This window comes from Alternaria arborescens, assembly GCF_004154835.1.
Source record: "Alternaria arborescens strain FERA 675 chromosome Unknown contig_4, whole genome shotgun sequence".
Lineage (NCBI taxonomy): Eukaryota > Fungi > Ascomycota > Dothideomycetes > Pleosporales > Pleosporaceae > Alternaria > Alternaria arborescens.
The window spans coordinates 1,302,575-1,569,807 of NW_021167859.1; the positions used below are offsets into that span (position 1 = coordinate 1,302,575).

General features: G+C 51.0%; 99 protein-coding genes across 99 annotated transcripts in view; 49 read left to right on the forward strand and 50 right to left on the reverse strand.

Moving 5' to 3' along the window:
• Positions 1-315: 315 nt before the first annotated feature.
• Positions 316-1,993, forward strand: AA0111_g2546 (hypothetical protein; the record flags this gene model as incomplete). The annotated part of the gene is made up of 2 exons (XM_028648329.1): positions 316-404; positions 454-1,993. The coding sequence occupies 2 exons, from the start codon at positions 316-318 to the stop codon at positions 1,991-1,993; spliced, it is 1,629 nt and encodes a 542-aa protein (XP_028509923.1).
• Positions 1,994-2,238: 245 nt separating this feature from the next.
• Positions 2,239-4,038, reverse strand: AA0111_g2547 (hypothetical protein; the record flags this gene model as incomplete). Its single annotated transcript, XM_028648330.1, has 3 exons — positions 2,239-3,792; positions 3,840-3,894; positions 3,950-4,038. The coding sequence occupies 3 exons, from the start codon at positions 4,036-4,038 to the stop codon at positions 2,239-2,241; spliced, it is 1,698 nt and encodes a 565-aa protein (XP_028509922.1).
• Positions 4,039-4,378: 340 nt separating this feature from the next.
• Positions 4,379-7,172, forward strand: AA0111_g2548 (DNA replication licensing factor; the record flags this gene model as incomplete). The annotated part of the gene is made up of 4 exons (XM_028648331.1): positions 4,379-4,383; positions 4,475-4,599; positions 4,647-6,880; positions 6,927-7,172. 4 exons carry the CDS (start codon positions 4,379-4,381, stop codon positions 7,170-7,172), a joined length of 2,610 nt encoding a protein of 869 aa, XP_028509915.1.
• Positions 7,173-7,705: 533 nt separating this feature from the next.
• On the forward strand, positions 7,706-8,349 carry AA0111_g2549 (hypothetical protein; the record flags this gene model as incomplete). Its single annotated transcript, XM_028648332.1, has 4 exons — positions 7,706-7,886; positions 7,938-7,987; positions 8,194-8,257; positions 8,312-8,349. 4 exons carry the CDS (start codon positions 7,706-7,708, stop codon positions 8,347-8,349), a joined length of 333 nt encoding a protein of 110 aa, XP_028509914.1.
• A 773-nt stretch (positions 8,350-9,122) lies between these two features.
• AA0111_g2550 (60S ribosomal protein) lies at positions 9,123-9,899 on the forward strand (the record flags this gene model as incomplete). Its single annotated transcript, XM_028648334.1, has 3 exons — positions 9,123-9,170; positions 9,232-9,657; positions 9,708-9,899. 3 exons carry the CDS (start codon positions 9,123-9,125, stop codon positions 9,897-9,899), a joined length of 666 nt encoding a protein of 221 aa, XP_028510223.1.
• A 579-nt stretch (positions 9,900-10,478) lies between these two features.
• On the reverse strand, positions 10,479-13,244 carry AA0111_g2551 (Autophagy-related protein 9; the record flags this gene model as incomplete). Its single annotated transcript, XM_028648335.1, has 2 exons — positions 10,479-12,387; positions 12,436-13,244. The coding sequence occupies 2 exons, from the start codon at positions 13,242-13,244 to the stop codon at positions 10,479-10,481; spliced, it is 2,718 nt and encodes a 905-aa protein (XP_028510224.1).
• A 340-nt stretch (positions 13,245-13,584) lies between these two features.
• On the forward strand, positions 13,585-15,716 carry AA0111_g2552 (Conserved oligomeric Golgi complex subunit 6; the record flags this gene model as incomplete). Its single annotated transcript, XM_028648336.1, has 2 exons — positions 13,585-13,878; positions 13,926-15,716. The coding sequence occupies 2 exons, from the start codon at positions 13,585-13,587 to the stop codon at positions 15,714-15,716; spliced, it is 2,085 nt and encodes a 694-aa protein (XP_028510221.1).
• A 149-nt stretch (positions 15,717-15,865) lies between these two features.
• AA0111_g2553 (hypothetical protein) lies at positions 15,866-16,298 on the reverse strand (the record flags this gene model as incomplete). The annotated part of the gene is made up of 2 exons (XM_028648337.1): positions 15,866-16,041; positions 16,172-16,298. 2 exons carry the CDS (start codon positions 16,296-16,298, stop codon positions 15,866-15,868), a joined length of 303 nt encoding a protein of 100 aa, XP_028510222.1.
• Positions 16,299-16,586: 288 nt separating this feature from the next.
• On the forward strand, positions 16,587-17,826 carry AA0111_g2554 (hypothetical protein; the record flags this gene model as incomplete). The annotated part of the gene is made up of 2 exons (XM_028648338.1): positions 16,587-16,648; positions 16,752-17,826. 2 exons carry the CDS (start codon positions 16,587-16,589, stop codon positions 17,824-17,826), a joined length of 1,137 nt encoding a protein of 378 aa, XP_028510227.1.
• A 596-nt stretch (positions 17,827-18,422) lies between these two features.
• Positions 18,423-19,118, reverse strand: AA0111_g2555 (hypothetical protein; the record flags this gene model as incomplete). The annotated part of the gene is made up of 1 exon (XM_028648339.1): positions 18,423-19,118. The coding sequence occupies one exon, from the start codon at positions 19,116-19,118 to the stop codon at positions 18,423-18,425; it is 696 nt and encodes a 231-aa protein (XP_028510228.1).
• Positions 19,119-20,289: 1,171 nt separating this feature from the next.
• On the forward strand, positions 20,290-21,859 carry AA0111_g2556 (Flotillin-like protein 1; the record flags this gene model as incomplete). The annotated part of the gene is made up of 2 exons (XM_028648340.1): positions 20,290-20,722; positions 20,775-21,859. The coding sequence occupies 2 exons, from the start codon at positions 20,290-20,292 to the stop codon at positions 21,857-21,859; spliced, it is 1,518 nt and encodes a 505-aa protein (XP_028510225.1).
• Positions 21,860-25,080: 3,221 nt separating this feature from the next.
• AA0111_g2557 (hypothetical protein) lies at positions 25,081-27,003 on the reverse strand (the record flags this gene model as incomplete). The annotated part of the gene is made up of 1 exon (XM_028648341.1): positions 25,081-27,003. The coding sequence occupies one exon, from the start codon at positions 27,001-27,003 to the stop codon at positions 25,081-25,083; it is 1,923 nt and encodes a 640-aa protein (XP_028510226.1).
• Positions 27,004-29,310: 2,307 nt separating this feature from the next.
• On the reverse strand, positions 29,311-30,643 carry AA0111_g2558 (hypothetical protein; the record flags this gene model as incomplete). Its single annotated transcript, XM_028648342.1, has 2 exons — positions 29,311-30,368; positions 30,421-30,643. 2 exons carry the CDS (start codon positions 30,641-30,643, stop codon positions 29,311-29,313), a joined length of 1,281 nt encoding a protein of 426 aa, XP_028510219.1.
• Positions 30,644-32,316: 1,673 nt separating this feature from the next.
• AA0111_g2559 (hypothetical protein) lies at positions 32,317-33,201 on the forward strand (the record flags this gene model as incomplete). Its single annotated transcript, XM_028648343.1, has 1 exon — positions 32,317-33,201. One exon carries the CDS (start codon positions 32,317-32,319, stop codon positions 33,199-33,201), a length of 885 nt encoding a protein of 294 aa, XP_028510220.1.
• Positions 33,202-39,152: 5,951 nt separating this feature from the next.
• Positions 39,153-41,139, reverse strand: AA0111_g2560 (hypothetical protein; the record flags this gene model as incomplete). The annotated part of the gene is made up of 2 exons (XM_028648345.1): positions 39,153-40,420; positions 40,482-41,139. 2 exons carry the CDS (start codon positions 41,137-41,139, stop codon positions 39,153-39,155), a joined length of 1,926 nt encoding a protein of 641 aa, XP_028509941.1.
• A 2,230-nt stretch (positions 41,140-43,369) lies between these two features.
• AA0111_g2561 (hypothetical protein) lies at positions 43,370-44,551 on the forward strand (the record flags this gene model as incomplete). The annotated part of the gene is made up of 5 exons (XM_028648346.1): positions 43,370-43,473; positions 43,528-43,623; positions 43,814-44,083; positions 44,186-44,336; positions 44,405-44,551. The coding sequence occupies 5 exons, from the start codon at positions 43,370-43,372 to the stop codon at positions 44,549-44,551; spliced, it is 768 nt and encodes a 255-aa protein (XP_028509940.1).
• A 463-nt stretch (positions 44,552-45,014) lies between these two features.
• AA0111_g2562 (hypothetical protein) lies at positions 45,015-46,061 on the reverse strand (the record flags this gene model as incomplete). The annotated part of the gene is made up of 2 exons (XM_028648347.1): positions 45,015-45,020; positions 45,069-46,061. The coding sequence occupies 2 exons, from the start codon at positions 46,059-46,061 to the stop codon at positions 45,015-45,017; spliced, it is 999 nt and encodes a 332-aa protein (XP_028509939.1).
• Positions 46,062-46,924: 863 nt separating this feature from the next.
• Positions 46,925-47,892, forward strand: AA0111_g2563 (Diphthine methyl ester synthase; the record flags this gene model as incomplete). The annotated part of the gene is made up of 3 exons (XM_028648348.1): positions 46,925-47,059; positions 47,119-47,243; positions 47,292-47,892. 3 exons carry the CDS (start codon positions 46,925-46,927, stop codon positions 47,890-47,892), a joined length of 861 nt encoding a protein of 286 aa, XP_028509938.1.
• A 230-nt stretch (positions 47,893-48,122) lies between these two features.
• Positions 48,123-48,747, reverse strand: AA0111_g2564 (hypothetical protein; the record flags this gene model as incomplete). Its single annotated transcript, XM_028648349.1, has 2 exons — positions 48,123-48,575; positions 48,625-48,747. The coding sequence occupies 2 exons, from the start codon at positions 48,745-48,747 to the stop codon at positions 48,123-48,125; spliced, it is 576 nt and encodes a 191-aa protein (XP_028509937.1).
• Positions 48,748-51,032: 2,285 nt separating this feature from the next.
• AA0111_g2565 (hypothetical protein) lies at positions 51,033-53,272 on the forward strand (the record flags this gene model as incomplete). Its single annotated transcript, XM_028648350.1, has 3 exons — positions 51,033-51,440; positions 51,493-52,997; positions 53,044-53,272. The coding sequence occupies 3 exons, from the start codon at positions 51,033-51,035 to the stop codon at positions 53,270-53,272; spliced, it is 2,142 nt and encodes a 713-aa protein (XP_028509936.1).
• A 1,779-nt stretch (positions 53,273-55,051) lies between these two features.
• On the reverse strand, positions 55,052-56,893 carry AA0111_g2566 (hypothetical protein; the record flags this gene model as incomplete). The annotated part of the gene is made up of 1 exon (XM_028648351.1): positions 55,052-56,893. The coding sequence occupies one exon, from the start codon at positions 56,891-56,893 to the stop codon at positions 55,052-55,054; it is 1,842 nt and encodes a 613-aa protein (XP_028509935.1).
• A 263-nt stretch (positions 56,894-57,156) lies between these two features.
• AA0111_g2567 (hypothetical protein) lies at positions 57,157-58,233 on the forward strand (the record flags this gene model as incomplete). Its single annotated transcript, XM_028648352.1, has 1 exon — positions 57,157-58,233. The coding sequence occupies one exon, from the start codon at positions 57,157-57,159 to the stop codon at positions 58,231-58,233; it is 1,077 nt and encodes a 358-aa protein (XP_028509934.1).
• Positions 58,234-58,535: 302 nt separating this feature from the next.
• On the reverse strand, positions 58,536-61,107 carry AA0111_g2568 (Cullin-3; the record flags this gene model as incomplete). Its single annotated transcript, XM_028648353.1, has 3 exons — positions 58,536-58,710; positions 58,761-60,649; positions 60,712-61,107. The coding sequence occupies 3 exons, from the start codon at positions 61,105-61,107 to the stop codon at positions 58,536-58,538; spliced, it is 2,460 nt and encodes an 819-aa protein (XP_028509943.1).
• A 544-nt stretch (positions 61,108-61,651) lies between these two features.
• AA0111_g2569 (hypothetical protein) lies at positions 61,652-62,309 on the forward strand (the record flags this gene model as incomplete). Its single annotated transcript, XM_028648354.1, has 2 exons — positions 61,652-62,047; positions 62,097-62,309. The coding sequence occupies 2 exons, from the start codon at positions 61,652-61,654 to the stop codon at positions 62,307-62,309; spliced, it is 609 nt and encodes a 202-aa protein (XP_028509942.1).
• A 235-nt stretch (positions 62,310-62,544) lies between these two features.
• Positions 62,545-64,105, reverse strand: AA0111_g2570 (hypothetical protein; the record flags this gene model as incomplete). Its single annotated transcript, XM_028648356.1, has 2 exons — positions 62,545-62,969; positions 63,031-64,105. 2 exons carry the CDS (start codon positions 64,103-64,105, stop codon positions 62,545-62,547), a joined length of 1,500 nt encoding a protein of 499 aa, XP_028510229.1.
• Positions 64,106-66,957: 2,852 nt separating this feature from the next.
• AA0111_g2571 (hypothetical protein) lies at positions 66,958-70,884 on the forward strand (the record flags this gene model as incomplete). The annotated part of the gene is made up of 1 exon (XM_028648357.1): positions 66,958-70,884. One exon carries the CDS (start codon positions 66,958-66,960, stop codon positions 70,882-70,884), a length of 3,927 nt encoding a protein of 1,308 aa, XP_028510230.1.
• Positions 70,885-71,152: 268 nt separating this feature from the next.
• AA0111_g2572 (hypothetical protein) lies at positions 71,153-71,887 on the reverse strand (the record flags this gene model as incomplete). The annotated part of the gene is made up of 2 exons (XM_028648358.1): positions 71,153-71,445; positions 71,497-71,887. 2 exons carry the CDS (start codon positions 71,885-71,887, stop codon positions 71,153-71,155), a joined length of 684 nt encoding a protein of 227 aa, XP_028510231.1.
• Positions 71,888-73,461: 1,574 nt separating this feature from the next.
• On the reverse strand, positions 73,462-73,776 carry AA0111_g2573 (hypothetical protein; the record flags this gene model as incomplete). Its single annotated transcript, XM_028648359.1, has 2 exons — positions 73,462-73,617; positions 73,678-73,776. The coding sequence occupies 2 exons, from the start codon at positions 73,774-73,776 to the stop codon at positions 73,462-73,464; spliced, it is 255 nt and encodes an 84-aa protein (XP_028510232.1).
• Positions 73,777-76,591: 2,815 nt separating this feature from the next.
• AA0111_g2574 (hypothetical protein) lies at positions 76,592-77,539 on the forward strand (the record flags this gene model as incomplete). The annotated part of the gene is made up of 2 exons (XM_028648360.1): positions 76,592-76,695; positions 76,747-77,539. 2 exons carry the CDS (start codon positions 76,592-76,594, stop codon positions 77,537-77,539), a joined length of 897 nt encoding a protein of 298 aa, XP_028510233.1.
• A 1,391-nt stretch (positions 77,540-78,930) lies between these two features.
• AA0111_g2575 (hypothetical protein) lies at positions 78,931-80,784 on the reverse strand (the record flags this gene model as incomplete). The annotated part of the gene is made up of 3 exons (XM_028648361.1): positions 78,931-80,114; positions 80,166-80,550; positions 80,602-80,784. The coding sequence occupies 3 exons, from the start codon at positions 80,782-80,784 to the stop codon at positions 78,931-78,933; spliced, it is 1,752 nt and encodes a 583-aa protein (XP_028510234.1).
• Positions 80,785-82,824: 2,040 nt separating this feature from the next.
• Positions 82,825-83,337, reverse strand: AA0111_g2576 (hypothetical protein; the record flags this gene model as incomplete). The annotated part of the gene is made up of 1 exon (XM_028648362.1): positions 82,825-83,337. The coding sequence occupies one exon, from the start codon at positions 83,335-83,337 to the stop codon at positions 82,825-82,827; it is 513 nt and encodes a 170-aa protein (XP_028510235.1).
• A 1,831-nt stretch (positions 83,338-85,168) lies between these two features.
• On the forward strand, positions 85,169-87,477 carry AA0111_g2577 (hypothetical protein; the record flags this gene model as incomplete). Its single annotated transcript, XM_028648363.1, has 3 exons — positions 85,169-85,463; positions 85,517-87,049; positions 87,101-87,477. The coding sequence occupies 3 exons, from the start codon at positions 85,169-85,171 to the stop codon at positions 87,475-87,477; spliced, it is 2,205 nt and encodes a 734-aa protein (XP_028510236.1).
• Positions 87,478-89,140: 1,663 nt separating this feature from the next.
• AA0111_g2578 (hypothetical protein) lies at positions 89,141-90,142 on the forward strand (the record flags this gene model as incomplete). The annotated part of the gene is made up of 2 exons (XM_028648364.1): positions 89,141-89,850; positions 89,911-90,142. 2 exons carry the CDS (start codon positions 89,141-89,143, stop codon positions 90,140-90,142), a joined length of 942 nt encoding a protein of 313 aa, XP_028510237.1.
• An 868-nt stretch (positions 90,143-91,010) lies between these two features.
• AA0111_g2579 (hypothetical protein) lies at positions 91,011-92,766 on the forward strand (the record flags this gene model as incomplete). The annotated part of the gene is made up of 3 exons (XM_028648365.1): positions 91,011-91,319; positions 91,367-92,530; positions 92,581-92,766. 3 exons carry the CDS (start codon positions 91,011-91,013, stop codon positions 92,764-92,766), a joined length of 1,659 nt encoding a protein of 552 aa, XP_028510238.1.
• Positions 92,767-93,813: 1,047 nt separating this feature from the next.
• Positions 93,814-95,159, reverse strand: AA0111_g2580 (hypothetical protein; the record flags this gene model as incomplete). The annotated part of the gene is made up of 5 exons (XM_028648367.1): positions 93,814-93,969; positions 94,017-94,212; positions 94,264-94,352; positions 94,400-94,894; positions 94,941-95,159. The coding sequence occupies 5 exons, from the start codon at positions 95,157-95,159 to the stop codon at positions 93,814-93,816; spliced, it is 1,155 nt and encodes a 384-aa protein (XP_028509959.1).
• Positions 95,160-96,913: 1,754 nt separating this feature from the next.
• AA0111_g2581 (hypothetical protein) lies at positions 96,914-98,262 on the reverse strand (the record flags this gene model as incomplete). The annotated part of the gene is made up of 5 exons (XM_028648368.1): positions 96,914-97,105; positions 97,156-97,308; positions 97,356-97,658; positions 97,834-98,009; positions 98,079-98,262. The coding sequence occupies 5 exons, from the start codon at positions 98,260-98,262 to the stop codon at positions 96,914-96,916; spliced, it is 1,008 nt and encodes a 335-aa protein (XP_028509958.1).
• A 530-nt stretch (positions 98,263-98,792) lies between these two features.
• On the reverse strand, positions 98,793-99,092 carry AA0111_g2582 (hypothetical protein; the record flags this gene model as incomplete). The annotated part of the gene is made up of 3 exons (XM_028648369.1): positions 98,793-98,814; positions 98,872-98,930; positions 98,988-99,092. The coding sequence occupies 3 exons, from the start codon at positions 99,090-99,092 to the stop codon at positions 98,793-98,795; spliced, it is 186 nt and encodes a 61-aa protein (XP_028509961.1).
• Positions 99,093-100,079: 987 nt separating this feature from the next.
• AA0111_g2583 (hypothetical protein) lies at positions 100,080-100,510 on the reverse strand (the record flags this gene model as incomplete). Its single annotated transcript, XM_028648370.1, has 2 exons — positions 100,080-100,192; positions 100,255-100,510. 2 exons carry the CDS (start codon positions 100,508-100,510, stop codon positions 100,080-100,082), a joined length of 369 nt encoding a protein of 122 aa, XP_028509960.1.
• A 1,278-nt stretch (positions 100,511-101,788) lies between these two features.
• AA0111_g2584 (putative endo-1,3(4)-beta-glucanase) lies at positions 101,789-104,715 on the reverse strand (the record flags this gene model as incomplete). Its single annotated transcript, XM_028648371.1, has 3 exons — positions 101,789-104,028; positions 104,088-104,445; positions 104,509-104,715. 3 exons carry the CDS (start codon positions 104,713-104,715, stop codon positions 101,789-101,791), a joined length of 2,805 nt encoding a protein of 934 aa, XP_028509955.1.
• A 1,702-nt stretch (positions 104,716-106,417) lies between these two features.
• Positions 106,418-107,281, forward strand: AA0111_g2585 (hypothetical protein; the record flags this gene model as incomplete). Its single annotated transcript, XM_028648372.1, has 1 exon — positions 106,418-107,281. The coding sequence occupies one exon, from the start codon at positions 106,418-106,420 to the stop codon at positions 107,279-107,281; it is 864 nt and encodes a 287-aa protein (XP_028509954.1).
• A 407-nt stretch (positions 107,282-107,688) lies between these two features.
• Positions 107,689-108,578, reverse strand: AA0111_g2586 (hypothetical protein; the record flags this gene model as incomplete). Its single annotated transcript, XM_028648373.1, has 3 exons — positions 107,689-108,001; positions 108,051-108,461; positions 108,514-108,578. 3 exons carry the CDS (start codon positions 108,576-108,578, stop codon positions 107,689-107,691), a joined length of 789 nt encoding a protein of 262 aa, XP_028509957.1.
• A 227-nt stretch (positions 108,579-108,805) lies between these two features.
• On the forward strand, positions 108,806-110,534 carry AA0111_g2587 (putative 26S proteasome regulatory subunit; the record flags this gene model as incomplete). The annotated part of the gene is made up of 3 exons (XM_028648374.1): positions 108,806-108,884; positions 109,050-109,357; positions 109,404-110,534. 3 exons carry the CDS (start codon positions 108,806-108,808, stop codon positions 110,532-110,534), a joined length of 1,518 nt encoding a protein of 505 aa, XP_028509956.1.
• Positions 110,535-110,984: 450 nt separating this feature from the next.
• Positions 110,985-111,911, forward strand: AA0111_g2588 (hypothetical protein; the record flags this gene model as incomplete). The annotated part of the gene is made up of 1 exon (XM_028648375.1): positions 110,985-111,911. The coding sequence occupies one exon, from the start codon at positions 110,985-110,987 to the stop codon at positions 111,909-111,911; it is 927 nt and encodes a 308-aa protein (XP_028509953.1).
• A 2,992-nt stretch (positions 111,912-114,903) lies between these two features.
• Positions 114,904-116,583, reverse strand: AA0111_g2589 (hypothetical protein; the record flags this gene model as incomplete). The annotated part of the gene is made up of 1 exon (XM_028648376.1): positions 114,904-116,583. The coding sequence occupies one exon, from the start codon at positions 116,581-116,583 to the stop codon at positions 114,904-114,906; it is 1,680 nt and encodes a 559-aa protein (XP_028509952.1).
• A 455-nt stretch (positions 116,584-117,038) lies between these two features.
• Positions 117,039-120,639, reverse strand: AA0111_g2590 (Pro-apoptotic serine protease; the record flags this gene model as incomplete). The annotated part of the gene is made up of 2 exons (XM_028648378.1): positions 117,039-117,341; positions 117,886-120,639. 2 exons carry the CDS (start codon positions 120,637-120,639, stop codon positions 117,039-117,041), a joined length of 3,057 nt encoding a protein of 1,018 aa, XP_028510247.1.
• A 767-nt stretch (positions 120,640-121,406) lies between these two features.
• Positions 121,407-122,004, reverse strand: AA0111_g2591 (hypothetical protein; the record flags this gene model as incomplete). Its single annotated transcript, XM_028648379.1, has 3 exons — positions 121,407-121,706; positions 121,753-121,818; positions 121,933-122,004. 3 exons carry the CDS (start codon positions 122,002-122,004, stop codon positions 121,407-121,409), a joined length of 438 nt encoding a protein of 145 aa, XP_028510248.1.
• A 680-nt stretch (positions 122,005-122,684) lies between these two features.
• Positions 122,685-123,353, forward strand: AA0111_g2592 (hypothetical protein; the record flags this gene model as incomplete). The annotated part of the gene is made up of 1 exon (XM_028648380.1): positions 122,685-123,353. The coding sequence occupies one exon, from the start codon at positions 122,685-122,687 to the stop codon at positions 123,351-123,353; it is 669 nt and encodes a 222-aa protein (XP_028510245.1).
• Positions 123,354-123,560: 207 nt separating this feature from the next.
• Positions 123,561-124,388, reverse strand: AA0111_g2593 (hypothetical protein; the record flags this gene model as incomplete). Its single annotated transcript, XM_028648381.1, has 1 exon — positions 123,561-124,388. One exon carries the CDS (start codon positions 124,386-124,388, stop codon positions 123,561-123,563), a length of 828 nt encoding a protein of 275 aa, XP_028510246.1.
• A 4,520-nt stretch (positions 124,389-128,908) lies between these two features.
• Positions 128,909-131,092, forward strand: AA0111_g2594 (hypothetical protein; the record flags this gene model as incomplete). The annotated part of the gene is made up of 6 exons (XM_028648382.1): positions 128,909-128,968; positions 129,062-129,252; positions 129,428-129,974; positions 130,048-130,188; positions 130,239-130,842; positions 130,896-131,092. The coding sequence occupies 6 exons, from the start codon at positions 128,909-128,911 to the stop codon at positions 131,090-131,092; spliced, it is 1,740 nt and encodes a 579-aa protein (XP_028510243.1).
• Positions 131,093-131,740: 648 nt separating this feature from the next.
• Positions 131,741-132,133, forward strand: AA0111_g2595 (hypothetical protein; the record flags this gene model as incomplete). Its single annotated transcript, XM_028648383.1, has 3 exons — positions 131,741-131,815; positions 131,872-132,044; positions 132,100-132,133. The coding sequence occupies 3 exons, from the start codon at positions 131,741-131,743 to the stop codon at positions 132,131-132,133; spliced, it is 282 nt and encodes a 93-aa protein (XP_028510244.1).
• Positions 132,134-133,509: 1,376 nt separating this feature from the next.
• On the forward strand, positions 133,510-135,108 carry AA0111_g2596 (hypothetical protein; the record flags this gene model as incomplete). Its single annotated transcript, XM_028648384.1, has 4 exons — positions 133,510-133,691; positions 133,744-133,949; positions 134,008-134,827; positions 134,949-135,108. The coding sequence occupies 4 exons, from the start codon at positions 133,510-133,512 to the stop codon at positions 135,106-135,108; spliced, it is 1,368 nt and encodes a 455-aa protein (XP_028510241.1).
• Positions 135,109-135,537: 429 nt separating this feature from the next.
• On the reverse strand, positions 135,538-143,535 carry AA0111_g2597 (U3 small nucleolar RNA-associated protein 20; the record flags this gene model as incomplete). Its single annotated transcript, XM_028648385.1, has 2 exons — positions 135,538-138,030; positions 138,088-143,535. The coding sequence occupies 2 exons, from the start codon at positions 143,533-143,535 to the stop codon at positions 135,538-135,540; spliced, it is 7,941 nt and encodes a 2,646-aa protein (XP_028510242.1).
• Positions 143,536-143,859: 324 nt separating this feature from the next.
• On the forward strand, positions 143,860-145,530 carry AA0111_g2598 (hypothetical protein; the record flags this gene model as incomplete). The annotated part of the gene is made up of 2 exons (XM_028648386.1): positions 143,860-143,873; positions 143,922-145,530. 2 exons carry the CDS (start codon positions 143,860-143,862, stop codon positions 145,528-145,530), a joined length of 1,623 nt encoding a protein of 540 aa, XP_028510239.1.
• A 1,285-nt stretch (positions 145,531-146,815) lies between these two features.
• Positions 146,816-147,504, forward strand: AA0111_g2599 (putative secreted protein; the record flags this gene model as incomplete). Its single annotated transcript, XM_028648387.1, has 2 exons — positions 146,816-147,193; positions 147,247-147,504. The coding sequence occupies 2 exons, from the start codon at positions 146,816-146,818 to the stop codon at positions 147,502-147,504; spliced, it is 636 nt and encodes a 211-aa protein (XP_028510240.1).
• A 1,740-nt stretch (positions 147,505-149,244) lies between these two features.
• Positions 149,245-151,047, reverse strand: AA0111_g2600 (hypothetical protein; the record flags this gene model as incomplete). Its single annotated transcript, XM_028648390.1, has 4 exons — positions 149,245-149,433; positions 149,490-150,216; positions 150,267-150,760; positions 150,820-151,047. The coding sequence occupies 4 exons, from the start codon at positions 151,045-151,047 to the stop codon at positions 149,245-149,247; spliced, it is 1,638 nt and encodes a 545-aa protein (XP_028510278.1).
• An 8,613-nt stretch (positions 151,048-159,660) lies between these two features.
• Positions 159,661-161,013, forward strand: AA0111_g2601 (hypothetical protein; the record flags this gene model as incomplete). Its single annotated transcript, XM_028648391.1, has 1 exon — positions 159,661-161,013. One exon carries the CDS (start codon positions 159,661-159,663, stop codon positions 161,011-161,013), a length of 1,353 nt encoding a protein of 450 aa, XP_028510279.1.
• Positions 161,014-162,028: 1,015 nt separating this feature from the next.
• AA0111_g2602 (putative transporter) lies at positions 162,029-163,968 on the forward strand (the record flags this gene model as incomplete). Its single annotated transcript, XM_028648392.1, has 6 exons — positions 162,029-162,286; positions 162,350-162,572; positions 162,647-163,180; positions 163,234-163,611; positions 163,677-163,857; positions 163,917-163,968. The coding sequence occupies 6 exons, from the start codon at positions 162,029-162,031 to the stop codon at positions 163,966-163,968; spliced, it is 1,626 nt and encodes a 541-aa protein (XP_028510276.1).
• Positions 163,969-164,192: 224 nt separating this feature from the next.
• Positions 164,193-165,319, reverse strand: AA0111_g2603 (hypothetical protein; the record flags this gene model as incomplete). Its single annotated transcript, XM_028648393.1, has 2 exons — positions 164,193-164,788; positions 164,890-165,319. 2 exons carry the CDS (start codon positions 165,317-165,319, stop codon positions 164,193-164,195), a joined length of 1,026 nt encoding a protein of 341 aa, XP_028510277.1.
• A 1,099-nt stretch (positions 165,320-166,418) lies between these two features.
• AA0111_g2604 (hypothetical protein) lies at positions 166,419-167,645 on the reverse strand (the record flags this gene model as incomplete). Its single annotated transcript, XM_028648394.1, has 3 exons — positions 166,419-167,330; positions 167,404-167,435; positions 167,489-167,645. The coding sequence occupies 3 exons, from the start codon at positions 167,643-167,645 to the stop codon at positions 166,419-166,421; spliced, it is 1,101 nt and encodes a 366-aa protein (XP_028510274.1).
• A 1,053-nt stretch (positions 167,646-168,698) lies between these two features.
• On the forward strand, positions 168,699-169,823 carry AA0111_g2605 (hypothetical protein; the record flags this gene model as incomplete). The annotated part of the gene is made up of 1 exon (XM_028648395.1): positions 168,699-169,823. One exon carries the CDS (start codon positions 168,699-168,701, stop codon positions 169,821-169,823), a length of 1,125 nt encoding a protein of 374 aa, XP_028510275.1.
• Positions 169,824-170,374: 551 nt separating this feature from the next.
• AA0111_g2606 (hypothetical protein) lies at positions 170,375-171,095 on the reverse strand (the record flags this gene model as incomplete). Its single annotated transcript, XM_028648396.1, has 5 exons — positions 170,375-170,475; positions 170,523-170,650; positions 170,723-170,779; positions 170,831-170,854; positions 170,944-171,095. 5 exons carry the CDS (start codon positions 171,093-171,095, stop codon positions 170,375-170,377), a joined length of 462 nt encoding a protein of 153 aa, XP_028510272.1.
• Positions 171,096-171,811: 716 nt separating this feature from the next.
• Positions 171,812-176,565, forward strand: AA0111_g2607 (JmjC domain-containing histone demethylation protein 1; the record flags this gene model as incomplete). Its single annotated transcript, XM_028648397.1, has 2 exons — positions 171,812-173,438; positions 173,486-176,565. The coding sequence occupies 2 exons, from the start codon at positions 171,812-171,814 to the stop codon at positions 176,563-176,565; spliced, it is 4,707 nt and encodes a 1,568-aa protein (XP_028510273.1).
• Positions 176,566-177,240: 675 nt separating this feature from the next.
• On the reverse strand, positions 177,241-178,270 carry AA0111_g2608 (Proteasome subunit beta type-5; the record flags this gene model as incomplete). Its single annotated transcript, XM_028648398.1, has 4 exons — positions 177,241-177,597; positions 177,659-177,799; positions 177,862-178,083; positions 178,139-178,270. The coding sequence occupies 4 exons, from the start codon at positions 178,268-178,270 to the stop codon at positions 177,241-177,243; spliced, it is 852 nt and encodes a 283-aa protein (XP_028510270.1).
• A 1,100-nt stretch (positions 178,271-179,370) lies between these two features.
• AA0111_g2609 (hypothetical protein) lies at positions 179,371-179,956 on the forward strand (the record flags this gene model as incomplete). The annotated part of the gene is made up of 2 exons (XM_028648399.1): positions 179,371-179,539; positions 179,589-179,956. 2 exons carry the CDS (start codon positions 179,371-179,373, stop codon positions 179,954-179,956), a joined length of 537 nt encoding a protein of 178 aa, XP_028510271.1.
• Positions 179,957-180,195: 239 nt separating this feature from the next.
• AA0111_g2610 (hypothetical protein) lies at positions 180,196-181,959 on the reverse strand (the record flags this gene model as incomplete). Its single annotated transcript, XM_028648401.1, has 6 exons — positions 180,196-180,381; positions 180,454-180,563; positions 180,628-180,764; positions 180,823-181,571; positions 181,624-181,709; positions 181,770-181,959. The coding sequence occupies 6 exons, from the start codon at positions 181,957-181,959 to the stop codon at positions 180,196-180,198; spliced, it is 1,458 nt and encodes a 485-aa protein (XP_028509969.1).
• A 316-nt stretch (positions 181,960-182,275) lies between these two features.
• Positions 182,276-183,559, reverse strand: AA0111_g2611 (hypothetical protein; the record flags this gene model as incomplete). The annotated part of the gene is made up of 5 exons (XM_028648402.1): positions 182,276-182,899; positions 182,981-183,092; positions 183,144-183,298; positions 183,355-183,400; positions 183,459-183,559. The coding sequence occupies 5 exons, from the start codon at positions 183,557-183,559 to the stop codon at positions 182,276-182,278; spliced, it is 1,038 nt and encodes a 345-aa protein (XP_028509968.1).
• An 897-nt stretch (positions 183,560-184,456) lies between these two features.
• Positions 184,457-187,014, reverse strand: AA0111_g2612 (Potassium transporter 5; the record flags this gene model as incomplete). Its single annotated transcript, XM_028648403.1, has 5 exons — positions 184,457-185,960; positions 186,007-186,364; positions 186,416-186,458; positions 186,507-186,767; positions 186,817-187,014. 5 exons carry the CDS (start codon positions 187,012-187,014, stop codon positions 184,457-184,459), a joined length of 2,364 nt encoding a protein of 787 aa, XP_028509971.1.
• Positions 187,015-188,547: 1,533 nt separating this feature from the next.
• AA0111_g2613 (hypothetical protein) lies at positions 188,548-189,939 on the reverse strand (the record flags this gene model as incomplete). Its single annotated transcript, XM_028648404.1, has 3 exons — positions 188,548-189,640; positions 189,690-189,778; positions 189,862-189,939. The coding sequence occupies 3 exons, from the start codon at positions 189,937-189,939 to the stop codon at positions 188,548-188,550; spliced, it is 1,260 nt and encodes a 419-aa protein (XP_028509970.1).
• A 486-nt stretch (positions 189,940-190,425) lies between these two features.
• AA0111_g2614 (hypothetical protein) lies at positions 190,426-191,125 on the forward strand (the record flags this gene model as incomplete). The annotated part of the gene is made up of 2 exons (XM_028648405.1): positions 190,426-190,581; positions 190,637-191,125. The coding sequence occupies 2 exons, from the start codon at positions 190,426-190,428 to the stop codon at positions 191,123-191,125; spliced, it is 645 nt and encodes a 214-aa protein (XP_028509965.1).
• A 1,135-nt stretch (positions 191,126-192,260) lies between these two features.
• Positions 192,261-192,997, forward strand: AA0111_g2615 (hypothetical protein; the record flags this gene model as incomplete). Its single annotated transcript, XM_028648406.1, has 3 exons — positions 192,261-192,514; positions 192,652-192,860; positions 192,912-192,997. The coding sequence occupies 3 exons, from the start codon at positions 192,261-192,263 to the stop codon at positions 192,995-192,997; spliced, it is 549 nt and encodes a 182-aa protein (XP_028509964.1).
• A 176-nt stretch (positions 192,998-193,173) lies between these two features.
• On the reverse strand, positions 193,174-197,022 carry AA0111_g2616 (Condensin complex subunit 1; the record flags this gene model as incomplete). Its single annotated transcript, XM_028648407.1, has 3 exons — positions 193,174-193,344; positions 193,397-196,149; positions 196,200-197,022. 3 exons carry the CDS (start codon positions 197,020-197,022, stop codon positions 193,174-193,176), a joined length of 3,747 nt encoding a protein of 1,248 aa, XP_028509967.1.
• A 273-nt stretch (positions 197,023-197,295) lies between these two features.
• On the forward strand, positions 197,296-198,736 carry AA0111_g2617 (Cell cycle serine/threonine-protein kinase; the record flags this gene model as incomplete). Its single annotated transcript, XM_028648408.1, has 2 exons — positions 197,296-197,539; positions 197,604-198,736. 2 exons carry the CDS (start codon positions 197,296-197,298, stop codon positions 198,734-198,736), a joined length of 1,377 nt encoding a protein of 458 aa, XP_028509966.1.
• Positions 198,737-199,080: 344 nt separating this feature from the next.
• On the reverse strand, positions 199,081-200,699 carry AA0111_g2618 (hypothetical protein; the record flags this gene model as incomplete). The annotated part of the gene is made up of 2 exons (XM_028648409.1): positions 199,081-200,504; positions 200,549-200,699. 2 exons carry the CDS (start codon positions 200,697-200,699, stop codon positions 199,081-199,083), a joined length of 1,575 nt encoding a protein of 524 aa, XP_028509963.1.
• A 303-nt stretch (positions 200,700-201,002) lies between these two features.
• On the forward strand, positions 201,003-203,150 carry AA0111_g2619 (hypothetical protein; the record flags this gene model as incomplete). Its single annotated transcript, XM_028648410.1, has 2 exons — positions 201,003-202,111; positions 202,175-203,150. The coding sequence occupies 2 exons, from the start codon at positions 201,003-201,005 to the stop codon at positions 203,148-203,150; spliced, it is 2,085 nt and encodes a 694-aa protein (XP_028509962.1).
• A 70-nt stretch (positions 203,151-203,220) lies between these two features.
• AA0111_g2620 (hypothetical protein) lies at positions 203,221-204,322 on the reverse strand (the record flags this gene model as incomplete). Its single annotated transcript, XM_028648412.1, has 3 exons — positions 203,221-203,732; positions 203,791-203,972; positions 204,033-204,322. 3 exons carry the CDS (start codon positions 204,320-204,322, stop codon positions 203,221-203,223), a joined length of 984 nt encoding a protein of 327 aa, XP_028510299.1.
• Positions 204,323-204,790: 468 nt separating this feature from the next.
• On the forward strand, positions 204,791-206,675 carry AA0111_g2621 (hypothetical protein; the record flags this gene model as incomplete). Its single annotated transcript, XM_028648413.1, has 3 exons — positions 204,791-205,099; positions 205,157-205,368; positions 205,418-206,675. 3 exons carry the CDS (start codon positions 204,791-204,793, stop codon positions 206,673-206,675), a joined length of 1,779 nt encoding a protein of 592 aa, XP_028510300.1.
• Positions 206,676-207,022: 347 nt separating this feature from the next.
• AA0111_g2622 (Phospholipid:diacylglycerol acyltransferase) lies at positions 207,023-209,092 on the reverse strand (the record flags this gene model as incomplete). The annotated part of the gene is made up of 3 exons (XM_028648414.1): positions 207,023-207,171; positions 207,243-208,647; positions 208,739-209,092. 3 exons carry the CDS (start codon positions 209,090-209,092, stop codon positions 207,023-207,025), a joined length of 1,908 nt encoding a protein of 635 aa, XP_028510301.1.
• Positions 209,093-209,315: 223 nt separating this feature from the next.
• Positions 209,316-210,013, forward strand: AA0111_g2623 (hypothetical protein; the record flags this gene model as incomplete). Its single annotated transcript, XM_028648415.1, has 2 exons — positions 209,316-209,540; positions 209,597-210,013. 2 exons carry the CDS (start codon positions 209,316-209,318, stop codon positions 210,011-210,013), a joined length of 642 nt encoding a protein of 213 aa, XP_028510302.1.
• A 263-nt stretch (positions 210,014-210,276) lies between these two features.
• Positions 210,277-214,052, reverse strand: AA0111_g2624 (DNA-directed RNA polymerase I subunit; the record flags this gene model as incomplete). Its single annotated transcript, XM_028648416.1, has 4 exons — positions 210,277-210,749; positions 210,800-211,802; positions 211,867-213,993; positions 214,050-214,052. 4 exons carry the CDS (start codon positions 214,050-214,052, stop codon positions 210,277-210,279), a joined length of 3,606 nt encoding a protein of 1,201 aa, XP_028510295.1.
• A 544-nt stretch (positions 214,053-214,596) lies between these two features.
• Positions 214,597-215,689, forward strand: AA0111_g2625 (hypothetical protein; the record flags this gene model as incomplete). The annotated part of the gene is made up of 6 exons (XM_028648417.1): positions 214,597-214,646; positions 214,810-214,882; positions 214,967-214,986; positions 215,112-215,174; positions 215,297-215,368; positions 215,416-215,689. The coding sequence occupies 6 exons, from the start codon at positions 214,597-214,599 to the stop codon at positions 215,687-215,689; spliced, it is 552 nt and encodes a 183-aa protein (XP_028510296.1).
• Positions 215,690-217,764: 2,075 nt separating this feature from the next.
• Positions 217,765-218,700, forward strand: AA0111_g2626 (hypothetical protein; the record flags this gene model as incomplete). The annotated part of the gene is made up of 3 exons (XM_028648418.1): positions 217,765-217,799; positions 218,211-218,333; positions 218,403-218,700. The coding sequence occupies 3 exons, from the start codon at positions 217,765-217,767 to the stop codon at positions 218,698-218,700; spliced, it is 456 nt and encodes a 151-aa protein (XP_028510297.1).
• Positions 218,701-219,231: 531 nt separating this feature from the next.
• Positions 219,232-223,530, reverse strand: AA0111_g2627 (putative coatomer subunit alpha; the record flags this gene model as incomplete). Its single annotated transcript, XM_028648419.1, has 8 exons — positions 219,232-219,768; positions 219,818-222,543; positions 222,592-222,600; positions 222,651-222,680; positions 222,728-222,876; positions 222,931-223,062; positions 223,112-223,161; positions 223,471-223,530. 8 exons carry the CDS (start codon positions 223,528-223,530, stop codon positions 219,232-219,234), a joined length of 3,693 nt encoding a protein of 1,230 aa, XP_028510298.1.
• An 895-nt stretch (positions 223,531-224,425) lies between these two features.
• AA0111_g2628 (hypothetical protein) lies at positions 224,426-225,361 on the forward strand (the record flags this gene model as incomplete). The annotated part of the gene is made up of 1 exon (XM_028648420.1): positions 224,426-225,361. The coding sequence occupies one exon, from the start codon at positions 224,426-224,428 to the stop codon at positions 225,359-225,361; it is 936 nt and encodes a 311-aa protein (XP_028510303.1).
• Positions 225,362-226,420: 1,059 nt separating this feature from the next.
• On the forward strand, positions 226,421-227,336 carry AA0111_g2629 (hypothetical protein; the record flags this gene model as incomplete). Its single annotated transcript, XM_028648421.1, has 3 exons — positions 226,421-226,744; positions 226,797-227,180; positions 227,232-227,336. The coding sequence occupies 3 exons, from the start codon at positions 226,421-226,423 to the stop codon at positions 227,334-227,336; spliced, it is 813 nt and encodes a 270-aa protein (XP_028510304.1).
• A 949-nt stretch (positions 227,337-228,285) lies between these two features.
• On the reverse strand, positions 228,286-230,568 carry AA0111_g2630 (hypothetical protein; the record flags this gene model as incomplete). The annotated part of the gene is made up of 1 exon (XM_028648423.1): positions 228,286-230,568. The coding sequence occupies one exon, from the start codon at positions 230,566-230,568 to the stop codon at positions 228,286-228,288; it is 2,283 nt and encodes a 760-aa protein (XP_028509998.1).
• Positions 230,569-231,926: 1,358 nt separating this feature from the next.
• Positions 231,927-233,576, forward strand: AA0111_g2631 (hypothetical protein; the record flags this gene model as incomplete). Its single annotated transcript, XM_028648424.1, has 7 exons — positions 231,927-232,233; positions 232,294-232,505; positions 232,558-232,632; positions 232,685-232,909; positions 232,977-233,069; positions 233,130-233,370; positions 233,443-233,576. 7 exons carry the CDS (start codon positions 231,927-231,929, stop codon positions 233,574-233,576), a joined length of 1,287 nt encoding a protein of 428 aa, XP_028509997.1.
• A 320-nt stretch (positions 233,577-233,896) lies between these two features.
• AA0111_g2632 (hypothetical protein) lies at positions 233,897-235,747 on the reverse strand (the record flags this gene model as incomplete). Its single annotated transcript, XM_028648425.1, has 3 exons — positions 233,897-234,105; positions 234,167-234,603; positions 234,687-235,747. 3 exons carry the CDS (start codon positions 235,745-235,747, stop codon positions 233,897-233,899), a joined length of 1,707 nt encoding a protein of 568 aa, XP_028509996.1.
• Positions 235,748-237,590: 1,843 nt separating this feature from the next.
• Positions 237,591-240,838, reverse strand: AA0111_g2633 (hypothetical protein; the record flags this gene model as incomplete). The annotated part of the gene is made up of 2 exons (XM_028648426.1): positions 237,591-240,028; positions 240,088-240,838. The coding sequence occupies 2 exons, from the start codon at positions 240,836-240,838 to the stop codon at positions 237,591-237,593; spliced, it is 3,189 nt and encodes a 1,062-aa protein (XP_028509995.1).
• Positions 240,839-241,999: 1,161 nt separating this feature from the next.
• Positions 242,000-243,910, forward strand: AA0111_g2634 (UDP-glucose 6-dehydrogenase; the record flags this gene model as incomplete). The annotated part of the gene is made up of 3 exons (XM_028648427.1): positions 242,000-242,192; positions 242,257-242,678; positions 242,738-243,910. 3 exons carry the CDS (start codon positions 242,000-242,002, stop codon positions 243,908-243,910), a joined length of 1,788 nt encoding a protein of 595 aa, XP_028510002.1.
• A 635-nt stretch (positions 243,911-244,545) lies between these two features.
• Positions 244,546-245,950, forward strand: AA0111_g2635 (Tyrosine--tRNA ligase, cytoplasmic; the record flags this gene model as incomplete). The annotated part of the gene is made up of 2 exons (XM_028648428.1): positions 244,546-244,830; positions 244,886-245,950. 2 exons carry the CDS (start codon positions 244,546-244,548, stop codon positions 245,948-245,950), a joined length of 1,350 nt encoding a protein of 449 aa, XP_028510001.1.
• Positions 245,951-246,980: 1,030 nt separating this feature from the next.
• Positions 246,981-249,019, reverse strand: AA0111_g2636 (hypothetical protein; the record flags this gene model as incomplete). Its single annotated transcript, XM_028648429.1, has 2 exons — positions 246,981-247,238; positions 247,301-249,019. The coding sequence occupies 2 exons, from the start codon at positions 249,017-249,019 to the stop codon at positions 246,981-246,983; spliced, it is 1,977 nt and encodes a 658-aa protein (XP_028510000.1).
• A 339-nt stretch (positions 249,020-249,358) lies between these two features.
• On the reverse strand, positions 249,359-250,847 carry AA0111_g2637 (hypothetical protein; the record flags this gene model as incomplete). Its single annotated transcript, XM_028648430.1, has 2 exons — positions 249,359-250,369; positions 250,416-250,847. 2 exons carry the CDS (start codon positions 250,845-250,847, stop codon positions 249,359-249,361), a joined length of 1,443 nt encoding a protein of 480 aa, XP_028509999.1.
• Positions 250,848-251,004: 157 nt separating this feature from the next.
• AA0111_g2638 (WD repeat-containing protein 5) lies at positions 251,005-252,381 on the forward strand (the record flags this gene model as incomplete). The annotated part of the gene is made up of 1 exon (XM_028648431.1): positions 251,005-252,381. The coding sequence occupies one exon, from the start codon at positions 251,005-251,007 to the stop codon at positions 252,379-252,381; it is 1,377 nt and encodes a 458-aa protein (XP_028509994.1).
• A 261-nt stretch (positions 252,382-252,642) lies between these two features.
• AA0111_g2639 (Dimethyladenosine transferase) lies at positions 252,643-253,791 on the reverse strand (the record flags this gene model as incomplete). Its single annotated transcript, XM_028648432.1, has 1 exon — positions 252,643-253,791. One exon carries the CDS (start codon positions 253,789-253,791, stop codon positions 252,643-252,645), a length of 1,149 nt encoding a protein of 382 aa, XP_028509993.1.
• A 795-nt stretch (positions 253,792-254,586) lies between these two features.
• AA0111_g2640 (hypothetical protein) lies at positions 254,587-256,366 on the forward strand (the record flags this gene model as incomplete). Its single annotated transcript, XM_028648434.1, has 3 exons — positions 254,587-255,208; positions 255,285-255,321; positions 255,376-256,366. The coding sequence occupies 3 exons, from the start codon at positions 254,587-254,589 to the stop codon at positions 256,364-256,366; spliced, it is 1,650 nt and encodes a 549-aa protein (XP_028510317.1).
• A 1,305-nt stretch (positions 256,367-257,671) lies between these two features.
• AA0111_g2641 (hypothetical protein) lies at positions 257,672-260,040 on the forward strand (the record flags this gene model as incomplete). Its single annotated transcript, XM_028648435.1, has 6 exons — positions 257,672-257,684; positions 257,747-258,042; positions 258,094-258,304; positions 258,353-258,840; positions 258,887-259,024; positions 259,111-260,040. The coding sequence occupies 6 exons, from the start codon at positions 257,672-257,674 to the stop codon at positions 260,038-260,040; spliced, it is 2,076 nt and encodes a 691-aa protein (XP_028510318.1).
• An 855-nt stretch (positions 260,041-260,895) lies between these two features.
• AA0111_g2642 (hypothetical protein) lies at positions 260,896-261,718 on the reverse strand (the record flags this gene model as incomplete). The annotated part of the gene is made up of 2 exons (XM_028648436.1): positions 260,896-261,110; positions 261,250-261,718. The coding sequence occupies 2 exons, from the start codon at positions 261,716-261,718 to the stop codon at positions 260,896-260,898; spliced, it is 684 nt and encodes a 227-aa protein (XP_028510315.1).
• A 1,939-nt stretch (positions 261,719-263,657) lies between these two features.
• AA0111_g2643 (hypothetical protein) lies at positions 263,658-265,895 on the reverse strand (the record flags this gene model as incomplete). Its single annotated transcript, XM_028648437.1, has 3 exons — positions 263,658-263,927; positions 263,983-265,574; positions 265,880-265,895. The coding sequence occupies 3 exons, from the start codon at positions 265,893-265,895 to the stop codon at positions 263,658-263,660; spliced, it is 1,878 nt and encodes a 625-aa protein (XP_028510316.1).
• A 917-nt stretch (positions 265,896-266,812) lies between these two features.
• The window catches only part of AA0111_g2644 (hypothetical protein), a gene marked incomplete at both ends in the record, with an annotated part of 1,989 nt that continues 1,568 nt past the window's right edge, over positions 266,813-267,233 (forward strand). Inside the window, one exon of the mRNA XM_028648438.1 lies at positions 266,813-267,233. This exon is cut by the window's right edge and continues 1,568 nt beyond it. Coding sequence (XP_028510321.1) covers positions 266,813-267,233 — 421 coding nt within the window.

Below are 267,233 nucleotides of genomic sequence, written 5' to 3' on the forward strand. Positions count from 1 at the left end.
GTACTACTCTTTGTTCCATTGTATACTCAAACCGTGCTCATGGCGGCTAATGCAGCTTCAAAACCCGCTGCCAGCCCGCTCAGCAGTGAGGCCCTCACCGTAGCCATCTGAACGTCTAGACTGTGATTTGCTTGAGACGAACGATTCTCGTTCTTTTCCTTGTTCTCTTTCCTTGCCGTCTGTTTCTCCTTGTCGATCGTTTCTCTTAATCGTTCACTATCTCAGTCTTGTCCTTCAGTCCATCGTTTTTCCATCTTGACTGCAAGCGCCGTCTTTCCTTCGTTCATCCACTCCTAATAAAGTGTCGTCTTGACGATGGCTATCTTCTCCACTATTCTGCTGCTGGCAGCTTATTCAACATCAATAATCGCCGGGCCGGTCCCCAAGCATCAACGGAGGCAATTGTAAGAAGCTCACTCGAATATTGCGAGAATAGTCACTGATTTCGTACAGCTTTACGAGTTATGCTAACACTACCTCTGCCGCATTTTCAACATCAACACAACAAATTGCGGAAGCAGAAACTGCTATTATAGTGGAGCCAATCCAACAAACCATTTTGACTTCGATAGCACCAGCTATCACTTTCGTCCTCCCCGACGGGAAACCACTTGTAACACAAGATCCACAGACAGTCTTCTCTACCTCGTATATCACGCCATCAGCTTTGCCAAGTACCGAGGAGAGTTCAAGCGCAGTAGCCACTACTTCAGTCACACAAAGTCCGGAACCTACGCCAACAGAAAGCGTCAGTGTGCCAATCTCGTCCGCCATCAAAACTGGAATTCTGTCGAGTTCAGTAGGGGCGGTTGATAACAAGACAGCTAGCGAGACAAGTCGGCAGATTCCACTGTTCACTTACTCGCCCATAGAGGAGCAGACGTCTACTTCGCTTGCTACTCCTACTGCATCGGCGACAAGCGCGATCCCAGCTTCGACCACTGGAGGCTTGCCTGGCTTCACCCATCCCGCGGCAGTATCTTCAAGTTTGCCGGTTGCCAATATTACTGCTAGTTCGGTGATTACAAGTGCTCCTTCCGTGATCGAGTCGGTTGTACAGGCGTCATCCTCCACACCTCTGGTCAATTCAACTTCTCTGGCACTCCCACTTCCCATATCGTCCGGCTCGCCAACAGCTGCTGTACCTTCCGAGACTGCATCGGATGCCGTAGATGTAACATCGCGCATCGTCGTCACACAATACACCACAATTTATGCAACATCTCAGCCACCCCAAACACCTGCACAGGAGTCAGCTATGCCATCCGAAGCGCAAGAGTCCGTTTCTGTAGCTTCTTCTTCATCATCATCAGAAGTGGCTGGTGCACCTACACCGTCTCCATCGAATGCTCCAGCTGAAGTATCTCCGTCAGCATCTCTTCAAGTACCGCCTGTAGTGATTGTAACATCATACACCACGGTCATGCCAACGCCAACACCGCAACCTAGCCAGGCACCTGAGACGCCTGTCTCTTCCGCGATGCCAGAGCCAGTTCTTTCCAGTTCGATGGCCCCATCATCTTCAATCGCAAGTTCCTCTTCGGAGGTAGCGGAGCCAACGCCCACGGCGCCCGCGCCATCGTCTTCGATGTCCAAAATTCCTGCGCCTTCACCTACACCACCCGCGATGGCATCCTCCATCACACCGACCACTTCAAGTGCCCCTGAAAGTTCTGCGCAACCAACCACATCTTCTTCACCCGTGGTATCACTTCCAGAGGCTTCCTCGCAGCCCTCTCTCTCATCCTCTATTGCGCCACCTCCAGAGGTAACTGCATCGACATCCGACGCCGTGCCAACACCGCCAGCACCTACAGATATGCCATCTTCTGCGTCGCCAGAGCCAGAGCCAGAGCCCTCATCGACAACATCGGAAGGCCCATTAATCATCACACCGATACCACCAAGTCAGGTATTTACCGTGACTGTTACTGCGACGGCAACGGAAAAAGAGACAGTCAAGGAGACGACCACTGTAACCGTGACGGCTTGAGCGGCCAGTCAAGGGAGTGATGTTTAGCATGTTTTCCTGTATTTTGTTAAAATGATTGATTGCGCTGGTTTGCAAGGAAAAGAATGTAGCTTTAATTTGATACCCAAGATTCGATAATGTCATCTGATTTGTATAGCAACTACGCCCAGATCCGCAAAGCTGTGCTCATGACTCCCTAGTGGGATATGCGTTCCTACGAACCTTGAAACCAATTTCGGTATCCGTTCGAAGAGACGAATATACGCTCAATACCCACTTTGCTCCTTCCTCCCATCCCCTCCAGCTCCACCGTCATCTCCATCATCCCTGCTTGCTTTCGCTTCACCAGCAGCCTCCTGAATACCCTGCGCGTCACCTCTCAGCTTCTCAAAATACGCTTTGACATCTTCTGCACCAACAGCTTGACCCGACTCAGCAAAAGGTTTCAAGAACGCCGAAACCTTGTCTTTTAAGTGCGCATATGCCATTGCACCCTGAATAGCACGTACACGGTCCATGTTGTTGAATGCTGCTTCGCCACGATCAAGAATACTGCCTGTGCCAACTGACTGTCCACCTTCCTCGCCCTCTTCAGATACGGGGGGCTCGTAGGTGTCTTCTTCTTCTAGGAGTTGAGGATGAGCTTTAAGTTGGGGATAGCAGGCATCACAGTGGCATAGATAGTCGCGGAAGTCAGGCTTGAGGAAGAGAGAGAAGGGTGTTGTGAGAGCAGCTTCGGGCAAAGAAGGGAGTGAAGCGTGCTTTGGCATTTCCGGCTTCTTTGGTGTTATAGGAAGTGTCTTGGTATCCTCGGGGATGCTGGAAAGCGTGCCGCTTGGGTCTTCAGACTTTTGGCGCTTAGCCGGAGCGGGTGCTGAGAGATGCTTTGCTGTCTGTTCCTCTTCGTCTTCGTCGGAAGCTTTGCGTTTCTTAGAATCGCCGTTCATGTGCTCTGAAGTTGATACTGTGGACTTTTGTGCATGAGAAAGCGCGATAGTCTTGTCGTGGAAGACTGGTGGTAGGAATCCAGTTGAACCAGCGTACTGCTTGATCCAAGGGTTTGTCGCAACACACTTGTAGCAGATGAAGTGATCGAAGTCGTCCTCCTCAGGAAAACCTGGAGGTAGTGGTGGGTCATCGTCCTCTTGAGCACCAGCATCTCCTGCAATGTCGTTTCCGTCAACTCCACCACCACTTGCCACTGCAGCCGCAATATCCGTTGAATTCGGAGGCGCTTTTACATCTGTGTGTTCATTGTTCTTATTTCCATCTGTCGCAGGTTTGTCGGTCTCCATGGCATCTTTCGTACCAGCCGTGTCGTCAATGTTCGGCTTCTCTATCATCTTGCTATACTCAGCCCGAGTGAAGCCTACCAGGCACTCAGGGTGCCACCAGTCTTCGCCACAGCCGCCCTCTTCGCAAGTTCCAAGCCCAAGGCACTGGAACATTGTGCCTTTCTCTTGATTGGGGTCATAGTCCTCGCCGCAGCCACAGAACTTATTCCTGAAGTTCTGGTTGTACTTGTTCGTCTTTGCTGGCTCCTCACCCGTCACGTCGCCTTTCCGTCCAGTCTCCGCGTTCAGCCGGAGCGTGCAAGGCGTCATGTCCGGTATCCTAGTAGTTCCGCAATCGCATATGAAGTCCCGCTTGTTGAACAGCTCAACAAGAGTATGTTCGCCATGGCACGAGATCGAACACGAGTAGCAGACGCCTGCTGGGGTGTACTGCTGAGCGGACGATGCTGGTGCCGGGTTACACGTAAGGCATGCGTAGAGGCTCTGGCGGAGAGGGCCGAGATCGCGTGTGCAGGTGTCGAATTGCTACATCTTGTAAGTCAACGCGCAATCGAGGCGGCATATGTACTGACGTATGGAAGAGCCTCGCGTGCTTCTGCTTCGAGGCTGAGTTGTTCTTTGATAAAACTGGTGGTATACTGTTAGTTGTCACGTACAGAGCAGAGCTACGGGAGACACGTACTCGGCTGCTGTTTGCGAGCTTTCTGATGCTTGCGATATGCTGCTCGTGCGTGGCTTCGAGGACATGGCTGTGGACTGTGACTCGGCCATGTTTGCGATGCAACGAGTGATAAACCTATCCGGAAGGAAGTGTTATTTGGAGTCGAGGAACAACCAACGAATTGTCAAAACACAAGATCCTGCGCCAAATTAAATCGGTTGTAGTGGTTGCAGGTCGTAAACTCTGGTGAGCGGTGATGAAGGCGCTGGATGCGCGTGGCCGCTGATTGGCCACCGCGAAACCACTTTACGCGTGGAAAAGGAAAGCGCGACGCGGGCGTGTTGCTGGCCCTTACAACCCCTTCTCTCCCACCCTCAACCCCGCTCTGCAACTCCATATCACCTTGATCTGTCTCGGTGGTATATGAAAAGAACCGTGCTTTAAGCGACTATGAGGTAAGTGTCTCAGATTTCCACGATACTCGTAGGCCAAGCAACGACTCGAGCCCCTCTTTACCATCAACAACAAGACACTAACAAACATCAGTTCACCACCACTTCGCTCCAATATGTCGTCCGCAAACCGTGGGCTAGGCCCCAGCAGCAGAAACAATAAACGCGCACGAGATGACGAAGATCTGCCTTCTTCAGCGGCGCATCCGCCATCCAGCCGTGAGTGCGACGAAATATGCGACACAACAATGGCTAAACAAGCACAGCAATGGCCTCGTCTCCCCCCATGCTCCCCCAAGATGACGATGCAGACATGCTCGACGATGACGACATCATTCGCGATGTAGACGACCTCGACGAAGATGCAGAAGAGGCAGAAGGAATTGATCTGTTCGCAGACGATTTCGAAAACGACTACGCAGCCCGAGAAAACGATGCCTACGAAGGCCAGGGTATTGACGATGAGGGCGATTACGAAGAGCTTAGTCTTGCTCAGAGGCGGGAGCTTGATGCACGACTCAACGCTCGTGATAGAGAGGCAAGACGCCGCATGCCCGCTGCTTTCCTACCAGACGAAGACGAGCAGGATGGCCTGGCAGGTTTGATGGGAACGGGGCGCCGCCGCGTTCGGAGAAACCGCTACGACGAAGAAGACGATATGGACATGACTGACGATATCATGAACGAGGAGTTGACGCTTGAGGCGCTTACCGATGTAAAAGCCAACACATTGACGGATTGGGTGGCCCAACCTCAAGTCGCCAGGACCATTGCGCGCGAGTTCAAGTCTTTCCTCACAGAATACACCGACGAGCAGGGTCATTCAGTATACGGAGCCCGCATTCGGACATTGGGTGAGGTCAACGCAGAGTCTCTAGAGGTGTCATTCGACCACCTTGCCGAACAGAAGGCGACACTGGCATATTGGCTAGCCAATACCCCGACGGAGATGTTGAAGATCTTCGATCAGGTAGCTATGGAAGTTGCCCTCCTCCACTACCCGGATTACGAGCGCATCCATTCCGAGATTCACGTTCGCATCACGGACGTGCCTGTTCAGTATACTCTGCGCCAGCTCCGTCAATCACATCTTAACAGTCTGGTTCGTGTCAGTGGAGTTGTCACCCGCCGAAGCGGAGTTTTCCCTCAATTGAAGTACGTCAAGTTTGACTGTACCAAATGTGGCGTTACTCTGGGTCCCTTCCACCAGGATTCCAACGTTGAGGTGAAAATCTCCTTCTGCCAGAACTGCCAGTCACGTGGTCCATTTACGGTCAACTCCGAGCGTACGGTCTACCGAAACTACCAGAAACTTACCCTGCAAGAGTCTCCAGGGACTGTGCCAGCGGGACGTTTGCCTCGTCACCGCGAAGTCATCCTTCTCTGGGATCTGATAGACTCTGCAAAGCCCGGTGAGGAAATCGAAGTCACCGGTATCTACCGTAACAACTACGATGCTGCCCTGAACAACAAGAATGGTTTCCCCGTCTTTGCGACGATTCTTGAGGCAAACTACGTAGTCAAATCGCATGACCAACTGGCTGGTTTCCGGTTGACCGAAGATGATGAGAAGGAGATTCGACGATTGTCCAAGGATCCTCGTATCGTGGACAAGGTTATCAACTCGATCGCTCCGAGTATCTACGGACATACTGACATCAAGACTGCCGTGGCACTCTCCCTCTTCGGAGGTGTCAGCAAAGAAGCTCCTGGTCGCCACTCCATTCGTGGCGACATCAACGTTCTGCTGCTTGGAGATCCTGGTACCGCCAAGTCTCAGATTCTCAAATATGTCGAGAAAACTGCCCATCGTGCTGTCTTCGCAACAGGTCAGGGTGCTTCCGCCGTTGGTCTTACCGCTTCCGTCCGTCGGGATCCTATGACAAGCGAGTGGACTCTCGAGGGTGGTGCGCTTGTACTTGCTGATAAAGGTACTTGTCTTATCGACGAGTTTGACAAGATGAACGACCAGGACCGAACATCCATCCACGAGGCCATGGAGCAACAGACTATCTCCATTTCGAAAGCTGGTATTGTCACAACCCTTCAAGCTCGCTGCTCGATTGTAGCAGCTGCCAACCCTATTGGTGGTCGATACAACTCTACGATTCCTTTCTCGCAAAATGTCGAGCTTACCGAACCTATTCTCTCTCGATTCGACATTCTATGTGTTGTACGCGATACTGTTGACCCAGCGGAGGATGAACGACTAGCCAAGTTCGTTGTGAACTCTCACGGCCGTGCTCATCCTCTTGTTAACTCAGCATACGGGTACTCTGACAAGTCGAAAGCGACGCAGAACGGCGACGACCAAATGGAAGTTGATGGTGACGCTCCGATAAAAGAGGGTGAAATCCCTCAAGATCTTCTGAGGAAGTACATTCTCTACGCGAGGGAGAAGTGCAGGCCCAAGCTCTACCAGATTGAACAAGACAAGATTGCACGTCTATTCGCAGACATGCGCCGAGAGTCTATGGCAACTGGAGCCTACCCTATCACCGTAAGTACACAACTCATTTTAACAAAGCACCTACTCACAACTACAGGTCCGTCATCTCGAAGCTATCCTACGTATTGCAGAGTCCTTCTGCAAGATGCGTCTCTCCGACTACGTTGCGTCGGTGGATATTGACCGTGCCATTGCTGTTGCTGTCGACTCTTTCGTTGGGTCGCAAAAGGTCAGCGCAAAGAAGGCATTGGCAAGGGCTTTCGCAAAGTACACTTTGAACAGACCTGGCGCTGTTGGGGCTCCGACCCGAGGAGGACGACAGGCGCAAAGAGCAGCGGCATAAACGGGGCTTCCTGTTGTCAGAGTTTCCTTATGATGAAGCCTAGTAGATGTGTTGAAAGAAGGAGTTTGGTGGATGCGTCTTAATTGATGGCGTGTCAAAGTGCAATGATACCATGTTGGATAGCGTTGTATTTATGCTCGAATTTTTCTACGTAGTACTGTGAGCTAGGTGTTTGTATGGCCACTCTCAGCTAGAGAACATCTGAATCAAACATATGACTATCCTGCCTTCACTATGGTACATAATGCTCATATACACTGTTGCGGTGACCTGGGGAGAACACATCATGGCCACTTATTCCAACCCACTTAACAAGTAATTTTCCAGTCACCACATCAATAGTCAAGTCGATCCGTAACATCACAAGAAGATGCTGTGTCCATTGTTCGCCCACTGGAGTTGCGCTAATGGCTAGCGCGCCAAGATTTGCCCACACAATTTTCGCGCGACTGCCCCAATTCCTACGATCAACCAACAACGACCGGAGCTCAACAACCCTTAGGAATACCACATTCGACTTCCTACGAGCAACGATGGCCCCCAAGAAGAACAAGAGAACCGCCGACTCCATCAACTCGCGCCTTGCGCTTGTGATGAAGTCCGGTAAGGTCACCCTCGGCTACAAGTCCACCCTCAAGAGCCTGCGAACTGGCAAGGCCAAGCTCGTCATCATCGCCGGAAACACCCCTCCCCTGAGGAAGTCTGAGCTCGAGTGTAAGGAACACTGTCATCTGTTCTGTACGAGCAATCGCTAATTCCAGACAGACTACGCCATGTTGTCCAAGACCTCCGTCCACCACTTCTCCGGTAACAACGTACGTACACCCCCGTCCACTCTCATTGCCTAACGACAAGATACCTTGTACGCTATGGAGCTCGTTATTCCACGGTTTCAGGATGTATCAGAATGTACACAGAACGTGACGACGACGAGCTCTTTGGTGCTGGGTATACTTCGAGGGCTGGCTCTGAGAAGAGGTCTGAACATGGCTTCGGAGAGCTATCAGCTAATACCAGTTAGATTGAGTTGGGCACCGCTTGCGGTAAGCTCTTCCGCTGCTCCGTCATGTCCATCCTCGATGCCGGTATGTATCTTATCTTCTGGTCACATCAAACACAGCCCGCTGACAAATTGACAGGTGACTCCGACATCTTGAGCCAGAACACCGAGAACTAGAGTGCCATGGCAATGGAAAGGAAACAGTTAGACATGATACCTAGGGCGTAGCGCAAGCTCGACCCATGATGATATCCAATGAATGCCACAAGATTCATGAGCCATAATGACTGTCCAAATCTGCACTTTGTGACGTGACTCTTCCAAGACAGGTTCCCACTCCGCCTTGCTAGTGCTTACGGACCGAGCTCTTGAAGACCATTATGCATCGACTCATCTGTGAAGAAGCCATGGATGCATCAAGATGCAGTGCAAATCTGGCGAAGGGACTGTAGCAGGTCTCAAGTACGACGTGTGCATTTTGCACTCCCGAGTGCACAGCATGTTGAGTATTGGTCACACTCATCCATGGATTGCGATTGTGATTACGAAGAACATTTCTGGATTCCATGTTGCACGTACCTTGTTGAAACATGCGCCGTATCGGCTATAGAGATCGCTGTACGCGGCCCCAGAATTGCACATTCGCAGCTCGCTGCTCGGGCGGGCTGTGGCGTTGCTGTGCTTTGAAATCCGGCTGGGGGTGCTTGCCCACACAGGGTCCGTGCGTACGTCAATATTCCGCTTAGCAATCCATCACGACTTCCCTTTCGCCTTCGCCTCAGACACCTCCCACTAACACCAAGGTCATATATAGGGTAAGGTACGTACGGCCGCCGCATCGCTCACCGCCGGTAGACGTGTTACTGACAGCTGCACCAGTTTGCGCTCGCCCTCTCTTTCGACGACTCCGGACATCCGCTCATTGATTCACAGCAGGAAATACCGTCACAATGGCCCGCCGTCCCGCCCGTTGCTACCGCTACTGCAAGAACAAGCCCGTACGTCAGAATCCGACTGGGAAATGCGCGAGAGGAGGACAATAGACTGACTGGGCTGTAGTACCCCAAGAGCAGGTTCAACCGTGGTGTCCCCGATGCCAAGATCCGCATCTTCGACCTTGGTCGCAAGAAGGCCAACGTAGACGACTTCCCGCTCTGCATTCACTTGGTCTCCAACGAGTACGAGCAGCTGTCCTCCGAGGCGCTCGAGGCCGCCCGTATTTGCGCCAACAAGTACTTCGTCAAGAACGGTGGAAAGGAATCTTTCCATCTCCGTGTCCGCGTCCACCCCTACCACGTCGTCCGTATCAACAAGATGTTGTCTTGCGCTGGTGCCGATAGATTGCAAACCGGTATGCGTGGTGCTTTCGGCAAGCCCAACGGTCTTGTCGCTCGTGTCAACATCGGCCAGATTCTCATGTCCGTCCGGACTAGGGACTCTAACCGCGCTGTCGCTCTCGAGGCTCTCAGGCGTTGCCAGTACAAGGTATGTTTAATTCACGATTGCAGAATGACATGAGGCTAACTAGCTGGCAGTTCCCTGGTCGCCAAAAGATCATCGTCTCCAAGAACTGGGGTTTCACTCCTCTCAAGCGCCAGGAGTACATTGACCTCCGCCAGGAGGGCAAGGTCAAGATTGACGGTGCCTACGTCCAGTTCCTCCGCAACAAGGGTAACCTTGCCGACAACATCCGTCGCTTCCCTTCCGCTTTCGAGGCCTCTGCTTAGGTTCAGGATTGAGAGATGAGTTGTGTGCATGACGATCATGGGTCCAATGGGAATTCGGTTACGGCGTGATTTGCTTTCTTCATCAGTTGTGGATGAAGGCTGGAGGATGAATATCTGCGGCGTGTAACTGTAGAGAACAACCAGACACAGCCGGACAATGACAAATGATACAACAACCTCTCTGTTCAATATGCTCGTATTCATGAATCTTTTACAGGTAACCTAACACTGTCTTGACATAGGAGGAATTCTGTTTTTGATGTTTGATACATCCGGACATGGAAAACGTATCTTAAATCTGTAGGCCGTAATCTCCGCCTCGGGTTTGCACATTCATCAGAAAAGTAATAACAATGGACATGTACGTCACCTGCAAATGGAAGCAAGTCTTAACGGCGATCAGCAGTTGCCATCTATGATTGGTAGTGACGTCACTCTTGTAATTGAACAATTGCAATCGATTTCTACTTGTAATATGCGTATGACTTGTGGTATAAGTTTCCAGCCCAACAACGCCCGTTGCCAAACGCCATTCCATCCTCAATATGACGAGAGGCAAATGCAATACAAAAATAGAATCTAGACACCAACACCAGCACCTCGTCCCTCAGCTTGTGCACGAGAAAACTGCTGCAAGAGCTGTAGTACACCTCCACGGTTATTGCCTGGTTCCTCCTCTTCTTCCTCGTCATCCTGCGCAAGGCGACTTGTTCGCCAAGAGTCGCCCAGTGTGCTTTCCTCTTCAATACGTGTATTCGATGGTCCAGGTGCATCCGGAACTGCTTGGAGAGGTGTTCGATACCTGCCATGTGGCGCTTGGCGTGGCGAACCGCGCAGCACCGACGCAGAAGAGGGTTGGTGGTGAGGATCGAGGAGAACAGAATTCATGGGCTCATCCCTAGTACCTGTTCTATGTCTTGGTGTCCTCTGCTGGAGATTCTGGCGTCCAGTCGGACCTCTACTTGTCCCTCTTGCGCCCATCTCTATTGGCTGAGCGGTCTGTGACATGGAGCCGAAGTTATTCGGGAACTGTGGTGGAGGATTAAACTGGCCTCGTCCTTGAAGACGACCATTGTAGCCACGCCCAGAGTTCTGGTACGTGTCCAAGAAGCCGTAGTATGATGCCATCATCTTGTTGTCTTTAGCCATGAAATAGTCTTCTCGAAGATCCGGATCTTCTCTTGGGGCTGCAGTTCCGTTCGCGGGAATATTGTTGGCGTTGCGTGTGGTTTTTGTAGATGGAAACATGGAGTAGGAACATGTTACACCCAGGCCGTCGACTACAATCGAAAATTCACGGAAGAAGTCAACAATACGATCGCTACATTTGGGCAACCGGAAGATGAGGAGGAAAGGAGTAATGACCATGCTGAGTATCTCTTCGGCAAAGATGAGGATCTTGGGCTGGTACAGTTGAGCGAATTCGGCGCGAACCTCGTCCGTGTGTAACCTATCACGCCACGACTCTGGCTCGTAGCGCGTGTGGTAGATGACATGGTTGAGATAGTAGGATGGATCTGTGACCTGATCATCCTGAGGGCTGCTCCCACGTGCAACGCGGTAAATTGTACTAAGGATACCGATCCAGAAGATAGCAGTCTTTCCAGGTGTGATCTCAAAGTTGAGGAACAACTCTGAGTCAAGTAGTGTGAACACCACGAGGACAAACGCAAAGGCTCCCGCGATGAAAGCTACAAACGAGGAGACCTGTTCGGTCTTGTCTTTAGGGAATTGGGCGAGGTAGAGATTTGCGTACGGATAGGCCATATTACGGCGGCGGGCAAAATAATGAGGAAGCTCGTTGAATTCGCGGAACTTCCACTGAGCAAACGTGGTGAAATCGCGATTGCTGAGTTGGCCAGGGTCCTTGTGATACTCAGTGAAGTATTTGAACATGTATGATGCAAGCACGAATACTACAGCGGCAGGTGCGCATAGGATACTAATGATACCGGTCCAGAAGAAACGGGTTTTTAACCTCTTAACCAGCTCTCGGCGGTTGCGCTCCTTGAGAAAATCGGGGTTGAACTGGCCGTTTGGTCCACTAAAGACGAAGTCCATGATGGCGAGGTTGACGTGCCACCTAGTTGTTTCCGAGAAGATGTACCGATCACCAATAAAGGGAAGCGGAACAGTGACATCCAATATCTCTTTGTTGAATAAAGCGATCAGGTAATTGTCACGACGCATGAGACGACCCGCGATGTCAATAGCATCTAGTCGCTGCCTGCTTTTTGAATCGAGCAACTTGCGCGTCTGTGGGGATAGATTCGATGCAGTCGCCAAGTTCAAGTCCCGTAATGCCATGATGCGTGTCACCACCTGCTGCCACTGTATCGTTTGTATGTCGCGGTCGGGAATATCGAGAAGATAGTGATAAAAGTCGTGCATGGCTCGAAGTCGGGGTACGTCTGTGACTAGGGTGTAGAATGAGTAGAGCCAGTAGATGAGGAAGAGCCAGAGGGCGAATATCCAAAAACCATGGATTCTATATCATGTCAGTCTAGAACCGTGTTCACAGAATTGGATGACCCACCTCGCAGCGCACTTGGGCACCAAGACCTGGCTCATCTTGTTGCTCTCTGACAGCTTGGAGTAGTCAATACACCAGCCAAGGAACGTCATGAATCCGACTACAAAAGCAGTTTGCGCGAGCGTTAGAGCTCGTCTCAGAAGGATCGAGTATATTCCGCAGCCGACATAGTATTCGTAGACCTCGGTCATGTAGTTGTCCAAGTCCGTCTGATTGACCCACAGCCACATGGCCTTCTCCTTTCGGTCGGCTACAAAGTGACCGGGTCTACTGGTATGTCCCCACGGCCGTGAAGATGGGCCGCTCCTATCCTCATCGTGCAGCCGCTGCTGTGTTCGGGTGGCATTCCATTGTGCCCGTGTCTGCCGCGTGGCTGGGCCAGGCACTGGCATGGGGAGGCCTTGATTGCGCTGGGTCGAACTTGGCCCAGGCTCGTGTCCTCCTTCGAGAAGCAAAGACTGTGGTACGTCGTCGTCGTCATCTAGCGGTACGGTGCGAGCTGGAGCTGGCTGTCTCCAAGCTGGCATGCGACTCGCGGTATTGATGCCGGGCGGAGCGTTGCGTTTGGCCTCGGGAGAGACGGCGCGACTCTCAGCCGTCATCTGGCTTGAAGAGGCCTCCTCGAGCAGGTGTGCCAGGTCTTGCTCCTCGAAGCGAGCCTCAAAGTTCTCCTCGTCAATGTCCATCTCGTGGCGCTCCTCGGTCGAGGTGGAGTCGCGGCGGGCGTGGGCGTGGGCGGTGAGGGGTTCGCGTTCGTATGTTTCGTCTGAAGCAGAAGGAAGTAGCCTAGACAGGAGGTTGGAGGCCATCATGGCTGATGTATAGTGATGCGCTCAGGCAGCGGCGGGGCGCGTGGCCGTGCTGTGCTGTGCTGCGCTGGGTCAAGCGTGTTTGGAGGATGGCAGAGTGGTCAGAGGACCGAAGACGTGATCCCCAAGAGTCAAGACGAGCCTCCATGAGCACTGACGTAAACCTAGTCAGTGATCATTTCAGCGTGATAGCGATTAGGAAGAGAGATGGTTGCGGCTATCCTAGGGCACATGGCAGTCACGCAGGTGACGCGACCGATATCGATAAGGCTCGGCTGCACTTGCCCCTTGTCAGCCCGATATGCCACCTTTCTGGGCCCAAAGTCACAACACCCATCCAGTCATGTCCGTGAGCTATTTCCAGGACCGGGCAACTCCCGCTTCTCAGAATGGCACCTCTCCGTCTTCTCCCTCTGTAGCCCCCGCGTCGCGAGGTACAAATGCCCTCTCGAGCAGGATCACCAGTGTGCTCTCTGCATCATACGCAGATCTAGAGATCCGCGATGCCTTGGAAACTCTGGATGCACGTCGAGTGCAGAACACTGCCGAGACACGACGTCAGTTGCGTCTAGATGTGCAGAAGGAGGTCATCGAGTGCAATGGCGAGATCATCAAGGACTTTGGTCAGGTTGCCGAAGTATGTTGCAACACGAACTGCTGAAAACATCAACTAAGCTCCACTAGCAACTCAAACGTATCGGAAGTGCTATCAGTAGCTTGAACACTTATTGCGCTGATATGCGCGGTCACATTGAGGCTGCCAACAGAGAGACTGGACCTGTCTTGGAAGAAGCCACAAGCCTCATCACTCAAAGGAAGCAGGTCGAATCTAAGCAGCAGATCTTGAACGCCTTTAGCACCCACTTCCTGATATCTGAAGAAGACGCCACTACTCTGACATCCACTGCTGAGCCTGTCAACGAAGACTTCTTCCAAGTCTTGACCCGCGTAAAGAAAATACATCACGATTGCCAAGTGCTGCTCGGAACCGAAGACCAACGATTGGGCTTGGAGGTGCTAGAACAGAGCTCCAAGCAACTCAACTCAGCCTTCCAGAAGCTATATCGGTGGATCCAACGCGAGTTCAAGACACTGGATCTAGAAAACCCGCAGATTAGTGCTTCTGTGCGCCGGTCTTTGCGCGTGCTAGCCGAACGTCCCACACTATTCCAAAGTTGTCTTGACTCCTTCGCCGAGGCACGAGAAGCCATTCTGTCCGACTCGTTCCATGCTGCGTTGACTGGATCGACTTCAGAAGAGCATATAGCCACCAAACCAATCGAATTCCATGCTCACGACCCACTGCGCTACGTCGGAGACATGCTTGCATGGGCTCACTCAACGACTGTATCGGAGAGGGAGGCACTCGAGAACCTCTTCATCTCAGATGGCGATGAAATCAAGCGTTCCATTCAAGCAGGTCTTGAAAGCGAACCTTGGCTGAGAGGTGAAGAAGATGCAGAAGTCTTTGACGGACGAAAAGCTTTGAACCAGCTCGTCAGCCGCGATCTCACAGGCGTGGCTCGTCTCCTAAGGCAGCGTACTGAGCAGGTAGTTCAAAGCCATGACGATGCTACCCTTGCTTACAAGATCGCAAACTTGATCGGCTTTTACAAAGGAACCTTTGCCAAGCTGCTTGGACCAGATTCCGATGTCTTGGATGTATTTGACGGATTGGAAGCTTCTGCAATGCGGCAATTCCGTGCCAACATGAGGGACTACGTGGCCAATGTGCAAAGCGATCTTGCTGTAGCACCGGCCGACTTGTCTGCTCCCGAGTTCCTAGAAGATGCGCTTCAAATGCTTCGAACTCTCGCAAAGAGCTACGATACATCAGTTGCCGCAACGGAGGATAACGGTCAAGGGTTCCAGACTGTACTTGCGGAATCGCTAGATCCTTTCTTGAATGGCTGCGAAAATTTGCAGAAAGAGATGAAAGAGCCGGACAGCGCCATTTTCGCCATTAATTGCCTCTATGCAGCAAAAGAGGTGCTCTCTGCATATGCCTTCGCTAGCGAGCGAGTCAGCGAGATTGACGATACGATTGACGAGAACGTTGCAAAGTTGACAGACTACCAACATCAATACCTGATTCATGAGTCTGGTCTTGTCACCCTTCTCAATGCTCTTGAGGAGATCGATGATTCGCCAGAAAGTCTCAAGACAATCCCTGAGTTGGAAGCTTTCAAGCCAGATGCACTTGTCGCAGCCAGTCAGCAGCTGGATGAGTTTTTGCCGTCAGCTATCATTGACGCATCGGAAAACATCAAGCGGCTGCGTAACAGGAAGATGATACAGAATATCACTGAAGAAGCGGCTAGCAAATTCTGCGAGGACTTTGAAATTGTGGAGGGCAAGATGATAGCGGCCGATGATCTGACATACGATGAAGACAAGGAAGACGAGGAGCAGGAGCCCGGGTTGAGAGACTTGTTTCCTCGTACCAGTGGTGAGATACGGGTGCTACTCAGCTAGACGTCTGCAGTGACAAGTATGTACAAGCTAGTAGACAATGATCATGATATTCCACCTCATTCATGCATCGTATTCATCATTTGCATCATTTGTGACGCGCAAGTCTGTACTCATGCTCTCTCGAATGTCTAACTCAGTGTGGCCACGCTTTACTGGGGTTTCTTCTTCTCCCACTCTTCTGGCGTATGGCACTTTGGCGTCCACGCATGTATCGCCGCAATTTCCTCTTTCAACGTCGAGTTGACTAGCCGATGCCGTGCTAGAGTGGTCTTCTTGGCAAACTGGGGAGACACGATGATGGCCTCATACATTTGCCCGCATCCGCCTATTCTTGTTCGTTAGTATGTGCTGAGGACACCAGTTGCCAAACCGTACTTGTCTAGTTCAACACCATGTTTACGACACAACCCTCCTGGCTTGTTTTTGAACATTGGAAACCAAAAACTAGTACATACCACTCAGATCTTCAATCTCAACGTAGGTTGCGCCCAAACCCTCCTTCAATTTCCTTTCCAGTCCCTCCATGGTCACGCCAGAAGTTGCCTGCACGTTCGTCGCTTCCTCGTCCGTCCTTGCACTCATATTTTTCGTAGTGTCTGGTTCGATGGCAAGATTATCAAGAGTTTTGTAAAGTTTGTGTCGCGGATCCATAGGGCGATGATGTGATATTGACTTGGTGTTCCTATCTTCGGATCTGATAAGATGCGGCTTCCGAACGGGGAAAGACCGGGATTTGGAGAGGGGAGGGGCTATGACGCATAGCTGCAGGGGTCACAGGCGCGTTAAGGCGGGATTGCTGCACGCGTAGTTTTGCTTTGCAATTGTTCATCTGGGAGCTGTATGTTTGCATCTACGGCACGACGATTCGCTATGAGTGCGACCACTACTTCAGCGCCCTTCTCCAAGGCGGTGGTGAGGGCTATGCAGAAGCTGTAAGTGACATTAGATAGAATGCATCGTTCCCTCTTCGATGCATAGCAATTGACCAGGACCCCTACGCGATTCAAATAACATCATGTACTGACTGATTCAAAGGTACCCCCGTGAACTTGCAGACAACTCCTGGGACAATACTGGGCTGCTGCTTGAGGCGCCATTCGATCCGTCGCGACGCCAGTCAAACACCGTCCTCCTTACTATCGACCTTACGAAAGCTGTCGCCGACGAAGCAATCGCCCTCAACTCTTCCATTGTCATCGCATACCATCCTATCATATTCAGAGGCTTAAAGTCCTTGACTCTCGCGGATACCCAACAGCAATCGCTACTACGCCTTGCTAGCCATGGCATCAGTGTGTACAGCCCGCACACTGCGCTTGACTCAGCTCCAGGAGGGCTTGGGGACTGGCTAGCGGATATTGTAACAGGCACGAAGACGGTTCGTGACGGTTCAGATGCAGACGGTCAATCCGAAGCTATAAGCAACACAAACGCAGATGATGATGACCCCTTTGTCGAAAAGAAGAAGCGCCCTACATTCACCCTGCAACATCATCCGAGCCAGCCAATGCTCAGCTTTGGCAAGCTACCTGCCCCCACCACGGTCCCACTCACAGCTCCTCACAAGCGCGAAGCCATCAAACCTCAATCGCCAGCACTAGCCTCACACCCTGGAGCAGGTATGGGTCGCGTCGTAAGGTTCGACCACCCACAACCGCTTCCTACGCTACTCGATCGCATAGGCAAGGGACTCAACAACCCCAAGGGCTTCCCAATTGCCATACCACAGGACAAGACGATCTCTGATATTGAGATACGTAGCGTAGGCATATGTGCAGGCTCAGGCTCAGGCCTATTGAACGGTCTCGATGTGGATTTGCTGTTCACAGGCGAGATGGATCATCACTCGGCGCTTGCGGCGATCGAGAAGGGCAGGGTCGTTATCAGCTTGTTTCACAGCAATTCTGAGCGTGGCTTCTTGGCAGAGGTGTTGATGGAGCAATTAGAAGAGGCAGTGCAAGAAGAATGGACAAAGGTCAGAGAAGAGGAGAAGGACAACGAGGAATTACAAGAGGCATTGGCGGACGATGACTTTGAGATTGGCGTCAGCGAGGTCGATCGAGATCCTTATGGCATAGTAGTACTGAAGAATGACGCAGAGGAGGCATAGCGACAGCAAATAGGACACAATACATGGGAAATCACGATGATGATATGGATGTGGAATTTGAGGTGGTGGGGGTCCGGACCTGGTTGCCCCACTTCATTCCACACACCTCACCATGCGACGACCGTGGCCCAATCTTCAGGGTAGTCAAGGGCCCATTGTTGCCGTCCTATATAAATGGTACTATTTCTTGAATCTCAACAAATCCTCTGTGGCGCAATTGGCTAGCGCGTCTGACTGTTACATCAGTGGCTATCAGGAGGTTGGAAGTTCGAGCCTTCCCGGAGGAGGATTGTTTTTTTGCTTATGTTGTGTCGTCAGCACGTAGACATATGATCCGTATTCAGTACGAAGCTACAATTTTTTTCCTCTTTAGAACTGCTGAATGCATTTGCTAAAAACATACATTGACATGCAGCATGATTGACACTTACTTTAGTATTGCATGAGGTCCGAGGTGACGAGTATTGCTTAGATGCCCTCAAGTAAATACGTACTCGCCTCGTATGTGTTGCATCTCCAACGAGTAAATGGTAAGAAGATCGCATATCATCCCTTACTAAATACTAAATATCTTGTCTACAGGCTTTGAAAGATAATCAACACCGTGCATCTACCCGGATGATGACGCACTGCTTCGACATTGTATCGTACAAGCCAAACTCGCTTACGGTCCTCAGACAAATCTCCTCCAATCTAGCTTTTACCACGACCATTCTTACTTGATCCAATTGTTTCACGCCAACCTCGGGATTTCCGCTCGGTGAGCGCAGCTCTGGCCCTAACGATGGCATAACCCTACTGAGAAACCCTCTCCTCGAATGCCTTTGTGCACTATCCGCTTCACTTCTTCCATGCCCTCTGGGACTCCTGAGAACCTGGCTCGCATTCAGGTTTTCGCTTAGCATACGCTCCAACTCTACAATCACGACTTGCGGTCTCCAAAACTCTGTCCGATTCATTTGGCCTTCTAACCGCACGACTTTCGGCTCGTCTTCTGATGAGAAACCAACTACTTCTACCGGTTTGGAGTCGGAAGTATCGAAGCTGTATTCAGACTTCTCTTCCACTGCGGGCAAAGGTATATCGGAGGGGAGCATGGCGATGGTTGTTTGGGCGATGCCGTAGGTAGCGCGTTCTTCGATTAGAGGAATGACGTGCCTTTCGATCACGGATTGAATGTGATGTGTGCGGGTTGTGCTTAACTGATCGAGGATGGTCTGACCTCGTGTGGACCCTGGTGAGCTGTACTCTGAGTACGGTGGAGGAGAGGCTTGTTTTTCGTTTCGAGACATTGTCGAGATTTGAGATTGAGAGATGAAGGTTATCTAGGTATCGCTATGTGTAGAGGTGTGGAAGTGTAGATGCTGTGACATCAGAATTTCTGCGGCGATTCGAGTTCCTTGGTCAGTTACTTGCTCTCTTTACCAAACTTCTGTTTTCCGCTCCAGTGGCGGTAGTCAGAAGAGTCATTCATCGATATCTACGGATCTCGGCAAACCTATACTCTGGTTAGCAGATTTCTAGAAGTCAGCCCTGCCTCAATCCCGTATACTGATGCCTTAACTAGTCCTAAAGGGTACCTGTATAGTCTCGTGACATTATAAGCCATGGGAATAAGGACACAGTGTTACGCTGCGCCGCCTATGGTAAGCGAATCACAAGCATGCATCTGCACGGTCGCGAGGCGTTCGGCCCGGGAAGCTTGGCGCAGTGAAGACAATGTCTTGGATGCGATAAGATAGAAGACAGTAACTTCAACCAGCAAGTTCGGGACGGAGGCTTGGGAACGCCCAGTTTGCACAGCGCGTTCCTGACTTCCAGCCTGAAGATCGCTTCACCGGTCCTTTTCTTTGAGCGATGCATTGCGCAGCAAATAGACGCACCTATTTCGCTCACCGTGCTGGAATTATGCCTCTCAAAAGTCAAACTGCCGCTTCAGGCCCAAGGCTGAGATGATCACATGTAGCAGGCTATGTGGCGCAAGGCAGAAAGCATTAACCTCTTTGGGATTAGTCATATAGTCTGTGCATATGTTTCCACCAACACCAGACGAAGATGGTCACCGAAAACGCCTTTACATGCCGGCTGCACGGATAAGCCAGCATGTGCAAACACTATCTCAAAGACTTCGAGATGTATAAAATAGTCAATATGGCCCCTGTTTTGCCTGATACACCTCAGTACACCTGTTCATCATCATCCCGAGCCTCAATTCTGGTACGGTACAACCTTGAGTCCTTTACGAGCACATTAGGTACCGTGGTTCTATCAGCACCGCGTAACTCACGCAAAGCCTTCATATATATTACTGAGTAGAGGTTCCTATCTTTCATAAGGGCTGCATCACTCCTCTTTACTACACCACCTGTTTCAACCTCCATCGACTATCCTCCGATATTGGACACCAACTCCATCAAGACTACCATCAGCATTATCTGAGTTTTTCAAAAATCAGCCGTCAGCATGTGGTACCATGTCGCAGAGCCGAATTCCTACCTCGTTATTACGGGTGTAGGAATCGAGAAAGTCTTAATTAAGAAGAAAGCTTTTGTATACCCCCTACAAAAGGTCTCGAAGATCTCGATTACACCCTTTGACTTCTCCATGGCCCTCCAGGCTATGACTATCGAGAAACTTAAATTTGCTCTACCAGCAGTCTTCACAATCGGCCCTGCAGATAGCCCTGAAGCTCTTGAGAAATACGCCGTATTGCTCACTGGAGAAAGCGATGGCAGTCCTACTCAAACAGCGGCTAAGGGTGTTGTCTCAGTTGCCGAGGGTCGCAATCATGTTCAAGAGATTGTCAAAGGTATTATTGAGGGTGAGACTCGAAGCATCGTCTCCACCATGACTATGGAAGAACTTTTCCGTGAGCGTAAGATCTTCAAGGACAAAGGTAAGCTCGAAATCTACAGATTACCTATACGGCAGACACTAATTGCGAGTAGTAATTCAGCAAGTGCAATCTGAGCTGGACCAATTTGGTCTTTGCATTTACAACGCCAACGTCAAGGAACTACAAGACACACCAGGTTCAGAGTACTTTGCTTTTCTTTCTCGCAAGGCGCACGAGGGCGCTCTCAACCAAGCTAAGGTCGATGTCGCCCATGCTCGTATGCAAGGTGAGGTCGGAGAGGCTGAAAAGCAAGGAAAGACAAAGCAAGAAGTCGCCAAGATCCACGCCCAGACTGCCGTCCTCGAAACCGAACGTAAAGCCGAGAAGGCCACAGCAGATGCAAAGTTCACCGACAAGGAGATTGAGATTGGCCGCGACCTCAATGTTGCTCGAATCAACGCTAAGCGTGAAGCTGAACGCCGTGATGCGGAGCTGCAGACGGAAGTCGAGAAGAAGAGGGCACTCATGGAGCTTGAACGTCTTCGAGCAACCAAGGTTGTGCAGGCTAAGATTGAGAAGGAAAGTTCTCAGCAGCAGGCTGACGCAGAACTGTACACCCAAGAGAAGGCAGCAGATGCAAGCAAGTATGGCCAGCAAGCCGAAGCTGAAGCTGCTGCTTTCCGTCGACTCCGTGATGCTGAGGCAAACTTCCAGGCGAAAGAGCGCGAAGCCGAGGCGAACTTCATCGTCTCCAAGCGTCAAGCTGAAGCAGAATATTTCGCCCAGGAGCGTGCAGCTCAAGCCCACCTCATCACCCAACAGCGCGAGGCCGAAGGTCTTTCCGCGATGGCCAAGGCCTACGGCGACATGGCAAATGTTCTCGGTGGTCCTCAAGGTCTCATGCAATACCTCATGCTCACCAACGGCACATACGAGAAGCTTGCGCAAGCCAATGGTAATGCTATCAAGGGACTTCAACCAAAGATCAATGTCTGGAACACTGGCAGCCAGGGTAGTGAGGGCATGGCGGATCCGTCGGCACCTATTCGCAACCTATTCCAGAGCCTGCCACCTCTTCTCAGCACTATTCATGATCAGACTGGTATGGCGCCACCTACCTGGTTAGCGCAAATGCCTCAGCAGAACGGTGATTTGAGCAAGATGCATCTGAGGAACGGTAGTGATATATCCTCATAGAGAGGTGGCATGACCGGCGTTGTTGATGAACGGAGACAGATTGCACAAACGAGAGGTGGGCTGTGGATGTCAGTGTGTCTTTTTCTACGTCATTAGTTGCTATACCCCGGCTTGGCCACGGCTAGGAGTTCGGGATACGTTGTTGTACTATTTGCTTTTTCTTAGACCAAGATCCGTTGCTTTTACCATAATATAGACTTATCATAATGTACAATGCTATAAAAACATACTACTATACTTGGATGCGAACAGTCCCAGTGATGCAAAAGAGAGACCCAGCTTGATGACAGATACATCTCGAATATCTAATGCGTTGTGTAGTCTTTTATTATATAAAGCCACATTGCACGACAGTCGTTAAGAAATTAGTCTACCGAGGTACGATCTGGAGGCAATAAATTGTAAAATGGAAGTGAAGAATACGCATCCTCTACAGGAGCATAATCGAAACATCAGAACCTCTCACTTTAGCACGATGCGTATATTGAGGGGCAGCTTCCCACGCCAGCTCCAGATTCTTTCGGACATCTCGAATCTACCACACCCCCGCATGCTATATGGATTGACTGTTCAGCACGACTCACCGCCTAAAGTCCTCAAGCACTGGCCTGAGCTAGTACAAATTCCACGGGAGAAGTGTGCTCGCTACTAAAAGCTAGAGTACTCGACTACACACATATAGGACATCCCTTGTCCTGTGCGGTTAGATTTTTGCGACGAGCATATTGGTGGTATCGAACGGTGTGACAACGTCCCGAGGAGCCGGCATCGCATGCAACACGATGGCTTGCCAAATCCAGATCTCAGTACTCATCAACAGTCGCTTTCTTTTGCACACCGTATGAGAATAAGAGTATCTACTCGGATCCTGGTGGTGCACTCGAAGGTACTGCGTGATACATCGAATGTAGGTTGTGAGTCCAGTACGTTTGGTCATCCAACATGGAAACCTCGGGCAGAGTTTCGCGTGCGTTAAGAGACAGCAGCCAGGCCTAGGTGCTTCCGAGATACGATATCCTAAGCAACAAACAATTAGTTCACCAGTCGACATGCTTGTAAGATGGAAGTTGCCATGTCGATAGAGGATCCGAAGGCTGCGCCGAATGACCTCGGATAAACGCGAACGCGTGGAGCGACGGAGAAAATATCCTGACCAAGCATAGGTAGATAACTACCCGCATAGAAGATCGTAAGACGGTGAGATCTAGTTCAGTCTCCAATATTGCAAAGGCGATCCGTCGCCTTAGGCTTGCCCCAGTTGCCGTGGTAATACTGAAGATGACGCCAGTGTTCAGCCCAATATCATCATCCGTCGAACCTTCCGCATGCAGCGTCTCCACACACACCCCGCCCCCTCAACGTGAAACCGGCCACGGCTGAAGTTTTTCAACGCGTGTCGTCAGTATCGTGTTATGGTGTCGTGAGAACACTAAAGCAAACAAGGGCCTCGAACGGAGATTATCAGGGTTGGGCTGTGTGATGAGGGGAATAAACATCAGCGACCGATGATCTCGAGCTCACTCAGCAAGCGAGGTCCGCTTCTCCATATACGCGTTTAGTAAAGCCTGCGTCTACTATACATGCTCACCGGCAGACGCATAAGCATCCGCACCCAATACCATTGCCAAAGGGCTTATCCCTAGTTGCCAAAAGCAACTCAGCCGCTGCACTAGATAGGTCACCAACGCACGCGATGGATCCTTCTCAGGGTGCCCCTCTCCATGCCAAACCATGACTTTACCGCATCCGGACCAACTATTACGCAGTCAACACGTCCTTTGACACGTCTCACGCGTTCGCGGTAGCACATGATCTACTTCCGACGCGTCGCACCAGCACAAGGGCACGGGCTGAGAAACTTGGCACGCGACGTGCGACACAATTCCATCACAACTCTCCACACAATAAGCCCAAGTGGGTACTACGGCTTATGCTCGCACTGTCTGACTGGCCGGACAGCTACGGCAGCGAGGAAAACGTTAGGCCTCGGCGTAATGCCTGGGCTAATTGTGCATGCGGCCGCGAAACTTCAACTTCGGGGTTGGTGTTGTGGGCTGGTTCCATCCGCTTGCTGCATGTTTTATTTTTTTCTGCCGGAAGATGGTTAGATGGTCTTCGCCAGTCAGGCTCATCTGTACACAGATAGAGATTCAGGACTTATTGGCTTCTTGTTCTATACCGTGTGTTGAAACAGCTGTTGCTTTTCATCAAAGAGAATGAATGCGGTGCAGCAGGGGGGTCCATCGCGTCGTGGCTTAGGGCTAATTGCCTACCATGGATCATGGGCAGAAGGCACAGACCAGACATGATGACGCCTGTGCTCACGTTACGGAACTACTTTACGGCACGGCGGTGCGGAGATCAGTGCACTGGGAGGGGCTTAGGTGGAACGCACAGTCTCTTCTTCACACTCTTCCAAGGTTTTCATTTGAATCATCCATTTCATTCATTACTAGTTCATCTGCTCGAAGCATCTGTATTCCTTCAGAAAGGACCAGCTGATCTGCCAAAGTGTTTAGGCTCTTCTCCGAACCGTCAACCCCGCTATATCACTCATCCAGCCGATCCATTCCTTCGGACCAAATCCATATCGAAGCAGATGTCACTGAAAGACAAGAGACTGGGTATTAGTCGTTCACGCTTCGAGACATTCGTTGAGATTCGTGAAGACTCCATACCCGATTGGCGCCGATATCCCACCCACGCTTCGTAACGTTCATCATGTCCGTCGTGATAGAAGAGAAAGACATGAACACTAGGAAATAAGAAACCGATCTGTATGGTCGGTTGATAAAGAGAGGAAGCTATAGCCGAGCAAGAATGCCTGGATACGCAAAAGAGATGGGGAAGCCGAGGCCGTAGGTTTGGTCGGACGTCGTCTGTTGTAGGGCCTTCCATGCCGAACCCAACGTCGCTCTCGGTCTCCCACACCCAAATTATTGAAGTTCATCGAAGACACATGTAGCCACATGATCATGTCCAAGAAGTAGAAGTCGAGAACATGAACCAAGAAGCAATCCAACGTGCAGAGATCTGCCGCTGAAGAAGGTCGAAGTTGGTATAGACAAGACAAAGGAAATGCTTTTAACAGAAAGCAGGTTTAGGCTGTGAGCCAAAAGGCAAGTGTATGCAATGACAACGCTTGAGGCTGTCGGTCGTAACGCCGATGATGCAACCATGCTTAGGTGCATAGATTAAGCGGAAGAGAAAACAATCGAGCTCTACGATCGATATAGGTGTGCCGAGTCGCTAGGCATGCCGGCGAAACGCTGTTCGAATGAAGCTGGAGGCTCGAAGCTATGCGAGAGTGCCGCTCGAGGAAAGGTATTACTTGATCGACCAACGAATGGTGAGCCTAGTCGAACAGTACCTTTACTTTGAACATCTGCTGGCACGGCAGGCGAAGTCTGAGCTGGGCTAGGCATAGCAGATCCGGCGTGTGCGAACGGGTTGAACCCTGACGGGTCGTTGACTAGAGGTAGTCGCCGGGCACCTTCCATCATGTCGCCCAAGCTGAAGCCACGGCTCCTTACACGACGATGGCTTGACTCGGCTGGTGCCCCAAATATCTCGTTGACAAAGCTCTCTCCACGGTTCCGTGCTCTATCTTCGAAGCTGTTGTGAAGCGCGCGTCGCTTGAACACCCTCGACTTGGGTCGAGGCGCGTGCAGTTGAAAAGGTGAGCCGAGACGTGGTGTTTGGGAAGAGGATGACTGCGCGTGCCACGTTCGCGCGTTGCTCTGGTTCATCTTGCTGTTGGTAGACTCAGACCTCGCATGGAATGGTGAGCCTAGCACGTTGCCCAATCCCAGACCGATATGGAGCGACTGCGACTTCTGGTGAGCAGAAGAACGCGCACTTGACCATGTTCGCGGCGACGGTCTCGGTGTTATATCCTTGGTAAGTTGCGACAACGGGTTACCCAACTGCATCGATGCTGCGGTGCTTGTAGCCAGCGACAGATTCATGTCCCTTGTAGAAAAGCTAGCAGAGCCGAACGGCGAGGACAACGGTTGCTGTTCTTGTTGCTGTGGTTGCGTCTGTTGCATCGGTTGCATCGGTTGCGGCTCTGGCTCAGGTGGAGGAGAGGATTGTAGCGGCGAAGGCGATCGACGAAGCATACGCTGATAGTGTGCAGACAGAGTCGGCTTCTGCTTGGCCAAGTCTCGTAGTCGCTTTCGACATTGCTTCTCGCTAGGGAAGCGGGTTGATGACTTGCTTGACAGAGTGATAGGTGTGTTGTTGCCACTCCTTATCGATCTTAGGGCACTTGGTGTACCAGTCAGGGGGTGGGATTGTGGGGTCGCGTGCAGGCCAGTGCGAGTGTGCTTTGGGCCCTTCCAGGTCTTGCGGGCCATCCTCGCCACGCGATGGCATACTCCATTCGGGGGAGTCGTGCTCGGCAGAGCCTTGAACGGCGTCACTGTAGGATCTTGGAGATACTTCATGTAAGTCATCCACAAGTGGTGATCCATTTCTTGGTTGAAGGATGCTCTCAATCTTAGCTTCTTAGCAGGGCGAGGTTGTGGGGTAGCCATCGAAGGCAAGGCCGGACGTTGAGACTTGTTCGTGAGTGGGCAGAACGCGAAGGGATCTGATGATTCGTCTTCTAGACTGGTGCAGCTGCCGCTTCGCGACATGAATGATCCAATGCTATCGCACGACGAGACAGACGAGTCTGAGAAGCCCGACGAAGAGGTAGGTCTGCTTGATGATTCACTCTGACTGACATGTGGGACGTCAGACCAGTCCTGAGGTCCTTCGTAGTGGCTGATGGTTCTCATCTGCGCAACAGGAGTCTTGGGCGGAGAGAGGATACGACTGAAGCCGAATCCTGGAGACAGGAACGCGTCGTTTTGTGGCAGTGAGTATGGTGGCAGATCGCTCGAAGTTTCGGACATGATCTCGGGGGCCTCAATGGTTGGGATAGGTTGCTGGTCCATGACTGCGTCCATGCTGTCGTGGTTCAAGGCCATGGTGGCTCGGCGACGACGGACCTTGAGTACTTGTCGAGGCGGCGGCGGCGGTTGCAGCTGTTCGGGCTGTGGCTCTGGCTCGGGTGTCTGTGGAGCCGGGCCGTCACGGTAATGGAACATGAAGTTCCTTGGTAAAGTAGTAGATAGGTTGGGGCGTTCGGCGTCCATGTTGCTAACGTATTGAGATGACCGGGATGTCGGGTGTTTCAGGATACGGTCGTCTTTGACCACACCAAGAGGTCAATCTCAAAGAAAGTGCAAGGAGGCACGACAGTTCAGGCACGACAAACGATTAATGCATCCAGTTGGAGCGTGGTCCGATTGTTGTCGGGTTGGTTTGATTATGCAGGGCGGTAGGTTCGATATGGCGCGGGTCCCAGCAGCTGTTTGGTACTGTGCGAACGCGACAGTGCGGCTGCAGGGAGGTTACACGTGCAATCAGGATCGAGTGCGGCTTGATAAAGCGAGCGTACTATCGCAAGGCGTCGCGCACTTTTAGATGCAGTGGCAACGGGCGTTTTCAGTGTTGCAGAAGCTCTACAGCCGAGGACAATGCACAAGTGGTCCTTGTGGTGAGGATGGCGCGTAGCTCCAAGTCGCGACAACAGCTTGCAACTGGCGAAAACGCGATTAGCAAAAGTCGAAGACGACGCGCAAAGGTCCAGAGACGGGTGCGAAGACGCGTGGATTATCGTAAAGGTGGATGATGGCGGGTTTTTGGCAAAATATGGGAGTCGTGGGTCGCGGTGAACGGTCCGGGTGCGTGGGCGGAAGGGAAGTGGGCGCCTTATTCCGCGTCCATGGAATGCGCAAGCGAAAGTCAAGATTCGTGAAAGACGTAAAGGAAACGGTCGTCAGGAAGTCGCGTGGCGCGCACGGGAGTGCGACGGGCGAGGTCGGCTCGGGATGGTCGTGAAAGTCGTGATGGTGAAGGTGATGTGCGGTGAGGTTCGCAAAAGTCGGCTGACGGTTGCTGCCCGGCTAGTGCGAGACAGCGGACGGGCTTAGACCAAGATCGTCGATAGAACCTCTGCAAACCCACCAAGTGCCCCGAGCCCCATACAAAATCAAACACTTCTCGTCCAACACTTTTTTTCAAGTCGCCCACATGAGGCGGCATGCGCTTCTGTGCCTTGGTCTGCGCACTACTCTGCCCCTTGTGCTTCCACACACCACGTGAAGCTGTTGCCGCAGACTCTCGATAACGAAACTGACGCGTTTCGACGCGCTCATTTCTCCCGGCCTAACCGCATCCAAGCTGCCATGGTCTGTGCAGTCATACCTTGACCGTGGCGCTCTTTTCGACGGCGGCCCCTGCATAGAGGCCTTGTTTTTCTGCAAGCACGAACACATGTCACGACTTTTCCATCCAGTCTCCCGCTGCCAACTCGCTGCAAGCTTGTGGGCGGTCTCGCCGCTCGCATAACGGCCACTCCCCGTTGTCTTTTGCTTTTCCTCCCCACTTCACCACATACACTTCTTCTGCACCGTCGTCGACTTGAACGAGCGACGACCAGCAGAAACCTGCCACCTATGCGCTACGCGACACACTACGCACGGCCAATGCCACACTGGAGAACCCCAATTCGCTACGACTCTAACCCTCTTCTCCACAGTGGAGCGTGGGCCTCTGCTTTACAACACAACAAATGCACGAGTCATTACTACATGGCTGGTCCATAGCCAACGCTTCGAGTCCTCTGGTGCATCGCACTATATGGCACGTCCCAATCAAAACCTGTTTCCCTCTAATACTGTGTTCTTTGCTGTCCGCGCCGCTGTTGAATTGACCCTGACAAGTTCGATCCCGTTTTATGCCCGCCCGGAGTTGGTGTGCCGCAACGTTATGTGCATACCGCGCTTGGCTGCGAAAAGGGTCTGGATCGGCTGCAGCTCGTCACACACCAATATCTAGCTATCCCGATATGCACGTGTCTTGCTCGATTCGGAAATACTGTCGACCAACAGTTCTGGGTTTTGATGTTTCATTGGCTGGATTTTGCTTTATTAAAGACTGCCGAGCGCCCTGAGGGTCTCAAAGTGGCTCCAGCCGCTCAACACAGCACGAGGCCTAAAATGCAGCCCGTTCTAGGAAGACCATGGGCTTACTATGTGCATCCAACATCTTCAATAGTCGAGAATGCGGGGGCGTCATGCGCTTGCGAACATTATCGCAGCCCACTCACGTTGCCGAAAGACATGAGGCGATCATCGAGCATAATCAGCGAATCGGCTAATGAGGTCACGCTCTGCGACGTTTACGCCGCGCGTTAAAATGGCATATCTGTGTTAAATTGCATTAACCTGTGAAGAGAACATTGAGTCAAATGGAGAAGTCCCATGAGGTTCATATATTTTGAATTTTTGAAAGTCAAGAATGGTATAATGTCTGTTTCATACAGGTTTCTGCCATCGTGCAAGCCATGTCATTGCATCAATTCTCACCTACTGTTCACGTCCCATATAAGCATCTATCTAAAGACCAAGAGCCGAGTTAAACGCATCTGCAGCAGCCTGACCTGTCAGTCCCGAAGCGGCAGACGCAGCATCATCACAGGTGCTGACAGCTGCTGCGTCTACGTCGCACTTGTTGGACATCTGTGAGCAGATGAATTGTGAGATGATGTCAATCTTCTGAGCAGACCCGTGGTTGAAGGTGCTCAGATCAGTGGGCTCGAAAGCCTCCTCCTGACGGCCATCCGAAGGAATACCAAAGGTGATGGTGGGGTCGCAGTTGCCGAAGGCGGCGGCACCAGAGGCAGCAGCGTTACCTGAGGCAGCGTTTCCGGAGGCAGCGTTTCCGGAGGCAGCGTTGCCAGCGGCAGCATTGTTGTTGTTACCAGCATTTGCGTTGTTGTTACCAGCATTTGCGTTGTTGTTACCAGCATTTGCGTTGTTGTTACCAGCATTTGCGTTGTTGTTACCAGCATTTGCGTTGTTGTTACCAGCATTGGCGTTGTTACCGGCGTTGGCATTGTTACCAGCGTTGGCATTGTTGTTACCAGCGTTGGCATTGTTGTTACCAGCGTTGTTGTTGCCAGCAGCAGCATTACCAGCTGCGGCAGTGCCGTTACCAGCAGCTCCACTGACACCAGCGACCGCAGCAGTAATCTCATCCTCGGTGAGATCATCGACACGAAGGTTCTGGGTGTTGATGCATCCTGCATCGTCAGTGTCGACGTCGCAGGTGTTGCCGGCACCGGTCGGGTCGCCAATCTCTCCAGGCGCGAAGGTTGAAGCTTCGTTGGCCATGGATGGATCACCACCGACTGAGGCGATCTGGCGAGCGAGCTCTTCGGCAATCTGCTTGTTGAGTGCCTGGGCGCCATCACTGGCAGGATCCTGATGCTGCTGGAGCGCAGCAATCTCAGGGTTGACGGCCTTGATGGATTGGCAAGGAGCAGAGGCCAGACCGACGGAGCCAGTGTTTCGTTCCAAAGTACGGTAGATGAGAGCCATGGTCATGCCCGCGACATCACCAGCCTCCTTGGCATTGGTGAAGGCCTGGTCAGCTACAGCTTGCTGAAGACAGTCTATTGGTAGTTAGTTTGATGAAGCTTATATGCTGCGTTGCAAACAACTTACCCGTATCGGCGATGTCTCCGGCACCCTCTGCAGCAGCCTTGGCTCCAAGGAGAGCAAAGACACTATCTTGAATGTTGTCCGGATTGTTCTGCTGAAGCAGGTCGTTGACAGCAAGGTTAACGTTGCGGTGAGCGTGTTCCTGAGGAACCTCACGCTTGGTCATAAGGGTCGGGCGGGCAGCCGCGACACCAATGAGTGTAAGAGCGATGACGGAGTTCTTCATGATGAATTCTTGTATCGTTTCTTTCGGTCGTGATCGTGAATAATAAACAAGAATAGGGTCTTAGTAGGATATATAACGAAAGTGGGCCGGCCTATCGATTCTCCAGGAACGATGAAAAGAAGGATAACGAAGTGAACGACTCGAAAGACGATGAATGAAAGACGTGCGTAGATGTATGCTGATGATACTTTTCCATGCAGCGCAAGGCATTGTGCCTTATATACAACCTAAGTCCTACCAGCTATGCTATGGAGTCCTGCGCTTGAAGCGTTGCCTGACACCTGTCAAGCAAGCCGCCGTAGCGGGAGCCGCCAGAGCTGACCGTGCATAGAAGCAGAACTGCATGAAAGCTACCCCTGGATGGAAGGTGAAGTCCCTTCGAAGTCGCTGCCGTGCAGCCTCGCGATGGTGGCGATGGCTCGCTAACCTTGTGAGGCGCGGAGGGCCGCTATGAGTGGATCCGCGCTAAGACTTTTGGGATTCCTTGCGTGCCTGGGTGAGACGTTGGCGACTCTTCGGAACGTCGTCTGCTTCATCAACCCCATCAACCACGTTGCTGCCTGGAGATCACGGCACATTTGTGTGAGGACGTCGCGCGCAAGTCGAAAACGTACTCTGCGCGTCGCAAACATGCTTCATCTCGGCGGCGCGCCCTCGCTTGCCTCCAGAACGCGCGCATCAATCCTTTGAGCGCGACGGTATTGACATGATCACCAGCTAGCTGAATCGCTTTTCCACAGGAGCGCTCGCGACCGTCGTGATAGAACAGCCTCTTTGTACATGCCGTCTCGCCCCCTACCTCGGCCCTTTTACGACCTCCGCACCGGCCCGTCGCATTCAGAGCACGATTAGACACCTTCAAGCGGGCAGAGGGGCCTTCCAGACGAACAATGGCAAACGATTCATTGTAGTACGAGCCACGGCATACGCTACGTGTATCATCAGAGCTACGGTTCACCATGGAAGCAGGCCTTCGTAGCCGAGATTGACCATCTGCAGCCGGCATTTCATCATGAATGCTATGCAGCTGGTATTCGGAATGTCGTGTTTCCGACAAGCGACCGGTAACCTATGGGTATAAAACAATACCACGCCCATATGCCTTGTATGTTAGGGTAGCCTTGTTGCGTTCTGTTGCGTTCTATTGCGTCATGGGCAATCTCCCGTGTGTTTTGGTACTGAGACGAGTCTGATAGCATCTGGTCGTATTACGCGCTCGCAACGTCGAACGTCTCAGATGACTCAATCCTGGGCAACATGATCTACTTCCAGGGTGCAGCCACAGCTTGAGTCTCAAAACGCTTTCGAAGCACTGTAGCCACATCATTGAGACCGTATACTCACGGGGTTCAGATCAAGTTCTCAAGACATTCCTGCCAGACGTACTGAATTGCGTCCCACCGCTGCCAGAGCTACTACGCATCCAAGCGAAGATTTCGTTCCTCCTAGGCTATAGGTCGTCTTATAAGAAACAATAGAAACGGCTGACCTGTGTGGTTCTCGACATTGTTGTTGCTTGTTGCTAGTGTCGCATCCTCCGCTCCATCGCGAACCTCCTCGAAAAGACCCACACCCACTCGAGACGAACTGTATGCAACCGGTCAACACACGGGCATCAGGCACCCTGTGGCTCACCCTTTTCGTTACTACCTCGCTGAGGCTGCATCGAAGTTATGGCCAAGACAAAAACGCTTATCATTTCAGGCCCAATGGATGCTAAACACATCGGTGGCGTGAACGTGCTGGGCGATAGCGGCTCGAACCTCGACAACTACTTTCCTAGCACTGCGATAGTGCCGGATGAGCGACCCTCGCATACCTTTGTTGCTATTGGAAGGACTGAAGTACCGAGGCGGTCAGATACCGTCGCCGGCACGCTACGACGACCGAGTGTTTCCTTGACCAGAGGCCTGTCTAGATTGAGGCGCAGCTCATCTTCGCACCATACTGAATTAGCGCGTGGAGCTGGCGGAGAGCAACAGGTGCATAGTCAAATGGAGAATTCCAACAATGCTGGCAGGCCCTTACGCATGCAGTCGAGCATGTCGAAATTACGGCAGAAGGTTGGACTAGATCGCGAACTATACGATACAACGCCAATATCAAAGACGCCCACTCCTGAACCAAGACCCATACCAGAGCCGGTACGAAAAGATCACTTGCCACTGCAAGAAACAAGGGCACTGGCGCGTCTCACCACGACCTCTTCCATCTACTCGACTCCAGACCTCGATTCTCCAAAAACAAGGACTCCACACAAAAAACAACCTATCATTGTTCAGCGAAGACCTCCGCCCTTCGTACATCAGCTCCCAACCATGAATACGCAACCACTCGCGAGATCGAAGCGCGCAGATTCGGGTACTGCAATAGACTTCAAAGACGTGCCTGTGCAGGAGCGGCCAATCCCTTTCAAGGAGATAATAGCAACCCCGAGTCTTGCTGAGCGTATGGCCATGTACAAGAAGACGCGCGAGTACTGGGCGCATGCAGATCACGGTTTGGTAGCATGGACGGAGCGTGCCGCGGGACCGAAGGTAGCCACTGCTGGACTTTGAACGGAGACACCTGTTGGTGCCGATGTCTTGACATTTTTATAGCTTAGCATGTGACTTCATGAACGATATCCTAGTAACTTTTGGGGTGGTCATTCATCCATAATTTACAACTGGCGCCGGGCGCCTTACTTTGCCTTGGTACTCAGTTTCCACAAATCATGATAGACTTGACGCTTTCACCAGCATACCCCCTTGCAAAAGGATGCGTTTTCTCGCAGCTGTGGTGTTGGTGATAGAAGTGATTAGGTCCTGGTCCGTGCATGTATTGCAGTTGTCGAGCTCTGCAAGTGGCCTCTCACATCTTTTGGGTCCGAAACATCTTACCGACGGCACCGAAATCATCGCAGCATACCATGCGCCTGGACCTTCTCATCAAAGGAGACTCTGATTCACACAGTCTGAGATGTTCCATGTATTCCGTAGCCCCCGCCCTATGTGGCTTATCTGTCTACAACTGAGATGTTTCTATTGGATCGACGGAATTCTTATATCGGTACGACCCACTGCATCCATAGGTACGCAGAGATGCCTCGTGTATTCTGGTAATGTGCGTACCAAGGGACTTTTGATTTTCGCTTCGCACGAATACCCCGTTTATTCAAACACTTTTCGGATTCAAAATCTCTACTATTGCTCTTGCGCGATCTTTCTCTGACCATTTGTGATCATTCCAAACTGGGGACAAAAAAGTAGGAGATACCGAGTGGCTCCTTTGTTGGTGAGACTTACATGATCTAGGATCCTGCACGATTCCAAACTCCATTCCTCACGGATGTTTTCTTCCACCCCAGAAATCCAATAGGGTGAACAGAAGGCCAACCCTAGAGAATGTTGCGAATTTTGGATAGACTCAGACCAAAACGGAAACGCCTGCACCGGTTTGCGAATCTCAGCCCTGAGATTCTGAACCTCATCATCGAGCTTCTGTGTAGCGACGGCAAACACCATATCCTCAATGTGTGTCTGGTCTCTCGCGGGCTTTACATCTTTGCTGTATTCTATCTGTACCGCAACATCACGCTCGATTTCTCGAGAGCATCCCATTCTCTTCTACTGCAGCGATTATCGGCACCTAGGTGTCGACTTGCAGAGAGAATCCGGACTATCGTCATCGTCGACACCGCAAAACAAGATATACTACAATGGGACGACCTCTGCGTCATGTTCAGTAGGCTTACGTATCTACAGGAGTTCACGTGGATTGGCCCTCTACGAATGCCGTACTTTCTCCTTGAGTTACTGGCTTCTCGACACCCAAAAGCACGTCTGAACATTACCGCCTGGAAACCCACCACTACATCTCGGTCAAACTTCGCTCGTATAAATGGTTATGTCATGGTCCATCCAGCGGGTCTTCAGCTAAACAAGTTTGTGTACCGCTACGATGGTGCACAGAGACTTAGCCCTGACTTCAAGAAAAATCTTCTGATGTCTTTGAAAGACAAGGCCACACTATCGGGTTTGACTATCATCAACTGCACTTCATCTGAGGTCAATGCATTTCCAGAAATGTTGGATCTTTTTCGCAACAGCAGCTTCCGTTGCATCGAAAAGCTAGTGCTACATACGTCCATCTTTACGTGCCGTGAGTTGTCAGTGTGGGCTTCGAGGGGAGAATGGGACCGGCTTACCTTTTTGCATCTACAACACGCCTCTTTACTTCGTAAGTGGTTCTATGTTTATGTACAAACACTCTATGGTCATGCGCTAATACAAACCGTTAGGCCACTTTATTGGCAAAACTCCTCATCTGAAACATCTCAGCTTTCAGTTCGATCATAGAATGGATATTAATGAGACTGGAACTCAGCTAGTCACGATATTAATGAGCAATCCTCTACCTGAGCTACGTCGTATAAGTTATGGCATGTATGGACAACATCTAGTACCTTCTCCTCTCATCCGTTGCGCCCCCTGGAACATATTGCCAATATACCCTGGAATCAGGGAGCTGTACTTGACTCGAGAATGGGATGGGCCATGTGGGATTACCTCGCTATACGCGCCAACTGCGGACGATATGCGTAGGATTCGGACACTTTGTCCCAGTCTATTGAGACTCAGGCTCACCATCGACGTACCAGGGGAACGTTCAAGTTTCGCGCTCGTTGTGGAAGAGCTTGCTCGATTTCAGGAACCTATCGATCTGGTACTGCACTTGCGGCTTCCGTACAAACATTCGAAAAGCTATCAAAACTACTGTATGAGATGCAAGAAAGTTTTTCTACTCATAGTATTGCGGCGCAAACTTCTAAAACTTCCATGCGAAAAACCTTTTCAAATCTGCTTCCAGGCTCTGCGGATAGACCAAGAGTCGCCTGGAACATGGGTCAACTCAGAGTGTACCGTCTGGCTCAACAGTGCTGGGTGGCTAGCTTCGAGCGGATGCAACGTTAACAAAAGAGAGAAGCTAGACAGAATGTCAACTATTGACCTTGAAGAGATGAGCAAGGAGCAATCCCGATTGGGACGATACCGGGATAGTAAAGGATACAGGCAAGAACTAAAAAGGCGGGAGCGGAGCCTTGATACAAAGTTTGGCTTTTCTGAAGATTTCACCTTGCACAATCTTTGGGGGCTGGATGGAGAGTCGGAAACGAACAGTGCGTGACGATGCTCAAGCCATGTGTCGTTCTTCTTGGTACTCATAAGGACTGTCATAATCGAGATCTTCGCTTGTCGTACGAATCGCCGAGTTCAGCTTCTGGTCGTGAATTTGTCAAAGAGTCAAAGCGTTTGTGTGAGCTTTCATCTAGGTAACAAGCCTTGGCGCGAGCGAGACAGTCTTAGAACGCCTTCGCCTTACTTGACAACGACAAAACTATCATTTGAACCAGCTTCTGCGATCAAGTCCGACATCAGCGACAGCCAACCATGAAGCTCCGACGCTCGGAGAAGCCCCCACAGCCGACGCAGGCCCATCGTTTGGAGCAACAAGTCAATGAGATTCTCAGTCTAATAATCTCCAAGATACGTTGCCAGAGTATCCAGGACGTCGCAAATCTCTCTTTGGCTTCACGCCAATTCTATATTCTCGCTGTTCCCCACCTCTACCGAAAGATTACCCTAGACTTAGATCGAGCCTCACACCTCCGCTTACTCCAAAGGCTTGAACGACCGGGATCTCATGTACCACACCTGATTAGACATCTTCATGTGTGTCTAGAGGGAAAGCATGCAGAGTATATGCCCAGGATCGAGAAAGTGTTCGCTGGATTGACTAACCTGGTAGAATTGGAGTGGGAGGGGCCATTCAACGTGCCGGTCCATTTGCTCGATGCGCTTTACTCGCGCTTTCCAAGGGCTCGATTCTCTATAGAGTCGAGTCGAGTGGCGTACAAGAGCAGCGAAACTGGCATTTCGCCGCTATGGGGTGTGGATCTCTGGACAAAGCACCCCGCAGCCTCTATGATCACTCACCTGCGCATCACTCTGGACGAAAAGTCCGCAATCTGGCCCGGCTTCAAGAGAGGGCTGGTTCGTACGATTATCAGAGATCCTGTTCTTGAATCTCTTCAACTTGAGGCGAACGAAGTGATCGATAACCACTCTAACTCGACGGTGGATCTCATGAAAGGGCATGTTCTGCCCAAGTTAAGAGTTTTAGGCTTGTTCGTAGGGAACTCGCCCATCTTTACACAAGACGAGCTACTATTTTGGGGCGACCAAGCAGGCTGGGAGAGTCTTACGTTTCTCAGACTGTATCATACTCAGTCTTTCATTCCTTTCGTAGGGCGAACACCGAATCTAGAGGAGTTGTAGCTTCTTCCTCTAGAGGGGGAGGATACCATGGGTTTAAATTCGCATCTAGCTGGATTAAAAGTCTCCTACCCGTTCCCAGCACTTCGCCAACTCAAGGCTCGATCTCCTTGGAGAGATATCGCCATGTCACAACAGAATGACCGTGTTATCCTCTGGTATCTGATCAACCGACTGTCACCAGAACACCTTACGTCCCTAGACATTTCTCGTTCTTCTCACCACGACCAGGACGTAACGGATGTGCCCCAGGCCGAAGATATTGCCAGAATTCGTGGCATATGCCCTAATCTACGAGATCTTCGCTTGGACATGATTATCCCATGGAGTCACGAGCCGTTCCCACGCGATATCGCAAAGGAACTAACTGCATTCACCAAACCTATCAGTTTGACAATCTACTTACATGTTAATCGCCATCCTCATCTTGGGACAGAAGCTCTGTATCTTTGGATCGCACGCGGCTTGCGATGGTGTTTCAGGTCTTCGTTCAAGATAGCGCGGTGCTTTCTCAAGGAGCGTGAAAGCCAAAGGATCCCCGGCCAACCTCGATTGTCTGTCAACATCATATGGGCCAATGATGTGTTTGCGGAGAACGACTCAATCAGGTCTGCCCATTTCCACATATGCACTGTTGAGACACACCAGGACGTTTCACGCTCTCACAACGAAATATTGTTCAAGCACGCTACTTCAAACAAAGACATCGAGAAGATGAGTTTGGATCAGCTAAAAGACAGAACAAAGCCACGACTCGGGAATATTGTTGGCGGTCGAGCACGTTATCTTCGCGAAATCAGACGCCGCGAGAATCTTAATGACGTCGGAACAGGGGCCTACGAGATAGACGCCACACTCTACGACATTCTGACTGCATCAGATCCAGTGTAAGCGAAGCCTGGCAGCGAGCACGATGTATGTCCATGTCTAAGGTGTATGTAATTTACTTGAACAATCTCTAACGTTTTCTTCTACATGTTTGCCAATCGCTTGAGTTTCTTAGTTTGCAAAGTAAGACATCCAGGTAAGATATAAAGAACAACTGAACCCAATGATACCAGAGTCAACACAAAGGTACTCTGATGTTTGGACAACCTGATCACATGAATGAAATGATACTGGGAAATGTCCCGCGCACCTGCACAATCGTAACCACAAACTAACTCGCGTCAAGCAGTACCTAATATGTATAACATGTCTACTAGAGCGATTGTGTTCATCGTAACAGCTGCTATTTGCTGCAGATCTGCCTCGCTAGGTTCGCTATCCTAGATCATAACATACGTATCTACCCGACTATCAACGCTGTCCAGCGCATCATCGACCAGCACCGAAGATGTGTTACATCCTCCTTTCGACTTGTTCTGCTCACTCATGCTACCCACCTCACAGATGCACAAACATCCTGCGTATGCGATACACACAGTGCAGTCATGCAATCATACATAGTCTAGACCCAACAAGATGCCCAAATCGGATGAAAAGACGCCGGGTTAGCGACCAAGGAGAGTGTAGGATGTGCCAGGAAAGACGGAGCAGCTTGAGCGTGCTACCGAGGAAGAGCTTGTTAGACAGTTTCGCGAAGCTTGAGAGCTTGAAGCGGAGGCCGAGCAGTGCAGTGGAGGAACGGAACGGGGACGAAGGCAGAGGAGCTGAGGGGAGTGCAGATGCGATGATGGTATCTGTGACTCCCAAATTCGAGCGAAGAAGGAGCTCGACGCTGCCCATCTATCTATGTGGAGAGAGAGAAGATACTCCATTTCGGGATTCTGAAGCAGCAGCGGTTACAGCCGAGACAAAGAACAAGAAAGACACGCGCAATCACAAAGCCACGATGAAGTCTCATCGAAGCACCAGAGCACACAGAACTTCAAAGTTGAAGAGAAAATACCATTACACCAACTACTAACCCAAAAACCCGAATGCAAGTACATAAAATCCAAAAGCAGGGGAGAAGCGGGGTATACTAGAATGGTGCGAGCAAGGAGCGAGACAAAAAGTCCATGACTGACGCTCCCTACCCACAATGTGTATATATGTATGCTCATTCCCTGTCTTGTCTGATATCCATTCCTCGTTCCTTCATTTGCTTTCCATTAAGTCGTACATCCGTCTATCGTCATATCCAAAGGGCATCCACCGGAGAAGTACTTACATGAAATGTCGGTTTAACAAGTAGGACGGCGCCAGTTCTACTGCGTGTTTTCCTGGTTCTGTGGTGGATTCTGACCAAATAGACCACCGAACCAACTTGCGCGGTTGGCTGCCTTGCGCGCCTTGCTGGCTTCTTCTTCGTTCTGGACCAAGCGTAATGGCCTCATGCCTTTACCAGTCATAACACCAGTGCTAGTGTCGCTGCGCGTCAACTGGCGAGGTGGGCTAGGTGTATCGACGTGGCTCGCGGAAGACGACTCTGTCCTAGCGTCGACTTCCTTGTCTTCAGGTATGGTGGGACCTTGGCCGGAAGGTACCCTTGAAACCGGATTGCTAGATCCAGGGCCCGTGCTGACAGGCAGACCGAAGAAACTGTTGCGAGGCGATACCATCCCAGGCGATGCGGGTGAAGGGCGGTACATGTTGTTGACCACGCCTGCGGCTCCCGGTACGTCGGAAGTGGAACGGCGGTGGTGATGAGAACCGCTGGGGTGACGACCAGATGTAGAGCGAGTGAGGGGGATGCGTGGAGCCGTATTGGGGTCCTCGTGCGCGCTCTGCTGGTTGGTGACCGGAGGGGGGCCCATCACACTCAGAGGTCTGGGCTTTTTGTTTCCGCCCATGGCGACAGATTTAGCGCGCTGGAGGAATCCTTGTGGCTGGTCGCTCTCCTGGGGAGGAGGCGGTGGCAGATCTTTGTTCTTGTCTGGGCCAGCGCCGCGATCGTTCTCACCGTCGTTACCCAGGACTGACTCAAAGCCCTGATGTGTGAGCAAGCGACCGATGATCTTGTTGATGTAGAGGGTAAGGGCTTGGTTCTGCGCCTTCATGCTGTTGACTTCAGCCTCGAGCTTGCGAACGACTTCTGCATCGCCTTCCTCGGCTGACTGAAGCTCGTCAGCTAAGCTGGTCGAAGGACCGCTCCTGCTCGGTACGCGGTCATCGGCGTTCGACGTCTCGCGAAGGAAGTCGCCGCGGCTCAAGTCTCCGTTGAGCGTCTTCTCTCCCAACAGAAGCTGGAAGCTCTCGTTGTCTTCCATAAGCCTGGCATTGGTCATGCGTGTCTCGAGCAGTTGCTTCTCTAGTTCACGCATACGTCCGCCTCCGGCGTTCTCAACTTCCAGCACTTTGACCTGATATTCGGCGAGCTCGAGGCGCAGGTCTTCAATGATCTTGTCCTTCTGGTGGATGAGCTTCGAGTTGTTTCGCGAGTTGCTACGTTGGACCGAGTTGGGCGGTGCAAAGGATGCGACGTTCTCGAGGTTCTGCGAGGAATTGGAGCGGGATGGGTTGTTGCGGAAGCTTGCTGCGAAATGTGTTAGTATGTGCATGGCTACCACGTTGATCTGGCGGGAGTTGTAGCTTACAGGCCCGCGACAAGTGCTGTTCCTCTTCGAACTCTCCAGTGGGCATGTTCTTTGTGGCCATGGTCTCCTTGAGGCGCTGGATGGTGCTCTGCATTTCTTCCTCCCTCGACTGCGTCTCCTCCTTCTCCTTCATCACCTGTGCCCTCTCGGCCTCGTAGATGCCTTCGAGCTCGCGGTGTTGGCGCGTAAGCTCACGCTTCACATTTTCCAGCGACTCAACCTTCTCCTCTTCTTCGTGCGCACGTTCCTCGAGCTTGGCCTGCTCGGCAAGGGCATCGTCAAGGCGAGAATTGAGGATCTCGACCTGCTTCTGTCGCTCTGCCGCCTCGTTCTCTGCCTTCTGTAGGCGGTCCTTGAGCTCCTGTAGCAGCGCAGCTTGCTCCTCCCTGGCGTCGTCGTCAGCAGCGTCGGGCTGCGAGGCGTTGCTCAGATTTGAAGATGCGGCGGGCTTCTTGACGGCCGCGCGCGCTGAAACGGGAGTGCCATTGGCGCCGCCGCGGACAGATCGTGTCCTTGAAACCCCACTGGTGCCGTTTGCAGTGGGCGTCGAGGAGCGGGCTGGCGTGCGGTTCGCAGCTGCAGGGGACGACGAGGTGGTTCTAGTATTGGCTTCGCGACGAGGCGTGCCTGGTGGCTTGGTTGCTGCTGCGGCCGACATGTTGTTTGTCTTTTCTTTGTCCAAGGTAAAGCGAGTCCCAGAGACTCGGAGTTGGCAACGTCGCTCAAATGAGGGCGGGTTGCACAAGGAGGTCCAATTATAGCGCGATCAACCACCGGTATGCGCCGTAACGTGTGCTGATCAATGGGGCTGTGTGGCGCTGATTGACGTGTGGAGCGGAGACGTTCAGCTGTGACTGTGAAGCTTGTTCTGCGACTCGCAACGTTTACGGGTGCAAAACGTCAAGTCAGGAGTCGAGCAGCGTTATATCAATCCAGTCGGGGTCCCGCCGTTAAAGTTGGCCCATAATCTCCGCTACCTTGTCCTTCCCTGCATTAGTGCCAAGTCCACCCGCCATCACACGACTTGCTGTAGGCCGGGAAACCACATCCCCTTTGATTTGCCGCACGCCAGTCAACTGTTTACCAGAGTCATTGCGCTCTTTCACTGCCTTCTACGTCCATGTTGCTGCTTTGATGTCCAACGCCTGGTGTTTTCGTGGTATGTTGTGGCACGTGTGAAGTGTCATTGCCACGAGGGTCCAGGGGAACTTCCCGTCTTCCCTGTTGCGTCTCACCTGGACATCCATTCGCTAAGCACGTGAATATCTAGATGATGCTACTAAAAGCAAATGCTCTCAACGAAGCTCGTTTGACCAAGTTGGTCAGCTCAAAGGTGCTGGAATCTCATCATCTGCGACATGAATTAGGGATTCGCACCTTCCTCAACAATTTGTTAAAGAGTTGCCGCACAGCTTTCTTCCTTGAATCAATTGCTGGAAGCGAAGATGACGGAATTGTCTACGTGGGACATATAAGTGGGCAGGAAATGACGTTCAACAAGAGAAGGCTACTTTGTTTATTCCGCCATCCGATAAGCAACTCCTCAATATGTGCGCCTGTCCCAATGACATCCTCGAGGGTATCAGCATACCATTATCACAACTATCCCAAGAAGACTCCGAAATACGTACGTTTCTCAGGTGCTTATCAAAGACTCTAAATTACCAAGCAAGTCTTTCAATCGGTGTCGACTGTTTTCACGAGCGCCTTGGCCATCAATGAAGTAGTAAGTAGGTTCTGGGGTTGTCCGAACATACTCTTCAGGCAAGGGCTATACGCTATCTCTCCACGTATATTGCATAATGACGACTTAGTGCTGGGAAAGATGGCAAGGCTGGAGTGCAACCAAAGAGGCTGGAGGATGAATGCGAGGGAAAGGGCCGTTCAGGGAAAGATCCAGACCACCGCATGGTTAGAGTAACCATCGCAGACACGTGTTCACGGTTGATAATTGTGTAGTAGTTAAGTGCATATACAGAATACAGGTAGTGAGAGTATGGGTGGCATAGTGACCGAGACCTGAATCATGGAGTTGGGGACAAATACGGGAATAGAAATGCAAACATCTAAGTACTCTTCTCTCAACCTCTCTTCCACCGACAAGACTGATATTAACATCTCCTCACAACCTACTTATCTAATACCCTCAGTTGATAACGCTAAAGTCAGCAGTATCAAAATCCACTTCCTTGCCTCCGTATGCGCAGCTGATTCGCGCATACACAAGTTACCTACTGTTGTGAATGACAATATGTCGGTTACCAATCAATGTATAAGTAAAGAAGATCTGACCATCGCGTTTGTACGAAAAGAGATTGCGTCGTATATGGCTCAAATATTGAACGTTCTGTTTCAAAATGGACTATGTTTCCCATGTTCGACATGCTAGAGATTTCTAAGGCATCTTCAGGAGCACATGTGGGCAACGTACGCGCGGTCCGCTCGATGACCAGACTCGTTGTCGTTAAGGCGAGGTAGACTTCTTATGTAGTCTCCGCGGCACTGCTACAAGTACGGGACTGGGCTTGGGATGATCGCAAATGAGTCATGATGAGACACGCGACACTTCTTGCAACGCATCGACCTAGGCGTAGGCACCAATAGTTCGGCGCGTCATCCATCGTCGATGCCGGGAATTACGGTATGCGTGCTGTCGCGCGATGAACATACAAACTCCTTGAAGACTGTCTGGCAATGAGACGCTGCATCTTCGAGATATGTACTCGCGACAGAAACAGAGGGCGACTGAAAGCGAATGCTTCAACTGTAAAGTCATTGTGCCAGACGTGTTGAACGCATTTGGCGGTAGCAGCAGAAAGCTGCCACGGAAATAACCTAAATCTTGTAAGCCTTGGCGATAGATGTTCGCAGATGCGAGAGCCACAGCCATGTTGGAACTATGGGAAAAATTCCGTAGCCGTATCTATGATCATCGTGTTCCATCAGCTGCGGACTTTGTTTTGGATGGTGCATTGAAGCTTGTCGTGTTTCGGTGGGCATCGCAAAACGACTAGTGATGTGCACGTGACCGTCTTGGCACTCTAAGCGATCACACGCGCCAGCGAATATTCTCAGTCCTTCCAACGTCAAAGGGTGCCGCGACTCTCGATACTAACCACCAGGACAACCAACCCGCCAAAATGTAAGGAATTCCGATTGCATACCCTCCAGCATGGCTTCGAAGAGCTCTCCCGCACCCGCAACAGCCTTCCCGACTCGCCGCTGTGCTCAATAGGCGCTCGAGACGTGGCGAACCCCTCTTCCCACGACAGCACCTTCCATCGCCTATCACCGTACAATTGATCAAAATACTGACCCAGCGTGTTTCACAGGGTCAACCTCCGCCCTCAGAAGCGCCTCGCGGCCTCCGTGGTCGGTTGCGGAAAGCGCAAGATCTGGCTCGACCCCAACGAGACCAGCGAAATCGCCAACGCCAACTCCCGTCAGACCGTCCGCAAGCTGGTCCAGGATGGCCTCATCATCCGCAAGCCCGTCACCATGCACTCGCGTGCCCGCGCCCGGGAGCTGACCGCTGCTCGACGAATTGGTCGCCACCGTGGTTTCGGTAAGAGGAAGGGTACCAAGGACGCTCGTATGCCAAGGTACGCAATCACGATACCACGACCACAGTGGACTCGGGGGAGTCTCCTTGTGGGAGATCAAGGATGATGATGGAGACTGTTTGCTGACGCGGATGTCTATAGCCAAATCGTCTGGATGCGCCGTCTCCGTGTCCTCCGCCGTCTCCTCGTCAAGTACCGTGCCGCCGGAAAGATCGACAAGCACCTTTACCACGAGCTGTACCACCTGTCCAAGGGTAACACCTTCAAGCACAAGCGTGCTCTCGTTGAACACGTACGTTGACCATGACATCATGACTATGTCAACCCCGCTCAGAGTTCGGCAACTAACATGCACCACAGATCCACAAGGCCAAGGCTGAGAAGGCCCGCGAGAGGGCTATCCAGGAAGAGATGGACGCCAAGCGTGCGAAGACCAAGGCGGCGAGGGAGAGGAGGCAGGAGCGTGTCCAGCAGAAGCGTCAAGCTCAGCTGGGCGACGAGGAGTAAGCACGGGATATCATGATGAACACCTGGCGTGGGTCTTTTCAAGGTTAAAGGAGGGCGTCATTCTCCTTTTTATCTGGGCATATGCGGTCATGTTTCATGTTACGTCTGTGAAGGACTCTTCTCTCCATGCATACTCGACCGACAAGGCTGCCCCCGCTCTGATCACCGATGCTATGAGTGTACCAAAAAGGGAAATGAGCATCGGAATTAGAAACCAGTAGTCAAACTTGGAGTTGGTCTGCTTTCATGCATTGTTTGCGTTTACGACAATAGTGATGATACCTGCTCCATTGGTTCTCGTTTCTCAAACAAACCACGGCACGCATTCTAAAAGCTCGCGAATTTCCAAATTTCCTTGCCATAGACGCCATACACCCTTTTAACTGCTCAGGGTATCAAATAACCAGAAGCGCCTTGTCCAAACACCATGTGCAGATCCAACCTAGGTCGGGTTGCTTTGCCACTAGATCTATGTCATGTTAGCGCACTTCCTCGCCTGCTGTACTGCATTACTCACCAGCTTCAGCGCCGCCCTGTGCACATTCCTCGTGAAGTTGAGCATGGCCTTGGCCTTGTTATTACCCCTCTGCAGCCTTCTGTATCCCTCTTGCACATGACTTGGTTGCACTGGCTCCCTGGCCTCCTCAGGCGGATCAAACAGACCCCTCTCCCTCTTTCTCTTGAGTCGGTTCTGCTCACCACCATGGTTCTTCTTGTACAAGTCTTCCGCATCCTTGACTTTGAGAGCTTCTTCCGTAAGCGTTTGCACAATCTCAAATGTCAAGAAACCCAGGATATCGATGATGTCGTCGGAAGGTTTAGAATCGGTGATAAGGCCGAAGCCTGCCCACTCCTTGAAACGCTTGCCTTTGCGGTAGGTGAAGGATGCTTGACGACAGTCGGACCAATGGACATACTCTTCACGCGTCATGTTCTTGGTACGTTCGTCTGCATTCTTCAAGCGCTGTAGGGTGGCATAGTTCATCTCCTCTTCTTCCTCGTCTTCAACATCGTCTTTTTGGGGTGGGAATTCGGTGAAGAAAGATTGTACGTCCCAGACTAAGTCGACCTTGGCGCGTTTGGCTTTCTTTGACGCATCGACGGGGGCAGCGCCAGGACCACCTGCGCCTACTACGCCTGCAGCTATGTCTGCATCTCCAGCTCCTACGTCAGCACCGGCATCGCCTCCTTTGTCATCCGAGTCTTTGACGGAACGACGAACGTCTTTCCATTGAAGGAAGTGTCGTAACCGGGAAATCTTTGCGCGATCGTGGCGAATGAGCATGAAGAGGTCGTCTGTGGATATAGATTTACTACCGCGGCGTGTAGCTAGAGCCGTGCACTCTCGCAGCATATGCTGTACTTGATCCTGCACGATCGATTCAATCAGAGTAGTCGTTTCGGGAGATGGTTCGCCAGTTTCGCCGGAGACGAACATCATCTGTGGGATCGTTAGATTTAGGCCAACTTCGAACGGAAGTAGATTCTCCGGCGATTGAGGCCGAGACATGGTGGGCGAGGATGTGAGAAAGAACACGACGATGGCTTCTCGCAGTATGGGTAGGGGCAGGAGTTTGAGTCAAGGAAATGTGCGGGTGACACAAGAGCCATGGACATCTTCTGAATGATCGTTTTGGCGAGCTCGGTTGCAGCTCTACAATTTGGGATGGTAGATGGGATGATTGTGGGTGAAGTAGAGAACGGGCCATGTCGGCTCTGTCCTTAGAAGACGAATCTTAGACGAGAACGAGCCTTGCACACCAGATCCCCCAACATAGACTTCTTTGAAGAATACAAGAACAGAAGCGACTCGGAAGGGATCGTCATTCGAACATTGACTTGAGCGCAGAGAAGTGGTCGGCTGAACAAAAAGGGATGTGTAGGTAGGTTATAGTAGAGGGCAGCGCAGCCCCAATTTGGACTGTCCAAAGACTCATCTCTTGCTTGATAAAAGTACCAAAACGAAAATACGAAGAGAGTATAAGAAAGTACTTAGAAAGAAAGACGATTGACTAACCTGTTGGATCTCCGTCCGGTATTTGGCCATCTTATCCTTGTCCGACATGGTGTCTTATTTCGTACTCTTACAACTCCTACAATCATACAAAGCGCGTCGCCCACCTCTTTCAACTACAAAATACCGACACTTAAACACAAGAGGCGTTGGATGTTGCGATGGATGTGAATGGAGTCTGAGGCTGGAACGCGGTTTGCGGTCTACTAGCGCGATTTCAGACGATGCCTGATGCGACAGTCCCGATGGCCCGCGCACGCTCGGCCCTACCACATGCAAATCAGCCCCGCCCAACTTTTTGTGAATTTGGAGTCAACCCCACCACCCAACATTCACCACACGCGTCACATTCGCCCATCATGCTTTATCTCGTGGGTCTCGGCTTGGCGGATGAGAAGGACATCACAGTCAAGGGCTTGGAGATTGTGAAGAAGGCAGAACGCGTCTACCTCGAGGCGTACACGGCGGTTCTGCTGGTAGAGAAGGACGTGCTTGTGAGTTGAAGACGGAGAAGATGAGTGAAGCATTAGGCGACTAATTACCACGGCAGTAGGAAGCTTTCTATGGCCGGGAAGTCATCATAGCCGACCGTGAAATGGTCGAGTCGTCCAGCGACGACATCCTCAAAGATGCCGACAAAGTCGACGTCGCGTTCCTTGTAGTGGGAGATCCATTCGGGTATGCTTCTTCATCACTACATCTCACGCCTAGCTAACTATTCTGTAGAGCGACCACTCACACCGACCTCGTCCTCCGTGCCCGCGAACTTTCCATTCCCACCCGCTCCATCCCCAACGCCAGCATCTTGACCTCGATTGGCACAACGGGTCTGCAACTCTACAACTTTGGACAAACAGTCTCCATGGTCTTCTTCCTTGACAACTGGAAGCCTGCCTCCTTCTACGATCGCATCAAGGAGAACGTTTCTATTGGCCTACACACACTCGTCCTCCTCGACATCAAAGTAAAGGAACAAAGTATAGAGAATATGGCGCGCGGACGCCTAATCTACGAGCCACCACGGTACATGACAGTCGCGCAGTGTGCACAACAGATGTTGGAGATTGAGGAGGATGTCAAGCAGGAGGGTGCTTACACAAAGGACAGTCTGGCTGTGGGTGTCGCGCGGGTGGGCGCCGAGGACCAGCAGATTGTCGCAGGCACCTTGGCACAGCTATGTGAGGCAGATCTGGGAAAGCCACTGCATAGCTTGGTACTGCTGGGTCGACGAACACATGATCTCGAGAGAGATTTCCTCGAGGAGTTCGCCGTGGACAAGGAGAGCTTCAGGGAGGTGTGGAAGAGGGACTATGAGGGCAAACAATGAGCGTGTCAACACGCCGTCGTCTCCCTACGCTGTTAAATCTAGCAACATCTGTCAATGCGCCTGCATAGACACCTGAGGACAAAAAAATTCTTTGGCATGTGCTAGTGTTTTATTCGCTATCACGAATATTTTGAACCGTCCCTGATTAACCAAAGTCATGCTGGGGTATCATATGCAAGTCCATAACGCATCCCTCATTCCCTCTCGCCTTTCCAACTCTTCACAGAAGCCTACAACTTAGGCTCTGCTTCATCATCCTGCTTCTCTCCGTTCTTCTCGCTCTCTCCGTCTCCAGTCTTGGTGCTCTTCTCAGTACTCTTTGCTTCCTTCTTCTCATCATCAACACCTCCATCGTATTGTCTCGCAATCGGCATAGCAGGCAGAATCCCACTGGCAATGGCATCGAGGTCCGAGGGCATGCAAGTCGCTGGTGAGGTATATGGGCCTGTGCTATCGTGCTCTGCGCTTAGGCTCTCGACTTTCGTTTCGGCCCATGTGATGGCGGTGTCGACTGCTGACTTGACGCTTTGGGCGACCTCTGAAACGATGGTGGTGGCTGTAGGAGTCGGAGTAGTCGGGGTATCTTCGGTGGAGCCATCTGTGGTTGCTACGGAGCCATCCGATGCTGATGCTGAGGATTCGAAGGTCTTACTTGCGGTGTCTGGCTCCTCAGTGACCTGTGTCTGGTATGATTTAACCTGAAATTCGAGTAGCAGTAATCTGAGAGTATACCTGCTGCCGAGCTGGTGATCTCGTGTCTGATGACCTTTCCCCTTCCTTTTGAGCTGCAACAGCATCCAGTGCTTTCGGTCTCATTGTTTGTGTAGTGAGTGCGTCCAGTGCCTCTGGTTTCATTTTCGCTGTCAAATGACAATGTCAGTCGTCTCGATTGGTGTTTTTCCACTTGCCGCTATATTAATCGCGCGATCTTCTCGAAGTTTAGATTGTTTGTGTGATTGAGTGACTGATCAGGCAGCGATCTTTCCACATTCTCTCAAGATAGCTCACCATTTGTTTGTTTGTTTATTTGTTGGCAAGACTGGTTGTGCCGCTCTCCCTTATCTTGTATAACTACCAAGGTAGGCCTTTGAGTTTGTGTAACTAGAAGCGACGTCATGGTGAAGGCAACGCAAGACAGCGCGTTGTCAGTTCCGAAGGACGGCGCGACCACGTCTCTTCATCAGTATCTGTAACATAATTACTGCTGACCTGTCATCTCGTCATTTCCAGGCGAACTCTGGACCGAGTACCGTTGTCACTAACAAAACCTGCATAATTTCTTCATGGTATTATTATTATTATGAAATCAAAGAATGACGTACGGTGGTCAAGTTCCACAGTATCGGAATTCCTTCCAACTTGCCATGGACAGTAAGCATGTTAGTATCTGACCCTAGGCTATAGTCGTCATGTTTAGTGTTTGCATCTCTTAGTTGCAGAGCTTGGTGCATCAACAGCCTTGTAATGAGAGGCTATAATAGAATACTCGGACCGTACAACATGGCTTTGCTTGGGTCATTTAACATCTGCCGCTGCATGACGCAGGTGGTCAGCCTTGCTCTGACTGTTGGCAACACCCATCTTGAACCCTCCTGCGCCTTGCATTGTGCAACTCTTACCTTGCTAGAGGCAACGAAGACAACCTCCTGTCGGCCGGTCCACTAGTGGCTGTCTGAACCCCACTGCACGCCATCGAACGGTAGTCAGATTCAGGAACCCACCGGCTATTCTTTTTGCACGCAAAAGGTAGACATAGATAGCGTGAGACACAATCATCAGCAGAGAGCATCCTGGTCGTGTTGACCTACCGAACGTCTGCCCCATCATGTGGCGCATGGCTGGGGTTCAACCGCTTGAAGCGCAGATCAATAACATGTTTCTAGTACACATCTTCCTCATCTTCTAGAGGCTTTTTCTTATTGGTCGCGTGTTCACAGGTCATCCAGCTCGTAGGACCAGCTATACGAGAACAGACATCTCCGTGTCTTGGATTCGCGCCATGACAATCACTACGCCGCCTCAACTCAGCGTTGAGTTAGTCGATAAGAGCGTTTCTATACACGGTGTTGGATCGCCGGTACCACGCATAATCGAAGGCAGTCAAGTCCAAGGAAGCAGTGCCGGAGACAGCAGCTGATTTGACTGGTTGGAATCCCAGCCGCTGTGTGCCAGTGTCCACTTGTTCTACGGCTCCTACAGGTACCTTGGTAGAAGCCAGGGTATATCCAGGCACCCTGTGATTGCATTCGGGCAGCAAATTAATATGAAAGGCTGCATGGAAGGTTCGTCCCGCCTATGGGAAGGCTTGTGAATCTTCGAGTGGAGCTCGTGTGGCTTGGTAGCAATATGAGATGCTGCGAAAGCTGTGATGGCGTAGCGGGGCTGATCAGGAGATGCTGCTGATGCAGGTCCACTGCCGCCGTTTGCTGATCACAGTCCTGCTGGACCCTCTGCGCCAAGGGAACAGTATGCGCAGTGCGATCTTAGTCGGCCGTTTTCCTCATGTATTAGCCTGTTGTACGCGGTTAGCACGTTGAAAGGCTGGGGGAAGGTCGCTCGCTTCGCGGCCCTCTCCAGACACACCGCATGGCTTTCCCATGCTCCGTGCTTCCTGCGGACCCCTCTGTAAGCAGGCTGCCACCACACTATCATGGCTGCCACCACCACTACGCTGTTTGTGTGTCTACCCAAGCGTGCGGCAAGTTGCAGGCAATGTATCGCCAATCGGGCGAAGCTGCGGCCTCGTTGGTGGGTAGAAAGACCATGGTGCTGTGCAGGCCACGGCTTGCGACTCGGGACCCTTGAGGGATCATTTTGGCGCCATTTTCTGATTGTCTGAGCGTAATGTGGAGTGCTTGATGCCCTGGTCGTCCCCGCATTCGCGTCGCTCATCTCGCGAAGGCGGTTTTGTGACATGTGTAGGTGTAGGAGCTAAGAAGAGGCGAGATTTGGTGTGGTTATAATCGTCGCTGGTCCTGCCGCCTCATGCTCATACTGGATTGTTGTATCTTGCTTCCATCAGCTACACCTAGCTTACCCCCCTTTTCGCCTACGAACCCAGGACTTTGTCTCGATATCGTGGCTGCACGCCGCAGAAGTTGTGCAGCGTGCCCCAGCCGCCTTCTAACCGTCCACCAATCATGGCGGGCATTACTCCTTCTCCAGATGTTAGTCCCGTGTCAGCGGCGACCACTAATGGAGGATTCCCTCGGGACGCCTTCTGCCTCAATCTCTCCACTTTGCCCGAAGCAAACAGCTTTATCCTAAAATCTGCTCTGACGTCTCCTCATCTGCTCGACTCACCGAATGGACTGTTCTCAGGAAGCGGTGGTCTGAGTAATTCCTTCAAGAAGCGGCCCCGCAACATGTCTCAGTCATCTGGTACAGACAGGGAAATGTCCAATGACAACACCCCACCCGCCCAAACAAATGGAGTTGCGCCTACCAGCAATGGCACCAACGGCACGAACACGGAATCACGACCAAGCACCAAAAAGCGTCCAAGTACCGACACAATAGACTACCCGAGACGCCGTGCAACCATTGCGGTACAGCAGACTCTTATCGATCTGTCAACTCCATGAAACTAACTATGAACAGTGTGAAATATGCCGGTCGCGGAAGAGTCGATGCGATGGAACGAGGCCGAAGTGCAGACTTTGTACAGAGCTGAATGCAGAGTGCATCTACCGGGAGCCAGGGATCAAGCTAGACGCAGGCGACAAGCTGATCTTGGAACACCTCAATCGCATTGAAGGCCTCCTTCAATCTGGCCTTACCAGTAATTTCTCATTATCGTCACATTCGCCAGCTGCGAGTAATTCTACAAGCGAAGACTTCCTCGCCCGTAGCACCGGCAATATACCCCATCTCGGCATGGTCCAGCCGATCAACGGCATAGGAACATGGACCAACCATCCTTCGAACATCTCCACTATGCCGAAAACTCACAACACAGCAGCATTGAATCTGTTGTCATCTCCAATGATAAGAGAGCTCGTATCTCGCCAGTACGACGCCAAGCTTCTGCTTCAGTTGGAGATGACCCGGGAGTCTGTGAGCCTTGGAACGAGCCGCGGGCTGGACCTTTCAAATACTGGCGCATATGTGCAAGCGTACTTTGAAAGAGTAAATGTCTTCTACGCGGTCGTCAATCCTTACACATGGAGTAGCCACTACCAAACTGCTCTAAGCCATGGTTTTCGGGACGGTCCTGAAAGCTGCATAGTTCTTCTGGTTCTTGCTTTGGGTCATGCTGCAAGCACCGGCAGTATTACACAACAAAATCCAGAAAAGGATCCCCCAGGCTTGGCATACTTTACCGCAGCCTGGAGCTTGCTACCGACGGTCATGACAAGGAACAACATGGTAGCCGCGCAATGCCAAATTCTCGCTGCAGCATACTTGGTCTATCTTGTACGTCCGGTCGAAGCCTGGAATGTACTTTCGGGGGCCAGTATGAAACTGCAACTTCTTTTGAGTGCGCCCGGTCGAGTGTCTCCGGCGGAAGAAGAACTAGGCAGAAGAGTTTACTGGAATGCTGTGATGATTGAGAGTGATCTGCTAGCAGAACTTGATCTTCCCCATTCTGGCATCGCACAATTTGAAGAAGGCTTTTCACTACCAACCGGCTTTGAAGATCTGGGAACAGAAGCAGTTGGTCGGGATGAATTGTGGTACTTTCTTGCAGAAATCGCCCTTCGAAGACTTCTCAACCGCGTGAGCTCCATGCTATACATAAGGACAACACCATATTCCAAAGGCCCAGCTGCGACATCCATCGCCCAACTAGACCCACTAGTTGTGGAACTAGATTACCAGTTGAATCAGTGGTATGCTGGTCTACCGCCAGCTATGCAATTCCCGCTCGATAGAGTGCCTTTGCAGAACCCAGTTCAGACCGTTCTGAGGCTGCGTTATTTCGCGTGCCGTACCATTATCTTTCGACCGTATGTGCTTTTGGTCTTGCAGGACGAGACTTTGGCGATGGATTCGAGCGTGCAGGACAATTGCCATAAATGTCTGGAGGCATGCGTCCGCCAACTGGAATATATTACGGCACACCACGCTGGACATCTACCCTATTTGTTCCAGGGTGCTCTCTCGTAAGTCGGGCAGCTTGTCAAAACAACGTGAACTGACACTTTCTAGAATTATCTCGCAGACACTACTCATCATGGGCGCAACTATGACCCCTTCGCTATCTCAGCTACTACCTCCGCCAGCGACCATGGACGATATCATAAATAACGTTGTTCTGGAAATGGAACGATATGCTCATCTCGCACCCAGCCTCCAACTCTCGGCTGAGATCATTCGCGAAGCAGAAGGAAAGCGGCAGATGTGGCTACGAACGGCAGGACTCAAATTCGATGTGTGAGACATCCAGAATGCGGTACCAGAATGCCATGTACAACACGACAAAGACTGTGGTTATTCCCGAACGGAAAAGCTATACCGCTAATGGGGGTACTTGCTCTACGTTGCGTGGCAAGATCCACCTTCCATATTCGGAGGCCTCCGTATATATGTGGACCAACAGGACAATGGAAGATCACATGCGAAAGCGGTTATCATCTACACGACACAGAAGGCGTACCTCGACCAACCCACTACTGGGTCCAAGCACAGACCGTCATCTTCAACACCTCGAATCGGACGTTGAGACAAACGGGTACTAGGTCTCCATCAACCAGGTCCTCATATCTGCCGTACCCCGAGGGTATATGCCGAAGGCTTTCGGCGAGTCAACACCTAATATACGTTGTCTCGAAATGCCATAGCGTCTATGAAGACATTTGAGAATAGGCAGCTCTTTCAAAGATTCAACTCATCACCGTCCTGGACGATCTTTCACGACTTGGGCTGTAGGGAGAATACTGTATCTACACCACCAGACAATGCAAGACTGAACGAGTGGTGGCAAGGTGCAGCTTGGAAGATGATGTGTGGGTCGAAGTAATGAGTCTGAGGGATGATCTGTGGGTACTACGGTGTACCCCAAATGAGTTCGGACTCGGTACGGCGCGGTGGCTTCTACCGCCACTTGAATGATGACCGTGACTTGGTACATAGTCAGCGTGAGGCGTCGTGCATGAGGCTACGACATCGGATAGCACTTATGCAGCCCAGACATCAAGAGACTCCACACCATATCCAGTCTTAGTGCATCTGCTCATGTGAAGCGCATATCACAATGGTACACATAGCGCGTGCCGCGCGCTCTCTCACGTTGACTAATGCACAACCCCGGAGAAACGCAATATAGATCCTGCAACGGAGACCAGGGGTAGGGTGGCCTGTTACCCCACATGTTTGGGTTTGAGACTTTATCCGTACACCCATCTTTCGGGCCTTCTGGAAAAGCAGTGGAACTTTTGGACGCCTTCGAGAAGTTCAGGTGAGGAGGTGTGCGAGACGGACAAGGGTGAATGGGACAACGGGGGACCATGTCAGCGACGATGCCGTGTTGGTTGTTGATGATGATGATGCTGATAGTCATCTGAGTCGAACCACTTCTGTCTTGTCATCCCGGGGACGGTGTGCATGGCTCTTTTGTAGGAGCTTAGTAGCAAGCCATGCCTCATAGCCTCGTCTTCACCGACCTTTGGGTGCGTTACACGTACATGTCTTCTAGAAGCTCAACCCCAACTCAACGCCGTTGAAACCACGTACTGCAGCCACGATCTCGAGTCGCCGACTATGTGATACGATGTTTTGACCAGTCAGCAAGAGCCATGGCTTGGATTATCTGATGATGAGAGTTGGTATGTACACGGCATCATTCCAGAAATCACCAGACTAGCGCTCAGCTTTATGCACTACTCTGATCACTGGTTGGTTCGCATGCGTCAGGGCGTTCAATAGTGTCTGGCGTCTTAAGTTGTGATTGGTACGTTGGTTCTCACACGACGCCACAGACGGAATGACGGGAGTGCGCTCCGGTAACATTATTGGATAGTTGTGCTGCTTCAAGACAGTACAACGCGAACGCGGAGCATAAAATATGTGACAATGACGTCTGAGTCCTTTCCTTTGCATGGGCCAAACTTGTATATTGGAACAAGGGTATGCCGTTGTTCCTGAGGCCTGAACGGAGCGCATGAATTGAGACATGGACATGTCCTTAGATTCGGTGATCGTTCAAGCCGAACGTATCTTATATCAACACGAACTCATCAGCCTCATCCTCTCCCCAGTCAACTAGCTCGCCATGCATCCAGTTTTCGTAATAACACTGTCCCACTACTGTGTACTCCGTCCCGTTTTCGCATCGTCTTAGGATCAAAGGAACCGTAGATCCATGTACGATACATATGCAATCGCCTGGGAGGATGGCGTTTGGACCAATACCAAACAACTGCTTGCGGCCGAGAAACAGTCGCTTATGCTCAAGTCTCAGGTTTGTATGATTGAATCGCTGCCTGTAGAGCTCTTCGCCAATGTCGTCAGCTGAATGTGTATCAATGTAGTGCTCGTACATTGAGGTCAATTCTTCTGGAGTATATTGCAGTGACTCTCCAAGAGGCTGCTGGTCCAGATCGAGGCCAACAAGTATAGCGAAGACGCGTGTTTTAGCAAGCTGTGCTTTGGCGGGAGTATCGATATCCACTGTAGGCATGGACGTCCTTATATTGGACATCTCCTCGGCCAATCGTACATTTTCCAATCCACTGTTTGCAAGCTCCTCACGCGTAACACATGACACAAATTGGACCGAGTCGATAACACGCCCTCGAACGACCAAGCGCATATCGTCTTCGTGTGTATTTCTAGCCGCTTGGTACAATCGATCTTTGGCGGCGGCATATGGGAATTTTTGAGGGTCGCCAATTCTGTAACCTTGCCATTTGTCTTTCGCAGAAAAGGGACCCATCCGCCAGTCTATCACCCAGGAAGGTATCTCGGCGTCTGCGCTGCCACGAACGAGCCCTAAAAATGGGAGGGAGCCAGTTTGACTTGCTATGTCTATGCAGAATTTCCGATATGCTTGTGCAATAGACAGGTTGTAGTTCGCAACAGCACGGGAGCCAGAATCGTCCTTTTGTAGAGCCAAAAATGCATAGATGGAGTCTCTTGGATCGCTTGCCTCACGTAGAGACGAGAGCCAGAACAGTACATCCAAAAAATCTCCGTACAAAGCTTTGTATTTAGGATCGCCCCGCAGCCACCTCCGTGCCGTATCGATGCTTAGAAAGCGATCAACTCCAATAGTGTGTTTTAACTCTGAGTACACGTCTTGAAGGTACGGGTCTGCGGAATATCTGATGATGAAGATTGTATGGTGAAGGATGTATAGATGAAATGGTGTCGATCCAAGAACAAGTGTAGGCTGAGTCGACAAAACGATCTCTTGGACGATCCAAGCTCGCTCGAAGTACGGGAGACCGAGGACCCAATCAACAGCTTTCATGTATTGTACTTTTGTATATGAGTATCGTAGCTCATCCTCTTGACGAAAGATAGCAAGTAGTCTACTTTCCAATCTCTTCATCGCAGGGCGATCCCAATCAACATCGAGCGATATACCACGTAGATTTTGCATCAAATCAAGTAGCACGGGCGTATGGTTAACAGATTTCCCAATCCACATCAGTGTGCGCTCCGCCTGTCCGTAGATTTGCTGCATAAGGGCAACCTGGTGACTCCGCTCATCCAAATCGCATTGATTCACAGCAATCTGATCTATCCAAATTCTTCCGCTCGAACCAGGTTGTACCAATAATCCGTGAATATGGTTTAGAATATGCACGAGGTGCAGCGTGATCTTGAGAGACCCAGCACCGGCTATAGGAATGGACGCATAAGTGTTAGCATTTCCGTCAATGGCTCTAGGTTCCTCGTTGTCGTAATCGTTCCACGTGTAGGACAAGGCCTCGAACCGCGGTTTGTTTGCGAGATTCAATACTTCTATTTTATACGACGGCGCGTCTTTGGTGCCTGAGACGGCCAGCACTCTGATGGAACCAGGAGAAAGAGCTGAATATTGGTATGACGTCATATTGCAGGCAGCATGGCCAGTCCTCGTCCCGAAAGGAAGTTGTGCAGCGCAAAAGAAAGCCTAGAATGATTCTGAACTGGCTCAAAGGATGTGTTGACGACAGATACTAGGATGAGATGAAGGTGGGGTTGGAAGAGCTGGTGCCCAGATGGAGGCCAGACACCGGGCCGTGTGTTAGCGCGTTTAAGCCCCACTAAAATTTCTTTGCAACTTCGACATCTTCAACGCGCGGCAACCACGATCACGTCCCCATCTCAAACATCATGGCCGTCGACAACTCGCTGGAATCGCTACTCGCGACTCTGACTACGTCTATTCAATCCGCCACGGAGGCACTTCCAAATGATGATATCTTGCCACCAAAAGAGGGCATTTCACTACTGGACGTGAAGAATGAGCTGCTTCTGTCCTATCTACAGAACCTCGTTTTCCTTATCCTGCTGAAGCTACGGTCGCGCAAGGGCAACCAGAAAGAGACGGATCTTCATCCTCAAGATGAGGTCGTTCAAAAGCTCGTGGAGTTGAGGGTCTACCTCGAGAAGGGTGTGCGACCGCTTGAAAGCCGCCTGAAATACCAGATCGACAAGATCTTGAGAACCGCGGATGATGCCACACGACGCACCACCCAAGCCACAGCAAAGCCTGCACAAAAACCAAGAAAGAGCAAGGCCGATACTGGATCCAATTCAGACGTCAGCGATGCCGAATCCAACGGTTCCGCACAAACCGAAGACGATGAAGACGAGATGGCATACGGCCCCCGCCGTACCCAAGTTACCCGCCAAAAGACTGAAGCGGCGCAAGAGCGTGCGCGCGAATCAGCAAAGGATGGCATTTACCGCCCACCCAAGATCACTCCAATGGCCATGCCAACACCCGAAGGTCGCGAAGCGCGCCGAGAACGCCGTCCAGGAAAGTCAGCCACCCTGGATGAATTCATCGCCACTGAGCTCTCTGGTGCGCCAATCGCCGAGCCTAGTATCGGAAGCACCATCACGAACGGAGGTCGACACACGAAGTCTGAGCGTGAGCGTCGTGAAGAGAACGAGAGGCGCGAGTACGAAGAAGCCAACTTTACACGTCTGGCTCCTGATAGTAAGAAGGAGGCTGCGAAGAAGAAGGCGAGACAGCAGCGTGATGGTGGATTCGGTGGTGAGGAATGGAGGACTTTGGGCGCTGGTATTGATCGCATTGAGCGTTTGACGCAGAAGAAGGGTGGCAACCTGGGGAGTTTGGAGAAGAGCAGGAAGAGGCCTGTTGGAGATGGTCCGAGGGGTTCTGGATCTGCTGCTGGAGATGCGTTTGAAAAGAGGAGGAAGGTCGTAGGAAGGTACAAGTGAGGAATCTGATTACTTTGATCCTGCAACAAAGTCCAAGAGAGATAGCCCACACAATCATCATCTGCCATGTATACACTGTGGCGAATGTTTTCATTCATATGTCATTACATTGGAGAATCGCTAAAACGCCTAATTTGATTCTCAATGGCATCTAGAATTGACGCCTGTACGACGCCCATGACCTTGTTCCGTCGACGCCAATGCTATGCATTTCACTGTGGTAGTCCGTGCCAAATCCAGCGACCAAACCTGAAACGCCTGCAGATATATGCTGAATAGCTCTTTAAATAGCTTCCTCCCCTCTAGGCCAGATACCTATACGAATCGATCTGTGCTCCGTCTACACGCTCAAGGTACTCGCGCTCAATGAGCGATTCAATGCGCTTCTTGACCATGTTGACTTCGGGCTTGAATTGACCATTTAATTGGCCGAGTGTTTCAGACATGAGCTGTTGATGCGACAGCTCTTTACGTTGCCTGTTTCGTTGTTAGCACAATCTTTCTCGAAATATTCTAAGAATACTTACTTCATGATTCGGACAACTGCAGCCTCGATACAGAAGCCTCGTGAATCGTCATTCTTCTTCTCTGTCTCGCGTCGCTCACGATCACTTTCGACCTTGTTGCCGCCGCTGACAACACCAACCTTGATCTTGACGAACTTGCCCTGGAATCCTTCGTTGAAAGAAAATCGATCGGTAGGTTTGACATCCTTGGACATGGGCTCCTTGATCAAGATTCGCGTCTTGGGCGCTACAGCTAGCGACTGCAAGTTCCGAATCAGGTCACTCGGAGGAATGTTGGTCTGAGCTTGGATCTCTTCGAAAGTCATGCGTTCGTTGGCACCAAGCTCGTTGAATAAGAGTAGGATGATCATGCCGTATGTCGACACGTTTAGGTCATGGCGACGCTCCTTTACGGATCCGTCCTTCTGAGCAACTTTGGGAAAGACAGCCTTGATGTCCGCCGATCCCATATTGGGTAGCCAAGTAAGTTGTCGTCCGGAGTGCTTTTGGCTGTAGAACTTCTCGAAACCGCGCTTGAGCTTGTCTACGACAACAGGGTAGTTGCACCGCGGTCGCTTGTCCTCTTCGTCGGCAGCTGCACCACCCATGGTCTCGAGAGGCCATGTCATGCTGGTCAACACGTTGATTGACAGCTCGATGCGCTTAGGATCCTTCTCGCCAAGACCTTCCACGTGCTTCTTGAAGCCAGCAGTAAGTTCCTCGGAAATAGTCATATCCTTGAACATGGCCTCCAGCTTCAGGGTGAAGTTGTTGCCGAGCTCGATCTTCATCTTCGAAATCATCTGCTTTTCGACTTCATTGCTGATGGACTTGTTCATCAACAGACGTCGACACAGATGCTTCTTGTAATAACGCTCGAAGAGGTCTTTGTCCTGTACGTATCGTAGCAGGATGATAGCCTTCTCTAAGACAGCGTCAATCTCAGCCTCAGTCTTGCCTTTGATACCCTTCTTCATGTTTTCGTCGATGAAGAGAGAAATGTATTCAGATGATCGCGGGAATGTGACCGAGTTGATGAACTCGGAGAAACTCGCGGTCTGGGCTTGTTGCAGCAACGGATCGCACTCGAACGACTCGCGCCAAATCTTGTCAAAACGATCTTTGAGGGCGAGAACATCCTCGACCCATTTGATCGCAGCTACAGTCTGCTGGTTCAGACTCTTCTCTTGCGCCGGACCCTTGCTCTTGTCGGCGGAATCGGCGACAGGTGCAACAGCAGGCGCTTGCGATGCCGCGATTGCGTCCTTGTTGATGTCTGAACCCATTTCGACAATGCGCTGTTGGATGGCTCGGGTAGTCTCGAGCTTCTTCTCGTCTACTCGCTTGTTCAGATCGTAGATGAGGTTCAGCTCTTCTAGCCTGTGGTTATCGATCATGAAGCGTACGCCGCTTTCCATCTCCACAAGCTCGTGTATCCGGTTCTTGATCAGCTCATCCTCTACAACTTTCTGGATCTTGGGCCCAGTACTCTCCAAAAGTGTCTGTTTGCAACGCTCGTCTTCTTCGTAGATCCTGCGTCGGGCGTGTTTACAATATGCGCCAGCATGTGAATCGCGGAGCAGGAGCTCCGACTCTCCATGGTAAAACACCCTGCTAGTCTCCAAATACTCTTTCTCAAAAGACGTGTTGTATAGTCGCTGCTCTTCTGCCTCGACCTCGCCCTCATGTAGACCCTCCAACATCCACACACAAGATTTGATGAGCTGCTTGTCGATGACGTCGCCATCGCGTTCCATCTGTATCTGGTCGAGGATGATATGGTTCAGCAGGCCGAGTATCGCTCGAGCGTCGGTCGGGGAGATTCGAGAGTTGAGGATTTCGTCGCGGAACAGGACCATGGCGGCGTTGTAGATGGACGGCCGCCTATGGTCTGCACAATAGACACGATCCTTGAACGGGTCCACGTTAGCCATTGTCCTCTGCTTCAATACTCGAAGGCGTGTCATCTTACCATGTACATGAGCACGTCTGCCAGCATGCTTGTGCAGATCTGGTGGTCGCTCCATGCCCCCTTCAATCCTTTCAAGAACTTCTCGCCAGCCACACGTCGCTCATTTGGTGTAGTTCCCCCAACGCTCTGCGCGTCGACAAGCAGATTTGGCGAGAGCAGTTGCGAGATTTGAGCTCGAACCTCGGTGCTCAGCCAGTTCCGCTCGAATTCATGGACCTTTTCGTAGAGGGCCTCACCCTTCTTCTTCAAGACAATGCGGTAGGCGTGGCGGTAGAGTTCCTCGTACGATAGCTTGGACGCATTCTTTGTGTGTATCTCTCGAAAAGCGGCCTCGATGGTAGCCCAGGTGTTCTCGAAATCGATCTCGTCACCGTGTAGGCCCTGCGAGAATGCCATTGTCAGTTGAGTCTACAGAGTGGAGGGTACGTTTGGGACAGTAAGGTTGAGCGGCGAAGTCTTGAGGCGCGATGAAAGTGAAGGTGAATGGCAATACATACCCTCCTCGGTGGCCGTATCCGCTGTCTGCCTCGCCCTGCGATCATGGTTGCTCCTGCCTCCTCTTGTTGGTGTGAATCAGAGCTTCAAGGCTCGGTGTGGGTTGAGTTGAGGGAGGCTGATGGTGAGGCCTGGTGCGGTATAGACGCGGTCAAAACAACGGTATATCAGTGAGACATCCGAGCGCTAAAACACAGTACAGCGAAGGTGACGACAAAGGAATGGCACGTGTGGCGGCCGACGCGAGTGATGGTGAGGTTCAGGTCTCGGACTTGTTGCGGGCGGCTGGTCCCCGCTGAACGGAAGCACGCCGTCGTCATGGCTTGGCACTCGGTCAATTATTCTTTGCCCGTCGCACTGCCGTTCGTCATACTTGATACCTCGTCATACCCACCATCTTTGTGTATCGCTGTCTTTCAAATCGTTCTCATCGGAAATACCCGCCATGCGCTCCTCTTCCTCTTTGTTACGCGGCATCGTCCGTAGCACTGCGCCTTCGACTGCACGACTTTCACACGCCGAGCGAATTCCAGCGCTCGCAAAGCGCCTCTTTCACACACCACGAACGTCAGCTGCCACACGCCCCTTGCCCATATTATCACGAGCGCGTGTACCCGCCACAGTCCGCTTTGAGTCAAATGCAGCCTCTCCAACGTCGACGACTGCGCCGGACTCACGACTAGAACGCGAACAAGTCCCGTCATACGAACTTACCTTCACATGCAACGTCTGCAAGACACGTTCGTCGCATCGCTTGTCTAAACAAGGATACCATCATGGAACTGTCTTGATCCAATGTCCGGACTGCAAGAACAGGCATTTGATTGCGGATCATCTTAAGGTATGATGAAAGAATACACGAACTGGCGGTGCAGTCTAACGATTAGCAGGTATTCTCAGATAAGTCCGTCACAATCGAAGACCTCATGCGGGAGAAAGGCAGCCTAGTCAAGAGAGGCTCTCTGAGTGCAGAAGGCGACGTTGAATTCTGGGATGACGGCAGCACCACTCCTCGCTCTGCACAATTCCATGCCGAATCGAAACCCAAAGGCGACAACCGCCTCGCTGAGCAGCCTGACCCATCGAAGCCCTCGCAAGACTAGACGCTACGCACCCGAGATAGACGCATACACCTAGCGGCATAGTCGATTCTCCGTACAACATCTGGCATCCTGTATAATATTGTCTGAATACCACTCAGGAGTTTTCGTTTCAAATCAAGAAGTCCAGGTTACTGAGCACAGTTCAACCACGCATAGCTCCTGCATCATTTTGTCGGCGCGCGCAAAGAAGTTCTACAGTACCGCTAGAATTACTTCCGCTAACGACCTCGCTTGCTTACAATGGCATATCTACATCCACCGCCTCCCGTCTCTTTACCTCAAATCTCACCATCGGATCGACGACCTTGTATACACCCAATTTTAGTGACCCTACCTCATACCCCTCTGCAAGCTGGATGTCGTACTTGAGCAGTATGTGAGCCACGGCGAGTTTCAACTCATTACTCGCAAAGAATCGTCCTGGGCACAGGTGACGACCACCACCAAAGACACTGAAATCTGAGCCGGACTGGACAAATTGACTAGTTTTATCGCCTGCTTCACGCTTGCGCAAAAAGCGATAGCCGTCAAAGCGGTCCGGGTCGGGATAAACGGCGGGATCCCATAGATTTGTAGAGTCAACCATAACGTGCGAGTCAGCAGGTATCCTTTGGCCGCTCGGGAGTATAACGTCTTTCAGGACCACGCGTTCGAGGCCCACTGGGTCGGAGTATATGTTAGCTCTGACATGAAACATAAATGAAGACGATGGAGAACGTACCCAAGGGAGCGGACCGTCGCTGCGACTCTTTCAGGATGCTGTCTAGAAGGACCATGGCAGACGTGGCAGCTACTGATACCCCCTGTGTAGAAATCTGTTGCGATATTTCTTGTCTCAATGGCTCGACGAGCTCAGGATGCTCGGCTAGATCGATCAAGACCTGGCGGAAAAGCTCACTCGTCGTGAACAGTGCAGCCATTGCAAGGGACAACTGGATATCGCCTGCTTCCATTTTTTCACCCGATGCAGTTTGTGTCCATGCAAGTGCGTCGTTATATTGTGGCGGTGATCTACCTTCCAGACTCGCCTTCTCAACTTCTTGTCGCCTGTTCACAAGTACCTCGTTCATGATATCGCGGGCTTGAACGACATACTTGCGACAAGCAGTCGCATTGGCAAGGAATCTTTGCACTATACGTCTCGACCAAGCAGGATATCCATGGAGCTCATTCACAGCAGAGAAGTAAGCGACGACGTAGCCCTGTACGACGTCCAACCACTGCGCATCATCGCTCTTTTCCGGACCAACGAAGACTGAAGACGCGACGCGGGCGATGATACCAGTGGTGTCCTTTTGCCAATCGATCGCATGCCAGACTTTATCGTTTCCCCAGTGAACTTCAAGAGCTTTCACCGCACTCTTGTTCATGATAGGCATCAGACTATCATTCTGACCTAGTTTGGTCTTGATGACATCCATGAGCATGTCGCCAGAATGGAGAAGAGTCAGTCCTTCAAAACCGGGGAAGTCTGAGTAAAAATCTTGCCGCACAAGTTCTCTGTGGTCGAGGTCTTTATTGGATTTCACCCAGCTGGTGAGTGACGACGGAAGTACGATCTTGCGGCCATTGGGAATGGCAAGGGTGATGGGGCCTTGGTGTTTGGCGAGACCTTTAGTGATCAATGTCGCGACATTCGTGCTGTATTCGCGATTTGCCTTGCGACCGAAGGGATCGATGTGGTGGCTATTGACGATGGGGAAGGCCGGTCGACGTCTTGAGCGAAGAACGTATGCGCTAGTCAAAATGATCGCGAACGTCCACGTATGGACACTGAAGATGATTCCTAGAAGCATATCCGTTCGAATACGACAAGACAGCCCAAGTATTTGAAAGAAAAGAGGACTAGGTAATTCGTAAAATCATGCCGGGGACCTTCTAAAGCAACAGGAAGGCTCTCTGGTTGCGCAATATGAAGCAGAATGACTCATTATGAATGCGGAAGCAGTACTTGAGTACGATAGTTGGAACTAAGGGGCGATTCAGGGAGACGGTATCCCTCTTCGACGAAATTCTGGCGATGAGTAACAAAAAAAGATACACATGGCAACCAGCCATGTCACGGAGCAAAAATGATCAAAAACATACAACAGCGGGGATTCGCTAGTGGTCACCCACCTAACTACTAATCCGCCGGTATCCTGCTTGTATATGGCTGAGCGGACGGGAAGCCTAATTCTCAAGATCCTATGGTCGTATGTGCTGATTCTGCTGGCTCAATCAACTTATATCGCGCTTTTTCTGTTCAACGACATCGTTACGTCTGCTTCGAAAGCGCTGCTTCTCGATGAAGTCTACGCGCTTCTCTCGCTTTTTATCATCATCACTTACTAGACCAAGTTCTTACCTAGCCTTGGGGCCATTCAATTGCGGCCGATGTCAGCCGCTGAGCCGTACGGTTTATGGGCATCTCCTCGAAGCATCACTGATCAAAATTAGACTCACCTACGTCTTTTGCTAGATGCTTCTGACACTATTTATCTTACGAAACTCTTATTTGCCCCATAAACTATGACTATCGAAATCCCCAAGGGCTGTTTCTACCATCCACAACGCCGGGATGTTTTGATGGTGGCCGCTGAAGTGCCTGCCAGTGAGAGTCTTCATTATGCAGGTACGCTGCTGATCAGAGCTGTCTATTTCGAACCGCCCCTACAATATTTATTAAGGCCTTGGCCCAGTTGCATCATAGTCATCTTGCAGTGGGACAACTACCTCCTGATAAAAAGCTTCTCGGAATTCCCGTTCATTGAACGTGAACGCAAACGTCTCAAATGTACATGTGATACACCGAAGTACCGCACGTGCATAGTTCGTGGACTCGTACCTGTTCAACTCTCTTGCCAGTCGGTTTGCGATCGAAATTTCCGTCATTTCGTCATCTTCGCCGTTCTCACTAAGATCCTCTGGCTCTCTGAATGATGAGACTGAGGTACCATGAGCCAGCTCGAGAAGCGCAATCCCAAGAGCAAAGACCATCTCGTTTCTTACCAGCCGGCGAGGAGGTATGGTAGTGGGAGCGGTTTGCGAGCCTGACATGAATTTCTGCGAGACATAGAACTGTGAAAGAATCATTTCACTGCTCTGGTTCCTCAAAAAGAAGATATCTTCTGCCCCCCAAGTGCACGAAAGCCATCGAGTGTCATGCAGTTGCAACACCGAAGACGCAAGAGTTAGTGCCAACTCACACTTTTGTCGCGCTGTAATCCTCTTTCCACCACCTACGATTTTCGTACTACCTATGATTTCGCTCAACGGGACCGCTTCTGATATTTCCGCATTTGTCGCAGGGCCAATAACTGAGTAGACATGATGCTTCCAGCCTTCGTCCTCTAATACTCGTAAATGGCGAGGCTGTTGATTGGTAGCTACCAAATCTCGGCACAGGGAATTGATTCTCGTAGCGGGGCTGGGCAAGGGCGGGCGCAGCACTGTGGGTGGTGTAATTATAGACGGCGTAGATAAGGGTGAGGACTTGATTTCGATATCTCTCCAATTCCACGGTGGAGGGAACGTCAACAAGAAAACGAATTTCAATGCGTCTCCTGCTTTGCAGCCTTTCCTAATGTCTAGTCGTAAGTTTGCACGGTGCGGGTGTGCGCAAGCACATAGCGAGAACAATGAGCGGAGGTTGTCGAAATTTCGTTTGGCCTGATCATTAATGAGCTGCCAGTGAGCAGACTGATTCCTTTCACTCTTCTTTCTCTTGATAGGCTCAAGTAAAATGGCTCCATCCGTCAGTTTTGACAGTTTCTCGATGTCGCGATCGATATCAGTAAGCAAGAGTCCATATTTCTCGGCATTGAAACCACACATAATTCTCCACCTGAAGCTTCTGAAGAATCTCTTGCGCGCTCTTTCGTCAACTGTTCCGTCTGGAGCAATCCAGGGTGGCTGATTGTTCTGTCCCAATCGAAGTTTTTGGCACAGGAGCAGAATGCGCTTGTTCAATTTGTTGTTCAGTGATACGTATCGCTGATGATGTTCCCCTAGTCGGGTTTTGAGTGCAGCTTGCAAACTTTTGTCGGACCATGCTTCCGCTTTTTGTTCACTTAGTAGAGCTGACATTTGACCATCAGGAAGATCGAGCGGCCCAAGAAGTTTGTAGCACGTATTGATGTAAATGCCAACGGATACATCAAGCTGAATTAGGCGGTAAGCGCTTATCGCCACAATGTTTATGCCTAGTGTCTGCATACCTGCGTACGATAATCGTCGAACACGATGGCATAGTCCCTCATGTTCTTTAGTGTTCGCATCTGCCTGTGTCAGACTAGCGATATCAAACCCCGGGTTTGACCGACTTACACCATTGCCGTAGTGTTCCAGTGCCGACACGATAAGGGGGATCGCGCCTAAAACGACGCCTGCGATCTCGAGGCCGGCCATGCTATCCTGCTTAGAAAAGTTTCAAAAAGCCAAAGCTGATGAAGGTGTCAAAAGGGATAGGGTCCAAAGGCCCAACGATTCGCTTCGTCTCCCCGCACTTGTGGCGTCCCCCGCATTGCCTTGATGCTACCTAAATTCATTGCCAACTCGTCTCTCCATCCTGAACTCACAATATCACATCTCAGTGTCCCATGTTCTCCTTCCATGAATGCATCAACACCGATACACACCTAGGTAGATACCTAAGTCGCTGATCACCATGCCAGAGCTCCTGTCCTCTGCGCATGCAAATTGCGTTTCCGCATTCGAGTCACTCATCCACACGCTCGATCCACAAAATCGCGAAAATCATGATCAAATTATGCTGGTAGACATCAAGCGGGCAGACATCAAAGAAGAATTTGATAGATACAAAATCTGGGCTGGTAGCGTTGGCGCTACTCAATTGGGAAAACACGATAAGAAATTACTGGAATACCGTTTGCGAGAAGCCTCATTCTTGAAGGACCAGACTTTAAAGTTGCTCTCGACCTTGAGAGACCGCATAGTTACAATTGATAAGATTTGCAGTAAGCCTGGTTCATATGAAGAGCGAGAAGAAGAGTCTGACTCCGAAGAATCTACTTCCTCCAACCGCGGAGTGAACTGCGAAGAAGAAGAAAATGAGTTTGAGGATTCGCCTTGGGAGATCTCTTCCGATTCAAGTAACGATGACGGGTGTTTATCCAAGCATCAGCTGATCCGTGATAAACCTCAAACCTCAAGCGAAGATTCAACCAAGGCTATAACAACATCTGGTCCGAGTGTACGCTATATTCCCATGTCCGTCTCGAGGTCGGTGGAATCTATCAGGTTCACCGTCACCTCCCTCTATCGACTGCCTATCAGTGACCCCGCACCTCTGGATCGAATTGAATACAAGACATCTATCGAGCTAGGTGTTTATCAAAACTCTGATGTCAAATATGTGGAAAGCAAATTTCCTCATATTCAGCAGCGAGTTGCAGCACGACTGGGAAAGATGATAACTCGGCGCCGCCAGATACTTGCATACCGCGAGGCTCACCAGCGGGGCCTTGCTTCCAATATAGTGCAAGCTCAAGCATTTTCCGTGTCGGAAAACTCACGAGCCTCGTCGATCGAAACCCGCAGCAATCAGGCTACGCCAGTGTCCCCAGAACCCGTAAAAACGTTAGTTGCGCCTTCCGCCGTTTCGTCACTATCAACAACAGTGGATCTCCACGCTACAAAAGATCTTCGGATTGAGACATTCTCGCGGCCAAAAGGTGCCGATGGTCGGAAGCTTGAACGATTCGAGTGCCCTTACTGTTTCCAGATCAAAAACATATCCGATGATCGGCAATGGCAAGAGCACATCCTCGAGGATCTTCAACCTTACGTGTGCACGTCCGGCGATTGCGATCTTTATGACCACTTCTTCGACAGCAGAGACGCCTGGTTCAACCATGAAGTACATCACCATCGAACACTATGGTCTTGCAATATGAAAGGTCATCCAAAGTTTGACCTGGAAGAGGAATTCCTGTCACACATGCAGGAGATACATAAACAAAGAATCGAAGGCATGCGATTTAGTCTCGTCAAGAACATGTTCCGCCATCCAACAGAAAGTCTCAAAGGGATGTGCAATTTATGCCACCACGAGTCAGAAGATCTGAAGAGTCATCTCTCTGAACACCTCCAGCACATGGCTCTTTTTGCGCTTCCCCGCATCGATGAGACTGCTCGTAGTGGCCAATCCAGAATTGATGCTGGGTCATCAGTGCATGAAGAGTTCAATCCACTGCTTAGCATGGAGGTCTATTCTAGTGATAGCTCTCAGCACTCGGACGAATTTCCCATGTCGAATCGCATGACTTCGGTCACAAGTGCCACTTCCGTCCACGAGACCGCTGTAAAGGAGCTTACTCGACGCATTTGTGAAGCTATTGACGACACAACAGCTGGGTTTGATAACGAGCCCGATGCGAAGAACGCACATTGTTTCCTACCAAGAACCGATTTGGCGAATATACTTGATCGATATGCTCTGCATCAGTTGATTAAAGAGCTGATTAGTGAACGGGCGGATTCTGGTCCTACTTCTACGGATGAAGAAAGCGACGGCAACGGCGATTTGCATACAAACCCGGACAGAATTGTTCATGCCTACGTACAAAGAGCGATCAGCCATCCTCCAAGGCTAGCTTTGCTTGCGCTGTTTCTCTACGATGGACGCCCATCTCTGCACGCGCTTTTCCTGAAATGGCTCGAGCTGCCCGATTTTCCATCCAACCTTGATCTGCCTTTGAATGATAACACCTTGAGAGCGAACGGATTTCCTGATGATTGTTTTCGGTCTATTCTCAATAACCAAAACATATTCAGGCCGGTCTGGATTCGGGAGAATCTACATCAGGATTTCAGAGACTGGGATCGATTGCCCTACATTGGCAAGCCCAAGCCGATCAAAGATGGTTCTTCTGGTTCTGTGTATAGTGTAAAAATAGCAAAGGGACATTGGGAGATCAATCGTGATGGTCGGTACATACCCGGAAACCCGCACGAGCCGTATCCCGTGGCAATCAAAGTGTTTAGGGAAGTCCCTGGAGGACGCAGTAGAGAAGAAGCTACCGAGGATTTCCGAGTTGAGCGTAAAATTCTGGATCAGATCCGCGTTTCGAAGATCAAGCACGAGATGGTTATGCTGGATTTAGGAAGCATCACTATACTTGACGGAGCGAACCAAAAGGTCAGCCACTCGCTTATGTTCAAACTTGCAACGTTTAGTCTCGCAGAGTTTCTCAAAGACGAACGTCGACATGCAAAATACAGCACAAGGAGCGTTTTGTTCTCGAAGCTAGTTGACATTTCGGAGGCAATGGCATACCTCCATCATCATCTCGATATACTCCATCTTGATATCAAGCCCGATAACATTTTAGTGTTCGAAAAGGGGAGAAGTCGCCAAGACAACGAAGACGGAGCCGGAGATGAATTAGTGTGGAAGCTTAGTGATTTTGGGCTTGCGCGTAACAAGGGTGCCGCGGCGAGATTTGGTCTAGGCGGGCGCAATCTAGGTAATCGCGAATCACTGTCATCAGAGGTCGAGGCAGTGAGGTACGCAGGTCCTTATCAACCGCCCGAAGTTCATAAACGAGAGTCTAGTGGAGTAGGACGACGAAGTGACGTCTGGTCTATGGGATGTGTCGCGTTGATGGTGTTGGCTTTCATGACCAACGGAGTTGCTGAAGTGGAAAACCTCTGGAGTAAACTACCCGTCGATTTTCAACAGCGAGGTGGAAGACAACGACTGTTCTATCACAGAAGTGACTCAAATTTGTGGGAGGAAGGAAAAGCCTTCAGGTACACGTATATGCGAGACTTCGACCCCGACATCGGAGACATTCCCGGCACGAGTGGACCACTACAAGCTGCTGTTCATCCACTCGTCATCTCATGGTCGAACATGTTATACGATTCTTATGCCAATCCTGCAGAGAAGATTCTTGTGGGGGACATACTTGAAGTAATGTTCCGTCACGTCCTTCTCATTAATCGCTCCCAAAGAATGAGAGCAAGTGACCTAGCGGAGAGAATGGGCAATTTGCAAAAGAGATGGAAACTATTCGAGCAAGGCATGGACCATCCGAACAACTCTAGGGAAGGTTCACGCTCGGAAAGCGTAAACAGCCACGAGTCCGCATCGAATGGGATCCCAGAACCTCCAGGGGTGGAAGCCAGTATTCATCCATTGAACCCGTTAGTTGTAGAGACACTACTTCCACACTCAAACCTCTGTCGCGCGATCATAAGCGACGACAACATTACTGTACTCAAAGAGTTGGACAGAGACAACGGCGTGCAGCTGTTGAAGAACAAATGTGGATCCTGCAAGATATACCCTATTCATAAGGCTCTCCGCAACAGGGCCTATAAATCCCTCAAGATACTTGTCGGGAAGTCTGACCCAGCTATCGCCGGACTTGCCTGCCTCGAAAGCGGCGATCAAACTGCAGTCGAGCTAGCAAGCCAAGGTTCCGGTGACAGTAAGGCACTCGAAATATTTCTGGACCATCACGCCATCTTCAGTGTGACAAAAGAGTTTTTCTACGAGCGCAAACGATATCTAGACTATCAGTCAAGAGCATCTCTGAAGGAACTGTGGAAGAGGTCGCAAACATAGTCTGATAGACGAACTCTCTAGGGGGGATGGAGATAGCGATACGTCACTATGGGTCAATGTCGCGTATATGGAAGAGTCAGAATTTCCCTGTTTATTTTTCCATTGTTCGCTTTGGGCTACCATTAGCTTCTAGGCTGTTAGAAAGACAGTATTCGGGAATGACCTTGCGCTGCGCAACACGTCAGTTCCATGTTCCATGATTAGCTAAAGGACATCTCAAGAATATTTACATTAACATTAACACGCATAAAAGCTTCCCCTAAGTCTGCTACGTTCGCGCATTCAACCGTGCAGTTTCAGCAACACTGACACCCAGACCATGTGCTTGCTGCTTCGACGTGTCGTGAGCGAATGCCCGCTGTGCTACGTCTGGAGTGTTCTGTGGTGACTCAAGTTCCCGCGCCTCTGGACTTCCAGGAAGCTCAGCAGGCTTGTTGGCAGATGGCGAGTCAAGCTCAGCTCTTGTCGTGTCTCCTCCCAGTTCCTGACGGCCTGTGTGGTAATGTGGCCATTTCTGTTGCGAGTTTTGGCCGGAATGGTCCCAAGAATATGTCGGAGGTGCTAAGTATAGTCAGCGAAGAGACAATCAAGGTCAGTTATACGAACACACACGTGAGAAACCTGAAGGTGTAGTGGGCGATGCTAGTTCTGCCTTTGGTATCACCAAGGTGTTTGCCGCCTCTGTCTCGGTACTCTTTTTCTTTTGGTTACGCCGCCGACGCCACAAAAAGGATATAATTGCTGCAATGATAATTGAGAAAGCGAGTGAGCCTCCTACAGCACCTCCAATGACCGCACTAGAGGTACCACTGGGACTAGCGGCAGCTGTGATCCTAGACGTGTCACTAGGCGCTGAAGATATACTGCTGGCGGTCGAAAATGCCGTAGGCGCAGGGACAGAGGACGAGAGTGCAACGTTCAGGTCATGAAAGTAGTGATACTGGTCAGGTCGATCCCAAAATGACGGTTCGAGTTCTCCTTCAGGGCATGTCGAATTGTTCATACACGGATCCTCATTGCAGCATCCCCAAAATGTTGGCGCTATGTTACAAGTCCACATGGGTGTGTTACCACCACACGATCCGCCGGGTGATAGATTATACAGCGATGAAGAGCGACCCGCCGGCCGTAGCATGTCACCGAAGCAGCCATGCACGCACGGATCCGACATACAGCACCCGAGAAACTTCGTTCCCGTCTCGCACGCATACCTGATGATGGTTAGAATTATACCTCGTAACACTGTCTAAACTCGCTTCAATAATCAAAGTCATTCCGTTCTGGTGAGTTCTTCGACATACCAAGTACCTCCACTGGGACAAAAGAAGTCTCCTGGCTTAGCTGCTGTATAACTGGGATCTGCCATGGCGGAAAAACTTCCTAAAATGAAAGACTGACAACCTTAAAGAAGTCAAGAATACGGAGAACAATGGAACATGGAATTGGGCTGAGGAATGTAGAAATGCGAAATGCACCTCAGACACCCAGCATACTTAACAGCTTATGATTGCAGCTCCAAGAAAGCCAAGTGCTTGCGGCTTAAGATAACATAATTCCGTTGTTGTTGTAAGGGATCCCGTGATGGTTGTGGCGAAGATGCCTTTATCGATTCCAGTGAAGGGCCCCCAAAAGGCCGGCAATGGGACCCAAAATGGGGTAGTGGCCGCCGTGGCTGCGAGGGTGAAGTTGGGTGAGAAGCTTGAGGAAATCTGTTTATACGCCCTGTGTGACTGGAGTCGGAACAGCGCGCAAGTCGAGCCTATGAAACGTCCCGCGGCTGACGAAAACGGAAGAGCTGGGGCCACTAGGTTAAATTTTGGTGAAGGCTAAACCCCAAGATGCACTGTAGCGAAACTTCCACAGCGCGGTGGTCGTATAAGCTGCTTGGTGAAGTCACCGGTTATGTGTGGGGTCTGCAAATAGCAGCGATGAGTTGTTCACACTAGTTGTGAGCAGAGGTCTGGATACTCGATGGTGTGAGTGCACCAGCTTACTCCGCCAAGAAGATATCCTACCTAAGGGATGCAAGCCATGTCAGGCATGTGTATTTATTGTGCAAGTTTTCATTCGTACGATTTTGTCAAATTGGTACGATATTTACGGTATCAAGACACGCGTAGCTATGCAAGGGCTCCCTTCAACGGCAGACCGTTTGCGTTTATCTCAGTACGTGGGATTTGAGGAAGCGAGCGACGGAATGTAGGATGCGAAAGAGGCTGGGTAAGTTAGCATGCCCAGCCTTACACGCAATTAACAGGCTAGTCGGACGCTCCTACCGATCGATGCAACTGCCGCCAAGGAAATGATGTCGTTAAGCTGTCGCTGACAAGAAGTACACTCGTTACAGGGTTTCTTTGTTTCTTTGTCTGAATTTTACTTAGATTCAGCCGCGTTGTGCGCTTCTCAAGACACAGCCGTCCATCTGCCCTTCGCAGAGTGACCTTGCTGTCGACTGTCTCACACAACTGCTGCGTCATGGCAGCGCGCTACGTCCGCTCCTGCCGATCAGATCACACCTAAGTGACGTGGTTGTCACTATATCTGGATGTCTTGCAGCGCGCACATACGACTCCGAATCTACGGCCAGCTAGCACTGGTCTGAACTACTAGGGGGTCTACCGAAATATTGTGTTTGCCTGAGTACAGATGCGCATTGAGGCGATAGACGGTGGCTGCCCCGATCAGGTAGTTGCCAAAAGCGAAGATGGTAGCAAGGCCACTGACGACAGCAATCTGAACTAGAATCAGCAAACGGAACAAGACGATATCTCTTCGCACTTATCTCTGAGTTACCTTCACATCGGGGCCCCATGGGGATGACGCAGCGGCACGAGCGTATATCAAGATCAAGAGACCGATCAGCAGGTACCATATACTGAATGAGAGCAGCATGATTGGCATTTGCCAAACGTAAAGATGATGGCTCTGGATAGCCTTGTCTCCCCTAAGCAAGGCTTGGAAGACTCGCAGACGCTCTCCGCGAATACGAGACAAAGTCACGTATTGCTGTGTCCCACTGCTAACAGCAATCATGGCTGTGATTAGAGACGCGTATAGTGCAGCTTGAGTCGTCCATGGGGCCGATTCAATTACTGGCCACGAGAAGGCACTGCTTCCAACGCCGGCAAGTAGAACACCCTACGCAATCATGTCAGCCTCCAGACCGATCCAACTTGAGTTACCAGATATCTTACAGTGACATTCACCGATATCAACTCGGCCTTTTTCTCTTCTATCCACTCGGCGCCCGTCGTCTCTTGCAGTGACGCCACGTTCGCGTGCCATGGTAGGAAGCGTCGGAAATGGCTGATTACATCTGCGAACGACACTGTCGGTTTGGCCATCCTGGTAGAATAGTCCGGGTAGGACCGGCTGTGTTGAGTACCTATGTAGAAAGACCTCAGCAACGACACCTTCGTCGCCTAGATATTCAGGCGAGCAAGCAATACATGGTTGCAGCCTCGTCAACGCCTTGCGGATTAGCTTTCCCGTGTTATACCCTGCCATTCGCTGCCTCATACGTATCTGCTGCAGCCGCCACCAGACAAGACGATGCAGCGGTCATCGCCTCGACAGTCGCCGTTGATTGGCTGTATGGGATGCAAGAGAGCACGAGGCTGCACAACTAGGAATAGACAGGAAGGAACTTGACAGCACTGTCGGTCGTGAGGTGGCGTTGCCCGCGATGATCCTCTGGAATAGGTGGGGCAAAACGTTATCACAACGATGCAAAAAGAAGAAAAGCAAAAAGAGAACAAGAAGACCGAAACAAAAAAAGGCAAAAAGATAATGTCAGCGGTGGGATTCGAACCCACGCAGGTTGCCCTATGAGAAACCTCTTGAGAGTGCGTCTTTCGAAGAAGACAAGCTTTCGCTTGAGTCACACGCCATAACCACTGTTGGATGTTAGATGGGAAGTTGTCAAGCGTTGGAAGAAATGCTTACCTCGGCCACGCTGACTGATTTGATGAAAATTTTTGTTTTCAAAATTTATATATTGTGATCATCGGTGTCTGGATCCCAGTGGCAAGTTGGGCTAATCATCACCTTGCTTGCAACATCGTAAGCTCAGCAACGATTGCAACATAGCATGAGTCAGGCTGATTTCCGTTATTAAGAGAATTCAAGCATGACCCTATGAGTGGGCGATACGGCTTATCGGTGAGCTGTCACTGTAAAATCGCCTTAGGTAAAGGACGCTGACACGGAGGATCAACCTACACATGGAGCTATCTCTCTTTAGAAGGCACCATAGGCCTCTATCTATCGCACTAACGAGTCCCAATAGATCCTGATACCCAAATCTGACCGGATCGTAGAGTCCCTTCTTCGTGTTTGACGGTCCTGATTTTTTGCCCTATCTTATTCCACATCGCAAGGGACAACCTGCGACTCATCAACCAGTTGAATTCAATGCATGCATGTGCGAATTCGCATGGAACGGAGATCATCTTGCTCTTGCATCGCACCGTGTACACAGTATCTGTTAGTAGATCTTCTGAACTACCTAGGTATAGGTACGGGTATTAGAGTGCCTGGATGGTCTTTTTCGATAAGCGTTTCGCAACGCAGTGAAAGTGAAAGGTACCTAGGTAATCCAGACACCGTTAGAAGTGCCAAGCTCTTGAGCGATGGAAGCGCACAGATTCTGCCTACATGCACAATCCGATGCGCCAGGTACCGGCCCCGCCAAAGACACACACACATGTAGCGCAATCTAACGGCATCGATGGGGCAACGACGCCGTCGACATAGCTTAGCAGGGTCGTCTTTGCGACTGACGTACCCTCACCGGAGAAGCAGATCGGACTCGGAGCTCGCAAATGCTACAATCCCGGCCAAGACGCTTACTCGCCTATTGCTGAACAATGCTAGGCGCCACCTCCGGGATTATACATTCGCCAATCAAATCACTGCGGAACGGTTTTCCCCCTTTCTACCCAAAGAGTCCGACGATCTGGAAGTTGTAACACTGTTCAACAGGTGGTTAGTTGCGCCGCTTTTGGTCAGCGACCAGGATTTGAAGCAGATATTACCATTTCGCGCAGCCGATCAACTGGAAGATGACCCAATGCAACCGCGTCAGACCTACTGCTACTTCCGATCTTGGTCAATGCAGAAATTGCAACTGGAGTTGATCGTGCACGCAATAGAGGCAGACGGTTATGCGTTTGAGGCCTTCTCAAACTGAAAAGATGCTCTTCATACGACTGCGAGTCACAGTGTTGTAACTGCACGATACGTAGGAAGTACTTCACGAGAAGACCCAGCGAGGCGTGCCAAACACCAGGTACAAAGCGACTTGTGTGAGGGGGTGAACGGGTGATGTTCAGCACCTGGGCAATGTCAATGCCTATCCACCTACTTATCGCTTGCCGTGATACGACTTCGGGACCGAACTACGAGGCAATCGCCTCATCGGCCTCCCCGCATCTCCATACCTGATCGATATCTAATTCCACAAAATTGTAGCAAACGTGAGCTATACAGAAATCTGGTAAAAAATCGAGGTACAATTTAGTGTCATCGCAGCAGCTCTACACAGTCGAGGGCGAAGACGCCAAACTAAAAGCGCTCGGGCGGGCTTTCGCCGGAGCTTCTCAAAATTGGCATTGCGAACATCGGTGATTAGTCTGAGTGAGAGCTTTCTGAACTTCGAACGTCGTCCACTACAAGCTTGATTTCAGCAATCGAACTATCCATCGCAATGGTGAACCTTACCTCGACGCTCTTTGCAGCTTGCTTGCTTGCCAGCCGTCTTGTGGCCGCCTCGGGAGGGAAGAATGAGCACAATACGGAGTACTCTTCCGAGTAATGCCTTATCCAAACTATCTGGAGAGGCTATAAACTGATTCATCACAGCTATTCGGTGTCTACCTCATACAGCAACACAACCTCTATTCTCGACAAGATCCAGGCGCGCGGCTACCTGAGAGTCGGCACAACTGGTGACTACAAGCCGTTCTCGTACAAAGTGACGAACCGAACAGCTCTACCTGCTACACCGGCCATCAACACTACTTACATTGGCGCCGATATCGATGTAGCCCAGTCGCTTTCAAACTCTCTCGGTCTCTCACGTCCGGTTGAGTTCGTTCCTACCATCTGGGCGAACCTCACGACAGATCTTGCAGCACAAAAGTTTGACGTCGCCATGAGTGGCGTTAGCATTACCTTAGCCCGTGCGCAAAAGGCCTTCTTTTCCACTGCGGTTCAGCGAGTGGGCAAGGCTGCGTGTGTGCGATGTGCGGACCTTGACAAGTTCTCATCTCTGGCGGCTATTGATACCGCTGGTGTCAAAGTCGCGGTCAATCCGGGCGGTACGAACGAGGCGTTTGACCGGGCTAACCTTAAGGCGGCTACTATCGTGTTGGTGCCGGACAACAACGCCGTCTACAAAGCTGTCATGGATGGCGACGCAGACGCCATGATCAGTGATATCATTGAAGTGGAATTGCAGGTGCGGTTGCATCCGGAGGTGCTTTGCATCGTTAACCCGAATGCGACTTTTACGTTCGAGGAATTGGGTTATATGGTAGGGCAAGATATTGTATGGAAGCAATACATGGATCTGTTTGTACACATTCAGCTAGGAAGTGGTGGCTGGAACAGTACCCTGGAGAAATGGATGTCCTATAAATGGCCCTCAGTATAGACACATTTGTAAGAGACGGCAGATGTCGTAATGAATGAATGGGGTTCAGACAAGCCGCGAGCCGATTCAAGTTCCATAGAAGCGGGTAAAGAGCTAGAACGCCTGGTCTCAGAATATCGGGAATAGTATGCAATGTAAGCGCTAGTTTCCACCAGCCTACTTCGTACTTAATTCGGGTTGCCTTATTGGCCTGATACAAGCTTCACAGCATCTCTTTCTGTGGCTAGGGCACTGCGACCGTGGGATGAGTCGTCCTACGCGACGCTGCACCTCCTCACCACCCTTCTACTTGTCCGATTGGTTAACTAGGTTATCCACTTACGAGACGTCAACCCCATCTTTGCGTTGGCTGTCGTTCGAACAAAGGCCGCAAATGGCTGTTTCACAGACTCAAGAAGCGACACGAGAATCTTCAGGCACTCTTCTCTCGTATCAATCTTTCAACCAAGACAGCAATTCTACTATACTGTTTATACATGGTGCATTTGTCGACAGTAATGACTGGGATCTTGTCGTGCCCTACGTACTCGATTACCATCTTCTGCTTCCAGACTGCCCTGGACATGGTCGATCTTCACATATACCCTTCTCTATCGAGGCATCGGCAAAGCACATCGCCCATCTGATAGAGGCAAAAGCCATTAGTGGTCAAGCCCATGTTGTTGGTCATAGTCTTGGTGCCTCTATCGCTGTTTGCCTTGCCGCGAACTACCCTCATGTTGTTCGCTCCTTATTCGTCTCTGGATACAGCGCGACCCCCGTTTCCAGTGCTCCATTATTGCCATTCCTGCTCTGGGCTTCGAATCACATGGAAAACGCCATTCCACGACCTTTGGTTCGCTGGCTCATGGATGGAACTGATCTCCGCCATACATCTAGTGCTTCGTTGTCGCTTTGTAGACAGATCGCGCATACTGGCGATGCTAAGGCGCAGCTGCAGCTGTGGTCTGCACGAACTCTTATGATTGTAGCGGGAGAGGGCGGCTTGATCCCTTCCAACGATAGCATAGAGATCGTTCGTCGATTCGTCAGAGTCGGAAACGAGAATAACACTCAAACACTTGCCTACATGCATCCTTTCATGAGACATCCTTGGAATCGGCAAGATCCTTCCCTTTGGGCAACGACCGTTATGGTGTGGGTTGAAGAAAGAGACCTCCCAGTTGGGTTCGTGCCACTGTAGGCGCATGTCGTGTTTGCAGCTTGACTGGAAGGGTGGTCTGACAGTCTTCAGTAACCCTGGTCAAGTTTAGAGAGGGCTAGAGACCAGGAGGGCGTTTCCCAGAGATGCTATATATAGACAACTTTGAATCCGCTGGCGTTTGTCAATATTACCGAAGCGCTGGAGCGCGCAACCGCGTGATGAGTGGTGCAGTGAAGTCTTTCAAACTTCAGCAAAGCATGTACTTCGACACAACTCTCCTCGGATCCCTTGCTGCCATTTCAGTGAGCGCCTCGCCATGCATGTATCTGTCAATGTAAACATCACCCACGTAGCGATACTCGTTGTCACGGTTCCCTGGACGAAGTATGATTGGCGTAGAACAACCAAAGGGTAGAACAACAATGTCCATCGCTGTCATGTATCCTGAACCCATACCGATCAAGCCACCTTCTGTGATACATAGGCTACGTCCCATCATATGATTGCCGAAGTGGTCTTGGAGAAACTTTCGCCGTGCTCCGGGATCAATGAGTCCTTCATGACCGCTGTAACGATTCAGGTCATCGTCCATTGGCAATCGGGGCATCTTTTCATGAATTAGAGTTGCAAAGACGTGGTAAGAAACATCTTGCCACATTCGTGGTTGATTCCATTCTAGCGGTACTTGTCCAAGACACAGTGTCCTGCAGAAGGCTTGGTGCATCGGATGGCTTTCATCGCCCTCTTCGATTTCAAATTCATGTAGCAGCACGGCGCGCCACTGTACAAAGGCTGCTAGGTAATCTTGAGCAACACAGAATGTGCCTACTGCAACACCTGTTGCCGTGAGTGTATCGATTCTGATCGCAGAGATCTCGAGTTTTCGTCGTTCGTCGTGAAACCAGTACTCAGCCTCAGTTGGGCCGTTAGCGTCACTGGAGGCTGCAAAGTTGAGCCTGCGACCCAGACCAGACACGTCCGGGATATGCGACCAGTCAGGACACCAACTGGGAAGTCCTGTGGAGTTGGCGTGTAGAGGAAAGTGTATCGCTTCGCGAATTACGTCAAGATTCTCAGTAGTCGAGATTAGGTGGTCGACGACGTCCGTATAGACCGTCTTGACTGACTGGCTATAATCGACGGGAAAATCGCGCTGTGTAGCGTCCGAAAGCAAACCCAGAATGCCGAAAACCTTGTCGCGTGAATTTTCGCTCAATTTCTTTCTGCATGTCCGCATCACCTCTAATAGTGACTCGTCTCCAAGCTTATTCAGAGTATCGCGGTCCGGAAAACTTGATGGTCCTTGGCGAATGTGTGGGTCGCTGTCTTTGTCCCAGAAGGCATCCGCTGCTCTTCGGTATACCTCCCACGGAAACATTGAGTAACCACAATACACCATTTTATTGTTTGCGAGAAGGACCTCTTGCACAACTGGATCTCAATCAGCAAAACCCATATACAAGTTGGTACCTGACCACTTACCCCACAGGCGCTTCCAGTAATCCCTCTTGAATAAATTTAGCAGCGCTAGAGAATCCAGGTTGCGGGTAGACCTTATGCGCTGCGGGGAAACTGAATTTTCAGCCACTTTCTGAAGTAATTGTAGGGCTAATGCACTGTCCTCGTACTCCGGCCCTATCCAAATGGCCACTGACATAGCACCACTGTAGATCTGACCCATCAACCGGACCTGGGTGGCCCTCTCGTCTTTGTTCTGCTGATCGATACAGAGGGCGTCAACCCACACAAGGATGTTTTCTTTCTTGCGACGCACTGCTCTCAGCGCATCATGTAGACTGACAGCAACAGGAATTGTAGCACCTTCCAGGACGAGCGGTCTCGTATCGACCCCATCACCCCAAGCGTACTTAGTAAGTTCAGTGTTAGCAAGTGCCTTCAGACTACAGTAATGACTTACTGAGATAGCAGTGTACACCGGCTCATTCTCGAGTGATACATGGATAATTTCACACTTCAGCTTCCACATCCTTTCCGGCAGTACCCTAACTAGCCGAATTTGAGAGGGTTGTAGGGGTCGATACTGGTATGTTTTTGGGCCAAGAACTCCAGAGCCAGCTGATGACGGAGACTGCGAAGGCATCTTTGTGGATGCGGTCGAACCTCCTGAGGCTGACCGAGGTCTTTGCATATCATTAATCACCCCTGGACGTGAGTCTCCAAGAGTGGCGAGATCGGATCGAAGACTCGAGTATTCGGTGGTGTATGCCGGGAGAGAAAGGCGTGGAAGCTTTCTATCTGCGTTGGAAATCTCATTGCGGCGCGATATAGACGGCTCGTTGTCGACATCATCTAGCGGAACACGCTCTTGAGGGGTAAACGATGAGTCTCTTATCCTTGAGGGTAAAGCTGCATGAAGGGTATGGTGCATGTCTTCGGGCGTTTGACGAGGTTGTGTACGAATACGATCTCGACTACTCGTGCCCGTGGTACCGTCCCCACGTTTGGAACTGGATCTAGGAAATGAGTCACTGGCTAATGGTGGTGGCGGCGAAGAAAAGTCCGTATTATTCTGGGCTTCTTCAGCAACAGGATCCACTGATGATGCTTTCGTCATGTGATCGCTGTTAAGATGATGTTCGCTGTACTCCATGTTGATGGACCGTTCCCGATTTGGGCGTTCAGCTTGCGTACGGTAGTGCTCACGGTAATCGCCATACGCCGCCCCCCTTGAGCTTTTAGTTGATTTGGGGTGGACTGTACCGTATCGCTCATCCCATGGATCATCATAGCGATGCTCGCCGTAAGTTTTCGGATCCGATCTCTGGCTGTAATCGGCTCTTTCGGTTTCTTTCACGACTAGGAGAATATGGTCATCGTAAGCGCGTCGCAATGGCGCAACCGGTTCCCGAGTCGACCAATCCTCAGTATCAACGTCAGTATCAGTTTCACTGGATGACTCTTCCCTATGGCTGTTGTCATTCTTTAGGCGACGTGAAGAGCTGGCATGGTATCGTTCTCTGTCTCCATCATGCCCATGCCACTCCCTTGGTCTATCATCGGAACGATATCCCCTTTCCGAAAGGTGATGTCCCCGCTCACGGCTACCCAAAGAAACTTCATCCCGCCTTTTGCGAACTCGTGCTCCATTGGCGTCCTGGGGTGTAAGGTGATGGCCATGTGAATAGCGCTTCGACTTGCGCTGGGGACCAGACATCATACGCGAAACAATCGAACTGTGAACCACAAACGTGTTGCGTTGACGGTCTTGTTGCACAGGTTTTGCGCAAAGTCTAGAGTCTAGATCTCAGACGACATGGGAGTTGTGTTTAGATAAAGCGTGAATTGCCCTGGGTTTCGTCCATCAGCCTTGTTTGGCGGCTGAGCTTCAGCTTGCTATCCACTAGCAGGGATTGGATTGACCGGTCTGACAGGTGCATGTCAGGATACAGTTGGGACCAATGAAAGATATTGATCCAGTAGAAAGTTGGTGTAGTGTCGATGAATCTACTGGCGTCAAGGAGGTCTCGGCTACGAGTTGGTAGTGCGTCCTGCTGCGCGACACAAATTGGCTCGTGCCTACGCGATGCTCCCGAGGTCGTAGCCGTGGTTGCGAAGATGGATAGCTTGGCGGAGCAGGAAACCTCGCGCGACTAGGAGCATTCCTTGTGTGCTCTTGCATGATTGGTGTCGCGTAAGTGCCACAGTATATATACTCAGCATAGTTGTTGCGCACCTTTGTGCAGTTATCATCGATCCGCTGACTGCTTGCCTGCCGTCTCGACTGATTCTCTTGCGCCTCGATTATCGACAAGCGATATCAGAGACACATAGATAGGACAAACGTCTACGCTGCACTCCATTGCCCTCACGCTTGCGCTTATATGTTTACACTCTGGTGATGGTTCCTTCTCTCAGCCATGTCTACAAGTGATACGCCAAAATTGAGAAGGAAAACAGTACCCAAAGTATCCAGCTTCTTGCTTACACGCATCCGTCCATGAGACACATCCTTAGAATCGGCAGGTCCTTCGCTCTGAGCTCCGGCCGTTGTAGCGTGGGTCGAGGAAAAAGGTTCCCGAGCCGGATTCATAGCAGTGTACGCACATGCTGCTACAACTATTACATCGTACTTGCAGCTTGTCTGGAAGGATGGTCTGATCGCTCTCCGGCAATGTCCTGATCAAGGCTGGAGCTCCTCTTGGTAGATCGCTTTACTCCTAGCTAGATCTTCATCTCCAAAGCTCAGACTGGAAAGCATCATGTAGGCGTCCTTGGCTTGAAAAAAGAATTTATCCATCTCGCAATTCTTTTTATCGTCCACGTAGACCAACAATAGCCCACCAGGCTTGCTCATCCATTGCTCATGGACTACTACGATGAAGGCTGTTGGCCACCACTCTATATCGGCCGCTGCGCCTCCGTCACTGCGAGGGCGCTTGCCCTTGTCTAAAGCGATGTGCGCCTGAACGACCTCTTGTAGCGTCTTGAATGATGTGATGGATGGCGCGGGCCGTACGAGATGGCTTTCGTTTCCTTGTTCTAGCCACTGCTTTTCGAGCACTTGAACAACACTTTCGAGTGGCACCTTGTCACCAAGAAGTGTGTAGACTGCGAATACTGCGTCGTCCCAATTACAGTCGCCGAATCGGCCAAGCTCGGGCGCTCGAGATGGCAAAGACAGATCGAGTGTCATTATGGTAGACACTAGATTATGGCGCGATGCCCTCAACTTAGGCTTCCTGCTAACGTAAACTATGATTTAGTATTCACAGATGTGTATTGTGCAACTGAGGCAGCAGGTATGAAGAGTGAAATTATGTCTTCGTCAGTTGAAAATCGACATCTGCATTTGTTGGACGCATGAAAGCAAAGCGTTGCTGCTGCACGCAGAATACTCGCGGTATCGAGATTGCTACGACCGACGAAGCGGAGATGAGTGATACCGTTCGCAGTGTTTTATTGAAGGAGCGATAGTGGCGGTATGTGAAATTAGAAGTGAGATTGCATCAGCATATCTACCGATGCTGACTGCGAGAACTCTGAGTCTGCAAGAGCGAAGACAGTCCTGGAGTGAGTCAACAACAGAAGCAGTGAATGTTTCTTGCTGACCTCGGGAGGTCTGACTTGGTTGCAGAGTGGCGATGTGAGACTGTGGTGGCTGGTGGGCAGGCCTCCTGTTCAGGCGGCGATGGCGCGTGGCCACGGCGGATGTGATGGCGGTCGGGTGCTGGGGCTAATGATCTACTCCCAAGGTTAATCACGCAGGTCTCGAAGTCGAGCAGAGTTTCTAGACCGCGCAACGACCAGCTACGTGCCGATCGCACAACTTGAACACAATCTGCAATCACAGTGGATGGCGTCTCTTCACAGACTGTCGCAAATGTTCGACTCGGTAAGGGATGATCTCATAATCACAACAAAAGCATCATCGGATTGTTGAGCAGCAACAAATGTATTTCGGGCCTACAATATACGAAGGCACGTCATCCTTCAATGCTGCACTTGGTCTCTTTGGGCAGCTGCAGTTGTCAAATTCTCATCTAGTGGCCGAGCATCTATTTTTACGACCATGGGGGAATGCACAGCCACGCAGGTACCAGTACCGTTCATGGGGTCATCGGAGTAGGCTACCAAAGTTGCTTGGTGATGGATTACTGTGATTCTCTGTGCACAAGAGCGGCCAGCAGTAGTGAAAAAAAGTCTTTGTGCATGGGGCGACGCCGTGCGCAGTTCTCCAACTCTCCAGCGATGACACGATGGTTGACTTGGCGACGGTCTCGAGCGGGACCGGGGTAGTTTGATAGGCTCGCCTTGCGCAGTAGCATTCCTCAGCTGCCATTAATACGACAGTAGTGGTGTGTTAGCATGTGAGGGCAGCATGCCTCACTGAAAGCAGTGCAGCAAGACAGCCAAGCGATAAGAAGCAACTGCAGTCCCCAGCTGGCGCAAAAGTCCCTGACAACTCCCCAACGTCTAACCCCCCATCCCGTCGTGTTCTCGAACGCGGCCCAACAACCCTCTGTCCTCGATAGCGTCGGATCCAACGACTGCGCCATCGCGGGATTAATCGAGGCTAGCGCCGCGCGTCCCTGCCTGATTGGAGTGAGCCCCCTTGGCTGTCGCCGCACGGTTTCAGAAGAGAGGCAGAATACCGGCTTCAGCGCCTCGTCCTCATTTCAACAACAATCGCTCGCTCGTTCGTCAGTCGTTTCACCTTTGCGTCCCTCGTAACTGCCGACTCGACCCCAACCCTCTTCCCAGGCTCGCCGCTTCCTCCATTAGACCACTCACTGCGACGCTTGCCCTTTGTTTACCGTCTTCATCAGGCACGAGAAAGGTTGACCCTGCGGCCGACTCCCGTTTAATCAATACTTGCTTCTTCGTCTGCGGCACCACCTACGTATACGAACCATCCCCCAACACATCGCTACCACCACCACCACTCGCTATCGAAAGTCGCCTCCCCTCAGGAACGCCCGCGGGCGCAAACATCAACCATGCGACCTCACGCGACGTACTCCGCGATGCTCGCACCCTTCATATTACTGGCATCGGCGCCACTGGGCGTACTGGCCGCCGACATCCTCAAGACTAATGGCTTCAGCTCGTGTCTGGATGGGCAGGGAGATATCAAGGTCAATAAGCTCAACATCGAATTCGACCGCTCTACCAAGAAGGTCACGTTTGACGTATCTGGCACCAACGAGGTCGAGCAGAAGGTCATGGCAACACTCACTGTAAACGCATACGGTCGAGAGTTGTACAACAAAGAGTTCGACCCTTGCTCCGGCGAGTACAAGGTCGACCAGCTATGTCCAGGTATGTACATGCCTGCCTTGCGCCTGCTTCTTTTGTATGCTAACGTACAGCAGTTCCCAAGGGTACCTTTGGTGCACAGGGCGAGCAGAGCATTCCCGATAGCATCATGTCGCAGATCCCCAGCATCGCCTTCAACATACCCGATATCGACAGTCAAGCCAGGTTGCAACTCAAGGCCATAGACGGAGGCAAGGACCTAGCTTGTATCACCTCACAAGTCAGCAATGGACAGTCGCTGTCAACTGCCGGGGTGCAATACATTGCCGCTGGAATTGCTGGAGCGGCCTTGGCTGTTACTGGACTGGCTTCGCTCGCCGGTGCTGGACACGCTGGTGCGGCACAGTCCAGTCCTACCTTTGGCGACGTTATCGGATGGTTCCAGGCCATGGCTTTGAACGGCATGATGAGCGCCGACGTTCCCGGTGTATACCGAAGCTGGTCCCAGAACTTTGCCTTCAGTACCGGTCTTATCTACTGGGAGGGCATGCAGCACTCCATCGACAACTTCCGTGCGAGCACTGGCGGCAATCTTACGCAGAGCAGCGTCGAATTCCTCAAGAATGCTACCCTCGTACACGTGGACCAGAACTCGACCTTGACCAAGCGCAGCTTCGACCTTCTGTTTTCTCGCGATGTTCTGTTTGCTCGCGACGAACTGAACACGGACATCAACGGCAACGGTACTGCCGAGGAGGGTGGCGACAACAAGGTCATCGTCTACGCAAAGGACATGCAGGGCTTTATCCAAGAGTACACAATTCCTGACCGTAACGCCTTCATGACTGTTTTGCTCATCTTCGCCATCATCGTCGCCGCCATTACCGTTGGTATCCTTCTCCTGAAGGTCATCCTGGAAACCTGGGCCCTGTTCGGCAGCTTCCCGAAGCGCCTGACCAGCTTCCGTAAGCGATACTGGTGGACTCTGGCTAAGACTATCACCAACTTGATCCTTCTACTATACGGTATTTGGGTTCTCTACTGTGTCTACCAGTTCAAGAACGGAGACTCATGGGCTGTAAAGACACTTGCTGGTGTAACCCTAGCGGCATTCACTGGAGTCCTGGCTTTCTTCACCTGGAAGATCTGGAGCACCGCCGACAAGTTCAAGAAGATGGAGGGCAAGCCTGACGCTCTTTACGAGGACAAGGAGATCTGGCGCAAGTACAGCATGTTCTACGAGAACTACAAGAAGAGCTACTGGTGGATCTTTGTCCCCGCTATTGTCTTCCTGTTTGCTCGTGGCTGTGTTATCGCTGGAGCAGACGGCCACGGTCTCGCACAGGCTGCCGGTCAACTCATCGTTGAATCCCTTCTCCTTATCATGCTTCTCTGGGCACGCCCATACACCCTCAAGTCCAGTACCTGGATCAACATTACCATCTCGGTCGTTCGTGTCTTGTCTGTTGTCTGCATCTTGGTCTTCGTCGAAGAATTGGGTATGAGCCAAACAACCAAGACCGTCACCGGTCTTGTGCTTGTTGTCGTGCAAGCTTCGCTCACTGGTGTTCTTGCTATTCTCATCGCCGTCAACGCCATCATTATCTGCTGCAAGGAGAACCCTCACCGCAAGAAGAGAAAGGCAGCTGGTAAGTTTAACCTTCCCCTTAGACCCCAACATTATCTAACAAACCCTCCAGAGAAAGCCCGCGATCTCGACAACCTTACCCCTCTCGATGCACGCAACTCGCTTCTCATGGACCCCCAAGAGTACAAGCGCACCTCGCTTCCTTCACCATTCGGTCCCCGCACCGCCGGCTATGACCGCGTTCCTCTCGCCGACCAAAACACTGCCTACAATGGTCCTGGTGGTCGCTCTTTCGGAGATGACCAAGGACATCTTCTTGCCGATGCTTCCACTTTCGGCCGCACAGCAACGCATGAGCGAAGCATAAGCCGTGACAGCAGCCCAGGACCCGACCCGGGCGCTGGCTACCACCAACCACCCGGCTACGTCTCCAACGCCCCATGGCAACCTCAACAACCACGAGGTAACAATGGTGGCTATGCGTACTAGAGCCAACAAACTCTTGAAGTCTTCTGAAAGCGAAGACTCGGAGTGGTGAAACATCTCACCATCAGGCATTATCTCTTTTTGTTATATTCCCTATCTGTATCGCGGTGGTTGTATTGACATATCCTAGAGCGGTCAAGCCACATCTAAAGTCATCTCTCTTGCATACGGGCTGGGCCATATCTGCTCACAATGCCCGTGATTTTTACGAATCTTTCTTTGTGTTTATCTTTAGTATTTGGTGTAAAGAAAGATCTGATACAAGCTCTTGTAATCTCATGCAAGCGGTAAGCCTGGGGCTCGCGCACACACATACACAACTATCTTTTCTGCTATCGTCAAGTGGGGTGAAGGAGAAGGACGGGAAAGGAACTGCCAGGAACGGAGTGCGGAGTTGGAAATGGGATGTGAAATAAGATGTAGAGAAGATGTGAATACCAATACTTAACTATTACATATGCAGCTCTATCTACTTCTTTGTGACATCTGCCCAGAGAATGCCACATCTTGAGTCGAGGTCTCGCTGGGCTCGGCAGTGGTAATGCCATTGCCCAGAGCAGGGAGCACGGTACGTGCGGTTTTAGCTTTCGCCGATAAGCTCCTCGCTGCAGAAAGCTGCAAGCTGAACACTTCCGCCGCACCGCCGTCCCGAAATGTTGGGACGACTGCGCATGCGCCACCCCTGAATCAATACATTCTAGCGACATATTGCATGGGCAGAACGCTTGAACAGAGACCGAGGTTTCCCACAGCGAAGCCGTCCACGAGTCTAGGCAGTCTTATATCTGCAGATCGCCCGATGCTGTTTTATTCCCAGAGCCATGTCCCACCCAAGAGATGCGCTTTTTCCGCCGAACGCCTCCGGTTAAGTCGATCTCCCGAGGATTTGCTTTGGCTCGTCCCCTTGTGGCGCGTCCGCCAGGGCTTGGGCCGCTTGTACCTGCGTCACGACTACACTATTCTGGGCGGCACGGTAGCAATCTAGCCGGCTACCAAGAGCCGATTTATCTCTAGGACCGCTCTTTTCGATATGCTAACGTGCATGGTGCAGGTGTAGCGCGGGATGATGTGGACTATAGATTATATCGTTATCTCGGGACTGGGAGTTTCCTCTGACGAGGCTTGCTGTTTTGACGTTTGACGGCGCTCGAAGCTAGCCTGCGCAGGTACTATTTGGGGAGAAGGGGATACGCTTTCAGGTACCTAGGTATTCGCTTTCCTCTTTCTTCATATCTCCGTTCCGGGTTTTTGGGTCGGGTGCACGATAGACCGCTTGCTAATTCCCCGTTCGTCGTCAAGTCGCAAAGGCGTTTTTGTGGCTTGCGTTACGACTCGCTTTCGTTTCTCTCCTAAAAGCTTTGGGATTTTTTTTCTTGGTGGGCCAAGCTGTTTAGAAGAGAAGGAAATTTCGTACAAGGTACTATTATTGCGCTGTCTTCCCGATCGCGTCTTGTTCTTTACGTTGCCCACGCGCATCAGCAACGAGAGAAGAGTGACCCCGTGTGGTGACGACCAATAGCGCAACGACAGAATATTCGACACCAAATTCGTTCGCGACCCATTCTAATATCGTTGGTAGCGAGTACTCTGGTACAAATCCCAAAAAAGTCAAATTCCTACATATCTACGCTCCAAAGCATTCCAACACACCGACCTCACCACAAATATGCGACGAACCGCACTCTTTTCCGCCGCGACGGCACTACTCACTAGTACCACAACCGCACAAGCCACAGCATCAACATCGTCAAAACGTGGTCTCTGCTACGTGCCCTCCGAAGACCATCCCGACGACGATAAGATATGGACAACCGGTCCATCACCACCGACATGGTACTACAATTACCAGAAGGACCCATCGCCAGCCTACGCCAATGACCCAGACATGCAATTCGTTCCCATGCTCTGGGGGGCCAGCGATAGCGACACTGGAACCCCCTTCCTCGACTCAGTCAAGAAGCAAATCGCCGACGGACACAACATAAGCTACGTCCTTGGCTTCAACGAGCCCGATGGTGGCCACAGCACTGGTGGTTCCAACCTCGCCGTCACCACAGCAGCCGCTCGCTGGAAAGCCGAGATTGAGCCACTGAAAGAACTCGGCATTAAACTGGGTGCGCCTGCTGTTACTGGCGCAGAGTCTGGTTGGCAGTGGTTGGAAAACTTCTTCAACGAGTGTGATGGCGGTTGCAATCCTGATTTTATCCCAGTACATTGGTACGGAAACTTCGAGGGCATGATGAGCCATGTTGGACAGGTTACGAACAAATGGCCGAATTTGACAGTCTGGGTTACCGAGTATGGTTACCCGAATCAGCCGCTCGAGGCGACGCAGACTTTCTACAATCAGAGTGCTCAGAGCTTTGATAGCTGGCCGTAAGTACTGCTTCTATTTGCTTCCTACGAGAAGGGCATACAGACTAACACTATGATCAGCAACGTCACACACTACTCCTACTTCGGCGCCTTCCGCTCTGATGTCAGCAACGTGGGCGCCAACGCCGCTATGCTTACCCAGGACGGCAAATTGACGGATATTGGATCCTGGTATATGGGTGGCGCTGAGACGAACAATGTGCCAAAGGCTTCTGGTGCTTCCATGGTGGGAGCTGCGCCGAGTGCTTTAGTGTTGAGTCTGGTGGCTGTGGTTGGGGTTTACCTTGCTTAGGGCTTCGAAGTTCTATGGCCCTGCGGAATTGGCCTGTAGGTTGTCGTGTGCTGGCGGGTCAGGATGCTGCGATTACGCTTACAACCAGCCGTGTACCCTTAGAACTCTAGAAATCTGGCTGGGCATCAATACACGGGATACGTTGGATTTATCGGATCTATTTCTTGAGTCAATCATGATGTCGCCTTTGCTTCGACTATTGTACACGAACTCTAGAAGGCTATACTAATTTTGCCTGAGAGCCGTCACGAATCTGCGCCTCCCTATCTGAGACATTATCTGCACGTAATGCCTGCGTGTTCCGTCAAAAGTCTGGTCGGGCTGCATCCTGATGCGCAAAAACCGAAATCGTGCAGCCTCAAGTGTCGACAGTTACTGTTAGAACAATGATCATTTCTCATTATCGTACCAATTGTAGGCGAAGCAATCAAGGGAGCGTGTACTACGTTGCGAGTGCTAACCGCATTCGATAGTAGTGACACCTCACCGCTAGTGACATCAAGAAGTTATCACCCTCGAAGAGTCCCTCAGAAGGTCATCAGGCTGAATACCGGTGAGTAGCAGCATACGCAAGTAATCAAGGCTAAGCTGGGTGGTCAGACTTCTTTTTTCCCAGCTTCCGGATATGACGGGGCTGTACACCCCTTCGAGGCAAATCACAAGGCTCTTGACGTCTTTCATGCATGTTGTAAGGCGAATCCCCAGCGCAGACCGATGATGCAACCCCACATCCGGCCGCGGGGCTCTTCCTGTCATAGCAAGCATTGTAACGATTGGACGCCAATAGGGCTCTTGGATCAGTTTTGAAGGACCGTTAGTGTCTTAATAGCGGGCAGATCCCAGATCGCTGGACTTGACTCGCGTAACCATGGCACGACAATCGTCGGATGCCAATTCTATGCAGCCATCCAGTCATCTAGTTCCTCGCCAAGACGTACAAAGTAGCGAACCTTCGCGACCGCAACCACCGCGCAGTGGTATCAACAGAGACAGAGCGAAGATAAAACTAAAGAAATTAACGTTTTACGACGAAGATGGTGAAAGTCCTCTGTACAGCGCGGATGACATGCCTTATGATCCCAGTCATGAAAAGATTGGGGAAGGAGCTTACGCAAAAGTCTACAAGACCACGATCAAAGGAGATTCTTACGATGCCGGCCAAGGATTCATATCAACTGTAAGCGGTTTCACTGCGGTGGGATTTATATGTCTGACACGTTGTAGGAATATCAAGTTGCACGCAAAGAGTTTTCGGGATTACGGGCGAGAGACAACTTCCTAATTGAGAATGAGATCTGTCGGGACTTTTACAAACCAAATTCAGGGATCAACAAGACGATTGTGGCCCCTTTGTTCAGTTATGCCATTAAAGACTCTAAAGGCGGTGTCAACTATAACATCTGCTATGAGCTTGCGATTTGCGATCTGCAGACTTATCTATCGAATAATAACAACTTTCCCGGGGGAAAATCACGTAAGAGGATCGCACACATCGAACAAATGGTGAGAGTTGCCGAAGGATTGAGATGGCTGATGAAAACAACTACGAAAGAGAGCGGATTATTCAGAGCTCTGGGGATTACACATTGCGATCTGCACTGGAGAAATATCCTACTATGTGAGGATGAGAGCCATCCCGGCAGTCTAATCTTCAAGATAGGGGACTTTGGAAGTGCAAGAAATGGACGAGACTCCGAGAACAAGCAGAGATCAGGAGTTGCCTGGGCTGAACGCATTAATGGCCAGTTCTCCGCTCCTGAACCCGAGGCTCATGAGAATGGTGACGTATGGTCTTTCGGATGCAATTTGTTGCTCGTTCTGGTATTCAATTACTACGGAGTCGGAGGCAAAAACGAATTCCTGGCAAGTCTACTACGACATTCGAGTCAAGACTGGTTTTACGATCGAACCACTGGCGCAGCGAGCCACGAAACTACCAGCTGTATGGATCATCTTCGCCGGTGTTTCGAGCATGATGTTGACGGACTCGTCACCGTGGAACTACTCGATGTACTGCAGCAGAGTGTATTAGTGCCTTTGAAAGCAAGAATGAGTATATCACAAGTTGTCAAAGCTCTTCGGGCCTGTTTGGAGAAGCAGAAGATGGTCGTGCCAAAAGTTGTGGTTCAACGAGACAATAGGCATTACGAATATTGCTTTCATGCTCCTCGGGGGAGATTTGAGATGTTTCGTAAAGGCGGTGATGAATACACCATGAGCGTTTGGACCTGGAACCACGGAACGGCCTCAGAACTACCGTTTCTAGAGCCTATCACTGAACCTCTACAAGGACGGAACATGCCTCGACAGGACCGCATCTACCCGTGCTCTTCTTGCTGCGGAGAAGAGCATATCTGCCAAGTCGTCGCGATACACAACACACTCGAGGTTCGTCAGTCAAATACCTGGATATCGTTGGAGTACTGATCACCTAGCAGCTGCTCTTATATGAATTGCCACAAAATGCTGGTGATCCTATCGCAAGAGAGTACATCAGTTTGACTGACCTTAAGGACGTTTCGCGAGTAGCTCTAGCGCCAAACGCCAAGTACATTGCCATTGATGCTGACTGCACATTACGGCTCTACGAAAGGCAGCAGCTACTAGATTCCATGAAGCTGTAGGTATCTGTTATGCCTGGCTATAATACAAGGTCATGTCACTATGTTACTGACTGCATATAAGGACTGAAAAGCTTTCCAGAAATCGTACAATACCGTACGGACTGTCTCAACTTGGTGTCAGTGGTTGCGAGTTTGATCTCTTACCAAGTGCTGCAAGGTTCAGAAGCTGTGCCGAGCAATCGGTGGTACTCAGATTCTCGCCCAACAATCAGTTCCTGTACCATGCATATCGGACGGAGTCTTCAAAACACAGGGGTAGCTATGACTGCCTGATCACAGTCGATCTATGGTGCACCACAAAGCGATCATACTTAGGCTCAGTCGCGGTAGAGAAACAGGTTAGTCCATGCATTCCCATATCCTAGCTGAGTCGGGAAGCCATTTTTTAACATTTTCTCAATCAGGACGTCCAGACACCGGATTTTCTTATCGACCTAGCACCATTCAATGATCGGCAAGCATTTTTGGTTGTTACGTGCTACAGTCATCTCACTCGTTATACCTTTGGTGAGAATGAGGCGCGGTGTCGTCTACATACCATCAATATCGAGGATAACATCCAAGCCGTCTTGATCTCTCCAGATGATGACTACGCAGTGCTTCTTGGTCAGAAGAATAACTTGAGTGTACACGTAGTTAATCTTCAACAGGGTCTGGGCGAGCCCAAGCAGCTTGGTTTGTTGGAGTCGTCTATTCCTAGAGACGTGTTTGACCGGCATCGTGATGCAGCGAGCATCGTGGATCGTGAGACTTTGTTGATCAGTTACCACAATGGGCCCTCAGTACATATCACTCTGACGCTTGCTTTGGACATTTACCTCGAACGTAAAGGGCATGAGAGTAAGCCGATTCAAATGTGTCCCACGATTGTAACAACAATGTTGGCTGACCCGATAGTCCAGCAAGATGCTAAGAAGGAGCAGAGATATCGGAAGCTTGAGCAACGTAATGGAGCCCATGGCTCGTGTTCAACGCAGCCTGAATTGCTGCATAAGATTTGATAAACCTCAATCAGCGATAGGAAAGTGTAGCATAACTTGATTATCATTAGAACTCGGCATATCTGCCAGTGCGCGCACCGCACATCTTGGTAACTAGTCGCTCCGTAATTTCACTGTCCGAACTATGCATCCCAGCTTTTTGATCAGCTGTAACATGATGGAACTTCCGGGTACTGATGTAAGCGCATGCGAACGTGATCGCCTGTTCAATTAGCCAATGGAGAATATGAAGCAAGGATGCCGGCTTACCATAACCGCACTGCTGAGGATCTGCAGTGTGGTGGGGTGGTCACAGTACCTTGCATATTGACCACCAATGAGAATGAGAAAATAGGAAATAAGCGCGATATGAGCGCAAGGTAGCGTGTACTGGTCGTTTTCGTGGTTTGGTAAAGTAGACTCTAGCATGCCGGCGCGAACATAAACTTTAGGGTGCTTGCGTATACTTGCATAATCATTAGATACATTATCTCTAAGAATGAAGTGTTCAACTTACGACTTGGCGAAGCCCACGTTGACGATAGCTTGCACCATACACAGTATCAACGTACCAGAACATAAGAAGTCCTGTACGAACAGAAGAATCTAGAAAGTGTCAGTGGGTGCTGAGCATCTCACTCAAGCATACTCACGTCGACTAAAGCGCTCGGATAAAAGCGTACAACCAATATAAGCGTGATTGGCAACAGCATCAAAGACATGACCGACGGCAAGGGCTCATAAGATTTACTCTTTGAAGAAAGCAATGACCAAAGGTAGCCAAGCCTGATGCTTCCGTTGTTAGAATGACTGGTGCCATCGGTTCGTCCCGAGCATTGCACTGCCATCCAATACAGTTTCCTTGATGCAGCGTGGAGAACAAATCCCTCTGTCATAACACTAAGGACTATAAGCAGAATCTTCATCCAAAACGCTAGACTCTCCGATGCTGCTTCTGAGCTGGTGATGAGAATCGAATTGGTAATGTCCAGACGTCCATCATAGTGAGGTTGAGAGCTGTCCGCGCTTCGTAAAGCCTCACCCGTAACAATGACAGTAACAGCATATAGCATCAAAGCTATACAGAAAGCGATCATCGTAGGAATTGTCAAGCGATCCTTGTGTGTATGCAGCGGCTGTTGGGCAGACTATGGGAGATTAGTACTTATCTAGATAGCGTGGCCCTGTACTTACGGATCCTTCATCAGACTCGCGTAGGCCTGGTGACTCGACGGTCATTTCCGGAGCAACCGAAGACAGAGCATCAAGGCCAAAACAGATGCGACTAAGCATATAAATCGCATACATTGTTCCGGTAATGTATTTGTGTACAAGACCTCCGGAGAAGGTTGCGTTCTCTCGTAACGCAAACCTCGATTGCGAATGTGCAATAGACTCGTTAACGTAGACCATTATGATCAGAATGGCAGAGGCAACCAGGAGCCTGACTGCCACGAGCCAGCCTAGTGAGTGTTTGAGCCACTCATTTGGGATCAAAGCGAAAAGTACGGGAACCGCAGACGTGGTAATGTGAGTGAAGCTGTCGCCAGTTCTGCCTAGTCCAAGAGCATTTACAAGTGTGGTTCTTTGTACAGTCATACCAGCATACCAGCAGCTATACATAAAGCAGGGAAGCCAACCTATGACAACTCCAAGCCAAGGGTCGACGTAGTTTTGCGTGAAGATTGCGGTGTTGGATTGGATTGGCCAAAGACGGAGCATCTGGATGTGATTTCGGATGATTGCCAATGTGAGAAGTACCGAAACGGACAGAGCCAGCAGCGTACGGCCTGTTCCTGTGCTTTCCACTACCTGGCTAACGATGGCAAAGAGGTCCGGTCCAACCATAACATGGCATAGGAAGCTGAAGACATGACTTTGAATGAACACGCACGGAAACCCGATTATCTTCTTCGCGTCACGAGTTGCGCTTTTTTCGAGGAGGGGTGTGGTTTCTTGGCTGGCGCTTTGTGACTCTTCCTCAAGTGGGGGTGATATTTCGAGGTTATCACTCATGTCCGTCGTCGAGACGACGGTTGATAGTGGGGAGGTCGGGAGTGTTTGGTGAGCCACGGACTGGTGGCGTGTTCGGTCGCTTCGAAGCGAGGGAATGCTGTATTCTGAGAAGCGGATACTAAGCGATCGTGGTAAGCTGTGGTCGTTTGGGACTACACGAACTGTTCTGCACGCAATGATTGCGTGATCACTGCATTGAGAAAAGAGCGGACGGGTTGTGATTTCAAACAACCAGGTGAGTGCAGGAAGTACATGCAAGGAAACGAATGTGGGTTCGGAGTAATGGCATGAAACGATAGTGCATGGGACGCCCCAGGTAATGGGGAAGGCACGCGCGGAGACGCAGGTCGACCGAAGCTTTTCATACAACATCCGGGTTAGTGGCGCGCGTCACCATCGGCACTCAGGGGCGTCGCCGAAAGATCCGACAGAATCCCAGCACGACCGTGATACTTGTGCGGCGCATGCGGTCTGTATAGCTACGCAAGATGTCATCTAGAGCTTGAACATCAGCAGGTTATCGCAGGGGAATAGCATACTCGTTTGTTTGCAGATCGTGTTGAGTCGTTACCGGACTCGCTCCATTTTGGCGCATGGGCGCAGGCCCCTGTGGCCAGCCGTTGACGGGTGGCACCCTGACACGCGACCACGTGAAGTCGCGAAGGACCACCGGGCAGACCACACGCAGGAACGAACTCACGAAGGAACGCTTCAGGCGATATTACGGCTGGACAACGCAGTGTCCTGTATTATGAAGACTGCTCAGCGTATCGCACTCCCACTGTGGCTCGTCTAACCTGGCCTGTAAATGAGATCGTGCTGGTCAATGCAACGTTTGCTCAGGCATTCTATTTCTGTTCGAACTTTAATGCTAGCGTGGTGTCCAGGTCCGAGATTGAGAAGATTGTCATCGTTGAGACCCTCGTCATTGTTATGCATTCGACTTCGGGTATTTTCCATGGAACATCCACTCACAACACTAGTCGATGCACAGATGAAGTGGGAAAGGGTTCCATACGATAATTCATTTTGGCTCACACGTACGATCTCACCGTAGATGCGCTAAAGATGCGGGTGGCCGTTGAGCCACAAAAAGCAATTTATCGCTCGCTTGGTCTTGACATGGTCTATATGGTGAGTCACGACCGCACTTATGCGCTTGACTTAGCCAGATCCTGAATTGTCCTCGATCGCACAGCACGACCGAGACTCCACCTCCAATACCCAAGTGTCAATAACGTTAGTGGTATAGCTAATCCAAAGAACAGCCACACGTATGGTGAGGAGGTCCAATGCACTCCAGCATCGTCTCTTGAGGCAAAGAATCCCATACCGAAAAACGTCTGGCAGGTGTTCAGTAAAGTAGATGTAGGCGCGGATATCGTTTACCTACAGCGACGAAAGTAGACGGAAGGTAAACAAGCGTTACAAGTGTGATGACTCTCATTGATGTGCCATCCTCGACCGCTGATTTGTTGAGTACCAGCATCTGATCTGACACCTTTTCTGTGGTGTGCTGGCTCTTCAAATCAATAGTATCCGACACCTAATTGATGAGCTATCAGATTCTTGACGAGTGTGCTGAGAACTTACAAGCTGAGTAGTGCTTCGTATCTTTCCTAGCACGAACGCCACGTTGGCGTTGTATGCCTCAAGCCGCCGACGTAAGTTGCCAAGAGTTTCCCTCATCTTCGAGCATGCCTCTTCGGAGACTTGACTTCGATGGAAGAATCGCTCGTTAAGAGTTTCCAGCTGGCCAACGAGTTCCAGTTGGGCATCGAAAATAGGAGGTAGTGTTGCAAGTCTTGTCTCGATGTAGTGAAGGTCTGAGATGTCTTTGTAAGCATCTTGGAACGGCAAGGTGCTTTCAAAATCGACGGTGAACGCAAGGTTTGCCTGCGCCGATTAGCCAAGATATCTTAAATGAATGTGGTAGTCTTACTAGCTCCCAAACATTGTCTTCAAAATGGCTGACACACAACCTCCAGTTGTGTATGCGTGCCTGTATAAGAGACATATGAAGTGATAGCGGATGATATGCTGTCTGCTCCATATTGTAAGTCGAACTCACCTCGTTCACTAGATCTCTTTCGGTGCTGGAGTCGGCAGTGGGAAAGAGAATGATCCATGTATTCTGCATAACACGTGGGTCGTAGCGGTGGTAGACACCAATCTGCCGTACTGACCAATCTGCCTTTTCTTCGGCAGAGTTCCTTGTCTCGGTATACTTGAGAAGATAGGTCAATTCTACCATGTATCAGAAACACCTTCCGCAAAGTGACGAACAAGATAATGCCTAGATGACGTAGAACTTACCTGTGAAGTTCTTTGAATCTGAGACCCACACACTATCTGAGAAGGCTTCTTCCAGCCGATTCGTGTGTCGTCGAAAAGAAAAGATAACTGGTAAGATCTCAGGGGTAACACTGTGTTGTGCAAGTATCTCCTGCAGCATTTCCTTCGGTATGTCAAAAGGTGCCCAAGAGTAAGCTTTGGACATAGCTCTAGATATGATCAGTAACACATTATTGGCTCGTCGGATAAACACACATTATTCTTGTGGTACGCTCTTCACGGGGGCGGATCAGGTGACCTTTGAGTAACGCGATATCTGATACTACAGTTTTCTGGACATGCTTCAGTCCTGAGGCAAGATCTGTTGGAGTCTTCGATTAACATCATCAAGTTCACAGGTACTGAAATTACCAACCTGGGTCTCTTGCCCACATGAAATCCCATATCTTGACCAACGGGTGATTTGTTGGGCATGCAAGACTGGGTAGTGTTTCAAATACAGCTAATTCCATGTTGGCAATCCAATCCGAGTGATTGAACGTTCATCATTCAAATTACAAGAGAAGAATTAGATGCGGTTGTGAAGTACAAAGATTCCTGTGAGATTGACAAGCGCAGGAGATACTGGGGGGAAATTCCGACTTTATCGATTTGCCAAGGTTCAGCCTTGCATGACCTCAACAAGGCAAGTGCATTATGCGGTTGCAGTGCCTATTCCATATGCCTAGCTCCAAGTTAAACGTGGGTCTCAGCGGGTCTGGTCTCATAATGTCAGCATATTTCTAGTACCATAGCCGTTGATAATATCACTGACAATAGCTCCTCCGCTGTGAGTTTTCCTGGGGCCTTATACGACCAAAGATCTCCTTTGCGCTAGAGAAAAACGTACAGTGTCAGCTGAAGACAGTCTTGTCTTGGAGGTATACTTACTGTAATCTCGAAGTCCGCTTTGCTGATGCCCTTGTGCTTCTTGTGGAGCACGTCATAGAGCGCGTCATCCGATTTGATATACTTGCCAGCAGTGTACCTTTTCATTTCTTGTACGATAATAGAGAGCAGCTGGATATATCACGAATCTGTTGTGTTAGGTGATGCAGTATCGAGGCGCAGCTGAGAAAGCCTGGGAGATTTATCTTTCCTAATGAACCCATGCCATTAGTCAATAGAGCTCGAAGGAAATGCTATCTTCAGCCTCACGAGTGAGCTGCAGTGAAGTATGCAACCTCTACGATATGCGGTTTATTAAATGTGGGGCAGAAGCCAGCACATCAAGTCCAATGGGCTCTATGTGAAAGATGGTGTAGGGACTGCATCAACTTGTACGTCGCACGGCAGTAGGCAACCTTGCAGTCCTTGGAGGGTGATCTGCCTTCGGGAGAGCCTTGTAAAGACGATTGGAACTCTATGTCTAGAGGCTTGCAGAGATATGTCCACAGGTTAGGCTGAGGCTCAAAATCTGAGGCTCGAGTTCTGCTATCTACACTAGGTAGGCTTTTGTCTAGATAGCATGTACTATGTTCTTAGTTTTCCGCCCAGTCTGGATCGAACTGACGTCTTGGATACACTGACAGTCGGAGAGTGGCTGTGATATGTTGTCAGGCATGAATCCCGGGATTCTTTTCAAGTTGGTGGGATGTCTTTGTGGCTGTCATCATGGCCTCTCGTATTCCCCGCACCGCGTGCGGGGCAGAAGACCTACGTCATCTTCCATCTCTTCCAAACGTCCAAAACTCTGCAAGTATGGGAGATCTTGTTTTGTTCGTAACGCGATAGTAATGCGAAAGTGATCGCAGGGTGGGACGTCCGAGTGTGGAGTAATTGCGGCTGATTAACGGCGAGTCAGTGACGCTATACTTCGGCTCGTATGTACACATCGTCACCAAACATCACCAAACTCTGTCCGATCATTCCAGGAAACACCTAATTTTGGTTCTGTGAGATGTTGCTACTCTAGCTTTCTACAACCCGCTGATGCCAAGTTTCCTTGGTGGTATCCTCCATTCTGCCATCCCTTCAACGTGTTTAGGCGACACGCGCAGTGACAGGGATGACGACGTGACCCTCAGCGGGAACATCGCCCTGTCCGTACACGACCTGCTTGGTGGGCTTCTCGATGGTTTGCTGAATCTTCAGAGCTACGGAAATTGTTAGTTCTATCCCTCGTGTGCATACGCGCGACGGTTCAAAGAATACTTACTGCCGTCTGTTTGGGGCTCAACCGAGAAGGTATCTGGGTCGCATACAACGTTGAACTGCATGCCCTTCTGAGACCAGTTGCACTTGGACTCAAGACCCTTGGGGTATTCTTCAGAAACGAAGACTGCGGTAAGGTGATAGGCTACGACCTGCTGGCTGATGTCCCTGTAGGAGCGGGTGACGTTCCAAGCGGCCTCGATGGGGTTGCTGGCGCTGACGGAAGCAGCGAGGGCGAGAAGAGGAAGCGTGAAGTGCATGGCGGTGGTTGTAGTAGGTTATTTTTTTGGTTACTGTTTGAATGAACTTGGTGGGATGAGTAAATGGGCAGAGGCCCAGACGGTATGGTTATATATTTCAACGTCTCGTATTCCGACGTCAGAAGTATCCACGTTACTTCGTAACCTCAACATCAAGCTCGGAGCTTAGTGCGTTGCATCGACCAACGCACAGTTGATACGAAGGAACCAGAGAGTACTTGCATGGATACCGTAGTCAAGAGACGGTGAGAATGTGTGTTCTTACCTGTCATTCAGGACTCACTCGGTCGATCCAGCTGCACAGGTATCGCAAAGGATGTCCTGAAAGCCGTCGCATATATCTCAGGGTGGATGCCATGCATCTCTTTCCGGCTATTCACCAACATAGTTTCTGATGGACTGTGTCGCAAGAGGTACGGAATCAGGCATCAGAGATGTTATGTTGTTACCAGTCCCTGTGTGCTAAGCATTCACGGAGAAAAGGGGCCCGTAAAGACGTGCCGGGAGCTTCGGTTCCCTCGTGTACATGCGGGGAAGCCGGAAAGGTACTCCCGTGAATACGATCGTAAAAGTCGGTCCGATAGAAGGCGAGCGAGCTGCCCTTTGACAAGGTATACGTCTTGTACATGGCAGATGCGGTTTGGTTCTAAAGATAGAATGTCCACGATCCTTGACTGAAATTAGAAGTAAGACAAATAGGCCGCTCTTCTCTGGCCACTTAGAGCTGTCGCGATTCAGCCCACGACGACAAGCCACTCTCCACGCGCCACAAAGGAGTGGCACGCACGCCTTCACTGCACAGAGCTGCTCAAACTATGCGCTTTGTAGGCTCGGAGGTAGTAGATGACCGAAGACGTTGTTCCGCTCTAGCCGTTCCCCACCAATCTTCCTGACTAGAGTACGAGAGGCGGTGAAGTGTAGCGGTGAAAGCATCTTCTGCTCTTCCTGTCCAAGCCCTGACAAACCTCATTGCTGAAGCACGGAAAAAGTGGAGATTTTGGAGATTTTGGACGCGGCGAAAATGTTAGCTTGGGAGTAAGAAGAAACGCGCCAGGGCACTAAGATGAACCCGTTGGTCTTCCCTGTACATCCACACGTTACTGACCATATACTGCAACGAAAGACGCTGCTGACGTAAAAATCGGCCGATTGTAAGATATGTTAATTATTTGCATTTCTAGATGTAGTGTCTATAAGAGTAGGTATATATCAGCTTCCAGAGACAAGATCAAACGTCCAGGTCCACGCTGGAACTATCTCAGACTCGCAACCACCTATTTAGAGAGCCAGTTGCCACAGGGTTTTCTTATCATCTCTTTTGTCTAGTGTGTCAGTACCAGCCACCATGGTGACCATAGCAGGCTCCGTAGGCGTCGAAGTAGCTGTTGGTTCAATGCCAGGTTTTGTAGGCCAATTGAATCCTGAAGACCAAGCGGGTTTGGTACTAGATGGAGTAGGCCAGTTAAACCCTGAAGACCAAGTACTATACTCTTCAACCGCCTGCAGCCCACGTGCCTCAATCTTCTGTGCAGAGCCCAACGGCAGCGCCGGACCAGCATAATCCATCTGCAGATCCCGCTGCGTGGCAAGTTCATCCGCAGCCAACAGGGCCGCCGAGTAAGCCAGATACCATGTGCGACTTGCGCCTCCATCGAGTTGTTCGTTGAATTTTGGGTCGGCGAAGAAGTCGTACGAGGCTTTTTGGTCGAATAATGCTTGGTTGGCTTTCAGGATGCTTTTCCAGCCGCCTTGGACTTGTTCGGCGCGTCCGTTGTCAAAGTATGTGGCCCACTCTTCTTGGACGAATTGCCTACGACGTGTATAGGCGGACGACGGGTTCAGAGGAATCATGTGTATGCCCTCGATATATTCAATATTTCCTCCAAAGTACGTAGTATGATCGATCTTATTCTCAAAGAGAATACCGGTAGCTTTGTTTTTGACAAAGCCTGCAGGTTGGTTCGTGTTGTTGGCCTCCATAAGGAAGTAGTTTTTGATACTGCGCGCTTGCACAGCGAGCTGCAAGTTTCCGCGAGCCTCCATGTTTGGATCCTGAATGACCCTGCCCCACATCTTGATCGCGTAAGTCGCGAAGGTATCCTCGGATGTTGATTCCTGGTCCTTTCCGTCACCAGACTCGAAAAGACCCTTTGCCCATGAGTGGCCATGAAACCAGTCAAATGAGCGCTGGAACGGGAAATACTCGTCGGCTACTGGGTTAGCAAAGTCGCGCACAAGGGAGTTGACCCAGGCTTTATTGCTACCTTGACCGAGCCAGGTAGGATCAAGATGTCCGATGACAGCGGCAGTATACACAAAGTACCCATAATGGAAGTGGTGATCATTGTATAGCGTGTTTCCAAAGTCTAGTCCTAGGTCTCCTGAATAGCTGGCGCCCGAGACGATGCCCTTCCAGACCTGATCGTAGACGAGCGGCTCAGGTTGGGTGTTGTTAACAAAGACGTTGAAGGCATCCTTGAGACGGTCCAAACCAGCCGCAGCATACTGGCTGTTGCCTGTCATGCTGTTCAACGTATAGATGATGGTAGCAAACTTGGCCAGGCCTTTGCCGGAGTAGTACATGCTATTCAGCGATGTCTGCCGGATCATGTCCTGGCTGAGCTCAGCTATGCCAGCTTGATTTATGAGCGCAAGAGCCTGTGAATTCACATTGATGTTCTCCGAGCCCCCAGCCGCGTTGGGATTTTTAGCCCATGGAGCAAAACCAATAGTGTCAGGAAGGTCGTTCTCCACCATGGTCATCCGGTCAGCGACGATGGCTCGTGCGAAGCCTTTCGTGGTCGTAACAAGGGTGATGTCCTTCAAACTCGCAGCCGTCCGTTGATCGAACGACTCGACGTGGTGAGGTAGTGCATACATAAGCAGCGGTCGTTCCACGAGGCCACCTTTGGCCCAGTCTATCGTGTAGCTTCCGAAAGCTCCGTTGACTGTCGCAGAAATAGTCGCGTTGACAGCATATACGCCGGCACTGTAATCAAATATGCTTTCCACTGCCTCGCCGGATGGATTCTTGGTGACTTGGATTCTGCCTATAAAATCGGCAGGACCAGTGATTGTAGTGCTGCTCTCCAATACGAAGGGCAGCGTACCGATGGAACCGTCTGATGTAACATATAAGAGCCAGTGTGAGCCATCATTGAGTACGATCCGGTATTTGTCCGTGACTCCGTTGACTCGCTCAACCCAGTCCAGAGAAAGGAAGAAGACAGTGGTTTTGATTACCGGCTTTGCCCTATCGTAGACAGCGGTGACCATGCCCATACCCTGAGCAACGGGAAGAGACATCAAGATGCGAGTGCCTTGCATACTGTTTGGTCGTAAGTTCACCCACGTCGAGAAGGCTCCCAAGCGCTCAAGCGAAAGGGAGGTATCGGACTTCAGCTCCGCAGCGGTTAGTATGATATGATGGATACCGATTGGCGAGATGAAGAACCGCGTGTTGTTTGCATCGGGGACGAAAGCAAACTTGTCTCGTGTGGTGTGACTGATGGCAATACCTGTAACAGCAAGGGGCCTAAATCAGCAAAGGCTCAACCTCGGCGCTTGGAATACGTACCATAAGAGCCATCATTGGGGTTGTTATCCCACGACAAAGAGTAGGGGTGTGTCCAGGTCGAGAAAGACCGGCTGCCTAGGAAGAAGTTTGCGTAAAATTTGTTGGTCTGAATCGGGACGTCCTTATCGTCGATGTGCTGCTTCTGAACTGGATGATCCGCTCTTGAAGGTAGGGCTGGCGGAGGTGCCCCGGTCGCAATGGGTTGGAAGATGTTCGACGAAACTGGGTTGAACGGTGCTGTGGGACCGGGGCTAAGAGGCGTTTCATTGGGGCACAGTGGCTTGGTGGCGGTTGTAGTGCCTGGACCGTCGGCTGGATCCTTTGTGAAACCGCCTGAGGGAAGACCTGTCAGAAAGCTCTACTGTTAGTTAGTTCCTGCATCTTCAAGGTCTTGCAAAGGTCTTTTCAGGTTGTGGCATACCCCCGAATTGGATGGTTCGCCAGTGGGAGAGACCGACTGCAACGATGTAATAGCTGTGCTATAACTTGTAGTGACCGAGACGTCTGTCAAGGTTATCTCACGGGCTATGACTATGTTTGCGTCTCTTTTCGCTCCTCCGTTGGCAGGCAGACTGCGAACGGAAGACACATGGGCGAGTGCCAGCAAGAAGGATGTCAGCTTCACCATGCTGACAACTGACTACGTTCAAACGAACGACAGACAGAGAAAGGGGTGCTGTCCTAAAACTGGAGTACAGTACGCGTGTATGTTTCAAATAGGGGTTCGACGAAGGAGTGTGTTGAACGATAGATGATAATTTGGTGGAGAATGCCTACCTGCAGGGGAGATAAGATATATAACCTAGGTAGGTAAGCCATGAGATCCTAGGCTCGTGGGATGTTTTACCGGTCATCGTCGTTCATGATCACTATAGGAAGGTCGGTACATACACCTAAGACATCAAGCTCAGGTGTGAAGAGTGGAAACTCTAGGCGCGGCTAGATTACTACAGTAAGCTCCCAATACCTCGCCCCGCATTACACAAGAGTCTCGGGTACCTGAAGCCTCACCATACACAGGCTTCCAGAGCCAGCCCAGGATTACTGTGGCACTCTGGTCGTCCCGTAAAGTCTTCGCTAGTAACGATTATAACTCGTTGATATAAGTCCTTGCCTCAGACAGTGGTATTGTAGAGTTCTGGAAATGGATTGAAAGCTCATGTAGTAAAATTTGTAGCAAAGAAACGGTGGCCGTGGTCACATACAGGGCTTGCGCGTTGGTCAGTAGATACATAGAGTGTGGTCTCCATACATGTGGAATCATGGCTGGCTCGCATGATCGAGAAACGGGTGCGGATCCTTGACAGGCGTATCCAAAGGGAGACCAAAAGCAGTGAGGGTCCGGTACAGCGTCCCTAAAGCATTCGTGAGTAGTTGCTAATGATCTGGATTGTGCTCAGAGCGGCTCGGTTCTCAGGGATACGTGAAACCAAATGTCTCTGGTAGAGCAGAGGATGATGGGAAGTTGACAGGTGACCATCCTTTTCGACGTAGTCCCAAGCCGATTTGGTTTTCTCGGCGTTTTCGTGTTCTTTGAAGAGCATGGAAATGCCGTGTTGAAGTTTGTGGATCATAGCCCGTGGTGCGAAACTTACGCTGCTTGAATGTGGTAAAGATATTGCTGTTGTCTTCTTTTTAACTCGAGATAAAGCTACCTACCGTGCAAGTATTGAGGTTCGAGGACTAGAAGATGATGTTCAGCATGTTCGCAATGCCCTCGTGATAGTACCCTCGGTCAGGCTTGACGGACCCAAGAAACAATGATGTCGGCAATGGAACCAGAAAACACCTTTGCGCAAGAAGCGTTGGACACAAAATCTCAGAATACCGAAACCAGGGCTGAGGTCTCGGTTGTCGGTCTCGAGACTGCGGTGAGACACGCGCCTTCTGTCCGTGTGGAGAGATCTGCAGTGTGACAGGCGCACATGGTGGAGAGACGAGGCTGGTGTGCACTCAGAACGGTCCCAGATAGCTCTCGTGGCTGCGCAAAATTTCTAGGATTTTGACATGATTTATGCTAGAGCCATGATGCTTCGTGGTATGGATGGTAGGGGCAAAGGAATGTGGCGAGCATCACATGCCAGAATCCCATCGGAGATGCTCTATTCGTAGCTCCGTCGAGTCGCACAGCCACAGACACCTTGACGTCATCATGATCGACGCCACTTCCCATACCAAACGATACTACTGCATTTACATACATTGCAATAACCTGTAATCTGCTCTCCTACAATACTCTCTCCTTCCCATCGGAACATACAGCCTCAATTGTACTAACACGAACGTCGTCCAACACACCTCATCACTTTCTACTACCTACCAATTCTACAATGGCGACATCACATCCACCTAATGAGCCGCCGCCCAGCTACGAAGCTGCCATCTTCGATGCCGACCCTTCACCTGGCTTACATCGTGTCTCCACCGATGGTCCTGCAGCACGTACCGAGCGTAATGGCATCCCACCCGACCGACGGCGCTCCATGGAGGACGAGATGCGCGAGCTACCTCCTGGCTGGGTACGTAGCTTTGACCCAGAGACTTCACATCAGTTCTTCGTCGACACGAAGGCAGATCCTCCGCGTAGCATTTGGACACATCCCTACGACGATGAACAGTTCCTTAATACGCTGAGCCCCGAAGAGCGTAAGAAGCACACTCGCATGCATAGGACCATGACACTGGAGGACCTCACAGCTGAGGACTCCGATGCCGAAGACCAACTCCCTCCGCGACCTACGTCCAAGGGCAAGGGTGCTGCGGCGCCTGGTGAACCTACTGGCATACATAAGTTCTCTCGCAAGCTGAAGGACAAGATCACTGGCCAAACCCACACAGAACGCGAACAAGCTCGTGCCCGTCGCGCAGAGCAAGAACGTCAAGCATACCTTCAACATCTCCGTACACGGCAAGCACTCGTACGCGCCATGGAAACAGGCCAGCCGCAGTTGTTAGGCAAGGACCGTCAGGGCAGAGACGTGTACATCGAGCCACCTCATGGTCCTTACGCTCCAAGGGGAGCTTACGGATATAACCCATACGGTGGCCGACAGTTTGGAAATCCAGGCGTACGGTATATGCGTCCAGCTGGACCGTACGGTAGGCCGTATGGATACGGCTACGGAGGAGGAGCTGGGTTACCCATCGCAGCTGGTTTCCTTGGTGGCGCCATGCTTGGTGGTGCGCTTTTCTAAAGGACTGATGGTAACGATACCTGACAACATGTGTCACTGACTGAGCACATGTCCATCGTCATGATGACGAGCTTGGGGCATAGATATGGAGACCTCTTCAATGTCCTTTTCAATACTTAAGATATCCTTAGTAATGACTTACGAATTAAACCTGATTACACCATAAGATGTGCCCTTCGGTGCCTGTTGCTATGTAAACTTACATTACGACATCTTTTCGTTATCCTACGCCTTTGAGAAGGCTTCGATCAAACAACTATGTGTCAATACTTTGACATAAATATCCTTCTACAGCTATAGCTTCAAGGCCACACAGCGAAAGTACCAATCTTTGAGGCAAAAACATGGGGTATCTTATTGTAACTCCTAGCCTAAGTTCAAACCACAGTCACAACCCTTCTGGGCCGTTATCGCAGACCAGATATGTCTCTCGACATGGAGGTAACACGATCTTCGAGTTCCTTCTTCTTTCTCTCAAGTTGACGCGTCTCCTCTTCTTCCCGTTTTAGGTCTTCTTCTGTCATTGGCGCCACAACAGGCTCCAGCTCCTCTTCGACCTCGTCAACATCCTCATCCATGTAATCTCCTCGTGACCGGCTCAGCTTGCCAAGCTGAGCTTGTTGTTCGGCAAGGCGTGCTTCGTAGTACTCTACCGAGGCTGCGACCTGTGCATGCCGTTGGCGCATGGCTGCGATTCTGTCGTGGATTCCTGGTATAGGGCTATGTTTGGTTAGCCACGAGTAATGTTTTGTAGTATTCCAAGACGTACTAGACCCGGAGCAATTTCTCGGCACCTTCCAGCAGGGACTCAACGTCAACTTCGTTCTTGTTGCTGCCATTGTACATTCTGTAGCCTAGGCCTGAGCCTGCTCCTCCTCCGCCGCCTCGTCGAATCCTCTCCACCAGCTCATTGCCGAGCACCGCAGCCACAGCCGTGTTACGCCTGGGTGCTCTTACAGCATTTGCACCACCTCCAGATGTGCTTGTGCCGCCGCCTCCATTGGGATTGAAGATGGTATTGCGCCTGTTGGTAGATGGAGCTGGTTCGGCATGCTTGGGAGCTGCGGGCGGCGGAGGGACGGAGAACAGAGCGCGTTCGTGGATTTCAGTGTCTCGGATCAAGCTCGTGATATCATGGTTTTGGAGTAAGGCATTGGTGAAGATCTTGGGCGGGGCGAACCTGGGGTGTGTTCAGTCGAGTGCTATAGCAGGTGAATGGACGGTGGACCAACGGCAACTCTGCGATTGACGCGGCGCATAGCGAGATTTGCTCCAGATGCGCATCTAACAATGTCATGATGGGCGTCAGCTGTATATAGAAAGTGTGTACCGGGGTGACGCGGGGTGTAAACAATGGCCGGTCGGTGCTCGATAACTATTCCCCGATGTTCCGCCGCGCTGGCGTCAGTGAAGCTGGGAGCTCAACCTCAGCAAAGCATCAACACCAACCACACCCACCACCACTCCCTCCACATCACCCGCACCTTCCGTCTTCTCCGCATATACACATCAAGAGCGACCATCATGGCGGACAGCATGGAAGGCGTCGTCGTCGAGGGCGAGCAGCCCAAGGCCGAGAACGTAGAGCAGAAGGCCATTGCTGGTAAGTAGACGACTTCGCCGCGCAGCATGCCTTTTACTTCAAAGTGTCCCTGTACCAACTGCACCACCTCGTGGCCGGTCCGCAAGATGTGTCCGAACCATATCATCGCCACCGAGATTGCGGCTTGCAAGTATCTCTACCACCGTGCTGACCCGACGACTACAGACATCCGGGGCAACTTTGTCCTCCTCGAGCGAGCCGTCGCCCAGTTCGATACCCGCTTTACCCTACGCGCCCTCCGTTCCATATCATCGCTCCGCAAGAGGCTCACCGACCGTGTACTATGCTCTGTCATCATCCTGACATACTCCCCAAACAACGCCACAGCGCGCAACTTCATCGAGTACATTGGCATGGATGGCGAGGCGATACAGAGCGTTGTATCCCAGTACAAGGAGGAGGTCCAACTCAACAAAAACAACACCAAGGAGCCCCTGCCCGAGGTGGACATTTACATAGCCATTCTGATACAGGTATGTTTGTAGGCGGTACGACTGCTGGATTCGCTAACAGGCGCAGGTCTATCTCTACGATCAGAAGGAGTTTGAAGAGGGAGCTGAGTTCGCCGAGACGCTGGTAGACAAGATCCGAGAGCTAAACAGGCGGACATTGGACTCGTTAGCAGCCAAGGCCTACTTCTACTTCTCTCTGTTCCACGAGGAAATGGACCCCAAGCCCCCATCGAAGCAGTCGCCCGTCATTCAAATCCGCGGAAAGCTACTCGCTGCGCTCCGAAGCGCAGTGCTCAGGAAAGACCCAGACACGCAGGCCTCCGTTACCACACTGTTGCTCCGAAACTCCCTCTCGACCGCCGACATCACACAAGCCGATCTCCTTGTTGCGCAGACGCAATTCCCACCACAAGCCCCAAACAACCAGGTTGCGAGATACTTGTACTACCTTGGCCGCATACGGGCTATTCAGCTGTCCTACACCGAGGCACACGAGCACCTAATCAGCGCCACCCGCAAGTCGCCCTCTGCTCACTGTGCAACAGGCTTCTACCAGGCTTCGATGAAGCTCCTGGTAGTCGTTGAGCTGCTGATGGGTGACATTCCCGAGCGCGAGGTCTTCAGCCAGCCCCGTCTGGAGCGTGCTATGGAGCCTTACTTCCGTCTCGTTCAGGCAGTCCGCGTTGGCGATCTACAGGGCTTCCTGAAGGTGGTGCAGACGTCCTCGTCCGTCTTCCAGCGCGATGGCACCTACACTCTGATCCTCCGCCTGCGACAAAATGTTATCAAGACTGGTATCCGTATGCTGTCGCTTTCATACTCGCGCATCTCGCTCCGCGACATCTGCATCCGTCTCGGTCTTGAGAGCGAGGAGTCGGCCGAGTACATTGTTGCCAAGGCTATTCGCGATGGTGTCATAGAGGCTTCTATTGATCACGAGAAGGGATTCATGCAGACCAAGGTTGCTGGCGATATCTACGCAACTCGTGAGCCTGGTGAGGCATTCCACGAGCGTATCCGGGCGTGCTTGACCCTGCACGACGAGTGTGTCAAGGCAATGCGATACCCCATGAACCAACATCGTCTGGAGCTCAAGAACGCCCAGGAGGCGCGGGAGAGGGAGCGCGAGTTGGCCAAGGAGATCCAAGATGGTGACATTGACGAGGACGACGCGGGTGGAGACTTTGAAGGCTTGTAGAGGGGTCATACAGCTTGGACGATTCATTCCGTGAGCGTGTAAGATAGCCACATAAGGGCTGGCATTGATAGACGTTCCAGACAGTGTGGGACAGACATCGTAATGATGCATGAATAGAACAAATCCGAGACGTCACCACATAAGTTTGAACACGCCAGTGACATGTGATGGATGCTTCAAGAGTCGCTAATCTGACAGATGGATCCATGCTGCGCATCCGCGCGAGAACTAGCCAGTTGCAGCAAGATTCCGTGAACGTCCCCGCAGCTTGTCCAAGGCCCAACGCTCCCGCCCCACACCAGCTCTCCCTCGCGAACGTCACTTCGCGATTGCCATCATCTCCGTGCCGTCTGACCACTCAATCATGATTCACTGCCGCAGCCATGTAAGTCGTATCCCACAGAGTAACTCGACCCGCCGCCGCACCCAGCCCATCCGAACCCGTCCCTAATGTCCAACAACAGGATTGACGTACCCCGGCGACTCCGGCGCGCCATCCTACTCAACGACCTCGCCCTCGTCCAACGCATTATCCGCAACAACCACACGTACCTACGCAATCCCGACTTCGAAGACCGCTCCAACACATCGCTGCACCTCGCTGCGAAACATGGCTTCACTTCCATCGCCGAGTTTCTCGTCGACGCGGGCCACGAAGACGGAATGATCAGCCGTAACAACGACTGGGAAACGCCTCTCATGCTGGCCGCAAGCGCTGGAAAGGAAGAATGCGGCGTCTACCTCGCCAAGCGCTTCCCCGAATCCGTAGACTGGAAGAACAAAGCCGGTCTCGACGCGTTGATGCTGGCGTGTAAATCTGGTTCGGGGACACTGCATCTCATCCCCGCGCTGATCCTCCATGGACCCAGTATACTTTCTGCGAGCGACGCGCAGGGCAACACGGCGCTGCATCATGCTTCTGCGGCGGGAGAATTGAAAGCGCTAAGGATGTTACTGCAGTATGGAGCGAATCCGCTGGCGAGTAATAGCTACAGCTGGACACCTGTTCATTACTCGGCCACCACAGCGGCAGAAGCATATTTCAAGACTCTCATCATCGAGTTTGAGAAGAAGAAGGCAGAAGGGAAGCGCGCGGTCAAGGAGAGGGAGCGGCAGCGTACCGCAGGCGTCAGGCTGGTTACTGATGCCGAGGGTTTGGGAGGTGCGAATGCAGGCGTGCCAGAGGGGAGGGCTTCCGTTGAAAGCAACAGACAGCGGGCGAGGGATGACGCGGCCATTGCAGGGCTTCCGGCGCCCGGTATGATGGAATGGAGCCCTATAGAGAGGAGGAGAGCTATGACGCCCACTGAGGGCAGGGGGTGGACATTTACGCCTGATGGAATGAGGCCGAGGGCTGAGACCGGCGAGTCTATATAGGCATACATTGGGTGTTAGAAGGGGTTGGCATCGAGCAAGGAGCATTGAAGAGCGGAATTTTGGCGTTGTGGGGTCACGGTTTGTATATTGATATATGTACCATCACGCATACTCTTTTGTACTCCTTCGAGCTTTCAAACGAAAATTTTTGAGCTGATCCTTATTCTCCCGTGCATCATGCATCAGGCTTCTCAACCCGATTCGCGGCCATGCTACTCCGCCAAATTCTACACTGAACCAAAGAAGTCTACCCTATACTACATTGGAGAGAGACGCTAAACATCTCTTTGGAGCACACCTAGGTAATACTTGTTCCTACTACAATAAAGCGTATTGACATAATATAGACATAGATCGAAGATCTAGGAGTCTACAATGCTATCAATTTTTACAAGTTTTCTTGTTGGGAGCTAATGTAAGCTACAAGCTAGGACTTGTTGTTTCTATATTTGTTAGCTTTTCCCTTGTATGTGGTGCTAGAAGCCTTACCTCCTTATATCCAAGCAGCCATTTCCCTCGTCGCAGACACAGGACACGCCGGCCAATGGAATCTGCTGAAAGTGTGAGGGACGAGTGTCTCATGCACACACCCAGGGCAGCCGTGCTGGCTATCTCGGTGATACCAAGCGTCGTGGAGTTCTACTGGAAATTGACCGCGTTGGACGTTGAGGCCTGGAGGCTGGTATCGACCTTGTTGGGTGTAGAAGATTTGAGGTGGATTGGGACCTCGATGAGGGGAAAGCCTCGGTGGTGGGTTCTGAGCTTGTGATATGACGAGACTAGGGGGTGGTTTGACTCTTCTTTGAGTGGAGAGACTTGAAGGTGACGGGCGATAGGGGGCTGAGAAAAGTTGGTTGGGATGAGTTAGGGTGTTGTAGTTTGGATGGACATGACTCTGGTGATGGGTAGAAGATAGGCGGTCTGCAGGAGGAATACATCTGCCTGTGGTGGTGGAAGACGAGGTGTTGAAGCTGTTTCCAGGTACGTTGCTGGAATTGTACGTTTGAGGGTTTCGTGTGTATGAGGACCGTTTGACAGTTGTGTTGGCTTTTGTAGTAAACATGTCATTTCTGGGCGCGCAAGATAAGACGTTACGGATGCTGATAGAAATGGCACCAGTATCAAGGGGGCGCTTGTTCTCAAGTGGGCTGTCGGGGCGTCTAAGGCTGGAAGAAGGCATTTTCTAGAACGGAATGTGTTGTACGAAGTTGGTATTGAATGTCTGTTGGAAAAAGACGTGTTGGATGAGACTCGAGGGGAGAATTATGATTCTTGTTGGAGTATGAGAGTGATGGGTTGAATGCTATGGAGGATTTGGCTTTATAGGCAGTACGCTGGTAGCTAAGGAAGGTACCAATAACAACACATGAGATGGCTCCTTCTCATCAATTCTTAGCTGAACCGACCACGAGTTATGCTTCAGGCGAAGATAATGTGGTGGACCAATGATGAATGACTATGATAAGGTAATCCTACCAACCTCTTTCGGGGGTAGCCAATGACTGCGATAGTAAATGTTAGTCACGAAGCGTCATTTTGCAAGTACGGTCTGTTCAAGTCGCCAGATCCACGGTAGCAAAGTTATACAAGGAGACTGCAAGATTTATTGCCGCATCTGATCGCGATCTAGTTGGGAACGGCTCCCTCATGGTACATCACAGTGGATATGATTGTTAGCAAGAGAGATTCTCCTTTGTGAATCGCATGGACAAGGAAAGATTGCTCGAATGAGAACAGTAATAGGGAGAGTGGAGTGAACCCAAACAGTACGTAAAGCTGGGCCCCATGGTCACTGCTAGACGTCACATCACTGGCAGTGACCACTGTCTCTTTGCAGTCACGAACATCGCGGGAGGAATTGTGGCCATTACATCGTTTAACCAATTTTGTTGGGTTTCGCAAATTCGGTTTCCATGAGGGCTGAAGCAAGGGGGCATGGGGCATGGGGCAGATCACACTATGTTCATGTGGTTTTAAATTCACTGATTCGTTACCACTGCCTATCAATTTAGCGTTCCACATCTCTAAACTAACATATCCCATGGATCTCATCATGACATCACTTTTCTTGTCTCAGAGGAGAGGGTCTACATCGACGCCCTCAATCTACGTTAAAACGGCACGTATCATTATATCCAGCCAGTCAAAGCTTGACCACGTTCTGCGTGTTTATTACATACATGGAACATCTTCCCAGTTACATAGGTTCCAAAACTTGATATGTTAACACCATTGAGCGGCCGGAATTTGGAGATTCTGTTGTCTTATCGTCAGTATCCTACTGAAAGAACAATTTGGTTTCGTCATTCCTGGTTCTTATTTACCCTACATTCACTACTTATACTGGCGAGAGACCAAAGAGTTCTAGTCTGCAAGACGGTATTCCTTCCTTCATTACTATAGACAAGGTAGTTCCGTGTTCCGAGTAACAACATGATGGCAAGACACGATAACGGATAATGCTATCATTTCCATGACCACCTACGTAGATGCAACGCAGTTCCGCTTCTGCGTTCTATGTGCCCATAGTGAAGTCTAAACGCCTCCACGACATTCTCACGTTACAAAACTCATTACACTTTATTGCTAAGCAGAGATGCACGCCAGATTATAGCAAAGCCCAAGTCAAGTCAAGTCAAGTCAAGTCAAGTGATTTGAAATTTGATTTGCATTTCATGTTAAGATAAGCTCGTCTGGAGTCCGCGAAACGAGAAGGTAAACTGGAGATCGTACCAAAACGCCGAAAAGAAAAGTGAAAGGCAATTGCCTCCTCACTACCTCGCTTCCGTAATAAGCTGGTGGTTTCCAAACCGCACATGATGCATGCCCCTAGATCCTGCGTGACGAATGTGAAAGAAACGCCGCCTAATCACGCGCCCAATCCCGATATTCATTATAGAAGGCTGACGCAGTCGTGATTGAGATATGTCGTGTGAGTTTAGATGCGGTGACATGGTAACGTGGTGAGAGAAGCGTGTGAATGTCTTGGTGTTCAAAGGTAGCGGAAATCTGGTGCACGAGATCTGCGGTTGCGACCTCGAGGGTTGACCGGTTGCCTGTCGTACGCATCGTTAGGGTCTTGTTGTCCTTGTGCCTGCCCTTGCCCGTTGCCCCATTGCCCTTGTCCCTGTCCACCCCATCCGTACTGTTGCTGCTGGTTGTACTGCTGACCGAACTGTTGTTGATTGTAACCAAAATTTTGCTGAGGAAACCATTGTTGTTGTGGCATCTGTTGCTGTTGTTGCTGCTGGAAGCCCATCTGATAGCCGTTCTGGAATCCCATTTGCTGAGGCATCTGCATTGGCATAGGCATACCCATTGGCATTCCCATAGGCCCCATCGGTGCGTTCTTGAGCATCTCCATCTGTTGTATAAAGTCCTGCTCCATCTTCGAGGCGGGATCGGCCGCTTGACGCATGGCTTTCGGTGCGGTGGGAGGCTTGATGTCTGTAGGAGGCTGCTTGCGCTTCTTTGAAGAGGTTGAGTCAGTATCGGATACTTCGTCAGCCGCAGCAGTCGCCGCCGCTGCTGGAGTAGCAGTAGTGGTGGCATTTGTATCGTCATTTGCGACAGAAGAAGATGCGTTGTCAGTAGCAAGTGATTGATTAACTGATTCATTTTCTGAAGCAACTGCTGCCTTTGCTGCCTTTTCCTTCTCTGCTGCCTTCTCTGCGTCGTATGCCTTGAGAGACTTGACCATATCGTCATCAGTAACGAGATCATCCATTAGAACATCCTCCTTTGCGCAGTTTGGACAAATTAGATCACCGTCTGCCAGCGCATTGTCGATGCACTCACGGCAGTATGTCTTACCACAACAGGGTGTCTTGACTGGGTCGACAAATCTTTGATTGTCGATGGGGCATTCGAATCCGCGCTCGCGGAGCTCTTTGCTTGCTGCGTCAGCGCTTGCTGCGCGCGCTCGTGATGCATTTGTCTTCTCTTGAAACTTGTCCCATGTCTTCTGGTCAGTCATGACTTGTACGTATTCGCCGTCGGCGTTGAGCATGACGCCCTTTGCAGCCTCTTCGTCGACAGGCTTCTCGACCTTCTTTAAGAAGGACTGCGGTATGCCGGTGGTGCGCTTCGCTTGGAACACGGGTTTGAAGTCGGGATCGTCGTTCGTAGGGCAGGCCTGAATCCAGTGGCCTTTGATATTACAGCGGCGACATACGTAGCCTGGAGGAGGAGGATGTGAAGGAACTACAACGTTCTTGGTGTTGTTCTTGCGGTAGACAGGCTTTGCATGTGAAAGTGCCTCCTTCTGCGCGTCCCAGGCCATCGCCGACTCAGCCAAAAACGCGGCCTCAGCATCTTCTGGTGTCGCATTGCTTGTGGGAGGTGCAGGCGCGACGGGCTTGCTTTGTGTAGTAAAGGCACGAACAGGGGGCTTGCCGTTGACATATCTGGCAGCTCGGCCCTGCCCGCGAGGCGCTGGGCGGCGAATCGCTATGACGGTAGAGGATCGCGGTATTAACGTAGTGTCGTCTTTGTACTCGGAAGCAGGGTCATCTTGAGGGTAGATGTGTAGGTTGAAATCGGTTCCATCGCCGAGGCCGCTCGCGCTGATAATCTCCTTCTTGAGCTCGAAAACACTCAGATCGGTGCCGTTGAATACTATACGCTCGCTATCTTTTGAGTTCTTGAATTTATAGAAGATCGATGAAGTCATGGTTGCGATTCGTGGTTTGGCTTCAAACGTGGTGGTGTGGTGAGAGAGTGTAGAGCTGACGGAGGAGGAAGGGTATCGGAAGCTGAGTTATGGCCCGCGGTGCGCACGGGCCATGTCACGTCGGAAGTCGATTAGTGCCCGCAAACCATCAATCCATGGATCCTACTAGACTAGATGGTCCTCTACCAAACTGGAGGCTAAAGGACCTCACGAAATTCTGTGAATTTATCTCTACCTGAAAAACTCTCTGGGTAACTCCACGCATTGTTCTCAAGATTTCATCAGCATGTTTGGCCCATGGTATTTGTCATGCGACGAGCAGTTTCCAAGGCATTCTGGTAACTACCATTCTCATGGGTAACTCCAGATATGATTTCCAAGAGAGAAATAACTTTACTGGCGTGTTTGATTCGAATTGTTTGCCATGCATTGGCAACTTCTATGGTATTTGGTATCTACTCATCTGCAGCATCCGCCTCCAGCTCGTCCGGCCCCATCTCTTCCCTCGCACCACCAGCATCACACTCGTGTATGATCTTCTTCCAACCCAGTGGCGCAGACGCGTCCTTGATGTGCTCGATGGTTGGGAAGTAGTGCTCATTCTTCTTCATGGTCGCGACCCATGGTACGTTGTCAAAGGTCATGACCTTCATGCGGAAGTATTCATTGTCCTTGATCTTCTTAATTTCGGTGAGGAAGGCCGACAAATTGGGAGTAGGGACGTTGTTCACGTGTGTGACAAAGTTTGTAGGCGCGAGCTGATGACATGGTCAGTAAGGTATTCTTAAGATAACTGATAGGTGGCAGGTCGCCACAAGCAAGGCCTAAAGGTATCCACCGGCTGGAAATCCACGGTCCGACGACAGAATACCATCCGAGCCACAGGATGAGTGCCGAGGGTCTAGAGCTATCGAAGTCAGGCCTAGGGGTATCCGCCTTCTGAAGTCCTCGGCGCCCACACCGAGCATGGTGAGTAAGCAGACAGTAAATCCATGGTAAACCAAGTGGAGCCAGGGCATATTTGCTGGATGAACTTCCAGAATCCCAGAGCAGTGTCCAAATCATACAAAAGTGGGCTTAATAAGCAAAAGAAATAACTCCTAGTGTATCCATGGGAGGCCCGGTAATATTCGCAGAGGGGGTGCGCAATTGTTTCCAGCGTCCAGCTTTCGGAGTCGCCCAGCCCATGGAAAGTGTTCAGAATGTGGATGTAAATCTCCGGTATCCAACGGCGTATCCAGGCTCCAGCGTGGAAAGAACGTGTGATAGAAAGAACAGAAAGAAAAAGAGATTAGCACTTACCCCGTACATGTATGCCGGTGAGCCACGAGCCCGCGACGAGATGTAAACATCCGAGTGAATTTTGCTGATCTGCTGGCGCACAGCCTGATGAGGGCGATGGAAAGTGGCACCACAGAAACTGATTAGGCGATCAGTCTCAAGGTCCTCTGTTGCGACAGTCGATACCTTGATAGTCTTCTCCTCACGCTTGCGCACAACAACAGCGTCCAGGAACTCGTTGTTGTACATGATGTCGAGGTCAGGTGAACGTGTGACCAGCTTGCCATTGAGCGTAAGGAGGACATCGCCTTCGTTGAGACCATCGCCGTGACCTGAATCGACCTTGCGGACCATGAAGAGCTGGTGGCGCTCTGGATCAGCCGTCTCAGTCTTCTCGATCCATTCCTCTGAGACACCCATGACGCGGGCTTGACTCATCTGGACGGTCTGGAACTCGACGTTCAAGATACGTAGCTTGGGTGTGGTTCCGCCTCGGATCTCGTTGAGAACTGGCAGAAGGTTGGGCGTTGCAAGACCAAGATGGTATTCAACGTCTTTGCCACTGTGTGATGTCCGCTCGCCTAGGTACGAGAGCCAGAGAGCCTGAACGGTGCCATCCTCAGCAATCAGCACGCCAGAACCACTATGTGAGGCTTGGTTCGTGTCTACAGTGATGGCGTCGAAGTTGGTCGCACGGTATCTAGGTGTGATTGCGCTAGCTGGAATCGCGACTGTGGTGATATCAGTGACGACAGTCTTTGCTACGACAGGTCGGAAGTTTTGGTTGATGCCAAAGAAGATGGTCTCTGCTCCTTTCTTGATGAAGTCGGTGGCGAACTTGGGTGTCTTTACAGGAGCGTTGACAAGAGAGGCATCGTACTTGACAATGGCATAGTTCTGCAATGGGTGCATGAAGACAACCTTGGCATCGACAAAGATGCTGTCAGCAATGATGAGCGAGATGTCGCAAAGGTCATATGGCAGAATCGCCCTCGAGACAAGGACAAGACCCTGTTCAGCATCGACAACGAGTCCATAGCCCTGTTTGTTCATCTTGGGGAAGCCATCTAGCTTAATAGGCATAGAGACATGCACTCGTACGAAGCTACGAACAATGTCTACAGCCTCAGGATAGCTTGAGCTCATCTTGACGAAGTTCGCACGGCGAGGAACAGGAGGCACAGATGGAATGGCATCGGCGAGTGGTTTGAAGTCCCACAAGCCTGTGGTGTCATTGCGTGTTGCTACCCGAATCTTTGCATGCCAATGCCTGTCCACAGCAGTAATACTAGTGTTCGCAGTATGCAGATCGCGCAGATGCTTGTACATCATAACCACTCGCTTACGGTCTGGGATCTTCTTCATGACTTCAATAAAGGTGTCAAGGTCTGGTGTCGGCTGGTTGTCAACTTCCTGAATCAACCACCCTGATGTGTAGCCGTCGGCGAACCTGAAGGAACCAGCTGCCTCGCAGACGTACACACCCGCGCCTTTCAGCGAGATGGCGTAGAGGCGAGCTTGTTGGTATGAGAGGTCGTGGAAAGATGCGCCTGCGACAGAAACAAACTTGTCAGGGGTGATGGCATGGAGATCGCCAACGTCTAGCTCAACATCCATGTTCTCCCCAGCACGCTGTATGGTCACAGAGATGGTCTTGCCAACGTTGTCGTCAAGAATGGCATCAAGTCGGACGAACTGTGTAAGCAACTCTCCGTTGACACGCAACAGAAGATCACCTTCTTCGACCTTGGCAGACGCAGGCCCTTGGGGTAGAACCACCTCAGCGACCAGCATGCCTGTCTCCTTGGGGAACTGAGTGCGGATCTCTTTCTCCAGGGCAGGAGAGAGACCTAGTCTCCGGCACTCGTCGAAGGGCTTCAGTATCCACTGGGTCTGGATGGTGCCTCTAGATACATGCTGGCCTTGGCGGACAAGCTCGAGAGCGCGTAGCGGTCGGTCCAGGGGCAGGAAGTAGTCGGTCGCGGCACCATCAGCACGTCCACCGGCTTGCAGCGCAACTGCAAATCCGTCGCGGTCTACTACGGGACTGCCCGAGGATCCTCCACTCGCTGCAGCTGCAGCCTGAATGTAGTTGGTGTTGAAGTCGGAGTAGCCCTCGCCGTATTCGGGCGCATTGCGATCCAATCGACTGATAACTCCCGACAAGATACTGAGCTTCTCTCCGGCATCGTTACCCACGACGCGAATCTCGACGCCGACTTTGGCGTTGTCTGGGCGGAGCTTGAGGGCGGTGACGGGCATGTACTTGATCTTCTTGGGGTCGAAGCGGAGGATACCGAAGTCGTGGACAGGATCGCGGTAGACGGGGTGGACGTCGCATTCCTCGTGGTTATCGAAGATGCAGTAGCCGATGAAAGGTCCGGCGCCGACAACATGCCTGTTGGTGAGGATGTAGCCCTTCTCAGCATCCACGACAAAGCCAGTCGCCTCTGAGCTAATGGCCGGGTCTGTGTCAAACGAGCACGTCTGACAGAAGTGTATCGATACGACGCTCTTGACCACATTCTCTATAGTTCGTTGCCACTCTGCCGTGTCCTGTCCTGTGACGGCTGTGATATGCGCCGATGATGGAATCTCCTCGTGGGAGCTGTACTCGCTATGCGCATCGTCCATGGCCTCTTCCTGGTCGGGCGAGTGCGACATGACTCCGTTGGAGGTGTGTGCGTCTATTTCGGGCTTGATCTGCTTCACCGGACGGTCTGTTGTTGGTGACGTTGGTGGTTGCTTGCGCTTGGTTGTGCCATTTTGTTCCATTGGCGGCGGATTATTTATAGACGAGGACGTGTGTAGGGGGCGCTTGCCGAGAGCAAGTGCGCTAGGACTGTGAAGTCTCGTAGAATATCGCGTGTGAAGGAGGGAGAGCGGTCGGGAGACGGGCAACGGCAGGGTGCGTGAAGGTGTTGCAAGGAAACTTCGTTTGCAGGCGGCGAGAGACACTCGGCCAAGCAGCATGCCAACCCTGGGTGAGGCGTCTAAAGGAAGGAGGCAGCGCAAACGCAACTGCTGTAGATTAAAAGTAGTAGGCGCAAAGAAGAAAGGCAAAAGACGCAGTCGATGAGTATGCGATGGCTTTGAGGCCAAGAATGAAAGTGCCTGAAGAGCCCTGCAGCTGCATGCGCCACGGTCCCCCGGTCAAGCTTCGCCGCATCTCGCGAACCATCGTCATTCGTCTCCACTCGCATCCACTCCATAGCAGCAGTGAATACATGCTCCGGTCATATCTCAAGCATGCCACACTGCGCGCCCTTTCCCAAAGCTCATGAGCTAAACTTTCATGTCGCGTCAAACACGGGAGATGAGCAAGATGGCACAGGTTCATTGCGACGCCTATCGAGTTGTGGTTCTCAGGCCGCTCAACGGCAGTATCTAAGTCCAGCCACATGAACAAAGCAAAGAAACCTTGGAAGACACGGAGTTGAGCGCCCGATAGCTACTTGAGAACGCCGAGCCGTTTCAGTATCCGCCCAATGTGCCACAATGCGACAGCACAACCAGCCGATGCAGGGCAAAGAGACAGATTCTTAGATCATCTCTTCATCCTTTACCTCGGCAGCCTCATTCTTCTTCTTGCGTGGACGCGGGGTGGCCTTCTTCTTCGGTGAACCCTCAGCAGGATCATCCTCGCCCTCAACGGTCTTGTTCTTGCGCTTCTTGGGCGTCGTCTTGGGTTTGTCCAGAGTGGCGCCAACTCCGTCACCGGCAGCAGGGCCCAAAGGGAGGCCATTCTTGATCTTCTCCATATCTTCTCCATGCTTCTCCTTCATACGGAGAATAAGCTTGCGGCAAGAGAGCGTGGTGCGGCCGGCGGGAACAGGGCAGGTCTGGGATATGTATAAGCGTGGTAAACCATCATCAGGTAACACTTACGTTGGTCTTGGACTCGAACTTTTCGGTGTCAGCTGCATGCTCGCAAAGAACCATGAGGTACGCGATCTGTATCACAGTCAGTGGCGGGCTTGATAGAGACATAAGGCTTGTATGCAGCACAGTCGATCCAATCGGTGCCAGGTAGGAGCCTGGCAGTGAGCTCATTTTCATATCTCATACCTTTTCTTGTTCAGACCAGGCGCCGCCGCTTGATGCCGCCTTACTGGGTGTCTTCTGTTCTTCGTCTGACATTTTGACTGTGTATGCTGATATTGGGAGTACAGTCTCAAGGTTGCGTGGCAACAGAGAAAGCCGAGAGAAGAAGGGAAGCGGAGCTGTTGGTCAGACTGGTGAGTTAGAATTCACCTTCACATCGGGCTTTCGTCCATGCGCTTGCCCTGCTTAATGAGGAAGGTGAGCGATGAAACAACGGCATTTGCTTCTGAGCATGTTATTCACCACAGTGAGCCTCACATTGTGTGCACTATCCGGGAGCCACCAACCCTTAAAAATGTGCATTACACAAGCCACGAGACCACATTGTTGGGTATATTGTTCTCTTTCCGTCATCTTCATACTGTGTTTACGCTCTCTGAATAATCATAGAAACATCTGTCGTCATTACTCTGAAGATCCCGCGTCTTTCAGTCTTCGTTGGGCTTAGATGGAGGATAGCTGACGGCAATTTCACTGTCATCTTTCCTGTTACAACTGAACCGCCTAGATATTCGTCCGAACTTCCTTGATCTACTGCCTTTAACGGCTTCTTGGTTTTAGGGAAATAGGAAGATGGTGTCGGCCTGTAGCGTAGTCATGTCATCAGCCAATCCACTTGTAGCACTAGCCTAGCTCAAGCTTCGCCCCACAACCCACCTACTGCTCGTCTCTCCATCTTACATTACAGCTTCCACCTCACACGAAGTAAAAACACCATGCTCGAAATAGCCTGCTTCAACGCTTCTTCTGCCACCGTAGCAGCTCAAGCAGGCGCTGATCGGATTGAACTATGTGCCAACTACTCCGCTGGCGGGGTCACACCTTCCCACTCCACACTACAACACGTACGCAAGGAAGTCACCATTCCAATCAATGTCATGATTAGACCAAGAGCTGGCAACTTCGACTACTCAGACGAAGAGTTTACTCTTATGAAGAAAGACATGGAGGTGCTTAAGCCTCTAGCTAGTGGATTCGTCTTTGGCATTCTAGACGCCAATCGTCGTATAGACCAAACTCGCAACCGTGAATTGGTTGAAGCCGCAGCCCCGCTTCCATGCACGTTTCATCGTGCAGTCGATGAGGCCGAGGATTTGGAAGAAGCTGTTGAAACAGTGGTCAGCTGCGGGTTCAAGAGCCTGTTAACTAGTGGTGGGGCGAAGAGCGCCTTCCAAGGTGCTGATAAGCTCTATCAATTACATTCAAGATTTGGAGCAGATCTATCGCTAATAGCCGGTGGAGGGGTCAGAAGTACAAATATCGAGGAGCTCAAGAGGAGGACCCACCTAACATGGCTCCACTCAGCAGCCATCACAGCACCTGGAGAAGACGTGAATTGCCAGGAAGTCAGCAAGATGCAGAGAGAGTTATCAAAAGTGGCATGACACAAAGCAAAGAGTCCGATGTGAAGGGTAGGATATTATTCATTAATCGTGGCACATCAGTACTGGATTGCCACAGTACGTGTAAACATGCGTATGCTAAAGCTCCAGCGGGTATCATCCATTCAGGAATCCCTTGAATATAACTCCTAAGATCAATCCGTCCACCTAGTACACTGCGGCGAGCATAGCTTCCAATAAATCAGCTGCTTACAAGAGCGCATATAGCAAGGCACCGACAACCGACATTCCGAAGGACCTTGTTGTGTCAACAGACATCTGTCCAGCTGCTCCGGTGCTTTGAGGTGCAGCTGAGGCAGTGTTTGTTTGAGTGACGACGTTGGTCTTTGCGGCGATCGTTGTGGCCTGGGTGATGGTGGTAGCGGGAACGGTGGTAGACACCTTCACTCCGCTGACAGTGGCTACCTCAACGGTTTCCGCAACGGTGGTGGGTGCAGAGTATGTTACGGCTGGAATAGTGGTGGTATAGACGATGATGGATCCGAGTTCTGTGACTGGGATCGCTCCTCCAACACCAGTGCCGGTGTATTGGGCGGGAATTGAAAGGGTCGACGTGTTTGGCTTCTCAGCCTCGTTGTTGGAGTAGATGTTGGCACTCTGGCCATCCTTGGTGTAGTCTCCGCTGACGAGGTTGACTTCAGTACCCCCGGAGCTGTATGTTCCAGCAGCAACGTTTCCGAAAGAGCCGTCCGGGAATTGGAAGTTTGTGGTGAACTTGTCATAGCACATGGGGATGTTGATGTTCTGAACATTGACACAGTCCAAGCTTTGGCGGCAACCGAAGCCGTCCGCACGGCCATGAACAGATCGCTTGTCGAAAGTGATACCCTGGATAGAGGAGAGGATATCGGTATAGAGAGAGCTGAGCTCCGTGCCAACTGCTGGTGGGGTTGTGCCGGTCGCTCCTTGCGGTTGGCATGCCTCGTAAGGGTCGTCGCTAGTGGCCTTCGACATAGAGTCAAAAGGAGACGCAGTTGCGACAGCCGCAAGAGCGAGGGGTAGGAACTTCAAAGACATTTTGAAGTAGGGTACTGTGTGGTATATTGTGGGTGGCGTTGCCGGTAGTAGATTACGGATACCGAACGGTGATTATAGGTATTACACGGTGTAGTACTGAACGACCGACGATTATCAAGACTTGTAACGAATGGCAAACGCAAGCGAGCGAATGTGAAAGCGAGTGACGGGAGGGTACGACGGATTGCTTGCCAAGGGGCAAAGGAGCAGCCTCGAGTCTATATACTGACTGTACAAGTAGCCCATATCGCTGGTGCTAACAGGGTTTAATCAGGTTCGTCTCTACCATGCCGAACTAGCCAACCGGCACCATGCGCTTTACTGACGGCGCGCCACAATACGATAGGACCTTTACCAACTGACTGGGATCCGTTATCCGTTGGGCGATCATGTGTTCATCCCCAACACCTTGCCCAGGGGCGGCCCTCGTATGGAGAGTCGCGAAGGATTGGCTGTCAAACACACGCGACCCGTACATGTGGCCCCCGCCAACAACAACACCATCGCGTTTAGCAGTTCTAGGAAGGTCGGCCGCGATGCCAGAATCTCTGCTCATGCGACCAGTCAAATCCCTTGGGCCTATGTTCACCGCTAGCCAGTAAACGAGGTCAAAGTCGCGTGATTCGACGGGAGATAAATCGGCAAACTCCAACCGAAGCGCTGCGAACAGACACTTCTTCATCCCTCAGGCAAGCCACGACACGGCCTCTAATTCGACATCACGAGAATTTTCCATTGCCGACACGCTTCCGTCTCTCCAGGTTTGGCCAAGTCTACCACGCCTACCCATCAACAAATAAAGAAAATGCGGGCTCAACGTCATACCGGCCGCGCCGAATCCACCTCGACAAACACTAAAAGCATGGCCCTGGTTGGTTCCTGACAGGCACACCCACAGAACTTGCGGCCACGCGCACGCTGCCGTCCCAAATTTCTCTGCAGCGCTAACACGCGATGGGTGTTGTACCATGATGATCATTCCCCTGAGCAGCGATAGCCTGGGTGACAAGACTTCGCGGACAGCTGGGCATTCGCTCGAGCCTTACCTTATTTTATCTTGCCCAGGTAAACCACCAAGCCTTTGTATCGTCATCCCAAGATGGCTCTTCGGCTAACAAAGAGCACGATAAGAATAGCCATTTTTTTTCTTCACCGTCTAGATCGTGCACCATTGTTGGCATCGAAAGCCAATGAAACCCGATGCACACACAAGGAAAAAGATTGCCAATTAACAATTCGCGCAGTAATAGTGCAATAATCCGCGGTTATTCGGCACTGGATTGGGTTTCTGACCGAGCCTTGTGTGAGTCGCCAGTCGCACCAACCGCGATTGCTATCATGAGTGCAGTGCGATACTATCCGGACTAAGCAAAAAGGAACACCTCTATCATCGATTCATTCCCGGGCCGCTTCTGACTAGACACAATCTCGCGTGCGTTGTTCCTTCCTACGGTTTTACCCCACTATAACGCCAAGTTGTAAGCAAGGCTAGCTAATAATAGAGTTTTCTGATGATCGACGCAGGAACAAGGCCTGCATACACAACGTTGTGGTTGCATAAGGCACGCTGCCACAAGCATGGTTGTTCTTCATGTGTCTGGAGTCGCAGTGCAACCAACTGTGTAGATCTGGGCATCAAGCTTTCCACTGTGGATGCTGCGGATAGGCGCGCGCCGACACAACCCCAGAGGAATTTTCCAATGAAATTCGATACGAGGTAGGACCGATAGTGTTGGATCCGCTGTTATGCGATGCGACCGGAGGTGCAACCTGCATACGGTAGGGTGTACGTGCAGTAGCCGAACCACATCGTGAACGACATCTAGAACTTCAAGGCCACTTTCTGTATTCCTGGGTCGACGAGTTCCTTTGCATCGTGTGTTGAAACTTACATTCCTTCTTTTTCTTCGCGTACAGCGACGCGACGCTGTGATGCTTGCGACATTGCGTCAGAGATGTCTGGCGCATGCGAGGATCGCGACAAGACCGAAAATAATGTTGTTACGATACAAGACCGATCGGGCTTATTGATTTTGTTTGAAAAGCATATGAAATTACACAGGCGACAGATTCTCATCGGCCAAACTACCCTCTGCTAGATTCTCAACGGCGATGACTGAGATAAGCTGACTACCAAGAACTGTTCTGGAGTATATATTAGGTTCGGCATTTGTGAGGCGCTCCGAATAGGAGGAGAGTCCTGGTCATATGCCCAGCATGCCTCAGGAAGCCAAGAACAAAATAGGGTTTCGTTTGAGCGGACGGGGTACGGTTAACAAAGTGGAACGAAGAGTCGTTCTCGACAGTTTACCAACCATGCATTCATAGTAGATGGTTATCGCTTTGAGGTTGAGTGGCCTACCGCCAGCGAGACACATACGCGCCGATCTGCTAGAACCTTCCAACTACTACGACCAAGAGGCGACTGTCGAACAAGAGCTTCCGGCAAGTCGATATGCCGTTCTGTGTTTCGCAGTTCATGAATACTGTGTGTACATCTTCGAATCTCAAAAAGGTAGGACGCTGTCACTGTTGCTTTTGTCTCGCACAGATGCATGTACAGCCAGCGCCCCGGGCTCACATTGTTTAGCCGTCAAGCTCCTCGCAGAACACTTCAAGTTCTGAATCTCCTAGCCTTTCAAATAGGACCTGTGGATAGAGGAACATTGTCACGATTTGCGTTTGTGACGATGCGATCGCGAGCCTGCTAGGGCAGATAGACAACGCAGAATTCAAGTCGAAACACATTCTGCATCTTCTTTGTATGTTTTCGCATTGGTACCGACTAAGGAGGTGTAGGCAATTTCGCCGCATAGCCGCGCCGGGATTGGTGCTCATCCTAGAAACGTTCCCCAATATACCTTCACTCCGGGCTGTTGTTGTATGCCTAGAAGGCATCCACTGGCAATTTTGAGCCCGCATAAAGGACTTACATTTTCTAAGAGAAGCAACAGTTTAACGCAGTTCCTTCTAATGGCCTATCTTGAACCACTTCCTGCAGTCTTGACTCTGGTTGAAATCGATGGGCTCACAATCCTGGTCTTGTTCAGCGGCTTCGGACAACGGAACGAACCCTCATCGAAATGCGTTCAAAGTACTATCCAGCTTCAAAGGCCTGCAGTTTCCGCGCCGCGAAAGGAGCCGATGCACCAACTTCATCATTGGTTGGGTGTATACGACAGTGGCATCCGATGGAGAAATTTATGTGCTGCTCGACCGGTCAAAAATAACGGCACTTCCTGTATCTTTCTCTGGAAAAGGGAAAACCTCCTTGCGCCGCAAATATAGCTTTCGATGCATTTGGATATGCATCTGGTATAAGTATCATGGTTAGACCACCTGTACATGATTCGGGTGGCTGTGTGACAGCGCTTGGCGTTACCTCTCGATTATCCAACGTTCGGTTCGATTTGACGCGTGTGTTCCCGTTGGACGCTTCCAGGTTTATTGTGCGCTTTCACTGCTCGTCTTTACATTAAAAAAAGGCGCTGACCCTCAGTGTTCGTTCTGTGATATAGCCGCCTATCAAGGCGGGTCCTGCTCTTCTCAGGGTGCATCTCCAAGTGCGCTTGGCCATCCTCGCCCTCCATCACTGACTTATCTCTTTACATTATGACGTCATCGAAGTCCATCTCTCATCGTAATTTGGAGAAGAAGACACGTTGTAAAGAGGGCGCAATCGCTGTCATGCGGCTAATACCGCAAGCCCGGAGAAGTCGGCGATTCCAATCAAACTTCCACAATCCCGAAAGAGATCGAAATGCGACATGCGTAAGCAGTTGCGTCAGAGCCTCAGGTATTTGCATAGTAGACGCCAGGCAACAACATTTGAGAACGCCTCGAACGTGTTTCTCGCGTTTTGTCGACTAGCCGGTGATATCAGAAACCGTTGAAACCTGCTGCGCCACTTCTATGGGCGCAGCCCTAAGCCCAATCTGGTATTGCTTGCGAGAAAAACTAGCCACTACAATGACCCCTTCCTGCGATGCGCATCTCGGTGAGCTAGAATAACCGACTCGGACTGCCATGTCATCCCTCGTCCGGTTTCAGAATGCAGTTTACAATCTTGTCGTTGTCTCCCTGTCCTTCCTATAGGTCAATTCCTATACGCTAGATACACGCTCGGTGGTCCGATCGCGAATTCCTTCCTTAGCGAGTGTTGTTTGCACAGTCATCCGCACGGATTGTCCGCTCTACGTCAACGTCAATTTTCTTGTGCTTACCATCGCGTGCCTCGGTTTATGGGAGCTCACGTTTCCGTTGATATACAGGGCTTGTCAGACATTGGCGAGCTGAAGCTTTTCGCTAGGATTAAGCGGTAACGTAGGCTTGATGGTAGTCGTAGGCTTCAGAGGCGGAGTTGCCTGATATCCGATTAGGAATATTGTTGTTTACTGGCAGAATCTTTATAGTCATCAGCTAAGGGCTAGAATTGCCAGACAGGTGTTGTCTTCGGGCCTGGAGTTTCAAAACGCCGCCTCATTGTCTTCATTCACTCCTTGGAATACATTTATATCACAATGGTTTACACCGGAAAGCCGAGCAGGGGATGTGGCATGTGTAAGAGCCGCAGAATCAAGGTATGTCTTAGTACCTCGCGACAATTACTCCTTCCTCTTGATTAGCGATGTCGCCTCCATGCATATCCGGATGCGCTTACTGACTATGCATAGTGCGACGAGAAGCGACCAACATGTGGCAATTGCAAGAAGTCGGCTCGAACATGTCCCGGTTATCCCGACGACTTCGATTTGGTCTTTCGAGATGAAAACAAAGCTATGGCCAAGAAGGCAAGGAAATCCTCTGGAACGACAGCATCAAGCAACAGCACCGGCGCGTCAAGTTCCAACCCTTCTCCGCATCTGTATGTACTACGCTATTTTGTCTATCCCGTCCCGCTGCATACCTTTGACGGATACCGACAAGCTTTGCCGAGCTATGGGTACACTAGTCGTGGTATATGGTCTGTGGGTATTTGCATGTGATAGACCCAAGCCGCAGATCCACATTGCCCTTGTAAACCTCTACTAACGTCCCAGGTCACCTTCTTCGACATTTGATGTATCGCCAGGAGAAAACGGAGTACCAGGAGAGAAAGCCTTCCAGATAATAACATCACGATCACATTCTCCATCAGACTTAAGCCAATCACAACAGATACTGGCTTTACCCAATTACACAACACCACCATTACCTCTTAATCAGGCGTTTGATTTCGAAGCGTTCGTGTGGAATCTCGAAAATGCAGTGCCCCCAACTATCTCACTTGCGCCAGAAGCCGAAGCCGTACCCTTCTTCTTCAAGAACTTCATTACCCTACCACAACAAGCCGAAAGCACCAGAGGCTACCTAGAGTATCTCGTGCCTCTCTACAATCGTGCTCGCCCATCCTCCGTTCTTCACCTAGCCACTACTGCTGTTGCAATGGCAACATGCGGCCAGTATCCTGGCCGACAAGAGCTACTCCGGGAAGCAGTATCTACCTATGGCAAAGCTATCAAGAAACTGAATGAAGATCTGAAAGATCCAGTGATGGCGAAGAGCGATGAAAGTGTGCTTGCCATTCTTATGTTTTCACTGTATGAGGTAAGTAAATCAGTCACTTTCCGCAGGCCTTCAACCAGTTGTGCGACATGTTTCTGAAGCTAACAAATGCCAGACAATAATGAGCACAGACGATACTATCACAGCGTGGGGAAACCATGTCGACGGTGCTGTCGCGTTGACAAAGTTAAGAGGCATGGATCAGTTCAATGACCCAATCTCTCATGCCATGTTCCGCGCTGTACGGACGATGATGGTAATGATGACCATGCCACAAACTGCATCTCGAAAGCTAATCAAGAGCAGATCACAAGCTGCGTTCAACGCTCGAAGCCTATCGACTCGTTCCCTGGCGCGGGAGGCTGGGTTGGTAAAGGCGACATATCAGAGGAAAATGCTGCCAACCGCCTGACACTCATCTGTATCGACCTTCCAAACCTCCGTGCCCGCGCAAACACCCTCACTACCACGCCATATGACCTGGCCTACGAATCAGAAGCGAAGCAAATTCTCGAGTTCGCACAAATGGTCGACGACAACCTCGAAGAGTGGTACCGTACACTACCCCCCGAATGGAAACATCGTATCATTGGTGTTGTTAGCGAAAGACTTGCCCCTGAGGATATTGCGCTGGCAGAAAAATGGCCAGGAGAACAGCATGTATATCATGACGTGCCATTGGCGAGTATAATGAACGACTACCGTGTATGCCGGATATTCTGTCGGCGAGTAATCATGGCATGTGTGACATGGCTGAGTTTCAGCGGTAACTATGCAGATGGCGACGAGGCATGGAATAAGAGTGTGTTTGTTATCCAGATGATGGTGGATGAGATCAGTGCGTGTATACCGTTTCATATGAGCTACGAACTACAACCAATGGCCAAGGAGATGGGCCAGGAACAGAATGGTAAGTGATGGTAGTTTTAACAGAAGACTGGGAGTGTGCTAACCGCTACATAGCTGCGGAGGCCTATGGAGGGTACTCATTAGTGTGGCCGCTGTACGTTGCAGCAAACGCTGAGACGGTACCGCAACAGCAGCGTGACTGGTTGCTAGGTCGACTATCAGTCATTGGCACCAAGTTTGGGCTGAGTAGTGCTCAGGTGCTGGTATTAGCACGGAGACATGTTCTGACATGTGGGCCTATGTTTCCTTGACGCGAATCGACGTGTGTTACTAGACATGTAATAATACTGAAGGAAGAAGTTGTTTCGAGTTCGCGATAGGCAACATCGCACGTGTATTATATATAGCTTTGGTGGTCACAGGACATGGCATTTCGGTCGGAATCAAATACGAAGTAAATGTACCGACCGCTCGGGGGATAATCATCCATATGGAGCAAGTGCTCTTGCGACCCACCGGTTCGACGCGGATGATCAATGTGGAGAACCCCGTCTTGTCACGCGTCAGGCATCCCGAGCAGGACCCTCGTTAACAAGGCATCATCAGCACCCTTCACATGGCAAGCTCCAGCGTCGCCGCTCACATGTCGCAATCATTGATCGAGGAATCGCCCGCGGCGATCAGCTGCGGCCCGTTTCCGTGCCAAGCCTGACCCTTCAATTCGTGTTCGGGGTTTCATCTGCTCAGCCACGGCATCCAGAACGACGGCCGACTGTGGGTCCTCAACCCTTCAACAATTTGCGAAGCTTGTGAAAGATTTCTTTTTCTACGTCTACTTGTATCGCACCATCCTCTGCCTCATTCATACACGCACTCAGCCTCCGCAAGGTTTACCCCGCCACCACGCACGTCAGCACTACACCAGCCTCACTCACTACGTCACCACCACCACCACCACCATGGGCGCAACAAACCTCATTCCCCTTGTGATCCTCTTTGGGGTCGTTGGAGGCTTGGGATGGGTGGGCTACCAGGTAACACAACTCCTCTGTAGTTTGCGCATTGTATCGCTAACATGTGTGTCTCCCAGATCTTCCTCTACTCCAACGAGCTCGCTGAACGCGGCGTCAAGAAGATGGAAAAGAAGAACGTTGTCTTCACGAAAGACGGCGCAAAAGTCGGAGTCAAGGAAGTCAGCAACGAGACGTATGCGGATAAGACACAACGCGCGTTTGTCAAGACGTGGAACGCCGCGCACGACGGGTGGGTGGTTGATGATTGAATACAACGCGCAAGTGCACTACTGACTATGTCGAAGGGGATCCCCGGTTGCACGCAAACCTACGAGATAGTCACAACTTCATGTGCGACCCGAGTCCAGGCCGACATTTCTTTTCGATGATACCTTTTTTCTTCCTCATGCGCCATCCCATATCGCAGCTTGTTTCGCACCAAGTGTTAGTAGGCGTAAGGATGGTCAGCAGTTTGTATTGACAGGCGTTGGGACGGCTTATATCACAATAACATATACGAGCGTTGACGCGTGTGGTAGCACGCAGTGTACCCACTTCTCATCTGCAGCCTTTCTAGGCAGGAGAATGGAGAGACGATTCTTTATTGGATTCCATCAATGCGGTATGAATCTATTCTATTGCCAACTGATCGCATGACAGCCTTTGCTATGGCCAGACGCCAATGCACCTGTTGGTCCACTTCTGCACACGATGTCACACGCAATCAAAAGAGACCAGGTTTACACCCTACAAGTAACAGAATGATGTAACTTCGCAGGGCGGCAAACCATCACGACGGGTCTGTTGAACCCCACTCCATGTACTCTACGGGTGTCACCGTCCGTGTTATGTGAAAGACGCTCATCCAATACCTGAACTCGCGATGAATCTGGAAGCTAAGTTCCAAGGCAACAGAAGAAATGGCGCAGAAAGATGATATTAGACCCAGGAAGAGCTTAGGAGGCAACGGAGAGAAACAGAGCGACAGTGCGAAGAGCAAAGAGATTGGGTACGTGGACAGTTAACTACTCCTCGGCCGAGATGATTGCGCATTGTATGAGGGGCAACTGGAGTCTAAATGTGCTGATCCATTGTCGATTCGTGCTAGCTTGTCCCTGGGACAAGCAATGTCTGGAGCTTAGTGCCGCGGACCATCCGACGCTCCGTCGAGCCGCATACTGCTTCAACGTTTGCGTTGCATCAACCATGAATATCTTTAACGCATGCGTGATGTTATGGCGATCTCTAGGTTGGCGAGTCAGGTGGTTCTGTTGCTATATTATACCTCCATGCCATACCTACTCCTGACGAATTCACCAGATTGACAAATTCTACTTCAAGTTGTTGCCGTTCTTCCCCCTAGTCATGACGTTCTTAGCGAGTATATTGCCCGCAGACTCTGAGCTTTCCAGCTTCAAAGGCGCTATCTTTTGGTTTGCAGTGTTTTCAGCATTGGTGAGTACATGCTCCACGTTTCTTATCTTGCTGTCACTTCCGGTCTATCCTTTACAGTCTCCTCAATGCTTCCACATTGATAGATCAACCGGAGTTCAAAGCAAAACATGAATTGTGCCGAACTATGGGCATCGACTGACATCGAGTAGGCCACCATCTATGCTGTTTATTCAGTTATATACAATGTTTTTTTCCACCCTCTCAAGCACATCCCCGGTCCATTCTTCGCACGCGCGTGCGGTATTCCCTGTGCTCTACATATGTTTGACGGTAGTTCGGTCCAATGGGTAAAAGAGTGCCACGATAAGTACGGCGATGCGGTTCGTGTGACCCCAAGTGAAGTCAGCTTCATCTCAGGAGAAACTGCTTGGCAAAGCATCTACGGCTTCCGTGTAGGCAAGAGCAAGAACACCGGATATTACCTCAAGGACAGGAATTGGTAGTGAGTCAAGTCTGTTCGAAGACGCGAGCAAAAGATGCTGATCAGAAAACAGCTTAGCACCTGCCAATGGCGTTGAGTCAATCATCATAGCAGATGAAGCAGGACACTCGAGAATGCGACGTAACCTCGCACACGCTTTCAGTGATAAAGCCCTGCGAGGACAAGAGAGTCTCATTCAGTCTTATGTCGATCTTCTCGTTCAGCGCATGGGCGAACACGCCGCTCAAGGCAAAGACATGGATATCATGACCTGGTACAGTGAGTAACCTATGGATTATGGTGTGCTTCGCATTTGGACTGATCATATGTGCAAAAGACTATGCAACTTTCGATATCATATCCGATCTCACCTTCGGCGAACCACTCTACTGCCTGCGCGATTCCGTCAAACACAGCTGGGTTTCCATCACCTTCAAGTCCATAACGGCCACCGGTTTGAACGCTGCTCGCAATAAGCATTTCATCTTCAGGTGGTCCAACTCCCTGCGCAGCATTTTCCAAGACAACTCAGTAGCTGCGCGCGCACGACTCGAGTTCTTCGAGCGCGCTCGCGATCAGGTCAGCAAGCGACTAGCGAAGCTTGACAGCGAGAAAGGCGTGGAAAAACCAGACTTCTTCACCCACATAGTGAACAACCAAGAGAAGGAAGCAACAAGAATGACCAGAGACGAAATGGACAGCAATGCAGTCACCTTTCTCATTGCAGGTAGCGAAACTACTGCTACAACATTGTCGGGCGCTACCCATTTCCTCCTCCGTAACCCCTCTGCGTATACTAAACTCGCTGCCGAAATCCGCTCTCGTTTTTCTTCTCCTGATGAGATCACTATGGAAGAAGTCAACAAGCTCGAATACCTCATCGCCGTCTTTCAGGAAACTCTACGACTTTATCCACCCGTTGCCACAGGCTTTCCTCGTGTTGTGCCAGCGGGAGGCGACAATATTTCAGGCCACTATATCCCTGGCGGCACTTCGGTATACTGTTCCCAGCACGCGATGTATCATTCTGAGCGCAATTTCAAGGACCCAGAGCTCTTCGTTCCGGAACGCTGGTTGGGCGAGGAACGCTACAAGGATGATAAGAGGTCGACGCTGAATCCGTTCAGCTTTGGACCAAGGAACTGTTTGGGCAAGAAGTACGTATACCTTTTCTTTTCTTCTCGCCTCCCTTCTTGTTTAACAACAATCATTTTTCCACCTGCCTGCTCAGTCAAGAAAGACCAAAAGACTCACGAGCTGACATTATGGTTTTACTAGTCTTGCATACGCGGAAATGCGTCTTATCCTCGCTAAGATCGTCTTCGCTTTCGACCTCGAACTCGTAGAGAAAGAGAGGGATTGGATGGGTGAGCAGAAGGTTTTCACGCTCTGGGATAAAAGCGCGTTGATGGTCAACATAAAGCCCGTACATCGTTAGTGGAGTATGGTGTTGGATTGAGAGTGACCAGCTATCAGAAGCGGGTATCTTGGGTTGTTCAACAGCGTGAAGGTATTAGTATAAAATGAGAATCTTTTCGCTTATTTTTAAATAGAGTAGGGATGGATATTAGATCTTTTCACGCATTGTTCGGAAAATTCGGAATGGACACGATGTGAGAGGCCATATCCTAGTTCATAGCGCAACTCAATGCGACAATCGAACTTTTTTATTGGCTAAAACGTCAGATCTGCGGCAACAAGAGCAATGATGAAGGGTATCACATGTCATTTGCATTCTAACATCCTCACTAATTATGCCCCTATCCCCCACTCAAATGCTGAACTTTTGCTTATCCTTGTCCAAAACGCCATGAAAATGCATACACAACACCCACTACAGCCCATCGACTCCAGATACGAATTCAGCCTACCAACCCCTACGCTTTCCTCTCTCCTCAGCACTCCTCTCCTTCCGCTTCACTCTCTTAACATCATGTCTCCGTCTCTTCTCCTTGCCAACCTTCTCTGGATCCAGCACAGCGTCGACCTTCCTCTTTCTCCTCCTCTCTTCGCGCCTCTCGCGGACGCCTCTCTGCACTTCAGCCATGACATTCAGATACTCTTGCGTACCGAGGCGTTTCTGCAATGTGTTCATAACCTCGCGTGCCTTATCAGCAAGAGATTTGTACGGGTCGTTGGGCGCGTTATTGGAGACGAGGGCAGCGGAGGACTTGGGGAAAGTCGCAGTAGCATCGGTGAGTGTTGATAGAGTAGTAAGAAGATGTGGGAGGGATGTAGATAGAGGTTCGAGAGGGAACTTGGCAGCGATAGTGTCGAAAAGGTTCATGATGGCCGTCTTCGCATTCATGGTGCTCTTATCTTTGCGGACAATACCCGAGAGCCGGATCATCAGGCGGTGGATGGCTGCTGGTGGAGCGTCTTCCGGTTTCTTGGGTTTTGCGGTCTCGGGTGGAGGTGAGAAGCCGCCGAAATCTTCCTCATCGTCTGTGGCCGCTGTATCACCGTTCGTTGGAGCTACAGTCTCTCCCCCTTCTTCATCGTCATCCGTCTTTTGCCAATGCCACTTAGCGCCGTTGACAGCGAGGCATCGGGCCAGGAAAGCGATGTTCTTCACACTCTGCATGCAGAGCTGTTCTGAGACTTCCGGGTTGAGCAGGTTTCTTAGGAAGGCATTGCAGAGCTGCGTCATGCTCTGTTCCGCTAGCTGCAACCCGCCTGATCCTTCGAGGGGCAAGGCCTCCAGACCAGTATCCTTGTTTGACACTCCTAGATGCGCGAAGTACGTACCCAGGAGCTCTGCAGCTTTCAGCTTGACCCACAAGTGCGGGTAGGTTACGCTGGCCTGCACCGCCGTCCAGAGGCTGTCTTTGTTCGATGCGAACATGGTCTCCGTGTACTTCTTACAGATCTTGGAGAGCAGAGTGAGAGAGTAGTATAGCAACTCCCAGTCGTCTTCGTCACGGCGTGTTAAGCACTCGTCGATTGTTGAGTCCAGTCGGTCAAGAACGTATGTAAGTTCTTTCGGCTCTTCATCCTCCTCCATCGCCTCGAAGTAGAAACCGAAACATTGAATACCAAGACGCTTCAGGCCAACGTTTTCGTCCTGTTCCAACCAGCTCTTAAGATCAGCCGCAAAACTCTGCAGTCGCTTGTCGCTGGCGTGTTGGAATAGCCTCTTGATAAGTAAGCTAGCCATCTCACGGCATTTGCTTGAGTCATCGTTGGCCACAGTGTTGATCAGCGGCAGGAACATGATACCATGATACTCGTCCTGTGCCTTCTCCGGGAAGCGGGGCAGCGCCTTTCCGATTATGAGGTCGAGTGCTTCCATGACTGACTGCCTGCCTTCTACATGCTCGTATCGGAGGTTCTTGAGGAGAAATTCGATCTGCTTCTTGAAGCGCTTCTCGCTCTGCGTGTACGAAGTCAGGAATTGGAAGAAGTGCGAACGGGCAATGTCGCGTGCGGATTTCGTCTGGTTGGTGATCATCATCTCGGCCACCCTGTCCATGGCTTCATACATCTCAGGAACATCGATATGCCGATTCATGACAGCCTTGAGGAAACCAAAGCTGACACCAGAGCGATCTGGCTCGTCCAAATCGGGCATCATGCGCTTGAGTAGGTGTCCGATATCTCGTTCCTTGATTTGTACATTCGGTCGCTCACGTAGAACAGCTGATACCAGCTTCAATGAAGCCTGCGCAAGTTCTGTGTTGGACGAGAGTGCGCCCTTAATGGCGCGCATCGCTTCGTCGATGTACACGGGGCAGTTCGTATCGAGCTCCGTCATAGGTACCTTGATTATGGTTGTGAGAAGACGGACAGCCGAAACTTGCACTTCTTCTTGTCCTTGTACCATTGCGTCGCCGATAATCGGAAGGAAGCCTGCGAGGTTCTGGGGTGTCTGGAGGTCTTCGTGCTTGCGGAGCACAGTCCGGAGAATGTCCATGCCGAAGCGTATCATCTTGTACAAGTACGAGTTTGTGCTGAGTCTCGCACCGGACTTCGCTGCGCCACGGTTGTTGATCAGATACCGCTTGTTCTTGGGGTCGATCTTAGCCTTCTTCTCAGTGGAAGTGTTCGCGGCGTAGACTTCCTGGATGAGCTCATAGCAAAACACCAATATATCTCTGTTGTTGACTGTTGGGTTCTGTAGAACACCGAGTCCGATGCGTCGTAGAAGCTCGTCAATCTTTTGAACCATTCTGGCGTTGAGCTTCTCGATCAGGAGGGACCTGATTGGGAGCACAAGCTTGATGATGTGCGCGGGTGTAGCTGATCGTGCTATGATGTCCATGGAATCGAAAGACTTGCTGCTCTTGACTTCCTTCATTTTCGAGATGTACTCTTCTGCATCCTTCTCTTGACCTGCAGCACCAAAGGTGTCATCCATGACCTATATCCGATGTCAGTTTGTTTTTTCCAGTGTGAATTGTTCCGTTGAGGTACTTACCACGTCAACTAGATCCGCTAAACAGTAATCGAGATCGCCTGGGTTGGTTTGGTCGGCAAGCTTGACTAGAATCGAGTGTAGAGTAAACGAGAGAACGTGGAGCTGGTATCCTCTCTGAAGCGCAGTTCGCAGAGCCTTCAAGATGAACCCAAGGTAGCCCGGACCCATTAATGTAGCGATGTCGCTGAGCGTGTTTCTCGACATATCACGTGCTTCTTGCGCACGACTCTTTAAAATATAGCAGATGTCTAGAAGAACTCCTGGCAAGCGTGTCTCAATTTCAAGTGGTGGGAGCACTAAAAGGATCTTCGCAATTGCGACTGCGATTGGCACTCGTAGACTGACAGTGGCTTCATCCTTCTTGTGCAGGAAATTGGTGAGATCGGGCAAGAAATTGTTGATGAGATCGACGCTCAGCTTTTCCTGTTGTGGGAGGGTCTTGGCTAAGGTCGACAGAGGCTTGTCGACATCCATCGCGTCCGGATCCTCCTCATTCTCAGAAGCAACCTGGTCATCTTGTCCAGACGCGGCCTTCGCAATGTATCCTTTGGCGCGTGCTGCGTGATTCAACCCGTCCATCAAACCAGCGATTAGTCGGATGATCGGCTTTTGCAGATCTTCCTTGCTCGTCAAGTAGCCGATATAACGTTTGAGCAAAGAACGAAATTGCGGCCACTCTAGACCTTCAGTCAACGACGTGAGTGTTTTGATTGTCTCTCCTAGAAGACTATCCGCAGCCTCATCATCTCCTTTGTTGAAGACGAAATGCTCGAGAAGCGGGATGAGGACGTGGTAGATGTTTGTACCGCGCAGGTGAGACGCACTTGTGGCCAAGCGGCGCAGGGCTCTCAGTCGGCGATGGCCCTGGATGTGAAGAATGTTGCCAAAGAACGACGCCTCATCATCTTCCGAAAGGAGCACGTGCAGGTCCGCCACAGGGGCCCAGTCAGGGTGTGTCTTGACCAGATGCTCAAGGACAGCAAGGTATTCAATCCGCACAAGCTCTGAGTTCTCCCGCATACCGGCATGAATGCCAGGTAGAACGGCTGCTGAGATAAAAGCTCTGAACGGTTCGCTTGACGATACCTCGCTGAAGCGACGCAAAGATAAGGAAGCGTTCACGCGAATACTGAGCTCGTCGTTGTCTTTGATTAGATACAGCATGTTGTAGACTAGAGGTTTCCACTGTGCGAGCGTGTAGGACTGATAGCCTTGTTCATTGATGGCACTGAAAGCTTGGGAACGGCGTTCAAAATCCGGCTCGTCGATGCGTCCAGTGGCGAAAGAATTGAGATCGTGGCACAATTTCGAAATTACCACAAGACCGCTGCTGGTGTCCGAAAGGTCTTGAAGGACATCACAAAGCAAGGTTCGTGCTGTTCGATCTTGGACGAAACTGAACATGGGACAAATCGCATCGTAGATTGTGTCGAAAAGCTCAGTCAGACCCTGACTGTCACAACGCTGAATGAATTCATGAAGAATCTTGAGTAGACCCAACTTGGTTCGCGGGTTTACGCGCTTTGAAGGCTGGCGAAGCAGGAAAGTTGCGATCTCGATCATGCTACGCGACTCCGTGGCACCGACCACATGAGGGGCTAGATCCGCGACTGTTTGTACGCCAGCTTCAAGCACTTCCTTGCTAGGACTTTGGCGAAGTAGGTGACCAACTCGGTGAAGTATCGCAGTTGAGTACGGCTGAATGATGTCCGTGTGGATACGGTTCCGTAGAAGCTTTGAGTCCGTCGTCGGCACTTCGTCTTCAACAGTGACAAGAGAAACGATGTTCCGGATGATGTCGTTCAGTACAAAGCACTTGACATCATCCTTGGCTGAGGGTACCTCAAGGCAGTCGATGACCTTGTGTAGTATGACAGGGTTGAACTCTACTAGAAATGGGGCCGTAGCGCTCGATTTCGACCATGCCGCGAATAATCGTAGAAGTCCAGAGACGGATTGAGCCGTCTCAATAGGCAAATGCTCGAGCCTAGGTTCGACCATCTCTTTGACGAGAGCACCCGTGTACGGCTTCCATTCAAAGTCTGGGCAGTTCTCGAATAGCCTTCCTAGAATCTGCAACGCGCGCTGCCTTATAGTCTTCAGCAAGGACGTGTTCGTTGCACGACCTTCATCGTCTTCATTATCGTTGGGCTTTGATAGTTCTCGTGATGCTTTGATGGCGGAGTACAAGATGGGATCCACAACGGTTCCAGCGAATGGCGCGAATGTGGTTGCAAAAGTACTCAGCAAATCGTCCAGTAGGTTCAGCATACCGACCTGCTTTCGTGCATCGACCAAATCTTTTTGCAACAGCTCTTCATCAACTTCGGAGTCTTTCAAGATTGAGATATGACCAAGAGGCCCAAAAGCGATTTGTAAGAATTGATGTATGGCATCATCTCCAAATCTGTTCTTGAGGCCGACGAAAACTGCTTTCCTCTTTGACTCAAGTGCCCGTTTGCCAGCTATAACCTTGCCATACAGTAGTCGTAATACTATTGGAAGTACTTGATCCACGTCGGTGTCTTGAAGCTTTCCTTCACTGAGGAAGATTGGCAGCTCGTCACGGAAACGCTCATCGTCGAGCAAGTTGAGCAGTTGTTCTTGGTATGCCACGATAGCGGGGTCTTTCCAGGTGAGAAGCGCTTTCAGTGCAGCTTTTTGAATCTCAATGTCTCCGTTGCCTAGCAAAGCAAGCAGGGCTTCACGGACTTCATCAGTCCGGTATAGAACCTTAGGGTTGTTGAATTTTGCGAAGATCGAAAGCATTGCCTTTTGGTCTTTTCTTGCCCAACGATGCTGAGCGGCAGCAACGACATCCTCTTCAGCAGCGGGGACGTCTTCGGGTTCCGGCGTCGTTTGGTTTAGCGCCCAGTTCAAGAGTACGGGTACGAGAAGGCGCGACCGCTTCTCCGCGATATGCGGCAAAGAACTCAAGACTCTCAGAGCCTGCGTCCTACTGAATGGGTTGTGGAAAGGTACTTCGGCATGGTTGTCTTTGAATAGAATCTCTAGCTGCTCTTCAGTGCTGTCGGCCTGAGACTGTATGTTAGAGATATGGTCCTGTAATTGCATGAGGTTGGTACACTCGAATTCGGTGGCGTAGGGTCGTTGTGAAGAGGCCGTTTGGGGTTCTTCAGTAGCACTCTCGCTGGCATCGGCAGCAGTCAGCCAGTCGAAGACCATCTGAGTGACAAAGCCCTCCCCCTCTTTCGTCTCGCATATTTTCTTTAGAGCAGTGCAACTATCGTCCCAGACCGAAGCTAGTCGAACGTGTAGCAGTCCTAGACAAAATGCGGGTATGGCCTCCCCTACCCAATGGGCGGAGCATACACCTGGGTACAACTTTGCGATCTGCCCTATCCGCATCGAAATAGATCTCTGAGTCTCGAGGTTTAGTGGTGATTGCTCGATCAGCATTGCGATATGCAGGATGTTCTGGTGCTCCTCGGTCTGTTCCGCGATAATCTGTAGAACGTATATGGCTACGAGTCTCAGATCATGCGATGGAGAACCCAAGCAATGCATAAGAGTTCGCTTGAGAGGCTCCATATGCGAACCGGTAATGTCAAGTTTGGTCTTTTCTCGTTGTAACAAGCCTAGGAGCGCGCGCCAAAAGGCTACAGAATGGCCATATGTAGTGGATGCCTGGCATAACGCGGGCCACAGACTTGCTGTCAGATCGTCACTGTCGCCTTTCCCGATAAGAAACTGGAAACCATTGCCGGTAGCGAAGATATCCGTGGTTCGTTGGGGTTTTACGCTGTCGATGTTCACGGCGTTCCTAAGCAGTTCTGCAAGATCGTTCCATATTCCACGCGTCTTGTCGTTGCTTATGCGAAGCGTCTCTATGGCGCCTAACAAAGCGTTACAGTAGTAAGTCTCGTGGTCCGAATCAGTACCACCACGCGCAGACGCAACAAGCTTGTCGAACGGCTCGTGTAAGCTCGTTTGCCAGTGCTCAGATGGTTGGAGAGTGCCATTTGCTAGTGCGCCATTGTCGTACAGTCGAGGAAGGATAGCGCAAAATTGTGACCCGTGCTCGTGTGCTTTCTGTGCAATGAACCTCTTGAAGTATGGAAGTAATAACGTCCGGAATCTCTCCACTCCTAGGTCCGCAAACAGGTTGCAGAAAGGTAGGAAGTATGGCTCCCATAAGCCACGACTGAGCTCTTCAAGTAGTTTTTCATAGGGAATCGCTGCATCCAAAGTACAGTATTGAAATACGACAGAGACAACAGACAAGAGCTCCCATGCATCAACAGAATCCAGAACTGTGGATGCCTTTGTTGAGTCGAGCAAACGACTGACTAGGACCAAGATAGGCTGCCAATTGTCGATGCGGTCACCCTGTCGTACACCACAGGCGACCAGTAGTAGGCGAGACGAAAGGCCCATATATTGTGTGTCGGCAGATGTCTTATCGATCTGTGCAAGAATGACTTCAAGCAGAGGCCCAAAGTTTTCAGCATCCGTGTGGTGGATCGCAGCGGTCACGACACCGGTCAGCACAGGCTCGAGAGGCGGTATTCGGAGTTGGACGTGCTCTTCGTTGTATGTCTCTGCTAGGAGCTCCTGCAGTATGGCTGTGGCGCTCGAATGGAATCCTCGCTGCACGCCCTTTAGCGAATCAGTCAAGAGGTACATGAGACCCTGTTGGAAAGCGTAGTCCTTGCCCGACTCTTGCTGGTCCTTGAGCTGGTCCGATATGTGCTTTATGATGGTTCTGAGCGGCATCTTGTCTCTGTGGTAGCCAGCACCGGCTTTGCGGACAAGGAAGCTGAGCGATTCGGCGGCGAAACGAGACACGAAGGCCTTCTGGCGCTCCTTACCGAGCAGAGGCGACATCAGATCGAAGACCGGGCGTAGGTTCGGCACTAAGAGTCGCGAGAGGTATTTGAACAGCCATGCGAGACAGCCAAAAGCCCACTCTATCACCTCGACGTCAGTGTGTGTAGCTGCCAGATGCGACACCGTCTTGACTGCCTTTTCAAAATGCTTTTCAAATCTTTCACCCAGGTCGTGGGCCAGATGCGCCATGAGACTAAGCAGCGGCTCTTGGCTGAATTTCTCGCCCTTTTCGATGTATTCTACGAGTAGCTCGAATATGCGATCGCTGTGGTGGAGGACCTGCGGGAGGCTGTCGCATAGTGGCGCGACTTTGCGGGCGAAAGTTGTGAAGCCTTCGGACATGTTGAGCTCCCTCCACTCCATGAAAGAGTCGCGGAAGTAGGAGAATGTAGATTCGAGTTCGGCATCGTCGAGGATGGTGCTGCGACCGCGGCGAATGGGCTCGATTTTGAGCTGGGCAATACGCTGGGTGAAGCCTTTGAAGACATGGTTGCGCGTCGATTCGGTGCCGCCCTTGACTCTTTTCTGGGGGCGCGTCGGCTTTGCTACCTTGGATTTGGGCTTTGCAGCCGGCTTGGTGGTAGGGCCCCGTGACATGGCGGCCATAGTGTGGTGGGTGGTGTGGTGTTGAAGGCCGCGCCGTGGCTGTCTCTGCACTCGATGATGCTCCACTAGAATTTCCTTGCGCTAACAAAAAAGCTGGACCCTGGCACCACCGAGGTCTCCGACGCGCCAATCACCCATTCTCAACACCACGCGTCTGCAGTCCAACGCCCGACGTATTGGGATAATATCAGCAGAAAACAAGAGACAATCCAAGACAACACGGCCGTACCAAGCTTCAAAAGTCGCGAAACTACGTTCTGATCGCGTGTGCTTCCACATCAAGCATCAGCTGATTCACCGGCTACGTCATCCGGAATGGCCTCAAAAATGTAAGTGCAATGCAATGTCAGCGTGTTATATCCTTCTGACGCGTGCAGTGTCGTCGTTGGCGGCGTCAACGGCCAGTTCAAGACCGTCTTTCAGAAGCTGGGCGCGTTGCACGCGAAGAACAACTTCGCTTTTGCCATCGTTGCAGGTGATTTGTTTGCAGGTTCACTCGAGGCTGAAGGCACGGATGCAGCCGACGTACAGGCGCTCGTGAACGGTAGCATCGACGTGCCATTGCCAACATATTTCGCTCTTGGTAACCATCCACTCCCGCCAGCAGTAGGTCAAAAACTAGAATCAGAAGACGAAGTATGCCACAACCTCTTCTTTCTGGGGAAGCGGACGACTATGAAGACGTCTGAAGGGATCCGCATCGTCGCGCTAGGTGGGCAACTTGACGAGAACATCGTTGCCGGTCAGTCCAAAGACAAGTACCTGCCATTCTACACCGAGACGGATGCGAAAATTCTACGAGGAGCAACCACAGCCGACATTCTGATCACCAATGAGTGGCCAGAGGGCATCCGGAAGCGTTCCAAGGTCGAGTTCAACTCGGAGGTACAGCCGTCCATGCGACAGTGCATCGCCGATCTAGACGTGATACTGAAGCCCAGGTACCACTTCTCAACGTCAGGAAACACCTTTTACGAACGGGAGCCATTCTTCCATCAACCGAGTGATGACACTGACAACCTCTACCCAGTCACTCGATTCATTAGTCTCGCTTCCTTTGGCAACCCTAATAAGCAGAAATGGATATACGCCTTTTCTCTTGAGCCTTCAGCAAGCCATCCTGTCTCACCACCAACTGGCTCAACTGCTTGCCCTGTGACCCTCTCGGAGAAGAAGCGGGGAGCACCGGAGCACCGCGAACAGCACCTTGTTTACGACGACGGAAGCCGTGGCCGGAGAGGCAACAAAAGACGCAAGGGCGAGTCCCGCGGACCGATTACAGCATCAGAGTGTTTCTTCTGCCTAGCAAACGAAAACATTGCGACACATTTGGTGGCTTCAATCGGCGAAAACTCCTACCTGACCACAGCAAAAGGTCCCTTACCAGCATCACAGACATATCCCAAACTTGGCTTCCCAAGCCATATGCTCATTATTCCCTTCTCGCACCAAGCCACGCTCGGCTCCATGGAAGAGGAGGAACGTCACGCAACCTACGCAGAGATGCAACGGTACAGACGCGCGATGAACAGCATGCTTAAGTCCGTTGCGGACACCGAATATGGCTCTGTCACTTGGGAAGCCAGCAAATCCAGTTTACCACACACGCATTGGCAGTACCTCCCAGTAAGTGCGGATCTCATCAGTAAGGGACTCGTCGAAGCCGCCTTCAAAGCGCTGGCTGAGAATCTACACTGGCCGAAGTTCGAGAAAGAAGATGTTGGAGATGGATTCGAAGAAACAAGCGACTTCTTCAGGGTCTTGGTGTGGAATCCAAAAGACGACCCTGACAAGCAGACGAGCTACGTTATGCGCTTTGACGAGAAGATTCGTTTCCATAACCAGTTCGGACGTGAAGTATTGGCGAAGCTATTGAGGCTCGACAACCGCGTCGACTGGAAGAACTGCGGACAAACCCAAGCCCAGGAAGAGCAAGATGTTGAAAAGTTCAAAGAAGCATTCAAGAACTTTGACTTCGCTGCATAATACTCGTCGTCACCGGTTTGCACGCACAAGTCTAAGTCATAAGATGGTGGTCGGCATGGACACAGGTGTATTTCACATTGTGCGTCTCACGAGTACCTGTGTGGTAGCAGTATGGGCCTAATCTTACCTCCAACTCGAGATCGACCCATCAGCCAAGTCTTTAGGCCCCGAGGTCGCTGCCAACATACTCGAAACGGCAGTTCTCACAAGAAAGTGTCCAACACAGCACTAAAGGGTTGGCATACCAAGCTCCGGTCTCGCCCGGCTTGTTCCCGAGCCGCCGGCATGTCTCATCTTCGTCAGCGCTCGTCGCGCAGTTTTCAAAGCATTGAGAAGTCTTCGCTTTGCAGCATCAGCTCAATACCCAAAACTTGTGTATATTAGGGTCTGCGCCATCCGGACAACGCTTCACCAATTATGGCTTGGCATTTCCTGTTGAGGCTAACAGCTTTCTTCTTCCAGCCAAGACCAATGCTTGGCCTCACGTGTAGCATGAAGCGGGGCAACTACCAATCAATCCTTCTCAACTACTTTCTTACCCCCTAGATCACTTTAAGTGCTTCGGTCCCCTCCATCTCACGTTTACTATTCCTTATCTTTCATTCGCTCTACTCGATCACGCAAATGGATAACGTCCCGAACCGCAGGAAGCGCCGGTACGGTCTCGGAGTTTTCATCTAGAGCGCCAATCAAGATGACGATCTACACCCAAGCCCATGCACCCCGCGCCCTATCACATGTCGCGATAAGAGCACCTGCGATCATCCGCAACTTTGTTTGTTACAATGGTAATCTTGCCTCCTGCCACTCATGTCTACGCTACTATGCAAGTCATGCAAGTAGGTCGGCCCCGCGCCCCGCGAAAGGAAGGCAAACCACTCGTGGTGTGTAGCGGGCATGTAAACACGGCCGATCAGGTACACATCCCCAATGGGTAGATGATGGGCATGGTGTCGGTGACTTGGCTATCAACTCCACCTGCCTCTTTTGGGTCGTGAGAGTGGTAGCGCATGTGTCCAGTAGCCTTGGTGGTGCGAAGACCGGGTTTCCGGAACAGAAGCAAGGGCAAAGGAGTATACGATGGGCGTGGTGCTTATCATTGGATTCGACGATGTGTGAAGTGGAAACCGCCGAACACGGCTTTGGAAAAAAAAGAAGTATATAAGCGCCTGCCACGTCGTGTCATAACGAGAAGACAAGCCATAGACAGCACAAAGCCGTTCTACTTCATACCGCAACCTCCTCCCTCTTACGACCTCAGTCGCTTCTCTTCCAACACATCACCATGAAGGCTTCCATCTTCGTCGCTGTGGCTTCAGCCGCTCTTGTATCAGCAGCTCCAGCCCCGGCTGTTCTTGACGCTCGCGCTCCTCCCAACGTTCCCAGCAAGTCGGCCGCAACTACACAGCTCGCTGGTCTTACCGTTGCCGCCCAAGGTCCCCAGACTGGTTATTCTCGTGATCTGTTCCCTCACTGGATTACTCAGTCCGGAGCCTGCAACACACGCGAGACAGTCCTTAAGCGTGACGGCACCAATGTCGTTACTGACTCTGCTTGTGCATCAACCTCTGGATCCTGGTTCAGCCCTTACGATGGCGCTACCTGGACAGCAGCCAGCGACGTCGACATTGACCACATGGTGCCCTTGAGCAATGCCTGGAAGGTCCGTTTTCCCTACTCCTACTTTCTAAGGTCTCTATACTAATCACTCTACAGTCTGGCGCTGCTTCATGGACTACTGCCCGCCGTCAAGCCTTCGCCAACGACCTCACCAACCCCCAGCTTCTTGCAGTGACTGACAATGTCAACCAAGCAAAGGGTGATAAGGGCCCTGAGGACTGGAAGCCACCGCTAACCAGCTACTACTGCACTTACAGCAAGATGTGGATCAAGGTCAAGAGCGTATATGCGCTGACTATTACGAGTGCGGAGAAGACTGCGCTGACGAGCATGTTGGCGACTTGCTCATCCTAAGGGAAATGAGGGTTTCGAATGATTTACCCATATTTCAATGTATATATTCACGTCTTGATTGCGTTTTACAATATGCTGTCGCGTGAGCTTCTGCTTGAGGTTGATTGACTTGCCGTGCATCGAATTGCAGATGCATGAACCAACCTGTATCACTTTCGTACCCTGTACTGTCAAGAAGCTGCTTATATGATAGCTACAGTGTTTGCTCGCTGGCGATAACTATGTTCTCGAGCATCTATTTCAGTATTGCGTTCTGGGACTAGTATATTGCAAATATTAGAGCTTGAGGCTATGTACTACGTGATGTTAGCCCCTAAAGCAAGATTCGTCATAATAAAGTTGCAACAACGTTGCATCTATTCGCACCTTTTCTGATTTGGAATTGAACTAAGAGACCAAGGCAATGCAGAGACAACTCGCAATCGACAGTTTGTTGTAACTTCTAGTCTTTCGGGGCTGCAAAATCAAACATATAGCTCGAATTGCCTAAGGAAAAGCGAATTTGTGTCAAAGCCAGTAGATTCAGTGCCTCTCAAAAGTGGTTGCCATGATCAAGCCTGATCTCTCTCGGTACTTTGGCCCTCCTCCATTTGCAGGCACCAATTACCCATCTCCGTTTGCTTTGAGCGCCTCGGCCAGTGTACATTTTCCGGCATGCGTGAATCCCAACCCCTCGTAGAGCTTGACCATTGCGGTGTTTTCGGGCTTAACCATGGTCCGTACTCGTATCTTTGCGCAGGCACAGGACCGAGGAGAGTAACTTGTCCCACCCACTCATATACCTCGTCACCTGCTGGGCTGGCAGAAACCTTGGAAGCGCAGATGAATGTCTCACGACCAGATGTAAAGGCATTGGTACGATCCGTGACACCAGACAACTGCAGACGAGACTGCCAATATCCATCTCCAAAACGGGATTCGATCTCGTAAGGGTAAGAGAATGAACCGCGCGGCACGAGGGCTGAGAGACGAAGCGCCTTGTATTTTTGTGCTAGGGCTGCAACGGACTCGGGCTGAGGGTCGACGCGAAAGCATGAGTACCTAGGTACTCCATGATAAGGTTTGATGAAAAGTTTCGAGCAGGTTGATTAGAAGATATCTGTAAAGGCCTGACAAAAAGGGGGGGTCGATATATCTACCTAGAGACCTAGGTACCTAGGTAGTGTACCGTTTTCGTACCGAAATGGCCCAAAATCCATTATCGTGCCTGTGCGCAACACGTGCCAGCTGAACATCGTAAACCGTCCTAATTTGAACACGTTTCAACTATAATATCAGAAATCTAATTTGAAGTGCGATCTAATTGTCGTATTGTTGACACTTGGTTTTTGTATTCCAAAGTTACAAAAACTTTCTACGTACCTAGTAAATTAGCTAAATACGTGTTCACCAAACAGGCAATTTTGCTGTAGAAGCTTACTTGTTTAAGACGTAATAACTTACTAAAAGACGTGGACACAACGTCGGATATGCATTCACATTCCATCACTAATGCTAGATTCAACGTTGTACGTATAAAGCTTCTCGCCTTTCCAGAGCGCTCACATATGTTCTTGCACACCATTCACAGAAGTCTGGCCGATCTTGTTGAGATGATTCATCCATCTGCTCTTGTCACCAACAGGTACACAAGGCATATATTACTCGACCGACTATATCGATCTTGAACAAACATCGAGCACTTGCTGAAGCATTGTTCCCACAGGCTTTCCAATCTCACCATAATAGGCGCACCTCCATCTACGAGTCCTCCTCGATGTTGACAACAGTCTTTGTCCATTGGCGGGCCGGGACCTTGCGCTTGAACAGAATGTCAATCTCACGGTATGATCGGCCCTTCATCTCAGGAAGGAAGAAGTATGCAACAACGAAGCAGAATAGACCAGTTCCAGCCCAGACGTAACCGCACTTGCCACCGAGGTTTGCCTCCTGCGTCTTGTTAGTAACATGTTGATGGCAATGTTTGGAGTGGGAAGAATTCTTACATCAGGGTTGAGCATGTAACTGGAGAGGAAAATGCAGGGAATGTTGACCACATAGTAGGCACCACGTCCGATACCGGTGGTCAGAGGCCTGAGACGAATCGAAGATGTTTCTCCAATGATGACCCAGGAAGCGGGCGCCGGTCCCAAGGTGAACAGAACAGACACAATCAGACCCAGAGAAGCCTGAGCTAGTGATGCTGCCTTAGAAACACCTACGGACGCTGCGATACCGAGAGCGACGAGGAATCCAACGTTGATGAGCGATCCCCAAACGTAGATGGTTCGTCGGCCGAGGTATGTGGTCAGAATCCAGGACAGCATGACGAAAATCATCTGAAGAGCAGATGTGATGAGACCCAGGGCAAATGCAGTGTTTACTGAGATACCGGCCTGACGGAAGAAATAGACGGCTTGGTTGGCAATGAGGTTACCAGTCAAGTTCTGGGCCGCGTACACACCGCAAACAATCAGGGTTCGGTATCGGTCGGTGCCCTTCCAAAGTTCCAAGAGATTAGGCTCCTTGATAGACTTCTCGAGGTCGATAGTACGGCGCATCATGGCAACAGCCTCGCTAAGGTTCAGCTGACCCTTGCGTCCGAGACGTCCAACGGCCTTTTCAGCCTCTGCAAGACGTCCCTTTCGTACGAGCCACCAGGGAGACTCTGGAGCCAAAAAGATGAGGATCGCGAGAGGGGTTGGGAACATCCATTGAAGCGCAATAGGAACCCTAATTTTCTGTTAGCAAATTCGCGGTGAACACAGGAGAAGACTACGTACCTGTACGCACTCGGGTCCTTCTTGGGGTTGTAGTAGTAAGCGACACCGTTGACGATGATAGCACCGATAGCCCAGAACATTTGCAACATCTGGGTAGCAGGGGCTCGCAGCTGGATTGGCGTAATCTCACTGCAGTACGCCGGTGCGTTGGCAATGAAGATACCCCATGGAATTCCCTCGAGCAATTGGGAGACGAACATGATCGGGAGCGAGTTGGCGAAGTAGAAGACGAAGATGAAAGCGTTGAGAAGCATGAGACCGGTGATGGTCGCCCAACGGTATCCGATGCGGCTGGTAAGGGGACCAGCCAGGCAAACACCGATGATAGCACCAAGGGGACCTCCCATTTGAAGCGCTGACTGCCAGCTAGCCGCGATGACCTTGTTCCATGGACGTTCCGGGTCTGGGTGGTTGAGTGGGATACCATACTGAATTTCGAAAGCGGGTAGGGCGACGAAGTTTCCCATCAGGAACACACAGTAGGCCTCCATGATCTGTAGATGCTATTAGCAAGAATGCCTTGGCTGTGGGCTTCCAACGCGCGAAGACTTACGATAGTACAAGACATGATGAATGCCCAGAGAGCAGCCATGGGATACGCCTTGACAGCTTGCACCACACCCATGTCATGCTCTGCAGTCTCTGCATCCATAGCTTGCGTCTTGTAGAGAGCGGCTTGCGCCTTCTCGTCGAGGGCAGCGGAGTCATCGACGTGCGAGATGGCCTTCTCGACATGGACGTCGCCGCCATAGTCCTTGTTGGGGGTGACAGCGTCACCCATATTTGCGGATGTGGACCGGGGTAACAAAAGTGTGGGGTATAGGTGAGAGAACGATGGCAGGGCAAAGAAAAGAAGAGCAAAAGTTATAAACGGGGAAAGGTCCCCACCTTATAAACAGCAGAATGAAATAAACGCGGGGCGTGAATGTGACCTGGCAGAACGGCATTTAGGCAGGTTGGGATCTGTGTAGTCGCGCTTGAACCACCCCATCCGCCATCTGTTTCCCCAAGATACAACAGGTACGCACCTAGGTAGTGGACCCCAGTCAGCGCTATGTGCACATGGAAGGAATCCGAGACACTTATTCCATCAATCACATCAACTAGCTATCACAATGGTTCCTTGCGCGGACTTGCAAGGGCCCAAGCCGTCAATTCGGCTGTCACAACCTCGTCTTCGGAGCGCTGCTATGCGGCGAGGGCTCGTCCTAGCAGCGGACCGCTCACCAGAAGTAAACATAGCGCGAAGGGGCGCTGGGCGCTGGTTTGCAGGTGGCTGTTTCTTGTCTGCTCTAGACTTCGTATCTCAGCAGGCGGAGCCTATCAAATAGCTGGTAGCAAAGCTTTGTTCCGGTGCTAAAATACGCGCGCTATATCCCCGCACCGCTTCAGGCATTTTAACTGGAGTAGACCCGTAATTTATCCGAGGCTTAACTGACGCGCCCCAGAGTGTGCTACTCCAGATTTCTCACTCCACTCATCTTCTCCACGCTGGAGGCGGGTCTGACAAGACGGCTCTTCTCCACGTTTTATCATTGCGAATTTGCTGCCGTCTTGCCACCGTTAAAACACGTCTACCAAGAAAATTAATTTAGATATCTCCATGCTGTCAGCTCATTCTTGCATCTTAAAGTCACTATCCCAATCCTGACTTCCTTCCGCCCCATGAACCAGCTACTTGGGTATGGTCCCCGGTATTGAAATGCTCGCGTTAGTGATAACCCGAGAAGCAACGCCTTCATCTTACCCCAAAAACGGAATTGTACCGGTGCAGGCGGACGGAGTGCGAAGTCGAGCTTGGTTTCTTCCTTTACAAGCTAGCCGTGGCTTGGTACTATAAGTCTTGGAAACGTCCGCTGACGCGGAGCCGCCGCCTCGCACCATATTGCACAGGTGCCGTTGATATTTGACACGTGCAAACCAGTGAAATTAGGCGTGATATGCCATGACTTATCAGATGGTTAGTCCTGGGAGCCTTGCGTATTCAAAATGCACTACTGATAATACATACTGCGTAGTGTGCGCAGGTGATTCTAAATGCGGGGACTTTGTATGGGGCTGCTATTTGATTTGTGATGGCATGCTGCGAGACCTGAAGCCAGGAATTTGGGATTCGACAGGCGCGGTGGATGGCTCCGATGCAGCGGTACTGTTCTTCAGGTATTCTGCGTTGTCCCCACACTCCGACTTGGTAATCGAGATCGTCCACACTGGAGTGTTTGGAAAGACTACGTTCTATAATGGGCTTCTCGTCTTCGACGTGTACTGTTTACCAGCAATCCCTTTATATTCGCCTTGTCATCGATTGCACGTGCGGCTCATTATGCGCCTAGCGCCACTGAATACGAAAACACGCGGTTTGTACGAAGAGGAGCCTTGAAAGACACCAGTGCGGTACATGAATGAGTTTCCAGGCGACACCCGAAAGTCTGGGTCGTACTTACCCAGACAGAGTCGAGTGCACATCGTGACTGCTCTCTCACGCGACTTCTGACGCGTGACCTGGTTTGCACTGATTCAGCGCCAATGGTACGAGCGCAAAACATGAATCAATTTCTCTCGGAAAACAAAGTCACACTCAACGCCACTTGCGATATCCACCACACATGGTAACACGACAAAGCAATTTGACATTTGTTTCTCTGATGGTGTTTCGGAGATTCACTAGTCAGCTGCGGGGTTTCCGTCACACACGGCACGTTACTATATTAGCTGGCCGTCATAGTCTCAACACATCGTGCAAACACACAAACCAACCAAGGGTTGCGCTCTTACATCTGACATCATGCGGGGCGCCTGAAGTATCTCAGAGTACGAGCGCAACGGGTTGTTGGTGGCGCCTAATATCCGGTTTGAAATAATTGGACGAGCCCTTATGCGTTTAAGTTTCCATTCTTAGCGACCCTCGCAACACGACACGAGCCAGACCGAAGTGAAAAGCGCACAAAGTTTACCACAGGAGGGATCGAATTAGTGCAATGAGGACGAAGTAAGCTTTCGCGCGTGCGGATGCGGCGCAGATAAGGTAGGCCTGAGTACACGTCTCACACACCTCAGCAGCTAGCCAGATTTGGGGGTTGAAATGCTGATACCAAACATTCAACATCCAACTTGCTCTGGTCACTCATGCCAAAGAGTTTCAAAATCGCCCTGGCAGTTATCTGGATTACACTGAAAGTAATCATCGATGCTCAGATCAATTATATACAGCCAACCCTTGAATGCTTGAGCCCATCGTCGCCTAGGACCTGTGAGCGAGAACTGTACTTTCTGTAGGAACACCCACCTTTACCACTGCAGCTGCCGTACCAAGCACATCTAGTTCAACATTTCAATCGCCGGAGAGAGACTCACAATTCGGAGATTCGATTACATGCTACACTTTATCGGCAAAGCAGCCAGCAGAGCAGCCTCTTTCAGTGTCACAGCTCTCACTTTCACTATTGAAGGCGCTTATCATGAATGCTAGTAGCTTTCACATTGCACTATCAACCTTTGGTTCTAGCGCCGTGGAGTCCAGTCTCGGGGATATTGACGATGCTTTTGTAGTTCATACACCTGAATGCTACAACAAGAACCTTCAATGACGTCGAATAAGTATAGCAAATCAGCAACCATCTGATTGGTCATGCGACAATTCTTTATTATTTCGAATAACCCCCAAGGTCTCGCACTTCTATCTCCCATCAATTCGTCAAGATACTCGCTCAATCATGGCCGCATGTCCACAACGAATTTAGGCTTTCCAGTCCACTCGAACGACGTCTGGATCTAGGATGGTAGACAAGCTATCTTGACTTCATCAGAAATGAATGAAGTCGCTACACAAAGCCCCATTACGTTTTTCTCCGACCAAGAAAGGACGCTGATTGCTCAGTCTCCTGTAGAAGGGGATAATTCCCCTGAACATAGTTTGCTGCATATCGAGTCTTTTTTCTGAGAAACGTTAAGATTTCTGAGAATATTTGGGTGTGTATGTGGGAGACGAAAGAAGTAGGGAGTGTAGTGGCGGGTTCGTGACATAGTGTCTGTAGAGGAGCTATCCTCCGCAGTGAGGATTTCTGTTGGTGTGGTTACACGTGTGTATACATGAGAGATGGCTGAGTTTCCGGTTTACCGTCAATTACCGTCATTACCTCCTCTCGGCAGCTGAACCAGATAATGCGTCGCGTTTGATGGTTGATAGTTTCTACTTTGAGATAGGGGTATATTCCAGTGAAAATTCAAGTTCATCAACACCGAACGAGCGCTCAGCATACTGTATCAACGAGGTCAAGGGAGAGGGCTGTTCACCTAAAGTATTAGCACGCATTTGCATCATTTTGGGGGCGGAAGAGACATTGTACCAGAAAACATTTCCTGTCACAGGTTGTGCTATAACAATATCTAAGGGAAGCTGGGTCGCTATAGGTCATTGCAAGCATCGATGCCATGATTCTACTATATTAAACAGAGAAACTCCACATCTTTTCATAGCAGAATACTCTTTCCTACTACGATAAAGCGCATTGAGAGCTATGTAGATACAGATTAAGAATCTAGAATTCTATAATGCTATTAATCTTTATAAGTCTTCTCATCAGAAGCTAATGTAGGCTGCAAGCTAAATCTTGTTATCTCTATACTTGTTCGGTGTTTTCTTCTGTATATGGTGATCCGGCCACTGTAACACCGTCGTATTCGTGTGTACAAATATGGCCTTCGTCACTATACCGCAACTAGATCGACATGAATGCTTTTCTCTCCTAGCTCACCAGTGCCTCAAATACTTTGCGGTCATTGCATGGGCGGCGGCTGATTTTACACTTTTAGACGATTTACACGATATCGTAGAGGGGACTGCGTTTTGATAGCGTAGTCAGGAGACATTTCTTGTGAATGAAACGATCTTTTTGTGCTCGCCATGTCGGAACATTGGCATCTGTGCGAGAGGGTTGAAGAAGTAGTATGCCATGTGCGACGTTTTATGCATAAGAAGGTAGACACAACAAAGCTCGATCAGCCTATGTTTCCACTAAAGTCATGCTTCCAACGGTCTCTCCGACTTTGAAAGACTTCTTCTCTCGCTACGGTGTACTATGTTCGCGCTTCTATTACTACTGTTGAAACCAGCAGTCGTTTTGATACCAGACTTCTACTGATCCCTATCAAGAGGTGTGTTTATACCACCACTTTCCTGAATATATCAAAGCTAGATCTTGGTGTTGATTGTGCTCGCGATTGTACTTGGCAGATCCAGGATCTGCAGCATTCGAGTTTGTTCTGATTCAACTTGCGCGAGTATTTTTGCAGCTACTGGGCTTTGATCAAGATAATACATGGTATAAGCGTCTTCATCGACTGTCAACGACGCCATGGTTCGGACCCTTAGCGATTCTCTGTATACTAAGAATTTGCTTGGAATATTCGGAATTAGCAAAACGAAAGCGGTGTTTTTCAATCAGACTGGGAAGTAGTTCTTTTGTGTTCGCGTATCCATAGCCATGTAAGTCTTGGCCCCCGACATTCCGGGGAGTCGTTTCCTTTGACCCAGGTCGTGGTAGTAGAATCTATCAGGGAGGTCGCGACACGGGGATACGCAAGTCGAAAGGGTATGAACTGATAGTCGTAAATCAAAGCCAGAGGGGAAGTTTGACTATGGAGTTGCATACGAGTATCACCAGATGATATTTGCTGCGTGATTACAACCTAAGAACAAACCGAAGCTACCGGAGATTGAGAAGCATCGATATCCCCAAGAAATGATGAATAGGGGATAATAGTTGTTATATGGAGGTCTACCAGGACGGGCAAGCTTCAACTAAAATTCCGACAGTGGACGCAGGTGTGTAACCGTATGTTGATCAGCTTCCTGATCTCATTCCACGCCACCAAGCCCTTGGCCAAGCCCGCAGGATGCAACGCCACGAATTCTTAGGCTGCGATCCTTCATGCCACTGCGGAAAAGTCGGGACTATCAAACGTGGTTCGTGGATGATCTCTTCCAATACTCAGCGTCCAGTCAAACACGTTTGGTTTCAGTGGGCTTGTTGGAGTGGGGATTCGATGGTGGAGAGACATTATCCGGAACATGTATGCACCCAAGACCTGTGAATTGCGTTTGAGGATGATTATGCCTGGGCATCAGATACAGCTGCCTAGGTCAATACAGCGCGTAGGCATCAAGATAAGATGCTATAGTACTATCATGACCGGCGTGGTATGATATCACATACCGAAGTAATGGCTTGCCGTATGCAAGGTTATTATTGATCGAACCACAAAGCTTATGTGCATGAGATGAGGTATGGAGGATGTCCTAGTACGAAAATGAACTGTGCAGAAGCAACGCTGCGCTCATGGCCTTTCCACGACATCGACAAGGCTAGAGTGATGCTCAAATTGCTCGTGCGCCCCTTGGATACGGAAATAGCCAGAGATTGCTTCTAGAAAAGCAGTACCACCAGCCTGCGCCTCGTGCGAATATCGATACACTATACACACCTTGGCGCGTTGGGAGCTTGGTATGGCACAGTAGTACAGATGCAGCGAATCAACAGCCAACAATAGATTGAGCGATCCTCGTATTCGTCGCGAAACCAGGTTCCCGGTCTTGCGCTGATTCCTATCCATCGAGGGGAACTGGATGCGTGCTGATGAAGCGTTCACAGGCTTGCCGGCCCTAGACGGATAAACTCAAGCCGTCAGAGCGCCAGTCGTCGAGGAAAGGTTTGGGAACTTTGGGGAAAGATCGGGCGCTATCGGACGCTTGGCCTACCTTAATTTTCCACCGGTTCCGGATGACCCCTCAAATCGCGTGCTAGGAGCTGCCAGTTTACGGTACGACGCTCCGATGGCGCAGTTCTGGACTTGCGGCTCAGAGCACGTGGGCTTGTTATCGCTCCAGTGCTTCGCATTTGGCAGGTGGCGAGCTGAAAGCGACCAGGCAGTCGCAATCAAGGGCAAAAATTGCGAGTGGACACGTTGCGCATGTGAAGCTGATCTGAGCGGGTTCATAATACGAGCAAATCATGGCTGACGGGGCAGTGCGACTCATACTTGGGAGGGGTGTCTTTGGCGAGGGCCAAACCCCGGGGATAGCAGCGGAAAGGAAATTATGCTTAAGTCTGCGCCAACCTTATCTGCAACCTTGCAGATGTAAGCGAAACATTCGATTACTGAGCGCGCGGATCACCGTTTATTCACGCACATGGCAATTTCGGAGTAGAAAAGCTTGCTCGCGAGAAAACAGAATGGTTTCTTCAAGCTCGTGGTTAGTTTGAATGGAAGGATGTAGGAGCAACTCCGATCCTATGATGAATTCATCCGGCATGTGGAGAAGCCAACGCTGGGCAGGCTTGACAAGTCGGATGACGCGGCTTTTGAATGAGTGCTGAGTGCGCTGATAAGACAAGCAGCGGGCGCTGTCGTGAACGTGGAGAAAGGCGGCCTTGGCCACTTATGGAAACAACAATCCTGTCTGCTACTTGGCAGGCTTGAGTGTGACTGCGCCAATGGATTGGACTCGGGCCTTTGTCTCTCTCGGGCAGCTGAGACGCTAGGTTCCATGGCGTCTTGTACGACTACCCGTTCATACTCTATCGTCTTGGGCAAGTCTTGACGATGAGGAGAAGGTCCGCTGCCAACTTGGTAGACCATGTTGCGGAATCTCGCGGGAAGTGAGAGATCGTCATTGGCAAAGCACTGCCACGATGACTGTACTGAAGTGAGGAGTCTCGACAGCTTGGTTATCCAGCTTTTCCCTATGGAAGCGTATATGCCATGGCCCTGTGATACCGCCAGCGTGGGTAAGTCGGATGCTCGTGGGACGGCAGTAAGCTTAAACCGCAGGCACCAAGCTTAATCAAAGTGTTGGCCGAGCATTTAAGCGAATGAGCTGAGAAGCAGCAGGCGCTGGATTACGTTACTGTGGACCAGAGCGGATGTCTGTTCTAAGAGCGGAGTGAAGCCTGTAAAGCGGAGGCCTGGTTGGCGGGCGCAGTCTCCACGCCACGCAGCAAGTTTTGCAGGCGGTCGTTAGCTTGCGTGTACCAAAGACGAATACAGTGTACCTTGGAGGGCAAGCGGCACAAGATGAGTATACGTTAGCCGGGCCGTGTAAGTAATCCTTCGCTACACCAAGGAAGCTCCTTTCTCCTGCAGGTCAGATGTTTGTCCGCTACCAAGGGCGCCGAGCGCACGACAGGTGGAGATTTCTTAGGGGATGGAGGCCAAGCATGCCATGGCCTGCCACAATCTGAAGCAGACTGGAAAGTGAGTTGGTTTTGGGTCGACACGGACTTTTTGGAACGCCTTGGCTGTGCTTGGTGTATTGCTACTAGCGGGGCCAAGGAGGACAAGTCGGATTGACGGACTGATGGGCCACACCGCGAAGTCTTGGGAGGTGTCAGCACTGGGGTCGTTGTGGGTCCGCCAAGGGATCGAAGGCTTGTCGAAAATAAAGATTCGTTTAGAGTTATCCGACTGGTAAAGCTTGGCTGATCGAGGCCAACGCCGCTGGGCGCTGGGTCAGACTGGGCGCGCAGTGGCTTCGGCGTATGCAAGCCGCTAACATAGCAGCTCCCTGCAAACGACGCTGCATGTCTTTGGAGCGAGTTGTTTGGTGGCACAGGGCGGCATGATGGATATTGGGGGCTGTGTGTGTGGGTTCTTCTGTGGACGCTCCTGGGTGGCTCCGCTGGAACGGACGGCCAGTGAGCAGCTAACGAGGGTCCAAATAAAGCTTGTCGCGCGCCTTATTTCGCTATCAGACGCCACTCCACGTCTCGGCGGGCGATCAAGACGACGACCCCAGCGCCCAGAAAGAGCCAAAGACGCCAAAGAAACATTGCTGGGTCCCAAGACCGCGCTGCTGCGAGTACATGAGGGCGGATGACTGCTGCTGCCTTTCCAAAAGTTTCGCCCTCCGATTCATCTTCCCCAGCTTCCGTCACTCAACGCCGCGTCCCTACCAAGTGGACCATTGCCGCGCACGCCTGTTAATACGCTGACTCTGTTTCATTGCCGGCCCGTTTCACGTCACCGGACCTCGACACACTTGATCTCATCGCACTGCCCCATATAGAGGTTGCCGCGGCTTTGTAGACACTGCTCGTCACAGTTACACGCCCTACTGTAAGTCTCTATTTATGTTTCGTGCCTGCTTGCGGCCTCTGCTGCCCCGTTTTCGCTTCGCTGTTCCTTGGTTTGCAATATTCCGACTTTCATGCATGCGCACCGTCACTTTTTCCGACTTTGCCGGAAACCCTGCACCCCAAGGCCATTACAACTGTCGTATTGCCTTGCATCCAAGAAACTTATCCTACAATTTGGACTAACGCAAGCCGATTAGCATCGATGAGGTCTTGACGCCTCGACACTATCACCACTACATCCCCTCCACAAACATTTCGCAATGGAGACCTACCACGGACATGTCCGCACGCCTAACGATGCCATCATCTTGTTTGAGGCCTGCCGCATCGGCATACTACCGCGAGTGCAGCGCCGCCTATCCGAAAAGGAACGCCAGCAGATCAAATCTGGCTCAGTATTTGTATGGGACGAGCGCGAGGCTGGCATGAGGCGGTGGACCGACGGAAAGTCATGGAGTGCGAGTCGCGTGTCTGGCAGCTTCCTCACATACCGGGAGATGGAGGGCAAACGGGGAGGCAGCGCAGTACCCACAGCTCCCGTAGCTAAAAGAGCAAGTGGAAAGTCGCCAGACGGTTCCGGCTCCGGCGACTCAGAGGGCGAGGGACCCGACGGCTACCGGTACAAGCCTGATGGTCTCATGAAGCAGTCCTTCAGCATAACCACCCAGAGCGGACAGCACCTCCACCTCATCAGCTACTATTCGCGATCAAACTCCAACAACCTCCCACAGCCCACCAACGACGCGCAACTGCGACACATCCGCCCACCAAAGAACATGTACCCCGAATCGGCAGTGAATGAAACCCAGACTGTACCTGCTGTCACTCGTGGTCCCATGCCTGGCTCACCATACAGCGCACCTGGACATAGCATGGCGCCTTCATCACCGTACACTCGCGGTGGTCCTGTCGCACCCATGTATGCGGTCCCAGTCTACCCTCCCACGCCGCCAAATGGTACACCTCCGCTATACTATTCCCAGCATCCTTACTTCTACCCGGGCGTTATCTACGCGCAGCCCCAATATCACCCGCAACACGTTTTTGATCGCCCGCCCCCACCAATCGCACACCCTCACGCTCCTCAAGGCCACCATCCTATGCTAATGCAGCACCCCGCCTACGCCGCGCATGCCGCGCACGCTGCTCAACAATACATGGCGACACCACCGGTTCGCCATCCCTCCACAGCTGAGCAGGCTCAACACCCACACCTTCAGCGCTCCAGTGCGCCTGCACCTCCTCCAGCGCCCGCACCAGCGATTCCTGAGCAAGGCCCCCAGCTTCCTGCCATTAACGGTGCTGCCGCTGCCGCCGCCGCAGGTGCGAACAAGCCACCGACTCCAGAGCCCTCAGACAAGTCTGAATCACGAGCACCCGAGTCAAATAGCGCAGCCCCAGCAGCATCAAGACCACTTCCTACATTGGGATCGCTCCTCAACGGCGAAAATCAGGACAAGGATAACCAAAATAACAGCCGTTCAGGCAGTCGCAGCCCTAACACTGCAACGAGGTTTCCCCGAGACTTGGCGCCGGAACGACTTGCTAAGAACAGCACTGCTGCAGATAGCAGCGCGCTGAACAAGCTCAACAGCGTGTTCGTGCGATCATAGTGATGCGCTTTGGTCTATGTCTTACTCTTCATCTCCTGCTGCGATGTGGCATCTTGTCTTTCTTCTTTCTGACACTTCAATTCTGTACTCTTTATTCTCTCCGAGTGCGGGAGGTTGTCTGAAGCATTTACGAACTGCATATGGGCGGCGTTCGGGTATCACGGCTACATGCACAATCATGATAAGCCTGAGGTTGGGGGGGAAATGGGATGCGCGATTCTTAGCATCGGCCGATATTCGGGCCTGGAGTTCCACGGTTTTTTGTCACTGTCACAACTTTGTTCGTCACGAAGTTCATGGTTTAACGCTAGCTACGAGGTGCTTGCTCTGCAAATTCAAACTTCGAGCCATTACCATATGTTCGTTGCAAACTAGTGCTTCTCTCGTGCTCAGACGTCTGCTTTAGAGTTTTAACGTTGCTTTATGCTTAACATGTCTAATCGCGGCTAGCGATAAGCTTTCAGCACTGACATCATCACCATCACTCACCAGCCCCTTCACCCGACCAGCACACAGCCAAGCCTACTATCGTACCAAGCCCAACTCTTGCAGTGCCTTGTCTGCGCCCCCGCAGAGCTTCATCACGGCAATTACTCAATATCTCCGATCTTTCGGAGCAACCACCTAAGGCAGCTTCCTGTTATGGAAGGTCACTTGTCTATCATGTAGCGCTCTCGCTGACGGTTGGCCTATCTTGAATAGCCCGCGGATCAACGCTCTTGATACCCCGCAGTGGTACGGCTACAGCACTGGCAGATGCAAGTGTATCGCGTTTAGGCAGGGGTAGCTTATCAACAAGGATGGACGTCAACGGCGCGTTGAGCCATCAGTTATTGTTCTGTCGGCCTGCTTGCCACGATTGACATCTTGCTACTGCTATCTTCCATGCGACGGTCGGTATATGAGCTTATGACAGAAGACGTTTGATGGTTTCAACTTTGCGCCTCTTCACCCTTGGTTAAAGCAACTTCTAGCCTGTTCTGCTATTCGAACAACGACGCGGAGACAATACGCCATGGCGTCTGCCACAGATCACCCACCCTCACTAGCGATATCGCCACCAAATACCGCGCCGACAGATGTCGAGAAAGAAGCAATCGTTGAAGACAACAGCAAAGGAATCAAAAAGGTTCTCGATGAGAAACTGCTAAAACACTCGCACGATGCAGATGCGGCGATGAAGGCGTACGAGGGAATGGAAGGCCAGGTTGTGGAGTTGACAGAGGAGAAGAGCAAGGCACTTTTAAGGAAGATCGATATGCACATGATGCCTGTAAGCATATATTCTTCTGCGATATCTTTGTAAATCATGATCTTTGACTAACAAACTCTGTAGATTATGTGCATTGTGTATGGCTTGAACTACCTTGACAAGACGACGTTGAGCTACGCAAGTATCATGGGCCTGCGACTGCCTCCTTCAGACAACAAGCTAGCTTCTGGTATCGGTCTAGTCGGAGACCAGTACTCGTGGCTAGGTAGCATGTTCTACTTTGGATACATTGCTTTCGAATATCCTACTACACGATTACTCCAAGTTCTGCCGCTAGGCAAATACTGTATGTCGCTTTCGTCTCTTCTGCCCTGGAATTTGAGAGGTCGAAAGTTGGACTTGGCTAACATGATATCAAAGCTGCATTCAACATCATCATGTGGGGCCTTGTACTATCCTGCTTCGCCGCAGTTGAAAATTACGCCGGCGCGATCGCCATTAGATTTTTTCTCGGTGTCTTCGAATCAGCAGTTACACCTGGTTTCGCACTCTTCACATCGCAATGGTATACCAAGAAGGAACAGGGTTCACGTACCGGTATCTGGTTCAGTTTCAACGGCTTTGCGCAAATATTCGGCGGATGTGTTGCTTATGGCATTGCTGTCGGCTGTCGGAAGTCGGGCACTACTCTGGAGCCGTGGAAGATAATCTTCCTCGTTACTGGACTGCTCACTATGTGCCTAGGTATCACATTCCTTTGGCTTGTACCCGATAACCAGTTGAATTGTAGGTGGTTGAGCAAGGAAGATCGGATCTTAGCGATCGAGCGGATCAGGGTCAATGCGCAAGGTGTGGGTAACAAACACTTCAAGTGGTATCAGTTAAAAGAGGCGTTCCTTGATCCGTTGAGCTGGGCGTTCTTCTTTTATGCGTTAATTGCTGATATACCCAATGGTAAGACACGGCGCTCACGTCCTTGCAAGTATAGATGCTAACAAATCTTCAAGGTGGCATATCAAACTTCTTCTCCCAACTTATTGTTGGTTTTGGATACACACCCGAGGAATCTCTTCTTTACGGCACACCGGGTGGCGCAGTCGAAGTCGTCTTTCTTATTGCCTGCGGCTGGGCCGGCGACAAATACGGCTACCGTATCCTTATATCCATGATCGGTCTGTGTACTGCAATACTTGGCATGGTTCTCATTGTTGCACTTCCGCTATCCAACAACTCTGGTCGTCTCGCTGGCTACTACCTAACGCAAGCTAGCCCTACGCCTTTCGTTGCTTTGCTCAGTCTCATCTCGAGTAACGTAGCAGGATACACAAAGAAGACGACTGTGGCGGCTATGTATCTGATTGGTTACTGCGTCGGAAACATCATTGGTACGTACTACCAATATAGCTTTCCGAGATCGGGGAGTATAGACTGACATGACTATCATTTGTAGGCCCACAAACATTCCGTCCCCAAGATGCGCCTCGCTTCGTTTCCGCCGAGATCACCATCATCGTCTGTTGGGTCGTTTGTTTAGGCATCTTAGCGTTTATTCATTTCTACTGCGTGTGGCAGAATAAGAAGAAGGCGCAGATTCGCGCGGCACCTGAATACGTGAAGCTAGACAACCAAGAGTAAGTTTGAAACATGAGATATCGTGGATGGGACCAAAGAAAGCTAATCATATATCTAGGTGGCTTGATCTCACAGATCGGGAGAATCCAGAATTCATTTACACGTTGTAGCAAGATACTCAAGCGGGAAGGGAGCAGGTTCGAAATGAAGAATCTGCTAGAACCATACACTTGGCATGTGCAGGCAATTTCAATGCAAGCAAGAATGAATGCTACATACTACAATAGACGTAGTAAACCAGAAGAGTGTACCCGTGGAGCAATCGTAGTAGCCAGCTCCTAAGCACATACTCATGGCATCTTGTTAAATTTCGTGTTCATCCGCCAGGACTCGCTCAGGGCTTTACGTTCCCACACTCAATCTGCTGTTCAACCAGTTCGCCGACTGCATCCTCCAACGACCTCCACTTGATTCCTAACACCGTTTCCGCTCTCTCTGTCCTCAATTTCAACGATGGCCCATCTTCTAATGCGACAGCAAGCCACGGATAACTCTTCTTCACAAAATCTGCAATGCCTCGCCACGTCCAATCGGGCGCGCTGATCAAAAACTCTGCGACTTGGCCCTTGATACCGAGCTCGTCATCCGTAGGCTTTAGCGCGCATAGGTGCGCGCTTGCTACGTCGCGCACATCAACGCCAATCCCATGCAACAGTCCCTCCGGCGCGAACAGTGAGTCCCAGACGTGCGCGTTGCTGCTGCCTGGAACTGTAGGCGATGGCTGTAGAAGGTGACGGCCGATAACAATAGAAGGATGCAGGCTGACGACGGCGAATGAAAGCTTACCGGCGGTGCTCTGCTGCTCAACCCAGTCGAGGCAGGCGCGGTGGGCGAGCAATTTGGAGGCTTTGTACTTGACGATGGTGGGAGCGGAGGGGCTCGTGACAAGGGGGGAGTCTGGATCGATTCGAATCGTGCGGTTTGTGCCCTCTGCAGATGAAGTTAGTGATGTAGTAGTAGTCTCAGGTGGAGGAGGGAGAGGTTCGAAAGGGGAAGGTACGTTCGATCGTTGAGAATGTTTGACGACGTACCCTTAACTTCAAAACTGTCGGCATCATCTACCTCCAGTGGCATTAACGAGGTCATGGACGAGTCGATGATGACACGCTTGATCGACGGAACAGACTGGGCGGCTTCGAGCAGCGATATGGTTCCCTTGATGGTGGGGTTCAAATAGTCCTCCTTGAAGTCAGTGCCTTTTCCTGGGACGGGCGATGCCAGATGGAAGACGTAGTCGACGCCAACCAGCGCGTCTGAGAAGGCACGCTCTTTCGTAATGTTTTCGATGACGACAAAGTCGAGTTGTTCGAGATGCTGCGAGAAGACTTTCTTGAACGTCTCGATGGATTTCTCCCTCCGCACTGCAAGGCGAGCGCGGTAGCCAGCTTCCAGCGTCTGCTGAACAACATGACCGCCAATGAAACCTGTGCCGCCAGTGATTAGCACAAGTTCTGAAGACATAGCCGCTCGGGCTGATAGGCGGCTCTAAGTTGATACAAGTCAGGGGGGAAGTGTGCTCTTCTCTCTCACTTTCCTAAGAAGAATTGCTATATTATAGACGGACTTACGTTCAGTAAACAACTTCTACGCTGACAAATTGATAGGCTTAGCTGGTGATGTATTAAGGGACTACTGCGAGACGCTGCGAAGATCTCCCTAGATGACTCACATTTATGCCATCTCCGAAAGACCTCGGACCTCACTCTTGATAGTATCTCCATGGAGAGTACCACCGCATAAAATAGAACGCTAGTCTGACCAGCAATTGTTTTCGACATCTTAATGTATTCGGCAAGAGCAAGAGCGGCGGAGCCTTCGACGATCAGGTTCCCGTCAAATGCAAGTATGGTACGAATATCGTTGTATGGCGGAAGGTAATCGTATCCCCGAATTCTGGCCAGCTTTACCTACACAACACTCTCTGGAATAACAATCATGGTCTCCTTGGAAATTATATTCGCTGCGTATGCTGTGTCAATCGCGTGGTTGCCAGATGATGCTATGATAAGTTTACGATTACGAGTTTGAACAGAAAGCTTAGACATGCCCCCCCCCCCTGTTTTGAAAGAGCCTGTATATTGGAAGTTTTCTGCCTTGAACAGACCATCTAGTATATAATTCTTGCCGACCTAGAATGCCGATTGACGAAGTCAGTGTATATCTTGCATTCGATTCGTACGCGGAAGTCCTTGCCTGATTGGCCAGAAGCAGGGGCGTTTGGTAAATATGACTCCTAACACGGTTCCTTGACTCAGGTACCACAATCTTGTCTTGTTAGGTCTAGATCTTTGTCAGCCAAGACATTGCTCTCTCGGAGATGGGCGTCGGAGAAAGGCTCGGAGATATTCTACAGTCGTTGCAGTGCGGAGTGCGGAGTGACTATACCACTCCGTGGCCAAGATGTTCAAGTACCAAGAACGTAGTGCAATCGGAATCTCTGAGGAACCTCAGAGTCACCAATCTGTCACATCGAGACTTCTCTTGTTGCGCATTCGCTCAACGAAAGTGTGTGCGGAATGCAGAGGTGGATGTAGCTAATCAGTCAACCGATATGTGGTCTTCACGCTACCGTTAATATCCTCCCCCTCGAGTCCAACGCCCAATTGACCTCCAAACCAGAATCGTCGATCTTCTGCGCCTTCGTTTGTATCCAACTCCCCTCTTTCACCTCCAACTCCCTTCTTCTACCCAGCTCTTCCAACAAATCATTAAGTCTGCTATCAACAACACTCAACCATATCCTTACAGCCTCACCCTCCACTCTAGCCCGTCTAGTCATCCACCAAAGCGTGCCATTCTGACACATTTGGAACCACCAACCTAACAAGAACACTGCCTTTGGATCCTTCTGCTCTAGCAACTCTAGAAACTCTGGCGTAATGAACGCTGTAAAATACAAGAATTCCAACACATTACCATGTGACAGTTGTAAATGCCGAATCCGCGACAAGATCAGAACAGGGAGATGATAAACATTATCCTCTTTACTAGACAACTGTGTGATCCCGAAGAGAATCTTTACGCTCTCTGGAACAAGACTGATGTCGTTGTTCTGCATCCACTCCGGCGGTGTAGTGCAAGGTCCATGATTTCTTGCTAAAACACGCCTAAACACACTATCCTCCCTTGTAGGATCAGCAATCCGCCAGAGATGTCGTTTACCTTCTCCAATCTTCATCCAGGAGAGATCGCCAGGCTCTGATGGCTTCAAAGGCCAGACAGTATAGGGGTCGTCGGATTCAAGGTACCAGAAGGATGCGGCACCGAGGTGCACTCCGGTGGCCCAGATAGCGTCGCGATGAGAAGGTGGTATGGGACCATTCAGTATGCGGTGGTAGAGAGTGGTCGCTTGGTCCCAGTGGTAGAGAGACTTGCGCTGGAGCGTTGCGGATTGGGAAGTGGAGTAAGGAAGAGAAAGCGATGAGTCGTGCATTAAAGTCAAGCCGAGGATCATGTGCATCAAGAAGGGGTGCTGAGTATAGTTAGCATTGCTTTATGGCTGCGCACAAAGGGGCAGGAGGTACTTTGAACGCGAGTTCGCATACTATTTCCCTGTATGCTGGGGCCATTCTCTCATCTAGGTAGGGTCAGTCAGCTGAAGGCTACTTCGTACCAAACCGTGATCCATACCTCCAACAGTCAGAGACGTCCGACTTTGGAACCTCTCAAGAATCTCCAGATGAGTCTCTGAGAATTTCCAAGACGAATTGACAGTTCGTAACGCAGCACCAGGGCCCAAACATACGTCTGGATCTGAATACCCGGATTGGAGAGAACTCTCGATCATAGAAGCCAAGGTGCTGTTCATCGATACAGAACACCACGGTGTGCCAAGATTGCTGCTTGTCCAGTCATTCGACAGCGCATTTGACGGCACGTTATTGATCGCCCCTGGCTTCACAACCGCTGCGTCGAAATCAACTCTTCCTACACCCATCATACGTACATCCAAATCGCCTTTTTCACCACTGAAGTCACAAACTACACCGTAGCTCTTGCATTTTTTGCACCGTGGTCTCGTTTCATCGCACTATTCCCATGGTACATTCCGTCAGCCCAGTCCGACCCAGTTCAAGCATTCTCGAAGGATCGTCATAGACGAAGACTAACCTTGACTCGTCTCAGTTTGCAATTCTCACACCCTTTTCTTGACTTCGCATGGACCCGTCTCTTCCGTTCTATCATGGTCCCACGTTTGGATACGATGGCTGGCATGATCGACGGCTAAGAGTGGATTGGCAAGACAGGCAAGACAGGGGTGGGTTGAACTAATCTAACCCGCGTTCGTGTTGCGCAGAGACATGTCATGGCGTTTGTGTCTCTCCGCATGTTATATACAGCGGGCATCGGAGTTTAGCCTTGTTCATCACCGGTGGTAGCAGGGCGTAAGCGATGAGGTCGTGGCGCATACAACGACCTAGGGAGGGCCCATAAGATTTCGCGCTAAGAGTTCGATCTAACCCGCGTTCGTATAACAACGGTCATTGTCATTCTGATTGGCTGTACAGCGAGGTGAGCGACGATGGCATGCCTAAGTATGTATTCGCATTTTGCGTCGCAAATTCCATGTCGGACTGTACCAAAGTCCGGCAAGTAGCTGATATTGGTAAACTCCGAGAGGGAAGGACGTGTCGCTATGCAGGAAAGAGACCGGTAGGCTGGAACGGGACGGGTTAGATGGCCATAGTAGAAGGATTGTACGTAGTGTTGGAGAAGTATAAGTACAGTCGCGCGCAACCAGAAAGAATGGAGAAACAGGACAAAAGATATCAATCTCAACCCACTTCTTTGTTCAGAACTCTCAGACCATCAGAAGTTCCACTCTTACCTATATCCCAGCATGTCTTCTGCTCCCATTCCCCCGACCATGAAGGCCCTCTTTCAAGAGACCAAGAACGGTCCCCTCGTCCTCAAGGAGGTCTCAACCCCCCAACCTGGACCCGGTTCCGTCGTCGTCAAGATTCTCGCCAACCTCCTACAACATCAGACTCCAGGAATCCTGTCTGGAGAAGCTGGTTTCACTTACCCCGTCCCTATGACTCCCGGTGGCCGAGCCGTGGGCAGAGTCGCTGCTACAGGACCAGACACAACATCACTACCCATCGGCCAGCTCGTTCTACTGGAGCCATTCATCCGCGCTCGCGACGATCCAGATACGTGGATCTTCTGGGGCGCAATGGAAGGCTCCAGTGAAGGATCAAAGAAGCTTTTTGCTGAGAACTGGCGGTATGCCACGTTTTCCGAATATGCGAAAGCGCCTTTAGAAGTGACTTGGGCGCTGAATGAGAATCGGCTTTGTAAAGAGTTGGGATATACGATTCCCGAACTGGTGCAGTTAAGCGTGGATGTTGTTGCATACAGTGGACTCAAAGGCATTGGGCTGACGGCCGGGGAGAGGATCATTGTCACGCCTGCTACGGGTATCTTCTCGGGTGCGGCTGTGGGTGTGGCAGTTGCGATGGGTGCTACTGTCTTAGCGACAGGACGCAACGAGCGCGCGCTTGAACGTTTAGTGTCTGCGCATCCTCAACTCGTCTCAAGGATTCCACGGACGAACGACGTCGACACGGATATCAAAGCTCTGCAACAGTATGGCCCCGTGGATGCTGTCCTCGAGATGACGCCCACGGGAGCTGAGGGAAGTACGCATGTTCGAGCAGCTTTCGGTGCACTCAAGCAGTATGGAAGAGTATGCATCATGGGCTTTGGTGGTGGCGCCATGAAGCACGTCGAGATATCGATGATGGAGTTGGTGTACAAGAGTATTACAGTTCATGGTCATGCCATGTACTGGGGAGAGGATGTGAAAGAGATTATCAAAATGGCTGAAGCGGGAGTGTTGAAGCTTGGAAAACAGAGGGGTCACGATGCCGTGACTAAGTTTGGACTTGGCGATTTCGAAAAGGGATTCGACTGGGTTGGCGCAAACCATGAGCTCGGCCAAATGGCCGTATTAGTTCCGTAGCAGTGGCTGTGTTGATTCGTAGATGGCAGCCGAAAGCGGAAGGTGCGACGGCCCTCAAGTTGTCACCTTTGCATATTCAATATGTTAGTAGAGTCACTGTATCTAATGCAAATGCTGGAACAAGAATTCCTTGATTCCCAGTCGGACTCGTACCGACTGTCCGGTGTAGAAGGAGCCTGGCCTGTTGCAATCTGATATAGCCCTATGCTTTACCGGCTATCCTAAGTAAAGATCCCACTCCAAGAAAATGCAGCAATCCGTCATGGTTCGTGAACGTGTCATGACCTCTTAACGCCGTGTGCCGACTTGAATAAGCCCTTCAACGATTGCTTGACAGTACGCCAGTCGCAGCTGCGACATGCAGTAGTTGTAGTCGTCGGAGAAGGAGCGCCGGTCTTTTCCGCTAAAATCGAGTTGGTCGTCGAGGTGCGCGTATCGCCGCCGCGGCTCGAAGAGCGTCTAGAGATTACGCTATCGGTCTTGAGGCCCACAGGAGTCTTGTCTTTACTTCGCTCGCGCGATGTCACCTGTTCCTGAGGCCTCTCGCACCCCTAATCAATACCGTGTTGTTTTTTGAGCTTTTCTAAGTTCTCTTGGCGCTCGGCGAGATCATTTGCGGCCTTGAGCATCTTATCTGGCTGGTGATATAATACTGCGACTATCAGTGGTTGCTGTCTCGAAGACGCGCCTGCTACTTACCGACGAGGTATCTGTTCTGGAAGTTGAAGCCGTTCAGCTTGTCGCAAGCCGACTTTGCGTCCATTACATCTTCATAGACGACGAAGGCTGTGCCCTTGGTGTTGTTGGCGATTCCTTGGCGGATCTGGCTGTGCTGGAGTTAGTGAACTGGAGCGACGGTAGCGGGCAAGATGCGCCAGCGCATAAGGAAGACGACGTACCGCACGGGGCCGAACTTGCCAAAGAGGTCAAAGAGTTCCTCTGGGGTGACGTTGAAGCTGCAGAAGGGTCAGCGCATGGCAAATTAGATAGCTCCAGCTCCGACTGACCTCAGATTCTTTACGAAGAGAGCTCTGGAGAAATGACATGTTAGCGCAGATGTCGTGTGAGTTGGTCGCACCAGCCTTGCGATTGGCACGCGATGCGGAGAAGGCGGACATACCGGTTGACTTCCGGTGCCAATTTTCCTCCTCGACTCATACTTTGGCGACTGAGATGGACGGTAAAAGACGGGCTGCTGGGTGTGTAGGCTTGGGCGGGTGGTGGGGAGGTTGTAGTGGGAAGTTGAGTTGGTGAACATGCGGGATCAATCATGGATGGCGTGCACGTCCGAGCGTTGGCAAGGCCGCATCACGTGGCGAACGCATATGATCGGGAAGAAGGAGCGACTCATGCAACGCCGAGATGGTGCTGTGAATGCACTGCAAGGGCGACGCTGTTTGCTCATGAAGACGCTGTGTAGATGACGATGGAGGAGACGTAGTAGCTGTCGCACAAAGCCTAAGGCAACGCAACTGCACAGCTGTAGCAGCTGGTGCCAAATAATTGAGCGCTCGAATCGGAGACGCGGACTTGCAGCGAATGAATGAAGCGGCTTGTCGACTCGGAGAGCTCCCATAGCCATCCAACCATTCGCACACTACAGACACATGCACTTAGAGCTGCGTGTCGAGCCGCCGCATCTTGCCCTCTCTACATACGGCGCTCTGCGTGTGTTGCCGGCGCTGGCGTGGCCGAGTCTCTGGTTCAGCGATTGTCTGGGTGTCCGGTCGCAACATTCCCAATACAATCCCCGCCGACTTCTCCACCACCATCGTTCTCCTACCTAACCACCCCCTACACTCGTTCACCCTCGACCGCGCCAACCGTCGCCTCGAAGCAGGACATGCCCATGCCCGACTGCTCCTTCGCCCGTCTCTCAGCTTTTAGTGCCGCTGCTCCATAGCCGCGCATCTGTCTGAGACGCCAAACCGACGAGTACCTCGCACCTCCGAGGCCCTAGCCCACCCACCTCCGCACACACAACCACCATGAGACGAATCTCATCCTTCAAAGAGCAGTACAGGCGAGCTTCGGCGCGCGCCCCTACCCCTCCGCCGCCCGTCTACGAGCCGCTGTCGCCCATCCTGTCGCCGACAGAGCCCTCGACAGCGCACCCCGCCGGCAATGCGAATATCCCAACCGCGTCGCTATCAAGCACAAGGCATATCAATGACGCTCTAAAAAATGCATCTGCTCTCGGGGAAGGCGCGCGCGCGTCTGCGGAGCACCCATCGCCGGTGGTGACGTGTGGGCACTCGGCGCGCTCCGCACCTCCTCCGCCGCAGTATTCTCTGGCGCAGGCATCGCCCATTGAGGCCCTTGCGGATGTCGCTGTGACACGCCGGCATGCCATTCCGCAATATGTTGGCTATTCGCGCCATGCTTCATTCTCGGCCGCCTCGCCCACGACCGGCCCTTACCCGACCGGCGAACGCGCCCCAGCACACGCTCTGCCCAGAGACGCTTCACATCCTTTCGACGAGCGGCCTGCGAAGAGAGCGCGCTCCGAAGTCTATGGCTCTCCCCAGTATGGGCAGTCTCAGTCGAGACCCGCTACGAGTCATAACCCGGGCTGGTCCTACAACGTCGAGCAGATGGCAGATGGCGGCAGTCGCATGCACCAAAACAGTAGCGTACCAGACGACCGCCTTGTTGAAGCTCAGCTGTTGCTGGACTTCTTCAAAGTTTCCACACAAACTGCGCATTCCCCACCCTCGACAGCAAAGCGGTTGACCATTCCACAAACAGCGCCGGCTGAACAACCTCCACACCAGATAAATCACAAGCAAGAGCCTGCAAATCCTTACGTAGCGCCACCACCGCCGCCGCCGCCGCCGAACCACTACAGCCAGCCTACGCAGGCACCCGTTGACATGAAACACCCTTTAGAGGCACCTTCCGATGTGCCCCAGACCACCTCGGCTGCGCAAACACATACACCGCCTGACGAAGCTCTCATCGTAGTTACACAGCCTGAGGTCGAGATGCAAGATGCCGTTCCCGCGGAAGAGCCAAAGGCAAAAAAGGGCCAGGGCTTGCCCAAAGGGAAAGGGCGCGCATCCCGTAGCACACCCTCAGCGAGTAGCAAACGGAAGAAGTCGACGCCCAAACCGAAGAACGCGACGTCTACAAGTACTTCTGGAGCCCCAGACCAACTCCAGTCGCCACTGAGTCTGCCTGCGGATCAGTCTGCTACTGTCGCAGCGGACGGCTCTGTGCCTACCGTATCTCAGGCTGAACCAGCACAAACCTCGCCCTCACAAGCCCGTCGCCATTCCTTCTCGACCTCGGCGCCAGCACTACCAGACGGCCCGCCTCTATCGAACTACTCGCGTGCGAAATCGCTACCCCTCGGTACGCAGACAGCCGTTCCAACTCCTGTTGATGCAGTCGCTCAGCTCGCACCCGCTCCGGTCGAACCAGAACTCATATGCGCCCACTGCAAATCGTCCGAATCACCCATCAAAATCGGCGACGGCGAGCAATGGATCGGCTGCGATGGCTGCAAAGAATGGTATCACTACCCTTGCGCTGGTTTCAACAGCGAACGGGAGGTACGGGAGGTAAACAAATTCTACTGCGAACCGTGTAGACCCAAGTTTGGTGAAACAACGAGTAGGTCTACCGACGCACATTGGGCTTATAGTTCTAACATGGTCCAGAGGTTCGTAAATCCGTCAGAGCCCACACAACTGTTGACTACGCCGGTCTAAACGAGGGTGTTCTCAAAACATCTGACGACAATCCGGAACATCACTACATCGCAGCTTTCAAGAATGGCGACATTGAGTTCACGCCGGAGACGTTTGCGCGCATGCCGGCGCAACTCATCACTGGTGACTTTCTCGAGAAGATGAATGGATTCAAGGAGCCCATTGTTATCCCTGGCGACATGAACACTCCGCCGGCGACAACAGAGGAGGATGTTGCTATGGAAGACATCGATGGGCAGGCAGATGGGCCAAAACTACAATACGAGTACGAGACAGTCGCCGATGACGGTCAAGACAGCCTTGACATGGTCATACCTAAGGGTCTGACCGTTCGCCGTGTAGCGGAACTGTACGGTCCAAACGAACCTGTCCCCGTAATTGACGTCAAAGCACAAGAAGGCGAAGGCAAGAAGTGGACTATGGGAAAGTGGGCAGACTACTACGAGCAACAAGGAGAAAAGCCCGTGCGGAATGTTATCAGTCTGGAGGTATCTCGAAGTAAGCTGGGAAAGCTGATCAGACGACCCAAGGCTGTTCGAGATATGGATCTACAGGACGCCGTGTGGCGAGAAGATGACAAGTCTGCGCCGCCACCAGTGCAGTTTTACTGTCTGATGTCTGTCGCGGACTGCTTCACCGATTTCCACATCGACTTTGGTGGTTCATCCGTGTACTACCACATCGTGAAAGGAAAGAAGGTCTTCTTCTTTATCCCACCAACAAAGCAAAACCTCAAAAAGTACGAAGAATGGTGTCTCTCACCGAATCAAGGGCACGACTGGCTTGGCAAACAAGTCAAAGAATGTTACCGAGTGGATCTGTATCCTGGAGATACCATGTTGATTCCTTCCGGTTGGATCCACGCGGTCTGGACTCCCGAGGACAGCCTCGTCATTGGAGGCAACTTCCTTACACGCATACATTACGGTATGCAGATAAAGATCTTGGAGATCGAGAAGAACACCAAGGTGGCTACTCAGTTCCGATATCCCTTTTTCCAGAAGATAATGTGGTTGACCGCCATCAAATATCTGGAAGAGGACCCTATTCCCGGTCCAGTCCAAGAGCTCCTACAGAGCGGCGAGCAGTTTAAGCGGTCGACACCTGTCTACTGCGAGCCGGAAAAGTTTGGTCACAACTCACACCTTGGCGCACAAAACTACAACAAACGATACTACTCCAAGCACGAACTGGAAGGGCTGAGTGATCTGTTGAACTACATTTGGAGAACAGTCCTAATCACCGAGGGAAAGATTGATGTGCCACAAAAAACCCGAAGTGCTGTCAACAAATCGATTCCTAAGGGCCATGGCGAGCCGCTCGTGCTAGCGCGACGCTTTGCGATGTGGATTGCATGGAAGCGTGGGAACGAGACTATACCATCATGGGCTTTCTCCGATGCTGTCCTGCCCGAAGTGATGGAGACCACCGAAAAGAAGCTGAGTGCTGCTCAAGTGAAGAGGCTGGAGCGCGAGACGCTCCATGAAGCCTTACGAGCAACGGCAGAGAGGTCTTCGGCCCGTATTAAGGCCTCTGACGTCATCCCCGAGCCTTCACCCCCAGTAGAGGTGGAGAATTACAACCACTTTGATATGGTCTCTGTCACTTCCGGTCCACTGACAGGTTTTCTGCGACCATCGGCAAGCAACCCGCACATTACGACACCGAAAACATCTCAGCTTGGCCCGAAGCGTGTTGCATGCGATGCGTGTAGGAAACGCCGAATCAGATGCAAACACAAAGATGAGCTGATCGACACATCGAAGCCGGGCATGCACACCATCGACCTTTCTGGGTCATATGGCATATCTGTCAAACGTCGGCTTAGTGATCACTCCGTGGCAGATAGTTTATCGAATGCCGCCAATGGGCCAGTGAACGGTGGTCCAATCATGGCTGACGTGAACGGCGACCCTTATGCCCTCAAATCTGGCAGAGTCAAGGCGTGTGCTGATTGTAGGAAGAGCAAGCGTCGCTGCATACATGACGAATACGGCAACGTTGATCCTGTCAAGGCTAACGAGATTCCCATTCCACGTGGTTCTGCGTCAAAGAAACGAAGGGTCAGCGACGAAGACACAGATTCAAGAGCGAAACGGATGAGACACGAGTCTTCATACGATGACGAATATCTGCATGGAGACATACACACACGACATTCACTGCCAAATCAATTTAGCAGTGGTTCGTCGTTTCTCCAGGAGATGGCCTACTCCGCCCAGCAAGCGTTGGACCAAAGCCCCGAAAATGATGATCTCGCGCCTGTTGACCCTGCCCTCCAGGCGTATACCAATGGCGACTACAATCATGTGGATATGACCAACTCGTATCACACGAATGGCGATACCGTCATGTCATCAGTCGAGTATCAACCGATCGACCCGATGCTTATGGACGGAATGGAGCTCACAGGGCACAACGGAGAAGTACACGGTCCCAGCGTGGAGCCGCTCACACCGGGTCCACCGCCCCACAACGACACCTCACAGACGCATACAAACGGTTACGTCTCGAAGTCTGGACCAGAAAATCACGCCGTCCGCCACCCATCATCACCGGTCTCGCCCAGACACGTCTCCGCAGCATCTCCTCCAATAAATACCAACAACAGCAACCACCATACCTACAGTCCCTACATGACCTCCCCCGCTACAAACAACTACAACAACTTTACCACAAACTCTGATTTCCCTCCCCCACCTATCACACCCACGCTCAACAGCTCATACAAAGCTCGTACACAACAGTCGTCAGGCCGCAAACCTAGCCACACGCCCTCGCGCGCTGGTCGCAACAGCAAGACGCCTAAATCAACGCCTAGCAAGCGGCGAGACAACGGGACAGGCGGGATCAAGCTCGAACATGGTATAAGCATGGGTACGGGCATGGGTATCAGTGTGGGCATGAATGGAGCTATGGACATGGGCAACATGCTCAACATGATTGACCCAAATCTTGATCAAGCGAGCTTCGATCTTATCAAGCAACTGCAGCAAGAGGATTTGGGGTTGAGAAGACGAAGTCGTTGACCTTTCTGTCTCTTTGTCTTGCACGCCACTATCACCAAAGGCCTTTCTCTCTCTTTTTGTTTTTCCTTTCCTCTCGTTCTTTGAGTTTTCACAATTTCGACTTTTCCTTATTCTGCATTGATTTGGGACACCGGCGTTTACAACATATCTCTGTAACGGGATGAATGGATTTGCACGGCGTTTTTGCTTATACCCCAACTACTTGACACTGGGATAGTGTATATTGCAACCTTTCTTTTCTTTTTCTTTTCCAGTCACAAGGAGGGGAAGGAGGCGTTTGTCAGCCAGCGTGGACTGTGCTTTCTTATTGTTAGCGGCAGGCGGGATGCATGTATGGTATCATAGATGATTGGAACTAATCGACCCATCATGGAAATGGAAACATGTTCGAACGAAGTTGACCCAAAGAAGCTCGATTTTAGTGAATGACATACCCATGTGCCAACATGTATGCTCAAGGTAATACGTAGTAATGTGCGCTACCACTCTATTGGGAAAAGTCACAGTGTATGCATTTTGGGTATATTCTCCTTGTGTTCCGTCATTTCATTGGACATGTCTAGTCGTAATGTTCTTTCAATGCTACACTGCAGCAATCATGAGCTGCCATCTGCCTTGATCCGCCCAGCGCTACTATTGGGCGACTTTCAGGCCCTCCAGTGACTTTGTAGTCGCCTACTCCAACGCACTAGTAACATTGGAGAACTCGCCCTTCTTGAGCTTCGTCTCCCAGAAGATGGGATTCGTGTCGTTGAAGCCGTGCTTGACCCAACCATCCTCCTTGACGTGGTACAGGTTGATGAAACCACCAGAGTACGCATCCCTGTGGGTAGCAGCGAGAATACTCCTTCGGCCAAGCTCGAGCGCCTCGTCGTCCTCAAGGTCGTACTTGTACTGTGCGTCAAGCACACCGTATGCGAATGTCTGACCGGAGCCGACACAGAAGAGGTTGCCGGCTAGACGGGTTCCGTCGCTGTCGATGTAGTAGAGGGCGGGGCCTTCTTGTGGGGTTACGCCGGCGCACATGGTTCCCTGAGCGTAGAGTGTTAGTTCAGCAAAGTAGATAGGTTGACGAGGAACGGGGGAGACGTACCATACTTAGACCCATGCCCTTGTATGAGTAGACAAGATTGGCTAGGATCTTGGAGGCTGCAGCGACGGAGATACGGCGCTTGTGTCGGAGTTCGTGGAGGCGACATTGCATGCCTAGGTATGCGAGCCAGTATTGGCAGTCCTGTCCTGCATCAGTATTCAGGTTCCTTTCTGTCTTCTTGTCGTAGTGGTGATTGTACGTACAGCAGCGCCACCAGCCATGGTTCCTAGCAAGCAGTTGTTGATCTCAATAACCTTCTTGACCGTCTGACTGGCTATCCAGTTTCCAGCTGTTGCACGCGAATCGGTGGCTACGATGATGCCACCCTTGAAGCGGAAGGCGAGGGTTGTGGTACCGTGGGCAATCTTGATGGGGCAGTTGGGGTTGGAGTAGTCGTCCGTCATTGCGCGGAGCCATGATGCTGACTGTGTTGTTGTTAGCACGTCGCGCTCTCTATTGTACGGGCATGATAGAGCGCACCTGAGCGACTGGTGGTAAGGCAAACTTGAGGGACAGCTCTGGGGTGCCGCTGTAGAGCTGCAACTGCTCTTCCTCTGACGGGCCTTCCTCTGTATACGCCGGTCGGCTATACTGCGACACTAATGAATCCATAGTTGCGGCGATATGTATTGGCGGAGATCAGAGGGTATCAGAGACGTGATCGAGTGGTTGCGGTGGGGCGGTTTGGTTGTTTGGAGTGGTGATGTGAGCTCGAAGCTCCGGCGTTGTCGGTAATGCCAAGACGTAGCCGCGTCCTAGCTGTTGCCTTCACCACCTGGGCAGTCGCATCTAGGGCACTGTCTACTACACCACACATTGCTGCTTTTTCAACCGCCTTTGCGCGTAGGCTTTAGTAGAGCAAAAGAGCCACATGAGGTGCTCTGGCCTCCATCACACCCTTCTCTCTTCGCTATTGACTTCGCAGACACCGCCACTTGCACAATAGCAGCCGTGATGAGCACTGCGCGTTCGTCGCGCAACGTCGTTGACTGTCGCAATAGCACCGACTTTTTTTCCAAGACAAAGAGAAGGGAGATACAGTAGGAAGAGTTTCTGTGCGACCATATTGCATTCTCACATACGTCATCCAGTAGTGCAAGTCCTCTCATCATCCAAGGCACGAACGGGCTTTTGGGCTCAAGCGTCACATGCCGCCCGTTGAGACTTGAGGTCAGGCAAGACATCGCGCCCGCCCACGCGCTCATCTCCCACCCTCATCAGCCTCCGTCACTCGCCCAGCGGACTTGAACACATGTTTGCATTGCCTATATGCAGGCACCATCAACAATCATGCAGGCACCGTTCTTACCCACTGTCTCATTTGTTCCCTTCACTACTTGCAGATGTGCGGCCCGCGTGCAAGTCCGGCGCTGCGTGCATGATGGTAACGAATGATCTTTGAGGGCAGTGTTATATACATACAAGGACGCCTCGTTAGAAAAAGTAAGAAAGGATTTGATCATATGTCTATTGTGTGTCAGTCGTAGGTTAAAGTACCGCCTGTTTCCATTGTCTTGTCTTCTTTCAAGTCTTCTGAATGCCCCAATACGATACAACACCTTATTCGTACTATCAGCCCTCGAGACCGCCTTCAAGCTACACACCAGCCTTTTCTTATACTGGTTACCATCGTCTTGCCCCGCCGACAGCACTTCACCCCTTGCCCACGCGCATCGATTCTGGTGTCGATATATCCTCGACACGCAGCAGACATGTGCTGGTTCACCCTAACACCAGCCAAAGGGGGAAAGCAAAATCGCCCTTCTACAGACTCTTCATGTGCGGAGGAACTCGTTCGCGTCCATCGTAGTCCAGCATCGCCGCGTTTCAGCGACGTTCGCGTCAAAGTGCCTAACATAACCCTCGAGGTGGATGAAAAGGGTGGACACCATCACGCGCACTTTGACGCACACCTAAATCATCACCACAGACATCCGCATTTGCACCCACTGCACATGCATCCAATTCACGGCCATTATCACCACCACGACCTTAGTATGTCCGACATTACAGAAGTTCGCCTTCGAGGCCCAGGCAGACAACGCACTATTTCAGCCCCTTGTCCTCCGCCACCAACCCGCGAGCCATCTCGCTGCCCGCCAGCTTCTCGCCCTCGTCCTCGTCAACCCACCTACCATACCCAAATCGTTGAGCCGACAACAAGTACAACAACAGTCCGAGAAAGCACCCGCGCCGCTCTCCGCAGCGTCCAACAAGAGCGAACGCGAGGTACCTTACGCAGAGTTGCCGGTTACGAAGTCTTGGGTAAACAAACCCCGTGGGATTGGGATTGCATAAGTAGTACCGTGGGGAGTAGTGCAAGTGGAGGTGGGAGGTGGATGAGGAGGAGAAGACCAAGTGGATTGAAGTATCCGCCGTTTGGGACTATGGATCGGTGGATGTAGTGTATATTTCCCTTTGTTGAGGACGATCTGGAGTTTATCCGCTGGATTTGGGAGTTTGAAGTTTGGCTTTTATTGTGGTTGTATACCCCCATCACGAACACTAATGAACATTTTCATACCTGTAACCCCATATCACCTTCTCTTCTCGACATACACCGGCCATGAATGCGGAACAACCGTAAAGTAAGCCTTCCACTGCCAGTCTTGCGTCGAGTTTACCTGTTTAATATTGTAATCCCTTACCAACGTCGCCGCAATCTTGGCGAGCTCAATCTTGGCAATATTTTGTCCTGGACAACCACCGTAACCTGCTCCAAACTATGCAGATCAGTCAGCATGTATTTCCAGCCTCAAAGACCAGATCGATACGAAACAAGCGGCTCTACTCACAGGCATCCAAAACTTTTCTCTTGTACCGCTGTCTTCTTCCAACCACCGCTCTGGTCTGAAAACATGCGCATCGGCACCCCATATCTCCTTTGAATAATGTATGACCCATGCTACGGTTTACGATAAAGAATCAGCTCAGCCAGCAGATGGGGTACTCGTCATCTCTATACTTACGGTTGATTGAGACAATGGTCCCCTCAGGTATAGTACGATGGCCAATAGTCAACCCTCCCTTGGGCGCAATACGCGGAAGGCCCATAGGGACAGGACCAAAGACTCGAAGAGCCTCTTTCACGCATGCTTGCACAAAACTGTTCATCGTCAGTCTGAAACAGCTTCACGAGCAGGGTTTGAGGACTGCCTTCTTACCCAAGTTGCTGTGCATCAGCATATGACACCACCCGATCTCTACACAATCCCTTCTTGACTGCTTCAGCAACCTCGTCATGAGCACGCTCCCATGCGTCAGCGTGACGAATCATGTGATAGATAAACGACTGTATTCCCGCAGCCACGGTATCAGATCCTGCCCCTACGGCAGCAAGTGCCTGGGTATTGATCTCCCGTATGGTGAATTTATCCGGATGTCGCTCATGTTGCTTGAACCAGTATTGAACAGCATCATAACGGGCGTTTTCATTCTTTTCCCTTTCTGTCAATACGGCTTTAACGGTGTCGAATAAATGACCCATTGGTAGTATGGAGAGCCAGGTCATGATTGGGTTGGCCAGCAGCGCAATGTTGATCCAGCGGAAGTAGCCCGCTACTGCAACGTATGCGTTCAGAGCAAGGGAATTCTCGATTGAGTTGCCGATGTCTTTGCCTTGGTCAAGGAAGCCGAAAGACTTCGAGAAGACGACTTCACCAATGACGTCAAAGGTTGCGTATGAGATGAAGGTGTTGAGGTCCATTGGTTTCTTGTCTGTTGCATATTTGTTCATCCATTCGAGGAAAGACTCAAAGGTGCGGTCGATGTGCTCTTCTGAACGGAGTAAATTAGACACGGTGTATGCCGCAGCGATGTGCTTTGACTTTTCGATCTTCTTCTTGGGGTCTGTGGTACTCATGGGCGATTGAAAGCGGTAGTCTGGCAGAGCATGGATTTTGTACCAATTGGCCTTGTGATCATGTCAAACATCCATTCGATCAGAGGTCTTGTCTGCATAATACCTTGTGAAGGGGCGCTAACAAGATCTTCGCAATGGCATCTGGGTGACTGACGCTTACTTCGTCGTATGATATGCGAACGAAGTGACCTATAAGGTCTGTGAGCGGATGTCCAACGACAGATAGCCTTACACATCGTATAAGCTTACCATGTTGTTGGTGTAGTCGTATCAGCTCGAGATTTTGATCACCCTTGAGGATACGGTGCATATGCCAAAGGCGGGTAAACGAAGCAGCAAACGGCCCAGGAATATCGCTGATCGCTGAGAAGTACCGACGCCATGTGAGCAGGGTCAAGAGACTGACGCTTGCAAGAGAAATGATTAATAGCCAGTCCATATCAACGTTGTAAGAATACCCAAGAGCTACTTTGGTTTGTACAAAACCTTGAGCCGTAGATTCTGCGCGAGCCGGAAGATATGCTGCGGCACAGCGAAGTGGGATGGGAGTCTTGGTCTCGGATCTCGAATCAATTAGGAATAGTGGGATGCAACTCTAACCCAATCGATACTTTATGCCCTGTTAGCGCGGACAAGGACGGAATCCTACAAACTTCTCCAAGGAGTCATGGCCACAACACTAGGTGAAGCATTAAGGGCTGCGATTTCAAGATCAAAGTATAGAGTACTTCAGCATTTCGAGTCATAACCCAAGTCTATCGTAAATTTCCGGAGCAACTTGCTTGTTGTAGTGCCATGTTAGGTGAGCCTTGCGCATATACATCAGTCATAGTGACGGTCGGCTGCTGTCGCAAACCTCCTGAGTTGGTGAAATGTAGCTCCTTAATTTCACCTGTTGCTAATCCTTGTTGTTTGACTTTGCCTTCGACGAGCTCTTCTTGCGACTCGTTAGTGGTAAGACCATTCTCCAGCCTCGTAATGGATCCCATAGAAGAGTGCTTGTTTCGCTCGCCCCGCTTGCCTCTACGTATAAAAGAGAGGGAGTATAGGTTTTCCAAGGATGGCTCATTACTGCCGGCTGAGCTGTATTTACCTCTGACCTTAGTCCAAAGTGCTTTCATCGCAGGCAGGTTAACCGCCACAATGGCACATTGGACCTCGAACGATGCAACAATGATCATCTTCCCTACATCTATCGAGGCATCTGTCTTCATCGAGGACACAGATATAAGGACTGGTAGGCGGAGGATCGCGACGGTGACGGAGATTATACCAAAGGCGAGAACGGAGATAACAGTAACTTTGCGACGCAAGTTCATTCGGAGCGACAGAACGGAGGGCATCGGGAGGCAGATGATATAGAGGTCCATTAGAATGTTCTAGGAAACTATCCGTCAGTATTCATACAGTATGCAGAGACGACGAACTACAATGCAACGGTGCCGAGAGTCACTACGTACAAGAATAGGTGGAGTGAGCATGATAGTACGCATGTCGATGCAAGTAACCTCGGGGTGCAACATGGGATTGAGGATCTTCTCAAAAGGCACGCATTGCAAGACTGTCATAAGCCTAGATACTATCAGTCTGCGACGCTGTGAAAGGTAGGATCATATGACTTACAGACTAGATAGAAAGACGGAGAATGCGAGTGCAAAGCCAAGATAAACTAGGCTGCGAAACACCAGGTCGACAGAGAGCCGTAGGTAGAACAAAAGGAAGGTAATCTTGATGACTGAATGCGCGCCGTAGATAACAATCTCTTCAATAAACGCTGTCTGTGTGCTGGTTTAGCTCTTGTATCTCTTGAGATGGTGCTATGCTGAAGACTTACCCGAAGAAGATCAAGGGACTGAAAGCTGCAATTTAGATTGCCTGACCTATTGCAGTCAGAGGGGAAGTCTTCGTCATGCCTCAAACTTTCACACTTCAACTCACTTGCCACATCCTAGATTTAGGAACATTTGCAAAACAACTTGGTGGACAATACTAACGACCTGGCACAGTAAGCAGTGGTAGAGACTTCGTAGGTTGGCCATAGTGTACCAGTACAGCACACGAAGCTGTATCATCCCAACCCCATGATTTTAAAATCAGTGCGCGAGAGTAGAAACGCGCAATGGATGACAGTAATCCGATAGAGAAAGTGATGTAAGCGACGGCATACGCCCATTCATAAAGATCTATCGCCATGCTGAGACAGCAGATTCGGGAGTCAGCGCCGGAGAAGGGAGTAAACAGACCATCCACTACGCAAGGCGGAGGCGAAGCGACTCATTTCAGGTACACCTGCACGGGGACCAAGCCTCTACCCTAAATGATGCCCAAGATCGCACTCATGCAAAGAAGAAATAACAGAACATCGTCACGCCTCATCCGGCGCGCTGATTTGTTTGGCGCAACGGGGATACACGCCACGGCACGGCATGCGGCACGATCCAACGTGGACCTTGTAAAGCCACATGTTTTCGTTGTCATCTTCGGAAATTTAGACGCTGATCACAAGCAATTAGAACCCACCATCTCGGGCAGTACGCGTTCTCGGAACGCGAGGAACTGCTGAACATGACGGAGTGAGCGGAGTGGGCAGCTATGACCGAGACGACGTGATACGCGGCAAGGTAACGGCGCCTCCGCCTTGGCAATGTCGATGCGCATAAGCGATACCACTTTCGCCAAACCGCGCATGAAGACAAGCCCTTGGGGTCCGAAAAGAGCCACGAGAAATTGATCAGAACGAGGCGGAGCGTAAAGGGATCGAATGATGTTTCGGAAGGCACACCAACGCAATTCGTTAGCACTTGCAAAATCGAGAAGACAAAACCATCATGTAAAGGTTTTATCAGGTCAATGTTTATTATATGGAGTCGTTTGCAAACGCACCGATGTATGATGAAATCTTCTGGCCTCATGTTGCCAGGTAACAAATGCCTAAATCAGACATCCTTAACAAAACCAACTTCGATAACCTTGTCCATCGGAACACTTAAACTAGCAATCTTCGCCCTCGAGTTCTCCCGGATGAACAAGAAAGCCTTTAGGAAGAACCGTCTGATGATGTTTGTGCCAACCTTGACCTTCATTGCTTCTTTGCCGATGATGTACAATACCTCGTGGTTGTATGCGCGTTCGAGAGCTTCTAAGCGCGCGGAGGTCGTTGAGCTACGTGTTGGAGTAGATATGCCGCTTCCAGCGACAGTCTCAACAGTACCGTTCTTTTCAGTCTGAACGCTGGTAGCCTTCGTAGGTATCTCACCTTCGCGTTCAAGAGCCCGTGCGACGATGTGGTTGCGAACTTTCTCATGGATGAGGGAGGCCAAATCTGGTGTAATGACTTCGTCCATATACCCATGGCGTACTACTAATCGGTAGCAGTTGGGAATTGCTAGTCGTGAAACGCTGTACCGATTGTCCGGGGCAACGAAAGGTACCTCTAGCGGCCGAAGATGAAAGAAAACGATAACTTCGGGGATCGTCACCAGCTTTCGAATGAACTGACTAAAGACAATAGGAGTCGTCTCGCCAGCTTTGTCGAAAAAGATTCCGAAACCCTCCATGGTTCCGACTGATTTGCTGCCAAACATCTCGGTCAATTCAAGGCGGCCGTCTTGTAATGTCTTGACGAAGTGTGTTGTTGGGAAGCGATCACTAGCTTCCGCACCCCACTGTTGCTCTTTGCCGAAACGCCAGAGAATGAATATGGATCCGAGAAGACAGGCCAGAAGAATAGTGAACCAGGCTCCATCTGGTACTTTGGTAAGTGCCGAGGATAGGTATGCGCCGTCCAGAGCAGCGATAGTAAGCCAAGGGAGAAGCACGAAATATGGCTTGATGCGCCACACCAAGATTGCAACAAGCGTGACCATGCACGTGTCGAAGAATGTGACGAACATGACGCATACACCGTAGGCATTACCCAAGGATGTTGTGTTGTTGTAGATGGCAGCAACGAGTACAGTGCCGATCATGAGAAGCCAGTTGATGCTTGGAATGTACAACTGTCCATGGTAGGTTGTCGAAGTGTGAACAACCTTGATCTGGGGGAAGTACGAGAGCTTCATGATCTGGGTAAGGAGCTGGAATGTCGCAGTGATCATAGCCTGTGACGCGACAATGGCAGCTGCGATAGCTACGATAAGCGAGAAAATGAGCCATCCCGGCGGAGCACAGTTGTAGAAAGGGTTGGAGTAGGCCTCTGGGTGTACACTGATGTACGCAGCCTGGCCGCTGTAGGCAAGGAGAAGACAAGGATAGGCGTATCCAAGCCAACTGATCTGAACCGCACGACGACTGAAAGCTCCAATATCGGCAAACAGAGCTTCAACACCTGTGAAGGCGAGGAGTATACCTCCAAGGCTCCTCCATCCTTCATACTTGTTTCTTATCAGGTAGTCGAACGCATAGAAAGGGTTGAAAGCCTTCAAGATCGTATGATCGTGCCTAGAACTATTAGTCAGGGGTACTATGATGCAACAAGAATACTTACTTGGCCAAGTTGTATATACCGAATCCAGCGTTCAAGGCCAGCCATAAAATGACAATGGGTGAGAAGACGAACGTTAGTTTCGAAATACCAAGCGGCTGTACGACGAACAAAAGAACAAGAATAGCGCATGTAACACCGATAATAGTAGACTTCTCGATGTCGGGCTTCACGACGTTGAGACCTTGTACGGCGCCCAAGACGGATTGAGCAGGAGTCAGCACGCCATCAGCCATGACCATCGATACGGCGAGTACACCAATGACCTGCAGCAAGCCGCGAAAGAACTTGGACTTTTCGATCGTTGAGCGAATATTTCTCGTGGACCGGCCCAGATCGTTTGTATTGTGTCGCTGCATGCCTGCCAAAAGAGTCAGTATAGATGAGGAACTAGTGCAGGAAGCACACTCACGTATCAGAGTAGCTTCACGAGGATCTCTGTTGGCAATGTTCGCCTGCATGCATTAGTGGCCGAAGATCATGTGTGAGTTTGAGTAGCATACATATTTTGAGAGGAGAGAGTATGTGCTGAATGTACCACCCTCTCCATCGTTGTCGGCGTGCAGAATAATCAAGACGTATTTGACAGTGACCATCAAGGTGACAGACCACAATATCAGCGACAAAGCACCAAGCAGATTGATTCGAGTAGGAGCCTCTGTAAACGTCGAGGAGTAAACATAGAGGGGGGATGTCCCAATGTCGCCATAGATGACACCGGTAGATTGGTACGCGAGGACGAGGATCTGTGTGAGACTGAATACCTGCGTCCTGTCAGTAGGCTGGTTTCGCACCAGTCGTGTACGCCCGTACCTGGCTGCGTTTAAAATCGCGCTCATCGCGCAGACCAGCATCTTCGTCTTCCGCGTCTTCCAGTTCGCTAATCTTCGCATCTACGGAAGTCCTGTTCACATGCGACTTCGTGCGTGAGCGCATAGGGTACACTCCACCCACAGACTGCGTCCGAATTGGATGCACCTCTGCATCTGCGAAATGAATTGAGGTATCCATATTAGGCTGTGGGAGTTGTACGCGAAGACAGTAAAGCACTCTCGCAAGACTTATACCATCCTGTTATCTTGCTAGGGCTGTGGCTGTCTGACAATCTCATCGAGTAACAAGCTCCTGCTACCGGCGCAAAGCTTTGGTTGGCTCTTAGCACTATGCTTATCGTGAGAGCAAATTGCCCACGTGTAGTTAGCTGGATCATGTTTAAGCAGGAAGGCGCAGCACTGCGGCATTTTTCTTTGAGCGTCGGCGCGCGGGGTATGTAACTTGTAGAGCTTGCTTTTCGGCGCCGCAAAGGAAAATGTCGCGTTTCCTTAAATCCCGCACCCTATGGGTTGTTGCCAGCGGCGATGGCTAAAAGCAGGCTTTAGTCCTCGGATCCTGAAGGATACCATACTCAGAAACCTGACGAGGATACAATCATGCCATCAAGGTGTAGAGTGATCACCAACTTCCATCGTCAGAGGTCAGAGTCTGTACAATGCAGGCTTCTATGCGGGACGATCAGCTGAAGTTTGTGTAACGGGAAGCTGCAGTGTTCGCTCAGGGTGCAGCTAAGATCTTCATTAGGCCAATCACCAGACGCACTAAGACAAAAGTGGGACAAACTGCTAATGCTTGGTCTGACCTTCTTCGCTGCCCGTGGGGTCGTTTCGACTACGCGTCGAACGCTCGCTGCCGCACTGTATTCGCCTTCATGGACAACCTAATCTAAGCTTCACTCGACATCTACAACGCAGCTTAGCAAGTGATTTGTTCTGCTCGTATCTATAGTATCTCTGCTTACAATGTGCACAAGGCCACGGAGATGATCTTAGCAGAGGCGTATGTGCATCTAAAAGCTGGTCAAACCTATAAACGCCCCCTGAGTCGCTCCTTCTATACTGGCTTCCTCCGGTTCTATCACTCGACGTTGACTTCAACCCACTCATGTGGAACTGTTCTTGTCGACAAAATAATTAAAGAATAGATCATGCTTGGATTTGTCTCTCTTTCTGGAGTTGACAAGCGAGTCATCTGTGATGTAAGACCACACGCCACTTCAAGTTTGAATTATAGTTAGTAGGTCTAAATACGTCGGCAGCGAGCTTCCATAATACTCCTCGTGGGCGATATAGCTACTTCACTAACCACACACGCAAGAGTGTATCGATTTACCACTCTCGCGGTGTTGAGAAGCTTTCGAAGTTTCCAAAGATCCACGTGCGCACCCCATGGCTTCTGGAGACGGGTTAAAGCGACAAGCGATTGTAGAGCACACGCGCTTCAACTAGTAATGGCCACAACTATGGAATATTCTGAAAGATCCATTCCATAGGAACTCATGTATATATATATATGTATTGTTCTAATATATCAGAAAGCGGTCTATGTACCAAATCGATGCCGCAAGCGACTCCCCAACTCCGCGTCATCACCGGGTATACCACGCTTAATTCATGCAAGCACTGAACACATCGCTCATCTCAGCATCCTCTTCCATGTGTCTCCTATGCGCTGTGAGTAAGCCGAAGGCATCCACTTCTAGAGTATGTCCTATAACTCGTCGTGCGCATCTGGTTCGGGCATCTTGATAGGTTCCTGTGGCCTGTTCAACTCGGCATCGATGCTGACGCCCTTCTTCGCACGATACTTCTCCCAGACACTCCAGAATTCCTTCTCCATACTCTTTTCCATTTGATCGGGTAGTACGACCACGTATTCAACGTGCAAGTCACCAAACTGCAGGCCCTCGTTGTTCTCGAGGTGTTGGTGCCATATTGGCATACCTTCTTCTTTGACAATTTCAACGAGATTGGGTTGGACGACCTCGCCACGTTTACGGGAAAGTTGTACAATGTGGCCGTCCAGATGTGTGACATTACGTGTCCAACCACCCATCCATGCCTCTCGAAGAGAAAGAACTTCGCGCCAGAAGAGATCTTTACCTCGTCTCCTGAAGAAGGTTCCGTCTGTGCGCTCGTGCTCTTGTTCTCCCATTGCGGGCTCCGCCTCAGTGAGGTGTACGATGAGGTCACCGGCAACGTAATCGGGGCTTTCGTCAGCTTCGTTCTCGTAGGTGACACGTACACCCTTGGGCATGCCCTTCTCGATTTCGAGAGTGTGAGTTTCGGCTTCACGGATAACTCTGCTACCACTGCAGACAGGGCATGGATGCTTGATCGTCTTTCCTTTGCCGTGACATTGGTCGCAATGCATCTGTACTTGCTGGAATAGGCCGGGTGCGAGTTGTTGTCGTTGGATTCTGACACCGCGTCCACCGCATGTGCCACATGTCTCTACATGCCCATCTTCCGAGCCTGAGCCCTCGCAGGCCGAGCATATCGCCTGTTTCTCAATTGTGAACTCCGTCTTTCGGCCGTTGTAGAAGTCGCGGAGTGGCAGTGATACTCGCACTTCCATGTTTGGCCCTCGGCGCTCTCCTCCTTGATGTCCGAAGTGTCCTGAGCCGCCGAAGAAGCGCGAGAAGAGGTCGAAGGGATCGTGTTGACGTGGACCGCCGCCTTGCTTGTGCTGTTGGATACCATCGTGGCCGTATTGGTCGTAGATCTTCCGTGTTTCCTTCTCACTAAGAACCTCGTAGGCTTCAGCTACCTCGACGAACTTCTTGCCCGCCTCATCGTCACCACTGTAAAAGGTTAGAGATCTAGGCAGGATTCTAGGACTTGTAGCCGTACGGGTTCTTGTCTGGATGGTACTTCTTGCTCAGCGTTCGATAGGCCTTCTTGATCTCGCGATCTGAGGCATCTTTCTTGAGGCCCAGTAGCTACATCGTCTATGTTAGCCAACATGCTTCAACTTGGAAGTGAGGTGAAGACCAAAGCAAATACAAATATGCTCTCTGCATACCTTGTAGTAATCTTCTGCGCCAACAACTAGAAGTGCTAAACAGGCGACCACAAAGAACAGCGCTATCCGTAGGAGCATCTTGTACTATGAATCGCGCCAACGGCGATGTCGAAGTTGCGAAAGTGAGCGGACGGAATATAAGTATCCGATGTAATTGCAAGGGCAAACGTCTACATGAATTCGCAGATATGAGGCGAGAGCAAGCGACGCCAAAAAGAAGGAAATGGAGTGTTGTGAACGGAAAGTGACTTGAAATGGGGAAGTTGCGAATGGGACACGATAGCAGTAACGTTGATTATGCGACCAATCGGAGTTAAGCCTTGGCATTACCGACTTCACTTTTCATGCGTAGCAATTCCAGCGCGACAGCAGTCAATTGAGGCTGCACCACCGCTCACGTCTCCGACCCGCGATCAGACACGATACGAGGACGTATTGAGTTGCCGTCTTACTATACGGCCCTTGGAATAAACTTTTGCGTGCGCATCCCGCGCTAGGAAACCTCCGCAGGACCTCCGCAATCACCACACCACCCTCACCCAACTGCACATCCACCCACCCACCATGGCGTCGATAGCGACCAAAGCGGTAGCCGGCAAACCAATCGTCCCACAATGCCTCACGAGTCATAAAGTTGGCGTCGTAGTCTCGGCGGGCAAGATGTCCAAAGCCGTACGGGTGCGCGTCGCAGAACAAGAATGGAATAAGAAGTTCAGAAAAGTGCGTTGGCTCGACGATCGTACACAAGACCATGCCAGTGCTGACGATAAAACAGCACTTCCCAGCCCCCAAAACATACATAGCCCGCGACCCTAACAACTCCGTCGTTGAAGGAGACATTGTGCGCATAACATCCGGACACCGCACCTCCAAAGTCATCCACCACGTCGTAACATCCATCGTCGCACCATTTGGCGAACCCGTAGAAAACCGACCACCAGTCCTCTCCCAAGCACAATTAGACGAACAACGCGTCAAAGAGCGATTATTGAAGGACGTAAGGGCAGCGGAGCGGGGAAGACAGACGAGCATCCAGAGATTGGCGCAGGCAAGGAAGCAGGGCTTAAAAATACCGACTCTTGAGGAAGCCATGGAGGCAATGAGGAGACACACTGAAGCAGAGAAGGCACGGGCTGAGGCGCACGATGGACAGGCTGGTCAACAGAAGACGGCAAAGACGAGAAGAGTGGAGCAGGGCAAGAAGACGAAAGCAGAAGTTGAGGCGGAGAGCAAAGTCAAAGCTGCAAGGAAGCAGACCGCATGAGGCAGATGATGAGGGAAACTTTGTAGAACATATTGTGTACACATCAGACATAGCCAAAACTGCCTACACGGTGAGTAATGGCAGCGCATCGTTCAACCCCTACGTTCTCCTTGATGGTAATTATCGCCCACAGAGACCCGCAGCGTTCGGTTATGATCAATGCTCGGCTTTCACATTGGCTCTCATCTGTCTTACTACGTCACCATCAGTCTGTCGAACGAAGTCCTTGGCGCTTGGAACCGTTGTACAGATCCGAAAGAGACCATGCCATGCATGACATTGAAACGTCCTACCGGTGTAAGCATAGAATAGCAAGTAACTAAACCATCAAGACAATAAGTTAGACCGACATGACATTTTAGTACATAGAGAAGTGATAGTGGTTGGGCGTGCTACCGCCCATGCTGCCCCAGATTTCCCTTTTACGATCCGCTATCAAAAATCTTGGCGTGCCGGCATCCGAAATTCCCATGGTTTCTCCAGGCTTTTGCTTTTGGGGAGTGTGGTGGATTTCCATCGTAATAGATGTACTGTTTGGGCACTAGGGATCCTAGGTGGATATCTACAGGGTCGCTTATATATATATAGTGGCTGGTCAAGAGGCGTTTGCCGGATACCCGGCCTGTTCTGTTCTAATCCAAGGGTAAACCCGAAGAATACAAACGGGGGATCGTCATTCGCGAAGCAGACATATCGATTTGATGACATTGCGGTCAGCGCTCCCATTACTCCTTTCAGCATTCGCTCTTGGGCTGTGACCCTCATTGGCATACCACTTGGTGCTACTCATCAACGGTTAAAATCCCACTTATGTATAGCATCACCACAGCCGACCTTGGCTGCTCAGCAGGCGTTTGCCGGAGATCCGACTGGCTATGATACAATACCAGACGCGAAGGATGCAAGGCGGGTGCATTTGATCAGGTGCAATGTTGTGACGTCAAATCAAACTGAATGTTAGAACAAGATGAACAAGCAAGCAGGTAAGATATCGACTGACGCACATGGGTCGCCTTGTATTGTCGATGGGGTACAAGTAGGGAAGTTGAGTACCAACATTCATCGTTGTTCGTCTCGACCGATCACTACATCTCCCGTACCAACTACTCCTCTCATCCGTGTTGTGTTACCAGTCATGTCTGCAGTTACAAGCATAGAACTATTCAGTACCAACATTCCCATCTCCGAACTACCTACTCCTACCCTCCCCAACAGTCCCGGCCCCAGTGACTTCGTCATATCAAACTGCTCCCCCTTTGGTTCATGGAGCTTGCGTCCTGCGGACGTTGCACCACCCTACTGCGCCTATAACCACAACGAAACCATTCCCAATCTATCGTCATGCTGCAAGGAAGGTGCTGAGGTCTATGTTTATGGGGATTGTGTACAGTATGTTGTTTCCATTCTCTCCATCTCTTGCCCTACACTGCTCCTGTTTTCATTATCGTCCGCGCTCTTGTTCTTCTTATAGCTTCGATGAACCGATAACAATTGATTGACATAATACTGACACCATCACTCGACAGGTACTGCGAGGTAGCAGAAGAAGACCAGGAAGCTTGGAAAGAGTGTGTCATCGACGTCTTTCCCGAGTCTGACGTCGAAGGTCACGGCTTTCCTTGTTACTTTGGTGAAGAGAATGATTTTCGTAATCAGGGTACCAGCAGTGGCACCCCAACGCCGACAGAAAGTGCGGCGGAGCAGAGCGAATCTGCGAGCCCTGATGACGACGAAGGTGAGCAAATGCATACTTTGCCGGTGCTATCACACACTAACTCTTTGAAAGGTGCAGCGAATATGGACCGACCACCTTTGACGCTTGTATGGTGGATGGTGGCTTTCCTTGCTGTAGGTGCAGGCTTCATGGCTTAAGCAGTACCCTTTGCTTGTGCTAGAAAAATGGAGACACCATATCATATGTCATATACATCAATGTACCCTATGCAACCCCAAACGCCAATGCTTATCCACCCCGATCCAACCGAACCCAGGGTATCATTGTGTTCATACAATCGTAAAGAATCGAACATGAAACATAAAGACGCAGCTTAAGCGTTTGCTTGAACCACCTTGAAACCTTCCGAGACCATTTTCTGTATCTCTTCATCCTTGTGCTGAAGTTGACCCAATGCGTACGCGACGTCGTTCCACTGCCTCTCGCTCTCTGCTCGTGGGAGCCTGGACGCGAGTTTTGCGGATAGCTGCTTGGCGTGTTTGTCCTGGTAGTGGTCAGTGTCTGAATAAAAGCTTAGGGTGGAAAAGTGAGCATACCTTCTCGATAAATCCTGCCAAGAACTTAATAATCCTCTTCAGTGCATCCTCGCTCAGCGCTGAATCGGCACTGAGTACACTGAACATGTCGATAAACTGGTTGTACACAGCATTGTCCTTCGTTGACAACTCAGTGAAGAACATGCGTGCCATGTCTGCGATCTTCTTGTCGCTGTCTTCAAGGCACTTGGCCATCTCGCCTAGCTGGCCCTTGACCTTGACCTGTCCAGCTAGAATCAGGAAAGTGAGAGTCATGAGACATGTCCGCTTGACACTGGGGTCGCCGTCGTTCAGACGGCGGTAGAGGAAGTCGGTGTTCTCATCAATGAGATGGTTGAAACAAACGGCCATATCACCAAGTGCCACGACGAGATTGCTACGTACAACTGCATCTTGACTTCGTTCGAGGATGGTAAGAAGCAAAGCAAGGTTTGTCTCACAATACTCTGAGCTGACACACATGAGCTTGGCTAAGCACAGTGCAGCTTGCGCTTGCAGCGTGGGGTGATTGTACGATGTGTTGTTGGCGCAAATGTCTGCTACGAGCGGACCGAAATTCGCGAGTAGTGAGTGTGGGCCATATAGGAGTTCACGTTCGCGCACATGCGCGATAGCCTCGGTGAAGTCATCCTCATTCGTTCCCGCCATGAGTTCCAGATCATCTGCTTCCTCGGGCGCTGGTGTTGGCTCTTTCGTAGATCCCCTCTTCCTACCCTTCTTGAGTGGTGTGGGTCCCGACGAAGCCATGGATTGCCGAGGTGTCGCTGCTGTCTTCTTGTCCTTTTCAGCCTTGCGGCGCTTGAACTCAAGCTCACAAAGCTCCAAGTGAACAATTTGTTTGATAGCAATATGTCCGACAACGAAGAGCAGTTGGGACAGTGCAAGGGCAGAGTTCTGCTTCTTTGCCTGTGGCTCGTCGATAGCAGGCGCATCAGGCATCTCCTCATCGATTTCCATTGGTTCCGCGGCACTGGAACTCGACGTTGGTCGCGACTGAGTTTTGACATGCCCCCCAAATACTCGCTTTGTGACCTTGCGGATGATCTCGGAGCACAGCACGTCCGGATGTTTCGAAAGGACATAGATGGCACTAATGGCTTGTTCCGCTACGCCATACCATTCCTTACTATCCGACGTCATCTCGGTTATAGCGGCTAACCTGACTAGAACTGCGTGATCGTTTGGAAGCTTAACGGTCTGTATCGGTGTGTCATGCGCGGCCTGCCTTCCAGGTGGAGGACTCATGCGACGCAGCGCTATGCAGGTGTAGCGTGCTAGGCCTAAATCTCGTCGACCTAGCTCCCCAAGGCCGATCCGTAGGCATGCTTCCATCTCTTGTTGGATGATGTCCGGAGATGAGAGTGCCAACATGCCAAGAACAATGATCGCTCCACGACGCTGGTTCTTGGAGATGTCCTTTTTCTGGTATCCATATATCTGCCAAAGCTTCTGGATGACCAGTTCGTTGACCAGTCCCTGTTTCTTCATGGTACTGAGAAGTTGCTCGAGAGACGTGAGTTCAGCGGGAGTTGTGCCGAATGTGAGACTGATCATGTTTTTCGAGACATAGTTGGCAACTGCATTGGCATCGAATCCAGGTGGCGCATCGAAGAAAAGGCCTTTGTAGCACTCCAGCAAGTGTGTTTGAACACCCTTCCCTTCGTCACTATTGCCCTTGGTCCAGATAAGGCGCAGCATCCTCCGTATACCGAGCTTAGCATTCGCGATCTTGTAGGCGTCGACGGTCACGAAGAAGTCCATGGCCTCGATGACTTCACTCTTGTTCTTGGACGACAACAGCTGAGTGACAATCTCAGCGGCATCGTCGATAACTTCAATGAACTTAAGCGCTTCAAGTAAGTACTTGCGAACTGCCTGGAATTTCTCAAGCTCTTGCGCAGTTGCAGCATCCTTTTGCGCCTTCTCAATCGCAGCGGCTCTCTCTTCTTCGGACATCTCGGAAGGATGTTTTGGTCCTTCGTCATCTCCGTTATCAGCTTGGGTTGCGTCTTGTAGCAGAGTCTCGTCTACGGTCTGGTCACCAGGCGCACGCTCTCGAAGCTCTTCCGGAGGTTGTAGGGCGTTGATCTGAGCGTCGACATCATCCAACCTCCGTGTCCAATCTTTGCTCGATAGTAATCCACCGTCAAAGGTAGTGAACGGGTGAGTTGAAATAAGCTTTGCGAGCAGCTTGACTGCGTTGCGACGTACGTTGCTGCTCTTGTCTTCCAGGCTACGCGCGGCAAGTTCGGCGACCTTCTGTCTGCGTTTGGTATACTTCTGATCTAAATCGCAAAGCCTGATATAAACTTGCATGACTCGTGCCCGACAGTAGGGATTGATGTCAAGGAACCTGTCCTCAAGTACGTCAAAGAAGATGCGGATCTGTGCTTTATGATTCTCGCTGCGGTCGTCCTGGCTCAGCTTGCTAAGCATGATGATCAGATTTCCACAGACTTCGATAAGGGCACAGCGAAGGGTATATGATTCGCTATCGAGCAAATTCGCGAGCAACGTCATCTGGCGAATGACGAGGTGGGGAGTGAGCTCGGAGATCTTAGTAAGAAATGTCGAGATGGACTTTGGTCCCTTCAGGTCGGTAGAGCTGAACTCTTTGCTACTGATGTCCTTCAAGACATCCTCAGTGAGTTGTGGGTAGTCGAAAGCATCGGCAAGTGTGAAAAGAAATTCAGCCATAGGTTCTGACAGGTGCTCGAAGTATGTCAAGCTCTGGTTGATGGACGTCTGGGCAGCTACCACAAGTGTCAGCATGAGCACCCCCAAAGAGGCTTCTCGTACGTACTGTAAGCATGTCCATGAGATTTGACAGCAAAGCACAGAACCCTGAAGCAGTGATTCCGTATCGCATTGTTCTTGACTCTTGCCTCGTTTTCGAGGATGTGGTATACTGGCTTAGTGAAGAGGCCAATGAAGGTGTCCCGCTCTGACGTGGTGACGAATATACGACCCAGCTTGAGTCTCAGTACTTTGCTCATGCGATCGAGAGCCGTCTCAAGTTGTGCTGAGGCGTCCCAAACGACGTCCTTGCCGCCACCAGACTTGGGCTTCGCAGCCTTACCCCGCCCCCTCGCTGCTGGTGCAGAGGCTGATTTCTCGAGCGCCCTCGTCTCGACGGCGGAGATGGTCCATCTGAGAAGGAAGCCGTACATTTCCAGGAGGTTCTTGTGGTGCGGTATCGCATCTTGGTCTTCGGCTTCGAGATCTGCGTGGATGATGTCGGCTTGCGTGGACAAAGCGGAGGTTATGAGGTCGAGGATCTTGCTCAGGATGGCGGGTGGTATTTGCGACGAGTGCCTAGATAGCCGGAATAGGTTACTATTGGGTTCCCTCTCATATGTTTTTGTATCTGGATACGCGGGGACGCACTTCAAGAGGAATTGCAGCGTATCAAATACAGAGCTGCGAGTGATCGCATCTGGGCTCTCTGCCACAGCATCGACCACAGGGTTCAGTTCGCTGTTGATCAATCCGGGCGACGACAGCGATTCTGGCTCATCTTCGCAGTCTTGCAGCGCTTGCGGGGCTTCGGGGGTGGGAATCTCTGCAGGGTCGCTGTCGAACAGCTTGACCGCCTCATTGATGTCAAAATCCACCCGGTCGTCCATGATGTTCAGAGTCGCTTGGGGAAATCAAGAATCAGAAACAAGGAGCGACGAAATGAGCGCCGGGGTAGGGTGGGGTTGCTTGCGCGGTGAAAGCGAAGATGCGGCCGCAACCGTCGCACCTGCCCCGAAAGCGCGTGGGTGTTTATTGGCCCGTGCGCTCTGTCATCAGTATGCCCCTTTCGGCTTAGCAAGACAGGGTCCAACGCGTCTGCCGTCCACACCGCGAACAAGATTCGCGCATCGTCCGACACAGCTTCACAAGCCACCACTACAATGGCAAAGGCACGCACATCATTGCGTCATGCAGAGACCATCGACGTCCACGAGGACGACATGAGGGAGGACGAGGCCGAAGTGACCCAGGACGAAAGCATGAACCCGCTCGAAGAAAGTGGGCGCACCATTGACAGCAGCGACGAGGAAGTCGAAGACTCGGTTCAAGAAGACATGGCGCGCTTTGAAGAATCATTCGCCGGTATCAACAAGCGGTTCCGACTTATCAATCGCATTGGAGAGGGTATGTATTATATCATTGGCTTGCGGCATGCAGGGTAGCGGGCTCGACTAACACTTTCGCACAGGAACCTTCTCAACCGTGTACAAGGCTGAGGACCTCGAGTATACAAAGTACAACAACAGCTGGGACATCGACGAGCGAGAGAGAACCAAGTCCATGCCCCTGGCACACAAGAGGCAATCCGCCCGGAAGCCCCACTACGTCGCCATCAAGAAGATCTACGTCACGAGCAGTCCGATACGCATCTTCAACGAACTCGAACTGCTGTATGATCTGAGGGATTCAGACTCAGTATGTCCCCTCATTACCGCCTTCCGCCACCAGGACCAGGTTGTTGCTGTATTGCCCTACTTCCAGCACCGCGACTTCCGCGATTATTACCGCGACATGGACATCTCTCATATGCGCTGCTACTTCAAGAGTCTGTTCACAGCACTAGCGGCGGTACACCAGAAGGGCATCATTCATCGCGATGTCAAACCTACCAACTTTCTATACAACACGTCGCAGTCCCGTGGAGTTCTTGTCGACTTTGGTCTAGCGGAGCGCGAGGGTACAGACTGGCACCACTGCCCCTGCCATTTAGAAGAGGAAGATCGCCGGCGCAAGATCACGCACAGTGTCTATGCGCAGACCCAGTCGGCGGGCCACACCACTTCTGCCTACCCAAAGAACGATACGCGGAACAGTCGTCGTGCTAACCGCGCAGGTACCCGAGGCTTCCGCGCGCCTGAAGTGCTGCTCAAGTGTACTCAACAGACCGTCTCCATCGACGTCTGGAGTGTCGGTGTCATTCTGTTGACCATGCTTTCAAAGCGCTTCCCGTTCTTCCACAGTGCAGATGACATCGATGCGCTTCTTGAGATCACGACCATTTTTGGACGGAAAAAAATGCGGGAGACAGCCCTTCTGCACGGGCAGGTTTTCGAGACGAATGTGCCCAGCTACAGCGAGGGCGGACATAGTCTGGAGAAGATCATTCTATGGTGTACAGGCCGCACCGGTGACAAAACACAACCGAAGAAGGAGCTGGACGAAGATGAAAAGGAGGCTGTCCAGTTCCTGTACCAATTGCTGGAATGCAATCCTGCAAAGCGCATCACGGCGGCTGAAGCGCTCAAGCACCCCTTTATTACGAAAGCTTACGAGGAGAGCGAAGTGGACGAGGACACAAAAGAAGACTTTGCAGAGGACTAAGGTCATCAATCACGACCATACGATGACGATGTACGAGTAATAGCATGGAAGGCGTATGACGGTATGGGCATACTACAGGAGTTCTTGGCCATTTATGGAGCGGCGGCTCAATGAGTTATTGCGATACCCTTCCACACTGTCAATGGCATGTGAAAAATATACTTCTGTTCACGAACACTTGTGGCCGGCCGTCAAGCAAAGTTTAGCGTATGATAACGTGCATTAATGTTTCATTCTCGTATCTCATTTCCAAAGTCGTTGGTGGTGTTCACTTGCAGAAAATACCGTATCCACAAGGTAGGTCGTGTTCCATCACATTTGTGATTCTGCCTCTTTGTAACCACTTACTCATCCTGAGCACATGTCTGCGTCATTTTACGAATCTTCTCACCGAAAAGGTAAACAAAGATACCCAAAAACATCAATGCTGCAATGATGCCGGCACAAATGTTGAACGCACCCTCATACCCAGCTTTCTCCACGAAAGCAATAGACCCGAAAGAGATGCCGAAACCAATAAAACCCCTTAACGAGCAAATGAGAACAAGAGCGGCATCGATGCGTTGAGGATAAGCGTCCATGCAGTAGACAAAGCTTGACACTACGATACCGACGAAGCCAAAGTATTCGGTGTTGAGTGTTACAGCGATACCAGCCCAGCTCCAATCTGCGGGGTGTTGGGCAGTCATGCCGTAGATGATCGTCGAGATCAGTATGGAGACCAGCGGAATGATGAGAGCAAGCATACGGTACTCAGGTTGACTAACGCCGCCGTTCCTCTTACTCATCAACTTGACAACCCAGTCGCTCAGGGCGCCACAGAAGAAGGGCACCGCAACGGCGGTGGCGACCTGTCCTGCGAAAACGTATCCAAGCATGTCAAAGTTCCAGAGAAAAGGCGGTTGGACTAGAACACCAGCGAACAACGCTGACATGAGCACGTAGATGCCCAAGGCGGCAGAATTGATCAGGATTAACCAGATAATGTTGGGGAACCAAATGATCTGGAACATCTGCTTCCAGCAGTCGATTGCCTTTGACCAGTGTGCATGGCCTTTCCAGGGGAGCATGTCTTTGACGAAACTACGGGGTGCGTAGTTGACGGTGTCGAGTGGGCGCTTAGTGTTGGTAGTGACTGGAACCAACGTGCCATCTTCCTCGATGCCTTGCCCGGTCAGGGCCTCTAGGGTGCGCTCGTACTTGGTCTCTGCGACGAAAATGATGCTGAGCACGGCTATGGCCCCACTCAGGCACCCGAAGACGCCGTACCACCACCTCCAGCCTAGATCATTGGCAAGATAAGAACTTGCTACAATTAACGCTGCGGTACCAAGTGTCTGCAGCGAGCAGAACCAAGCAATGACGTGTCCTCTTTCGTGAAGGTAGAAGATTTCCTGTACGATGATTGGGCAAAGTGCTTCAGCCTGCCCAGCAGCGATCGACATGACATCTCTGCCTGCAATATGCGACTCCAAGCTTCCGCTGTAAGCGCACCAGAGGCATCCGAATGACAGTACGATGGTTGACATAAGGTAAACAGGTCGACGCCCAACGGCATGAGCTACAGGAATTGCGAGGAGGTTTCCGACACCCATGTAGAATGCCGGCCAGGTTGCGAGGTCGCTGGTTTTTGGGTTTCCACCGTACGAGGCCTGTACAATGGGAAGAATGGCAGTGATGCCACTGGCCATCAGATTTCCGGTAGCCGCGTAGAGGCCGACAATAATCAAAATGATGTACTTCTGCCATTTCGGAAGGTTGAGAGGATCTTCACTAATTAGCTGAGTTGATTTTGCTGGCTTTGTAACTTACCATTAGGATCTCTGCTTGGAGTCGGGATCAGCACAATGCCGTCCTCATCGTACAATCTGATGGTACCGACCACTGGCCTCGCAGCTTTTTTGTGTGCGTCAACTATCTCGATGTGAGCACTCGCTTCATTCTTGGTGTCGTGGAGCGCCATGGTGTGCAGCTGCTGATGCAAAAAAGAGAGACATCTCGAACAATTTGTAGCATCTGAAGGTCCGAAGCGGACGCAGCCAAATGGGCCATGACAGTTCCTTGGTGGCTTGGAACGCGACACGATATCAGTGCTCACCCGGACCTCGCCCGCACTGGGCCGTCCAGTCCAATATGAATGCGAACGGATTGTGGGGGACGCGGGCTAAGCCGAAGAGAGGTGTGCAGTGTGGGGAATTGGCCCGGTCCAGGTAGGGGGGAAAGACATGCGGGGTACGTACTTACTGCGCCGAGGATTTTGAGCCTCATGCTCCTCGGCAAATCAACAACACCACGTACGTCACATACCATGAGCGAAACGGGCATCAAGACGTCGCAGCGCGTGTCGCGCTCGTGTGTCGAGTGTAGTCGTCGGAAAATTCGTTGCGACAAGAAGAGCCCCTGCAACCCCTGCGTGCGCCGCAATGCCGGGAATTCCTGCCGTCGGCCGATCGTGCGCGTCAGGGGACAGCTTACCGTCTACGCCGATTCGGATACGGGAAGCGCAGAAGACGTCCAACTCGAGGATTTGCTGCGCGAACGAGGCGCTTTGAGGGCACAGATTGCTGAGCTTGAGACTGCTCTTGCATTGTCGAAGCCGTGTGCACACAGCCGTACCAGCGAATCTACCGATTATTCGGCACCGTCGGCATCACTCGAAGACTTGGTCCCGGCCTTTGAGCAGTTCGACATCGGTATCACCACCAATGGCCCACGCGAAGGTGGCGAGAAAGATCTTATAGATAGCCTATATGAGCCTGCTGCGGATCCGATCTATCTGTTGCTTCCTAGTAAAGACGCTAGCGTACAGCTCGTTACCTTCTCTCTACACAGACTTGGCTGGCTGCACTGCGCTATTGACGCCGACATGTTTTTCGGAGAACACGAAGACTTTTGGCAAAGTACGCAACTGGGGACCGGCATCGAACGCGAACGAAGACCATGGCTAGTCGTCTATCTTGCAGTTCTGGCTGTGGGTATACTCTATTCCGATCCTGAGGAAATCCCCGATGTCACCCAACTTCCCCAACTTGGCACGCCTTTGGCCGATCCCGTCTCTATCGCAGTTCACACATCACGCCTCTGGTATGAGGCTGCGCTAAAGGAGCTCGAAAGATATGGGTTTGCAGGTTCACCGTCGCTCCCTGTGGTTCAGGCTCTTTCAGTACTAACCTTGTGTCATTCTAATTTCGGAGAACATCAGCGAGAGTGGCTGATTACTGGGTTTGCAACCAATATGGCACGATGTCTTGATATGCACAAGCTTGGCAACGAAGTAAACATTTCCAAGGATCTCTGCCGAAGACCGGAGTGGTCGACCCCTTCTCAGCGAGAGCTAGGGCGTCGGCTATGGTGGGCTTGTGTCATTCGGGACTGGTATGTACCTGCCCTGCAGCTCGCGTACTTGTCAGTATAACCCATGTAACTGAAAATCCATAGGCTCGCAAGTTGGTCACGACCCCCTTCGATCTCACCCGCCAGTTTTTGCTGTTATGTCTCGACCATCAGCAGGCAAGATGATTATATACTGCCTAGAGGTCTCATGACTGATAGTCCCGCCTCCCACGAATCAAATACCTTGGCTCCCCCTTCTCCGGCGCACTACCATTCGATCATGTGCCGTGTTTCTTACATCGTTTATCTGTACATCAAAGCGAACACGCATCAAACGAACTTGAAGTTCATAAAAGCCATAGAAGAGGTTGAGACTGTCCGGCGAGATCTGCCTTTGCACTTATCGCCAAGCTTCCCGGCCAACGAAGATGATAGGATTTGGGAATCGCAGCACCCCTGGATACCTTTCCAGAGGTATCTGATTCATTACGTTCTTGATTTCATAACGCTGACGATAGCGCGTGTGTTAATCCCGAAAGATGCAGAGGACGATCCGATAAACTCCAGGCACCTTGCCCTCCAGTCGGCCAACCGAATCCTGAATTATTACGCAGCACCCGCACCTAGAATGTACAGACTAGTATGGGTTGTGTCTGCTTCGACGGTCGCGTCTGCTATCTATGTCTCGTTGGACATGCTTGCAAATCCCCATGATTACCGAGGCGATGCTAAACTTCGAATCGTCAACCTTCTAAGAATGGCATTCCTGGAGTTGAAGAAGCACTCAGAGGTTGCCATTCATGCTGCAAAAGGCTCGGCTGTACTTGAAGGTCTCTTGCCTGTACTTGAGAGGCACGACTCTGAGCTTCCTGGAGTACCGCGTACCATCCATGCACTACTTCAGCAGCTATCCATGGCCGCCCATAGCACCAGCAATGACTTGTCAAATTCGGCTCCTGCAATGGATGGTTTTGCCCACCATGGAAACTACGAGAACATCGATATGTTCGATGGTATTGGCAACACGCTTCAGGAAACATTCACTTTTGAATACTGGGACGAAGTGTTCGCACAGATGTGAGGGGTATGCTATACAAGGCTTTACGAACTGGTCTCTATCAACGAGATTCATATACTACAATACGCCGATCTCAATATGGCTTCACACCCGCCAACTTGAGCAGCTTTTCGGTCAAGTCTGGCTTCTCCAACGGCTCCGTCCGCTCCCACGGGTCGAGTTTTCCATCCACCTTAGCCTTTCCTTGCGAGTGGATGTTAATGTGTGGCCAATGTGTCGTCGCCTCCCACTTCTCAAAGATCTCCTTCTTCTTCTCCAGATCTTCCTTGGATGCCATGGCAGCTGGGGTATAGCAGGCATATATGATTGTGCGGATATTGTCGGTCTCTGGGTATACAGCGTAGTGCATCTGGCGCGAGTCCCACAAGATCAGGTCACCAGGCTCAGCACAAACTTTGACCATTTTGCAGCCATGGTCCTCGTACCACTTCACATCCGAATCTTGGAACGGGTAGAAGTCGTAGTGAAGAGCAGCCAAAGGGCCCTTGGTTCGGTCGGGTGGGTGCTCTCTGAAGAACTGGTCGAAGAGCTTGGCGCTACCTTCCATTACAACAAGCCCGCCGTCTTTGGGTCCGGCCTCAGAGACTAAAGATGACATTAGCAGTTTGACTAAGGCAAATCCACGAGAAGAGGTTCGGCATACGATTGATAATGCCCTGTACGCAAGACAGGCCTTGCCGCTCGGGTGCCTGATCCACGTGCGGCCATGGCTTTGAACCAGCCATCTTCGATGCATTCGGCAGTGTCAGGTTGATAGTGTCGTATGACACAATAAGCTCGTTCGTATTCCAGATTTTCTCAAAGGCTTCCAAAACACCAGGTTCCCTTTCCGCAAGAGTATCAGCTACCATCATTGACGCGTCTTTAGTGATCGAAAGTACTCACTGTCTAGCCTCCCAGACATATTTTTCATGTGCAGCACAGTAGTTCAGGTACATTCCATTCTTGAAGCTTTGGGGAAGATTTTCCTTGGTCCATGTCTCTGGGTTCTTGATGTCGAAGTCGTTGGGGAAGGTGCCAAGCCAGTCCATCATCTTGTTGCGGTACTTTAGAGCTCGCTCTTTGGGAACTACGCCCTTGAGGACTACATAGCCCTTCTCATAGAATTCATCTCGCCAGTCGCCATACTTTTGCTGGGCGCTCATACTCTCGTTCTCGTCAAGAAAAGGTGCCATGGTTGCAATGAAATGTGATGCTGTGTGTGAAGTAAATTTGTGGATATGGACTCGATGGTCATCAACGGTCACTTATTGATATACTTCGCATCACTACACACTCACCCGGAGGTATAATCCCGGCTCGCCCGTCCACGGCCGCTTGCTGTGGGGAGAGACAAGCTTCTGTGTGGGGTAGACCCTGCGGCTCCATACATCACGGTCGAGAACGGGCGAGATCTAGCGCCCATTTGCATCTCGAAACTCCCCACATGCCGACACTAAACCTCCAAGACTGTTACAAGAATCAAATAAACGGTTTATCGGCAAGGGACGTCGCGGCCGAGAACGGTCGGGCGGTACTCACGCGGTGACAACTGGGTCTCAGGCCGAAGTCGCGGTCTTTCAAAACCAAGATGAATCCTCCTTATGATGTCGCCGCACATCGCTCTCAAAAGGCTACTATCTTTTTTTCATCGTTCTTCAATCATGCCTCTCTCTTTCCAAGTTGCCAATCTTGCGGTCAAACCACCCAAGGTGGGCGAGAATGGATACCAAGGATTTAACCCGCGCAAAGAGACACTTCCAAAAGGATACCAAAGTCGAGATGGGGCACGCGCGCTCTCTGAAGATATGATCGCTGAACACGACGTGGCCGTCAAAGTCAGAGATGGCTGCACTCTATACTGCGATATCTACCGACCAGTCAGTAGTGACAAGAGTGATGTCAAGGTGCCTGCGATCGTGGCCTGGAGTCCGTTCGGCAAGAAACACACGGGCATTGACATGATGTCAAAGGTATGTGTTTCATATGAAAATTGACTTTGAGCAAGAGCAGTAACTAATACCACCCAGGTAAAATGGGGTTGCGGCGTGCCAAAAGGCTGTCTCAGTGGTCTTGAGCGATTCGAAGGACCAGATCCGGCGGAATACTGTCCTCGTGGTTATTCAGTCGTTAATGTGGACGCAAGAGGTGCAGGCGACTCAGACGGAGACATTGTTATCATGGGAAAGCAAGAAGGCGAGGATGGGCACGATGTGATCGAAGAGCTGGCAAAAATGGACTGGTGGGTATCGCGTTAGTCTCCAGCACGATACAAAATTGACCATTGACAGGTGTAACGGTTCGATCGGACTTGCTGGTAACTCACATCTCGGTATCGTACAATGGTTCATCGCGGCGACACAACCCCCATCACTCAAAGCCATAGCGCCTTGGGAAGCTTGTGGTGACCTTTACCGAGAGCAATTCGTACGCGGAGGAGCGTGGGACAATGGACTTTTCGACTTCATTACTGAACACGTTATTCGTGGGAAGAACGGTCTCGAAGATTTCAAGGAGATGTACCGGCGGTCATCAACCATGAACCCTTACTGGGCAGATAAGAGGGCAGATATCGCAAGCATAAAGATCCCCACGTACATCGTCGCATCTTACTCGAGTTTTGTCCACACGATGGGCTCAATACGCGGCTGGATGCAAGTGGACACCAAGGATAAGTGGCTACGCTGGGATCCTTACCAAGAATGGTACGATCTCTGGGCAGTTCAGGAATCCATCGACGAGCTCGCTTCCTTCTTCGACCGCTATCTCAAGGGCGAAAAGAACGATTGGGAGAATACACCACGTGTGCGCATGTCGTCGCTTAACTACGGCGACAAAGAAGCCATCTACCCCATTGTCGAAGAAGACTTTCCCATACCGCGAACGGAGTACCGTACCCTCTACCTCAGTGACAACAACACACTTCAAAGCAGTGCACCGAAAAACACTAGCACGCTCTCCTACGATTCCGAAAGCGGCACCTCGCCCATCTCCCACGCGGCATTCACCCTCAAGTTCGACAAACCAACTCGCCTAATGGGCCTACCCAAAGCCGTGCTGTACATGTCGTGTCCAGACTTCAACGACATGATTGTCTACGTCTTGATCCGCAAACTAGATAAGCAAGGCAAGCCCATGATCGCCATCAACATCCCTTGGTCCGCCGCTCCCTACAACAGCGCTGCCGACATCCCAGAATCAGACTACAGCAACCTAATGATTTATTACGGACCCACTGGGATCCTCCGTGCCTCGCACCGCAAGACCGATCCTTCGAGGTCTATTCATCCGCAGTATCCCTTCCACACTCACGACGAAGTACAAAAGATTACTCCAGGAGAGGTGGTGAAGTTGGAGATTGGGCTGTGGGCCATGGGTGTAGATTTTGAGGCTGGAGAGAGTATTAGTGTGCAAGTTAGTGGTGAGTATCCGCTTGTACAAGAGTTTGGGCCGAGAAAGAAGGTGGAGTTGGAGGAGAGGAATAAAGGGGTGCACTTGGTGCATGTTGGTGGGGAGCATGCAAGTCATGTTGTGCTGCCTTTTGTTTGAAGGTGAAGACGAATATGAAGACATATCCAGTTTACCGCATATGAGGTTTTATGGAGTTACTGCCTGCCACCTACGTAGCTGCGCCAACGTTTCAAAGCTCATGGCATCTGCAAGAGATGCCGGAAAATCCACGACAGTGGAGCTCATTGTATATGGCCAGGCTAAAGAGTGGCTTCAAAACAAGTGTTAGTCTATGGTATCATTCCAGGCTCAATCAATCGCACCACCATCCCATAAGTGTCACAACCACGCTAGTCATCCTCGTCCTCATGGTCATGATCCGACGTCTAGGCGTAACAGCCATAATACCACCTCATGGTCTGAAGCACATCCACTACCTAAGAAATTCACGCTTCCTCCTCATAGATCTTAACCTTTTCGGCATACTCCCTAATATTAGAGTGAATAGTCTCGTTGATCAATTCACCTCGTCCACCAGCAACCTGCAAAATCAAATCGTTCAATGACATCCTCCCAAGAATGTCAACGTGATCCGCTAGTTTCACAAGTCTCGTCAGCAAAAACCCAACAACAAGAACAAGAAACATAAGAGAGGATACAACATACCAGTATTCGGACCGCCCCGAGGGCTAAATCGATCAGGCTCATGTTTCATTTCAAACGTTGTGACCTTGACGCCGGCTGGATTATATCTCTTCATCTTCCATCCTTTAGTGCACATGTAACCTGAACTAAGGAGGTTGACTGTTCCATCTCCCTCACCCATGACGACGCCGTGGTCAACATTATCCTGGGTGTACATGGTATCGAGCGTTACATTTAACCCCGACAAAGGATCGTCATCACTGCGGTAGTAGTACCCACGCTCCGTATCTTTACCGATACCATAAAAGCAATAGATCTTGAAGTTGGGAGCGAGCGGCAGTCGCGTCTCGAGAGGGTTCACCCATTTAGCGGGGATAAATTGGTTGTCCTCAACCTGCTTGGTGGTATGCGCTACGCCATGGGAGTAAGATGACTGAATCATCTTCTTGAACCAGGGTTCTGTGTTGCGGAAGAGAAAAGGCAGACTGTCGTCGACGGTAATATTCTTTTGCGTCATGGTAGAATTGGCGTTGCGGAAACGAATGAAGGGGCCAAAGGTAACGTTCTGGCCAGGTAGGTCGTCAGGCGCACCATTCTCGTCGCCCCAAACGGCGTTTCCACCAAGCGGCAGCATGGAAGACAAGCCGGGCATTGCGCGGAAGATCTCGGCGCGTTCGTAGCGGGAAAGGAAACGTTCCAGACCGTAGACCGCAAAGGCGTTCAGTTGGGCAGTGTCTTTCATCTCGCCGGAGAGGACGGCGGGCATATCTTTCAATGCGCCGAGCATACATCCGCTGATGTTGATCCAGCTATCGATGTATTCATCCACCCAACCCGACCCACCATTTCCGTATCCCTTTGCTTCCGCCCAATGTAGGAAGTAGTATAGTACTTGAGAGCCCATGGAGTGCGAGAGGAGGACGACCTTCCTGTCCGATACGCGCACTGCAACTTCGATGTGGGACTTTAGACGGGTAAAGTACTGATCACGGATCTCGTAGTTCATGTATGACATGCGCCAATCGTAAGCCGCCGTGAAGGCATTCCCGGGATCGTAGCCTATTGTAGCGAGGTTCTCGAGGATCTTATTCCATATCCAGTAGCCCGTTATGAAGAAGTCAGCTGCGTCGAACCCTTGGGCTGCTCGTAGCTTTACGCCTGGGGGATCAAGACCCGTGTCTTTGTCGAGCATAATATGCCGTTTCCACTGGACCTTGTCCAAGACGAGTGCGCGCATCATCGTCCACGAACCCCATAGCCTCTTGCGAAAGTATTGTCTTGAGCTTTCTTCAGTACCCCAAGATTCAAGACCTGTCGAGATGACGCCGGGAATCATGATGACGGGATGTTTGGCTTTTATGCCTTGTTTCTGCGCATGGAGACCGACGGCGAAGGAATCGTAGTTTACGGCGTCTCGTTCTGTTTTCTACTGAGTTGGGGCAGTCAGCCTCGATTCCTGACAACTCGTAGTTGCCGTAGTGCAGTCGATTCTTGGAAGAAGCGGAAATATCGCGCACCTGCAACTGCTGCGCACTCTTCACAAAGTTGTCCGGTAGCGCTTCCATGATGCTCTCGAGGTTGACACCCTCCAGACTGCTTAGATCAATCATGTCGTTACTGCTGGCAAAGAAGCCGGCCAGCAGCAGCCCAAACAGGCCTCCAAGTCCAAACACCCATACATTTCTTCGCTTCTTGTGCTGGCCCTTCTTCTTCAGCGTCTGGAGCTGCTCGGCGGTGATCAGGCGTAGGTTCGCAGGTCGTTTACCGTCCGGTCCGGGCGAGGGCTCGCGGGACAGGTCGGGTGTTGAGATCTCGCTATCGTCGCCGGCGCCAGCGCTGCCACCGCCGAAGCGGCGTCTTAGAAAAGACATGTACACGAAGTTGTAATGTCTACGCGGGGTTATTCAAGGAAACGTGGGCGCCTGCCACGAGGGATTTTGTCTATCTTTCCCAAAGACCGAGACCTCCGACATGTGACGGAATGATCGGCACAAGGATGCAGGAGAAGCACGTTCCTGATGCTGCCAAGCCGGAGAGCCTCCCGCTATTGAAGCCCCTCCACTTGCCGCGCATCGCTCTCATGTCCTACGCGCCATGGCCGACAATGAAGATGGCGACGTCACAAGCAACGCGCCGGCAAAGAGAACCGACGCCAAAGAGCTGAGCGAGTCAGACCTCCAATACGTCCAATACGAGCCCTCGAAAGAAGAGCAATACCTCCCCGCCATCCGCCAACTAATCTCCAAAGACCTTTCCGAGCCTTACAGTATCTATGTATACCGGTATTTCTTGTACCAATGGGGTGACCTGTGCTATATGGTACCAGTCCCTTCTTCACCCCTCTATCTTTCAGATAAACTGACTCCTACCCACAGGCCCTCTCCCCCACTAACACTCTAATCGGCGTAATCACATGCAAACTCGAACCGCACCGCAGCGGCACCTACCGCGGCTACATCGCCATGCTCGCAACCCAAGAAGAATACCGCGGCCGAGGCATAGCCACGCAACTTGTCCGACTGGCCATTGATGCCATGACCGCGCGCGACGCCGACGAGATAGTACTAGAGACCGAGGTGTCGAATACTGCGAGCTTGAAACTGTACGAGAGATTGGGGTTTATCAGGAGCAAACGGTTGCATAGATATTATCTGAATGGCAACGCGGCGTTTAGGTTGATACTCTACTTGAAGGAGGGGACTGCGCTTAAGAGACCCGAACATGCTGGGCATGGCGAGATGGGTGGCATGTCGGATATGAGGAGGATGGACGATGCAGAACTTTACTCTTGAAAGAAGAGACAAAGACATACAAGAAAACCCTCTCTGTTTTTTCGGTGGCTCGCAAGCCGCTACTTTCGAGAACAACAAACCAAGATTCTTGAAGGGTATGCTTCAATTCATACTACAGTCTATGCTGATCCGTTCGTGCGCCAGACGCCCATTAATGCTGCTAAACCGACTTTTTGACAAGTACCACTAACCAGAATACGCCATGAAAATGCGCAAACACGTTTCGATCATCTTCATCTACATTTCTTAATTCATCCAACTCTTTACGGCCCGACGTTGAACTTGAGCCTGACACCCATACTAGCCAGCTCAATATCAAGGAATTTGAGCACACCAGGGACTGCAACTACAGCAACGTCTTCGCCACCAGAGTATCGCAGGCCTTGTGCATCCATCCAGAGATCGGCTTTGCTGCTGGTGTTGTCGGCCAATACGGCGCACCTTCTGCAACGGATGGTAATGTCCTTGCCACTTCTATCCTTCTTGCGACCGTACTCGCTGACAGTTGGTGTTGTGCTGAGGAAAGAGCCGCAGGTACGGCAGATGGCTGCTTTGGTGTAATCGGAGCAATTCATCAAACGGTCCTGGAGAAGGAAGGCTGTGCCGTGAGCAAGTAGAGAATCACGTTCCATTTCTCCGACACGGATACCACCTCCCTTGCTTCTTCCCTTGATAGGCTGCCCTGTCGTGGACACCACAGGACCCGTGGTTCTGGCTTGGAACTTATCATTGACCACTGCGTAACTGTAAGTAAAAGTCTAGATTGTTATTAGAAGAATGACTTACTGTGTCGTAGACGCTGGTAGTAGACGACACCGATGTAGATATCTGCGTGCAATTCTTGTCCAGTGATACCCGAGTACATAGGCTCGTTGCCATAGTAGTTGTAACCAGCCTTGGATAGCTGGTGACCGAAATAGTCGACAGCAGTATTTTGCTCGTCAAAGCGGAAGGGCGTTGAATCCTGGGCCATACCGTGGAGTGCTCCAGACTTTCCAGCTAGCGACTCGACGAACATACCGATTGTCATTCGCGAGGGGAAAGCGTGAGGGTTGATGATAACATCAGGCTGCATACCGCTTTCCGAGAATGGCATGTCTGGAGTAGGGAACTTCTGACTGACGACACCCTTCTGTCCGTGTCTGGAAGAGAACTTGTCACCAACGACAGGAGAACGAGGAATGCGAAGCTTGATGCTGAGCTTCTGGCATGGTTGTGCTCCATCCTCAGCGCCGATGATACGGACTTCTTCGACAAAAGCGAGTTCATCGTCCTTGTATTTGAAGAACTGCGTCTGACCGTCGCGGTTGATGTAGTCGCCGGTAGCTGGGTCGTACGAAACAGTGTGCCATGCAGCAATGACGTCGCCAGATCGCAGCATAGTCCCAATGCGAGGAAGGCCGTCATCATCGAGAGTCTCCTTGGCCGCGGCTTTCACTAAGCCTTCGGGAGCGAAGCCAAACAGCTTGGTAACTGTCCTGCTTGATCGATTCCTTCGGCTGCCTTCTTCGAGGTCACAAATCTTCGTCTTGTAAACAGTGCCGTGGCCGAAACCGCGCTCGTGTGACGACTTGTTCAAGATCATAGCGTCGTCCATGTCGTATCCGGTGTAGGAGATGACAGCCACAACTGCGTTCATTCCGTTCGGGAAGTTGTCCATGCCGTACTCGTTGTGCAATGGAGGCCGAGCGATGGGAGTTTGACCAGTTTGTAAGCGGTAGGTCTTGTTGTCGGTTCGGTAGGCCATAGCAGTTCCTGGTGTACCCATCGATTGTTTACCCATCTGACACTGAAAACGTGGAGGTATAAAGTCAGCGTATGTCTCACATGCATTTCGAACAATTACAACTTACCTGGTACATGTTACGTGGCGATTGATTGAAGTCCGAGAAGGGTGTCTGGTTGGCGATGATACTGAAGATGTTCGTGGGCTCGATCTCCACGTGCGTTGAATCACCGGATACGATCTCGGCATCCGTGCATGCAATCGACATGTATGGTTGCTCGAATGGTCCCACGTAGTCTGTCTTGCTGAGAGGCAAGTACTTGACAGGTCGGTACATTCGCGAGCTTTGTGAGAACATGTAGACACCTGGGTACTGGCCACCGTTGGATCCGGGGATGTAACCAATTTCCATCTCCAATGGTACATTGTGTGAGCCTTCAACCTTCCAGTAACGAAGCGTGTCCGCGATGACCTTGGCTTGCTTTGGCGAGCAGAAACCTAAGACACGACCGTCTAATTGGACAACCACACTCGCTTCCAGGGAGGCAGATGACTTGCTCGATACGCCCAGTTGTGCAACGAGATTGGGAATTGCTGAGACATCGAGGTTGGAAGTCGCGATCTTGCACTTGTGGGCGAAATGGTTGAGAAGTCCACAAGGACTACCGTCAGGGGTGTGGACAGGACACATGAAGCCCCATGACTCCGGCAGCAATTTACGAACCGTGGTTGTCTTGAGCTGGGCGAAGAAAGCACCTCGATGCACCATTCGGAAATGGGAGATGAAACGTGGGAAGTTCAACTTCTCAGCAACCACAACATATCCGGATGTTTGTTGCAAGTCGAGACCAGTCGGACTGATCAAATTGCCTGTACTGAGGAAGTACTCCATAGCTTGACCAAGGTTCATTTGTGTTCTTCGGAGGATCCTCGAGTTCCAATCCTTGGTGAAATCTTGAGATGTAAAGGGCTTGTACTCCGTCTTCCTTCCCCACTCCCTCAGGACTAGCTGAAAGCTGTTGAGCCACTCCTCCAGCTTCTCCTTCAGAATCATGCCGTAGAGTTGGCCGCCTAGCAGAATCTCCTGGTTCTGGACGGCATCCGGGTTGTCGACAGCACAGTCGCCTTCGACCAAAGCATAGAGCTTCCTGGCCATGAACAGCAGCATTCTGAACTTGTCCGCGTCCTGGCTCGGTGTGACATTTACGCAGCCTAGATGAGGTAGAACGATCTTGCGGAGGAATTCTGTACCGGCTTCCTCGTCGGTGACATCGGCTGGCAGACCAAGTACGACCTTGAACTTCCCACCAAGATACGCGCGAGTCTTCGCCTTAGTGTGCAGCCCGTAGACCTTGTATGTTCGGAGTAGCAGTTCCACGCGATCGGTAACGAATTGCTTCTCTTCCAGACCTTCTGAGCCGGCGGCGCCAACCAGGCCCTCGAAAATCTCGCGGTCGTTGGTTTCGACCAAGGCCTTCATCACCATGACGATGGGGACCAGGTATTCGGACTTGCGCCATGAAAAACGGAAGTTGACATTGCCGTCGCTGAGGTAGTGCAGGGCGTTGGTTTGCGAGGTCTGGTCGGGTCGCATCGATCTGAGCTGGATACCGAACTGGGTGTAACCGGGGCCACGGTTGGTAAAGGCGCCACGCTTGATGGCCATGGGGTAGTTGCGACGGTTGACCTGGAGGAGACGGATAATCTTCTCGATGCCGTTGACGATGAAGTAGCCGCCAAGCTCGTCAGACTCTTCTTTCGCCTTGACTAGTGCCGCTGGCGACATGCCCTCAAGCTGGCAGCGGTTCGATCTCAGCATGACGGGCACGCCGCCGAGATCCACGACGTCCTCCTGCCAATCTCCGTTGTTGACCCGCCACTCGAGTCGCGCGCGCATCTTGCCGCGGTATGAAGCATGTCGCTCTCGGGCCTCGGCGGGATAGATATTTCGGTTCTTGAGCGCGACCTTGTTGGAAGGCGGCAGGACTGGCTTGTCGAGGAAGACGTCGGAGATGCGCAGAGAGAGGCGGTTTCTCTGGCCGACGTCTTCTGGAGCGGCGTATGGGTCGCCATCGAGGAAGATCTTGGTGCCAATGTCTCGTATGCCCTGAGCTAGCTGGCCGCCGGGAGTGAAGATGGTGTTGAACGAGTTGATGTGGGGGTCCACTGCGGCAGCGAGCGTGGGATATGCCGTCTTGTCTTTGGGAGGGTTGCGGAACAGGTCGTGCCGCCTGAGTGTGTCAAACTGGATTACCTATTAGATATGGGGTTGGTCAATGTCGAAAAAAGTAGTCGCTTGCCTTGGTCGACCATTCCTGCGGGCTATCGGCCCTTGCGGCAGGCGCCATGGTTTGTGCAGGTGGCTGTTTGTCACTGTAGACCGGGAACAAGAGGCGCAACTCGCAGCAGTATGCGCAGAATATATTATCCCAGAGTATTGGGGCGGTCGCGTTTGGCAAGCTGCAGCGCGATTGTGAAGTTGCGACGCCAATCTCGAACTTTTTTACTAGACTAGTCCGATAGGCCACCCCTGCCTAGCGCGCTGGCCAAAGTCACACGCCGCGGCGGCTCCATCACTGTGCTGCAGCGTGAACCACTCCGGGCTTTCGTTAGGGCGGCACAGCTCTGCTTCTCTACTTCCTCACAGCATTGCCTGCGCTCTTTGCATCCGCTTTCTACTTTGGAAACTAACTTCATTTGCCCGTTGCTGCTGCTAAGACTACGGCGATCACGCCTATTACATGCCCCGCAGCAAGGATCAAGGTTCCCAGACTTCCCTCCATCGCCCGTACATCACCACTCCTCCCGACCAGATCACGACAACAGCACCGAGTCAGAAATCGCCCTGACAACCACCATGGCGAACCTCTTCCGTCGCATCTATGACTGGCTGCTCCGCCTGTTCTGGTATGCTTACCTGTCCTTTTCTTACCATGTCAAATGCCATCGCTCTGATGCCTGCCTGATGCGCTATTTGATACTCTGCCAACTGCTCAGCTTGCGCCCACGAAAAAGCAAGATCACGGGCGACGATAACATGGCCTGGCTGATGACCGCTGACACCGTACAGGGCGACTGAGATGGACATCACCATGATCGGGTTGCAAAACGCTGGCAAGACTTCGCTGTTGAGAGTTCTGGCGGTGAGTCTCTTCCTGATGCGGAAACAACCTCCTGTATCGACATCATCAGTCTCGATGCATTCAAGCTGACCCATCCGTGTATAGGGAGGAGAGTTTACTGTCGAGTAGGTCTACATCCGTCCCGAGTTGTGCGAGCCGGCGGCGACGTTGTTTCATCCGTGTCCCGAAGCTACTGCTTTGCGCAACCATGAACGCCATCGTAGCTGGGCCAAGCGCTGACTGGTCCTAGCTCCATCCCGACTGTTGGCTTCAATATGAAGCGCGTCCAGAAAGGTCATGTAACCTTGAAGTGGTGAGTGCTTCCCATGTTCTCCTTGGTCACGCATGTCCGGCTCTTGCAGCGCCAAGCCCAGCCTTGCGGGGTGCAGGACGGTCTACTAGTCCGGAGGCGCATCTGCTGACCAGCGGCAACAGTTGGGATCTCGGAGGCCAACCTAGGTTCCGTTCCATGTGGGAGCGGTACTGCCGCGGTGTGAATGCCATTGTGTACGTCTCTTCTGCATGTGATAGCATCCTGTCGCTCATTGCCATAGGTTCATCGTCGACTCTGCTGATAAGGAGGCTCTGCCAGTGGCTGGCGAGGAGCTAAAACTCCTGTTGGAGAAGCCGGCTCTAGAAGGCATTCCTCTCCTGGTCTTGGGCAACAAGTCCGATTTACCCAACAAGCTCTCGGTGGATGAGCTGATCGAAGCGCTCGACCTCAAGTCAGTGTCGCACCGAGAGGTGAGCTGCTACGGCATCAGCGCAAAAGAGGAGACCAACCTCGATGCTGTTCTCCAGTGGTTGATCGCCCGAGCCAGCAAGTGAGGTATTGTGTTGTTCGTATTCGACCGACGTAACGTGACCGCGTCGGTCAGGTGCCGTTTACGACGCATTCGACTGGGTTTGGTGTTTTCGCAACTTCACGATGTTGACGTGCCTACGTTCTCACGAATTACGGTCGTCAGCTTTACATGACATCTTTAATGATTCTTACGACTTGATGGAAGAAAAGACGGGCAGATCGCTCTGCAGGCTAGCGATGGCCATTCCAGTTCCCCAGCTCGACACGTTTACTTCTTTTCATATCATTACGACGGCGACTGCTCCTTCCTCATCATGTATCATCCTCTTTGTTCCATATTCCAGCGAACATGTAGCGGCTAAAAAAAGACGAGAAGAGTTTGGTCCATGTATGAATGACATGTACGGCTGCGCATGCTTCGTCCCTTCTTCCGCTCCATAAGGAGTGATCTGAGTTTGCAGCGATATAATGGTATCTTCGTCTCTGTCGTGTGTCGACCGTGGACTAGTGCTGTCCTGACCCTCGTGACCTTGGTATGCCATATGCGCAGAGGCGCGACAATCGGCCTCGTAATGACAAGCTGTCCGGATACGTGTTCGTCGAGGAATACAGTGCAATTGCGTGCGCAGGCGCTCGTCGCGGCTCTTTCCTCAAGCAGGCCTCCTCACGTTCTTCCATTCAAATTCCCCTGTTGCACATGGTTCAATGCCTCCGGTACCTTGTAGCGCCGCGCAAGCAGCAACTGGCGCCAAATATTGCAACAAAAACGAACAACTCCACCGGGCAGGGAGGGGAAAAGAGGAGAGGATTAATGCATAAGAGGAAAGCAAACAACTATTATTTCGCACAACTCACCCGCTGGCAGAAAATCGGGGTGGGACCCAAGCAAAATCCATGCCATCAACAATTGAACAACTCATCCTGCATTAGCGTCTCCCAGGGAATTCTGAGTAGAGGGCTTGTGATTGGCTGAAGGGTGTTTGAGCAATGCGAACCCCTGTCTTCCCTTGAGAGGAATGGCATGCTTGGATGGACAACCGATGAGCTGGAGGGGTGGAGGGGGAAGTGGGTAGAAGTTCGCGATGGTGATAGGTACAGGCAGGGAGAGGGTTTGTGGCGTAGGGTTGAGTGGATGTGGCGCTCTGAGGGTGTGGGGTATGGTTGCTGTGGGCGGGTTCATCTGTACAAGTACATGAAGCAGTAATGAGACCCCGTCGTTCGAGTTATGTGTTACGAGTGATTGCATGCTGAAGCACCTCAGGAGAATCTTGGGGTCGTTGGTGTTCCGTTGCCTCTCAAGGACTCGCACAATGGCTAGATCCTCACTGGCCTTGCGACTTGCGATCTTTCCAATCGGCCAGCCTTGGTCACACGAAGAACACCGTCGAGAGCACCCGACAAAGTATCATGAACCACGTGTGGTGCGACCATCTCACGACATCGGCAGCTAAGTGAACACGCAACAGAAAACCTCATGCGCACTGCTGACATGATCGGCCACGCATGTCTCGCAACTAAGAGGCGGAGATACGTACTCTTAGCCTGTCTGGACTCGATACAACATTACGAAAGCAACAGGCGCAGCAACCCAAAGGTCTCCGAGAGCCACCGAGCAAAAATCGCTCTGGTCATCTTAGTCAAGGTCGTCCAGGCAGCACCATCCTTCGTCGCATAGTCCCTTTTCAGTCTTCGAGAATGGGCTAGAAACTGCGCTGCCCTACTCAGGTCTCTTCCATCGTAACTGCGCCTCAGCGAGAACAATCACCAGCTCGAAAAGTCCTTCCCGTCAACCAATGATGTCGTGGTAAGCAGAGTAATCGTCACCAAGCTCCGCTTCGCCCGTCAAGAGTGGGCACGCCGGGGTGCGGATTACCGACGGCCTAGGGCCATCTTGGCTGTGGCTGAGCCCTGGTCACGTCTTTCCCCTCTCGAGCGTATATCGTCATAAGAGCAGTTCGGAAACCCTGCTCTTCGGTTTCTCTCTGCTCTACTCTACATCGTTACCTCTGATTCCCTTTCGCCATTTCCATCTCGGATCCCTACAGACGTAAAATATCTTCTCACCTGAGAGATTGATAGCTGGTTGGCAATCACAATCATGCATCTTCAAAGTAGACAATACTTCGACGACGGGTAAGTGCTGCGCGATTCATCATCACCATCATCATAATCTTCTCTTTCATCGCTTGTTGTTAGTGGCGGTGCCAACAGCTTAGCCGCGAATCATAAGCGGCGCGGTAGCACTATTATTCTGGGGAAAGCAAGCTTGGTGGATCAACGGATCGGCTTGGTCAAGGCCGGTGTGTTTGCGACAGACGACGTCACAACGTTGCTGCGCCCAGACTGCCGCCGCATATCACGGCATCTTTACACTCGGGGCCCATACAACAATACGTCTCCTTCCTCTTTTTTCCTCTTGTTTCCAACTCCAATCACTTCAACTTCACGTCTTGCGCTTTCCCTCCTCCATACTTGCGCATCATAATCAATCGATACTTGCGACACGAACATACAAACAATCGGATTCTAATACGCAATGTCTAGAACATGCTATCGCCAAGGCTATGGCTACTACCGCTGCGGAAACTCAGCATGGAATAACTGGGTACGCTGGGTAGTCCTCGTAGTAGTCGTCGTGGGCTTCTTACTTCTCTTCGTACTATGCTCGTAAGTCCTCTACCTCTATGCATCAACGCATTACCAGCTTCATCGCAACATGATCTAACACACTCTCAGTTGCCTGACAGCTCGTCGCCGCCGCAAAGCTGGTCGCCAACCCTTCTACGGCACAGGTTGGGCCGCGCGCCCAGGCGCCTACAACAACAACCAAACCGCCGCACCTTACTACAGCAACCAACAGCAACCTGCACCGCCATACTCTGCCGCCACAAACAATAACAACGGTTACTACGGTGGCGGAGGCGCGAATAGCAGTTACTACGGCCAGCAGAACGGTGTTGAGCTTCAGACTCCCCAGCCTACATATGGTGGAGGGTACGCGCCACCGCCTGGCCCGCCACCACACAAAGCTTGAAAAGGTTGTGCGTGAGGCGTCAAGGGATAATGGAAGATGGACGAGGATCATGTGACGACATCCTGCGATGACGCGAAATGAGATGAGCTCGATGGGCGTTTAGGAATTTGGAATTCGGTCGGTTTTACGGAATGGCACACGCTCGATACCTCTTATGTTTTAATGCACTTCTCTTGTATACCTTAATCAATGGACAATGTACAAATACAAGCCATCCCAGAACTTTCTGAACATGAATGTCTTTTACCAAAACTCGCATCTGTGAACGTTGGCTGCCCAAGGCATATGTTGGCTAAAGAGAGTACGAGAAACTGAATGTTACACTTGGTCATGACATTTTGATCTCTCTGTTCTCAAACTCTAAAGCTGCATGTATCTGATTGATTGACGGTACCGACCATCTCCCATTTTCAGTAGTCCGTCCAACTGGCAACACCAGATGTCGTAAAAGAGCATAACACGCTAAGCATACACCTTCAAACAATCCTGCAATGCTGCCCTCAGGCACCTAAACGTTCCTTCTCCCAACCTCTAACCTACCAACCTCAGTCCACTAGCAGGAGCACCAATCTGGGTGATGCCGTCGATCCTGCAAACAGTACCCTTGTACCTCGCGTGGTACTTGGCGCCGCTGTACGGGCTAGTAACCGATGGCATACCGCTGTAGATGGGCGTGAAGCTGGCAGCGCAAATGTCAAAGTCGGCGAATTGGTCAAAGTCAATCTCGATGACGTCGCTGGGATTCCTTTCAGCAATCGTCTTGACACGCTTAGCCGCCTCCTTCATCTTTGCGTTTCCGGTGCGGTCAAGCAATGCGTTGGCGAAGTTCAATGCTGTGTTAAGCTGCTTGTTCTTGTGGGCGAAGTTCATGGCTGCAGAAAGCGGGATCGACTTGTGAGGACCCTCAAGCTCGGGAATGGTGAAGTAAGCAGACAGTTCGAGAGCGCGTTTCTTGTCGGCCTCAGATAGGGCGGAGACGTCGGTAGCACCGTTGAGAAGCTTGCGCCTTTCGAGCTCAATAGACATAGCAAGTATATATTGCGTAGCCGTGTTGATTGCCTTTTTAGCCTAGATGATGTCAGTATACGTCGACTAAATGCACAATGGCAGAACTTACATCAGACAACTCTGCTTGCGACGAGACGACGTTGACCATGATCAGCTGTAGCAGCTTCCTGAAAGCGGCAATACCTGCCTCCAATTTGTTCTCTTTGAGAGCCTGCTTGCCAGCGGTGAGGTCGGTCGACAATATCGACTCCAGGTCGCGTGGAATAATGGGCAGGATCTTGCGCGAGTCTGTCTCGTCTACTGTTCTCCGTACGTAGTTGACCAGCGAAGGCATGTTTGGTGTAGCTGGCAGGTATGTCCGTGTCGCTTGGTAGATCTCCTGGAAGCGCTCCTGGAGAGGCTCGAAGTTGACAGCACCGACTTGTCGGTTTAGTAACTGCATAGCAGTATCGAACGAACCTGCAGCAATGTGGTCGGCTGCCAAAGGTGAGTTGCGTGCCCAGAAGTCTGCTTCGCTGCTTCCGGCTCCTGCTTCAGCACCCTCAACTTCGACGAAATCATCCTCTGCCTCCACGTCTCCGTCATCACCCATGTCCCACCCACCAACATCGTCATCTTCGTCACCTGCAAGCTCAGCCGCGGCACTAGTGGGCTCAGCATCGCCCAGAAGATCTTCGTCGCCGAAGCCGTTCGCTGTTGGCTCATCGGATCCAACGCCCTCGACCTCGCCCTGGAGAGCCTTCTCGAACACAGTCGAAGACGCTGCGCGCGTTGGCCAGTTGGTCTTGTGCGTAGGTACAATAGGCTTGGGAGGCGCAAGAGGTGCACCTATCGAGGGAAGCTTGATCTGCTCTTCTGAAACTCCGGCAGCTTCCAGTATCGACTGTGCTTGCTCGTCAAGACCTTGAGCTTTGGCCGTGGCGTACGCAAGGGGGTACAGGTCAAGCTCCTGGAACATTTCTATCCGGTTCTGAACGTCTCCTAGGTAGAGAGCATTCTGGAATCGTGCCGTCATGTCACCACGGTGCTCTGCAATCTTAGCCATACGCTTCAATTTATCCTGGTCTCCAGTGGTGAGGTATAGGAAGGATAGCTTGTCGAAATTGCGCAGTTTTTGGTAAGTCATCTCCACAGTTTGGTGGTTACCATGCGCGAGAGCTTCGTTGCTCAATCGTTGCCAGAGCTTCGGTCGGTCAAGCTGCTTGGCCATCTCGACTGCCACCTCCAGGTTTCCGCATTCGATAGCGAGCTCAAACCGCGTCTGAGGATCTTGCACGAACTGAAGAGCAATCTCGGGATAGCCCTTCTTCTGGAGATAGGAAATGATGCTCTGTCCAACCAGACTGGAAGTCTTGATGATGTTGAGCATCTCATCATAGTTGCGCTTGACCAGGGCAAGCTTGAATCGGTACTCGGTGGGGTCAATCTGGAGGATCTTCGGTTTCGCGGCACGGTCAAGACAGTACACGTTGCGGCCCTTAACCCTCACCAGATATACTGTCTGCTCAAGCGTGCGTACAATTCCATTGTCGCCGTTCATCAGACTGTACTTGATGTGATTCAGTGTGGAGTAGAGAAGGACACCAGTGTCGTCGAAAATTGCGCTCTTGATGCGGATTGTCTCGTGGAGAGTGCTGACTTGCTCCAGGTTCTTTGTCGCGATGGTGACGTTGTGTTTGCTTAGCAATGCGACGTGCAATCCATCGGACGACCATACGACGTACTTGACGCCATTGACAGAGAGCTCAGCAAGGTTCTTCTTGGCCTGAATGTCGTAGAGTACAACCGAGGTAGGGGTGATCAAGAGCAAATTGCCAGTACCGCCGAAGTAGATGTCGGTGGTTCCGTGCGGGGGCTTGATGGTCTTGGTGGTCGAGTTACTGAGATCCTTGATGTCAATCTGTTGGTTCGACTGGTTGAAGACGGCGAATCGGTTCCTAGCCACGAAGACAGCAGAGTTACCGGAACCCCGCTTGGTATCTGTCGGTTCCACTGCTCCTGATGCGTCGCGTGGAAGGCTGATCAGCTCATATGTTCCACTGTCGGCTGGAGACGTAACGAGAATGGAGCGCTCGGCAGGGTTGTAGGACAGCGTTCGTGGAGGTACCCAAGCGCTTCCAAGCTTCTTAAGAGACAACATCGATGGGGACTCGATGTTCTTCTGGAAGTCATAAGACCGGACATGCTTCTCCTTGGTGATGTAGAAGAGGTTGTTCTGGTAGACGGCGGATGCGGGTCGCTCACGTTCCAGTTTGAATACCATCACACCATTGTCGTGACCGGCAGCGAACAGGTTGATCTCGGGATGCGCCGCAATGACCCAGAAGCGGTCATTTTCCCGCTTGAAAGACTGGACGGAGGTTCGTCGGTTGAGATCCCACACACGAATCGTCTTGTCCTCTCCAACAGACAGTATCAAATCTTGATGGGGGTGGAACAGACACGCAGACGCGTTCTGGAAGTGCCCTCGGCAGGTATCTACTTCCCATGCCTTTGTTTCTGACATCCTCCACAGCTTCACGAGGCGATCGTCACCAGCGGAAACGATCAATGGTAGTGTAGGGTGGAATGCGACCCAGTTCACACCTCGGTCGTGGCCTTCAAGAACAAACTTGACGACCGCATCCGTGTTCCCAAACATATCCGCCTGGTTTTGGTTCGCGCGTGCCATCTGATCCTCAAAGGACATGGCTTGTGGTGCAGAATGCTTCTTCCGGAGCCCAGAGATATCCCAGACACGAACCGACTGATCGAGCGAGGCGGAAACGATGAGGTCTTCCTTAGGATGGAATTGCGCGCACATGGTGTAGTGGTTGTGGCCAGTCATGGTACATACTTCGGAGGGTTAGGTGTGTTTCTGCGAGGGTTTGCGATGTGACTTACTCAACGAGCCTGTCAATGTTAGCTTTGTTCTGAATGAGGTAGTTGAAGGTAGTACTTACGGTTCTGCCAATTCCATATACGAATGGTCTCTGTTCCGTGTTAGCCATTATCCTGCCGACCCACTGCATGCGCTTACGGTCGTCGGAGCTGCTCACTATCCACGGGAGCTCGTGGTGGAAGAAGACGGTCCGGACATAGTCCAAGTGGCCGTTCAATGTGAAGAGACATCGCCGAGTCTGGTACGACCAGACCTTGATCTTGTAGTCGTCACCGCCAGACACGAACCTGCCCAGTCTTAGTATGTTGTTGGCCCTCCTCACTTGTCCGAGGAATGCTCACAATGGCTGCGTCTTGTGGAAGTCGACGCCGCGGACCGGCCCATCGTGTTCTTCGAAGCGGTCTATAAGTGTGCCCATGCGGTAGTCCCATAGTTGGATAGTCGACGAGTGTAGCGACACGAGGATCCATGGCCTGAAAGCGGTCAGCGGGGAGGGGAGTAAGGCGGAGCAGGTGAAGATACCTCTTGGGATGGAAGGCAATGCCCTTCGCACGCGAGGACTTGGACTCAAACTGCGCTCAGTTAGCTAGCTAAACGGTCGCATGGGCCGGGAGCTGCGTGCCTTGGTCAACATTGAGGGAGAGGAAGACATGGCGGAATTGGAGACGAAGCCGCAGCTTCACTGTCGTCTATGGAGACCTCAATGCAAGAGACAGCAAGCGCGGGGGGATACGGGTATACGGCAAAGAGAAAGAAACACGGTGTTGACTATTATGTTTGGTACTGCTGCCTCCTTGAGCTGCTGTTGCTAATGTTCGATATGCCACGCAACATTCCGATCAACAGCCTAGCCGTCTTGGTCCCTAGCGCGGTTTCCCCACCACAGTCACGTGAGATCTGCCAGACATCGTTCCAACTCCGTCTGAAGGCGTCGGGTCCATGTTTCAATTTCAAGCGAACGTCGAGTTTCCACACTAGCTGCCGCAAGCAGAGCCTCACTCTTTCACGTTGCTTCATCCCAATCTCGCCTCTGCTGCGTGGCTCGGCTCCCCTGGTCTGGCGTCCTGCAACGATGCCCCGCAGAACTCACCAATGCGACTCCGTGTGCCAGCTGGCATCGTAGTGCCAACACTACCTACCCGCCCTGTGCAGGACAATTTTGCTCGCTGACCTCATTGGGCATCCATCCAGCCTGACGCAAGGTAGATTGCCCGAGTCTTTGTTGCGACTAATCGTTCGCGACCACGAGCATCGGAGTCAAGGATGGAAAGCGATGCTGTACATGGAAAGGGCAGCAATGCTGCAGACCCGCTCCGTGGCCGGCCAGCTCATTGCTGAAACGCAGGTGATAATTGGCGACAGCCCGCACACATTTCTCACGCTGCAGGGAATTCATACCTCCTCCAGTACTCTTCTTCTTCTTTTGTGCTCCCATTCGATTACCACTGACGCGTCGCACCCGAACTGACCTGCACTTTGTGGCTTTTACCGATCTGCGAGCTACATTTCCTGCATTGCGGCCTATAGTACTCCAATTCCATCTGCACGATAAGCCAAGGCGTTGCAGGGTTCGCCTTCTCAAAACTCTCCACCTCTCCGCTCGAGCTCGCCGCTCAGATATCCCAGTAAAACACTCCCGGACCACCTCCAGAATGATACAGTCGACGCAACTCCTCTTCCGCATTTCAAAGATTAGACACGTCTGTCGGACTTTGATTCCTTAAGAAATCAGCATAATCACGAGAGAGGAGATCATCGATACGTACGCCATCGCAATTGGCTGCAAGCAAGCCTGACGCAACATTCCCGTCAAACCACCACGACGCCCTCCTGACAATGGCAATGCCTCACGAACCGCCAGCCGCCACGCTCAACGGCCATCTGCAATCACCGCCTATGACGCCCACTCCTGATACACATAGTCGCTTCCAACCCCCTACATACAAAACCTCTCCAGTCCGCAGCCGCACCAGCAACTTCGTGCAGACACCTCCATTGGAGTACATCGAACCGACCGGACACGACTATCACTTCAGCTTCACCCGGCCACAGTCATGCGAGCCATCTTCTCGTCTATCGTCAGAGTCCGACCGTGCTTACCCGGCAACAACTCTGGAAGGATCTGACACTGATAGCGAATTTGACGAGGACAACGAGTCGGATGAAGAATGTGAACAAGAAGATGAAAGGCCAATGCGCCGGACAGAGAGTGCCCAGTTTGTACTCGAAGAACTGGATGACGATCCAGGCTACGACTGTGACGTAGAGGTTGTGCGACCAGACCATTTCGAAGACGCAAAAAGCGATCGAAGCGGCACAAAAGCAGAAATATCCGCGAGAATGAATGAGTTGCAACTCCAAGAAGATTCCTCAGATGACGAGGAAAGGGAGCGCATATATCTCAAAAAGAAGAAACGATGGAGTGCAGGCATCTTCAAGCGCAGCCACAGCCAGAGCGTCGAAGGAGACAGCGACTACTCCGATAACGACCCTCTCGACGACTTGGACCAGAACGCTCGCCGCCTGCGACGCCGCGTTCGCGGGCCTAGAAGGGGCTCACTCATCTTCGAAGATAGGGGCGTTTCAAATACCAATAATATCGCGGAAGTTGAAGAACCCGATGAAGGGACAACGGTGCCACACTGGAAGGGTCCGCCGTCCATCCCCAGTGATGATGGCTTTACGCTGGATGAACTCCCGTTCTGGAAGGAGCAGAACATGATGGATGTCGAGTCTGAGTCCGAACAGGTGTCAGAATCACGATTTACGTAACTAGAGCCCATTTTGACGACCTTATGTTGTTTCTTTCCTTGGTTTGAGGGTGTTTGTGAGCGACAAGCTTGGTGTCAGTTGTGAATTTAGCGTAGCGTATGATTTTTTGAATGCATCTACTTTTGCTTGCACATTGCTCAGCGTCCGACATAACGTATGACAAATCTACATGCATTGCGAAATTTGATTGCTCTTTTGACTAGCGTTCGTTCTTGTTTGTTTGTTCTTAGAGATGGTTTGGCATTGCGAGTCAGTCTGGGGCTAATTTTAGACAGCCTCAAGTAAACTGAAGGCCCACCAGGCGTCAAGCGGAAGCTGACGACCACTCGCACGCGACCAACTTCACGCACCGCCGAATGCCAGGCAACGCGCTCTGTCAAAGGACGCGGATACTCACGCTTCCGTCCTTGATGCTCAGGCGCATGCCTAGGTACTCTTTCAGTGACAGAGTGTCGTTCATACTGCGCAAGGTCGTCAGCCTCATTAATTTGGGATTCACGCACAGATTCAGCAAGCATCATCACTGCTTCGCACGCTCAGCTTCATTTCCAAGTGTTTCAGTTTCATCAGCATATACAAGAGCAGGAAGTAATTTCCCCCTCTTGTACTGTCTTTTCGGACGCGCAGCGCTCAGAATACACCGCCCCTAAAGGGCCTACGCCCCGTCAGCGCTCCCGCTGTCAGGCTGACAGGCCGAAAAACGTAGTCGAACCAATTTTGGATCCCAACCAATGGATATTCTTGACCCCGCGATGTCTAAGCATACCAGCTCCCTCTCCGGATTAAGCACGCCATGAGTCGGCAAGCAACAACACCGTGCTGTACAGCCATCCTGCTGTCAACGGATCTGAGGCTTCCGTTCAGGAAAGCTGATCATGCCAGTAAGACAGACAACAATCACGTAGGTATAAGTAAGGCATCGTAGGCCACCAGTCAAAAATTCATCTCCTTACTCACAACCAAGAAACCATACTACAGTCTCATCTTTTTCTCTCTATTTTCCACTATCTCCTTGTTTCCTTTCTGTTTATTCAAGCCTTCGCTTCTTAATCTGTAATCATGTTCACCATCACCAAAGTTATCGTCGCTTCGCTCGCTCTCGGTGCCGTCCAGGCCCTTCCTCAGCGTCTTGGGGCAAGGCAAGATACGGTCGCTAGTGCCAGCTCTGCTGCTCCAGCAGCAGCCTCTTCGCCGGCTGTCGACTTCGGTGCCCTCCTGACAGCCCCTACCGCTGTCAAGCGTTTCCAGAAGCTCCTGACTACCGGACCATCGGACAACGCAGAGCTCCTCACTGGAACGGATCTCCGCAAGGCGACCGTCTTCACGTTCAGCAACACTACTACACCACCCAAGAACTCAACCGGCGGTGTTGCGGTTGCAGCTGTAAGTTTCATACTGCCTCAAGTACCATGACCTATACCAATTCTTGCTCCAGAACATCGAGAAATTCCCCATCCTTACCGGCCTTGGTATCAGCACCACTGTCGGCTTCCTCAAGCCCTGCGGAATCAACTCTCCTCACATACATCCACGGGCCACGGAGTTCCTCACCCTCGTCGAAGGTGACAACCTTGAGTTTGGTTACGTCCTAGAGAATGCTATTGTTGGACCCATGAAGAACCCAGAAATCGCCGGCTACCTCCACAAGTTCGATGGCACTGTCTTCCCCCAAGGTTCCATCCACTACCAATTCAACAACAACTGCGAAGATGCGACTTTCGTGGCGACTCTCAACTCTGAGGACCCCGGTACCAGTCAGATTGCGCAGAACTTCTTTGCCCTCAACTCTCAGGTCGTTGATGCTACCCTCGGCCTCAAGGTAAGTCCTACCTATCTTGCAAGGTTGCCACTATGCTAACACAAGCCAAAGCAAATCGACGCCAAGGACATTGATCAGTTCGCCAAATCCCTTCCGGTAAACCTCGTCACGGATGTCAAAGTCTGCATGGCCAAGTGTGGATACAAATCCGGCTAAGGGACGCACAATGCAGTTGAGAGAAACCTGAGGGCGAACATATGAGAGCACGACAGCATTAATTCGACATACATAGCGACGGCGCGGTTTAGATTCTTTGAGCGATTGGTGCTATTGGTTATTGGTTTTACTTCTTTGTGGATTTACCTTAGATCTTGTCTACTTCTTGTCTATACACTCCTTTAAATATGCGAACAGAAAACACTTGTTTACCGAAGATAACTCCTCCTGCAATGCTTAGTCGTCTAATTCATTGTTGTACCTAAGCTTGCAACCAGGTTTGATAAAAGGCTTGTGCCCACGCTATTCCACTTCTGCATTACACTTCCCCCACCAACATCTGTCAACTCTGCTATCCAATCTTAGCATGACACCTCGTGGAGGTAGTTCTAGCATGCAGTCGCCGAGAGAAGGTGGGATGGGTGCAGCAGTTATCACGAGCTTGTCTTCAGGAATCTTTCTGCAGGCGCCTCCCCAGTGATCAAGTGCCTGCCAACTGGGTCGCTTGTCTCTCCGCCCAGAGGCACGTTTCCATGGCCATCGCCTTTGCGTACTATGAGGACTGCGTTCTCAATCTCTTCGAGCATGCCTATCGCCCAAGGCAGGCCCGTCGAAGAATCCCCAGTGAGGTGTTCAAAACGACAGCATATAATATGGCCACAATTACTGGTAACGACGTACCGGTGCCCAGTCTCACCGAGGCAGTCATCGCACTTTAGCCTGTCATACAGAGGATTCTGAAGGATTTGAGAAGCGGTCGTTAGGTACTCGCATATGGTAATGACCATTTCGATAGCTATCAGTAATACGCTTATCTATACGTGTGAACAGCAGAGGTTTGTTCACCAAAGAAACTGTCATTCTTTACGCGATCTGTGTCGGTTCTGACACTCACACTTTCCAAAAACCTGTATCTGACCTTGCAACAGAACACCAATTCAGAACTTCCTCAGCCTAAGGCCTTGCGTATAGTTTCTACTATACGTGTCTGTGTAGTAGAGCTTAGATAAGGACCTACCGGGAGACTAATGATCTCTTCGCAAACACGCTCAGTGACAGGACAAGACCCTTCGATCACTGGAAATCGCTGATACACATCCTGCTTGTGGAAAGGTATGGAATAGTAAATTGCGTAGGCGATGCCATGGTCTCGAAGATGTTGTTTGACTGTGTCACGATGTTTCGACCGTATTGTATACGCAGCCCAAGCAGAATGCGTGCCTGGACGTGTAGTAGGCACTTCAACCACGCTCTGCAATAAAGATGAGTATCGCGACGCGACTTTCTCTTTGTTTTTCCTCTCTTCGGATAACAGATCCAGCTTGCAAAGGAGTATGGCTGCCTGGATCGTGTCGAGTCGACTGTTCAATCCAATGCGTAAGCCATTCGACTTTGTTTCATCAAGACCGTGCTGACGTAGGGATTTCAAAATATGCGCAAAGTCTCTATCCTCTGTGAATATGGCGCCACCGTCGCCATAACATCCAAGCGGTTTCGAGGGAAAGAAACTCGTCGTGGTCACTTGGGTGAGCGTACCAACACGGCGCCCATTAAGGCTTCCACCAAAGCTTTGTGCTGCATCACCAATGATCCACAGGTTGTGACGACTTGCAGCTTCATTTAATGCGTCATAGTCGGCAGGGTGTCCATAAAGATCGACTGCAATGATACCGACTGCTCGATGTCCTGCCTTCTTAGCAGCCATGACACCTGCATCGATCAGCGTCGCATTGATTGTCAAGTGTTGCGGCTCAACATCCACGAACACGGGGATCCCACCAAGCAATACCACCGGTTCCACGGTGGCGACAAAAGACAGATCTGGAACAAGTACGGCATCCCCTGGTTGTATACCTAGAGCGAGCAGTGATAATGTTAGAGCACCTGTCCCACTTCCGCAGGTGACGACATGAGCGGCGCCGGTGAAATCGGATAACTTGGACTCCAGCTCTTGGACTTCGGGCCCGAGGACAAACTTTCCATGTTGAAATACCCTCGCTATCCTGTTGTCTAGCTTTTCCTGAAGTTTCTCTGTTTGAGTCGCGAGGTCAAGCAGTGGTATACTGCTCTCGCAGTGTTGACCTACCCTGTTCACTTTCTCATCAACCTGATCTTCGGCGGGTAGATTGTCAACTTCGCCTTGCTCCGTCGTTTCAGTGATGCTATCATGCCGTTGATCTGAGGGCATCTGATAGTCGATCTCTACCGCTTCGTTCACAACGGGGTGGCTGTCAAATCGGTTTTTCTGGATCTCAGCTTCTATTCGACCTAAAACTTCAACAACAGGTAGCGCCTCAAGCGTACTGGTGATAGGGCGACGTCCGCTTTCCACGCAGTCAAGAAATTCTCGACATTCGGCATCGAGTGGCTTTTGAACTTGGAGAAGTATCGCCTCCCAACCACCCTTCAAAGCTTGTAGAACACCATCGATATGCTGGAAACTGTTGTTAAAAACGCGAAGCTTGGTCTCCCATGGTTCGCAATCGTCGAAAACCGCGGTTGCGATATCTCCCACGACTATCATCTTTCTTTCTTTTTGTGGATACAACCACGAAACGTGAATATGCGCTTGAAGCCCAGATGACCACGATAAGGCTACAGAGGCGACGTCTGCGATGTTTTGGCGAAGATGATGGAACCCCTGAACCGTGACGATATCGGGGGATTGATTTGCTAGTGTGAGAATCATGGATAAGTCGTGCACACCAAGGTTCCAAAAAGCGTTTTCCTCCTCACGAACGCGACCAAAGTTGAGTCGACGGGAATGTATGTGCTGGATGACACCGAGTCGTCCTTTTCGTACCATGTCTTTGAGTTTGATGAAAGCAGGGTGATATTGGAAGAGGTGGCCAATCATGACAATTTTGTTTCCCGTTTCTGCTGCTTTTTGGATAACGCGATTTCCATCCTCGACTGACAGAGCGAAAGGCTTTTCGATGAAGACGTGTTTGCCAGCTGCCAAACATGTAAACGCCATGTCAGCGTGCTTTGGTGCTGGTGTTGCAAGCGCGATTGCATCAATATGGGTGTTTTTGAGTACTTCCTCCCAGCTGGAGATGGTTGGTTGATGAAATCCCTGATTTGCTATATATTCTGCTAATTGGATTGCCTGCTCCGGCACAGCATCGACAATGGTATCAAGTGCTCCCCACTGAGCAAAACTGCGGGCAAGATTCCTGCCCCATGGGCCACAACCTACTAGGGCGACGCGTGGTGTTCTGGATGGAGCCATGTTTTTGATCGTATGATACCTATGGTTTCTTGGAGTATTTCAATTTCGGTAGACTCAGAACAGAAGACAAACCTATCACTCTTTATTCTTTTGGGCGCAAGGCTGGAACACAACATGAGAGGCGATACAAATAGAACATGAGGCTTTCTTACAGGCGTTTCCCCTATCGCCTGATCACACTTAGACAACTTCTGTGTATAGGTACGCACGATTTTAGCTCCGTATCGTTCTATTGCGTGGTGTTAATTCGCCAAAGTCGTGAGACTACAACGAATCCGTCTTTTGGCAAACGCAGGAAGTACAGCCTCTATGGTTGTACGCCACGTGGACCAATGGCAGGTGAGCTGAGGATTCCAAACTCCAACCGCTGTCCAATCACAACCTTGGAATGATTGCGTCTTATGCCTGTATCCTGCAATGTAAGACACATGCATGGACTCTCACAGCCCTTTGAAATGTTTCTTTCGAACGTAGCCTTAATATGGATTGCACATAAATCAAGCCATAACGCTGCTTGGCTTTCGCGTGTAGTATCGAAATCGAACTCGATCAAGTGGACGTGTTGACCCCCCGTTGAATCACATAACAAGTACGCGTTGCGCGACCACCACAACTAGCACTTACGAATCCGAAGTTCGGGGTAGACGGGAGCACGCATAGCCAGAGAATATATCTCAGACCTAGAAAATCTTGGGTGCCTGTCTTATTGATTGCGATGGTCTATCCCTTAGCATGAATGACGAGCTTGCGTTGGTCCAGCGCGATGAGTTGTGAGGACACTGATATTGTTTCTTTACCTGTAGAGAGACATTTCTCTCATGCTTTTGATCCACGTTACCCACGACATATTGCTGACCGGTTTTTGAGACGCATCGACCGATGACCGCTGGAAGGGCAGATTTGGCAGGGGTTTCAGGATCTCGAGCTCGCTAATTCCCGTGTTCAAGAATAGAGAGCTTTCTCGTCACATTTTCCTCAGCCTCCAATAGGAACAACATAGATTGTCCTTCCGTGATGCAAGTGGTGTCATCATTGAACGATACAGAAAGTGTTGAATGAACAAGCGCTATGCCCTATGCAGAAAGCTCATGACCAGTGCATGCGATCTGCGGTTTGACCGACGCAACCTAGCTTTGCCAACCCTTGGAAACGTTCCACACCCGGAAAACACCCGAACTCCCGTCTGTTATCGCACGTCGCTCATCACACCACCATAATCGGCCAATGTACGTGAGCTTAAATCATCATTGAGTTGCATACTTGACGTTGAAAACGCCAGCCTCGATAATAGTTCGACCCTACTCCACAAGTCCTTTCACATTGTTCCATCAAGTTTGCGAACTCGAGCATATGAGATAATGCCAGACGAACAAGCAAATTCGACTCCCCCTGTAGATGGCCAGAAAGATGATGGTCTGAATCCTGTTCGAGACGCACCAAATCAATTGCAATCAGAAGCACACATTGATGCTGTCAATCCAGTCACCGTGCCGCCAACCAACGGTGAACACTCGCCAGGAAACGACGAAGAGTTACGGAGAGCCCGTGAAGCTCTTCCCACGGTCGACAAAATGATAGTCTTGCCAGATTTCGAAGACTGGGCCCAGAAGATCCTCACTGATGTTGCTTGGAACTATTACCGAAGCGCGGCTGACCAAGAAAGATGTAAGTGAGACGGCGCCTGAGATTTCGCCAGATATACAATACATACTCACAATAGTGTAGCTTACGAGGGAAGTATGGATGCTTTGCGCCGTTATTCCTTTCGACCACGGATGCTTCGAGACATGTCTAATGGCTCCATAAAGACGTCATTCCTAGGTTATGAAAGTGAACTGCCGATCTACATCGCACCCGCCGCCATGTGCAAACTTGGCCATCCGTTAGGCGAGATCAATCTGACCAAAGCCGCCGGAGACGCTGGAATCTTCCAATCTGTGAGCACTTGGTGTGATTCAAACATTCGAGGCAGCCTAATCACTAAGTCAGGTATCGGCAAATGCAAGCTGCACTCTCGAAGAAATATTTGCAGCGAAGAAAGAGGATCAGTTTATGGCTTACCAGGTTTGTCTTCGCTCTTTTACGATCATGTAGTATCTTATGGGATCATGCACAGACTTACATCGACGTGAATCGCGACTTGACCACCGAGATTCTTCAAAAGGTAGAGCGTCTTGGTGCCAAAGCCATCATCTTCACAGTCGACGTAGGCTGGTGGTCGAAGAGGACTTTGGAGACTCGTCATGGCGGTGAACTCCCGAAAGCCTCACTTGGGGCTTTCATGGCTATGGGCGGGCGTCAAGATCGGAATCTATCATGGAACGACATTTCGTGGATTCGGGTACGTATCTTGTGCTTCTCTGGTCCGCTTCTGAGGCTTAACTAGGATATGTGTTGACTGTCAACAGCGCCAGACCAAGCTTCCAATCATCGTCAAGGGAGTACAGACTATCGAGGATGTTGCGCTGTGTGTGGATAACGGTGCTGATGCAGTGATGATTGTAAGTCATATTGCGCCCATGAGCACCTAGTTGCCGATGTTGACCCTGACATGCCATCAGTCGAATCACGGAGGTCGACAACTAGACTATGCACCGGCGCCGATCGATATTCTTTACGAGCTCAGAACCTACCGACCCGATCTGCTTGACAAGATCGATATCCTGGTTGATGGAGGTGTTCGATACGGTGCTGATGTCGTGAAATTACTTGCATTGGGGGCCAAAGCTGTAGGCTTCGGCCGCACTTTTCTCTACGCCAATGCTACTCATGGGGAGGACGGCGTTCGAAGAGCGATCGAGAGTAAGTGTGATGTTTTGCCAAACCTACTCTTGCACGTCTATTCTATGTGAGAGAAGACTGATGTCTGTGCAGTTCTCCGCGAAGAAATCTCATATACTATGTGGAACATAGGGGCTGCTACTGTTGCCGACTTGAAGCCTGAAATGGTTGGACCATCGGGACCGTGGGTGGGCATGAATCGACCAGTATATGCTACTAAATACTAGAAGGCACTGTGGATCCGGTCATCTCTACACGGCAAGTAGTGTAGTGAATATTGTCCTGTCTAGCTAGTTGTATTTCTGTCACAAATAACACTATGCTATTGAAGGTAACGATAGATGGTCTATGGACACAAGTGGCTATCGTGAGGTGTGGATCCAATATTATGGCCATGATTCATGACCAGAGAGCGACTCATGAGCTCAGGAACCCAGATGCTTCATGCGCAAGAGAGGCTCTCAAAAAAAAGATCACCACACACTTCAGAAGCCTCAAGGTGTGACGATAGAGCCGAGAGACGTACAGGCTAAGGCCTTCGAATCTCTTAGTTACCATTCAGAATCAGATCTGCTCCTCTCGCAGCAACAGCATAGACTGTCGATGCTAAATGGCCCGTAACCTGCATTGGAATAATGGAGGCGTCAACCACTCTCACATTCCGAGTCCCATATACTTTCAGATTCTCGTCAACAACGCCTCCCAATTCACGCGACATCATGGCTGCTGTGCCAAGGACATGATGATTGGCGACAGCTAAACAGCGAATTAGTCAGATCACTAGAACCAGAATCTATGGCTCAGACGAAGGACTTACTTTTTTCCTTGACGTAAGAGTTCCATTGTTCAGTCGATGCATCATCCGGTAGTTTTTCATTCTTTGGTTCGATTTTCGATGTCACCTTCTCTGCAGCTGGAGCTGTTGACCAGAACTTTTGTACCAATCGACCGAGCTTAGTGAAGCAGTCTTGGTCGAAATCAATCTGGAAGAATCTGGGATCGATGTCTACCTCGTATGTCCCGTCTTCCGCTCTGGAGCTAAGCCGAACGCTTCCTCTGGAGAATGGAAGCAGGGACCAGTATTCGGACGACATTTTCGTAGATGACGTCATTGTTATCTCGCCTATGGCAAGTTTTTCTTTGAAGATTAGACCATGTTGATGCCGAAAGATTGTTTCAATCGCATCTGGTCCAACGTGCTTGTTGGCGCACGCAACAATCTCGGCCCATTCGCGCAAATTCGCCTCTGTGGAACTAGGAATTTGTTAGTCTATCTCTCTGATACTATAAGTCGTAGTTGGCTTTCAGACGACTGGCAATGACCGTGAAACACATACGCTGCCATAGATTCTGTCTCTTCTCCGAACACATCCCTTGCTGTGACGAATGCTGCGTAAGGGGTGATGGCATCCGGGGTTGGGTTCTTTGGACTGTATGAGAATGTAAGATCTGGTTGATCTTGTAAGTTTTCTCCGACTCCAGGAAGGTCGAGTTGAACTTGTATCCCGAGATCGTTGAGGAGAGATGAGCTCCCAACGCCTGACGCTTGAAGAATGGCTGGAGTTGCTAATGCACCCGCTGCAAGTATGATCTGACCAACTTCACTGAGTCTGACGCTATGTAGCTTGCCGTCCCCGTCTCGATATTGACACCCATCAGCTGATAGACTATCTTCTTCTGTACGATCACCCCACGTAAGATTGAGGACAGTACCTTGAATGAGACTGAGATTCTTGCGATCGGATATCGGATAGTAGAATGCCACAGCGGCACTGGCACGAACTCCCGACTTACTATCGATCATCATTGGCCGAGTAGTATAGCCCTCGACCATGCCGCCATTTGCATCCGAGCGGGTAGGCACCCCCAAGGTCTCCCATGTATCTGCTAGGGCGGACGAGAGATGTCCAGTAGGAAGCTGAGTCGGATAACTGACAGCCAGGTCGCCATTCGTTCCATGAAACTCCGGGTCGACTTTGATACCGGAGTCGCTCTGCTCAGGAGTTGGGTTGATAAACCGTTCAAGACCCTTGTAGAAAGGCCACAAAGAATTCCAGTTCCATCCTTTTGCTCCAAGTCTTTCCCAACCGTTAATCTCTGCTGTAGCAGCTCGGATGTACATCATGCCATTGATCATGCTTGTTCCTCCGACAATTTTCCCAGCGATAAACTCTACGCTACGATCGTTCATTTGGGCTTGTGGGGTCGATTTATACGACCAATCGATGGCGGTGTTGGCGTTTTCATCGCGTCTCAGTGGATCTGTAACGTTGGGGTTGTTTCTATCGTCCTCCCCTGGCTCAATTAACACTACTCGTGTGTTGGGGCTGGCAGAAAGTCTGTTAGCGACAACAAGACCTGCAGTGCCACCACCAATAATGACATAATCGGCGGACATCCTTAAAATCTTTTGCAGGTTGCGATCGAAATGCGAGAAGAGGAGGATGGAAGGATCAGCGTACTCAAGAATGGGATACTTTAGTCTTCCTAGGAAATAGGTTTTGTGAAGCCCTGAGGCAATGTTCACGCCACCTAGGCACTTGAGGATGCACTTGGAAACCTGTAATATTTAGCTAGATTTAGTACCGTCGGACCGGGTCTAAATAGCTTACAGTACTGAAACTAGCGACAAGGGATCATCTTACCCCAACCTTATCGTAGCTTCACCGGTTGCGCCCGTCTTACATTAAGCGATACGAACTCGTGGCATGCCAGCTGTACTTTGGGGGATGAAAAGCAATATGTATGGCTGAGATGACGCCCGCATTGTATCTCCAGGGATGAAGCCAGCCGGTGAAGGATCGCCCAGCAAATCAAGCCGGTTTACAGGCAGACACACAAAAGCATATGCAGGTATCTACTTAGGTATCATGCAACGCGGCGCCACGCATCGCAGATGTACTCTGTGTTTACAGCCTGAGATGCAGGTATCCCAAACGAGGTGAGAAGAGGGGTTACCCCTCTTTTTCAGCTTCCACAAGGATTCTCGTAGGGGCCATTTTGCAAGATGTCGCAGGGGTTTGCTCCGCATAGACTCGCCTTCCATATGAGTAGACCCGTTGAGCCTCAATTTTCCAGGTCTACTGGTCCCCGCTGTTGCTAGCACATACTCAGGCTAGACTACCTCATAAATTTGTACCATCAAGCAGCTAAATCTCGCATTGGCTTCACCAACAAGGGTTGTCGTGCAAGCTTTCTGTAACCCTGACCCTCCAGTGACTCTCTTCCTGACCCAGACGGTGAATTTCTGCCTGAGGACGATGTCAGTGCAGCACTCGCTAGAAACCCCATGTCTTACGGTTCACTGACCGGTGATAATGAGCAGGTCCACTATCTATTATCATGTACCGCTAGACCAAGATAGCATGTTTCGATCGGCCGATGTCCCGAGACCCGCAAAGAGACAACGAAGGGACAGTGTCGGCAATTCAAGAGAAACTGTTAGTACGACCGAGAAGACGACCACCCAAGAGCGATCCACTTCGGAAGCGGCTGTTTTGCTGGCCACGGGAACGAAACATTACAAGCTATTCGAGGCAACAGGCTCATTAGACGACCTGCATGAGGCATTCGATGCCGTTGGCGAAGCATGTCACGCTACATCGAAAGGAATTCCTGATCAAACCTTTTCTTTGTTCCATAATCAAGATGGAAATTCCGACATCCTGAATGTATTGCGAAGGGATGTCGAGACATTCGTCAACATGGTTACAAGTCCTAGCAGCGGTCTGCAAACAGTCCAATCTGCTCCTCAAGGTGAGACTATCTACGCCAACACTCCACAGCATCATGGCACGGTTCAGTTGCTCCAAATGGATGAAACGCCGAGCATAAGCAAGGAGAGTTCAGATGCAACAATGCATGAACAGACAGCGCTGATGGGTTGACTTAAAGTGGAAATTGTACTTTCTTACTACGTTCTGCCACACAGCCTGTGAAGTTGTCTTTGATTTGGTCAGGCAGATTCTTTCACGGTCTTGTAATTTTGGGTTCTTAGCTGGACCTTCTCTCTCAAGTAGAACTCGTCTGCTAACCCAGGAGTTAAAGTTGGATGAGACAATACTTAGCCTGAATAGGATTTCATTTTTAATACAGTTCGTTTACATGTATGTATGTACATAAGTTGTCCTCCAGCTTGCTATGAATTCTATTGCCTTTAACCCAAACACTATCTTTAAAGTCGATGCGCAAGCACGCAGAGTTGTAATGTGACGCAGATGAGCCAGCGTTTACTGACTGCACTAGGCCATCTGCGCAGTTCTTCCAGCCCAGTTTCTTCGCCGAAGACAGTATGCAAATGCGAAATTGTTCATGCTAGTGACCGAAAGAGGATGGTGAATACCCAAAATGCGAATCCTGGAGTGGAGAACATGGCGGTACTTTCCCTCTGCTTCTTCATAGCGCCTTTGTGCTAAGAGCACATCAGCCAAACCGCTGGCGCTCGATACAGTGGATGGATGGTCTTGCCCAAGAATTTTGGTTTTCAGAGCTAGTGATTGTCGAAAGAGACCCTCTGCTTCATCATGGTTCCCTCGTTGCAAAAGAGTGGCTGCCAGGTTAGTAGTTACGAAAAGTGTAGACGGATGGTCTGGGCCAAGTATGTTCATTATGGATTTTAAGGTTGCCCGATGTAGTTGTTCTGCTTCGTGAGATCGACCTTGCTGTCGAATTGCTTCAGCTAGGCCGTTGACGTTAGCGAGTACATCGGGATGATCTCGCGTCGCTTCTTTTGTTATCGCTTCGATGGCCCATCTATGCTGTCGTTCGGCCTCGTTGTATTTGCCTTGTCTATACAAAACACTCGCCAGATTTGTAACACATGCCATTGTCTCGGGATGTTCGCCTCCATATACCTCGGAATTTCGTTGCATGTTTTCTCGGTGTTGTCGTTCAGATTCTTCGTACTTTCCCTGCAGATCAAAGATCACAGCCAGGCTATTCATACTCGCAAGTGTGTCTGCGTGATCTGGCCCAAGCAAGCCAGTCTTCTTTTGAATCGCTTCTCGACACAAGGATTCTGCTTTCTGGTAATCTCCCTTCTGAAATAGCACAATGACTAAGTTGTTCATGCTAGCCAATGTGTTTCGATGACTCTCTCCCAATGACTCAGAACACAGGCGTAAAGTCTGCTCATGCTCTGGCTCAGCCTGGTGATATCTGCCAGACTGGCGGTATAGCTCGGCTAGGCCATTCATGACGGCGATTGTGTTGGCATGTTTTGGGCCTAACATCTTCGTACTTGATTGGAGAATCTGGTGTTGTCGCTTTTCAGCTTCGCTATACTTTGCCTGTTGACGAAGCATAGTGGCGAGACCATTGATACTTGCGATAGTTTTTGGATGGTCTAATCCTAATGTTTTCTCACTGATTTCTGAAGCCTGCCGGTATTTCGACTCCGCTAGTTGAGCTTTGCCGATTATGAAATGAGACTCTCCAGTTTTGATCAAGAGTTTCCAGCCAACGTTATCGTTGTTCTCTCTAGTCCAAGTGTTCAATGCGGCATCTCCATGGGGTAAATACCTTATCCACATGGACTTGTTGTCGTTTGACGGGTCTGGGTACACGCTTGAGATATGTTCTATGGCTGCTTTGATCTGCATCTTGCCTTGTTGTTTCGTCCAATTTCGTGCCGCTAATCGCACGAGGCGATGTATGTCGAATGAATCCGAATCATCTCTAAGTGAGATGAATGCGTAGTTTTCAAGTGCGCCAATAGCTTGATCCCTTTCCAATTCGTCATCTTGTTGGGGAAGGATTGAAGTAGGTATGTCCTTCTCGGCGAGATAACAGATGAACATCAAATACTGAGCTGCCAACGGATACTTGTCGCTCATATGTTTGAACGATATCAGCCATGTTGTCGCGATAGGATTTGCCTTATTGTCATACATGTATCGACTCTTATCGTCAAAGTGTTGGCTCAAAAGATTGATCTGAGTCTGATCGGAAGACTTGCAGTAAGCCAGATACTTTGTGGTTGTCATGTTTGTTCTTGCCATATACGCCGATGCTTGTCGAATGGCTAATGGCAGATACGCCAAGAATTCCAGCAGTTCGTGGGTGCTTTGAAGGTGTCGCAATTGAGGTTCTTTCAACTTCTGGCGTAGCAATTGCGAAGCTTCGTTTTCGTTCATTTCGTGGACCGATAACACGTTATCGAGGCTTATGTCGAACCGGATCGTGACTTCATGATTTCTGGTTGTGCACAAGATCGATCCATTGGGGTTGGCAGGAAGAGGGTCATAGAAACAGCTTTCCTGTTTTGAACCAAACATGAGGTCAATATCGTCTACGTTGTCATAAACAAGAAGCCAAGGGCCAGAGCTATCATCTGAGAGAGCGTTTGTGACCAAAGACTTTACATCCGCCCGATTATCGTCGATGCCAGGTATTTCCAATGCTTTGCCTATCTTTCGATATGCGTTTTCGATGGTATTCTTGTCGACTACTGGTATCCAGAAGACGGAACAATCAGGATTCTTCTCGCGTACACGATAAGCAGCCTCAAGAGCGATTTGAGTTTTGCCGATTCCTCCTAGGCCTTCAATTACTGTCATCTGGCAGGCGTCTTTGTTGACGTTCGGGGGAATCTTGGTCATCAAGCTTTCCAAGATGTCTTGTCGACCAACGAAGTCAGTCCTTCTTCCGAAAGGTATGACCTTATGACACTTCGTGATACCTATACAAAGTTAGATGTGGTTTTAACACTAAAAGTATGATTCTAGATTACGAACTCACTTGCTACATGATCCCTGCGACCAGAATGAAGTTTAATGGTTTCTCGGAGTCGTGCAAATGCGTTGCGAGATCCCTCGCCATAGATCAGAGGCATTTGTACACCAAACATCCCAAGTAAAGCGTACGCTTTATCTTCAGGGTGTTTCGTCTGCCGCTTCTCCATCCATGACATACGTTCGAGGTCTGTGAATTCACATAGCGGTGTGCCTCGAAGCGCGTCAATGGAGATTGCCGTCATATCGTGCAAGAGAGCTTCAAGTGTCTGCTTGTTCCCGATTCTCTGACCTTCGGAAGAGAAGAACTCCACAGATGAAGGTGCCAACAGCTCTTGGAGTGTCCACCCTCTAGTGGCCCATCGATTCTGGAGAAAATTCGACTTCCATATCTCGTCTGGTACTTGGTTTATGGAGACGTCCGGGAGGTAAACATAGCATTTTGCAGATTCTTTGTACCAGCGAAACATGGAGTTGATGGCTTGTGAGAGCTCGGTAGAGTTAGACTTGTTAATGCAGCAGGTATCTACCCACATGTGCCGAATGCCATCAAGACAAGCCTGCTTCATGCAAAACCGTATCTTTGCATAACCGTACGCCTTGTTCTCTGCGTTACCTGTGATTATATCATCGTAGGTAACTTCGTCCTCATCATTTCCCCATGTATGAGACAGGATCACATAAGGAGGTATTTTGTCAAGCAAGTCGTTAGTGAAGGACAAAGAAGAGCCGTCAGGCGCGATTTCGAGGAGCCGCATCACCAATAGTCTTGCGTGGGTGGAACAGTAGCTCAGGAAGATTGGCACGGATTTCAGAACAATGTGATTGCTCACACCCCGTGTGCTATCAATAGCTTGGCGTAGGATTGGAATCCCGTTCAATTTGAGGGAGGAGAACGGACGTGAGTCTGATGGAATTTAGAACTGTCGGAGACGGGACGATCGGTCACTGATTCTATCGTTTTCTTCGCTGAATGTATGGAAGTGTTTGATGCAGCGGTGTCTTCCAAGGCTCTCGTCTGCAGTGAGGCGCATCTACACTTCAGCGCTCCGTCCTGACACACCGTGTGACATACCAGGGCAACGTCTTGCAGCTGACCCATAGCCTTTCTATGGTATTTGAGACTTCTTGCTTCCGGTAATATGACCTAACCATGGATGCAAAGGTATGTTGGTGGCTCGAATCTATCCAATCGCCAGTCTGTCCCCTACATCTCCGAGATGAATGTGTGACCATGGCCTGCAGTGGCAATCTGTAGAAGAGAAGCGCCGACAGGGCGCTCATAGTGGTCTAGCCAACCATGAACTGTCGGCCGTCAGGCTGATAGATGCGAATGAAATGCAGAAGCTTCATTTTTCCTTTCGGGGTTGCTGGGTATTACGAGCAGTTTCTGAGAAGGACCTCCGATCGTCTCGTTCCAAGCTAAACCGGTCTAAGTTATGAGAATCATGGATCCCGCTGCTCTTGCATCCCTGTTTTGGTGGCCTAAAGCGGTCTAAGCGACGGCAACGCTAGGACGGAGAGATCTCAAATGGTAGGATCGACTCTTCGAGACAATACGATGATTTATGCTCACACCCTGCTTTCTCTATGCGTGATTCATCTTGGCGATGTGGCCCAGCGCTTGCGATCCTACTGTCGCTAGAGAGAATTAGCAAGATTGAGGTATCATGAAGAGCGGCTGTGGACCAATGATTCTGCGCTTGACCCGAGGACGGTACATGATGTTCCGGATTCCGGTGGGGGGGCCAAAGTTGCCGGCTATCATATCGCGTCTGGTGTTGACAGAGCCTCAATGCATCGTCAGACGTTGTGACATATTTGGACTGGATAAAGCTGCTCGAAATTCAACGAAAGGTTCCTATCTTCTCTTGATATCTTACAGTAGGATCAGTATAGCGTGGAGGATCTCAAAGATTATGAATTCACTGCCATCAGATGCTCGTATCGATAATAGTATGCTACAGGACAATGTCGAAGTAGCAATAGAAACGCCTACCATTTCGTCGATATTAGACTCTTTGTCAACACCGGGAACGAGCACGACCGAAGAATCTGATCATGAACTGATGCAAATCTCAAACATCTGCTATGTTGGCGCTGGCTATGTCGGTATGAATCTCTTTCTCTCCAGTTGATCCAATATCCTGTACATTCCATATTAACTGTGATACAGGGGGCACAAACGCAGCAGTAACAGCGCTAACCAATCCCGAAATACAAGTCAACGTTGTTGACATTGACGAAAGTAAAATCGCTCACTGGAATTCAAACCACTTGCCGATCAATGAAGCTGGTCTCGATGTGGTAGTTCGAATCGCCCGGGATGGCCTTTATCAGAAGACAACAGGTCGAAGCACTCGCTTGGCCAACCTTGGTTTCTCAGCACATCTCGCCCAGCACGTCAGCGAGGCGGACATGATCTTTCTTGCGGTTAGTACACCTACGAAAACTTTTGGACAGGGCGCTGGGTCTGCAATTGATATTGCAGACCTCAAGTCAGCAGTCGAGATCATAGCTGCAGAAGCGAAGCCAGGAGCCATCATTGTAGAGAAGAGTACAGTACCTTGTAAGACAGTGGACATGATCAAAGGTGTGGTGAGTGTTTCGCCTATCCAATCTTTCAGCGAATACAAGCGACTAACTGTCTGGCTTAGTTACAATATCTCCGCCCAGGCGTTCCATTTGAAGTTCTTTCAAATCCTGAGTTTCTTACCGAAGGGACCGCGATAGCGGATCTGTTGAGGCCTTCACGCATCCTTATAGGGTCGCAAAAGACATCTACAGGACTTGCAGCAGCCAAGAAGCTTGCTGCACTTTACCATTGGATACCGCCCAAGAAGATCCTACAAATGACACAGTGGTCAGCGGAGCTATCCAAACTAGTGTCGAATGCCTTCTTGGCGCAAAGAATAAGCAGCATCAACACGATTAGTGCAATTTGTGAAGCCAATGGTTCAGACATAGCCGATGTTTCCCATGCCATCGGTCTGGATCCTCGGATTGGCTGTGACTATCTCCAGTCAGGTCTTGGTTTTGGAGGGTCATGTCTGAAGAAGGATACTCTAAGCCTTTCTTATCTCGCTGAGGCCCTACATCTTCCCGAGGTTGCATCTTACTGGAGGTCTGTGATCGACGTCAATGTCTGGCAAGTCGATCGGTTCGTTAGCAAGGTAGTTGAGTCGTTCCATGGGACGTTGAGGTCTGAGAAATTGGCGATTTTCGGTTTCGCTTTCAAGGAGAATACATCGGACGCACGCGACTCTCAGTCTATTCAAGTCATTCAACGACTCTTGGAGGAACGTCCAGGGCGTATCACCATCTACGATCCAGGATGCGACCCTTATCTTTTGGACATCCAGCTTTCGCAATCATTTCGAGGTAGTAAATGTCCGTTGAAAGCTTGTTCGAACCCATACCAAGCTTGCGACGGGGCTTCCGCGGTCCTGATACTTACACCCTGGGCCGCGTTCAGCTATCCACCTGCTCCACTAGATCGTTCCAAGAAGACAAAGCTCAATTATGACGACATCCTGGTCACCCATCCGGATGGTTACGTTAAGTTAACCCTTCCTGGGGTCGTGGAAAATCAGGAAGGTTACCTGAAGTCAGGACCAGCTTGCCCGGGTGGGTGTTCAAGGTGCTCTCTTGTTGATGAACAGCAACATCAAGGTCCATGCAATCAGCACGTAGAATGGGAGCGCATTGTAAATTGCATGAGGAGTCCAAAGTGGGTATTCGATGCGCGACAACAGGTAGAGGTAGAGGAACTGGCACAACTAGGATGTAGTGTGTTTTCATTAGGACGAAGCGAGACATACCTGGGATAGATAATGTGTTCGACAAGCAAGTGCTACTCTTCTGACAAGACTCTGCTAAGGCTGTTCATTTCTACTTGTGACGATATCGTAGTATTGAAGAGGTACAAAACAATGCAATTATGTCACTTACCTTACAAGCTGTTCCACAGGACATAGCAAAAACGCTAGAACCTGCTATGTGACAGGGTCACATCATGAAGTAGCTGAATCGCGTACGTACCTGTCCGGGAATTGAACATGACGGCAGAATCTGCGCTAGGCGCACAGTGCACGAAGAGCTGAAGGATAGTGTCTCGATAGACTTGGCGTAAGCAAGAAGTGCGACCGAGTCTATCGTTGTGAGATGTTGTGTAGAGTTCATCCGAGCTTACTTGGAGGAAGGTGCAGGCGCCACATGGCTGTGGCACGGCAAGCTGGACCCTGGAAATGTTATTTTGGTGACTGTTTCCGGCCCCGCAACGACTCATTCAGCTGGGCGCAAGACTCACCAACAACCCGTACACTTCAGCTGAGCTTAGCACAACAGCCTTAAATCGCTGTTTCTGCTCGAACATTCTCTCGTGACATCCGTACCTCATTGTCCCTCTCCGTTCCAAGTCAATTGGCACAACAGCTGCCCCTCGTACCCCACCACGGCCGACACCATGGCAGACCCCGTGGCGATCCAGCAGGAGATTGCTGATATTGAGAAGAGGATCGAAGAAGCACAAGCACAACTCAAGGATGCAAAGTCAAGATTACAAAAAGCTCAAGAGGCGTCGTTCGTCAACCCTGGTGCGAACATGTCTGAGGAAGAGAAGATGGCGCTCATCAAGGTCAACTTGGCCGAGGTGCTGAACCCAGAGATCATGGACGAGGCGCTGAAGAAGCAAGGGCACTTGAAGGTTTACTGGGGTACTGCGACAACAGGAAGACCTCATTGCGGTTACGTATGTACACATGGCGAGATATGGTCGCGTGCACCGCTGACAACACATGTTCTAGTTCGTACCTATTCTCAAGCTCGCGCAATTCCTTGCGGCAGGCTGCCACGTCAAGATTCTCCTCGCTGACATCCACGGCTTCCTCGACAACCTGAAAGCTCCAATCGAACTCGTCAAGTTCCGCGCAGAGTACTACCGCTACGCCATCACCGCACTGCTCAAGGCCGTCAAGGTGCCAATCGACAAGCTGGAGTTTGTGCTAGGATCGAGCTACGAGTTGAACTCAGACTACACCATGGATCTTCTGAGACTCGCGAGTATAACAAGCGAGGCGGCAGCGAAGAAGGCAGGCGCAGAGGTTGTCAAGCAAACAGAGAATGCGCCTCTGAGTGGACTCATCTACCCACTCATGCAGGCCCTCGACGAGCAGTACCTCGATGTAGACGTCCAGTTTGGAGGTGTAGACCAGCGTAAGATCTTCGCGCTCGCAAAGGATGTCCTTCCCAAGATCGGCTACAAGGAGCGCGCGCACTTGATGAACCCCATGGTTCCCGGTCTACAAGGAGGAAAGATGAGCTCTTCGGACCCCGATTCCAAGATCGACGTACTAGACGACGCAGACGTTGTGAAGCGCAAGCTCAAGAAAGCTCACGCCGCACCCAAAGTCGTCGAAGACAACGGTGTACTCAGCTTCGTCGAATACGTCCTCCTTCCCGCCGGCCACCTCATCTACGGCGAGCCCAAATTCGTTGTCAAGCGCCGCGACGCCGAGCCCCTCACCTACACAGACATCAAGAAGATGCAAGAAGACTACTCCAACGACATCCTTACACCTCAGGACCTCAAGCCCGCCGTCACCGAAGCACTCAACGCGCTTTTGGAGCCAGTGCAGAAGGAGTTCCAGGCTAACCAGGCATGGAAGGATATTGAGCAAAAGGCTTACCCACCACCACCTGTCGTTAAGAAGGAGAAGAAGGTCAAGAACAAGGGTACTTTCCACCCCAAGCGCAACGTAGAGGCCAAGCCAGATGGACATGTCGAGGGTGAGGACAAGGCCAAGGTTGATGTTGGAATTGAGGGCGGAGACAAGGCTATTGAGGGTCTGACGCTAGAAGAGAAGAAGTAGACGAGTTGGATATTAGGATTTAGTGTATGAGGATTTAGTGATACCGCGTAGATGCAACATACCAATTGCATCCGCCACTTGTCTATGCTTAGGTGTCTTGGGTGATTCTGACTCGCTGAACACTTGTAGCATGGCACACATCCACACACGTACATTTCGGTCTAACAATCCATAAAACTACTAACTTGACGACTTCCCAGTTGGCCACCCCTACGCACTAGTTATTCGGAGGAATATAACACCCACCCTGGTTTCTCCATTTTTCAGCTTACTTGACGCACTGCCCACACGGTCTCTTCAAGTCACACTTTCTTTTTTTCTGATAACAGGAAACACACCGAGAAGACGTGCCCTTTTTCCACGTGAAGCTATCGATGCAATTGCTGTGGTCTCTAATAATGGCACAGGGTGTACAGGCACTTCTGTCATCGCTCTTGCCATCGCAATCGTTGTTGCCAGTTGTCATGCACAAGAGGCACATCCTCACCGACGGAGTAGAAGCGCTAGTGATAGTAAGATCGTTCGGTGGAGGTGTCGGGATGGGCGTATTAGGTGTGAAGAAAGGCGAGTCATATCTTAGCGGAGACAGATCGAGTATTTCTGTAGGCGATTGAGGTATCGGAGTAGGCGGATTTGGGCTTGGAATAGGAAAATTGAGTTGTTCGTTGGGCGGATAGACTCTTTGTATAGGCGACCTAAGTCTCGAGGCATAGTACTGAATATTCGGAAGAGGCGTGAACGTAGTAGTATTAGCGACTGAGTTGGTTTGCGAATTGTTGAAAGTTTCTTGCTCCGAGGGGTGCTGTTGCTGCAGCTGCAGCTGCTGATACTGTTGTTCTAGCGACGGAGAGGCAGGAGTCGAATCAGTAGTGGATGTGGATTGTAATTCTTGAAACAATGCTGCTCTGAGTCTCGCATTAAACTCCTCGTCTTCCTGGAAAGATCCATCGGTTTCCAGCGTGAAGATATGAAATAATAGAAGTTCCTCCTTCTAGGGCAACATCGTTCTTTCCAAAGACTTGGACCCATACTAGAAGTCCGCTTTCCCACCCATGACCTTCGCCGCGTTGACAGCGCTCATCTTGTTTGCCCAGCCTTGCGCAGGAACGATCTTGCGCACAGTTCTGACTTCATCAGATGCGTAGCCAGGAATGCGAATATTGTAATTGCGCTCAAGTATGACTTGGATGTCGCGAATGTCGAGCTGAGGTGAATCGCGGAGCTTGGACAGTTTGCAAGCGTTACTAATGACATTGTCGACAAAGTCATCTGCGAGTTGAAGAACTGCCTATACAAGATCAATGGTTAGAAATGTTTATATGCAAGAAATGAGGCTTGGAAATAGCTTACCTCTTCTACCTCGGGTGTCAGTGCCTCCTCGGATCCGCCTGTTACCTGCCGAACAAGCTCGTCCAGCTTGCGTTTGCTAAGCACGCGGTCGCCCTCACCTTCGAGCTGGAATGGGGGTGGTCGTGGGATAACAGGTTGACCCATTGGGCCTGGCGCTCCGTTTGTGGGTCCGCTCATGGTAGGTCGAGCTTGTCCCATGTGAACGGCTTGAGGTGAAGTCACATTAAGATGGCGTGGGATAGGCATCTTTGGGTTGTTGAGCTGCTCGCGCTCGCGACTTCCAAAATTACCGCCCTGTCCGCCCTGTTGCATCGGCGTGTTTGTGCGTTGAGGGTCGGTGTAGGACCTGTTCGCGGCGCTGACTGCGGCTTGGTGCGAGAGAGGAACTGGCGGACCAGGCGCGTTGGACGCGGCGGACTGTGGGTGTGGTGAGTTGCTCTGCTGGTGTGCATTCGCTTGCATAGGGTTAATCTGGGGTCGCTGTTGCTGTTGCTGCTGTTGGTGGAAATTCTGTTGCTGTTGTCCTTGTTGCGAAAACTGCGGCATCTGATTTGGTGGCATCGTCTGCGAGTGAGGTGCTGGCGGAGGTCGAGCCTGCTGCTGCTGTTGTTGCTGCTGCATTTGTTGCTGTTGAGGAAGCTGCTGATTGTGTTGCATCTGTTGCTGCTGCGGCGGTCCTTGCTGAAGGTTTCCTTGATTGGCCTGAATGTTGAATTGCGACTGAGGTTGGGACTGAGTTTGCGGTTGTGGTTGTGGTGCCTGCCCGCCCTCGATCTTGATCTGGGGCTCCTCTTTCACCTGGGGTTGCGCAGGCATATTGGGCTGTGAAGGCTGGCGCTGAGGCGGTTGTGGCTGTTGCTGCGGTGGTTGCTGCTGCTGTTGTGGTTGTTGCTGCGGAGGCGATTGCGCTGGGTTCTGGCCCTGAGCTTGTGCCTGGCCTTGGGAATTTTGCTCGCGCTCCTCCTTCCACTGCTTTTGCATAGCCCTGAACTTATCAATTTGAGCCTTGATCTTGGCAGCCTCCTTCTCGATGTTGTTTTTCATCAAAAGCCGCTCCTGAGGTAGCTCCTGCCCGTTGTTCTGCCGTTCGGTCAACTCTTGGATAATCCTCCGTCGCTGCTCAGTCAAAGTCGCTTGTTTGGCAAGCATGTTGAGGTACCCAGTCCGATACTCCTTCAGTTTGTTCTCGTACTCGGGTGTGCCTGGCGTAGGTCCATTTGTTGGCCCTTGCATGGGGAAGTCGTGAACATGCTTGACGATGGCAGGATCGACTTGGCCGCGTCCTGGATTCTGTGCTTGGTTGGGCTGCTGTTGTCCTTGAGCTTGCTGGTTGGCGGGTGCTCCAGAACCTTGGGGTTGAGCCTGACCTCCTTCTTGCTTGACCGCGTTGGCGTTCTGCTGGCCAGTTGCACTAGACTGTCCAGCTTGTCCTTGGTTTTGGTTTCCCTGTTGCTGCTGTTGCTTCATCTTGGCGCGATATTGACGTTCACGTCCGATGAACTTTTGCGACCATTCGGTCAGCTTCTGACGCGCGTTTGTATTCTCCTGGCTGCCTTGCGGGTTGTTGTTGAAGATGGTCCAGAAGTTCTGCATGATCAAGCGATACTTCTGCTTCTCGTCTTCGGGAAGACATTGCAGCTTGAGTATATCATCGGGGCGTAGCAGCTGTTGACCTTGCTGCTGGCCGCCGCTGGCCTGTTGTGGCTGGGAGTCGCTCATATCGAGGGCAGCGGACTTCCGAGCCGCACGTTGGACGGTTGTGGTGTCGTATACGAGCTTTGGCAGGGGAAAGCGTAGATGGTGTGTCGCGTAGTTGCTGCGATTGAATTACGTGTGGGTGGAGATGAGGGTCTGGTGTGTGAAGTAAGATGCTGGGAGTGATGAGGTTTGGAATGATGGTCAATGGAGCCTTGGGAGGCCAAGCACTCGGCCACCCATGTCGCGCGTTTGTACGACCGCACGTGCACGCGTCTTGCCTCACAACATAACCTTTGGAACTCTACAGCATATGAACAATTTCTGTAAAAGGTTTGGATTATTTACAATATATAACTAGAATTATCGCTCCGATTCGAAAGTTATCTCCCTGTTTTCAGAATCCGTCTTCACAAGCTCGTTCTTTGCGAGCGCCCGCTCCCTGGTATTACGGACCTCCCACTCGAATTCCTTGAGTGCCCTCATCTCGCTACCAACAAACAACAACCCCATCAGTCCATCGATTACACCCACACTGAATCCTAGTGTGCTCAACAACATGAGTATGAAGGACACGTAATTCTTGGGTGACCACCAGACACCTATTAGACAGCCAATGGAGAAGGAGAGCTGGTAGAAGAAGTGGCCTATGCGCAGCTTGCGCTGTATCCTCTCTCGGACCTGGTACTTGAGTATGGTTGCCATGATCTCGTCGTAGGTCTCGATGGGCAGATAGCGTTCAGGCAGTGCCCATGGGGATAGTCGTATGGCTGATGGTGCAGTAGAAGTCCTTGTCAATGTCGCCTCGACGGAGAAGTGGTCGCTGAGGGAGCAGTGTAGCGTGGGGTGACGCATGTCCATACCCACGTTTGCTTCTTTGAGCGTCCACTCAGCTGTCTCTTCCTTTGTCTCCGGATTGTGGTATCGGCCGCTACTGAAGAAGACGTAGTCAAGTCGTTTCGCATTTGGATCTGGAACCGTGGGATCTATCTGGACGTTCTCGCCTTTTGTGAGACGCCTTTGCTGCCCTTTGTTCCATCTCCAAGAGTTCAACTCACTGTCGCATGTTGCGCCATTGATAGTCATGTTGTACTGGGCCGATGGCATTGGTACACCGCGCACCTGCTCCACCTTGTCTTTGGCTGCGCCGATAGAAGAATCGGGATGCAGTATGCGCCACACGTCTTGAACAGGCGAATGTGTCTCGATGATGCGGTGTGCGAGGGACAAGGGAATCATGTTGAAGTCGCCCATACCAATGACGAGGTGGCCGCGCTCGGCAGCTGCGCGCATGAGTTTTGTGATTTCCCACGCTTGGGCTGTTCGATGGCAGATGTAGGAATCGTGGGGTTCGCGTTCATAGGGGGCGTGGAGCTATTGGGATCAGTACGTGTACTCTGTATACGAGAGAGGGACATACATGTGTGCAAAACACCTCTGCAATATCTCTTTTGGAAGGACCCATCTGTATTCTCGCACATGCAACGCCCTTGCCAACAAACCAATCTCCGCGATAGAAGGCAGCAGGCCGTCCGTTCAATGGATAGCGCACCATGTTGCTCTCGACAATGGGCCATCGTGACAGAATGACTAGACCACCACCGAAGATTCCGCTGTGGTAAAACTTGCCATAAGGCAAGATATGGCGTGTCTTTTCCCGAATGGCATGGTAATCTTGTTGCGTCCAGCATTCCTGGAGTCCTACAATGTCTGGTTGCGGATTGGCAGCGGCGATCTGGACTCCAATTTCGGTAAGACGTTCATTGCGGAGCTTGGAGATGAACTTGAGCCCCCAGCAGTTGAGGGACAAGATACGTATGCTCAAAGGCGGTGCGGCGGCCTGTGAAGCCATTGTGAAAGTCGGCGTGAGTTGAGTGGACGGACTATGATGCAACTGGGGAAAATGTACCTGAGATGCAGGGATGCCTGCGCGCTAACTTCACATTGCCGATCAGTCGCGTTTTCCCATTCCCCTACGGACCACCAAACGAACCACTTTGGGGGTGAATATGGACTCGACACGATCAACCTCGCCCAAACGACGACGCGAAGACGAAGACGGATACGACGATGGACGGCCGCGCAAACGCTCCGCTTCCCATGAACCGCCCAATGCCTCACCGAGCTATAGGATAGCGGAAAGACCCGCGCGCCGCTACAGCAGAGGAGACAGTGAAGACGAACAGCGGGAATTCAGAGACAGACGGCCTTCATACTCTCCGTCACCATCGCGATCACGACGCTCAAGCTCTTCGTCCTCGTCGCCCCGACATCGCACATCTCAGCCCTCTAAACCGACATCTCTACACTATGCGCCTACGCTCATCTTGCGCGGCCACAAGAAAGCCATATCGTGCGTCAAATTCTCCCCAGACGGCCGCTACATCGCCTCCGCGTCCGCCGACTGCACCATCAAGATCTGGGACGCCAAAACCGGAGCACTCGAGCACACCCTCGAAGGCCACCTCGCCGGTATCAGCACAATATGCTGGTCTCTAGATTCCAAGATCCTAGCCAGCGGCTCAGACGACAAGAGCATACGGCTATGGGACACAGCAACTGGATTGGCGCACCCAACTCCCTTCATCGGCCACCACAACTACATCTATAGCATAGCCTTCAGTCCGAAGGGTAACATGCTCGTCTCCGGCTCGTACGACGAAGCAGTCTATCTCTGGGACGTACGCGCCGCCCGAGTAATGCGTTCCCTCCCTGCACACTCCGACCCCGTCGGTGGCGTAGATTTCGTCCGTGACGGTACTCTAATCGTCTCCTGTTCTCACGACGGCCTGATCCGCGTGTGGGACACAGCAACAGGTCAATGCTTGCGCACCCTCGTCCACGAAGACAACGCCCCTGTCTCCTCTGTAATCTTTTCTCCAAACGGGAAGTACATTCTAGCTTGGACCCTAGACTCGTGCATCCGCCTCTGGAACTACATCGAAGGAAAGGGAAAATGCGTCAAAACCTATCAAGGCCATGTCAACAAACAATACTCGCTGTCCGGAGCGTTTGGGACATACGGCGAGAAGGAGGATGGTGGGCAGCAACATGCGTTTGTCGCGTCGGGAGATGAGGAAGGGCAGGTTGTTTTGTGGGATGTTAGCAGTAAGAATGTGCTGCAGAGGCTAGACGGGCATACTGATGCTGTGCTTTCCGTGCATACGCATCCGAGTGAGGAACTGATTGTTAGCGCGGGCTTGGATCGGACGATTAGGCTTTGGAGACCGAATGAAGGGAAGCAAGTCAACGGAGTGAAGACAGATGATGATGAGGGCAAACCGCATGGTGAGGGACACGAGGAGGACGTGAACGGCATCAAGGAAGAGGAGAAGAACGGCTTTGATCCCGATACCCTTCCGCCTAATCCTTTTGCTGAGGGTTAGTAAGTCTTTGGCCAAGAAGACGATAAACGAGGATAACAAGTGATGATTGGATATGTGGTTTAGTTTTAGATACCCAAAGTAACTAGCCTTTGCTTGCTGTTGCGTATCCTTCCCTATCCATTCTTGTGTAAACTGTCGTATATGAGAACGCCTTTAGCTAGTTATCCCACGCTTTTTGGTATACCCCAACGCCCACCATGCAGCAAGAAACGCCGTGAAATGCACCACCCAACTTTTTCATCCCTCCCATCGTTCAGCGTTCTAGCTAAAATGGATGCCTTCCTGATTGAACGCATACAACAGCTTCAAAAAGTCGCCCTCATCACACAACCTCGCACGCTTATCCGCCAACTGCGTCTCATCCTCGAGCACCTTCCTCACCTTCTCCCTGACCAGCTCACTCAGCCTCCCCTTCTTCTTCCTGTTCACACCATTTTGCCTCTTCTTGCTCTCTGCCTGGAGTTGCTTGAAGAAGTCTGGGAGTTCATCATCCGGGTCATCTGGGTCAGAAAATCCCTTGAACTCATCGTCGACGTCCATCGTCTCCTCGTTATCCTCGGTGACCTCGGAAGGATCTATGGGCGTATCGTCAATCTCGATATCGTTCTGAGCACACCAGAGACGGTAGTTACTGCTCAGCAACTCCAACACCGCAGCCGTACCCAGGAAACTCGCCCTCAGCGTCCTGTTCTTGCGTACGAAGCAGATGCGTAGCAGACCATCCCACTCTTCGTATGCAATCTGTGGTCGTGGGTTCTTCGGCTCGATACGCACGACGTTGCTCTCTACCTGTGGTGGGGGGTTGAAGTTGTTGCGTCCGACTTTCATTACGTGGCTGACTTTGCTCCACATTTGGACGTTTACGGAGAGTCTGGAGTAGAGTTTTTCGCCGGGCCGCGCGAAGAGGCGCATAGCGAATTCGCGCTGGAACATGAGTATGCAGCAGCGGGGTGGGTGCTGCAGAGCTAGGAGCTTGAAAACCAAGGGCGAGGAGATTTGGTAGGGTGTGTTGCTTATGCAGACGTCGAAGCGTGGTAGCTCGGCTTTTATTACATCGCCCAAGCGGATTGTGAGACGCTTTTCCTCGGGACTGCCTTGTACACGCTTGGTGAGCTCGGCGGCCATTCGGGGGTCCATTTCCACGGCTGTTACTTGTTTGGCGGCTTTGAGGATGAGGACTGTCAGGTTGCCTGTTCCGGGACCGACCTCGAGGACATGGTCGCTTTGCTTCAAGTGTGCTTTCTGGACGATGGCGGTCGCGACACCAGGGTTCTTGAGGATATGTTGACCAAGATCTTTGTCCATCTTGAAGATTGAGTGTGCAGCTGAGGCTTTTGCGGAAGTTGGGCGAGCATAGGGAGAGGCATTGTTGTCCACGGCCTTTGTGCGCTTTTGCTTTGCTTTCGGCATCTTGGGCGGTGGAGGTGGTTAAGGTTTCGGTGCAGGCGATTATATTTTTGGGGAGACTCGGAAGATCGCGATATGTCTAGGGTTTCTTGCGACGTGGTCAGGTGTGTAGTTTTGGTGGCTGCGGGTGTCGACCGAGCTTGCGATCGGTGGGCGTGGGCTGTTGGATCTGGAGACGATATTTTTTGGTGTTGCAGGCGGAGTTATCGCGGGGTTAAGCCATGTGAGCGCGCGACTTAGCGTTGCGCGTCTGCTTCTCATGACGTTGATGCGACTTTCACTGTATCCTCATAGCCATTTCGCATTCTCTACTATCCTCGTATGAGATCACGTTTCTTCAATCTTCCCTCTAGTTATTTTCACTCATTGCATCGTCACTCCTTGGAACCTATTGCCATCAGTCACTCCCTCCTGAGATACCCATCGTTGCCGACGCGCTCCTTTACCAGCTTCTTCGATATTTGCAGTTCTTGCCAGCTTCGCAATCACTTCGGCACAGTAGTACCTGTTCACAAATACTTGAACGTACAATCTCCTCCGTATCTACAGTTGCCCAATCCACGCTCACCAAGCAATGCTGTCAGGAGTAGCACCTTGAACTTTTCCTCTCACCTGACACGTGCTCGCTTCTCTCACCTTTACCGTCCCTACGCACATCTCGGCCCACCTGCTGCATACATAAGAAGCTCTTCGTCCTATCATTCCCGCCACTCTTCCACTCCACTCTCTACTTCTCTGGTCCCTATCACCTCAGCTACCTCGAGCACGAACGCCGACAAGCGCCTGCCAACGCAAACCATGGCAAAGAAGATACCAACCACTTCCTCAGACTCGTCACTCTCTTCCCCTCCTAAAAACACCGCTTCAGCTACCGAGACCGCTGCTGTAACTCAGCCAGCAGTAAATGGCAAGAAAAGAAAGGCCGAGACGACTCCGCGCACAAGGAGGACTACAGCACAGTACGTCGATATCGAAGATGACGTTGAGGGTACTGGCGAGTCATCCGAACCCAAGCGGCGCGTAATCAAGAAGGCGAAGATCATAGAAGAGATGGGGGACGAAGCTGCGGCTCAGGAAAGTGGTGACGGTGAGCGCAAAACGAAGAAAGTTGAGGTGAGAGGGAACAAGAAGGCTGTCGCTACAAAAAAGACCGTAGCAAAAGACCATGTGATGGAGGGTGAGATCGATGCCAAGGTTGAAATCGATGCAGATGGTGACGGCAAGGTCACTGCCAAGGCCTCTGTCAAGAAGACTGCAAGAGGCAAGAAGGCGAAGGCCAATGACGAAGGTAACAACGTCGAAGACAAGCCAAAACCTAAAGCCAAGACCAAGACCAAGACCGCAAAGATCGAGCCACCCCGCGCAGAGCGTACCAAAGACATTAAGCATCGAATCGGCGCCCATGTCAGCATCGCCGGAGGTTAGTCGCCATATTATCCTTTTTCCACACTCTGCAAAGAACTTTGGCTAACGTGGACTCGACAATCGTCGTTTAGGTGTGCACAATTCCATCGTTAATATGGTATACATTGGGTATGTTTTGCATCTTCGCTCACAACATGGTCGAGTTGTTGCTGACATTCACAGGGCTAACGCCTTCGCACTGTTCATGAAGAACCAGCGTAAATGGGAGTCTGCTGCTATGGATCCAGAACATGCCAATTTGTTTATTCAGGGGTGCAAAGACCATAGCATCAACGCTGCGGAGTGTTGTCTGCCCCACGGTTCTTACCTGGTCAATCTTGCTCATCCCGATCCTGTCCGCAAGAAGCAGGCCTACGACTCCTTCTTAGATGACCTCACGCGTTGCCACGCGCTTGGCATCAGGCTCTATAACTTCCATCCTGGTAATGCAAATGCGACTACTCGCGAGGACGGCATTCGAATCATCGCCGAGAACCTCAATCGGGCGCATGCGGATCCAACATCTGGTAAGGTCGTCACCGTACTTGAGACAATGGCATCTCTCGGTAATACCATCGGTGGCACGTTCGCCGACCTCGCTGCCATCATCAATCTCGTCAACGACAAGAGCCGTGTCGGTGTTTGTTTAGACACCTGTCATGTCTTCGCTGCTGGCTATGATCTACGCTCGCCCGAAGCTTACGCCGAGACTATTGAGAAGTTCGATAAGGAGATTGGGCTAGAGTATCTTAAAGCCTTTCACGTCAACGATAGTAAGGCTCCATTGGCAAGTTACCGTGATATGCACGCCCGTATTGGAACCGGATACTTGGGTCTTCAGGCGTTCCACAACCTGATGAACGATGAGCGGTTCTATGGTCTTCCTATGGTCCTTGAGACACCCATCGACACCATTGACGAGAACGGCAAGAAGGTTGACGACAAGGGCATTGATGCCCGTGAAATCAAATTGCTTGAAAGTCTCGTTGGCATGGATAACAAATCAGACGACTTCAAAGCGCTCAGTGCCCGTCTCCAAGATGAGGGTGCATCCGAGCGCGTGCGCGTTGGTGATCAAGTGCAGAGGAAGACAATCAAGGATGCTAAGCCGAAAAAGAAGCGCGCTGCCAAGAAGAAGGCCGAGGGTGAGGATGATGAGGACATGGAGGAATAGAAGACAAGAACTTGAGCTTGTGCTAGGCGCTACCGACAGCACGGTTAGTTCACGCCGGGCTGCTTTGCCACCAGCGACGGATCCGGTTCCAGTGTATCCCATTGATTGTTTGACGGGAGTTGGAAGCATGTGTGGATAAGGCGGAAAAAGATGGTTCGAAAATGCGCCAATCGACTGGATCCTGGCCTGCTCTTTCTTATGCGATACCCTGTTTCATTGTTCCAACGATATCTATTTAAGCGCATGTTTGGATACGTGCCGTGGGAATCTACAACTTATATCATGCACGTTTTACTGCCAAAGGATCACTTAGCTTCGGATCATACACCGTCCATGATGATTTGACATACGAGTCTCGTGAGAGCGTCAACATGCCGATGGCGTATGCCGAGGATGTATGCCGATCTGTTGTGTGAGTCGTATTGGACCTAGAAAAGCTTACCTCGCGTTTACTGCCATATGATTATTGGTCAGACACTCGTAGCAGGATCAGTAAGCGTGCATCTGGCCGCAGTAGCGATGGGTGTCTGAGCAACTTCTACGCCCCGACTTGACTAGGGCTGAGATTGACGTTGGGTGGATGCAGCCGATGTCTTGTCAGTGGTGTGCATAAAGGAGCGTTTCTGCCTTACGGATAGCGGATATCAGCCAGCTGAAGTCTGCCACACTATTAGAATCGTGGGGAATCTTCACCGTCCCTGGCGATAGTCTGTCACGATCTAATCAGCCCTAGGAGCTACGGTCAACACACGGAAGCTACAGGCTTTACGCCTGTGGCGCATGAAGCAATGCCTGTCCAATGAACAGCATCGCTACTGCTTTGAACATCGCTGGAAGACTCATCTGGTTCATCGCAGAACAGAGTCGTCATGTTGGTTGGATGAAGCCACAATCTTTTACGGTGTAGCAGTAATGTGAGGGTTGCTTGCAGTCCATATAGCATATGATGGAGTAACATAAAGTAGGAACAGTAAGCGGACTGGAAGCCACAGCACCAGCCTACTGCACAGATAACAAGAGATACTAATGCTTTTCGGATGCGGATGCTTCCATGCTCCCTGCGTAGAATGATGTAGTTGTGTTCTAGTGGCTTGGCGGTCCCTGTCGTTCCTACGGTCTGCCTCTGGCGCACTTCACTACACACGCTGCATACGCGGTCTGACAACATGTGCAACATAACGGAAGAGCAGTGTTGCGACCACTTACAAGGAACTCACCAGCTGGCTCCTATCTGCACATCCTGGACTCATATACAGCTCACCCAATCATGTAAACCCTGCTTCCGACCTAGCCTGATCAGGCCCTATGCCGCGAACACGTGAGTCGACGAGCTTCTTCTCCTGCCAAACCTCCACCGCCAGTCCAGGGTGTCAACGCCAGCCCTGTGGGCCCAAGCCTCGCCTGCAGCCACGGTATGGAACTTCTCCGAGAAGCCTAACGAGGGCAAGCGGCCTGCATACATCATACACAGCATCGTTCAACAGCCATATGGCCACCGACGTGCATTGACAGCGAGCGCTTCAGCTTCAGCTCTTCCTAGTCTTATTAGTTTCTACAACTGGAATTTCACGCCATTCACTTCGCTTGCTAGCAGTCCCTACCAACTGCATATGGTGGAAGCATGGTCGGTGTTCCGAAAAGCACTGGGTGCCTCATCTGCCGCAAGAGGAAGATTAGTAAGTGAACCATACCCCTCTTCCTTGCGGATATCTCCTGACTAAGGATAGAGTGCGGTAAGGCTAGCTCCACAAGACTGGCGCGACTCAAACATTCTGACTAGTGACGGTCAAGACGAGACGTGGCCGGCGTGCTTGAACTGCCAGAAAAATGGAAAATCATGTCCTGGACCGCCTGCGCGACACACATTCAGAGACCTCGGTCCTAGGCTAAATGGTGGCGCGACGAACTTCGCAGTAGAAGAGAAAACCACACCACCAGGTAGGTCTAGCTGGAATGAAAATGAATGTTACGCTAATCACGTCACAGATCAACGGAATAGACACTTGACACAACTGAACGAGAAGTTTGCCGAAAATGGCTCGGTCACTCACAAATTTAGGATCTCAAACAAGAGCTCAACGACCCGGAGAAAAGCTTCACGATCAAGTTCGATTAGTTTAAGTCCACCCAAAACGCCCTTTCTAAGACATCCGTCGCCGTCACAGCATCAACAACTCGCCCGCGCCCTAATTTCAGCCACTACAACTGGCAGTACAGGACATCGGATGTCTGTCTTTGGTCCGTTCATCCAGGAAGTTCCAGCTAGGATTGGGCACAACGCAGCTCTCGATGCGGCCGTAGCCGTGTTGGTCAACGTCCATACTTCGTTGGTTTACAAAAAGGCTGCAGACGAGATTGTATCCCCAGAACTATATATCCGGGCCATCAAGACGCTACAGTCATGTCTCGAGAGCCCACAATTAGGCATGTCTCCGAACACACTTTGCGCATCGGTACTTCTTGGTCTGGTTGAAGTAAGTCCTATCCAGCTGTTTCTCATGACCATACTTATATGACTAGGCGTTTGCAGGTCCAAGAATAGGCAATCGATATCTAACGCACGTAGGCGGCGCAGGGCGATTAATGGAACTACAAGGACCCTCCAGGTACAGAGACACCTTCACAAAAGAGATACTACGCTTCAATCGAGGTGGAATAGTAAGTAAAAAGAGTCACAACAGGATAGTCGAGTCTTTTGGCTCAGAGGTTTTGGGTCTTCTGACTGAATACTAACATATTGGCAGATCATTACATGCATATACGAGCGCAAACCATGCTTTCTCGCGTCTCCTGGATGGCGAGAAATCGCTTTCGACAAGACCGGCCTCAGTTTCGACGACTGCTTGAACACCGACCTAATGCAATACATGGCCGAATTGCCGGGTATATTTCATGCCCTGAAAGAATTAGGCGAGCGCTATGCTTCTCAACCGTCACAAGCTACGAGCTTCGATTTCAGCTCAAACGACGAATTGTGTAAATCACTTTCTGACACACCGCCATCTCTTGATTTTTCTACCGACTCTTTCGAAGAGACGGACTTCCTTGAAGACCTGCGGCCTGTCAAAACCTCCTACCCGATCAATGCGAGTCCTTACACATACCCTTACGAATCTGCACGGATGACACTCTTGTACAAAGTATACAACCTCAAAGACGCTGTCCGCAGCCTAGGTGAGCACCTGAATGCCAAACTCACCAACGGCATCGCCATTTCCGAGACACCAGCTAGAGAAAAGAACAGCCCTATGCAAACAGCCTATCACTTCAACAACTGGCGCGATATGACTGCCTATAACTGCTTCTGGTCTGTCGTCATTCTGACAAATAAAGTCCTAATGCGGCTTCTACCACCTTTCGACCAATCGCGCCATGAACTGCAAGCGGAGTGTCGGTCAGTTGCGACGGAGATCTGTAAGACATGGGAGGATGCCTGGGCTGGCAGACCGATTGGTGCATTCCATACAGGCTTAAGCTTCGTCGTTGCGTACGAGTACTGCACACCAGAAGTTCAGACGTGGATAATCGAAAGGCTGAACTCTCTTCTGGACTACCATCAGGTCGATGCGTTCCGATGGTCGGGTGAAGTCATTACCAGCATGTCCGCTAAGCTTGCTGGAGAGGGACCCGATGTCGCGTTCTCGAACGTCAGGGTCTCGGAAAATGCACGATGAGTTGTACTTTTATCAGGCCTTCATCCGTCTAGGCTTTTTAATGTCTTTCCACTGATCCAGATGCAAGTCGAAGAGATCGAGATGCGTCGCACGGCCGCAGCCGGTCAGAATTTGCACACATCGGCACACAGCAGGTGGATGTCTCACTTGCATCTTACTTGCATGCGGCTACCAGATATCCGTCATCAGCCCTACGTCTTCTGTGGGGGCAAGGAACCACATGGCTTTCACGTTGTGGTCCAGAAGCTGACCTTTTGCTCCGCATTTGTACCGGTCTAGCGGTGCAGGCAAGCCACGGCGGCTATCCTACAAGACCTTCATCTACTACTTTCCATCGGAAAAATTTATGTCTTACTACCGGGGGATGCCAACACGCCTGATCCAAGCCTCCTTGCTTACCATACCAACTTCATCGTGTTGCCGAGACATCTTGGCCCCCACTACTGTACAAGGCGGGGCGACGGCCCGCAACCTGGTTTCGCACATCGAATGCACGATCAATGCACGATCGAACAAGGAAGATAGATGGAGCTCGCTGGAAAGCAAAATCAAACAGCTTTTATTGTTATTCTTTTTTGTCATACCTATGCATGCATGCATGTATCGTAACATCGTGTCTGATGTTCAACTCAAGAAAGCAGTAAAACCAAGACACCGTTCCTGCAAAACCATAGCGTGCAAATACAAAGGCGAAGCCAGTGCGAAACGATTATCAAAACTACAGCATAAGAAGTAAAGAAAGGAGGCAGAAAGAAGCAAAAAGCCGTTGTTAACGGCTGCGCCACACGCGCTACTGCAGCAGCGATAGTAGCTGCTCCGCCCTGGTCTCCACCAACTTGACTGACTGCCTTAGGTCTAGATACCACACTTCTTCTTGCACTCCGCACTCCCAATAATAGCTCCAGTACCCACTGCAGGAATCATCTGGCCCAGGCTCTCGGTGTTGAGAGACGCATCGCCGAAACCAGCGCTGATGACATCTTGCGGGACGGTCCAGAGGCTGGGTAGGATATTGAGGGTACCACTATCGTCACTGTTAAGTGCGCTGAGGAGGAGAGCGGGTTCGCAATCTATGGGTATGATTAGTAAAGTGTGATATACGAAAGTGTGTGATCAGGGACCGGGTAAAAAGACGAGAATATTTTGAGGCTGAGTGCCGCATCCCCGATTGGGTAATAGATAGCAAGAGAAGAAAAACGTCAAACATACCATTGTTCTGCATCGTGTGGAGACTTCCTTGAGGGAAAATGGTAACACGCATGGGGATCAAATCAACTTTTCTGGTCTTGACTCCATTCTCCCCAATCATGTAACTCGTTGTGTTACCCGTGATGGCAGTGACCAAGTTGGTAGCCCTGGGGTGTAGATGCGGTGGCAGCATTCCACAGGGAGCTAGCTTGAGTAAGGCAATGCTAGATCCCATGCCAGTGAGAGCAGGGAAACTGGCAGCGTCTGCGTTGATGACGGCACCGTTGGGTGAGTCGTAGTTTGGGTTCGAGTCGAAGTCGTAGTACCAGTCTGTGTCGGCAGGCAGGAGAGCTTGTCGGTCGAAGTTTGTGGCTGCCATGCGGAGGGCGGCGTTCAGCTCTGGGTTGACGGTTCGGGATTTGGGCATATCGGTGGCAGTGATGAGGGTGGGGAGGAGGGAAGTGAGGAGGAGGATGGTGGTGGTGAACATGATGGTGGTAGTGTAAGTGTTCGAGACTAGGGAGAGAGTAGGAAGTGTAGCGTGTTGAAGAGATGGATAGCTGGGATGTCGAGATGTCGAGATGTTCAGACGATGGGTATATGCTCTTATATACCATCAACTGGACAACGGGAAGTGATGTTGGTAGGTGGGGCAGGATAGACGAGAAGAAGATCGATCCTATCCGCAAGGGTAGCGAGATGCAATAAGGCGTGCTGACTTTGGGGCTGAGTTGATATTGGGTAAATTGTAGTAAGCAAGTGAAGTCTATCGATTTCGATGCCGTCTATCCAAGCCACGCATACGGACTTATATAGATCTGGGGCCGCATACAAGACTGGGTATCGATGCAGTGGAGGAGAAGAAGGGCAAGGGCGTGTTCGGGCGAGATGGACTGCTGACCGCTCTGTCTTGCTCATTGTTGTAGCCTTTCAAGCCACTGTTACTCTTGCCCAGTGGAGGCGTCGCTAGGAGGGTTGATCGGTCATCGGAGCGTTCCTGACTATGGAGCGCCATTCCCACCCAGCTTGTATCGTGACCAGTTATCTCAATAGCCTCTTCAACGCAAGGTGTTTGCTGATTGCACTGTTGCTTCCGACGGCTTGAGTTGATGATTTAGTCATATCGTACATCGTGAAGATTATGAGAGAAGGGGTCCGGCCCCAGGAATTTGCTGCTTCTGTAAGGTACTTAGGTACATAGGTACTTTTGCATTGCCTGCAAACCCGGTTTGCGGATCGATGCCTGAGATTCACACCATGTGTGCGGCCACATCGGACCAGGAACCGGGGTCAACGTAGCGCATGGCCTAACTTGACTAGAAGCAGATGTGATAGATTGATATGTTGAAATGTTTACTTGTCACTGGTGAGTTTCAGTGTCTGTGCAAACCTACTTGTAACGAGAAGTGGTCACAAGCGTGTGATTGAGGAAGCTTCATCACCTGCTTGTCGCTGGTACGAGCTCTACTTGGAAAACGACGCCGATTTGGTGTAACAATTCAAGGCCTGTGCGCGTTTCTTGGGGGCTGTAGAAACTGTTAGGAATGAGTGGGTCCAGGGTAGTGACTGCGTATCGATTGATGGTCGTTGACCTTGTGCTGCCGACCAGTGTTTGAGCTACCATCAAGTGCCAAAATGGATCGATAATCTGACAGGCGCCTTACGTCGTTGCGTCAGGCGCCCCTTGGGTACAGACTGGCTAAAAGCGCCACAGTTCTACCAAACGAGGCGGAGCTTAGTCAAGGGTGTTGGTGGAAGAATATCGATATTCTTAGTGACACAATCGCACTAGAAGATTGCGCCATTGGTCGTCCAAACAACAAGCGTTGACCAACAACGATACAGGTGTGCGTGTAATTGTGGACGAAGCGCAACGCGCCGGTCACGTTGTGGCCCTGTTGCATTAGCTTTGCCGTTTCGGCCGGCTGTGCTTTAGTATCCTTGAACTGATTGGCTGGATGCAAGCTTGAGAAAAAGATGCCTGCATCGTCGCGCAGTATGTTTGTGCATCTTGCCATACAACTTTGGGTACATTAAGGCAACAACTTACCCTGACGAGATATTTTCTGCACGATCACATCCGCAAAGGTGCCTTCTCCAGATTAGTATCGATCGCGAAGCAAGCGCAACGAAGATTCATCTCTGGATTGATCGTGACACGGAAGAATTTGGCCTTCGTAGATCTAGCTCAGTGTCTCATGTAGATGATTTGAAGAATCGGAAACCGGATTAGGGTGCTTTTTGGAAACGACCGAGACTGCGAATAAGTCGAGAGATTGTACATCATCTTTGGCGCCCCGAACGTCTCCGGTCTTTCAGAATGATGAAGCTTCGGTATTTACTTTTGGGTTCCATGTTCACGAATCCAGACCGTCCCTCATTAGCCATTCCAACCGCGCAAGAAGAGGCATGCCGACGACAGCCAGTGATTACTGGTTTGCAGCAATACCATCGTGATCATTCGTGTCCGCACGCATGAGATAGGACATGACGCCCCAGATACCTCTCATGGCTTCGGTGCGATCTTCGACATCGAATAGGTCGAACCACCTCGTTCTTTGCAGTTTAGGCGAGCACCAGTCGGAATCCGATGGTGCCTGGTCGGGGAGCTTACCTTCGGTGATGTAGACAAGATAAGCCGGATGTATGCGTAGTTTCAAGACGCTGATGTGGTGATTCAACGACGAGATCATGAAAACCTAGAGTGGCGGATCAGCGGATGCAGCTTCCTAGAGCTGTTGTACAGTGCCCTACATCGTCCCACTCAACACTTTTGTCTTTACCAATGGCCTGGTAGGTCACTTTAGGATCCCACAGTGGGTTCCCAGGTCGTAGCGTTTTCCAGATCTCTGCTGGTGATGGCTTGCGACGGGCTTTGGATCCGTCACGGTTCCGTTCAACGGGCTTCTCTTCAAGTTTAGGAGCTGCGGCTGTCGAAAGTGTCTCGGTGGTACCGATTGTCTCGCCAACTTCGCCCCCAGGTCCTCCGCCCCAGCGCTCTTTTGTTGTCCACCATCTACCCTCGCCACCTCTGCGCTCAGACTTTCCTTCTCTAGCTCTCTCCTGTGCCAACAACAATAATCCACCTAACTCACGCACGGCATCAAGAGTAGACTGCTTCTTTAGCTTGCCTGTCAAACCAAACCCAGTATCTGCCCTGCACTGTAGACCCAACACTGGACCTTCCATATATCCATGCCTGGCCTTGGCCCTATCCTGGGGTGCCTGCCAAGCTACAGAGCTCATGCGAACAGGGAACCGAATGTGCTCGATCGCGAGTACAGGAGGGCGGCGGTGTGGTGAGAGTGTCACACCAAATGCCCATGTAATAGGTTCCAAGAAGCTGCGCACGCAATCAATGCGGTACTGATCAGGCATCTCGATACCATTCCCAATGCGATATCCTCGGTAAGAGCCGTTCGAGAGGTCAACTGTCTTGCTCTGAGACTCCATGTTTGCCGCCCACGGGGTCTTGGGCGGTGCAGCCCGAGCTGGGAGTACACGATTTGGAGAAGCTGAAGACACCGGTGCACTCACTGATGCTTTGATGGTGCCATTAGTGCTATGGGCCCCGGTTGATCGTGTTTCGCTTTCAGCGTCTTCTACCTTGGCCTTCTTGCGAGGCTCCCCGTCTTCAGGCGTGCGAGACCCGAGCCTCGCTATCAACGCCCGGTCTGAATCTGTTTCGCGTTTGGTTTCCCGACCATCGGCTTTTGTGGACTCTTGCAGGGAACCTGAGACTGTGGTTTCCCCACTGCTATCGCTAGCTTCTTGGGCCGGTGGAAGATATTCGTCTAAAGATGTGTCCCAGTAATAAGCTAGATTGTCAAGACCTTCCCAGAACTTTCGAAAATGAGCCAATCGAACCGGTGTTTGATCTCCACTACTCTTCCGCGTGAGTGTCGAGAAAGCATCGGCATTCTTGAAGAGAAGTTCTCTTGCCCGGATATGAAACTCTCTTTGATCAGGTGATCTTCTACCATTGCTCAGAAGTTTGGCTGTAGATCCCGGATCTGGTACAGCCTCTTGTTCTCCAGGCGAATGCACCCAAGAACTTGGGGGTAAGAACGTCCCTGCGTTGTTTGACGAGGATGATAATAATGTTTCTAGACTACATTGGGGCTGAAACGTGACGTTCAGCAAGGCCAAGGTGTCTTCGCTGACATCGGACGGCTTCTTCAGTCGCAGGAAGTGTCCTGAGATCTTGGCTCCCGGTTGGGTCCAGGAAGCTGGCGGCGCGTTTGTCGAGGGCTCGGGCGGGTCAAGGGAAGGAAACGTGACGGGTGTCGGTTTCGAAGGTGGCGACCTCTGTTTCTCTGTATCATGTTGCCCCGCCAGTAGGTTGCCTATGAACAAGATGTCCTATATCAGCAACAATACTGCACGTGCGGCGCACGTCTCAGACGAAACATGTGTGGGATATATATCCACTTGACAGACAGAAGCATCCCAAGTAGCGTCTACAACAAGCAGCTTAACAAAGTAAAGAAATACACGAAATTGAGAGTCGCTCCAATTGCCATGATGAACGGCGCCTGTTAATGCTGTTGTTGACGTGAGTCCCATTAAGAGCGGGCAGATGCGGCCCTTGAATGCGCCGACAACGTGGCCTTGATGAACCAAGTAAGGAATCAACGAGCAAGGTACTTACCACCGAAGCTGAACATAGTCAAAGGATGGTGGTACGGGGACCGTGATTCTTAGGGATGCGTTGGAATCGGCGATGGGATGTCAATGTCGAGCGAGGCCAGCGGATCCTCAAACACTGGACGTGCGCACCGCACCCGGCACAACAACGTCTCCACACCCACCAGCAGCTCTACCTCCAAAGCCTTCCGCAAGCACACAATGTCGATGCATGACATCCAACTCTCGAAAAGCTAATATAAAAGATCGTGATAGTTGCTCTCCACTAGTCACACCCAGCGTAGCTGCCGAGAAGCTAGGAGCTTGTTCATGCGTTGAAGCGCATACGACTGTCAATCGTTGTCACTCGGACTGAATGAATCGCAAGAGGACCAGGAAGATGCTTCCAAGAAACCCCCCAGGTGCAAGAGGTCGAATAGAAGTATCTTTGCATCTTCAAGTTGCTTTTGGTGTTCAATCACGTGCTCACAGACGTCCCGTCCCGTCCGCCAGTTGTCGCAACACCAGAAGCCTCCAACATCACACTACTTTTCTGTCCCATCGTGCATCGTCACATATGTCATCGCGTCCGCAAGAATGGCTACCAGAATGCTTTGTCGGGCGGCACGGCTTTCGGCTGAGACGGCCATACCGTTGCCGCTGAACTGTGCGAGGCTCAGCGCGCTTCATGTGCATTGTCCGAAGCGCGATGTGAAGCCGCCCGCGTTTCAGACGGATACAAGCGCAACATACTGTGCCAACGGTTGACTACTACCCGGCTGTTCTTCGAACGCCTACTAACATCTCTCGTCGTTAATCATTCATTCAGCATCACGTAGCGGTAAACTCCAATTTCCCAAGTTAATATGCACAAAGCGTCCGCGGCGCTCTGTAACCTCTCTCTTCGTCTCTCTTTCTGAGCCCTTGTCGGCGTTTCTTTCCATGAGCCATTGCTCGCATGGCCACTCCTCAACAGTCGATTACGACCGTAAACGGGAGACGATGTACCCGTTCACGAGCCCGAACGGCCCTCACAACTTCCAAACCTACAGAGCCGTCAACCGCCGCTCCTCCCGCGGTCACTACATCCACAGCCGCTGAAGAGACATCGCAAATACAGACCACCACCACCGCCCAGACATCGTCTCCGCCTCCTCCCCCGCCACCACCGCCTTCTTCGACGGCACCGGACTCAACAACTACGCCAGCCGACCAGCCAGTACAGCAGCCAACTGCAGTGCCGACAACATCTACAACAGAAGTAGCAGCAACGTCCGCGATAGGTACGAGTACCACGGCCCCTACATCTTCCGAGCGGGTAACACCGCTGGCCCTCTCGTCTTCAGAGCGGGCAACGGCAGCCGCCCAGCAGCCACCAG